The 288,358-nt window shown below is 46.5% G+C and overlaps 2 protein-coding genes across 2 annotated transcripts; both read left to right on the top strand.

Annotated features, from left to right (window-relative positions):
* Nucleotides 1–159,740: 159,740 nt before the first annotated feature.
* Nucleotides 159,741–211,741, top strand: LHX1 (LIM homeobox 1). Its single transcript, XM_081890574.1, has 6 exons — nt 159,741–161,373; nt 177,689–177,915; nt 185,100–185,377; nt 205,619–205,784; nt 209,706–210,114; nt 210,290–211,741. Exons 1-5 carry the CDS (start codon nt 161,204–161,206, stop codon nt 210,083–210,085), a joined length of 1,221 nt encoding a protein of 406 aa, XP_081746700.1. The 5' UTR covers nt 159,741–161,203; the 3' UTR covers nt 210,086–210,114; nt 210,290–211,741.
* Nucleotides 211,742–218,542: 6,801 nt separating this feature from the next.
* Nucleotides 218,543–287,676, top strand: AATF (apoptosis antagonizing transcription factor). The gene is made up of 12 exons (XM_081890433.1): nt 218,543–218,669; nt 221,153–221,332; nt 225,839–226,297; nt 227,332–227,469; nt 252,831–252,945; nt 254,232–254,439; nt 255,494–255,658; nt 256,426–256,509; nt 268,135–268,202; nt 269,854–269,934; nt 272,748–272,819; nt 285,876–287,676. The coding sequence occupies exons 1-12, from the start codon at nt 218,582–218,584 to the stop codon at nt 285,937–285,939; spliced, it is 1,722 nt and encodes a 573-aa protein (XP_081746559.1). The 5' UTR covers nt 218,543–218,581; the 3' UTR covers nt 285,940–287,676.
* The last annotated feature ends 682 nt before the right edge of the window (nt 287,677–288,358 follow it).

Below are 288,358 nucleotides of genomic sequence, written 5' to 3'. Positions count from 1 at the left end.
GATGCCATCATGCATCTGGCCATCTCGAGGACCTGATTGAAGACCGAGTTAAAGACCCCGACAACGTGAATCAGCTGATGTCAGCAATGTACTTGGAACTGCCTGATCCTTACAGAACCACTTAAAAGAGAGAGCGTGACAAACATCCCAGAATCCCATGGGGCTGTTTTGACACACAGGGTTGTATCTAATTCTCGCCCTACTCAACCTAGTGAAATTAATGGCCGCAACTAAGGTAAGTCAATGGGTCTACTCTAAGCAGAGCTTCACTGAATACAACCCACTATTTACTCCTACTGCAGCTAAGGGCATGCGTAGAATTATTATATATTGATTGATTTCTTACCTGACCTTCGCCCTAAGGTCCCAGGCTGGGCTACAACAATGCAACAATACAATATTAAAATTGGTCAAAAGAATTCACAACTGGAAGTATAGGATGAGTCCTAAAAAATAAGTCCCAGATGTCAGAAGCCAGGATGTAGGTGTGTGTCTTCAGCATACAGTGGCACTGATACAATGAAGACACAGCTTTGTGGGTAGGGACTTGCACACCCTAGGGGCCACCACAGAGAATGCCCTCTCCTCGTCTCCCATTCCCTGATCCTCCAAGGCTGGGGGAACTACCAAGGGGGCCCCCTCTGCCAATCTTAATGCCCAAGAGGGTATGTGGGGCAGGAAGTAGCCTTCCCGATATTTTGAGTGTAAGTCCTTTAATGCTTTTGACCCTACATCTGAGCAGCCTGAATTGGGCCCAGAAATGAATTGGCAATCAGTGCAGCTGGTTTAGAACGGGGATTATGGGAGCTTGAAATGGAAGCCTTTGGGACCTGTCCTCATTAGTTGGGGTCTCAAAAGCCCTCCATGAGACAAGATCACTAGACATCTGTCTTGTCTGAGCTGCTGTACTAGCATGTTATGGACTGGTTGGGTGCAGAGGAATGGTGGGAGGAAACTCTCAAGGAAAGAAGGCTGGGAAACTCTCATGGAAAGAAGGCTCAAGGCCTGGGGAATGGTGGTGGGACAATGATGAGTGGTCAGAGGGAGAAGATTGGGAGGTGTCGGAAGCTAAGGAGGTAACAGGGCTTTGTCAGCTAAGAGAGTCTGTGGCAGAAAGAAGTCCAGAAGGAGAAACTGAAGCAGGAGAGTGGGATGAGGCAGGCCAGGAGACAGAGATAGGCCAGGCTGGTGAAGAGTCATGGGTGTCTCCCCCTCCTGCTGTGAAAAGCTCCCCTCCCCTCGCCCTGTCTCCCAGAACCAGAAGAGGCATGAAAAGGGCAGAGAAGAGATTGGCTTTGCACAGGCACAGTCTCTGATTGCTTGGGGAAAACCCTGGAGAGGTGGGGACATTGAGTCTTGGCAACTGATCCATGAAGCAAGACCTACCAGGGATGAGCTGCTGTGCTCATTGGCCTGACACTCATTGGCCCAGTCTGTGCAGATCATGTTCTTGCTAATAAAGAGTTAACTCCAACTTAAACAGTCTGATTTACTGCTGGCTCACTCCTGACACAGCAGCAGTCTGGAGCAAGCCGGGAGCTGTCAACTGGGAGCTGTGAGACCAGTCAGTAGGACAAGAAGACAATCGCAAATGAAGGACAAGCCAAAACATAATATAGCCTGAATGGCAGGACATCTAGCCCAGTAATGTTGACACTGGCTGCCAGCGGCTCTCCAGGATTTCAGACAAAAGTCTTTCCCAGCCTTACCTAGAGATACCAGGGATTGAACCTGGGACCTTCTGCAGATGCTTTGCCCAGTGAGCTATGGCTCTTCCTTAACAGATGACCCAAGGATACAGAAACAAGTCAGAACTCAGCATTCTGAACTTTCCTGGCTGTAGAAAACCAGATAACCTGGGCATGTGATGGCCGGATTGTGTCGCCTGAGTGATGACCCTTTGCCTCCACATCCTCCACTACCTATTTTCAATTAAAAGTAGCAGAGCACCAGCAGAGGGCTTGCTTGTTCTGTTTAAGTTAAGGAGGAGCAGGGAGAAGATGGCAGAGAAATATAAAGTGGGTTAATTATTAAGGGCTGCCTGGGAATATTTGACCTAATGGAATTGTGGATGGTGAAGGGGGTGGAGAAGAAGAATCAGTGGTGGGGAAACTGTTTCGTGTTTCAGAAAAGTAGATATCCACACAGCATTGGGATTTCAGCCATGAAACTCGCTTGGAGACCTTGGGCCAGTCACCCACACTCATCCTCTCTCTGCCTGACCTACCTCGCAGGACTGTTGTTAGGATAAACTGGGGGCAATCTCCATCCTTTCATGTCAGTCTGAGCTCAGAACAATGAAAGTGGGATATCATAGAATCCTAGAGTTGGAAGAGACCACAAGGGCCATCGAGTCCAACCCCCTGCCAAGCAGGAAACACCATCAGAGCACTCCTGACATATGGTTGTCAAGCCTCTGCTTAAAAACCTCCAAAGAAGGAGACTCCACCACACTCCTTGGCAGCAAATTCCACTGTTGAACAGCTCTTACTGTCAGGAAGTTCTTCCTAATGTTTAGGTGGAATCTTCTTTCTTGTAGTTTGGATCCATTGCTCCGTGTCCGCTTCTCTGGAGCAGCAGAAAACAACCTTTCTCCCTCCTCTATGTGACATCCTTTTATGTATTTGAACATGGCTATCATATCACCCCTTAACCTAAGGGGTTATATATGCAAGTAACCTTCCATGACATGTGTGCTTTGCCCACCTTAGGTTAGATCACTTGCCTTGCCTGCAAAATGCCGCAGGTTCAATCCATGGCATTTTCAGGCATGACTGGGAAAGGCCCCCTATCCAAAATCCTGGAGAACTGTTTCCAGTCAGCATTGACAGGACTAAGCGAAATGGACCAATGGTCTGTAGGGCAGCTTCCTAACCTAAGAACCAAAGGACCCTTTTGGATTAGACCAAAGGACTATTTTTAGTCCAGCATGGTTGCCTCACCCAAAGCATGGCTGCTCTTGAAATCTCAAAATTCTGCACCAGCCTCGACAGAATTCTGCAGCTTGCATGAATTATGCAAATTTGAACTTCCTTGAGTCTGCTTCCACTGGTCCCAGAGAGGGTCATAGGAAGCCACCTTCTACCATTGGTCCCTCTAGCTCAGTACTGTTTACACTGACTGGCAGCAGCTCTCCAGGGTTTCCAGCAGGGCATATTCCCTGCCCTACCTGGAGGTGCTGTTGGGGAGTGAACCTGGGATCTTCTGCACGAAAAGCAGATGATGTACCCACTGAGTCACAGCTCTGACTCTGGACCAAATGGCAGTCCAGCTGAGAGAGCATTTGCTGAAGGAGAGTCTCCCCTCCATTCCCCCCCTCTTTGGAATACATATATATTTGTATATTGCACTGGGAGCCCATTTCATGACTCTGATGCACGACCCGCGAGCGCCATTTATCCCTGTCATGTACGATGATAAATTTTGCATGCACGGGTCTGATCGCAATCGCCTGCAATCACTCACACATGTTGTGTTTGTTGAATGAGTGCTGATATTGTAAATTTCCCCATGAATGGGAGGAGGAAGACACAGCAACAGGCGTTAATGCAGTGGTGGCTGCACTAATCAGCTTTACAGGTGAAGGAGAACAGCTTGGACTCTTCTCCACCTTCCCCAGTTGATAATTGAGTATCATTCATGACATGACATGAGTTCATGCATGCCCTGAGTCAGGTGCCCCTCCCCAGGCCCAGAATTCCACAATGTCACTTGAGTTCCTTCCCCCCAAATCCAATCCTGGGCACTTGCACTATAAATGGCCCTGAATGCCACTCTCCATCATGGGGAATTCTCATCAGCCCTCCTAAGATTCCTGAAGCTATTCCCATATGCTTCCATCCCCATCTCCACAGTCATGAGATCTAGAAACATTTCATGTTGAAAAAGGAGATTCCTGGGCCACCAATTTCATTTCCTGGATTTGGAAGGAGTCCTGGGAAGCTGCTGTCAGTCAGAGTGGGCAGACCTGAGCTAGATGGAGCAATTCAGTCTGCTTCAGTATAAGGCAGCTTGTTCCATGTTCTTCCATCTGTCTGTCCACCTCCTGCCCCATTGATTTGACCTGAAGAACCTGAGATCTAGTGACAGGACTGTGCCAACTTGATGACCAATTAAGCTGTACACAGCCAATCATGGCAGACCCTGAGCGGGACTTGATAGTCCTCTTGTTTCTTGCTAGGACTACAAAAAGGAGAGGATGGGTTCCTAAGCTGTGGGTCTCACTTCGGTTACTCTTCCCTTGTAAAAGCTCATGATTCACCCCTCGTTGGGTGACAACAAGGTTAGTTGTAGACTACATTCCTTCTAAACAAAAGGTCCCAGGTCCAATCCCCAGGATCCCTGGATCAGGTTAGGAAAAGACTTCCTACATCAGGGATAGCCAATGGGATGCCCCCCAGATGTTACAGGATTCCAACTCAAGTTGACCTCAGCCAACAACTACGGGTGCTGAGAGTTGCAGTCTGGCAATTTCTGGAGGGAACCCATTTTACTAGATATCTGCTGGTGGTCAGAGTCAAGAAGAAACTAGATGAACCAATAGTATGACTTGATAGAAGGAAGCTCCTGATGATGAGTCCAAGTAGTCAAATATGGCCCAATGCAGGGGTGGGGAAGCTGTAGCCCCCAGATGTTGCTGAGCTACAACTCCCATTAGCCCCAGCAAGCTATGGGTCAGGGTTGATGGGATCAGAGTTCAGGAACATCTGGAGGGCCAAAGGTTCCCCACACCTGGCCCAATGGGTTAGGGTTAATGAGAGCTGGAGTCCAGCAACATCTGGAGAGACCCCCACTCCTGCATTAGCTCAAACTGGCCTGGGGCCACTCTGAGTTCTGGTTCTTGCTGGATGCCCCCGTTGACATGACTTCTGACTCCAAAAGTCACCTTCAATGCTTGCTTCTTCCTTCAGGGCGTGCTCCCAAGCGGCACGCAAAACAGCCATGTGACTGAACCAATAAGACAGGGCTTAATTGCTTGGGAAGTCGGGGAGGGGGCAGAGAGAGAGAGAGAGAGAGAGAGAGAGAGAAGTCAACCAGCTCCCTTTGCAAGGGTCTCCAACAAACAAGTTTCCCTCAGCTAGTCCAGTTTGGCGATTCACCTTCTGCTATCTCCTGAAACATCTGCTGTCCTGCATATAGACATCTCCCTTGGCGTCATGTCTTCTGCTTGTAGAAATTAAAAAGTGTGTGTGTATGTGTATTATGGATAGCCTGTTCCTATCCTCAGGCATTTCACATTGGAATTCTGTTCATTGCAACTCTATTACACGTTTGCTAACTATAAACCATTTGATTTATATTCATTAACCAGTTCCAGACATCACCGGTGGCATAACTTTAGTGCCGGACACGCCACGGTCGACGGGAGAACCGAAATTCCAGTTAATTAAGGGGCTGTAATTGTTGTCCAGTACAAGTATCTTCAGGGCATTGAGTTTGGCAAACAATTTTTCATCGCGTTTCAGCCACCAACCCACTGCCTGCAACTTTATTCAAGTCATTTTTAAAAAAGAAAAAAACAGCAACCATCCTCCTATTCCGAAATGTTGCTCGCAGATAGAGCAAGTAAGGAGGTCTTGACTTGCAATATGAATGAACTTATTGACTAGCTGAGCGTGACCAAAGTCACAGGGATGGTGGGGGCAGACACAGCTCCAAAAATCCTATTCAAAAAAACAAACCCCAAACCCAACCCTATCAGCATTACAACAGCGAGGATTTGGGAATCGTTCGAACAACTGTGCTAGAAAATTGCTGCGTGTCAGACCCCTCAATCATCCCGTAGGAGCCGCTCGTCACAGAGGCTTGCAGAACGTTCATTTTGGGACTCACGGGACGTTGGGGTCCTGAGCATCCCATTGCTCTGTCGCCTTTGCAAACATCCATCAAATCCCAAGAGGTGGGCTTTCAGCTGCTCAACAAGAGGGCATGCCTCTCTATTTTGGAACCAAACATTAGAACTGGGTTAGGCAACCGGGTGCCCCCCAGATGTTGTTGGGCTGCAACTCCCGTCAGCTCCAGCCAGCATGGCCAAAGGTCAGAAACGATGGGAGTTGTAGTCCAACAACATCTGGAGGACTCCAGGTTGCCTACCCCTGCAAAGGAGGAAAGGTGCTGAAAGCCTAAATCTCAACAGGAAGTGATCTGACCTCAACAAGAGACTGGTGTCAGTTTCCCCCACTTCAGATCACCCTCTTCTCACACAGTTGAGAAAACAAGGTCCAGAGTGTAGCCTGTCACATGTGTTGGACCAGTGGCATGTTGGGACAGTCTGTCATGGACTGGCTGGGTGCAGTGGAGCTGTGGGAGGAGGTACCAGCTGAGGAACCCCCTAGGGAACCCCCAGAAGAAGGAGGCTCGGAGCCAGGGGATTGGTGGTGGGATGGTGGTGAGCAGTCAGTGGGAGAAAACAGGGTGGAGGGAGGTGTCGGAAGCTGGAGGGGCAACAGGATTTAGTGAGCAGGGAGAGTCTGTGGCAGAGAGCAGTCCAGATTCTGAGGCTGAAGCAGAGACTGGAAAGGAGAGGGGTCAAGAGACTGCTGATGAATCCAGGGAGTCTCTCCCTCCTGCCGTGACCAGCTGCCCTCCCCCCGGTCTCCAAGAACATGCAGGGAAATGAATAGAGCAGAACAGAGATTAGTTGTGCGGAGGTGCAGTATGAGACTGGGGGGGGAGGGAGTCGAGGAGCCTCAGAGAGGGGCGGGGAGGCAAGGACCTTCAGTCCTTGCAACTGTGTCATGGGGACAAGACCTCCTATTAATGATGGCGTTCCAAAAGTCCACAGGTTCAATCCCTGGGATCTCCCCTTAAAGCAGAGGAAAGAAATACTTTTTCAGTCTGAGGGTCAGATTGCCTACCAAGCAAGCTTCTGGAGGCCACATGCCCATAGTGGGCGGGGCCAGAGGCAAAAGTGGGTGGGGCAATGAATGCAAAATTTGCCTTTGTGCAGTAGGCTAGTTCCTACATACACTCACACACCCCTCTGTATCCTCAGGGCAAGCAAGAGTTCAGAAGCACATTCCTGGCAGACAAATACACTCAAGGAAGGTGTGAAGCGGGGCTAATAAGGGTGTGTGGACTAGGGGGTGTTCCGAGGGCCAGGGAGCAAGGCCTGCAGGGCCACATCCAGATCTGAGATTCACCAACCCTGATTTAAAAGAATGAAATTGCCAGTGATCATAGGCGCTGACTCCTGGGGCCTGAGGCAATTCCAGCACCCCAAATATATATTTTTGAGAGGGCCTGAATTTTCAGAGGATGTTCGGGCCCACCTCCTGGCTCCTTGGGATGTCCCGTGACATCATGTTGGGGCCCCAATTCTTATGGAGAACCTGCCAGTGATGGAGAAGACCTCAGCCTCAGAGTTTAGAGATTGGTTGCCTGGCAACAGAGAGAATACAGTGCATACTAGTGCAGATGTTGAACTAGATAGTCCTTTGGCCTGATCCTGCAAGGCTTATTTTTTGTGCTCTCATGCCTTCAAACAGAGGACTGTCCTCAGCAAAACGATGCACAGGCCGCCCTGAATAAATGTCCTTAGAATATGTCGACTTTTTTTGTTTTTGTCTCAGTTTGCAGTTATAAGAGCAGTCATTCGAGCCTCCTTCTGCCGAAAAATATTCCCCTGCCCCGTGCTGAGACTCCCCCTCCCCACCCAAAAAGTGCCCTAGATTCTCTATCTGCCCCACAGGCCGGCTCCTTCCTTCCTCCTCCTGCCATTGGATGTGCCGTATAAAATATGCAAATGCAAAAAAGAACCGCTGAGCCCCCCAGTCGGGAATTAAATGGGGCAGGCGGATCTACTCTTAACAGTATTTTGGAGCTACTCTTCTCCTTTACACGGCATGCTGGGAGCAAGGGGTGTGTATGTGTGTGTGTGTGCTGGAAAGGGGAGGGGGGAGCAAGTGGTTAATAAGCCCACAAGTGAATTGTTCGTAATGAGAAGAAAGAACAGGAACTCAGCTGGAGCCGAACACAGTACCCTTGCCGGTCGGGAGTCGGCACGCGCCGACGGTGGGATGGTAATGACGGGGGAGGCATGATATGGAATTGGAAGTGTAATTATGAAAAACCGTTAGATGTTGCAGAAATGTTGCCTTTAATGGTTTCGCTGCCTTCGCTCTCTCGCTCGCTCGCTCCCCCAACCCCACCCCACGCCGCTGTCACCTCTCCCCCCAAGCTTATTCTCCCTCCTCTCCTCTCCCCCTTAGATTAATAATCATCATTTTCCCCCCAGAGTTTACAGACAGAGAAGGTGTCGGGAATAACCAGCCGTAGCTCTGTTTCCATTTGGAAAGCAGGCGTAATGGTTGGTTATTCTGTGTTCCAGGAACGAGTGGCTGGCCAAGTACTGTGTTGTTTTAGGTGCATGTAACGGAGCCCTGTTATTTCTGCTGTGGCCGGCTCAGAATTTGAGTGGTCGGATGCAAAGGAGGGATGGGGGTGGGGAGTGGGCTCCTGTACCTTTCATGACTGAGAAAGAGGAGATGAGAACACACACACACATACACACACACACACACAATTTCTCTGCCCATCTAACCCAGAATCCAAGTTCTCCCAGTGGCAAAGTGTTAGGGTTGTGTGCAGGCAGATCCCAGATCCCAACTTGAATCGGGCCTGCTGGAGACAAGTCAGGATCCAGCCAGAGTGGGTTGAGCCAGCCCTAGGTCAGATCCAGAGTGGTCCAGGGTTGCCAAAAGGGGTGGTGGTCTGGGAGCGAGAGGAGAAGAGGGGAGAAGGAAACACACACAGGAGATGCTTGCATGCATCTCCTTCTGGGAGACCAGGGTTCAAATCCCCACTCAAGGAGTGACCTTGGGCAGCTCACTCATACTTGGCCTAACCTACCTCACAAGGTTGTTGTGAGGATAAAATGGGGAACAGAAGAGCTACATGTGCCCCCTTGAGCTCCTGGGAGGAAAGGCAAGATATATAAATGCATTATTATTAGTAGTAGTAGTAGTAGTAGTAGTAGTACCCTATATTCAATTTACAGGGACGCGGGTGGCGCTGTGGTCTAAACCACAGAACCTAGGGCTTGCCGATCAGAAGGTCGGCGGTTTGAATCCCCGCAGTGGGGTGAGCTCCCATTGCTTGGTCCCTGCTCCTGCCAACTTAGCAGTTCGAAAGCACGTCAAAGTGCAAGTAGATAAATAGGTACCGCTCCGGTGGGAAGGTAAACGGTGTTTCCGTGCGCTGCTCTGGTTCGCCAGAAGCAGCTTAGTCATGCTGGCCACATGACCCAGAAAAACTGTCTGCGGACAAACGCCGGCTCCCTCGGCCAGTAAAGTGAGATGAGCACCGCAACCCCAGAGTTGTTCGCAGCTGGACCTAATGCTCAGGGATCCCTTTACAGTGGTACCCTGGGTTAAGGTCTGTTCTTAACCTGGAGGTCTGTTCTTAACCTGAAACTGTTCTTAACCTGAAGCACTACTTTAGCTAATGGGGCCTCCCACTGCCGCCACGCAATTTCTGTTCTCATCCTGAAGCAAAGTTCTTAACCTGAGGTACTACTTCTGGGTTAGTGAAGTCTGTGACCAGAAGTGTCTGTAACCCGAAGCATCTGTAACCCAAGTTACCACTGGACCTTTATATTCAATTTGGGTTTTCAAGACTGTGGACGGCTTCTGAATTAGTTTGGTCCCAGATCCAGATCAGGTCAGGTCTGTTCCCAAGCACTGGACCAGGGAGGCCATGCACAATCCTGGCAAACAGATCCCTCCTTCCAAAGCCTTCTCATCAGCTTGCTGTCGTAGGCTTACCGCCTCTGACAATGGAGGGCAAAGGTGTTCTAAGCCCTGCAATGCCCTCTCATGACAAGCTACACCCATCAAAACTGTCTCTCTTCTGTGGAAGACCTGGGGTCTTGGCTGCGCCTGATCCCCTTCCTTACTCATTTCTCCTCCAAGGAGCTCAGCGTGGTATAGTGACTCTCTCTCTCTCTCTCTCTCTCTCTCTCTCACACACACACACACACACACACAAACTGAGACGAAGTCCAGCCTAGAATCAGATTATAACATGAAGCAGAGTCTGAGACAAGTACGCAGAGGACTGTCAACACCTTTGCGTTAAAAAGAAGAAGAAAGATGCAAGTTCTTCAAGTCTGAAGCTTTTGATCACCATTAACGCCTTGCCAGTGCCAAGGAAGAGGCTCTGACTCAAACCCTTAGGTCAACTTGGCGTAAGAGAGAGGATAAATCAACAGGTGATTGGCTGCAGAGAAGTCATAAAGATAATTGATTGGCTGGGTGGACTTGACTGCTTTTCTTAGCAGGGTAGCGGGTTCAGAGGTCAAGATCGTGACTCTACCAGGCTACTGTTCTACAGAAGCAGCAGTAAAAGCTCTCCTGGATCCTATTGTGGCTTCTTCTTCCTTTTTGCAAGAAGGGCTTGTTCCACCACGCTGGACCCTTATCACAGCACAATTCTGTAGGCATTTACTCAGATGTAAGTCCCACTGGCTTCAATGCACTTACTCCAAAACAAGCATCTATGAGACAGCAGCTGTCTATATTTGAGGCTCCTGTCCTGTCCGTCTTTAACCTGGGAGTAACTCCCATTGAACTCTGGGACACTTCTGAGTAGACATGGGATCACACTGGAGATACCCCCCAAAATCAGCACCCTGCAAGATAATATCTCCAAAGCGAAATATGAAAACATTGGGAAATATGAATTCTGAAAATGTATTGAAATTTTTATTGGGGTTAATGAAGTCCAGTTAGGGGAGGGGAGAAATTCAGCTCACAATTTAACGGCAAACTTCCTTAACTTTGCTCTTCCTAAAAAATATATGTGAACCAGCCATCAAAATTCGCACTCTCTGAATTTTGCAATGCAGCTCTCCGAGCAAATAACGTGTACTAAAATGTGTATATTGTTGGAAAGCGTGCATAGAAGTGCATATGTGAGTGAAAATAACAACCATAGGTATGTTGTACTACACTGCAAAGAACAAATTGTGAACCATAAGTGAAATTCGCGTTAAAAAGCTGGTGAGTTTTTGTAGAGACTCCAGTGATTGAAAGGGACTGCAGTTTTCCAGTACTGCCTTGCATCCATAGGGACCAGAAACCGTTTTTAAAAAAATAAATAAATATGAAACCTGAAACTCTCAGAAACCAGAGTTCTGTGCCCCAAATCCACATGTGGTGCATTTCTTGTGATAATAATAATAATAATAATAATAATAATAATAATAATAATAATAATAATTTATTATTTGTACCCCGCCCATCTGGCTGGGTCTCCCCAGCCACTCTGGGCAGCTTCCACAAAGACCAAAAGTAAACTAAGATGTCACACATTAAAAACTTCCCTGAACAGGGCTGCCTTAAGATGTCTTCTGAATGTCAGGTAGTTTATCTCTTTGACATCTGATGGGAGGGCGTTCCACAGGATGGGCGCCACTACCAAGAAGGCCCTCTGTCTGATTCCCTGTAGCTTTGCTTCTCACAATGAGGGAACCGCCAGAAGGCCCTCGGTGCTGGACCTCAGTGTCCAGGTAGAACGATGGGGGTGGAGACGCTCCTTCAGGTATGGCTTGTGTGGCATTGCAGAGTGAATACCAGCCCAACGGTTTTCTCGTGGATCTATCTTCCTCGTTGACTCGGTCAAGTTTCCCCCATCGATGGAGCAGTTGCAATGAGGCACAGGACCGCCTCTTGCTTCTGAGTTCAGCCGCACTTAACAGAAAGATTCCACACGGAGTAAACCATGCTTGGTGTCTGTGACAGTTTCGTTCAGGAGAAGGGCCGCATCTCACACAGGGATCTCAGCGCCACGGCTGGCCTTCTAGACTTTTCTAATTTTTCACTACACCAGTCATGAATAAATCACCAAAACATATCAGATCTCTGCAAATGGAAAGACCAGCGCTCGGTGCCAGTTCAGCAGTCAAGGAGCAGGCTTCTTCATAAAGCCGAGAGCGTCTCCACAAAGGCTTCTCCCCATCATCAGCATATTAGTTTGTAAACGGAAGGCCTCTGCTGCCTTGGCAAGTCAGGCATTCGGCTCGAAAAGCTCCGTGCTTTGATACGAGGAGGAAACCTCTCTGGACTACTGAGGAGGCTGCTTCTGAGGGAGTGGTGAACATTCAAGGCTCGGGTCAAAACCAGGGTTTTGATCAGGGAAGTAGGGGAGAATTTAGTTCAGTTTGCATTTCAAGGCCAACCAAATAAATCCATATATCCTGAAACAATACACGAGCCAAAGTGGAGCGATTCTTCGGAATTCACGCCTCTCCGAATTTTGCAGCCCGGTTCTCCAACCAAGTCACGTGTACAAGAAAGCCACTTCCACCCTAGGGAGGAGGTGGGGTTGTGGCCTTCACAGCCCCTCCACATGCCCAGGGGATGGGAGGCCCAGCCCCTGCATGATTGGGGGGATTCCCGGCTGCGTCATCCCCGGCTGGCCAATTGGGTTGCCCCGGGGTGTGGCCTGCCCCTTAAAGGCAGGACATAGCCAGGGATCTCCCTCTCTGTCCACCCGCCAGCTGCTCTGGTTTCCCCACCCTCCCACCCCATAGGTTTTCGTTCCTTGACCTTGCTATGGACCTTGGTTGGTCACCGTTGAGGGGCCTGGTAGGAATTTTTCCACTTGGCAAATTGGCACCAGCCACTTGGTTTTCACCTACCTCGTAGCAAAACATCACAACTTTCTGGGTATTGGAGGTTAGGCATTGGAATAGTTCTGAAGTTGGAAAAAGGGGAGGTAGCGCCATCACCTGCCCCACATTTTGAAGGGTAGTCCATTAAAGAATTCTGGGGGGTGTGGCCCTTTCCAAAGCCCAAGGAGGTTAGGGTGTAAGGCACACCCCCTATCGGGGGCTCTGGCGGGAGCTCCTAGTTGATGTGCATCAGCAGAACTCCCCCTACTGGTGGTTAACCCTTCCCGGACTCCATGCAGACGGGCTGGAGTCAGATATAGTCGGTTAGGTCAAATGCCTAAGCCAATACCACTCATCACCTGTAACCAATAAAGTTGTGGCCTTTTATAGCCCATTAACCTTAATAATTGTGTCATGTGTCATTATTTCTATTGGGGGGGGGGTCGGGAATGCAATGCATATACTACTATTGGTGTGTGTGTTTTATTAAAAGGTTAAGGGAAACAACATACAGAACTGCACTATATAAAGGGACATTGTTTTGCATGGCTGTGTATGTTAGGCAAAATGTGTATATTAGGATTAAATTTGGAAATGTCATAGAATAACAGAGTTGGAAGGGACCATGAGAGTCATCTATGCAGGGATTTTTTTGCTCAACATGGGGCTCAAACCCACGACCCCAAGATTACGTGTTTCATGCTGATGAATTTTCATGGGACTTTAAAACACACCCACACAGTGTCCAACTGCCTCGAAAATGTCGGGACTGTCACAAAAACCCTCATGCCATCATGGCTCCTCACCTTGCCATGCACAGCCCCAAATTCCCAAGGGGCCTTCTCAGTGTTTCAACATGTTACCGGAAGTTCAGATCTGTGTGTCCCTCTAAAACATTTCTTAGATTAATAACAATAATAATAAATTTTATTTATACCCCACCCTCCCCAGCCAGAGCCGGGCTCAGGGCGGCTAATACCAATAAAAGCACAGTAAAAACATAATGGAGGGGGACAATTTAAAATACAGGTTAAAATGCAATTTAAAATGCAGCCTCGTTTTAAAAGTAGCCGATATATCAAGACCATAAGGGGAGGGAAACATAAGGGTCAGACTGAGTCCAAACCAATGGCCAGGCAGAACAGCTCTGTCTTGCAGGCCCTGTGCAAAGATGTCAAGTCCCGCAGGGCCCTAGTCTCTTGTGACAGAGCGTTCCACCAAGTTGGGGCCAGTACTGAAAAGGCCCTGGCCCTAGTTGAGACCAATCTAACCACCTTGCGACCTGGGACCTCCAAAATGTTGTCATTTATGGACCTTAAGGTCCTCTGCGGGGCATACCAGGAGAGGCGGTCCCGTAGGTACGTGGGTCCCTTAGTACATGGGTACTATGCCTCCCGCTCCCTTCCCCCAGGTTTTTCCGGGCTTTGCACCTTAGCGCAAGAGCCTTGCCCTTGACTGGGTAGGTAGTTTCACATTAAAATCTGAACCAAACTGAATTGCTCAACAGTCGCTAGCACTGAGCTAAACGACAGAGCTATAGCTGCATAGAATCATAGAATCATAGCGTTGGAAGAGACCACAAGGGCCATCGAGTCCAAACCCCTGCCAAGCAGGAAACACCATCAGAGCACTCCTGACATATGGTTGTCAAGCCTCTGCTTAAAGACCTCCAAAGGAGGAGACTCCACCACACTCCTTGGCAGCAAATTCCACTGTCGAACAGCTCTTACTGTCAGGAAGTTCTTCCTAATGTTTAGGTGGAATCTTCTTTCTTGTAGTTTGGATCCATTGCTCCGTGTCCGCTTCTCTGGAGCAGCAGAAAACAACCTTTCTCCCTCCTCTATGTGACATCCTTTTATATATTTGAACATGGCTATCATATCACCCCTTAACCTCCTCTTCTCCAGGCTAAACATGCCCAGCTCCCTTAGCCGTTCCTCATAAGGCATTAAGCCTAGCCCTGAGACTGGATTTCTTGGAAGGGAAGCTGCTGAGGGGAAGGAATCCCAGAACTGAATCTCGGACACTCAAGGCCAGAATTTTCCAGAATCATGCCTGCACTCGTTTGCAGGGGGTTGGATAGATGACACTCAGTTTCCCTTCCACCTCTACGATTCTACGATTCTTGCTCTCAATCCAGCAAGCTTCTAATTTAAATCAAGCGAGACTTTGAGAGGATTGTGCCTTAAGTTGTGGGGGGGTTTCTTTTTAAATGCAAGCACCCACATGCCCAGGAGGGAGGAGGGGAACCTTCCATAAGAAATGTAGAATGTGCTTGTCGATAAGGTAATTCCCCAGCAATCAGGCAAAATTAATTGTGTGAACATCAACTGATCAAATCCACTTAATACGAGGGGGTATGAGAAAAGCCAGAATGTAATTTCATTAGCAATCTGTTCTGTCCTAATGAAATTTTCTAATAACACTCTAATTTTGATTTCTGTTGAGATGGTGGTAGTGGTGGAGATCCCCCCCACCGCTGCTGCCCACCTCCTAGCATTTCTTGTCTGAGATTTTAAAATTATTGTTGCAATGGTTTCCTGGGATATTCTGCTTCTCTCTCTCTGTCTGTCTCATTTTGGGCTTTGTGCTGCTAAAAGTAGCTTTCATACGATGACTCTGATAAAAGAAATGATTTAAAGTTGAAGCCCAAACCTAGGTTGGAAAACTAATTTATAAACACAAACTGTGCCTTTTGCATCGCAAAGTTTACATTATTGCTGGCTGGGCAGCTCAGTTCTCTGGTTATAAGATGCAGCCCTGATTCTAGGCTTGTTTCATAGCTTAGTACACTGACCAGGGTTGGGCAAAACATTAAGGCCCCATCACTCATTTGCTAAAGGGAGCTGAGAGCTTTGGGGAGTCTCCTCCTCAGAAAGCTACAGTTCCCAGAGTGGTTTAACAACCGACGCCTCTTGCCACTGAACTTTGGGAATTGTAGTTCTGCAGCTCCATGTTGTGGAACTTTCTCTCCACAGAGGTGAGCCTGGCTTGTGGGGGGGGGGATTAAAGAGGGTTGTGGAGAATCATGCATGCCGCCTTGAGCATCTTAGATAAGAAGTTGGTATACAAACATCATAAATAAAAATAAATAAAATACACATGCACTCCAACCATCCCAAGGACACTTTCTCCCCCCTTTTTAAATATATATTTTTATTAAATTTTCTGTTTTACAATTCAGAGTATTCATTTAAATAACCTTAAAATATCAGTGACTTCCCTTCTTCTCTTTCCATGGTTCATTTTGCATAACACAAATCCCTGCATATTTTACATAAACCAAAACCATTCAGTATTCCATTGTTGCATCCATCAAAACTTACACTGCTGAATTTATCTTAATGCTGCCAACGTTTTCAAGTGTACACAATCTCCACCCCCAATATATTCAATAACTATTTTCCAATCTTCTTTAAACGTATGCTCTTCTTGGGGTGGCAAGAAGACTATCCCAAGGAAACTTTCCTTCCAGGTAAAAAGGTAAAGGTAAAGGACCCCTGACAGTTAAGTCCAGTCGTGGACAACTCTGGGGTTGCAGCGCTCATCTTGCTTTACTGGCTGAGGGAGCCGATGTTTGTCCGCAGACAGTTTTTCTGGGTCATGTGGCCAGCACGACTAAGCTGCTTCTGGCAAAACCAGAGCAGTGCATGGAAACGCCATTTACCTTCCCGCCGGAGTGGTACTTATTTATCTACTTGCACTTTGGGCTTTCGAACTGCTAGGTTGGCAGGAGCAGGGACCAAGCAACGGGAGCTCACCCCATTGTGGGGATTTGAACCGCCAACCTTCTGATCAGCAAGTCCTAGGCTGAGTGGTTTAGACCACAGCGCCACCTGCGTCCCTTTCCTTCCTGGTGAAAGCACTCAAAGAGGATGCAGGAGGAGATGCCAGCAAGACACGTGGCCTATGGGAGACCCCTGAGGGCCAACAGGGAAGACTGGAGGGCCCACCTTTGTCCCATAAGCCAGAGGTTTCCCACCTGTGACCTAGAGAGAGAACATGATGCAAAGGCACCAGGAGGGAGGAATTGGAGATACTACATAATTGAGAGTCTTCTTCATGCAAGAGATTCCAGAGAGGCAGGGAGGCTAGAAGAAGAAGAAGAGTTTGGATTTGATATCCTGCCTTTCACTCCCTTTAAGGAGTCTCAAAGCGGCTAACATTCTCCTTTCCCTTCCTCCCCCACAACAAACACTCTGTGAGCTGAGTGGGGCTGAGAGACTTCAGAGAAGTGTGATTGGCCCAAGGTCACCCAGCAGCTGCATGTGGAGGAGCGGAGACGCGAACCCGGTTCCCCAGATTACGAGACTACCGCTCTTAACCACTACACTACGCTGGCTACAGGAGCTGTTGTCTCCCCCACAGGCTCTTCTCCATGACTTTGCCCATCCCAGGGTGCTGGTTTCCCTCCCTCCTCCCTCCTCCACTCTTCACCTCGCCTTATAGTGCTGACATGGACAGGTTTGGCTGCGAGCTGCCTGCACGGAGGGCACCTTTGCTTTCAAAGCAGATGTGCTGACGTGAACAAGAACCAATTCAGATGGGCATCCAAACACCCCACGTCCTCTGCCCGTTTCCATAAATTGATTGGCAGGCTGCCTACTTCCCTACCTTGAGCCGGTAGCTCTTTCTAATGAATGCCATAAAATATTACCTTTTTTATTCAGAAAAAAAAAATGCATTCTAGGCACAAAAAAGAGGGGGGGAGCAAAGAGAAAATGATAGCGGGTTCTTATTTTAGCAATCGGCTTGATTTCGTGAAAATGGTTGTAATCATGCGCAAGGCATGCACACTCAAGAAAGGGGCACAGTTCCCGTCTCTATTCTTCCACAAATAAGCATGTACAACCCCATATACATCACTGGGGACCATGTTACACTCTTCCCATCTGAAAGCCAGGGGGTGTAGTGGTTAGAGTGTTGGACTAAGACACTCCCCTCTTAACCATAAACCTCACTGGGTGACCTTGGGTCACTCACTGCCTCTTAGCCTAACCTACCTCACAAGGTTGTGGTGGGGATTAAATGAGGAAGAACGAACCATGGGTGTCACCTTGAGTTTTTTGGGGGTCGGGGAGGTGGGATATACAGTGGTACCTCGGGTTACATATGCTTTAGGTTACATACTCTTCAGGTTACAGACTCCGCTAACCCAGAAATAGTACCTCAGGTTAAGAACTTTGCTTCAGGATGAGAACAGAAATCGTGCTCCGGTGGCATGGCGGCAGCAGGAGGCCCCATTAGCTAAAGGTTAAGAACAGTTTCAGGTTAAGAACAGACCTCCGGAACGAATTAAGTACTTAACCCGAGGTACCACTGTAAACACAATCCATCCATCAATTAAAGAGCATCAAGGCACAGATGCTAACAGAGGCTCCTCAAGTGTATATCTCGACTAGCATCTTGTTCACACCGTGACCAACCCGATGCCCCAATGAGAAGTTTGCAAGGAGGACCAGCAACTCCCCTCACCTACAATTCCCATCAGCTGACATGCAGAGGCTCTTCTCTTTGGCAATCACTCGCAGCCGAGTAAGATTGTCTTCCATAAACACGGTTTTAACAATGAGTCCGTAAGTGACTGTGGAGGCCAATTCTGGATCCACACATCCTTCCACAGTGGGGACATTGGTTTCCGGGTAGGAGTTGATCACGGTGTGGATTTGCCAAGCGTGCCTTCCTGTTAGCACGTTTCTACCTTGCGTCCTGAGTTCGAGTGACTTCAACGCCCATGACAGCTTTGATAAAGGCTGTTCTCCAACTGGAGCGCTCACAGGCAAGTGTTTCCCAATTGTTGGTGCTTATACTACCTTTTTTTTTAGATTTGCCTTGAGACACTCTTTAAACCTCTTTACTCCCTCCAACAGAGGAGAGAGATCATAGCCACAGTGGCTAACCAACATTAATAACCTCATCCTCTACGAATTTCCCTAGGTAAAGGCAAAGGGACCCCTGACCATTAGGTCCAGTCGCGGACGACTCTGGGGTTGCGGCGCTCATCTCACTTTACTGGCTGAGGGAGCCGGTGTCCAGTTTCTGGGTCACGTGGCCAGCATGACTAAGCCGCTTCTGGCGAACCAGAGCAGTGCACGGAAACGCCGTTTACCTTCCTGCCGGAGCGGTACCTATTTATCTACTTGCACTTTGACGTGCTTTCAAACTGCTAGGTTGGCAGGAGCAGGGACCGAGCAACCGGAGCTCACCCCGTCACGGGGATTCGAACAGTCGACCTTCTGATCAGCAAGTCCTAGGCTCTGTGGTTTAACCCACAGCGTCACCCAAGTCCCATGAATTTGCCTAACCCCCTTTAAAAAAATGTTGGCCATCCATGCCTCTTGGACAGCCAAGGTGATCTCACATTGGAAAGTGTTTGAAATAGCTAACCCCAAGAGTGTATTTCATACCGGCCGGACACTTCAGAGAGGATTTGTGGTGTTGCTATATTTTGTTGACTTATTAAAGGCTCTCGCTGCACGTTTACGGACACGCTCAGCTCCATTCTGCAGAGCTGTGGATAAACTCCTTCAAAGGCAACGGCCCACATTCCCCCTGCCCCAGCCTACCATCACCACCACCGAGGAGTGCTGCGATGGTGCTAATCTGTCCTCCTTACTCAAATTGAGCTAATCCATAATGCCTCCAAACTGTCGAGACAGCAAATCAGGGGTATCATGTTAGCCCCCAAAGCAAACAGCCTTCCTGGGACCCTGGGACGATGATCTCCGCAGAGGCCAAAGTTCAACCCCTTTCAAGATCATCTGAAATGCCGAGGACTTTCCGGCAGGCTTGTGTTGTAGCTAGACAAAAGGGAAACGCAAGGGCATCAATCTTCTCAACTGTAGCCAACATGTTTCAGTTGAGTAGGCTTCCCTTGTGGGAGAGGTGTGAGGGAGGTCAGGTGTCTGTCGCTACACCAGCAGGGAATTTCCACTTTCTTCCCCGCCTGCGTTGTTTGTGTTAATGTGTGAATCCAGCTGGGCCTGGCCCAAAGGTCACCATCCTTCAAAGGTTTGGGTTTGCTCTGCCGTTAACTTTCGGATCTGAGGCCACGGTGCCAAAAGACGCTCGTGTCTACTCAGAAGCAACTCCAATGGAATTCAATGAGACTTAAGACAAGTCATGGCAAAGCAGGTCCATTAAGTACATACAGGCACAACCAGAACATTGCAGGATCAAGCCAGTGGCCTATCTAGCCCAGCTTTCTGCTCTCTCTATGGTAAAATAGCTTTCTATGGGAACCTGAGTGCAACAGCACTCTCCTTGCTTATTATTGTGTTTTTATTATTATTAAATTTGTATACCACCCTTCATCCATAGGTCTCAGGGCAGTTCACAACATAAAAATAGGAGCAAGAATGAGAGACCGAAAGGTAACATTTGTAAAAAAAAACACCATAATCTTTTCTCTTGGGTATTATAGGAGCACAAGTACCTAGACAGTATAGAAATTTATTTATGCATGCAACGACAGCTGCAAGAATGTTATTTGCCCAAAATTGGAAAGAAGAAGAAGTCCTGAAGAAAGAAGAATGGACACAGAAATTTATGGATTATGCAGAAATGGCGAAACGTACCAGAAGAATAAGAAATCAAGACAACAAACTTTTTATAAGGGAATGGAAATGGTTTATTGAAAACAAATTGAAAACAGATTAAGATATTGGCAGGATTATTGTAATAACTTGCAGTTTCAAAAACATATGAAAACAGTTGAATAAAAGAATGAGTGGAGATAATTTGGAATATGCAGGAAATGATGGAAATAAATTTAAGGAACCTAAGAAAGGAAGGAAGGAAGTCGAGATTTGAAATGACAGAATTATTGTTGAGCGTTTGTTGAAATGTATAAAAATGAAAATTATAAATGAATTTATTTTAAAAAGAATGAGAAACCAAAGTGACCTTTTTATTGTAGAATGGGAACCTTTTTTGGAATATTTGAAAAAGAACTATAAAATGAAATCGTGGGCAGTATTTGAATTGTGAGCAATGGATTGAAAATGACAATAAATGTAATAGAGGAAATACATATTAGATATAATTTGACACATAGTGTAGCAAAATATGGGTGGGAATAAAAAACACCATGGAGGTAAGGGTGAGAAGTCACCTTCTTTATTCTGTAAGAGAAACGTATACAGTGGTACCTCGGGTTAAGAACTCAATTCGTTCTGGAGGTCTGTTCTTAACCTGAAACTGTTCTTAACCTGAGGTACCACTTTAGCTAATGGGGCCTCCCGCTGCCGCCGCACAATTTCTGTTCTCATCCTGAAGCAAAGTTCTTAACCCAAGGTACTATTTCTGGGTTAGCGGAGTCTGTAACCTGAAGTGTCTATAACCTGAGGCGTTTGTAACCCGAGGTAGCACTGTATTGGATCTGAAGTTAATGTGTTTGAGATTTCAAAACATTGAATACAATTTTATTACAAAAAACAAGATAAAAACACAAAATACATAATAAAAACAAGAACAAAAAACACCCCACAAACCAATAACCCCCAAACCCTTCCACAAACACATTTATTCTTGCGAGTCCTAGCATCTGGTGATCAAAAAGAAGCTGCTTCCAGCAGTGGTGGTAGGACAAAGACACCATGACCAGTGATGTTCATGAAGTCCACCTAAGAAGAGCTCTGTTAGTCCAGCAACCTATTCTCACAGTGGCCAACCCAATGCTCCAATGGGAAGCCTGCAAGGAGGACCTGAGTGCAGCAGCCATTCCCCTCGCCTGCAATTCCCAGCAGACTCCAACAAAGAGCATAGCCACTGTGGCTAACCCACCTTAATAACTGTCGGAATGCAGAGGGTACAAGGCCAGCTGGCTAGCCCCAGCTGGGTCGTCTCCTTCCAGCCGTCCCACTGCGAAGACCCATCGGCCTCTGCTCCGACGTAAATCAGAGACCCAGGCTTCAAAGCCAGGGCACACTATATCAGCAGAACGAACTGCACACACAGAATAGGCGTGAGGCTTGCGGAAGCATACTACAACTACGGATTTATTAATCATAAATCAGGACAAAGAGACATGTCGTCTCTCTCTTTGTCTTCTCAGAGAGACAGAGAAAAGCAAAAGCTAAACACACAACGGAAGTTCCCAGCAAGCTGTGCTGGTATGTAAACACACATGTGACACGCAACAGTTTCATGTCGGCAGCTAAAGGTGGAATGGAATTTTCCAGCAACAACCTCATCATCTATGAATTTGTCCAACCCCCTTTTAAAAATTGGTGGAGCTCCATGCCTCTTGGACAAGCCAAGGTGATCCCACAAGGGAGAGAGTCTTTGAAACGGTTAACCCCCAAAATGTATTTTTTTTTCCTGACCCGCAAGACTCTTCTGTCTTCAGAGAGGGGGCTGGACTAGGGGATCTTTGGGTTCCCTTCTAGCCCTACAGTTCTATGATTCTATATAATGGCAACGTGTCTGGCCTCAAGGGACAGCAGTTGGCATTAGGAAGTGGTTACCACTGGTTTGACAAACTGAGAAAAATACCAATACAGTGGTACCTCAGGTTAAGTACTTAATTCGTTCCGGAGGTCCGTTCTTAACCTGAAACTGTTATTAACCTGAAGCACCGCTTTAGCTAATGGGGCCTCCTGCTGCTGCTGTGCCGCCGGAGCACAATTTCTGTTCTCATCCTGAAGCAAAGTTCTTAACCTGAGGTACTATATTTGGGTTAGTGGAGTCTGTAACCTGAAGTGTATGTAACCTGAAGCGTATGTAACCTGAGGTACCACTGTAATACTTCTAATCACTAGCTTTATCTGGTCTGTGTACACACCCAAAAGATCAAAATAACTGTTAATCAACTGCTCTTTTGTCTCCGACCTGAAACGCTGCAATATACTTGTAATGTACACCAATTGGGGTTAGCGGTCAGGGAGAGACTTCGTTTGCTTCTCCCCCACCCTGAAAGACAAACAAAATGAGCTTTTTGCCAGCCTGCAAAGTGTCATTTCTTCAGCTTCTAAGATACATTTTTCAACTGCTTTGTTTTAGCTCTCTGTGAGGGGTAGATTGGTTTCTGTGCTGTCTTTCGCCCACACACCCAATTAAAAAAAACAAAAAACCCTTGGTTCACACAAGTGGTGGAATTTGGAATGTTCTAGAATTGCTCCACGGTTTAACCCTGTTTCCAAATCCAGCAAGCGCTTCTTATGTTCTTAGCCGCATCTTTGTGCAAATTTCTCATAATGCACACCTTTGTATGCAATTTGGCCCAATACGCACACTTTTGCAAGGCAATCTCTCCTAAGACAATGCAATTTCTGTATTCTATTTTCCACACATTTTTTACATCGACTTCAACCCAGGATGTACATTTCTGTACGCAATTCTTGGCTGGAGAACTGCAATGGAAAAAATTCAGAGAAAAGAATGGCTGTGTTTCGGTTTGTGCATTTCCTCCCCGGAAAGTGAGGTTTAAGTTAGGTTTGCCTAAAATGCAAACTGAAACACATTTCTCCCTCATCGCTATGCCCAATCCATTCCAAAAACCTTTTATCAAAGAGCTGGCAATGTTTCCCCACCACCACCAAGGTACGCTTTGAGGGGACGCTTAAAGTTCCTTCAAAGGTTACCCCAGCTACATGGAGAGGGGCCTGCAATGTTCCCCCCCCTACACACCCTTGAGAGAGTCAACTCATTTATCCACTTCTCCTCTTCTCAAATACCAAACTCAGCCACTGAGTGATAGCAGGGAGGTTTATTAACACGTTCAGGGAAAGCCAAGCTCTTCAGAAGTTTAAAAAAGGGGTTTTAAAGACCTAAGGGGCAAAAAGAAACCGCACAAAACAACCCTTTGAGGACTGAACAGTGGCTTCCGGCAACCAAGGAATGTTGACTGTCAAAAGAGGAGAGGGAGAGGGAGAGGGAGAGGGAGAGGGAGAGGGAGAGGGAGAGGGAGAGGGAGAGGGAGAAGGAGAAGGAGAAGGAGAAGGAGAAGGAGAAGGAGAAGGAGAAGGAGAAGAAGAAGAAGAAGAAGAAGAAGAAGAAGAAGAAGAAGAAGAAGAAGAAAAAGAAGAAGAAGAAGAAGGCTTTATTTCTTGTACTCCGCCCATCTGACTGAGTTGCCCCAGCCACTCTGGGCCTCTTCCAACAAATATAAAAGCATAATAAAGCATCAAACATTAAAAACGTCCCTATACAGGGCTGTCTTCTAAAAGCTGTATAGTTATTTATCTCCTTGACATCTGATGGGAGGGTGTTCCACAGGGTGGGTACCAGAACCGAGAAGGCCCTCTGCCTGGTTCTCTGCAACCTCACTTCTCGTGGTGAGAGAAGGCCCTTGGACCTCAATGTCCGGGCTAAATGATGGGGGTGGAGACACTCCTTTTGGTATACAGTGGTACCTCGGGTTACAGACGCTTCAGGTTACAGACTCTTCTAACCCAGAAATAGTACCTCAGGTTAAGAACTTTGCTTCAGGATGAGAAGAGAAATCGTGCGGCGGCAGTGGAGGCCCCATTAGCTAAAGTGGTACCTCAGGTTAAGAACAGTTTCAGGTTAAGAACGGACCTCCAGAACGAATTTAGTTCTTAACCAGAGGTACCACTGTACAGGGCTGAAGCTGTTTAGGGCTTGAAAGGTCAGCACCAACACTTTGAATTGTGCTTGGAAACATACTGGGAAGAGAAGACAAGGCTGCAGAGGAGGCAATGCCCTCATTCAGCCATTTATGAGTGGTGGTTGGTGCCCAGTTGGACCAGCAGGGTGGAAAGCAGGGAGACCCACAGTAGGCGGAGCCACAGCTAATGCAAATCAGAGCCACCCACTGATTGGTTGTATGTAAGCAGAAAAGCAAGTAGGAGCTGGCTGAGGGCAGATTGAGATGGATGGGGTAGCGCCACTGCTAGTATATCAGCCTCCCCTGCTCCTGACTCCAACTCATGTCATGCCAAAGATAGAAGCTCTCTCTACCTAGGCAAGCAAGAGGCAAGATCTATACTGTTCAAGGATACAGTTCAGGCAGACAAAAGCGCTTGAGGAGGATGCCCAGGAGTGTGGTCTGGGGGGAAGGTGCATGGCCTGGGAGAGGGCACAGCCTGGGAAGAGTCTCAAGGGCCAAGTCGAGAGACCTGGAAGGCCACATTCAGCGGCTGGGCCTGAGGTTCCTGACTAGATGACCTACCAGCATCTCTCTAGCTCTTCTATAAATCTCTGGGCGCTCTCACACGCCCTCCTTCCTAGTCGCAACCTCCAGCCTGGCTTCGCTCCCCGATCCCTCCGAAGTGAGAGTGCTGAGAGCAGGATGGCGGGAGGAGCAGGAGGAAGAGACGGGAGGGGAGAGAGAGAAAAAAGATTTTCAAAATTTTCCATGACCAGCTGAGTGGAACCTATTTTCTCTCCCAGCGCAATTAACGGCACCAACATTTGCAAAAAAATATGATTACCAGCGCTTTCGGTTAAGTAGAGGCAAGTATATTAGATAGCAGCAAGGGGTTGATCTTAATGTGCTATTTTTTTCTCTCTCTCCGAGAGAAGAGTCTCTAGCATTTTCTTTGTGCAAATAGAGAGGCCCTAAATTCTCCGTAGGCAGTAAAATCAACGCCGCGGAACCACGATAACAAACACAAGACTCTGCTCTCGCTCTCTCGCTTGCTCTCACACGCTCTCACGCTCTCTCTCTCTTCCACTCTCCCTCTTCTTCTTTTTTGCTACATCCCCCCAATTAATTAAGCCTTTCACGGGCATGTAATTAGGAACATTAGCAAGTCATAAAATTGCCGCGAGTCTCTAAATTATGTGCTGGCCCAAAGCAATTTGTTTTTAATTCCTTTTGAAGACAATGGGACTGTAGGGCCCAATACATCTTCATAGCGGTCTACTGTTTACTTCTTTATGACTCTATGAAGATCTAACTGTTTCTACTGCTCCCTGATGTACCCAAACAGGTCCTCCACCCACCTTGCATGTTTTCAATACTGGGAGTTGATTTCAAGGGGAAATGGCGCTTTCTAAAACATTGACAACCACAACACATTCTCTGGGACAATTTTGATGTCGCACCGAAACGTGACTTTAGGAAGCTTGACAGTGGTTTGGTGTGGAATCAGTGTGGGCAAACCACTGGTTGCACCAATCTGGCAAGCCATGGTTCAGTGTGTCACAATGGTTTGTGCTAACCACGGTTGGGCATAAAGTCTGAATCCCACTCCTAGGTTGCTCTGCTGCAGAGACAGGGTTGAATTTATGAACTAGGATGCTGAGAGGATGGGAGGCAAAAGCAGACAAACCATGGGCTTACCTGTTGCATGTTTTGGAAGTGCAAAAACCGTGCTTTGGGTTCTAAACCATGGTTAGTGGAAAACCATGGTCTGGTGTGGTGTCTGTGAATGAAGCGTGTTCTTGACCTAGTGTTCTTTCAAAAAAGTGTTTGGCAAAGTGCCTCACCCAAAACTCATGAGTAAGCTTAGCAGTCAAGGAATAAGAAAGGAGGTCCTCTTGTGGATCAGGAATTGATGAAGTTGCCGGAAGCAAAGAGCAGAAATTAAATAGACAGTTCTCCAAATGGAGAGAAGCAGAAAGTAGAGGCCCTCTGAGGATCAGCATCAGGACCTTTGCTTTTTAATTTCTTCATAAATAATCTGGAATTAGGGGTGAGCAATGAGGTGGCCAAGTGTGCTGATGATACCAAGTTGTACAGGGTTATTAAAATAAAAGAGAGATGGCGAAGAGCTCAAAAATAACTTCTCCAAACAGAGTGAATAGGTAGTAAAATTGCAAATGCAATTCAATGTAAACAAGGGTAAATTTATGCATGTTGGGGCAAAAATATATATTAATTTCACATGTATGTTTCTGTGGTCTGAACTGGTGGTGACTGATCAGGAAGGAGACCTTGAGGTCTTAAGAGAAACTCAATGAAGACATTGGCCAGTATGAGGCAGCAGTGAAAATGGCAAATTCGAAGCTGTTATGCAATTCTGTGGCGTGATCACATTTGGAATACTTTGTGCTGTCCCAGTCGCTTCACCTCAAAAAGGACATTGTAGAGCTAGGAAAGGTTCAGAAAAGGGCAGCCAAAATGAGGAAGGGAATAGGGTGAGTCCCCTATGAAGAAAGGTTACATCATGTAGGACTTCCTAGTTCACACATAAGATAAAATGTACCTTCTCTCTCTTTACATTTCCAACGCATATTTGATTTAGTTTTATACATTTTTGCAATCTTACTTGGCGTTAGGTACCAGCGGTACATCATTTTCCTTGGTTCCACCATCTTCAATCCGGGCCCAAGACTGGCATATATTTCATGAATAAACACAGCACCAGAATTCTCCATGCCATTCTCTGTGAAACCACAGTAAGGCAGGAGAAAATCCTCTTGTTATATTCTTCTGTGTTGTTTTTTTAAAAAAAATAAATAAATCACAAAAGCTCAGTTCCCATTTATCTCCTGGACTATTTGCCTTGGCTGTTTCCACCAAATTAAGCAAACATTCTTTTGAGGGCAGCCTGAAATACAGCAAGACGGCCACCGTCGTTCAGGAAATCTAGCAAAGGGGTTGTCATCTGCAAAGCTTGGAGAGGCCTAAGCTTTGGGAGGTGGGGTGCATAATTTTATCCCCGTTCCTTTGTTTTCACAGGGGTTTGGGGAGGGACATGGGTCATAGCAGCAAGGGAATCAAACTGTCTCTGGAATAACTCTCCAAATTCAGAGCACGGGAAAGATCTAATCATTGCTTGGCGATACACGGCTGAATCAACACTGCAGATTTATCCTCTGGTTTGTTTGGGGAAAGGCACTTTAAGGCTTTCGTTCCTTCCCCGTGTTGTTGGGGAATGTGTTTGCCATACCCGCCACCCCTGCAAGAAGACATGGGCTTTCCCGCAAGGGTAATGTGGGCAACAACATTGGGGCACTTTGCCCTATGGGGGAGAGGTTGTGATAGGAATTTTGAGGCCTTAGATATATGGTAATGTTCATAAGCGTACCAACCAAGCACGTACATAGATCAGCACAGGAAGACTGACTTGGAACCATTTTGATTCCTAAACTGAGCAAATGTTTTCTCTGCAAGGTCAAAGTGGGAAACCTCCCCATTGTCTCTTTCGTCACAAATCCTGTCTTAAGGGCACATTTAAGATATGAATAGGGTGTGAGCCTGTGACCTGGCCCAGGAACTAAGTATTTATCATTACAAAAGACTGGCCAGGCTCCCCAGGAAATCCAATCAAGTAACCTGCCAGACAGGAGATAAACAATGATAGGAGAAAAACAACATTCAAATTTCTGTTTTAGACCGCCTTTTTGTGATGTAGGTATGATGTATCAGAGGGGTGGTCTTAGGTTACACCCCTTCTGTGATGTGTGTATGATGTTTCTGGGGGTGGTCTTGATCTACAGGGTGGCAATTTCAAAAGTCTTTATAAGGCCTTGCACACCATTTTTCTGGGTTCCTCCTCCTCTCCTGCGGGTGAGGGGAGCACCCTGTTGCAACAGATCAATAAAGATCAAGCTTACTAGCTGCTTTGCTTCTCAATATTCTCTGGTTGGCCTTGGTTATCTTCTCCTACCAATAGGGAACCTATGTAAGGACTCTATATGGGCTCTTGGATACCCCATAAGGGAAAAGGACAATTTTTGTTTACAACAAGGTGATCAGGCTTTTTAAACCTACTCTACCCTGCACTCTCTCCTCTTTTCATTAAGATATCCACCCTCCCACCCTTTTGCAATGTGGTCTCTGCTAGTTGCAGTATTTAAGGGAACTGAGTAGGAATTGGGCGTGTTGTTGACATTAACTGATCTGTGTCAGCTCTTTTAAACCTACTTCACACAGCTGGCTCAAACTGTCAACTTTTCCCTTTTCTTGCGAGGAATCCTATTCGGAAGAAGGAAACTTCCCTTAAAGAAAGGGAAACGTTGACAGCTATGAGCTGGGTGTTGTCTGTCTGACTGGTGTTTTGTTTGAATTTGGCATTTGGGCTGGGTGGGTGAGTAGATTTTGGAAAATGTCTGATTAAAATCTGAGCCAGAGTAGTGTTTGGGTCTCTCAGGCACATCAGGGTGAACGGGGGCCAATGGGGGCCACAGTGAGCATGTCAGGTTTATATATCTAAGGAGCATGCGGGGGGGGAGGCGGAACTCAGGAGATGGAAGAACTGAGATCCTCTCATTAATCCACCTCCTGTGGGACATTACTGCAGTCAAACCAACAATTCATGTTTTGCTAGAGAGGCACATGAAGGGGCTGAGGCTCACAGAGCTTTCCTGTAGAATTTGCTAGAGACAACTCCTTGAGATAGCTTCCTTTGTCTGCCTTGGCAGGAAGCTGCAACACTACACACTTCCTTCCTGCCTGAGCAGCCTCCTCTTTCTTCATCATGCTTCCAAGCTGACCACATGTGCATGTCTGCTCTTTGCAGTTTTGAACTTACATTTTGTATTTTTGTAACTTAGATAGTAGTTACAAACCCGTCTTCATTTTGCTGCTGCAACTGCTGCTTCAAGACTAGATTATGTAAGTAAATACTACTTTTATTTCTTCACAAAACAATGTTTGTGTGATTGTTATTTTTAAGGGGGAGAAAAGGGGCAATACCAGGAAAATCCAGTCTACCTTAAAGCATCCTGGATTATCGTTTCTAAAACAATCCTTGTCTTAGCTTCCAGGTTTAAGCTACAAAGGATGGTAGAAGAAGAAGAAGAAGAAGAAGAAGAAGAAGAGGAGGAAGAGGAGGAGGAGGAGGAGTTTGGATTTGATATCCCGCTTTATCACTACCCGAAGGAGTCTCAAAGCGGCTAACATTCTCCTTTCCCTTCCTCCCCCACAACAAACATTCTGTGAGGTGAATGGGGCTGAGACTTCAGAGAAGTGTGACTAGCCCAAGGTCACCCAGCAGCTGCATGTGGAGGAGCAGGGAAGCGAACCCGGTTCACCAGATTACGAGTCTACTGCTCTTAACCACTACACCACACTGGTACTCTGCTGATCTCACTAACATGAGCAAGGAAAGATAATAACTAAACAACATATCCTCTCCTAGTGTCTAAATCCATTCCTGCACCTCCAGCATTGGAGAAAGAACATAGATATTGTAGCTAGTTGCCATCGATAGCCATCTCCTCCATGAATTTGCCCAACCCTCTTTCAAAGCCCACAATCTGGAGCCACCACTGCCTCTTTCCAGCCCAGTACTCAAGGAGAGTGTGTTAGTTTTATAGCAGAACATTAGAACTCAGGCTTTACATAAGTGTGTTTATTGGGGGAGGGGAAGAAATCAATACTCCATATATATTTCAAACTGGAAAATTGGCCCTCAGATAAGAAGCCTCCATTCTGATGTTACACCACCCAGGCTGAGTGCTGAGGACAGCATGCGAGGAAACGGAAATTTATTTTTCCTATTTATTCCTCTCTCCCACTCCTGACCCCAAGCTAGTACTATGTTTCTCCACGAAAGAGACACTCTTATCAAGAGCAAATAATTCACACCAAGATGGAGATAAAACCTCCCACTAGAAATATTTCCACCCTTTCTTTTGCTTGCTTTCCCCCCAGATCCCTGCAACCTACCCCACTTCTGTAAAAGCCTACATTTTAAAAAAAAAGTTCATAAATTCCACTAGCTGCTAATTGCCCTGGAGATCAAAACCTCATTGCAAAAACAAGGCCGGATCCAGAACTGGGAGTTCAACCTAAGAATGTAAGAAGAGCATCATTGGAACCGTACAATGGCCCTTCTAGTCTAGCATCCTGTTCTCACAGTGGATCTGGGAGGAAAGCAGGACCTGAGCACTTGTGAATTGGGTGCCCCCTGCCAAAATCTAAGAGATTTCTTGTGCTGGTCCCGGGGGGTTACTGTGCGGTGAGGTCCGTGTCCAGTCCGGCTGTCCATCAAGGCAGAAGCGGGGTTCCAAGGCAAGAAGCCAGGCGAGGTCAGGAGTAGGACAGGGTGCTGGCAGGGTTAGGGACTGGGGCTGGCTGGCTTTTATCTGCCCCGAGGCATAGGGTGGCCCCGGTCCACAGGTGACTCGCCTCTCCTGGCCTGGAGGCGAGCACTCCTCCTGCAGGAACTTAGTTCCCTCCACCTCTCTGCCCTGAGCCTCTGCAGCTCAGGAGAGGCTGGAGGGTTTCCGGACCCAGAGGCAACCTCCACTTCTTCTGATGGGGCTGAGAGTGGAGCACCTGCAGGCAATGGGTCCTCCATCACCTCATGGGCAAGAGCAGACTCAGCTGGTGCCTGCACCTGAGGATCCAGCACAGGTGAGGACCCTTCAGGCTCAGGCCCCAGCCCCGGCTCAGCTGGTTCTGGAGGTGGGGACTCCTGTGCAGGCTGGGATTCCTCAGGTTCAGCCTCTGAGTCCGAATCCCAGGCCATCACATTTCTGCTGGGTCAAGCCAATGGCCCACTTAGTCTAGCATCTGGTCCTCTTGGTAGCCAGTCAGAAGCCTGTGGGGAACCTTCAAGCAGAACTTGAGCACAACAGCTCTCTATCCCCACTTGTGAATCCCCCAAAACTGGTATGCGGAGGCACAGTACTTCCGAAAGTAGAGGGATAATATAACCATCCGTTACCATTTTCAGTCCCAGGTAGCCATTAGAACACATTGTAACTCGGAACTTTGTGGGAATGTTGTGGATAGTAGGAGAGGATATATTGATTAAATATTATCCTTCATCACTCACGCCAGTGAGCTGGTAGCAGAGTACATCCCCCTTTATATTGCTGGAAGCTATTTGGTAGATTCATTTGAATCTCTTGAGTTAACCAATCCAGTCCAGATTGGATTGTTCCTGGCAAATTCACCTTTATTCCCTCTTAAAACAATTAAGGACACAACAGTCTTGATAAGAGTAATGATAAGAAGTTTACTTACGTTGGGTTCACAGTATGATCCTGAAGAGAGTGTGGGTTCCTCCCATATGGGGAGTGAGCCCATGTGCTGCTGGCTGAGAGCATCAAGAACATCAAGATGGAATAAAGGGAAGAAGGGAAGATGGCTGCGTGACCAGCCCTTTTATGGGGTCTCCCAGGGTCACGCCCATCTACCTGGTCACACGCAGAAGGAGGATGCTCCAGACAGGTGTGACAGGAAGTCCTCCTGGCTGGAGTAACACCCCCCTATGTGTCCACTCTGGGCAAACAGGAAGTGTTGTACTTGACTGCTGCAGTGATGTTACATCCCACAAACATGACACTTGGTTTCTTCATGTCCTCCTCCCTCTCAACCCCTTTTCCTTTTATGTTGTGGCCTTTTTAGGCACTTCGCCTCAGCGAGAGGACTGTTTCTCACCTTCTGCCACCCTAGTGATTTGTAAACAGCTCCAGCAGACTTTTTGGGTTGAGGAGCGAGATTTTTCATTTTATTTTTTAATAAATTAATTAATACAATGTTGGTGATGCAGAATACATCCCATGAATCTAGACACTTTGAAAAAATAACAATCTCCTGGTTAATCCGCAACTTAAAAGCCATATTGCTTTCTCCAAAAAAGCACAACAAAACCCACAAGTAATATTTTTTTTGAGAGAGAGAGAGAAGGGGGGAAAGGAAAAAAGAGAGAAACTCAGCCAGCTGAAGTGTCTTAGCTTGAGTAAGTATTTCTCTCTTGTCGTTCCCAGATCTTGAGCAAAGGTCTGGAGAGAATACATTGCAGAGACATACATTACATTCTCGGCTTTTTTATCTCGCCCACGTGACACTTTCCCTATCATGAACTGTACATTCTTATTCTCACTGGTGGGGATAAAACTATATCCCAGAGCAGCATATATCAAACAGAGGAACATCGGGTCTCCTTTGCATTAATATAAATAGCTGTTTAGGGCCGATTCCTCGGTCAGATACTCCCATCTCACCTGTCCTTCATCGACGCTTTTCGGCAGGCAACAACACAGTTTGGCTTACTTAGGAGCCAGGAGATTTTACATATTCAAGTTACAGCTGGGCTTTTTCCTTTTTCCTAAGAAAACCACCATTTTCATTTCTAATTCTGGGGAAGGAATGGACCTCTTTGGGGGGTGCAGAGATTGGAGTGGGGAATAATGACCCTCTAATCTACATTCCCTCGACTGCCAAATGGGTGTGCTCGGATATTTTGGGATGTAAATAACAGGAGATGGATAGCTATATCTTTAAAAGATCCATTCCTCTCGCCACCCCACCTCCCACTCACTTTTTTTGACAGAGTAGCCTGGGAAAGAGGGGGGGGCAGATTATAGATCATTTTTACAGCTGTAAAATCCATCTCTGAAGACAACGCCTCCGACATTTTCGGCCAAATAGCTTCCAACACGGAGACGCACTTCCGTAGACACTCTCTGGCTTCAACACGGACTAATAATCGGCAACTTTTAAAGGAAAGGGTCTGGATTAACTTCCAATTTTACTTTGACAGTTTTTGGGATGGGGGGGAGGAATCAAGTCTTCTGCCTAAATATTGCTGTCAGATCCAGCACCCCTGCAGCTAAAGAGCCACATTTATTTTATTTTCTGTCACACTGATATCCCACCTTTCCTCGAGGCAGCAGGTAAGCCTCTCTTCCTCCTCATTCTGTCCTCACAGCAACCCTGTGGTGTAGGCCAAAATGGAGCGACTGGCCAACGGTCAACCAGTGAGCTTCGTGGCCAAGTGAGGATTCAAACCCTGGCCTCCAAGCGCCTAGTCCAACACTCTTAACCAGTGTACCACACGGCACAGTCTAGCACTTAAACCCAGCCTGGAATCATTTATGAGAGGAATAACAGGTTAGCATGTGACCTGTTGTGGGCTCAGAGAGAGCAGGGATTGGTGGGGGGAAAGATCCTCGGCTAATGTGGCTTCTATCTCAACCCAACCTCAAGCCTTAGTAGGAGGTTCAAATCCTGACACTAGGCAGTAGGGATAGGAGAGAAATCTGATCCAATTTGTACTTAAAGCAGGGGTCAGCAAACTTTTTCAGCAGGGGACCGGTCCACTGTCCTTCAGACCTTGTGGGGGGCCGGACTATATTTTGAAAAAAATATATGAATGAATTTCTATGCCCCACAAATAACCCAGAGATGCATTTTAAATAAAAGGACACATTCTACTCATGTAAAAGCACACTGATTCCCGGACCGTCCGTGGGCCGGATTTAGAAGGCGATTGGGCCGGATCCAGCCCCCGGGCCTTAGTTTGCCTACCCATGACTTAAAGGCTACACCACTTAACTTGCACAACAGTTGAAGCAAGACGTAGACATCCTTCAGGATCTGAACTGCTTCAAAGTTTGCAATGCAACTTCTCCAGGCAATGAATCAGGGCCAGTCCACCCAGGAGGCAAGGTGAGGCAACTGCCTCAGGCAGCAGTCTCCACAGGGACAGCAAATTCTGATGTAGATCTTTATCCCCAACCCCCTTTGTTCCTAACATTCACCCCTTCTTCCCTGGTGGGGAAGGGGAGGCACCAGCCGTCACTGCTCTGCTGGGATGTTGCCTTCTAGCATGCCAGAGAAGTGGAGAACCTTTATCTGTCCAAGGGCCACATTCCTTTCTGGGCAATCTCCTGGGGGCCACAAGCCAAGAGTGGGCAGGACCAAAGGCAGAAGTGACCAGAGGAAGAAATGCACATTTCACCTTTGTACAACAGGCTAGTATTGTTGGGATTTGATTAGATGCTAGGGGAGAATCAGTTTATTAGACACTGTCCTTCCTTCCTCATGACAGAAGAGGGCCGTCCCTTTGCAGCTTAAACGAGAAGCTTAGATAGGCTAGTTTTTGCCTTTTGGTATTATGAATCCAGGATGCTTTAAGGCAGGCTGGGATTTTTTTTCTGGTATTGCTCCCTTTTCCTCCCCCTTAAAATAATAATCCCACACACCAGTCTTGTAAAAGGTAAAAAAATAACACTCACTCACTCACTCAGACTACATCTTGAAAAATAACTAGTACAGTAGCTTGAGGCAAGCAGGCTTAAACTGGTAAGAGACACTAAGTCTAGCTTAAAATGGAGTCTGAGCTCGAGCTCAGACTGGCAGATGTTCTCTCACTGCAGGCATGGTGGGGAAGAGGGTGTGGCTAGCCAGGGAGGAGCATTTATAGCTCCGCCCTCTCCTTGTCAGGGCACAAAGGGGAAGTGATCTCACAGAGCTCTCTCTAGGAAGTTGACAGGACCCAGAGTGGCTGGGGAAACTCAGCCAGATGGGTGGGGTATAAATAATAAATTATTATTATTGTTGTTGTTGTTGTTGTTGTTGTTGTTACTACTGCTACTATCTGGCAAAACATAGAATCATAGAGCTGGAAGGGACTTCAAGAGTCACCTAGTCCAAGCTTCTGAACAATGCAGGAATCTCCACTAAAGCATCCATGACAGATGGCCACCCAACCTCTGCTTAACACGATTTGTTGGTTTGACTGCATTAAATATCTCATTAAAGACACAATTCTGTGGAAGACACAATTCTGTCCTCCATCTGGGCAAGTGATAGGTATTATCAGAGGTCAAGGACATATCCTGGCAGAAACACTGAGGGGGCAAAGCAGAGCCAGTGAGAGGTGTGGTCAGTGGAGACAGGAGAGGAAGTGTGGTCCCAGGGGCCAGTCACAGAGCTCTGGAGGGCCACAGGGCCTGAAGTTCCCCAGTCCCTGCCTTAAAGCTTCTCAGTTTCTCATGTGCAAACATTCAAGGTGCAGCCCATCTACTGAAGACCGTTGGATGTTTCAGGACAGATAAATAAAGGACTTCTTCATCCAGCGCAGCGTTAAGCTACGGAACTCAATGGCGCAGGAAGCAGTGATAGTAGACCGCCCTTTCTGTGATGTAGGTATGATGTGTCTGGGGGTGGTCTTGAACTCCAGGGCGGGCAATTTAAAATGTCTATATAATGGCGGACACACCTGGGTTCTGGGTTCCTCCTCCTTTTCTGCATGTGAGGGGAGCACCCTGTTGCAACAGATCAATAAAGATCAGGCTTACTAGCTGCTTTGCTTCTCAATATTCTCTGGTTGGCCTCTGTTCTTTTCTCCTACCAATAGGGAACCTACGTATGGGCTCTTAGATACCCCATAAGGGAAAAGGGGCAGATTTTGATTGCAACAATAGCCACCAACCTAGATGACTTCTAAAGCAAATTAGAGAAATTCGTAGATTCATGACTACCAGACACAATGGCTCTGGTCTGCCTCCATGGTTGGAGCTCCTGCTTGATGGTTTCCTATTGGGGCATCTGGGTGGCCACTGTGGGACCAAGGATGCTGGACTTAGATGGGCCTTTGTCCTGGTCCAGGAGGCTCCTCTTACGTTCTTAAATCATGGCTAGGCAACAGAGGAGATGCAACGGCATCGCAGAGAATGTGCCAGGATTCGGAGCTTGGAGTTAGAATGCAAATGGAAAGTGTCCTGGCAGCTGCTGCAGCAGGAGACAAATGAAGGAAGAAAGCTGGGAGAGGGAGGGGTGGAGAGGGAGAGACAGACAGAAAGAGGAAAGAATACAGGCAGCCTCCTTCCTCACCCCCTCACCCCACCCCCCACATCTGCTGATAAGAAGCATGTTCCCAGTGATAAATTTGCCCAAACAAACAACATCACCGAAACTTTCATTCATTCACCCTATCTAAACGAGCCTCTCCCAAGCGTCACTTTCTCCTACTAGGGTTGTTTGTCCTTTCATGGCTGAGGAAGATTAAAGAGTCCGCCAGAGACCGGCTCCTTCAGACTCATTTGCAGGAGAGCCTGGTGCTCATTTTGTCCCTCAAAGCCCCTCCTCTCTTCCTCTCTCCCCCCCCCCCCCAAGTGTTGATTGCTTCATTTCCTGGTCCTTTGGAATAAAGCTAGTCACCTTTCTTTCCTTTTTTCCTTTTTAGCGAGATCGCCCATGTGCATCTCTTAATCGTCCTGCCCAACGGACCTCCCGACCTTCCCATCACCACGGCAGGAAGGTGTCCGCTCAGCGACTCCAGAAAGGGAACAATTTATGATGCTTGTAACTGGAGGCAACGAGGAGATGATTGCCCCAAATCCTAATTTCATCCCCCTGCCCTAAAAGATTAAAAGGTATCCCCATTTCCGGGCATCTGGGTTTTTCAGAAGGCTGTCACTCAAATGTTGGATGAAGGGCCCATCAGATACTTTGCATGGTGCACCCAAATGTTGGCACAGGGATGGTTTCTGTAGAGCAGGAATGGTGGTTTCCAGCAACTAGTATTGAGTATCCAGCACTGACTCCAACTAGGGAGAATGAGAATAGCCTTCATGGCTAGTAGCCTTCGATGGCCCTCTCCTCCATGAGTTTATCTAAGGTAATCCTCATTTAAAGTCATCAAGGTTGGTGGCCTTCACTGCCTCCTGCAGGAACAAGTTCTACAGTTTCATGCGCTGCATGAAGAAGTTAGGAATCAACCCAGAGGGTCTCTCAAGGGGATCCTCAGCATTGGATTCTAGGAGCCTTGTCTGCTCCTCAGGATCCTTGACCTGTGGCACACCTGGTTTGTCCTCTAAGGGTTTCATGCCCAGTACCAGGTCAGGACTAGGGATGCAACTCTCCAGCCACACCTTCTCTTCCCAAGACACATCCTTTACGGACCTTGCTCCATGCCCTTGAGTGAGGGAATGTGTCCTTGAACTCTGATCATGCCTCTTGCTTGCTTGGATGGAGAGGGCTTTGTGGGAGTGTGTGCAGAAGTTAGTCTACTATACAAAGGGGAAAGTTATATTAATTGCTCCACCCCCTTTTGCCTCTGCCCAGTGGTGTAGCGTGGGTTGCCAGTACCCAGGGCCACACAGAGGGAGGGAAACAGACAGAGTACACATGTGCATTCAACTTTCTAATGGTGTGTGCGGCACCCAGGAGATCACAGCTGCAGAGATAAGAAAAGAAGAGTTGTTCTGTTGTCTGGAAAGGTCACTTCCTAGTTCACATGAAGAAGCCGTTTTCAACAGAGACCAGCGACAGAAACATGCAGCTGTATTGAGGCAGCACCGGGTGTTGAAATTTTGCACCCGTAACAATTTTGCGCCCCGGGGCAACTGGCCCTGTGCCCCCTCCATGCTATGCCACTGCCTCTGGCCCCACCAGCCACTGCCATGCAGCTTCCAGAAGGCTGTCCAAAAATGAATGCACACACTTCAGGCTGAAAAAAGGTGCAATGGCAACTAGCCAGTTGGAAAATTCAGGGCAGACAAAAGGAAGTGCTTCTTGACTCAGTGCAGGGTTAAACTGTGGAACTCCCTCCCACAGGAGGCAGCAATGGCCACCAAGCTAGATGGCTTAAAACAGGACTAGACAAGTTCATGGAGGAGAGAGGGCTGTCAATGGCTACCAGCCAGGATGGCTATGTTCTGCCTCCATGGCCAGAGGCGGTGATGCTTCTGAATGCCAGTTGCTGGAAACCACAGGAGGGGAGCGTTCTCTTGCTCTCAGGTCCTGCTTGTGGGCTTCACAATGGTTGGCCACTGTGAGAACAGGAAGCCAGACTAGATGGGCCGTTGGCCGGATCCAGCAGGCTGTTCTGGTCTTATGATGAGCTAAAGCTCCACTTGATTTTTCATTGAATAATTGGGTGCACTCTTCCCACCTTGGATCAAATCTATGCTTCCAGGTTTCATAAGACAGCTGCAGAGATAGCGCAGGATAGTGTGCACCCCGGAAATGATTTCTTTCAGCTTCTGCCTTCTGGAAGAAGGTACAGGGTTATAAAGACTAGGACCAGCCGCCTGAGAAACAGTTTCTACCCAAATGCGATTTTGGTTTTAAACGCATTGTAAGGAGTCTCTATGGGAGTATATTGTATTTTAAAATGGGGTATCAGAGTTTTTAGGGGGCTAACCAGGTTGGGATAGCTGGGATAGCAGGCTTGCTGGGTTTTGAATGTCTTATGTAGATTTTTCAATATCATTGTTCTGTATGGGACAATGACAATAAAGATTATAGTATCATGTTGTTCCAGCTAGCCAGGTCCTCTTGGAAATTGAGGAGTCTTGGGAAATTTTTCAGCCCAGACAGGAGATACAATCAAAAGCAAAGGCTGAGATTTCTCATCAAGCACGGAAATGCATCTCTTTTTCCCTACCTCTACTTTAGGGTTTTCATTATTTAAAGCAAGGCCGGTATTTGTTTGCCTCCTCGTTACCGCGAGGGTGAATTTGTTATTTGGATTTTATATTTCCCTCCCACCCACCCTTCAGCTGGTTTTAAAGGTTTATCTTTACGGGGCCTGGCCTTCATAAGTCTATGCCGGGAAGGACAATTTCATTTACAAGGTTTGATGAGAACACAGAAATTTTAATCACTCCAGTTTTTTCTCGATATTGGATCATTTTTCCCTCTTAAAAAACATAAAAACGGGTCCCCACATTTAATGTGTCTCATCACCAGTGAGCCATCAAAGCAGTTCGCACACAGTTCAGTTAGAAATATATGTATTGCTTTTACACAGATGGAGTCAATACAGTGTTGCACATAGTTCAAGCATTGGAGGGACACTCAACAGCCAACTTCTTCTCCCATTTAACACGAAATGTTAGAGCGACCATTTCAGTCGCTTGGTAACAAATAGATTTGAGGCCAGAGGGAAGTTTCGGCATGAAAGGTCCATCTGTTTGCCCCAGAACGGAGCCACAATAGTGTGGTGTAGTGGTTGGAGCAGGGTGGGGCACCTCAGGTCTGGGAGCCAAATACTGCCTGTCCAGAGACTCCCCTCAAGGCCACACTCCCTCCCTGTCCACCTGGATGGAGCATAGACAGTGCACAGAACATAGGTAAAGGTAAATGGACCCCTGACCATTAGGTCCAGTCGTGGCCGACTCTGGGGTTGTGGCGCTCATCTCGCTTTAATTGGCTGAGGGAGCCAGCGTACAGCTTCCAGGTCATGTGGCCAGCATGACTAAGCCGCTTCTGGTGAACCAGAGCAGCACACAGAAATGCCGTTTACCTTCCCACTGAGCGGTTCCTATTTATCTACTTGCACTTTGACGTGCTAGGTTGGCAGGAGCTGGGACTGAGCAAAGGAAGCTCACCCCGTTGCGGGGATTTGAACCGCCGACCTTCTGATTGGCAAGCCCTAGGCTCTGTGGTTTAATCCACAGCGCCACCCACGTTCCTGCGCAGAACATAAGAACATATTATAAGAACATAAGGTGAGCCTGCTGGGTTCTACATCCACTTAGTCCTACATCCTTCTCCCGCAGTGGCCAGCCAGGTGTCAAGGCTGGAGTCAGGAACCAGTCAGCAACAACTCAAAAGGTGGCAGGGAAACTAACTCTTTCTTCAACAAAAGCACAGCAACTCTTCCCAGTAGGTCTTGCCCCAGTGGGGCAGTTGCGAGGACTGAAGGTTCCCCGCATTCCAACAGTTCCCTAAGTCTCCTCCTCCCCCAGGTCCTTCCCAAGCAACTGAGGCTCCTTTGCCTTGCCTGTCTTTGCTCCACCCTCTTCATACCTCTTCACGTTCTGGGACACCAGCAGGGAAGGCAGCTGGCTGCAACAGGAGAGGGAGACCCCCTGGCTTCTTCAGCCGCCTGCCTGATCTCTGTCTCTTGGCCCCCTTCTTCTCCAGCCTTCACTTCTGCGTCCAAGTCTGAACTGCTCTCTGCCACAGCCTCCTCTAGCTCACTAAACCCTGTTACCTTTTCAGCTTCCAACACCTCCTCCTCATCTGCTTGCTCTTCTCCCTCTGACCACTCATCGTTGTCCCACCACCAATCCCCAGGCTCTGAGCCTTCTTCCCTTGGGGGTTCCCCAGCTGGTGCCAGTCTGTGACACAAGGTACCTGTGGGATCGAGACCATGATCCTGGCTTGACCAGAGAATGTGCACATTAAGGAGCAGGGATGGGGAGCCTGTGGCTCTCAATATTTTCCCAGAATCTCTACCACCATCCCTGACCATTGGTTCTGCTGCAGAGGAGGCTGGTCCATGCAGGCAAATGGGGCACTGGCCCATCAACTTGAGTTTGCCTTCAGCCAACCCCCAGCCGCCTGCCTTCTTACTTTCAACCGGGCCAGAGGGTCGCACTGCCAATCTTCTTCCTGCTCCCTAGTGTTGTCCTTATAGAAGACCAGGAAAGAGGATGGGGACAAAACTAGGCTTTTGCTCTGCCCGTCATTGCTCTGGCTTCACCTACTGTTGGGCTCCCTGCCTTCCGCCCCACCAACCTCAATGAGCACCACCCACCATGAATGGCAGGGGCTGATAGTTTGAGTCCAATCACATTCAGAGGACTCTTCTTCTTCTTCTTCTTCTTCTTCTTCTTCTTCTTCTTCTTCTTCGATCACTCGTAGCCGAGTAAGATTGTATTCCAGGAACATGGTTTTAACAGAAGGGGACCGTGGAGCCAATTCTGGATCTACACACCCTTCCACAGTGGGGACATAGGTTTCCGGGTGGGAGTTGATCACGGTGAGGGTTTGCCAAGCGTGCCTTCCTCTTGGCATGTTTCTCAGGTGCCCTGCCCATTACAGAGCCTGTTCCTCACTTCTCTTTTTGTTTCTTCCTAAAAACCTTTTAGGCTCTATTTAGTAAATATTATCAAAAAAAGAAATATTAAATAACACGTTCAAATAATAGCCATATTACCCATCAGTTACTGATTCAAATTAATTACAGCCAGCCTTTTGGTTTTTGTATCAAAACAAGAGAGTTGTTAACTGAATTAATTGCAATAATTAGAACAGTATAGTGGTTATTATATTGACAAATGTAACGTAGAAATCTTTCAAACATACTAATCTCTTTATCATACTTTCCCAAGTTATTGTTGTCAAACGAGAAGACTAAAAGAGAGAGAGAGAAGCAATTATAATGTCTCTGATCCAAAAATGTGCTCATCAGCTTAAAGCATTTTTTTAAAATAAACAAACCAATACTGAACTTTTAGGAGACAATCATTCCTTTGACAATCTACTACTATCTGTTTTGGAGTCCTGTTCATTCAATATGCATTTCGACAATTCTTAAGATAGCATCACAGGTTTTCATCTATGTTTCGATACAGTTGGGCGTCATTTTGAATTAAGATGGGGGACTCAGCCTTTCAGAAGTGCACTGATTTTAACCACTGATTTCCAAAACATAGTGGAGTCTTGTTTTGTTTTTTGTTCCTTAGAATTCCAGAGCAACACCAGGGGTTGCTAGCTTGCTGTAAACAGGGACCAAATGTATTTCAACTTATTTTGTCCATATCCTGATTTTTTTTAGATAATATGTCGATGACATCAAAGCCAGATCATGTTCCTCATTTTCATTTCTGAAATGTTCGCTATGCAAACAGGGCCTGGAGAGAGAGAGCTCTGACTTGGAGCAAGGCCTAGCATGGATACGAAGCCAGGAAGAACCACAAGACTGGGGTAGGAGTAAAAGCTAAATTTGACAGGGGCAAAGTCCAACATTATAGCTTATGTGATTTATTATTATAGTGCCTGTGATTTATTACTAACACTTTCTTCAACAAAATAATAATAATAATAATAATAATAATAATAATAATAATAATAATAATAATAATAATAATTTATTTATACCCCGGCCATCTGGCTGGGTTTCCCCAGCCACTCTGTGCAGCTTCAAACAAAGTATTAAAATACAGTGGTCTGTTAAACATTAAAAGCTTCCCTAAACAGGGCTGCCTTCAGATGTCTTCTAAAAGTCTGGTAGTTCTCTTTGACGTCTGGTGGGAGGGCGTTCCACAGGGCGGGTGCCACTACCGAGAAGGCCCTCTGGTTGGTTCCCTGTAACTTGGCTTCTCGCAGTGAGGGAACCACCAGAAGGCCCTTGGCACAGCAACTCTTCCCAGTAGTTCTTGCCCCAATGGGGCAGTTGCAAGGACTGAAGGTTCCCCGCATTCCAGCAGTTCCCTAAGTCTCCTCCTCCCAAGGTACTTCCCAAGCAATCTGAGGCTCCTTTGCCTTGTCTGTATTTGCTCCACTCTCTTCATACCTCTTCATGTTCTGGACCCATCCCCTAAGTTCCCAGGATGGGTTGCAACATTAAAACACTATATTAACTTAAGAACAGTTTTAAACAAATGACAATCACGAAAGGCGGGTCTTAAAAATACACACCCCAACAGTCAAAAGCTAGGGTAAAGCGATCCCAGAAGCTGCACAGTGAAGGTGCCCGGTGCACCTCTGCATACCCTCCAACATTTCTCCGATGAAAATAGGGGCTTCACAATCCACAATTTTACTATTTATACCCCACACATCTTACTGGGTTGCCCCAGCTACTCTGGGCAGCTTCCAACATATATAAAAACATAATAAAACATGAAACATTAAAAAAAAAACTTCCCTATACAGGATTGCCTTCAGATGGCTCAGGAGTCGGATAACTCCATACCCTCCAACATTTCTCCGATGAAAATAGTGACATCCTAAGGAAAAGTGGGATATTCCAGAATCAAATCCGAAACCGGGACAGCGTCTCTAAATCAGGGACCTGGAAAATAGGGATACTTGGAGGGTCTGCCTTTGTGGGGAGGGAGTTCCACAGTGTAGGGGCTGCCACAGAGAAGGCCCTTTCCCAGGCTGCTACCAGCCCGAGGCTCTGAGGACAGTGGAACAACCACGAGGGGCCCATCTGCTGATCTCAGCATTTGAGAGGGTCTGTAGGGAAGGGAGAGGTCTTTCAGACATACAGCTTTGAAATGAATGAAAAGCTAAGGGAGATGAAAGGCTCACTCACTACTTTTCAGAAAGGAAGGAAGACCAAATGAGGCAACAGGAACTCACAGAAGGTGAATTAGCCTCAGGAGTATCTCATGGCCAGTCAATGACCTCTACTCTCCCTCAAGGATTGTGAACTAGCCCATTTTTTAAAAAATGGAGCTAACTCTAGCAATCTCTACTTACCGGTAGTTGGTCACTAAGGTGCTACTTAGGACACGGGTGGCGCTGTGAGTTCAACCACAGCGCCTAGGACTTGCCGATCAGAAGGTCGGCGGTTTGAATCCCCATGACGGGGTGAGCTCCCGTTGCTCAGTCCCTGCTCCTGCCAACCTAGCAGTTCAAAAGCACCTCAAAGTACAAGTAAATAAATAGGTACTGTTCCGGCGGGAAGGTAAATGGCGTTTCCGTGCACTGCTCTGGTTCACCAGAAGCGGCTTAGTCATGCTGGCCACATGACCCAGAAGCTGTATGCCGGCTCCCTCGGCCAATAAAGCGAGATGAGCGCTGCAACCCCAGAGTCGGTCACGACTGGACCTAATGGTCAGGGGTCCCTTTACCTTTTTAAGGTGCTACTGGACAATTTTTTTATCTCCGTGAAGAGTGGATAACCCATCCCAGTTTCCTGCAGGCTCCCTGCCATATCCTATAACTCTGCCCATGGCCCCATTTCTGACTCACCCTCTTCGCTCTGCCTCTTATCTACCCGATTTCCCCAGCCCCAGCCCCCAGATCCTCTGCCCCCATCTTGGGTGTGAAGTGGTGGCGGCGGCAAACAGAGGCCAGTCCTTTATGCAAACCCTAAACTCAGAGACCTTTTCTCCTTCGACAACGATGGGATCTCGGCCTCTTAATCCCCAAACTCTGAGAGAGACGTCTCTGCTTCGCTCCAGGAGAACACGAGGCCCCCGGCCTTCTTGCAAGGGGGGGTGAAGGCGCTGTGATGAAACCCGCGCCGGCTCCTTTTGACGGAACGAGGCCGAGAGACACTCTATTTTGGCGAGCTGTCGTGGTGCTGCGCTCGGTGCTCTGTGTGTGTGTGTGTGTGTGCATTAGAGAGGCCTCAATTTCACACGTGCTTACTCCTGCGTGCGTTTCAGCACAAAGGGATTAAGGGGAAAGGAAGCGCCGAGGAAATGGGATGTTGGACATCTTGTTAAACGGCTTGTCAGGGGCTCCGCGGAGCATTCGTTTAAACTCTATTTCACTCTACATAGAGGGCATTTCATTACGTGAAGGATCAGAGATAGACTTCTTGCGCTATGCCAAGAGCCAAGTATCAATTCTTTATATATATACCCGAGTGCAGTCTGGACTGATGGATAAGGACGCTTTATGACATCGCTGCCAGAGCCCAATCTGAAGAGGAAGGGCGATTATCTATGTGAGGAGCAGGTGTCAAGATTGGGGAGGGTGGTGGGGATGGCGAACAAAGAGATGCCCCTTGATAAGAAGGTCAAGGTGGTGGGTTCGATATTTCCTGCATCCGTATCCCAGTTTCTTCTCCAAAGAGCTCAAGGTGGCAGACATAGCTCTTCTCATTTAATCCCTACAACAGCCCTGTGAGGTGGGCTCGGCTGAGAGATCACGACTAGGCCAAGGGCACCCAGTAAGCTGTGTGGCCAAGTGTGGTTTTGGACCCAGGTCCAAGTCCACTGCGAAGCTCGGCTGATATTGCTAGGCTCCCACTGTCCTCCATCCCAAACTAAGGATGGTGGAGAGACTCTGTTAGGTGGATCTATGTAACTTGCCCTTTCCAAAATAATCTGCAGACCGGATCACAGCCTTCCTTTGAAATCCACACTTCTCTGAATTTTGCAATGTGTTTCTCCAGCCAAGTAACGTGCAGATCAATGCATATACTGGGGCACAGTGCATATAAATCACACTGATTACTTAAAATAACACCCAAAAATGCATTACATTCAGGGAAATTGCTTTCTGAAAAACATGTGCAATAGGCAAAAAATGCATCCAAAAAAAAATGCGTATATTGAGATAAATTCATACCAAAATGCGGGCGGATTTTCAGGTGGACTTTTTTTGTAATTGCAGACTGATGTGGAGAACTGATTTTAAGATTGGGAAACTGAGAACCTAAAATGGACAGATCTACCTTTTTCTTTTCCTGAGTATTGGCATGCGCGTGTGCACGCACACACACACACTGCAAGCCCATGAAACTGGCTGTGAAAGTGGTTTTTCTCAACTGGCAAAATGGGGAGGCTTTGATAAGCTCTGATGCATGTCAGGAAAATTGCACAAACATTCCAACTCTTCAGAGGTAAATGGTCGGCACAAGAGGCTTCCGGAAAGGTCTCCTTTTGAACCCTCCTGTGCAAACCTTCTGGAGAACTTACCTTGGCAGTGGAGATATAAATAAGGTGTGGCCGTGAAAGTATGGAGCACAAAGATTTGCTTAAAAATAGTGGGTATTTTTCTCCACTGGCAAAAAGGGGAGGGGCTTGGGCACTACAAACAGGAGGGAGGGAGGGAGGGAGGGAGAGAGACACCAAAACTTGAGGAAGAACCATGGACGGATGGCCACCTACCAGTTGGCGAATTTCTCCTTCCCATCGGTTGTGATAAAGCTGTGATGGAAGTCACGGAAGGTTAACAAACATTCTGACTGCTCAGAGGAAAACGGTATGTGTAAGAGGCTTGTGGGAAGAAAGCATGTGGGACTCCTTGTATTAGGCAGGCGAAGAGTAAAGCCATCTGAGGAACAAGGCAGGTAAAATTCCCCAGGCTTTGGCTTGCATCTTAATAAAAACATCACCACCCCCTGGCGTATTGTGAGGGTTGAATCTTGGTCCCCTTCTCAGGACTTCTCAGGGCTCAGAAGCCCACATCCCCCTTTCAAGACAACTTGGTTACCGAGTCACTGAGTTTGAAATTGCACTTTGCTTGGGCATGCAGGGAGATCGCTCGGTGATTGCGTTTAATAGCTCTGCGGTAGCAATTACCACCCCCTGGTCTGAGGGGAAAGAATTAAATTCCTAAGGAAGTGATTTAGGAGCGAGATCCAGTGGAGAGGGTTGGGAGACGGACCCCTCTTTAGGCTTGTTGGCATGCAACATAGAACACAGGCATAAGCCAGTGTGTTTGTGTGGAAGAACGCACACTTGTCGATCAGCACAGCCGAACCTTCCACGCACACAGATTTTACACACATCGAACATCATGAGTGAATGCCCCGAATTAAACAGGGGAACAGAGCAAACCTGCTTCTTGCTAGCACAGGGTGAGGATCCTCGGGCAGAGGGTGGCCTTCAGGACCCCTCTGCGTGGCCCTTGGGGCTTTGCAGAGGCCTCACAACTTGCTGGCCTTGCTCCACAACCTCGTCTCATGATTTGACCAGGCTGGGATATGCCTCGGAGGGTGACAGGGTGCCGTGGGTGTCTGGATGAGGTGTGGCGTGTGTGTGGCCACAGCCACTCCTTGTATGTGGACCTTGGAATGTTTCCTGAGGGAGAACGTGGCCCCCAGGATGGAAAAGGAAAGGTTCCCCCCTTCTGTGTTAGTGACATCTCTTTCTGCCCTGGTGACTCCTCCGCAGCATCTGGTTTCACCACAAGCACGTCCTTGTTTGCTCCAATCCCTTTTTTCAAGGTGGAAATGAAGGAGCTTCCCCCCCCCCCCCACTTAGGGCTGGCGAAAAGTGTTTCCCAGCCCTGGAATGCCTTGCCGAATCCTTCCAATGCATCTGCTTAAGGAGAAGAGATGGTATTCAAGTCAAGTTCATAAGTAATGCGGTTCCACATCAGGTCATTTCCTATCAGTCAGATCCATTTTAAATGCGCTGATGAAAGTGGGAAGGGTCTTGCAAACCCACTCTATGAACATCCAAATTAAAAGCTAAATAGGATGTAGCTTTCGGTTTGGCTGCATCTTCATACGCCAACACTCATTAGCTTCAGATGTCAGAGCTTCGGTTTCTCAGGCTTCCCTCCACTCCAGCAGCCTGGAAAGTCACTGCTGCTTTCTCCAAGAGCACAGGAAATGGCTCCAGCTAAAGATCCCTCCTCTCTTCCACTCTCTCCTCTTAAATTATTGGGGAAATTGCTGGGAAGATGTTTGCTGCACTTTCCCTGCTATTACGCCGCATCCACAAGACCAGGCTCCCTCATTCCTAAACACACTACACTATAGTCAACCTGCCAGGCCAGCCCCCAAACAGGAAGTTGCTCGTGAAAAAATGGCCGCCCTTTCTTGGAGAAGGACATGGAGCAACTTCCTGTCACATGCTAGCTCTGTGCCAATAATTTCATCCCATCAATTAACAAGGAAAGATAAATGTGTTCAAAAATTTTCAAAGGAGAGAGAACATTTCAGGTGAACTTTTATAGATATGGGGGGGGGGTTAAAACACTCATATAACACTATAAAAAAGAAATAATAATACAGTGGAACCTTCGGTTGCGAACGTGATCCTTGTGCGAGGCACGTTTGCAACCCGCACCGTTTGCACCGCGTCTGCACAAACGCATGTCATGATTTGGCGATTCTGCGCATGCGCAAAGCGCACTTTAGTGCTTCTGCACATGCACAAGTGCCGAAACCCAGAAGTAACCCGTTCCGGTACTCCCAGGTTTGGCACGGTGCGCAACCCGAAATCACGTAACCTGAAGCGTCTGTAACCCAAGGTACCACTGTACTTGAAAAGTCAAGACTTCTCTCAAACATTCGTGGGAGACGTGGTTTGTGGCGGGTGCTAGGAATTGTTGCTCTGTGAGGGAAGAACTCTCCTCACAACTCTCAGCATCCATGACCATCAGCAGTTCCCAGAATGTGGGGGTGGGGAGCCTGACTTTTAAGAGTACTTAAGATGGAGGGGGTTATTGCCAACTAGGTTTTTCACCCAGAGTAGACGAACTGAAATTAATGAAGCCGAATTAGTCACCTTGATTATTTTAATGGGTCTAGTCCGAATACGACTTGTGTTGGATACAAGGCACGATGTGGATGTGAATAAGACCCAACAGGGTTTTTTTTAAAAAAATGAAATCATAAAACATTATCTTCCTCATAAAATAAAATCCTGCCAGAATGAAAAGACCTTCAAGAAGCAGTGAAGGAATGGGTTGGTGAGGCCAGATGCTTTGTAATCTGCTAGCAGCCATTGATGACCCGTCCTGTCTTGTCAGGGCATGAACCTGGGACCTTCTGCATTCAAAGCAGGTGTCCCGCTACTGAGCTATTGCCCTTTCCATAGGAAGCTTCCTTATGGTTGTCCTTTGGTCGAGCTAGCTCAGTGCTGTCCCCTCAGATGGTCAGCAACTCTCCAGCATTTCAGACAGGGAGTCTCTCACAGACCTCCCTGGCATTGCCAGAGATTGCACACAGGACCTTCTGTCCATATGGTGCATGCTCTCTACCATTAAGCTAGGCTGCTCCCACTCACGGACATGCCAGTCCATACGGGCTCCAGATTGCCATCTAAAGTCAACATCAAGTTCCTAGTCCACATGATGAGCTGGAAAAAAATTCCTGCATCGGACCAGATGACCCTCATGGTTCCTCCCAACTCTACAATTCTTCAAATGCTCAGAGACACCACTTGGCCCAGTTCAGTAAATTCTGGATGCATTCGGAAGCTGCCTTCTCATAAGTCAGAGCTGCGGTCTATCTAGTTCAGTGCTGCCCACACTGACTGGAAGCAGCTCTCCAGGGTTTCAGACAGGGGGTCTGTTCCAGCCCTACCTTGAGGTGCTGGGGACCAGATCTGAAGATGCAGATCAGATGCTCTTGCATCTATAGCTCTTTTCCTGAAACCACAGCCACCCCTTTTGTTAGCTCAATTTAGATGTTCTTTTTTTAAGAGAGAGAGAGAGAGAGAGAGAGAGAGAGAGAGAGAGAGAGAGAGAGGTCTTTAAACTGCCTGTTCACCTCATCTTACTCATTCTACTAAGCCTCTATGTACCCACCCCTAAAAAAATAAAAATAAAAAGCAGCAGCAGCCCTGGCAGGATTTCTCTCGAGTCATCTCTCCTTGTGTGTAAACAGTGAGATGGAGCTTACAAAGCAAACGCTGCCTGGAAAGGCTTGGGGGTGATTAACATTTGTGTGGCTGCTCCATGATTTCCATAAGCTTACAGTCAATCCAGCCGGGACAAGGCAAGATAAATATTTTGAAAAGGCAGCCTCCCACCCTGGCTTTCGTAAATCGAGCCCAAGGAGCGGTGCTGCTCTGGCTTCCATCTTCCTTTCTTGTGCCTCGTTCTGCACATTTCACTCCGCAGTGATGGTAAGAGAGGGGGGAAGCTGTTTCTAGAGCAGATTCACCACTGGCACCTTGAGGATGAGGCTTGTCAATGGGTGCTAACTAGGTCCAGGGACAGTATACAACATGGGTAAGCAAATTAAGGCCCGGGGGCCAGATCTGGCCCAAGCGCCTTCTCAATCCGGCCCACGTACGGTCCAGGAATCAGCATGTTTTTACATGAGTAGAATGTGTGCTTTTATTTAAAATGCATCTCTGGGTTATTTGTGGGGCATAGGAATTCGTTCATTTCCCCCCCAAAAAATATAGCCCAGCCCCCCACAAGGTCTGAGGGACGGTGGACCGGCCTGGTCTGAAGGACAGTGGACCCTACTGAAAAAGTTTGCTGACCCCTGGTCTACAATGTCCAGCACTTTTTCCTGAAGGTGGCCTAGGTAGTTCTCCCCCTCGATTAATCCTCACAACAACCCTGTGAGGTAGGTTTGGCTGAGAGGCTGCAATTGGCCCAAGGTCACCCAATGAGCTTCACAGCCACAGAAGGATTTGAACCCTGGTCTCCCAGGTCCTTATCCGACACTCTTTCCCACGACACCACAGTGATGCGTTCCAGTTGTTGGGCATCCCAAGTGGGGATGCACAAATCTGTCCATTTTGGGTTCTCCTGGTTCCTCATTATTCCTGTCTTAAGTTCAGTTCCCCACATGTTCACACTGGTTTGCAATTTACTTATTTCAAAGATTTTTTTTATTACTTTCATTCAACAGCGGAAGCCTAACCATGCAAAGTTATTTCAGTTATGAGCTCGTGCAAAGCAGAGTATTATTATAATTATTATTTGTTGAGTTTATATCACCCTATATCCAGGGGTCTCAGGGCAATTCACAGAATAAAATCAAGATATAAAACCACAAAATACCTAATAAAAATAAAAAACAACAATTCAATAGCCCCCCTCCCCAAAAACACATTTTTAAAGGCCATAGGAGGTAAATCAGATCAACCAAAAGCCCTTGTTAAAAAGGAACGTTTTTGCCTGGTGTCTAAAAGTGTATAATAAAGGGGCCAGGCAAATTTCCCTGGGGAGAGCATTCCACAGATGGGGAGCCACTGCAGAGAAGGCCCCGTTCTCATGTTGCCACCCTCCGCACCTCTTGAGGAGGAGGCACAAGAAGAAGGGCCTCAGAAGATGATCTCAGGGTCTGGGTAGGTTCGTATGGAAAGAGGTGGTCCTGGAGGTATTGCGGTCCTGAGCAATAAAGCCTTATATAGGTCAAAACCAGCACTTTGAATCGGGCCCGGAAACCAATGCAGTTGGACCAGGATCGGTGTAATATGTTCAAACTGTCTTGTTCCGATGAGCAACCTGGCTGCTGAATTCTGCACCAGCTGAAGAGTACAAGTCTTGGCCTCTAACTTCCATCCAACAGCCATCTTTGGTGCACCCTGGACACCCGGCTAGAAGACAGAGAAGCATCCTAGCTCCTTCCAGACCTTGCTCTAGCCTCCCATCAGCTCTAGCCCACACGGTCAGGGCTTGTGGACGATGGGAATTGTAGTCCAACAAAATATCTGGAGCCTCCGCAGGATTGCTAGAGAAATGCCTGCAACTTGCAGAGCGAAAAGAGGTTGAGTATCCTTGCAACATATTTCCCTGGCCTTTTGAGGTTGATTCCCTCCTCCGCTTCAGAGTCTGGTTGCGGGGGGCAACGAAAGGAGGATCATTTTGATGGCTCGGGAGCAGAGGGATGGCCCTCAGGGGCAACCGTTTGTTTGCCAGATAAACAGGCTTGATGGCAACACTCTGGATATGTATAGGGTGGTGAATAATTTGCTTCACTCGGGCCAGACATCCTTCGAGGAATTGGCGAATTTTTCATTCCGGGGAAAAGTGTTCGGGTCATTAATTGCAGTTTGCCACAGGTCTGAGCCACGGTTTTTGTTTTTCTTTCTGCCCATCTTAAAAACAACAAGCAACTCTCTCTCCCTCTCTCTCTATCTCAACACAATATACCTTTTTGCCTTTTCAAAGCCAGGCTCCATCTGCATCACAAACTCTGAGGAAAAGACATCAGGTTGTTTCAAACAAATAAAACCTTTCGCAGAGCCTCTCCTCCCTCTTGTAGAGGTGAAGTGGCCTACGGTGTTGCTGATCAGGGGATGGGAAGCTTCTTTGTTTTTGTCCCAAGGGCCACATTCTCTTCTGAGCAACCTTTCAGGGGCCACATGCCCGTCATGGGCAGAGGCAAAACTGGATGTGCAATGGATGTGACCTAACAAGGAGAAAGAAAACAAAAGGGGCAGGGACATGCCTGTGGAGCTCAAGAGCTCAGTTACGTCACCCCTTGCCTGCAGAGCTGGCAGCCTCTCACCCCTTTTCGAACCCGTTGTGGAGTGTTCCCTCAGCCTCCTCTCTTTTTCTCTGGGCAGCCACAGCTGCCGCCCCTGGTCTCTGAGCTGCCCCCCCATGCCCCAAAGAGAGGTGCCTCCTCACACTGCCCCACAGGGACCTGGGAAGGAGCCCCTTGGCCAGCCCCAGAGGCACCATTCACCTGGGGATCTTGTAGCCAGGGCCACGGCAACAAACAGCTATGCAAGCCTTTGGGAGGCAGAGACGCAAGAGGGCATCAGAAGAGGGAGGGAAGGAAAGAGGGACAGAGGTCAGAGATGCCCATGGCACCCCTGACCATCCTTCAAGGCACCCCAGGGTGCCAGGGCACACTGGTTGAAAACCACTGACATAGAGCATCACAGCCTGGAATGATAACAGTACTAATATAGAGTGGTACCTTGGGTTACAGATGCTTCAGGTTACAGACGCTTCAGGTTACAGACTCCACTAACCCAGAAATAGTATCCCGGGTTAAGAACTTTGCTTCAGGATGAGAACAGAAAATGTGCAGCAACAGCAGGAGGCCCCATTAGCTAAAGTGGTACCTCAGGTTAAGAACGGACCTCCAGAACGAATTAAGTTCTTAACCAGAGGTACCACTGTACAGCACAATTCTATGATTCTGGGAAAGATTCCCTGTATGAATCATAAAGGTAAGTAGAAAGGTATTCCAGACCTGTGAGTTCCATAATTATTGAGAAGTGTTCTATAAAAAGATGAGCTGTACATTTGCTTACGCTGTTATCTTTTATATGTTTTTAACATTTGCTTTTTCAGTCCTCGGTTCTGTTAATTTTCGCAAGCCTCCTTGAATCCTGGTTTTGGGGGACATGGCAGGATGTAAATAAATAAGATGGTAATAGTCAGGAATTCTCCTAAACTACATGGAAAAGCAGCTCCCTTTTTTGCAAGTTATCCATGTTTGTGTTTGTCGGGGGGAAAGAGATGCAGCCATGCCACCTTCAGCTCCTCAGCAGAATGGCAGAATATAAACGTAATGCAGCAATAAAAACACACACCGAAATAAAACCAAGCGCCAGCGTATAAAACAAAGTACACGGGAAATAAAATTAACAGAGATCGGGGGGGGGGGGAGAAGCAAAGGAACAAAACGTCGACAAGAAGCCAGGGAAGCCAGAAAACTCAGGCCCAAGTGAAGGCCCCAGTTCAACAAAGGTTCTCAAAATGGTTCAGTGCATCTTTGCTGGGCACTGAGAGAGGATACAGGGCGTCTTTTTCCCACTCAGGGCTCACTTCTGCGAGAAGATTGACCTGAGCTCTGGTTTCTCTCACTTTTCCATTCTTGGCCATTGCTGACTCTAGTGGGAGTGAGTTCCATAGTCTAACTCTGCCCTGCATGAAGGAGGACTTTCTGAATCTCCCAACATTCAGCTTCATTGGACGTCCACGGGTTCCAGTGTTCATGAGAGAGGGAGAAAAACTTGTTTAGGTCCACTTTCTCCCTGCCAGGCGTGATTTTATCACCTTCCAACTTGTTGCCTCTCCCTCGCCTTTTCTCCAAACTTAAAAAGTCCCAGGTGCGGCAACCTTCCTTCAGAGAGGAAGGAAGGGCAGTGGGAAGAGTGCAAGACTCCCGATTCAATCTCCAGGTAGGCTTGGCTATGTCCCCTGCCTGAAACCCTGAAGAGCAGCTATCAGTCATTGTAGGCAATACTAAGCTAGATGAACACAGTTTAAGGCACCTTCCTGAGTTGCTATGATGCTCCTCAGTCCTGGCTATTGGGTTCTTCCCCAGCCCTGATTGCTCTTCCAGCTTTCCTCGTGACTTTGGAGTCCTGGCTCATCTTAGGCTGCCGCCCATAACCCAAGGACCACTGGAACTGGCCTGTTACCTCCTGCATTGCTATCATTTCTTATATAAAAGGTAAAGGTAAAGGACCTCTGACCGTTAAGTCCAGTCACGGACGACTCTGGCGTTGCGGCGCTCATCTCGCTCTATAGGCCGAGGGAGCCGGTGTTTGTCCGGGTCATGGGGCCAGCATGATTAAGCCACTTCTAGCGAACCAGAGCAGCACATGGAAATGCTATTTACCTTCCCACCAGAGTGGTACCTATTTATCTACTTGCACTTGACATGCTTTCGAACTGCTTCCTTATATAAGTAAGGCAAAATGTTTTCAGGGGGCGGGCAGGGACTGCAGAACTCAATTCCATGCAGCCCTGGGCCTTATAATACCAGTTCTGAAAGACCCACATTGGCTCCCAGTACGTTTCCGAGCACAATTCAAAGTGTTGGTGTTGACCTTTAAAGCCCTAAATGGTTTCGGCCAACTATACCTGAAGGAGCGTCTTCACCCCCATTGTTCATCCCAGACCCTGAGGTACAGCTCTGAGGGCCTTCTGGAGGTTGCAGGGAACCAGGCAGAAGGCCTTCTCAGTAGTGGCGCCTGCCCTATGGAACGCCCTCCCATCAAATGTCAAGGAAATAAACAACTATCTGACTTTTAGAAGACATATGAAGGCAGCCCTGTTTAGGGAAGTTTTTAATGTTTGATCGTGTTTTTAATATTCTGTTGGGAGCCGCCCAGAGTAGCTGGGGAAACCCAGCCAGATGGACAGGGTATAAATATAATAATAATAATAATAATAATAATAATAATAATAATAATAATAATAATAATAATAATAATAATAATTTCATGATGGTAGCAAGGAGGGTGAAAGAGGAGTAGGCGGGTAGGGGGAAGGGAGAACAGTGAGAGGAGAAGGGGCAGGGCAGCAGAAAGAGCAAATGGGAAATATGAGATGCGATAACAAGAGAAGGGGTGACAGAAGGAGAGAGGAGAGAGGTTAGTCTCACCCTGCTTTGGGCCCACACACCTTCACCTCCTTAGAATCATAGAATTGTAAAAAAGAAAAGAATTGTAGAATTAGACTTGGAAGGGACCTCTAAGGGTCATCTAGTCCAACCCCCAGGAACACACAAATCCTGCCCACAGCTGTCCCTGGGTAGGCTCGAACCATCAACCTTCTGGTTAACGGCAAGATGCGCTGACCCATTGCACGATTGGGGGCTCCCGACTACAGTCTCACCCACTGCCAGTATGCAACCCCCGTCAGATTAACCCCCCCCCAAAAAAAACCACCAATGCGGCCCTCGATGGCCAAACCAAAAGTTCCCAGCCCTTGCCCTACAGATTGTGAGCCAGTTTCTTCCAGGCATGGCACACAATTCCGAGAGTCAGGCAAAAGTGAAGACAGCGCCTGAGCTCTGTGCAGCTGGGGCTGTAATTCAGTTTAAATGAGTCTTATCGCTCCCACGCCTAAAATCTTTGAAATATGCTGCAAAGAGGAAACTTAATGAGCATCAAGGAAAATCCTCAGAGGGCCATAATATTCTCCATGTGTACAAATCACTGTTTAGGAGATCTTTGGGCGTGAAAAGTCCTACTTCACCTACATCATTCCTTGGTATTAGATGCTCAGGAAAAGAGCACCGAGTGTATACAGAGATATAGATATATATGTACTTGCCTCTATTTCATCATCTGCTAGGGATATGTTCCATCCAGGCCTATAAATATAAGGCGGGAGGAGAGGGCTTTACTGCCTCCCCAATCCCTTAAATAACTTCCTTAAATTTTGTTTTTATTAACAGAGACCATCCAAGAACACAGGAGGCCGTTGCTCCAGATGTCATGGGATGAAGGAGATGGCGAAGGGAACAGGCTCCTTCCTCCGGCCCTAAATCTCCACACCTGTCACGCCGACCTCTGAGAGATGCATCTCTCTGAATCCAGGAGCCAGCATCGCTCCCCAGTGAGGGGAAATACAGCACCTTTCAGGGATGGAGGCTCTGCTAGGAGCCCCCTGAATATATTTTTTTCCCTTCCCCACACGCGGAACGCAAGGAGCGGAGAAAAATCACACGAGTTGCAAATAAATCACGAGACCTCTCGGAATGAAGACGTTCAGCAGCCTGAGAGCAGCTCTACAGGCAGAGTTGCATTTGGCTCCCCAGGACCAAAATATGGGAGGCAGCAAATGTCAGTCAGCTTTGGGGTTTAATTGAGAATCAGTGGGGAAAGGGTAGTTGTAGAGAGTGCCTACTGGCCAGGACCTGTGACGTCGTTTTTTCTGTAAAATGTTGATGCCATTTTCGGGAAGGCCGTGAATGACTGTATAAACTTTAACATGTAAATTTTTATCATGTACATTTATTTCTTCATAAAAAATATTTTTCTTTTTGTTTTGCTACATACAGTGGTACCTCAGGTTAAGAACTTAATTCATTCTGGAGGTCCATTCTTAACCTGAAACTGTTCTTAACCTGAGGTACCACTTTAGCTAATGGGGCCTCCCGCTGCCGCCACGCAATTTCTGTTCTCATCCTGAAGCAATGTTCTTAACCCGAGGTACTATTTCTGGGTTAGCAGAGTCTGTAACCTGAAGCGTCTGTAACCTGAAGCATCTGTAACCCGAGGTACCACTGTATAACAATACAAATGTTTGAGAGATACAGAGACGAACAATGGCTTGCTTGCTTGACATCTGATGGTCCACAACTTAAGTATGCAGTAGAAAATGATGCAGAGTGGAGAAACGACTATTGCAGAGAGATAAAAACAGTGCTTCAAATAATAAGATCATGATTCCATGGAAGCACAATGGAGAGGTCAGTAATCAGTCCTGGAATGCAGTCAAATCCAGCTGCATAAAAAGATGGAAACCCCACCAGATATTCAAAGAGATGAGGAAGAATAAGATCTGAAATGGGGATTTGACTTGCTGAATGTCTGTTCCATGAATTGAGAGAGAAAGGCTTTCTTGACTGCTGAACAACTCACTGCAATTGTCTTTTTGTAAACGGCCTCAGCCCTGTATACCTGAAGCAGCCTCTCCACCCCCATCGTTCAGCCCAGACACTGAGGTCCAGCTCCAAGGGCCTTCTGGTGGGTCCCTCACTGTGAGAAGTGAAGCTACAGGGACCCAGGCAGAAGGCCTTCTCTATAGTGGCGCCCGCCCTGTGGAACGCCCTCCCATCAGATGTCAAGAAAATCACTACAACAATCTGACATTTAGAAATCACAACAACAATCTGACATTTAGAAGACATCTGAAGGCAGCTCTATTTAGGGAAGTTGTTAGTGTTTGGTGTTTTATCATGTTTTTAATATTCTGTTGGGAGCCGCCCAGAGGGGCTGGGGAAACCCAGCCAGATGGGCAGGGTATAAATTGTTGTTGTTTTCAGATTTTCAATAGCCTCGCTCTTTATAGCCAATGAGGTGCTCTCCAGAGAGCACCTCCCATCATCCCTGGCCATTGGCCATGCTGGCTAAGACTCATGGGAGTTGGAATCCAACAATGTCTGGCAGAGATCAGGACTTGTCACAGTGCCAGAACGTACTGATTGAAAGAGGACCCCACCACAGAAAGCAGCATGAAAGAGAAGCAGTGGGAGTCAGGGCAGTGAGGTGGGGGGACCCCTGAGATAAACACCTGTGACGCCACAAGAGAAACCCACGAAACCCAGGGGCCTAATGCTCCCCAGCCTGACTCATCTCTCTGGACTCTCCACAATTACCACAGGCATACCATGTTAGTGTTGTGATAGAGAGATGTGAGTGGAGGCTGTGCTATAAACCTCTGGCATTTGTGTGGCTGAAATATAGCCTACGAAAAATCCCGATATGGAATTACGAAAAACATTGGTGACGATGAGAGGCAGGATTATGATGTTCAAAGCGCTTCAGAATTCAGACCGTGGGAAGCCAAAACAAAAAAATTATTACAATTTGGAAGAAAAATGGACTTTTTTATTTTGGTTTTTTATTTTTATTGGATTTGATATGTTAATTGGGTGTTCTTATTGGAAAATTAATAAACACTTTAAAAAAAAAAAGAAATATAGCCTACGAGACAAAAGTAAAGGTTGAACCTGTTGCTCCCCCCCCCCCCATGTTTTGCCTCTGGCCCCACCCACCACTGGCACATGCTGGCATTGACAATGGAGGAATGTGCCTTTGGTCCAACCGTTGGACAGTTACAGTGCCTGCTGTGGCTGTAGAGACCAGTAGAGGAGAGACATGTTTCGTTGCAGTCAGGGAAGATGAAGGTGTCCAGTTCTGCCAATGCAGTAGGTCCCTGAAAGTTTAGCGTTCCACGCCCAACTTTTAAGTGAGGCAAAAGAGTTGTCCAGGAGTCGAGGATCCTAAGACAGGCAGGTGAGCTGTCCAGCACTCAGCGTGACTAATGCAGGCAAGGGGAACTGTCCAGCACTGAGGAAGCCTTGCACAGGCAAAGGAACTGTCCAGAAGAAGGTCACTTGCCCAGAGAAGGCGAAAAACATCACCTGTGTTGATTTTAAGTAGCTTCTGTGAGTCGCCTCTTTCTTCTGGGTGGAGATAGGGTGGTTGTCAGACACACATACCCCCGCACCACTTTTTACATCTATCTGTGTATATATCAAATCCCCGAAGCTGGCAGATTAAATGTGCATTAAATCAATCTGCCCGATCCGCTCCAGCGGGGGAGACTTAATCGCGATTGGCGGGGTGGGGGCCGCGTGTGAGTCTCTCCACTCTTTGCTTTGCACATAAACACCGAAGATGCGCTTCCCTGTCGCGAACATCTGCAGACAGGGCAGGATGCATCGAGGGCTCGGCGCTCGCACGGCGCTCAGCATCCCTTCTGTGGCCAATTAAACAAATTGCAACAAAACAGCACTTTATTAGAGTTTGCCCATAGCAGTCGCCCGCTGCCATAAATTTCCTTCCGACTCACTCAGGGAAACAGGAGTGGCGGGGAGAGGTTGGGGGGGAAATTGGCCGGTTAACTAGCGGAGGGCGGGAGGGGGTGCTCCGTGGCATCGCCTCTGGGGCTGCTGTCGAGCCGCGTGCCTGTCTCCAAAACAACTGCTGGGCTTCATCATAAAGGCAGTGAGTTATGAGACGCTGCCTGGCCGACTGTGTGGGTATCATAATAATGAGAGGGAAGCAAGGAGGAAGATATCGCCCTGAGCGAATGAGGAGCCTGGGCTTTTTGTCTGGTGGTGCAAGTTCGGGAACGTCTAGGCCCTGGACTTTGGGGTCTTGTTATTATGGGGCCTTCCCCTCTTCAGGCATTTCCTCCATCTGCTTCAAAATGGGCTGAACCAGCCCTGCTGCAGTTTGGGGGAGGGTCCTCCTGCTCTCTTTCCTGAGTGAGGCCCCAGATCCACCTGAGAGTCCTACCCTGATGGTGCCACCGTGTCACTTTCTAGACCCGAGAGATACCAGGTCTCTGTGGGGTGTGAAACACAGAGCAGTCAAATGCAACATTCCTAGAGTGGACATGTTTAGATGTTTGTCCAGCCAGTAGTTAAACTTCCTGTTTCCTCCTGTGCTGGGACAAACTTCCTCTACATGGACCAGAGGTGGGTGTGATTTTACCTGTGCAGGTAACAAAGGACTGGCCACCACATTTCTCTCTTCTCCATTTTGCTTTCGTCAAAGAAACATCAGCCTGAGATGCTCTCTTGGCTTTCAGGCAAGAGAGCACAAAGGAACTACAGTATCTCCTTATGGGATAGATTCCACATGTATTTACTTTGTAACTCAAGTCTGCCTTCAGGGATCCTTTTGTGAACTGAATGAAACTGTGACTAAACTATTTTATACTTTTATACAAGACTATGTCATGTCTATTCTTTTTAAGAGGGAATAAAGAGGAATTACCAAGAAACTTATTTTAGAGGCTTAAACAAGCCTGGCAAAAACGTTATCCGCTGTGTAAGTTTAAAAGGGGAATGTTACTCTGCTAAATTGTAGAACTTGTTAACACAAGTTGGGAAGGATATAATTAAACTATATCCTCTCCTGCCTCCCTGAACATTCCCACAGTCTCCAGCTCAGCAGGAACTGGGTTTCCCAGGCATCTAGTTTTCCAAGCGGAGATGTTCTGGTTTATGCTCAAGCCTTAGAAGTTGGTGCCTTTGGCCCGGCAGAGAACAACTTTCTGTTATCTCAGGTGTGCAGGGGAAAACACTGCTTCCTTTGACTTCTGGAGCTGCCTCTAAGGTTTATTCGGAGCAGACCCATTGAAATTGAGGGACTCCAGTTCATTGTGTTGGTTATTTTCTGCTCTGGGCAGGACTTCCATTGGATACAGTTCTCCAGGATTTCAGAAAAGGAGTCTCTCGCAACCCTACCTAGAGATGCCAGGGATTGAACCTGGGACCTTTTGCACACAAAGCAGCTGCTCTACCTCTGAGCTATGCCCACCCCAGGATTCCAGGATTTCCCCAATCCCAGATTTTGGAGAGGGGCGATTTCCACTGTGCATTTGGGGATAGGGTTTAATCCTCTCCCCCACATCACTGTACCCTGACCACAATGTTCTCTCTCCTCCCTTTGGTTGCAATTAAGAGGAGAAGGGAACCGGATGTAAAGGCAATGCTATTTGGGGTGGGGAGTGTTAAAATGATAGAACTTTGTTCCTAGAATGACAAGACAGACCATAGAGAAGACAATCTAGGAAATGGCAAGCTGGTTTCTGCCCAGATGTACTGGGACTATAACTCCCATCCGCCAGCACAGCTGTATCATTCTGGGGCTGGTTGGTGGGAAAGATACAGCCATGCTGGCTGGGAATTGAAGTCCAACGTCTAGTGGGCACCAGCTTAGGGACAATTGGGCTACAGCAACCAATTCAGGCCAGAGTATCAGTGCAATGGGCCACCTATACCTGGGGGAGGTATGCAGAATTACGCTGCAAAGTAGTGGTTTAAGTAATCTTTTCTGAGCTCAGAAAAGGAACAGCAGCTGAGAGTGGAAATTTGAGAGGATGCATATTTCGCTCAACGCGTTGTGCAATTTGAGTGACCCAAGAATGTCTGTCCGACAGTAAACACTCGGCCTTAAATAAGAGCAGGGATGCAGCGATCGCCAGCAATCTTGCTGCGTAATTCCGCCTTCCACATCCCAGGGGTTTCTGGATTTCATTTCTAAGAGCAACAAAGGCTTGCGTGTGGGTCTTCAGACGCTCAGTGATTAGCATTGTTATTATTATAATATTATTACTGCATTGTTGTTTTACCACTGGTAATTAATTATCTGAAGGCAACAAAAGCAGCTGACGGGATTGGCGCTTGATGGATGGCGCCTATGAAATCATATTACCGATGATACATAGAATATGTTTTAGATGGCATCAACCTTTTGACTTGAGCACCGCTTTGATTTATATCTCGTAAACACCATTCCCAACACGTTGCTGCTTTGGAGGAGGGGCAGCTGGAGATAGAGGTGGGGAGGTGAAGGCAAAAGAGCCTCTAACAAGAATCTAATAAGTTTAACAGCTCGCTCAAAGGGGGGGAGGGGCTCCCGGAGTTATTTGCTCCACCAAGGACAGGACATGGTGCACTTCCAATCAACATTTTAAAAATATTTATTTATTGCATTCATACCCCATCTTTTTATTCAAGGAGCTCCAGCAGTCGTGCATGGTTACTCTCCCCCTCCTCATTTAATCCTCACAACAACCCTATGAGGTAGGTTAGGCTGAGAGGGAAGAATGACTGTTCCAAGGTCACCCAGCGAGCTTCATGGCTGAGTGGGGATTCGAACCCTGGTCTCCTGGGCTCTAGACCGACACTTTAACCACTGCACTGCACCAGCTCTCATAATGTTCTGGCTTCCTGTGGATTCATCACTGGTACAAAGCCAGTATGACCACACACTGGAGGAAATTTGTTTCTTTTCTGTTATTAAGAACATAAGGAGAGCCCTAGTGATGTATGGAAGTGAAAGCTGTACCATAAAGAAGGCTGATCGCCGAAGAATTGAAGCTTTTGAATTCTGGTGCTGGAGGAGACTCTTGAGAGTCCCATGGACTGCAAGAAGATCAATCAGATCCATTCTTAAGGAAATCAGCCCCGAGTGCTCACTGGAAGGACAGATCCTGAAGCTGAGGCTCCAATACTTTGGGTACCTCATGAGAAGAGAAGACTCCCTGGAAAAGACCCTGATGTTGGGAAAGATGGAGGGCACAAGGAGAAGCGGACAACAGAGGACGAGATGGTTGGACAGTGTTCTCGAAGCTACCAGCATGAGTCTGACCAAACTGCGGGAGGCAGTGGAAGACAGGAGTGCCTGGCGTGCTCTGGTCCATGGGGTCATGAAGAGTCAGACACGACTAAATGACTAAACAACAACAAGGAGAGCCCTGCTGGATGTCAGGGGGCTGGTTGGATGCAGAGGAATGGCGGAAGGAACCAGCTGGGGAATCCCCAAGGGACAAAGGCTCAGAGCTCAGGGAGTGGTGGTGGGATGATGAGGGAGAAGACTGGGAGGAGGAGGTGTCAGAAGCTGAAGAGGTAACAGGGTTTAGTGAACAGGGTGAGTCTGTGGCAGAGGGAAGTTGAGAATCAGAATCAGAAGCCGAAGAGGAGAGGAAGGAGGCCAAGAAGCAGAGATGAGTCCAGCTGGTGAAGAAGCCAGGATGTCTCTCTCTCCTCTGCAACAAGCTCCCCTCCGCCCTGGTCTCCCAGAACCAGAAGAGGCATGAGGCGGGAGGAACAAAGGCAGGCACACCGGCATAGTCTCGGATTGCTTGGGAAAGCCCCAGGAGAGGAGGAGATTTAGGCAGCTGTGAGAAAGTGGGGACCTTCAGTCTCCACAACTGCCTCACAGGGGCAAAACCTACCAGAGAAGAGTTGCTTTGCTCACTAGGCCTGGCACTCCTGAGCAGATCTTTTTTTCTTCTAATAAAGAGTTCACTTCACTCTGTGTGATTTATCGCTGGTTCGCTCTGGCTCACTCCTGACACTGGGTCAGGCCAACAGCCCAGCTAGGCCATCATCCCAACCAGATGCTTGTGAGAAGCAGGCAAGTGGGACCTGAGCGCAACCATGCTTTCCCCACTTGTGACTCACAGCAATTGGTGTTCAGTGGCACATGGTCTCTGACAGTGGAGGTATTGCATAGCCAAAGTGGCTAGTAGCCATCAGTAGCCCTATTTTCCATGAATTTGTCGTGGAACACAACTCATAGCACTCAGGTTTTTGTTATCTCAACATCTTCAGGGCCTCGGGTTAGACAGCCCTGCCATCAGAGGCTGATTTAGGGCAGCGCACTGGGACACCACAGGGTGCTGCAACCATGGCGTAGAGCATTGAGCAGAACAGAAGGCAAGGGGGTGCCGAAATTTGGCCTCACACAGGGAGGCGCTGGAATTTGAAAGACTAAAGTCCGCTGCTGCCATACAGCAAGACTTCCTTCCTGGTCCCACTTCTCAAACTCTAAACACTGAGGATGTCAAAAATCCCCAAATGACTGACTATGCACTGCTCCCCAATCCACAGGTTCCCCACTTAGACAGAACCCCCGGAGCTCTGGAGCAAGATCATTAAATGACCAGGCGGATCTTTATGTGGTGAGCCAGCGTGGTGTAATGGTTAGAGTGTCAGACTAGGCCCTGGGAGACCAGGGTTCGAATCCCCACTCAGCCTTGAAGCTCACTGGGTGACCTTGAGCCAGTTGCTGCCTCTCAGCCTCTACCCTGCCTCACAGGGTTGTTGTGGGAATTAAATGAGGAAGGGGAGACCCATGTACACCACCTTGAGCTCCTTGGAGGAAAAGGTGGGATAGAAATGCAATCAGTGCATCTTTGAAGCTCAGGCCTTCCTTTCGAATCCTCGGACACTGAGCCTTCGGTCTCTTTTTTGGTTCTGCAGAGCAGGTTTCTAACTTCCTGTTCTAATGCCTGGAATTTCACACACACACACACACACACCTCCCCACTCCTGCTTGGCATTTTGACACTGAAGACTTTGATAAACGAGAAGCGGTCTCCAGCCCTCTATGAGTCCCCGGCTAGATTTGGTCCTTATTAATTACAACGAGCTCTATCAGCACATTTAAGATTGTGGGGAGAGGCTGTGAGAAAAGGGGGTTGGGGGAAGAGAGTCTATCTTTCCCTGCTTCCTTTCATTCTTTCCATTTTCCCATTTCTTCCCTCTCACCTCCCGTTTCCTAACCCGAGGCCCTGATAAATGAGGCTTCAGCCAACGCCAGGTGCCACCACGACCCATTCAGAAGTCAGCCCAGGCAACAAATGCAGGAAGAAAACAGCTGTTTGGCCATGTGGCTTCTTGCCTTGCTCTCCCCGCACCCTGGTCCACTTCTGCTTCTGAGCTTGATTTCCCAGAATTCCCTGCTGTTTTGTCACGTGGCTTACAGCTCTCAAGGACTTCGCCAAGGCCTCACTAAGGGAGTTCATGGTTCTGGCGGGATTAAAACTGTGGGCTCAACCATTATAAACCTTGTCTTAAAGAAGGACTGGGATAGAGCACCATACTTTTGGCAGCTGGCTGAAAAGCAGAAATGCAAGGAGAATGGGTAGCTATGCTCCACCCCCTTGATTCAATGATTGGCTGGGAGGGGAGTCACATGATAGCACCTCAGGCCTATGGGAGTACTCTCAGCCTTGTGGGAATCGGCCTGTGATTCCTGAGAGTCAGCAGGAAAGGAAACAGAGGAGGAGGAGGAGGGAGGAGGAAGAACTCTACTGTAGCATCTCAATATAGCAACAGCAACACTTTTTCTTTTTAAAAGAGAAAGTTCTATTTTGGGCATTCTCATTTTCTCAGGGCAATCAAACTATTGCCGAGCTCATCACAATCTGCATCCCGGGAGCCCCTCCGATTGGGGGCCGTGGGTGGATTTGGTGGGTGGGGAGGAGAGGGGGGGGCTTCTCTTTGGGGCTGAGCCGCTTAGGCAGCGCTTCTGAGACAACTGAATCAATTCCGGCTCCTTTCACAAATTTGTGTGGAAGCCTGCCAAAAAACGAGAAGGCAGAAAGGGGGATCGGAGGAAGCAGAGAAAGGGCCTTTCATCTTGGATTATGCAAAAACATAAGGGTTCGTTAAAGCGCTGGGTGCTCCCCTGCCTCTGGCAGAAAGCCTCTGGAAAATGGGGGACGCATTTCCTCCTGATTTCTGAATGCGGCCCCTTCAGCCTCTCTCTCTGGCCCTTGGAACTCTTTCCATGCCACACCCCATCTCCCTAGGCTACACCCCTCACGGACCCTGCTTCATACCCTCCTCAAGTAGTAATTATAATATTTTTTTAATTTATATGGCCGCCCATCTGACTGGGTTGCCCCAGAGTGATTTTGGCTGGCTGAGATGTCCTACCACGCAACCATCCCATGTTAAGTGGGGCATCCTGGATTTACAGAAGCCACCCCAGCTTCCGATTGCAATCCTGGATTTCCTGCTGCCAACCTACTTCCGGAAACCAGAGCTGCACTTCCTGGAAGTGGTGTTGGCTTCTGCAGGTTTGGCGGTGGCCGCGAAGGAGGCAGAGGTAGAGGATGTGGCAAGTGAGGCAACAGAGGCTGCGGCGTGGGGCAAAGGTACAAGAGATGGAGGGAGCCGAGAGGGAGGGGCAGGGGGCAAGTGAGGGGTGGGGCCAGAATGAGAGGGGTGGGGCCTCCATCAAGGTCGTGTCCCAATTTGCCTCCGTCTAATGTTGCAATGTATAGGAAGTGTCCTTGAGCTCTGATCATGCCTGTCAGGAATGCGTGCAGGAGCCAGACCCTGTGACCAGTAGGGCTTCGCAGGACTGGGGCCTTCCTAAGTTTGTTCTGGAGAAGCAAGGCGCGGCCGAACAGGTAAGGCCGCTTGGTAATTCACTGCACCTGATGGCAAGAGCCGGGAAGGGATATAAGGTCAGCATTCCCCTTCGGCTCTTTGCCACAGCAACACGTTTCCTGCCTTGGGCTTCCTGATCCTCGGACCCTTGACTTCATGACTCCCTGCTTCTTGATCCTCGGACCCTTGACTTCTGACTCCCTGCTTCTGGATCCTCAGACCCTTGACTTCGTGACTCCCTGCTTCTGGATCCTCGGACCCTTGACTTCGTGACTCCTTGCTTCCTGACCCTCAGACCCCTGACTTCTGGACTCTCATTCCTGCTCCCACCCCGCTATCTTGCCCCCAGTCCCGACGTCCTCAGCCAGGACTTCAATTGCCCGGACCGTGACAATGCCTCTTGCAAGCCTGGTTGGAGGGTAGCGAGGGGTGTGTGAATGTGGGCAAAAATAAGTCTACTGTACAAAGCAAAAAATTTGCATCTGTTGCTCCGCCCATTTCTGCCACTTGGCCCCACCCACTGCTGGCATGAGGCCCGTGGATGGTTACTCGGAAAGGCATGTGGTCCATAGGCTGGAAAAGTTTTCCCCTCCCCTGATATACTAAAAGAAATGCTATCTTCCTACTATCGGATGGGACAAGCCTGCCAATTTGGATTCCTCTCTTATTCTCATTTCTCCACGCTTCAGTTCAGTTTATGCATATATACATATTAAGTCCTCACCTTCCCATGTCCAGAGCAAGTGGCCTCTGGTGAGCTGGCCAAGACTGAATGCAGACTTTGGTCCAAAAACCATTGTTTTGTTTTGTTTTAGTTCTATCTATCATCTATCTATATCCATCTATTTATAAAAATATCATGTATTTTTAACTTGTGGCTGGGGAAACCCAGCCAGATGGACGGCGTATAAATATATCATCCTCATCCTCATGAACTGCCCTGAGATCTTCAGATGAACAGGGGTATAGAATTTTTTTTAATAATAATAATTAATAATAGCCACCCTGTGGTGTAAGGAATACTCTGGGTTGTGGGACACGGGTGGCACTGTGGTCTAAACCACTGAGCCTCTTGGGCTTGCTGATCAGGTCAGCAGTCTGAATCCCCACAATGGTTGCTCTGGTTGCTCTGTCCCAGCTTCTGTCAACCTAACAGTTCAAAAGCACACCAGGGCTAGATAAATAGGTACCGCTGTGGCGGGAAGGTAAACGGCAGGACCAGCTGTCTATGGACAAAAAGCTGTCTATGGACAAACGCTGGCTCCCTCGGCCTGAAAGCAAGATGAGTGCCGCAACCCCATAGTTGCCTGTGACTGGACTTAACCGTCCAGGGGTCCTTTACTCTGGGTTGCAGTGTACCATTCAAGAAAACTATCAACAATGTCTTGTTTCTGTTGATGACATCAGGTGATGGACAGGTGGACACCCACCCCTCAATCTGAGCCCGCGGAGGGTGGCAAAGTTATGGATCTGGGCCACCAGTGGGCAAAGCTGGGAGGGGCAGGAAAGAGCGGAAAATTCAGATTCAACTGGTCTACCAGAGACGACTTTTTCTTTTTTTAAGACGCCTCTCATCTTAGCTAAAGAGCTCTTCTAAATTTCCATGCATTTAAATGTCCATTTGCGGGTCTTAATTCAAGGGCTGTCACCCTTGCCTTGGGGAGAAGCCATCACCTTTGACCTCTTTTGCTCGGGAGCGAAAACAGTTACCGCCAAGCACCCAAAACAAGTAAATACACTGGAGTCTCCATATCCATGTGTCCCACCCCCCCACCCCACCCCCCCTCCATCAAGAGGCAGCAATGGCTGGCGACACAGTTTAATAGGCAGCCCACTGTGCTTTCAAAGGGCAATTAATTTTTCATCCTTAAACGCTCAGCTGTTTTCCTCTCCTGGCCCCACCGGGGGGAAAAACTCTTCTGTGGAGATGGATGGCCCACACAGAACATGGTTATCAAAAATATTAAGCCGGGACTTTGTCATTTCTTCATATATATATATATAAGTGTGTGTGTGTGTACACACACACACACATATATACACAGATTAGATAGATAGATGATAGATAGATAGATAGATAGATAGATAGATAGATAGATAGATAGATAGATATAGATAGATTCCCCACAGCTGTCAAGGTTGACAAGAGATGCCCGCTTAGGTCTTGAGATGCATCTGGCACCTTTAGAGCCCATAGTAAAAAAAAAAAAAAATCCTATAAAAAAATACCATCGAAGAAAGGGTAATGATGAAATTTAACTGCTCTGTATCACACACCTGGGGTCTGCTCTCTGGAAGCAGAGGAGGGGTGCAGGTGTTTCATCTCTTTATGGCCTTGTCCTTGTCGCGCGGTTAAGGTCCTTCCACTGAGCGGTAATCTATAGTGGTCACCGGGAAGAAGAGCTCAGCGGTCCTTGCTCCACCGGCCCCTCCTTGCGCTCCTTTTCCTCCAGGGGAAGAGGAGGAGATTTTCTTCCCGGGCCTGGAGAAAACCTGCCTGCAGCAGAAACGGAGAAACAGTGGGGGTCTTGCAGCGCTTTAACGGCCCACAATTACTCTGCGGCCTGAGCTTCTTCGAACTTCTCAGACCCGCTTTTAACCCAAACATTTATTTATTTATTTATTGAATTTATACTCCAACTTTTCCTCCAAGCAGCTAAAGGTGGCACCTATAGTTCCCCCTGCTCCCAAACAACCCTGCAAGGTAGGTGAGGCTGAGGGGGGGCATGATTGGCCCAAGGTAGGGTTGCCATGTGTCCTCTTTTTCCAGGACACGTCTTCTTTTTCAGGGGGAAAAGTTCTGTCCCAGTGGAATTTTTTTTAAATTGCCAAAATGTCTCTGGCTGAACTTTCTGGATGAGACGTAGACATAACTGGTGGTTGGAGACTTGCTTTCCTCTTCTCTTCTCCTGCCCCCCTCAGCCATATATCACAGCTTCTATAAGCTACATATAGTTGTTGTTGTTGTTTAGTCGTTTAGTCGTGTCCAACTCTTCGTGACCCCATGGACTAGAGCATGCCAGGCACTCCTGTCTTCCACTTCCTCCTGCAGTTTGGTCAATCTCATGCTGGTAGCTTCGAGAACACTGTCCAACCATCTTGTCCTCTGTCATCCCCTTCTCCTTGTGCCCTCCGTCTTTCCCAACATCAGGGTCTTTTCCAGGGAGTCTTCTCTTCTCATGAGGTGGCCAAACTATTGGAGCCTCAGTTTCAGGATCTGTACTTCCAGTGAGCACTCAGGGCTGATTTCCTTAGGAATGGAGAGGTTTGATCTTCTTGCAGTCCATGGGACTCTCAAGAGTCTCCTCCAACACCATAATTCAAAAGCATCAACTCTTTGGCGATCAGCCTTCTTTATGGTCCAGCTCTTACTTCCATACATCACTACTGGGAAAACCATAGCTTTAACTATACAGACCTTTGTCGGCAAGGTGATGTCTCTGCTTTTTAAGATGCTCTACATATAGTAGGGGTATTTAAAATGAGAGTCGGCATAGAGTCCTCCTTTCCGCTCTTCAAAATATGGCAAAAAACCCCTGCAAGGTCACCCAGTGAGCTTCTTGGCCCAGTGGAGATTTGAACCCTGGTCTCCCAGGTCCTAGTCTGACACTCAAACCACTTCACCACATTGGCTCTAAACTCTGCACTGACCACAATTTTAAAGAAATCCTCCAGAGCCCTGAGAATGAGGCATTATTGGTTTTTTTAAAAAAAAAATGAGAAGCCTCTTTTGTAGAGAGAAAACTTTTGAGAAACTTAGGGACAGATTTCAGCACAGCATGTGTGTACATGTGCATGCACACACTCACCCCTTTATTCTGTTCTTACAACAGCATAAGTCCTTATTGCCAACTAACACTAATGCTTTTATTATTTCCTTCCTTACAATTATCTCTCTGTGTGTGATTGCGGCAGGTAAAGTCTACTCTCTAACCAAGGTTCTCTAGCCAAATGGTGCTCACTTTGCCTACTAAAGGTTTCAGTAGCTAATTGACTGTGCTATTGCAATAGATAGTTTTAAAAAATTAACTCGCTGTAGGAACTGATGGGGGTCCTATTTGAGTACTGATACCAGAAGATCTCGGCTTTAGCTGGCTAATTCTGGGTGCTTGGAGCAGCAGCAACCAACCACAGATATGTCAGTGATCAGTTTCGCTTTTTTAGTTATACAATTTTAAACAAAAACAAATACCAACAGGCTCCACCACCCAAGTATGCAAGACTTGGCAATCTGCAAATCTTTCACTTTGTAATTCGTTCCTATCATGTACACACACCTTCTTGGGTATCCCTGAAATGATTATAAAGTGATTTTTAACACTCTCGGACCTGAGACACTCTTCTGATGAGTGTTCCCCCAGTGAAACGCCTATGTTTGACTCCTTGTTATTTGGTTCAGTGGCATTTCACTTTTATTTGGTAGTGGCCATCGGGACCCCATAATACAGGTCCTAAAAGATCCACATTGGCTTGCAATACATTTTCCAAGCACAATTCGAAGTGTTGGCGCTGACCTTTAAAGCCCTAAACAGCTTCAGCCCTGTATATACGAAGGAGTGTCTCCACTCAGCCCAGACACCAGGGTCTACCTTCGAGGGTCTTCTGAAAGCATCCCTGTTTAGGAAAGCTTTTCATGTTGGATGTTGTATCTGTGTTGGAAGCTGGCCATGGTGACTAAGGCAACTCAGATGGGATGGGTATAAGGAAGCTGTTGTTGTTGTTGTTGTTGTTGTTGTTGTTACAGAACACATTTTGTACATTTTGTACAAGGCTGAGAAGGCAGGGTGGAAGGCTAGCCTCTTCAGCATACCACACAAAGCCCATATATGCCTACATAAAAACCAATCCAAATTGGGAGTAGGGGGAATTGACTTGCAGGATGGAAAAACATGTCAATGTCATTCAGACGCCCTTTCTTGTCTGGTGCCAAAGATCTTAGGTGCTCCAGATCCTTATTTTTGAAGCAATGGCCGGTCCCTCCGAGGCTCTCCAAGGAAGTGTCTTGCTGACCCCAGAAAGACAAATGGACTGCCCCATCCCTGTCTTCTTCAGTCATGACCATCTTGAACGGCGCCTGGGGTCTTTGGCTGAGAGGTGTCATTGACATGCAAATTATTTTTATGACAATTAGCTCCACTCACGGATGGAGAGAGAGATTGGGAAGGAGTAAGGGGGGGAGAGAAATAATTCAAGAGTGGCACAATTCCATCCCCCTAAATTATTCCTCCCCTCCTCGCTCATGAAGACAAATGTCATCGCCGAAATTAGCCACCATGCCCCCTACGCAACTCATTCATTCCCAATGATGTGGCGGACGCTAATGGTATTTGGATTCAAATTAGCTTTTCTTGGGGGGCGGGAGGTGTTAAGTTCCTTCCCCGCTCTACCTCCTTGTTTTACCATGGCTACAGGGAATGGGTTTGACTTCTAAAAGGCAACGGAAGGGTCAGAGGAGACGTTTGGACCATCCCAACACTGTAGCAATTTGAGGTTGCAATAAGGACATCAGAAGACTCCTGCTGGGTCATCCATGGTGTCCAACTCTCTGGGTTGTAGCTGATGCTAGTCCTACTCAAAGTAGACACACGGAAGTTGTTATTATTCATGAAATTTGTATAGCATCCCTCTTCCAAAGATCACAGGGCAGTTCACAACAATAAAATACATTAATAAACATGGCTAACCTAGCTGTGCTTATCTCAATGAGTCTAGTATTGGATAGAGCCCTCTGCTTTCCACAGTGGCCCAGGTGTCTCTAGGAAGCTCCCAAGAAGGCCTTGAAGACCAAATCATTACTTCTCAGACAAATTTGCATTTCACTTCTGTACCTCTCTGAGCATCCTGATGAGTGTTTCTTGAGGTTTCAGAGTGGGCTAGCCTCTTCAGCATACAGCATGGCTCCATCCCAAGACAGCCCATGGACTCCCCCTGAGCCCCCTTGAGGTCCAATAGTGGAAGCCTAGCCTCTTCAGCATGCCATGTGGCTCTCCCTGAGCACACTGATGAGCCCCCCTTGAGGTTTCCAAATGGAGGGCTAGCTTCTTCAGCATTCAGCAGGTCAGGTGCCTGAGTTCAAGGACACATTCCAACCAGGCAAGAATACTTGAGGTGGGGGTACAAAGCAAGCCTGGATAGAGAGATCAGAAGGATGAACCCCTCCCCGGGGCTGGGGTTTGTCACCTCTGGCATAAGAAATCATGACACCCAAAGACAACCCATGGGCACTCCCTGAGCATACTGGTGATTTCCCCTTGAGATTTCAGAATGGAGAGCTAGCCTCTTCAGCATGCAAAATGACTTCACCTTTTTGGCTTTCTCTGAACATAATACTGAGCATCTCAAGGTTCTGGCAGCTAGATTCTCTAGCATGCAACTTGGCTCCAACATCCAGACACCCTGGTACTTCTCCATGATCTTACCTCACTATAAATGCTTCCAGGTCAGGGTTGGCTCTTCAGCTAAGACAGTGAGTCTTTAGAACTCATCTTCCCAACTCTCCACTCTCTTTTATTTGCTTCCAGCCTTTCAAGTATGGCTCTTTAGGAATCAGAAGGCTGCCTCTTACCCAACAGTATCATCCCACCATTTCCAATTTCTGCTCCATAAACATGGCCCTCTGGCTCTTTCTGTCTGGCCCTTGAGACACTCCCCAGGCAACACCCACTCCTCAGTCACACACCTCTCTTCACAGGCCATGCCTCTCACCAGCATTGCAAAATACCTTCCTTATCCTCAGTGAAGGACTGAAGAGGTGTGGGTGAGTCATTGTAGCAACTAGCTAGTGCAACATAATGGTTAGAGTGGTGGACTATGACTTCGGAGACCAGGGTTCAAATCCCACTCAGCCATGAAGATCACTGGGTGACTGTGGGTCAGTCACAACCTACCTCACAGGGTTGTTGTGGGGTTTTAATGAGGAGTGGGGAAACAATGTACACCGCCCTGTGTGGAATATGCATGCAAATAACAACAACTTGTTGGACAAATGTAAAATGCACACACATGTTGCTCTGCCCGTTTGTGGCTCCGCCCTCCTGCATTTGGCCCCCAGAAAGTTGTCATGGAGGAATGTGGCCCTCCATCCCTCCTCCTCAAATTTCCTACCTCCTCCTTTCCCCACCACCACCACCATGGGTGGCAACTGCCCAGGCACATTTGCCATCTATGCTACTTCTCCCCAAATTTAAGAACACAAAAAGAACCTGCTGGATCAGACCAATAGCCCACTTAGTCCAGTATCCTGTTCTTGCAGTGGCCGACCAGATGCCCTTTGGAAGACTGCAAGCGTGACCCAAGCTGAGAAGCACTCTCCCCTCCGGCAGTTTCCAGCATTCAGACGAGATGTTCAGGGTAGTATGGCCGTAGACTAGTTTCCAGCATTCAAAAACATTGCTCCCTCCAACTGTAGAAGCAGAGCAGAACCATCGTGGCTATTGACAACCTTCTCCTCGATGAGTTTATCCAATCCTCATTTAAAGCCATTTAGATTGGTGGTCACCACTGACCTGTGGTGGTGCATGAAGAAGTCCTTTCTTCTTAATCTCTCCTGAATCTTCCAGCAATTCCTGAAGCCAGGCACCCATTGCATGGGCCTCAGTTGGGTTTCCCGTGCTTCCTGTTCTGCTCGCCCAGCAACATCCCATGTTAGCGTTTCTCTCCACCGTTGCAGAAGTTGGGAAGGCCCAGAGTGCTTCTCTCCTCCCGTTAATCTCCCCTCCGGGGTGAGTGAGGGTGGGGAGGGGGGTGGAGAGGGAAGTGGTCCCTCTTTAGCAGCAACATGGTAACGAAGGCCGTCGCCTATTAATTGCGCTGACAGTGATAAAGGAAGACTCAGAAGCAGCTATTTGTCTTCCCGTTACCTCGTGCATCATCGCAAGATAAATGAAAACTCATTTTCTGCTTTGATTCGGTCTAATTTTTCAGCTCTCTCTCTCTCACACACACACATACACACACACACGCGCAGCCAGCACCCCAGGCATGTCTTGGGAGCCATCTTTACTTTGGCCCCATAAAATTGCCAAGCACAGGGTTCAGAGGTCACCCAGAGGTCAAGCCGTCCATAGAAATCTGTAACATCCCCGGGGGGAGAAGGATAAAAGCAGGAAAGACCCTGCACCCCATTTATCATCAAATTCCCTTTGAAAGGTATTGGCTGACGTCCTAAGAGGCAGCTTGTGGCTGGTCTCAGGTGCACATTACCTTTCTGCTGGGCCCTAAACCGCAGCAGCAAATGCAGGCACAGGTGTTGATAAAATCCTGAACGGTATGGAAAGAGTGATGGAAGAGAAACTTATGTGAAGGACATAAATCAAGTCCTGCGGCATCAGATCAAGGGCGAGTCTGGTCCAGCAGCCTGCTTTCTTGCAGGTGCCTCTGGGATTCCCTCAGCAAGGCTGGGGAAATGATATCAGCCCTGGGGGCTGCATTCCCTGCCAGGCAGGCTCCTGAGGGCCACACCCCAGTAGTGGGTGGGGCCAGCAGCAAAGTTGGTAGAGCAATGCATGTCATTTTTTACTTTTTGTGCAGAAGGGTGTAGCAGTTGTCGCAGTTCAAGGACAGGCAAAAGCACTCAAGGAGGGTGTGAAGCAGGGCCAGTGAGGGGTGTGCCCTGGGAAGAGTTCCAGGGGCCAGGGGGAGAGGCCTGGAGGGCCACATTTGGACTGCAGGCCTGAGGTTCCCCATCTCTGCAATAGCTCTTCTTTGCCGTTGCTCTCACCCTTCTGCAGGAAAAAAAGACTGTTTGTCATGAGCTGGCTGGAAGCAGAGGAGCAGTGGGAGGTAGCGGCTGGGGAACCCCAAAGGGCAGGAGGCTCAAAGCCACAGGAGCGGTGGTGAATGACGATGAGTGGAGAAGAGGGAGCAGACTGAGAGAAGGAGGCATCAGAACCTGTTTGGTAGTGACGAGAAGGAGGAAGACGAGGAAGGTGCCAGAGTCTGGGAAGAGCGGCTCAAGCAATATGCAGAGAAGAAGTCTAAGAAACCTGGCCTGATTGCCAAGTCTTCCATCCTCTTGGATGTCAAGCCATGGGACGATGAGACGGACACGGCCAAGATGGAGAAATGTGTCAGATCTGTTCAGATGGATGGTCTGGTTTGGGGAACCTCCAAATTGTTCCCAGTGGGTTATGGCATCAATAAACTCCAGATCCAGTGTGTGGTGGAAGATGACAAAGTTGGGACAGATATACTGGAAGAAGAGATCACCAAGTTTGAAGATTACGTCCAGAGTGTTGACATGGCTGCTTTCAACAAGATCTAACTGCAAGCCTTTACACTTTCTAAAGCTAATAAAAGGTCAAGAGTTGGAGAGGAGGAGGAGGAGTTTGGATTTGATATCCCGCTTTTATCACTACCCGAAGGAGTCTCAAAGCAGCTAACAATCTCCTTTCCCTTCCTTCCCCAGAACAAACACTCTGTGAGGTGAGTGGGGCTGAGAGACTTCAGAGAAGTGTGACTAGCCCAAGGTCACCCAGCAGCTGCATGTGGAGGAGCGGGGAAGCGAACCCGGTTCCCCAGATTACGAGACTACCGCTCTTAACCACTACACCACAGAGCAGGAAGAGGCTGGGTAGAGAGCAGTCCAGAGCAAGAGGCAGAAGCAGAGGCTGGAGAGGAGTGGGGCTAAGAGGCTGAGATGAGTCAGACTGGTAAGGAAGCCAGGCAGTCTCCCCGTCCTGCACCACCCAGCTCCCCTCCCCACTGGTTTCCCATAGCTCAAAAAGGTATGAAGAGGGAGGAGCAGAGACAGACAACATACCCTCCAACCTTTCTCCGTTGAAAATAGGGACATCTCATTCCATAATGATAATTTTGCCGTTTATACCCACACATTTGACTGACCCAGCTACTCTGGGCGGCTTCCAACATATATGAAAACATAATAAAACACTAAACATTTTTTTAAAAAAACTTCCCTATACAGGATTGCCTTCTGATGGCTTGGGGTCGGATAACTCCATACCCTCCAACATTTCTCCACTGAAAATCAAGACATCCTACCAGATTATCCTCCGAGATTTCTCTAATGAAAATAGGGACATCCTAAAGAAAAGAGGGACATTCTGGGATCAAATCAGAAACTGGGATGGCTTCTCTAAATCAGGGATGTCCCTGGAAAATAGGGACACTTGGAGGGCCTGAGAGAAGCTGACATAATTTCAGGTTGCTTGGGAAGGACTTAACATAGGACACCGGCCCAGACACTGCTCAAGAGCAACCTATCTTAGGAGAGGTTCTCCCTCTCATAATCTTAGGAGCATTGCTCAATATCACTTCCCCATGTGATGATCCACTGGCCAAAGGAAAGTATTGGCCAAAATGAAAAGCGCCATCTTCGTTAAGAATACAAGAGCATAGGATAAGCCTGCCATCATCTTCTTCTTTGGCGATCACTCGTAGCTGAGTAAGATTGTCTTCCATGAACACAAACTTAACAGTGAGTCTGTAAGTGGCTGTGGAGGCCAATTCTGGATCCACACATCCTTCCACAGTGGGGATACAGGTTTCTGGGTGGGAGTTGATCACAAACGTGCCTTCCTCTTAGCTCGTTTGTCCTTTTCGTCCTGAGTCTGAGCATCTTCAAAGTCCACAACACCTTTGGTAAAGGTTGTTCTCCAACGGGAGTGTTCGCAGACCAATGTTTCCCAGTTGTTGGTGTTTATACTACATTTTTTTAAAAAAGTTGCCTTGAGAAAGTCTTTAAACCTCTTTTGTTGACCACCAGCATTACGCTTTCCATTTTTAAGTTTGGAATAGAGTAGTTGCTTTGGAAGGCGATAATCAGGCATCTCACAACAGTCCAACGAAGTTGATGTTGAAGAATCATTGCTTTGAACTTTGCTTCTTCCAGTACACTGGCATTAGTTCTCCTGTCTCCCCAAGTGATGTGTAAAAAAATGTTGGAGACACCATTGACAGAATCTTTCAAGGAGTTGGAGATGGCGTTTATAAGTGATCCATGTTTCACAAGCATACAGAAAGGTTAGTAGTAAGATAGCTTTGTAAACAAGCCTGCCATATCAGGCCAGTGGCCTTTGCAGTCCAAAATCTTGTTTCTCTCAGTGGCTGACCAGATGCCTCTGCAAACTGGACATGACTGGAACAGACCTCTGCCCACCTGCAATTGCCAGCAGCTGGTATTCAGAGGCGTAATGCCTCTAGCCATGAAGGTAGCCACTGATAGCCCTCTCCTCCTCTACAAATTTGTTCAATCCTCTTTTAAAGCCATCTAGACTGGTGACAAAGGGACGTAGGTGGCACTGTGGGTTAAACCACAGAGCCTAGGGCTTGCCGATCAGAAGGTCGGTGGTTCGAATCCCTGCAACGGGGTGAGCTCCCCTTGCTCAGTCCAGCTCCTGCCAACCTAGCAGTTCGAAAGCACGTCAAGTGCAAGTAGAGAAATTCGTACCGCTCCAGCGGGAAGGTAAATGGCATTTCCATGTGCTTCTCTGGTTCGCCAGAAGCGGCTTAGTCATGCTGGCCACATGAGCCAGAAAAACTATCTGCAGACAAACATCAGCTCCCTCGGCCAATAAAGCGAGATGAGCGCAGCAACCCCAGAGTTGGCCATGACTGGACCTAATGGTCAGGGGTCCCTTTACCTTTAGACTAGTGACAATCACTGCCTCTTGTGGGAGGGAGTTTCACAGATCAACTCCCACCTATGCAAAGAAGGGCTTTCTTTTCTCTGTCCTGAATCTCCCAACATTCAGTTTTGTTTGGAGTTCTAACATTATGAGAGAGGGAGAACAACTTCTTTCTATCTACCTTCTCCCTGCCGTGCTATATCACCCAGGGTCCTGCCTTTGGGCTTCCCATTGGGGACCTCTGGCTGGCCACTGTGCGATCAGGACATTGGACTAGACCAGGCATGGCCAAACTTGACCCTCCAGTTGTTTTGGGGACTACAATTCCCATCATCCCTGACCACTGGTCCTGTTAGCTAGGGATAATGGGAGTTGTAGTCCCAAAGCAACTGCAGTGCCAAGTTTGGCCATGCCTGGACTAGACAAACCTTTGGCCTGATCCTGCAGCCAGGTACTTCTTGCCGTTAGATGAATAGAAGAAACATCCCTTTTCACGCCATCCTTCCTCTTGCAAATTCTCTCTTTCCCCCGCCTTGCCATCCCCGTCTCCCATTCCCCCATTCGAGAGCTCAGAGCCTTTGTGTTTGTTTAGCAAGACTCGCTCCCCATACTAAAGAAGGCGAGAGCTGGAGATTTAAATATGTTAAGTACATATCTCCAGCTAGCAGGACTGATGCCTCCTTGCAATGATTAGCAGATCCCTATCAGGTCGGGACAGGCTCATCCGCTCCTTGACGGCAGGGCGATGGAGCTCAGGCAGCCCCCCCCCAGATTAGTGAGAGTTGGGGGGCAAGAGAGGCAGCACCCAGATGCAGGGGAAGGCTAGGGCTCCTTTACCTTCCCGTAGTTTATTAATATTCATTAATGGCATTTGTAAGCGGCCTCTCGACACATGTTCACAAGGCACAGTGCAAGATAATGCAGGAATGTACAATAGACCTAATTAAAAGAATGTCAAACTATAACATTAATAAAAATTAGTAAGAAGGGGGCAGTGGAAACCTAGGGGGGAGAATCTCGGCTGGTTTCCAAAATGCCTGGAAACACAAATGGGGCCGGCCCTACCGTTAAACAGAGTGAAGCAGCTGCCCTAAGAGGCTAATATTGCGTGGGATACAGGACCACAGGAAGCTTCCTCAGGCTGAGTCAGTGTTTGGTCCATCTACTGCAGCATTGTCTACACTGATTGGCAGCAGCTCTCTGTCATTTCCGACAGGGAGACATTCCCAGCCCTATATGAAAACACTGGGAATTGAGCTTGTGTGCTTCTGCAAGCAAATCTATGATAGGATGTGAACAGTAGCTAGGAGATTATTTAATATCCTTCCTCAGCTTGGGGGGTTCAGCAGAGTGCATCCCTTTGCAGCTCAGAAGCAAGCTTAGATAGGCTAGTTTTAGCCTTTTAGTTTAAGTAATCCAGGATTTTTTTAAGGCAAACTAGATTCCCCCCTTTTCCTCTCCCTTAAAAGAATAACCGCACAAAGTTTTGTAAAAGGCAAAAACAACATTTACTCGCTCAGAATACTTGTTGAACAGTGATAGATACAGCAGCTTTGTTCAGGCAGGCTTAAAATGGCAATTCAGCTGCTAAGACGGGCTTAAGTCTAGCTTAAAATGGTGGCTGAGCTTGGAGCCATTGTGCTTGGAGTCACTTGGTTGGCCACTGTGAGAACAGGATGCCCGACTGCATGGGCTCGTCGTGTGTTCCTGTTAGACCAATTCGTGGAGGAGAAGGCTATCAGCGATTGCTAGGCACAAAGGCTTGGTCTTAACTCCACTGCCAGAGGCTGTGTGCTTCTCATAGAAGTTTTCTCTCATAGAATCCTAGAGTTGGGAGGGATCCTGAGGGATCGACTAGCCCAAACCCCAAAACCCTACAATATGCAGCTGTCCCATATGGGGATCAAACCTGCAACCTTGACATGATCAGCACCACGCTCTAGCCCGCTGGATACCAATTGCTGAGAATCACAAGTTGGAGAGAGTGTTGTTGCACCCATGTTCTGCTTTGCGGTTGTGCTTGACCACTGTAAGAACAGGGGATTAAGGACATCATCATCATTTATTATTTATACCCCACCCATCTGACTGTTTCCCCATCACATAAGATATGCCCTGGTGCGTCTATCTAGTCCCTTTGGCCTGATTCAGAAGGATTCTTCTTCAAGCAAACACCCCGAAGGTCAAATCCTGAGAGCTTGCAACCCTAATTCCTTGCCGTTATCGTTGTGCGAGTGCAAGGAGATCTTCATTTGCCATTTGGGGTTGTTGGGTGTTGGTGTTTTGTTTTTTGTTTTTAAAAAAAGGAAAATGCAGAAAACCTTTGTCTTAAAAATCACTTAGCTGGTAAAGCGCACAGCATCCCTCCAGGGAGGGAAGGAATTAGAACTATCTCAAATCCACATCTGCCTACCTCAGCCTCTGCTTCCTTGTGAAGAACTGAGATACAGGTTTCATTTAAAAGGGGAGCTTCTTTGCAAATGCTTTGTTAACGGGGAGGAACCATTCCTCTCTGTGTTAATTCTAAGCCTTCGCTGCATCTGTTTTCTTTGAGCTCACCACCCCTGAACCCCAACGGGGGGGGCTGTAGGAGCGTAACTCAGGAGCAGAGCATCTGCTTTGCATGTAGAAGGTCCCAGGTTCGAGTCCCCGCCTGAAACTCTGGAGAGAAGGCACAGACATTACTTAGGTAGATGGAGCAAAGGGCTGACTCAGTCTAGGGTCAGTCTAGTCAGCTTCTTAGAATCTTGATTTAGTGATCAGGGCAGCTTCCTCACTCTGCTTAATGGCTGTGTAGGCCCTGGCTTGAGCCAGACAGATGCCAAAAACATTAATGGTTCTCAAATGGCCTTCTCGATTCTGCTTTTCAAGAGGAGGCAGTAAAATGGGCATAATATGGGGGGGGGGGATAATGCCACCAGTGAAAATGCAGCAAGGCTGCATTGTTGTCTTTGATTTTCACACACACAAAATAGTTGAAGGATTACACCAGGTAGAAAAGAGGCTGACTAGGATTGTTGTTGTTTAGTCGTTTAGTCGTGTCCGACTCTTCGTGGCCCCATGGACCAGAGCACGCCAGGCACTCCTGTCTTCCACTGCCTCCCGCAGTTTGGTCAAACTCATCCTGGTAGCTTCGAGAACACTGTCCAACCATCTCCTCCTCTGTCGTCCCCTTCTCCTTCTGCCCTCCATCTTTCCCAACATCAGGGTCCTTCCCAGGGAGTCTTCTCTTCTCATGAGGTGGCCAAAGTATTGGAGCCTCAGCTTCAGGATCTGTCCTTCCAGTGAGCACTCAGGGCTGATTTCCTTCAGAATGGAGAGGTTTGATCTTCTTGCAGTCCATGGGACTCTCAAGAGTCTCCTCCTCTGACTAGGATAGCCGGTGCTAAATCACTGCGGGTCACAGAATGACTTCCGCAAACTTCCCTCTCCTCTCCTCACTTCTTCATCTCTTGTTAGGTGCCCAGGATGCGTCCTTCAATCCAGTTAGATCATCTAGCTCAGTATCAAAAGTAGTCCTCCAGCTGCCCTCCAGATGTTGCTGAACTACAACTCCCATCATCCCTGAATGTTGAATTTGCTGGCTGGGGGCTGATGGGAGTCAGAGTCCAGTGACATCTGGAGAGATACAGATGCTTCCCATATTTGACATCAGCTTCTGAGATCCTGCCTATGAAAACCCTACAGACTTTTTCTTTTTCAAGGGATTACACTAGTCAGCAGCAAACAGAAGAACACAGAATACAAAGCATGGCCAGTCCAGAGTCTAAAACAAGGGTTGCCAAAGAGGTGCCCTCCACATATCAGGGACTACAAGTCCCATCATTCCTGACCAACGGTCATGTTGACTTGGACTGATGGGTGTTGTAGTCCCCAAGATCATAAATCACGCTGGCTTCCCCATTTCAAATTGCCTGGTATCCTGCGCAGGCTGCTTGGGGATGTAAACATGCAGTAAAATCCCAGGGTCTGTTGTATTAGGGAAACTTTTCAAATGTCTGCATTAGTCAGAAGCGCATGTGAAAATTTATATAATGGGAGAAAACTGCACTTGAAAGGCAGAAAGATTTTCATGAGGATTTTTTTTAAATTGGTGTAGAACTGAACTTAAGATGGTGGGTGAGGAAATGAGAAATTGAGGAGAACCAGAATGGACACACCTAACGCTTACCTAGGAGCAAGCCGCCTGAACACAATGGGACTTACTTACTAGGTAAATCTACACAAAATCCCACTGCTAAAAGTGTACGATGGATCAGGGCAGGCAACATCGTGGCAAAAGTAGCCACAGAAGCTGTTTCTCTTGTGATTTCCTCCACCTTCTCTCGCTCTCGCTCTCTACTCCTTGGGGTGCGGTGGGAGAGCTTTGGCTAACATATTCAAATGAATTTGATATTCAATCAATGAAGATTAACTGGCCCAAGGTAAGATGGTTTTTACATTCATAAGGAAGTCAAATACGATTATGCAGATGAGGAAATTATACAGAGTTGAGCAGAGTATAATGTATGATAATTATCTGAAAGGATATACTTACACACTGATTAGCATATCTGGGAGGCCAGACAGAGATAGGAGAATAGAAGGAGATAAAAGAAGGAGAGACAGAGAGAGATTCCTTAAGATGAACAGACTGGATTCGGAAAAACTTCCCACTTGCCAGCTGACCAGGAGTAGAAGCAACCTGGTTTGCTTCTGTGCCTTTAAGAGACCACTGAGTTGATAGAATCAGCTGAGGAACTTTCTGTAGCATAGAGATAAGTATGTGTACCTGTTATTCAGTTGTTTGTAAGGGGGGACATCTGTGGCCCTCCAGATGTTGGACGCCAAATCCCAGCAGTCTCAGCAGCCAGCATGGGGAAGGGTCAAGATGATCTCATAACCCAGCCCCTTTCCTTTAACCATGCCCAGTTTTTGCTCAAATGCTGGGGCGGTGGTGGTTTTTACACTAGGGCAAATGGGAATTGTAGCTGTCTGCCAGAGGTAAAGCACAGATCCCAGATTCTTGGAGAGTGTGCGCTTATGTTGTCCATGTGCTTTAAGTGCATGGTGTTTATGCAGCCAAAGTCCATGAGAAGCATTTGATCCTCAACACAGTGGTTGTTTTGCTGGTTGACAGTCGTTTTGTTGTTGTTTAGTCGTTTAGTCGTGTCCGACTCTTCGTGACCCCATGGACCAGAGCATGCCAGGCACTCCTGTCTTCCACTGGCTCCCGCAGTTTGTGGTCAGACTCATGCTGGTAGCTTCAAGAACACTGTCCAACCATCTCGTCCTCTGTTGTCCCCTTCTCCTTCTGCCCTCCATCTTTCCCAACATCAGGGTCTTTTCCAGGGAGTCTTCTCTTCTCATGAGGTGGCCAAAGTATTGGAGCCTCAGCTTCACGATCTGTCCTTCTAGTGAGCACTCAGGGCTAATTTCCTTAAGAATGGAGGGGTCTGATCTTCTTGCAGTCCATGGGACTCTCAAGAGTCTCCTCCAGCACCATAATTAGTTTAGGCCACATGAATTGACAGTGCCTGATACAGAGTCTTCGAAAGAGAGGTGGGGTTTGCGCCAAGTCGTCTGGCTTCCATTCCCAGCTGGACTCCTGAGTTAGGCATTTTGAAAGGAAGAGAAAGATTCACAGAGCAAGAGAGAGAAGAAAGAAAAGAGGTGAGTTTTAGAGGTACAGAATACAATTCACCTGACAGGATTTATTTTTTATTTATCCCCCCCCCCTCCGGATCCAGCTTCCGTCCTCTTGGAAAGCCAGGCTACAAATTCATCAACTCTGCGTGATTTCTTCCATTCTGACAGCCAACTTCAACGTGACGACAAATCTGGCCCCAGAGGATATTAAGCTAAGACACATGAGCCTGTAATTCTCTGCTTCCACGTGCGCAATGCTATAATGATCAAAAGAAAATGACTTTCTAACTACCCCCGTCTCCTTTGTGCTGCTTGCTTCATGCTTGCTGCACTAATTGAATCGCCCCCAGTTCCACTGTATCAATTCTAACTTCTGTATTAGGGTTTAATCAGGCATGGGGAAGGACCAGCTTGGAGAGGCTGAGGGTCCTTTTGTGAAGGGGCCCATCTGCCTCCCACATTAGGAAGGGTCCGGGGTGCTCGGTGTGGACGGATGAGCAACTGAATTGGGGGAGGGAGGGAGGGAGGGAGGGAGGGAGGGAGGGAGGGAGGGAGGGAACAGGCGGGAGGAAGGTGTCCAAGGAGGATTAAGTTTGACTAGTTGGAAAGAGAAGCGGCAGCTCCCAAATTTTATTCATGGTTGGACGCCAGGCTTGGATGGGTAAGATGGAGCGCAGAGGGAAAGAAAAGTTGGAAGATAGGAGATTGAGTCTGTGCACGCAGTTTTGAGAAAAGGTGCTGCTAACGGGGCCTTTTTGCCCTGGGCCCCAGATTTCATGCCCCTTCCTCCCATTTGTAATTATTTTTCAGAATTCTTGCTTACAGCAAGGGTGTCTTGGACCTCTAGGCTACTGCATTGGGCCCCTGGTGCTCTCCCATTTACACCCCCTCTCTCTAGGCCACCCCCAGGAGTCCTAAATTGTATACTCCGCTTTGTTTTGTTTTGTTTTGTTTTGTTTTCCTGGAGGGCTACAGGTTTCCCATTCCTGGGCTAGGAGGCAGGCATTGCATTCAGTTTGCATCACAGCTTTCTTTTCAGACAACAGCGATGAAAGTCGGGAAATATCAGGGGTGAAAAGCAAATGTCAGTTTTTAACGAAGTTTTTAAGCAGAGGAAAGAACAGAATAACAAAAAGAATAACAAAAAGAATTTTATTATTTGTACCCCAGCCACTCTGGGCAGCTTCCAACATACCGTATATGAAAACATAATAAAACATTACACATTTTTTTAAAAAAAACTTCCCTATTCAGGGCTGCCTTCAGATGTTTTCTAAAAACCCAGCCAGAAGGGCAGGGTATAAACAATAAATTATTATTATTATTATTATTATTAGGTTGTATAGTTACTTACCTCCTTGACATCGGATGGTAGGGTGTTCCACAGGGCGAGTGCCACTACCGAGAAGGCCCTCTGCCTGCTTCCCTGTAACTTTACTTCTCACAGTGAAGGAACCATCAGAAGGCCCTCGGAGCTGGACAATGGGGGTAGAGATGCTTCTTCAGATATGCAGGGCTGAAGCTGTTTAGGGCTTTAAAGGTCAACCCCAACACATTGAATTGTGCTTGGAACATTCATTTAATGCTGTAATTGTGTCTTGCTTCTCGGCCTAAGGCCAAAATTTGATGCAGCAGTACAGATCTTCAGGCCTCTTGATCTGATGCTCAGAATTCTCCCCAAACCTCCCTTGCCCACACCCCAATACAAGGGCTCTCTAAATTGCAGCCCAAGACCACCAGCAATCTGCGAGCTTCATTCATGCGCCTGTAAAAATGCAACTAAGAAGTATGCCACTCTGACCACCGCACATGACAATTGCTGCGAGAAATCGTTCAAGCCAAGACCCTCAGAAATTCTCAAGTGCTCCAGCATGGGGAGGAAAAAAGGGATTAAGGACCTCTGCCCTGGTACATGCATTTTCATGCACATAAATTGGTTGGGAGTCTGCATTGCAAAATTCAGGGGAATGCAATTTTCGGAAAAACAGTTAGGTAAGTCAGCTCATCTTTAAATGTGAGCCGATTCAAATCTCACCCTGGTCCCTGGGGGTGACTGAGGTTGGTGGGGAAGTTTCCCCACCATTTGCTCTAATGGGACAGCATCCTTTGGCAGGAGACGGAGGAGGGGGAGGAGAAAGAAGGAAAGATGAAGCGAAGGATGAAGATGTCTCCATGGTGAACACACTTGCAAACTGGGCTGCATCCCAGCCAAATCCTGCCAGCCAACAGACACCGAAACGCGGGCCGCTGTTGTTACTTGACTTCTGCGCTCCTCCCAATTAATTCTGCACGCAAGGGGAGGGGGAGCGGGGCTTTCTCTATGGCCTGCGTGAGAGGGATAAGAATAGGAGGCCTGCTGCAGAAGCTCCGAGGAGGTGGGACTTGCGATGGTCTCCAAAAAAAACCAATATCGACAGCCAGCCTTGACAGACGGCATCCCAGAAGGATTGCCGAGGCTCCAACTGCCACCCAACAGCTGCAGCGGATGTCGTAAAAGTAGCAGCCCAGCCCCAAAATGCAACGTCCAACTTTCTCTGTGCCACCCCCCACACAACACACACACACATACCTTGCTTTCTAGTGAATGTGTTGCCTTAATATTTACAAGATCCTTCCATGCAGCAAAGGGGGTTTTGGTCCCTCTCTGGTCCTATTAGAATTCAGGGCCCATCAGCAAAGTAGAATGTTGCAAGGTGCGAGTTGTTTTGGAGCATTCGTTTGGAGGAAATCTCAGCAGAAAAGAAAAAGGGATTAAGGACCCCTCCAAGTGTCTTGCACCAGGCCACCTGAAAGATGGGGTCTCCCTATACAAACCTTCCCAGGTGCTTAGATCCTCAGGTGAGCACCTCCTCTAAGTCCCATCCACGCCTGAAGTATCGTTGGTGGTAACACAAAGCAGGGCCTTTTCCATGGCTGCTCCCATATTGTGGCATTCCCTCCCAGGAGGGGTTAGATTGGTTCCCTCTTTGTTACCCTTCCGCCAGCAGGCTATGACCTTTCTGTTCAGAAACTGTTGGTTTTGGTCCTCTCATTTTCTCGGTTTTCCACCTTACCTGCGGGAAATTTGCAATTGAAAACAAAAACACCCTCGTGAAAATTCACCAGTGTTTCAGTGTGGATTTCTCCTAATAAACACATCTATTTTGTACACAGCCTTGACTAATCTTCACACACTGGCAAGCAATTCCCCCTGATACAATGCAGTTCTGCATTCTTTTTTGAAATAAATATATTCGTCATTACACCCACTTTCCCCAATATACGCATGTTCCAGGGGATGCCCTTGGGGCCTAGATCAGTGGGTTAGATCACCTGCCTTGCATGTAGAAGGTATTCTCTTCAGTCTTTGGCCTCTCCAAGCAGGTCTGGGGAGAACCCCCATCTGAAACTCTGGAGAGCAACTTCCTGTGCTTCTGTTTAAATCAGGTCTTAATACAAAACCATGCTTTGGTTTTTTGGGGAAGGGCTGTGGCTCAGCAGATCACCTGCCTTGCATGTGGAAGGTCCCGTGTTTGATCCCTGACATCTCCAGGTAGGGCCGAGGGAGAGCCCTGCCTGAAACTCTGGAGAGCCACTGATTCAGATGGACTCAATGATCTTCCTCAGCATGTCAACATCTTAGGAAAGAAATCCTTCCCGATCCACCAGGAATCACCCTGGGACCTTCCCAAAGATTCAGATCTACCTCTTGGTGTGAAGAAATGACCTTTCTCATCCATCTCCCATCCCTAGAAAAGTCGGAAGCCCATCAAGATGGTTGAGTTGGCTGTGGAGGTTCAGCCTGGAGAAGAGGAGGAGGCTGAAAGGTGATATGAGAGCATCTTCAAATATCTCAAGGGAAGGACCAAATGATGGAGTCAAATGACCACAAGGGAGATTCCAACTAAACATTAGGAATAACTTTCTGGTGGTAAGAGCTGTTTGGCAGTGGAACAAGCTCCCTCGGAAGGTGGTGGTCTCTCCTTCCTTGGCGGTTTTGAAGCAGAGTTTGGGTGACCATCCATCACAGAGTCTTTGGCTGAGATTCCTGCATTGCAGGGGGTTGGACTAGATGACTTTGGGGGTCCCTTCCAACTCCACCATCCTATGATTCTATTATTCTAAGGCACAGGCTGTCTAGAGCAGAGGGGAAAGTCTCCTTGCTGGTGCCACAGATGTGTTCCAGGAAGCAATCGGCATGAAATCGATCACAAAACCAGACACAGGCCCACCACCACCATCCCTAGACTGCACAAAACACATTTTCTGTGAAATTTGAAATAGGAGGGTTGGTGGAAGGCAGAGGAGGGGAGGTCTCCATGCTCCGTTTGGTTTCGGTGCAGATGGATTCAGGGAAGTAAAGGGGTGCATCATGCCGCCCCCCGCACACCCCCTTTATTTGCCCTCCAAAATGGCCCACAGGAATTCCTTCTCCTTTTTTTCAGCAGGCACAACCCACAAACAGAGAGACAAGCTGGTGTGGAAAAGGACATAAAGAGTTATGACTCTCCCTCACAGGCTCTCTCAATGGGAATTCTCTAGAGTAAGGGCCATATGCCATTTCGGGACTTTCCGTCCCGGGTGGGGGAGCCTCTCCCTCCCCCCACCTACTCCGTTCCCGATTGTGGCTGAAATTTGTGCTCTGAGCTTCTCAGCTGGTTCACGCACACACCCTCCTTGACACCAGAAGTGACCCCTTCTTTGTGGGGCCTGCACGGATGGGTGGGGCAGAGCGGCTGGGTGGGAGGGCCGGGCACCCCAGTGCAGGCAGCGGGTCCACACGTCTGCCTGCCCCACCGCAGCACAATGTGGGGAGAAGGGAAGAAAGAAAAGAGTGAAAGGTCCATTAAAGCCACATTTATCTCTGGGGGGGAAAAGAGATTTAAACAGCTCCACACCACCAAGGGGCCTGAAGAGCCCACACTTGTAGCTGTTGACATGTGCATTTGTCCTGGGCTCACTTCAGCAAGATGTCTCTTTTCCAGCCAGCTCTTGGGGGAGGGGTCTGGTTTCCCGACATGCAAACAGACGGAACACGCGCATTTCATTTTTTATTTTTGTTGTCCTGCAAAGCAACATAGCAAAGAGCCCGGCGTGTGTTTCCCTCGCCAGAGTTTGGTCCTACGACAAATGGTTGTTGGTTTCCTTCTGTCTTGGGAGACAATGGAGAAGTGCATCTTTGGGAAGAAGTCAAACCGTTGGAGAGTCGCGGCGCCTGCTGTGGCCACAGAGACTGATGTGGGAGGCGCATGTTCCGTTGCCGCTGGGGCAGTTAAAAGCTTCTTGGTTGTGCTGCTGCAAATGCACAACTGTGTTCCTTCTCTCTGTGCTCCTACCAGCAGCACCCACAAAGGCAATCTGTTTTTTTTTTTTAATAAATATTTATTGGAGTTTTTAGGAAAAGGGATACAATAATAAAAAACAGTATTGCTTTGTTTTAACAAAATTTCATAACATCCTTGAACTTCCTCACGTCTCCCGCTCCCACTTACATCATTAATAAGTTTTTGTCAAGCAAATTATCATCTTATTTCCAATTTTGTAACCACTTATTTAAATACAATAAAATAATTCTCCTGCAAATTTGTTTCTCTTAATCTCTCTTATCATCAAATCCTAATCTATTTTAGTGGTGGCCAATTATTTATAACCAAGCATCTTTCTTAACATTCCACTAAATCACAATATTTCTGTAAATAAGTCTTGAATTTCTTCCAATCTTCTTCAATCCTTTCTTCTCCCAGGTCACGGATTCTGCCCGTCATCTCCGCCAGTTGCATATAGTCCATCAGTTGCATCTGCCATTCTTCCAGTGTGGGTAGATCTTGGGTTTTCCAGTTCTTAGCGAGTAGTATCCTTGCTGCTGTTGTTGCATACATGAAAAATGTTCTATCTTTCTTTAACACCTTCTGGTCGACAATGCCCAGAAGAAAGGCCTCTGGTTTCTTGGTGAAGGTATACTTAAATACCTTTTTCAACTCATTATATATCATTTCCCAGAAGGCCTTCACTCTGGGGCAAGTCCACCAGAGGTGGAAGAATGTTCCTTCATTTTCCTTACATTTCCAACATTTGTTATCAGACGAATGGTATATTTTGGCAAGTCATGTACCATCTGTATATCATTTCCATTACATTTTCTTTCAAAGCATTACATGCAGTAAAGTTCAACCCAGTGGTCCACAACCTTTCCCAGTCCTCAAACATAATGTTATGCCCAATATCCTGTGCCCATTTTATCATAGCCGACTTAACCATTTCGTCTTGTGTATTCCATTTCAACAGCAAGTTATACATTCTTGAAAGTACCTTAGTCTTAGGTTCTAACAGTTCTGTTTCCAACTTCGATTTCTCCACCTGGAATCCTAACTTTTTGTCACTTTTAAAAATTTCCTTAATCTGAGCGTAGTGTAACCAGTCTCGCACTTTATCCTTCATTTTCTCCATACTCTGCAATTTCCAATTATCTCCATCTTTTTCTAGCAGTTTCCAATATTTTGGCCAGTAGGCTTCCATATTGGGTCTTTTCCAGGCCTTAGCTTCCAAAGGTGTGTCTCTCCCACAAAGGCAATCTGATTGGTGGAGGCCAGTCTGCTGGGGTCATTAAGCCTCGCCCCACCAGCCCCTGCCTGCCTAAGCAGTCCATCATCCTTGACAACTGACCGTGCCAGCTGGGGCTGATGGGAGCCCAACAAGTTCCTGAGGGGTCTACAGGTCCCCCACAATCCCTGCTCTTGGTCAAACCATAGCCTATGGCCAGTAGCTCAGTGGATAGTGTGCGTGGATGTCTGCCAGGATCAGTCCCCAGCACCTCCAGATAGGCTGGGAAAGACTTCCCTCTCTAGTGAGCCGCTGCCAGCCCGTGTAGACAGTACTGAGCTGCATGGACCAAATGGTCTGACTTGGCTCCCAAGGGAAGGACCAGAACTGAGTGTTGGAGCAGGTGTTTGGCATGCAGAAGGTTCAAATTTCAATCCTTGGTGGCTCCAGATAGGGCTGAGATCCTGGAAAACTGCTGCCAGACAGTGTCAATAATACTAAGTCAGATGGACCAATTGGTATAAGGCGGCTTGCTATCCTATGTTCCTATCTAATACTGTGTTTCCTAATCCCTGGCCATCTTTTCCAGCCTCTGCCAAGATGGCACCAATCTCTGGTCTCTCTGATGGCAACCCCATGACTTCTATGTGCCAGAGGAGGTCAGAATGTACTGTATTGGCCCAGATATAAGCCGCACCTGAATATAAACCTCACCTTTAAAATTCAAAGGGGGGGAGAGAGAGAAAAAGACAATACCTGAATATAAGCCACTCCCTTAAAATTCCGCAGGCACTCACATCCGTTCCGTTTTAACGTATGTCTGTTTCGGCAATTTTTGTAAGGTCGCAAATTTAAGCCGCACTTTAACTTTTCATGGTCGGAATTTTGAAAAAAAGGGAGGCTTATATTCAGACCAATGCAGTATTTGCCTAGGGAGGGGTGGGGAAGCGGGGGAGGGGAATGGGCAGCATCTCTTTTCCGTGTGTGTCTGATCCGGTTTGCAAAGGGTGACAGCCTCTGCCCGCTCTCTCCTCTGCCAGCTTCCCAAAAAGGAAGCTGGCAGAGGGGTTTGCGAGGACGGGGTGGGGGAGCGGAGAAGCCTTGCTAAATGTTTGGCATCTGTGGGCAGCTTGCAGCTGACAGATCAGGCAAGCAGGCATCTGCTCCTGCAAACTGAACACAGAACAGATGCCAGTTTAGCGAGTGAGGCGGGATGGTGGAGGGGGGGCACAGAAACCCCAAATTTCACTTTTACAGTTGAGCGGGCAAGAGATAAATTGGGGGAGAGGAGGGCAGGGATCAAACCTTCAAACCTGTGCGGACTGCCTTCAGCCCGAGCGCATTCCTCTCTTGTTTATTTGCTAACGTTTAATGGGACCCATCACATCTGAGGTGTGAGAGTTTCTCTTCCTTTATTTTGCTCCTAGGTCTTTGGCTGCGCAAGACAGATCATTTGGGGACGGCCTTCTTCAGCCAAGCCTGCTGCCCATCCCACCCCTGAGGCGAAAGGGGCATGTGGTACTCAGCGGTGGAAGTTGGAGCTGCCAAAATGTCAGATAACCAGCCAAAGAGTGGCAGGATTTGCCGGGGGGGGGCGGGAGGCATTGTGCAGCAAAGGTTTCTGGAAGGAATTGCTTTCTACAAATGCAATTGAAAAATGGAAAGCAGAGAGAGAGAAAGAGGGACTGGCAAAGTTGTCGACTGCGGTGCCCCTTCGTTTCCCTTTTTTTTTTTTTTGCAATCTTAAACCAGTGCTCACCACTTTTCCACTTCAGTTTGTGAATTTATTGTATTTTATTTTTTTTAATCCTCACGGAAATTCATCAGCATTTCTCGTAAGGCGGAAATTGTCCCTGCGGTTTTGCCCAAAGGCTGTGATAGGAATGGGATAAAATAAGTAGCTTCCGATCTACTCTTACATTTGAAGAAATGGCTCGGCCGTTTGTCCGTTTGTTCTCTAAGCGTTCGGCCGCCTCTCAAGACATCATCTTCAGACTCAAGGCTTCCCAAGATGGGGGTGGGGGGGTCTTCATTGCCTTTTGGACACCAGGCGCCATTTTGAATCGAGACAATGGGACAAAACATGACTTTGGCATCGGTCTGGCTGCCTCTTGAGAGACCATCGCCCAACTCAGCATGAAGGTTGCCAGGTGTGCGTGGCAGTCTTAGTCACTGGGCACCGGGCACCATTTTGATTCCAGCTGGCGCACCAAAATGTGACTTTGCCATGACTTCACCCAAACTTTGGCATGATAGGTCCAAGCTCAACAATTACACTGTCCATTTAAAAACCACAATATTACTGGGTTTCTCAAACTTCCCCACTTTGTTGTTTAGTTGTTTAGCCGTGTCCGGCTCTTTGTGACTCCATGGACCAGAGCACACCGGCACTCCTGTCTTCCACAGCCTCCCGCAGTTTGCTCAGTTTGCCGTGGCGAAGGGGCTTGAATAACTCAGAGAAGCTAGGAGCTAAGCCATGCAGGGCCACCCAAGATGGACAGGTCATAGTGGAGAGTTTTGACCAAACGTGATCCACCTGGAGCAGGAACCAGCAAGCCACTCCAGTATCCCTGCCAAGAAAATTCCATGGACAAAGACAATAGGTATATAAAAGTTCCCCACTAGTAAGTAATAAATAAGCAGCCTGCCCTCTGTGGGCTGGGCCTCGGAGGCCACACGCCCTTTCCTCAGACCAAAACTCCTCACTAGATTTGCTTCACATCCTCCTTTGGTATTTTTGCCTTGATGGAAATGTGTCCTTGAGCTCTAACACAGCCATTTGCTTACCCGGAGGAAGGATGGAGATATGAGAGAGAGAGAGAGAGAGAGAGAGAGAGAGAGAGAGAGAGAGAGAGAGAAAGAAGGAGAAAAGAGTCTACTGTACTAAGGTAAAATTAGCATGTGATGCTCCACCCACTTTTGCCTCTAGCCCCACCCACTACTGTCATGTGGCCCCCAGAAAGTTACCCAGAAGGAACTGTGGCCCTCAGGCTGAGAAAACTTCCCCACAGCTGGTCTAAACCAATTTAAAACCAAACAAACCTTCTGCATTAATAGGGAACGTTGAAGCAAAGTGGAGAGCACTTAGACTGACTGCAACATGCATGTATTTCTTGGAGGTGGACGATTTGTTGTTCAAGAGGGAGGAAGAGGAGGAGGAGGAGGAAGAAGAGCCCAGGCTGATTGATAAGGGGGAGGTTTCCAGGCGGCGCATTGTTAGCAGAGCACCAAATAGGCTTTTAATTTTCTGGGGAGAGGTGTGGGGCGTCCCCAACGGGCATCCATCATCATCATGAGGATCTCGGGTCCCAGCTCCCAAGGGGACTCTCATTGTAAAGGGCTCTCTCCCCCCCCACCCCGCTCCACACACACCACCCCAACTTGGGGGCTGTTTCCCCGCTCCGGCACTGCCCCCTCGGGCAGACGAATTATCCGCTCGCGTCTCCTGCGGTGAATTAAAAAAGAAAAGAAAAAACTCATGTCATCAGCAAAAAGGCCTTTAAATGTGGCGAAGTCATTGAGCGTTCCCTTCTGGGGATGCAAGCCTGATAACTGGGGGTGGGAGGACAAATGCAGCTGGCTGTGGAATGGAAAACGGGAGGGTGGCCAACATTTCACAATTTTGTGTGTTTCTCAGTGGATTTTGGCACTATCGGGAGGGGGGTAGGTCCAGCTTAGTATAAGGCAACTTCCTTCTTTCTTGTTTGATTCAGCACTGGCATGAGGACTAGAAACTTAATTTATTTTTAAGTGAAGGACCAGAGCTCTGCTTGTGCGTGCAGAAGGCATCTGCTTCCATCCCTGGGATCTGTGGGTCAGGTTGGAAGAGACCTCCATTCGCCCACTTGAAACCCTGGTGAGCTGCTGCCAGTCAGTGTCGGCAGCACTGTGCTAGATGGGACAACTGCCTAACTCAGTGTCAGATAGCTTCCTATGTTCCTATATGAAGCACCCTTCATTCAAAACCATGAGGACTGGGACGCTGCATCTCTCACAAACACACTGGGCTCAGAGGGGTTCCCGAGGGTGATATTCAGCTATGGGGAAGGGCTGTGTGGCTCAGGACCAGAGCACCTGCTTTGCATGCAGAAGGTCCCACGTTCTATCCCCAGCATCTCCAGCTAGAGCTGGGAATGCCTGGGCAGCCGCTGCCTGCCAGTCTAAACAACCCCAAGCCAAATGGCCCCATGGCCCGACTCTGCGAGAGGCAGCTCCTCCATGTCCCGGCGTCCCAGAAGCTGGCAGCATTGGACTGTGTAAGCCAAAGAGGCCGTTTTCACTTCTCCTTTCCTCCGTCAAAACCGCAAACTTCTGCAAAAGTGAGGGGGAGAAATCTTGCTTCTCGGAAAGGCTATTTGGCCGAGAGTTGAAAAGAGGCATGAGGGTGGCGGGGAGGAGAGGCAATTCGTGCATTCGTCCCCCTCCTTAGCTTCTCTCCCCCGCCACCTTCCTCCAACAGATGCAATCCCCAGTGCTGTAATTTCTGGGCGAATTGGTTCATCTGAGGTGCAGATATATTTGTGTCAAGGTGCAGCTGTACAGATAGCTCTCCTCTATGAATAGTAAGAGGCTTTCTGAGAGAGAGGTTAGGCCCCAGAGCAGGGCCTTATCAATGCAACCTGACTGCCATTTATCTAGTCCTCCATCAAATATGAAAACAGGCCTCAATCTACTGCTTCTATTTTCCTTGGGAAGGCTACGGCCGGAATAGTAATGCCGCTCCAGGGCTGGGATGCAGCGGGATTTCACAGAGAGTTACGAGATTCGGGGGGGGGGCAAGGGAAGTGGGTGTCTCATCTCCGATGGTCAACCTTTGGCAAGAGTCAGCTCTCTCACTCTAACTTCCCCGGGTCCTTTTCGACAGCTGCCCAAAGTACATATATTCCCCTACATACACACACACACACACACACACACACACTTCCTTTTTTATTTAGGTGACTTCTAGCCTGGTTGGGGTGGATATTTGATTTGGTTTGCATTTGGAGGCGAAACTACCTAATTCCACACTTTCCAGGGAAATGGATGGACCAAAATGCAGGCCTGTCTCAAAAAATTAGGCAAATATGTTGGGACTGGGAGAAATCTGCACTAAAACACTGGTGGGTTTTCATGAGGACCAGCCTCTTTCTTTCATTTGTGGTGGCTATACCCTTGAGCGCAACTTTTTTCGGAAACAACTTTCATGAAACAAGGGCGACCACAAAGCCCTCTGCCAGGAATTCTTTAGCTTTGATTACTGCATAGCAGGGGGCTTGCACTAGATGACCCTCAGCATCCCAGTGCTGGGTTTATTATTACTGTGGTGGTAGTTATTAATTGAATTTATATACTGCCCTATACTCGGCGGTCTCAGGGCGGTTCACAGAATAAAATAAAGATACAAAACCACAAAATACATAATGCAGTCATACCTCGGGTTGCGAACGCTGTGGGTTGCGTGTTTGGGGGTTATGGACATGCCGGAAGTACCGGAACGGGTTACTTCCGGGTTATGGCGTTCGCGCATGCACATAAGCACTAAATCACGTTTTGCACATGCGCAGAAGTGCCAAATCGCATCACACCCAATAACACCCCCCCGCCCCAAAAATACACATTTTAAAAGGGCATGGGGTGTGAATTTAGGGATTTAGGGTGGTGCGGGCAGTTCCCCTGCACAAGGTGTTGAGGCATCCTCACTGTTTGGTGTTTGGGGGGGAAGGGGTTATTATTTGGGGGGGGGTTGTGTGTTAACTATTTATTTGTGCTTTTGCCTTGTTTTTATCTTGTGAACCGCCTTGAGATCTGGTGATGAAGGGTGGTATAGAAATCTAAAAAAACAAAGTAATAAAATAACAGTCAGAGCTGGTACAGCTCCAGTTGCTGCTTCCTCCTCCTCCTCCCAATCCTGGGAACGCTTCCAGTGGTGAGAGGGCAGCTGGTGTGTATGCACAGCCCCCCTCCCCACTGAAGATAAGCATGAGGGCTGGATGAGGCAGGCAGTTCTCCTCCTCCCTGCTGTCCACTGCCAACCTCCAAGTAGACCACTGGATTCGCTGCGGGGGGGGGGGCGCCAAATTTTGTCTTCGCTCAGGGCACCATATTACCAAAGTCTGCCACTGCAAGGTCTCTTCCAACTCTGCATTCTATGAGCATGTGATTCTACACTGCACCCCCAACAGATCTTTGCCAAAAAAATAGATTTGGGGGGGGGTCTCTAGGGGTTTCATAGTCAGGATCCTAGAAACTGATGTCGCTCCTTTAAAAGCAAAGGTGGGGAGCATCTGTGACCCTCCAATTGTCCCTGGACTCCAACTCCCATCAGCCCCCAGCTAGCATAGGCAGCAGTTGGGGATGATGGGAGTTGTAGTAGGCCGTAGATAACTGCTTCTGGTTAGAGCTGAGATATGGCCTGTCTGGACTGAAGGAAGGATTCTGTGGGCACTTAAACTGGGCATGTAACAGGTGGTGAAGAAGCGGCCATAGCTCAGTACGTGGAGCATCTGCCTTGCATGCAGAAGATTCCCGGTTCAATCCCCGGTATCTCCCGGTAGAGAGGCTCCCTGCCTAAATTCCTGGAGAGTCACTGCCAGTCAGGGTAGACAATATTAAGCAAGATGGATCAATGGTCTGCTTCAGTAGAAGGAAGCTTGCTATGTTTCCTTAGCAGGGTGTTTTGCCTCTGCTGTCTAAAACCATGTGCAAAGGTTAGTCTGCCAGCTTTTGAAAATGCAGCTGTTCTATAGGATCTGCATTGATCATACGGAATATTATATTCCAGCTTATCCAACCCCAGATATATTTCTTGTCCTTAATACCTCCTGTACACACTCCAACCTTCCACGGGCAGCTTACAATCCTTTAATGCAAATACATCTTTAGGAATTGAAGAAAGCAGAGTGGAGAAATCTCACAGGCTTTTAGGCTGAAAAGGACCAGACCGCTGGCGATTATTCTCCATTTAGTTTTATTTATATTTTTGAATCCCTTCGTTAAATCGCTTCCCGTAAAATGCCCTGAAGCGGTTTCCCAATAAAAACATCAGCAATAAAGACAATTGCCCCATTTCTAATATATAAAAGCAATTATAACAATTTAAAACGAAGCAATTAAAAGCACTTCCTTACGTAAAAACAATTAAAAACACTTCCATGTGTAAAAACAACTCCAAATCCAATACAGATGCAGACTTGGGGCTGTGTACACACCGCACATTTAAAGCACATGACTTCCCCCACTGAAGCCTCAAGGAATCCTGGGAACTGTAGTTTGTTAGGCGTACTGGGGATTGTAGGCTTAAACTAGTTCCCAGGATTCCTTGGGGGAAGTTGTGCCCTTGAAAAGTGTGGCATGTACAGCAGCCCGGAATAAAGATCCCCACTTCAAAGATGAGAGTCTCTGAGATATGCTTGGCAGAATCAGCATATGAAGTCAAGTCCGTTCCGAGTGTCAGGCAAACAGCAATCCACGTAGTCAGACAATCAAGGGTCCAGACAGAGAGCAGGAAAGAGGAAGGTGGGACCAGGAACCACAGGCGTTGTTTCCAGCATCTGACTGCTGCTGAGAGCTCTGGTTAAGAAGGCTGAAGCCAGGTGGGTCTCCAGTGCCTTCCCCTCTGTGTCCTTGAAGGCTGATCAGCTGCAGGTGGAGTCACTCTGCCTTCTCCCCCTTCAGCAGACATAGGCAAACTTGGCCCTCCAGATGTTTTGGGACTACAACTCCCATCATCCCTAGCTAACAGGACCAGTGGTCAGGGATGATGGGAGTTGTAGTCCCAAAACATCTGGAGGACCAAGTTTGCCTATGCCTGCCCTTCAGCTTCAGCAGTCAAAGCTGACACCTGGCTCACAAGAGGGAGATCAAACAAGGGAGAAGCTTCCTGGTGTAGAATAGGCTGTCACTATTTTCATCTGAGAAATGCAGGAGAGAGCTCCAAAGCACGGGTGCCACCACAGCAAAGGCCCCATTCTTCCACCATAAAGAGCAGACTTCGTGATAAGATGGGATCTGCCTCTCCTGGCCGTAGCCAGCCAGGTTTGCAAGGGGTGAGACATCCCCCCAGGAATCCTGGCCCCAAGCTGTATAGGGCTCTGCACCCCAGTGCCAGCACCTTGAACTTAACCCAGGAACTAATTGGCAGCCATTGCAATCCTTTTAGCTGAATTTAGCCTGTGTAATACCAATATGAGAGCTACCGTAATATTGCAGAGCACAGCCCATCCCTCTCCTCCTCCCCCTTTCCTCATCATATCCCTTTTAAAGACACCTTTCTCTGTGAAATAATGCACGCTGAAAAGCTGCCACGCTTACAGTCTTTTAAAAAAATATTTTTATAAAAAAAAATCCGTATCTGTGTCTAAACTGCTGATGCCAAACTCCGATTCAAGCCCCAAGCTTCCAAGGGCAACGCAATCCAAATGTTAATATTTTAAGCCCAAGCGCTAATATTTTTATGTGGGAAATTGAGATTTTCTACGGTTGGCGGATGAACAGGCCTGTTCTCTATGCCGAGGGATGAAGAACGCAGCTAAAAGATGGGTGGCCGGGTGCGGGGGGGGTGATGATGGAGGGGGGGCTCATCATTTAGCATATTTGTGTGAGAGAGATTTCTTATTTTCCACCTGCTTGCTGCTCAGGCTGGTACCCATTCCACGGACCAGGGCTAGCTACTCGCAAAGGGCTTCCTGTGGGCCTGATCCTGTACTGTATTGATGATCCCCATGTACAAGGAGTCTCAGGCTTACCAGCAGTGGTGGCCTGCAAGTGTCATGGTCAGAGAGCTGGACTGGAACCTACAGCCACCAGAGTTCAAATCTCTGCTCAGCCACAAAGCTCCCCTAGGACAGCCACTGTCTCTCAGCCCAGCCTCCTTCTCAGGGTTGTGTTTGAGGGTGACAAGTGGGGGAAAGAGGGAAAACATTGAGCTCTTAGGAGGAAAAGTGGGATATCATACTCTCCAACATTTCTGCAATAAAAATAGGAACGTCTGCTGCTGCTATTCAGTGGTACCTCGGGTTAAGTACTTAATTCGTTCTGGAGGTCCGTTGTTAACCTGAAACTGTTCTTAACCTGAAGCACAACTTTAGCTAATGGGGCCTCCTGCTGCCGCCGGGCCGCCGGAGCACGATTTCTGTTCTCATCCTGAAGCAAAGTTCTTAACCCGAGGTACTATTTCTGGGTTAGTGGAGTCTGTAACCTGAAGCGTATGTAACCCGAGGTACCACTGTATTATACCCCATCCATCTGACTGGGATGCCCCAACCACAACAAAACTTTTTTTTAAAATGCATCTTCTACAGTTCACATGCATTAACAGCAAGCACAGCCAGGTCCAATCCTCCGGGAAGTGTGATCAAAACAAATAAGCGATGGGGATCCCGTGGCCCGCAAGATCTTGTTGGATTCCATCAGCTCCAGTCCGTCTGGCCAATGGGATTCCTGTTCAGTCCTTCCCTGGCTTTGGAGACTTCACCAGTCATTGGCCTTTCAAGCTTCTCTCGCAGTTTTAAGGACTGAGAACTTCTTTTTCAGTCAAAGCTGAAATTCTCAGGATGCCAGCAAACTCCAAAGAGCTGCCGAATGCCAAATTCTGTGCTCGTCTTTTATCTGGGGGATTGGGGAAAACTTTTTTAGCCTGAGAGCCCTCTTACTTTCTGTGTGTAACCTTCAGGGGAGGGGCAGGGCAGGGCAATGGTGGGCGGGGCCAGAGGCAAGAGTGGGAGGAGCAAGTAATGTGAACTTTACCTTTGCCTTTTACTCTGTCTTCCATCAAGATAGAAGAATGATCAGAGGGCAAGGGCATGTTCCAGCCAAGGAAAAAACACATGAGGAGGGTGCAGAGCAGGGCAGGGCAGGGGTGTGGCCCAGGGAGAGTTTTGAGGGCCAGCCAGGAATACCTGGAGGGCCACATTTGGCCCCCTGGATCCGAGGTTCCACCCCCCTGTGTTAAAATACACAAATCTCACCAATTAAAAAACATCAAACCTGCGTGTATCGGTCCTTTTTGCATGTAGCAAGCTGTGTCTGACCAGCTTGCACGAACGCACCCAGAGGAGCACGGGAGGGAAGGAATCGGGGCCAGGGGAGAGAGAGAGATACGAGGCAGCTTTTTGTGATCAGCTAAGTCACTGTCCAGGCTTATCGCTGGCGTAACAGACAGTCCATCTGGTAAAATAACTTGATGCCGAGAGAGGTAGTGTCTCTCCCTAAAGGCCTGCGATAAATCATGTTTATGGGCAGCAGTCACGGTCCAAGCCGTGTGGTCCCTCTCTTGCCGGCTTTTTGGAAGCAGAAGGGGAGCCGGGGTCAGGTGCAGCTGTAAATTACCACCTAAACTCAGGCCATCCAGAGCTAATCAGAAATTGGTGACAGAATGCAACGCAGGCACAAGACTCAGGCCTCGCACGAGCCTTTAGCCAAGCAATGGGGTTTTTTGGGGGGGGGTGGAATCTTTTAAAGCTTGTCCTTGCAACCATGAGATCTAGAAACTTGCAATTAAAACATGTATATTTAATATACACACACACATACACAAACCCTAGGTGGCTTTATAAGGGTGTTAGGCAGATCCATAGGGGATAAGGCTGTAGGCGGCTATGTTCTGTCAGGGGGTATTTATGGGGTGAAGTGGTTAGAACTGGGATTTTCCCTACAACCTACGCCATTGCTCAGCATAACCTTGGCAACTTCTGTTGGGAAAGAGCCAGGGATTTCTCTGTGAAGGGCCATCAACACCTTTTGTCATGTTAACAGCCTCTATTCCAGGTGAGGCCCTGGGTTGGAAGCTTAGCCTGTATTTGTCCACTGGCCTGGAATCTTCCATTCCATACACCAAATATTACCTATTAAATTCTAGCACTTTACCAATTTCTAACATTCGCTAACTCTAAATCTGTAGCGCTGTTATCTTCCTTGCTGGCCCCATCTCCTTTTTCATCCTTTTCGACACCTCTTTTGGGAACGGAACCAAGTTTTTCCAGATGCACAATTCCATCCATCGCCCCCCAAAAACCAAAAATGGACAAACTCCACCCATGAGAACAGTTCTGATCCATTCAACTGGGCTCCTAAAACTCAAACGATCCATAACTTGGGAACGGGCTTCCACAGACTCCTTGGCAAAGAGGCATTTGGAGAGACTAAACAGATTGGAGATGAAAGTGGATAAATATTAAGACAGACGCATCCCAGCACCTCTCTGGTAGATCAGTGTGTTTTTCATCAGAATGGACGTTAACAAGAAAGCCAGGAGGAGAGGGGGGGATTCCCCCACCCTCTGATTATAGATTCCTGTGAGAGAATGGGACAGGCTTGCATCATTGCTTAAGATAAGACCCTGATGCAAATTGGCAGACGTAGAAATGAGCGGTCAATATAGATTAGGATTAAGCCTCTACTCCTGTCCACAACCAGAGGGCCCAGCATTGATTGGATCACGGCTGCCAGAACACTCCAGAAAGGCCCCGTGAGAGAAGTCAACGGGCCGAGGAACCGCCAGTCATTCTGGGCTTCAGTGCTGAAGCAGAAGTCCTGCATGGGTTTCTCATATTATTATAGTTCCAGGGTTGGGAAACTCAGATCCAGGGAATGCGGCCCTCCAAGCCTCTCCAAGCCTGGCCCTTGGATGCCTCTCCCCAGGCCCTGACCCTCACTGGCCCTGCCTCACACCCTCCTTGGGTGTTTTTGCTGGCTGGAATGTGTCCTTGAACTCTGGTCATGCCTCTTTCTTCCCTGGATGGAGGAAAAGAAAGGCAAACCAGTACTGGGATGTCTGTTCTAGGGCACCCCACTCCATCTGCACTATCTATTTCATAAAATCATAGAGTTGTAGAGTTGGAAGGGACCACAAGGTTCATCTAGTCTACCCCCCCCCCAGCAATGCAGGAATCTCTTTGCCCAACGTGGGGTTCAAACCCACGACTCTATGATTAAGAGGCTCATGTTCATACCGCTTTTAGAAGCCATGGCTTCTTCCCCCAAAGAATCCTGGGAACTCTCATTTGTTAAGGGTGCTGAGAATTGTTAGGAGATTCCCCCATCCCCTCGCAGATCTACAATTCACAGAATTCACTGGGGAGAGGGGTTGACTGATATACTATTCTGTGAAGGGAACAGGGGGTCTCCTAACGACTCTCAGCACCCTTAACAAACTACACTTCCCAGGATTCTTTGCGGGGGAAGCCATGCCTGTATAAAGTGGTCCAATAGTGCTTTAAATGAATAGTGCAGATGCAGACCTAAATTGTAGTCAAAAGTAGACCTGTTAAAATTAATTGGACCTACATTTAGTCATGTTCACTGATTTCAGTCAGTTGACTCTAGGAGTGACGTAACACTGGTTATCGCCCTCAGTAAACAAGTGTGTGACCAAACAGAGATCAGTTTAATTAAACACTGTGTTAATCAGGAGACCAGAAACCAGCTAACTAAACAAGTCTGAAGCCTATCTCCCTAGATCCACTCACTGGCAGTATGATCCTCTGCAGAGCCTTGGACCAATCTTTCCATTTGGGTTTTCTCTCAGTTTCTCACTTTTCCGTCTCCACATTTCCACATCAGTTTGACTCTTTTGTATATGAAACAGTGATGAAAATTCATCAGCATTTCAGTGCTCATTTCCTCTAATGTGCACATTTGTGAATGCAGTTTTCCCTCAATAAATATATTTTTGCAATTTTCCCTATTGCCTTTATTATGTTATTTCCATCAACGTATAAATGCTTAGGCACCCGTCCGTCAAATATGTGCAGTGTTTGTTACCGATTGGGTTGCATCAAACTAAATTCTACTCAGAAAGACACGCTGAAATTAATGGACCCAAGTCAGTCATATCCTTTCAACAGTTCTACTCTGAGTAGGATGAGCGCTGGCTACAAACCATTATTATTTATTTAGAGGACTGTTTTGCAACATTTGGAGAAGTGTGGATTTCCTAGGACAACAGTCTTTCAATTTGCTTGTTCTGATTCACTTATTTTTCCAGTCTTGAATTCAATTCTTCACCTTCCCAAATAAATTTGAGGTTGCTGTTTTTAAGTCCTCGTGAAATCCATCAGCATTTCAGCAAATCTCTCCTACAATATACATTTTCCCCTAACGCACCCTCTCTTTTTTGCATTTACCCTAAAAGAATGCATTTTTATACGTTATTTCCGCTAATATCTGCATTTTCTATCCATACTTTACCCTCACTGGAAGGACAGGTCGTGAAGCTGAGGCTCCAATACTATGGCCACCTCATGAGAAGAGAAGACTCCCTGGAAAAGACCCTGATGTTGGGAAAGATGGAGGGCACAAGGAGAAGGGGACGACAGAGGACGAGATGGTGGGACAGTGTTCTCGAAGCTACCAGCATGAGTTTGACCAAACTGTGGGAGGCAGTGGAAGACAGGAGTGCCTGGCATGCTCTGGTCCATGGGGTCACGAAGAGTCAGACACGACTAAATGACTAAACAACAACAACTTTACCCTAATGTGTGCATTTTGTATGCATTTCTTTGCCGGATAATTGCATCTTAAAATTTGGAGACATGCGGATTTTGAAGGACAGTTGCTTTGGGGTTCGCATACTATTTGCAATGCTGCAAATTAGGTAGGTTCTCCTTTCGATGAAAACTGAATCAAAATCCTCCTCCATCCCTGGAAAGAAGCCCCACGGTTTTCACTCTGGCTCTCTCCTCAGGAATCATGCAAAGGACGGAGGCCTTCTTTTGCATGCCGGCGTGTTCGGTTTTTCTTTCCACCCCAGCACTGTTACGACTGGGGTCGGAGGCCTGTCTCGAACCAAGATCCTGCCTAGCTTAGCACAGGCAAAAACGGAAAGTGTGTGTGTGTGTTTGTCAGGTGGGGGGTTGTCGTCGGTGGAGAGGAAGAATAGCTGGCGTATAATAATATGGATTTGTACCAGACGAGGATTTGCATTCAGATGTTTTCCTCCCCCCTCAGACTCTGAGCTTTATCATGTCAGTACAGGCAACAGCTTGTTTATGAATAAAAAATGTGGCAGGCAACCAAAGGAGTGAGTTGTCTTTGTTTTGTCGAGAGCGCCAAAGACAAAACGAGCGCCCCCTCGCAAGTCTTCACTTTGTACAGGCCGCCTGGGACCTCTCGGGGCAGCTGGCCTCAAAGCCGCTACCTGCAGGCCCGTTGCCATGGCGAGCCGCCTTCACCCTCCTTGACAGGCCCCGATGCATATTCATGAGCTCCGGGCCCTGTCTGCCTCTGGAGGGACCAGGGAGATCTTTCTATGCAAAGCAGCGGGGCTTTGACAGACAGCCACTTTATTAACTCATTAAGCTCATCTTGTTCCCTTTAAATGCAGTATAATTACAAATAAAGCTGTCACACTTTGTTTGCAGTTATATAATTTAGCTAAGTACCGCTATGACCCAGGTTTCAAGGAGGAAATAGAGGTTATGAGCTCAGGATACGATGACTCTCTCTCTCTCTCTCTGATACGAGACGCAGGCCAGAGACGATACAGGCCCATTCACCAAACCTGGGTTTTCCCCCTCAATTTGTGATTTGGCAAGAATGTGCTGAGAAATAAAGTCCGGGCGCTTTTGAAAAGATCCAGGCTAACCCGTATGCCACGATTTATCTCTACTCACAGGTGCCAACTTTAATAAAATATGGGAGTGGCCAGGTAAGCCCCACCCCACAGTACTGATCGCAAGATTAAGTGTGGCGGTACATGCACACCATTTGAATGACAATGCCCATCAACTTTTTAGGGGGTCCAGACCCCTCAAATATTTTATTGGGTGGGCCGAAGGCACCTCAGCCCCTAGGAGTTGGCTCCTATATGTGTCTACTTATCATGATGCTGTTACACAAATCTGTGGTGAAATCTGCACTTAGAATACAGTGTACATTTCTTTTCACCTCACCTCACCTGGTCGCCATCGTCAAACGTCTGAAAGGCTGCCACATGGACAACAGAGCAAGCTTGTTTTCTGCTTCTCCAGAAGGTGGATTCAGTAGATCCAGTGGATTCAAACAGCAGGAAAGGAAATTCTGACTCAACCTTAGGAAAAACTTTCTGACGGTAAGGGCTGTTCTCCAGTGATTCCCTCAAAAGTGGTGGTCTCTCCTTCCTTGGAGGTTTTTAAGCAGAGTTTGGGCGGCCATCTGTCAGGGAGTCTTCCTGTCAGCTGAGATTCCTCCATTGTAGGGGGTTGGATTAGATGACGCTTCCAATTCTACAATCCTTTGAAAAGGGATGTTGTGGCTCCGGAAAAAGTTGGGCAACCAAAATGATCGAGGGGACACAGCGACTTCCTTATGAGGAAAGCTTACAGCAGTTGGGACTTCTTAGTCTGGAGAGAATGTGAGCAAGAGTCAACACGATAGGAGCGTCTAAAATTATGAAAAAGTTTTTTCACATAATGTTGAAACTTGGAGTCCTCCAAAGAAGCTGAAGATTCGGGACAGACCAAAGGAAGTTCTGCACACAGTTCTTAATTAAACCATGGCTTCAGTAGTGATCCCACCCACCCCTCCAATCTTGCCTCCCCACCCACCATCCCATACACTCACTCACCTAGAACTTCTGCTTCCCCCAAGAGGTATTGGTGGCAGAGCCATCTTTCCCATAGGGCTTAGTGGTGCGTCGCGCCAGGGTGCCGGCCTTTCAGGGGCGCCCCAGCAAGTGGGGGAGCTGCACAGCTTTGCTGGTGGCCTCCCCTCATGCCCGCCAGCTGTGCCCCTTCAGCCATAAGGCTGGTGGGTGTGCAGCCTCCCTCCCAACCCTCCTCGGGAGGAGACCGATCCCCGCAGAGGCTTAGGATGGAAGCTGTGCCCTGCCAACCATAAGCCTCTGTGGGGATCGCTCTCCTGCAGCGCCATGGGGGAGAGTTGCGCCCCCCCCTCCCCAGATGGCTGGCAGTGCACAGCTACAACCACCCCAACACTATCCGTGGTAATTAGGGGGTGCTGGGCAGATATTTGCACCCCAGCACCACATCTGCTAAAGATGACCCTGATTGGTGGCCAACATTCTACAAGTCCAGGTTTTAAAAAATGTTTTTAGCAGGTGCCCAAAAGTACAGTGAAGACACCTTGCCTGATGTCAACAGGCAGAGAGTCTCGGAATGTGGGTGTTGTCACACTAAGAAATTGTTTTCTTACCAATGATGGCTCAGTCGGTAGAGCATGGGGCTCTTAATCTCAGGGTTGTGGGCTTGAGCCCCACATAGGGGCTCAAAGATTTCTGCATTGCAGGGGGCTGGACTAGAGGACCTTCATTGTCCCTTCCAAGTCTTGTGGTTCTGTGAAATGAGTAGTATGTGGTACCTCTAGCAGTGCCGGTTCCACAGGTCAAAGTGGTTGAGTGGGTATAAACGGAAGGAGATGATTTGAACCGGGATCTCTCACAGAGCTCACATGAAAATCTAGATCCAACTCTCACTTTGGCTTCAGCCATTCAGGGAGAGACAGACTGTCGTTTGTCAGGAGAAAAGGATGCTGGCCTGATCCAGTAGGACTTGCTCTCGTGTTGTCAGGCACCCTTCATCAGACACGGCATGCCCAAGCAGAAATGCTCAGGGTGCCCTTTAAAACTGCTGTTGCAATTTTAAACAAAAATAGAATTTAGCATGCATTTAATTCTGCCGTTTCCAAGGTCTTCCTTTAAAAAAACCCACCGCCACGCTCAGCCTTAGATTTCACAGCAGCTCTTGTAAGGCTGGGAAGAGATAAATCCCCAATTGTGCTGATGGGCCCTGCAGAGTGGTTACATCGTCCTCAATGACACTTCAGTCCCTGTTGTCATGACCCCACATAATCCAGCATCCCGGTCCATCTGACACAGACTTGCTCTTAACATTTTCTTAGAGACTCTATAAATGAGATCTCTTTGACCTTCAATCCTTGGCTAATTTGCTGGCTTCATGTACAAGACTGGCTTAATTTTACACAATAATTACCTGAAAGAGACACTACTGCACGAGGCTGGGGGCAAGCTAGAAATGTCAGAACTACGGGGGGGGGGGATAATATCAAACGGTGGTCAATTTCCTTTAGGAATAGAGACAGAGACTCTGGGGCTTTGGGGAGGGGTGTAAATCTGTCTGTTTAGGAGCTGCACGGAATCTGGTTGCAGTTTTTTTAGGTCGGAAGCACCGACTTGTAGAATTGTTTCCTGAAAAACAAGGCCGAAACATCGTTTTTAAAGAAATGTATATATCAGTCCTCCCTCGCACCATTATTTTCCCATGCTTGCGCTTCCTTCTTCTTCCTGCAATTGTGGCGAGGGTGAGCCCAGCACATCAGGGAACACAGAACACAAAGGGCATGCACATCAAGGGCCCACGTTGCCCAGCACCCTGTTCTCACGATGGCCTCCCAGGTGCCTGTGGGAAGACAACAAGCAGGACCTGAACTCGGCACTCCCTACTTGCGATCCCCAGCCACTGGTATTCAGAGGCATACAGCCTCTGACAGTGGAGTGAGATCAGGGATTTGGGGAAGGGCCATAGCTCCGTGGTAGAACATGTGCTGGTCCCGAGGGTTAACCGTGAGGCGAGGTCCGAGTCCAGTCCAAGGTCGAGGGTGCGGTATGGAAGCAGTCCATCAAAGCTGAAGCGGGGTCCAAGGCAGGGAGCTCCAGCAGAAGAGCAGGACAGGGTGCAGGCAGGAACAGGCTACCAACAATGTTGCTCCCGCAACCTCGGACTGGGGCTGGCTGGCTTTTATCTGCCCCGAGGCATAGGGCGGCCCCGGTCCACAGGTGACTCGCCTCTCCTGGCCTGGAGGCGAGCACTCCTCCTGTGGGAACTCAGTTCCCTCCGCCTCTCTGCCCTGAGCCTCTGCAGCTCAGGATAGGCTGGAGGGTTACTGGACCCAGAGGCCACCTCACCTTCCCCTGACGGGGTTGAGAGTGGAGCACCTGCAGGCAATGGGTCCTCCATCACCTCAGGAGCCAGAGCAGACTCAGCTGCTGCCTGCACCTGAGGATCCAGCACAGGTGAGGACCCTTCAGGCTCAGGCCCCAGTCCTGGCTCAGCTGGTCCTAGAGGCGGGGACTCCTGTGCAGGCTGGGATTCCTCAGGTTCAGCCTCCAAGTCCAAATCCCAGGCCATCACAGAACATCTGCCTTGCATGCAAAAGGTCCCAGGTTCAATCCCTGGCCTCTCCAGGTAGGACTGAAACAGACTCCTGCCTGAATCTCTGGTGAGCCACTGTAGACAATACTAAGTGTAGACAATACCAAACAAGGCGATTCTGCATAAGGCAGCTTTCTATGTTGCTGGGGATCATAGAATTGTAGAATTGAGACCCTGACGATCATCTGGTCCAACTCCCTGCAATGGTGTCCTCTAACAGGGATGGAACCTGCAACCTTCGCATTCTCAGCACCACACTCTGACCGACGGAGCTATCCAGGCATGTAGAACATGGACATCCTAGCTCATAGCCACGGATCGCCTCATCTTCTCTGACTCCGCCTGATCCTCTTTTAAAACCATCCAAGTTGGGAGTCATCCATCACTACACCTTGCAATGGCCACTTCTACAGGGTACAGTGGAACCTCGGGTTACAAACGCTTCGGGTTACATACGCTTCAGGTTACAGACTCCGCTAGCCTGGAAGTAGTACCTCAGGTTAAGAACTTTACCTCAGGATGAGAACAGAAATCGCGCAGCGGCAACAGGAGGCCCCATTAGCTAAAGTGGTACCTCAGGTTAAGAACAGTTTCGGGTTAAGAATGGACCTCCGGAACAAATTAAGTTCTTAACCTGAGGTACCACTGTATAATGATGCGCTGCAGGAAAATGTACTTCCTTTTGGCATGTCCTGAATCTTCAACCATTTGGCTTCATTGGATCACCCCTGGTTCTGGTAAATTGCGAGAGAGATCAAAATACTTCCCTGCTCACTTTTCTCCATGCTATGTATAATTTTATACAGTGGTACCTCAGGTTACATACGCTTCAGGTTACATACGATTCAGGTTACATATGCTTCAGGTTACAGACTCCGCTAACCCAGAAATATTACCTCGGGTTAAGTACTTTACTTCAGGATGAGAACAGAAATTGTGCTCCGGTGGCGCGGCAGCAGTGGGAGGCCCCATTAGCTAAAGTGGTGCTTCAGGTTAAGAACAGTTTCAGGTTAAGTACAGACCTCCGGAACGAATTAAATACTTAACCTGAGGTACCACTGTACACCTCTAGCATATCCCTGCTGTGCTCACCTTTCTTCTGAAAGAAAAAAGCCCCAAATATTGTAAGCTTTCCTCATAGGAAATTTGTTTTCCTAACCGTTTCCTGAACCTTTTTCCAGATCAAGCAAATCCTTTCTGAGGTGTGGCGACCAGACGAGCTCCTGATTGTCCGCATGTCTGTCTGCATCCTGCCCCTCTCCCAAAAAAAAAACCCATTCAGAGTTTACCTTCCAGCCTGCCTCTAGAATTTCTTCTGTTGATTAGCACTCCTGGCCACGTTGAAACCTCCCAAGTGAACAAAAGTCTTTTGGGGAACTGACAAAATCTCCAGGGCAGGAAGAAAGTGAAGGCTTACTGGGAAATGATATATAATGAGCTTTAAAAAATGTTGAAATATTCCTCTGTAAGGAAACCAGAAGCCTTTCTATTGGGTATTGTAGATAGGGAAATACAGTACAGAAGCAAGATAAAACATTGTTTTTATATGCAGCAGCTGCAGCAAGAATTTTACTGGCCCAAAAATGGAAACAGGAAGAGATCCCCACAAAAGGAGAGTGGCAGATGAAGTTAATGAATTATGCCGAGTTGGTGAAACTAACTGGGAAAATTCGGAACCAGCAGGACCAGACCTTTCTGAAAGACTGGAATAAATTTATGTTGTATTTGAAAGTCAGTTGTAAACAATTGACATCGTTAGTAGGGTTACAATAAGTTTATTTTCAGTTATTATCAGTATGATATCTAAATGGTGTGTTTAAGACTTGGATTAAAGGTTAAAGGTAATAATAATAATAATAATAATAATAATAATAATAATAATAATAATAATAGCAAAATGCAATATTAGAGTACAATTAGGAAAACCATTAGTTGAGGAGGAGGGAAGTCTCAGGTCAAGATGGCCAAGCGGTTTGTATATATTATATGTAAGATTGTCATTTTTCCAAATTTTTTTTGTAAAATTCAATAAAAATTATAAAATAAAATAAAATAAATCTCAAGGGCAGGAGTGCCAGCTTGGCCGGGGGGCCGGGGGTAGCCGGTGCCATGCAGCATGCATAACACTAGCACTGAAATTTGTAGGTGCCCGGCCCCTTCATGGGGAAGTTTGTGGGTGCTCAGGCACGCAGGGCCCCATGGACTGGGCACCTATGCCCCAGAGTCAAGTGGCACAACCCTTACAAGCAATTTATAGGGATTCCCAAGAGTTGAAACCTGACAGAAATCTTAGGATGTGCTGTGCCCACCCAGGAATGCACTGGCAAGGGTAGGAATGTCCCCAATCTCAATGCTTTTGCTCCACTGGCACCATCACTTGCCATGACTGCTGCGTCCTCAAAGGCACTGGCGATTATGCAGTTACCGTGGGGACACCGTGCACAGGGGCTCAAATGCTCTGTGAATGTTCACCTCACTACCAGCACACCCCAGTCCCGTTCTGCAATATTGTTTCCCCTGTAAACATCTTATTTTGAAGTCACCTCACCAGAAAAGCAATGTTGGAAAGGGTTCAGAAAAGGGTGGCTGAAATGGATGGAGGGACTCCCCTACGAGGAACGATTACAGTATTCGGGACTGACTTTTCAAGTATGGGGTGACATGATAGAAGTTTATAAAATTCTGCACTGTTAAACTGAGTTGAATAGGATCCAAAAGGCAGCAGTCTGATTGGTCCTAGAACAATAGGATTCAGAATGCAGCAGTCTGATTGGTCCTAGAACAGTAGGGTCCAGAATGCAGCAGTCTGATTGGTCCACAGGAGCCACCCAATCCAGCTCCAGGTGGAATTGAATCCGCAACCTGATTGGCCTACATGAGAATCCCAGAATTAGCCAATCACATGGGGCCCATTGTGTAATTAATGTATATAAAGCAGACATTCTGGGGGAACTTCCATTCCTCCTCACCACTATGAGCTGAATAAACAGCATGAAATCCACTCTCGACTCCGAGTATATTTCATGCACGCTGTGGAGGAAGCGGATACCAAAAAGCTTCTCTCCTTCTCTCATAACACTAGAAATTGTCGAGGATTCAGGGCAGACAAAAGGAAGCACATAGTTGAACTATGGAACTCTCTCCCACATGAAACGATGAAGGCCATCATCTTGTATGGCTTTAAAAGTGGATTGGGCAAATTCCTGGAGGATAAGGCTTCCAATGGCTACTAAGCATTGCTCTGGTCAGAGACAGAAATCTGTCTGGATACCAGCGGCTGGGAACCTCAGGAGGAGAGAGCTCTCTTGTGCTCGGGTCCTACTTACCAGTTTCCTACAGGCGTCTGATTGGTCCCTGTGAGAATGGGATGCTGGACTAGAGGGACCAATGGCTTGTTCCAATAGGCTCTTCTTTGACCATTGCATAAATGGATGGAGAGTGGACGTCTTTGGGACGGGGCCTCCCACAGAAAGATCAGGAGTCACATCTGTTGCTCTGTTCCTTTTTCCATTGGACCCCATCCACCAATGGCATGTGGCCCTTGGAGGGTTGTCCAGATTGGAATGTGGCCCTCGGTCTGGAAAAGGGTTGCCTGCCCTGGTCTGCATGGACTGACAGCCGCAGTCTAGAACTTCAGGCAGGGTTTTCCCCCAGCTCCACCAGGAGATTGTTCTGCAATCGTTCTGCATGCAAAACAGATGCTCAGCCCTTCTTTTAGAGAATGTGGGAACACAAACATACACCCAGCATATTTTCCAAAGTGTGGATGAATGAATGAATGGATTGATTGATTGATTGATTGATTGATTACAGTCACAGGCCAGAGATATGGACGTATGCAGCAATAGAGAACATGTAAATATAAATAGGTTAAAATTAAACTCTATAAACTAGAACGCAGTAAATAATACAGATGCAAAAACCATTGAAATGTGTAGATTAAAACCTTAACCACAAATTTAAAATGTGTGTGTTGAGACATTGGCCATCAGATTCATTCAGAGCTTGTCTCCTAAATTTCATAGCAGCAGCACAAAATCCAGCCACTTTTAAGGTAATCTCTGGTTCCCTGTCCTGTGTTAGATATTTTAGATGGTGTGAATGTTATTTCCAGTTGCTTTTAAGTCCTTGCTGTTGAAAAAGTGGTAAGGAACACAGGAAGCTTCCTTATACTGATTTAGGCCATTTGGTCCAGTGTTGTCTACACTGACTGGCAGCAGCTCTCCAGAGAAGGGATATTCTCAGCCCTACCTGGATATGCCGGGGATTGAATCAGGGACTTTCTGAATGCAAAGCAGATGATCCGCCCCTGAGCTTTGGCTCTTCCCCTTAAACATAATGTGTTCCATGTTGGGCAACCTCTGAAAAGTGCTCCAGAACTTCAGATGGTCCACAATACGTTGCTTGATAAGTTGTCCAACCAGGTCCAAAACAACAAAAATGCCTCATTTCCTCAAAACAAACAGTGGGAGCCCATCGGCATCTTACTACTGCAATGCCTCTTGCATTGGATTCAATTAATTGGTGGGTGAGATTTGGACTAATGAAAATAAATTAAAATCATTCCAGCAATTAAGTCACTGTAAACATTATTGACAATGCTTCCTGCATATAGTAAACTCCAGATTTAGAGCCATATGGAGCAATATTGGATCGCGGGTTGGTTGCTAAATTGTGTGTTGCATGGACTGGCAAGCACAGATTTTGGCCCTTTCTGCACTAAATGCCATCATATCCTTTTAAACAGTTATGGCTTCCCCCAAAGAATCTTGGGAGTTGTAGTTTATGAAGGGTGCTAGGAGACCCCCTATTTCCCTCACAGTTCCCTGGGTTGCTTAACGATCCCTCTTTCTAGGGAACTTCCCAAAGAACCGTCACCAGTCGCTGAGGGAACCAGCAGGTCTTCCTCAAGCATTTGGAGAGCTAACTTGGATACGAGAGGTTGCGTTGTCCAAATATTGTTGGCAAACCCTGAGCTAAGGGATGGGGCTTCTAGCTCTGTAAAGGTAAAGGGACCCCTGACCATTAGGTCCAGTCGTGGCCGACTCTGGGGTTGCGGCGCTCATCTTGCTTTATTGGCCGAGGGAGCCGGCGTACAGCTTCCGGGTCATGTGGCCAGCATGACTAAGCCGCTTCTGGCGAACCAGAGCAGCGCACGGAAACGCCGTTTACCTTCCCACCAGAGCAGTACCTATTTATCTACTTGCACTTTGATGTGCTTTCGAACTGCTAGGTTGGCAGGAGCAGGGACCTTCTAATCGGCAAGACCTAGGCTCTGTGGTTTAACCCACAGCACCCCTAGCTCTGTACCCTGCTGCAAATGGTTGTTGTTGTTTCTTAATAGCTCTTCACCAAGAGTTTCCAAGGTGGGTGACAACATTTTAATGACGCCATTTAGAATCACTTAAAACAAATTCGTTAATCATCAATTTGGTCCGGAGATTCTGTCTTTTGCTAGCAAAGATCATGAACACTTTTAGTACACGGTTAGTATGCAAAAACGAGCCACCTATAAACCTGTGTTGCACCAACGGCTTTCTGTTTTTTAACTGTATTTCTTCTCCACATCCAACCATTCGAGGACCAGGTGCTGTGATGTGGATGTGTTGATGATCTGCGAATGGAGAACTGCAGAGGGCCAATTTAAGAGGGAGCTGCTAGCGAGAGATCATTATCGGTTCTGCTTTGGGTGCAAGGGTTAATGTACGCCGCAAAACAGGGTGCTTCTTGCCAAAGGGAGAAACTTCGCATATAAAAATATTTACCGGGCCACAATTTGCTCAGGGCCTCATTGCCCCTTTCGCAAGTCAGTAGCGAATAAAATGGGAATGCGTCTTACCTCAGCATGTCAGTTTGCCAAGAGAAGATGGAGGTCTGGGGTGAGGAGAAGGGGACACACTCGTGGGAAGGAATTATACAGGGAAAACACTGGAAGTGAGTTACCTCTTCAGTTTCCAACACCTTCTCCTCCCAGTCTGCTCCCTCGTCTCCCTCTGACCTCTCAGCATTGTCCCACCACCAATCCACGGGCTCTGAGCCTTCTTGCCATGGGAGTTCCCTAACTGGTGCCTTCCATCATTCCTCTGTGTCCAGCCAGTCCATGACACTGGGTGACCTCAAGCCAGTCACCGCCTCTCACCCTCACAGATTTGTTGTGGGGATTCATTGTGGGGCGGGGGAGAAGCAAGTGCCCCGCCTTGAACCCCTTGGGGGGAAAGAAGAGGAGGAGGAGGAGGAGGAGGAGGAGTTTGGATTTGATATCCCGCTTTATCACTACACTAAGGAGTCTCAACCTAGCAGTTCGAAAGCAAGTCAAAGTGGAAGTAGATAAATAGGTACCACTCTGGCGGGAAGGTAAATGGTGTTTCCGTGCGCTGCTCTGGTTCGCCAGAAGCAGCTTAGTCATGCTGGCCACATAACCCGGAAGCTGTATGCCAGCTCCCTTGGCCAGTAAAGTGAGATGAGCGCCGCAACCCCAGAGTCGGCCACGACTGGACCTAAGGGTCAGGGGTCCCTTTACCTTTACCTTTAAGGAGTCTCAAAACGGCTAACAATCTCCTTTCCCTTCCTCCCCCAAAACAAACACTCTGTGAGGTGAGTGAGGCTGAGAGACTTCAGAGAAGTGTGACTAGCCCAAGGTCACCCAGCAGCTGCATGTGGAGGAGCGGAGACGCGAACCCAGTTCACCAGATTACGAGTCCACCGCTCTGAACCACTACACCACACTGGCTCACTGGAACACAATCAAGGAGAATAAGTTGGAGGTTTCTCTGCACCCCTCTCCATTCAGGAAAGCAAAAAGGACACATTCCAGCGAAGCTAAAGCTCTGGAGGAGAATGCAGAACAGGGCAGGAGAGGAGGCATGGCCTGGGGAGAGAGGGGGGTGTCGAGGGAAAGAAGGGGTGTGGCCTGGGGGAGAGAGGGCGTGGCTACAACCTTGCAACATCTGAAGGTCCACAGCTTCCTCATCCCTGCCCTACCCACTGATGCTGGACACGTCCCACCCCATAATCATCGCAGGGAAGTGCCAGCCTTAAGCCTCTTCATCTCCCTCTCATCCTCAAAGCAGGCTCGATGGGGTTTTTTGTTGGCCTTGTCTTGCTGCCTTAAAACGGCGCCACGGAGATAGTTGTACTTTCCAAGGAGCTGGCAACCCTTAATCAATGTTAATTGGCTCTAATTAGCATATGTTAATTAATGATATTTACTACAAATTAAAGGTATGAGTGCTCCCAGAGGGTTTCCTGTTCATCCAATTAGTGCCAATTAGTGGCAATTAACACGTGTAAATGAGATGCCATTGAACCCAAAAAAAAACCACCAAACAAACAGCACATTGCTAGGCTTGGGGTTTTTTGTGTTTGTCTGTTTTGTTTTGTTTTCCTTGAACAATCCGGGAATGTGCCAAGCTAGGGAAAAGGAAGGGAGGAGAGATAAAAAGGGTGTTTGAGGAGACTTGGAATAGCTTAACATTCCCCCTCCATAGAATTATAGTTAGCGGCATCATCTGACAAGACTTTGGGGTCCCTCACTGGGTGCCCACCCTGCCCAATGAGCACAGGAGGACCCACAGACACAGCAGATCAGCCTTGTCCCAATTAGAGATTGATCTAAAGAGGCCCCCAGCACCATGACCCGTACATCCAGAGCCTAAAAAATAGGTGGGGAATCTTTTTTCCCACCCCAAGGGCCACATTCCCTTTTGGGGAGGCTCTTGGGGGCCACATGCCAGGTGTCGATGGGTGGCACCAGAGGGGGACCCATGAGCAGAGCAGGGCAGGTGTGATGGCCTGTGAATCCGATTCAGAGGCTGAACCGGAGGAACCCCAGCCTGCACAGGAGTCCCCGCCTCCAGGGCCAGCTGAGCTGGGGCAGGGCCTTGATTCTGAAGCGCCTACACCTGTGCTGGATCCTCAGGAGCAGGCACCAGGTGAATCCACTCTGGCTCCAGAGGTGGTTGAGGACACGGTGCCTACAGGTGAGTCTCCCCCTGGGCCCAGTAACCCTTCAGCCTCTCCTGAACTCAGAGGCTTAGGGCAGAGAGGCGAAGGGAACTGGTTTCTCCCAGGAGGAGTGCTCGCCTTAAGGCCAGGAGAGGCGGGGCTCCTGGGGGCCGGGACCGCCCCTGGTCTCAGAGAAGATAAAGGCCAGTCAGCCCGGTCCCAGGTTGCGGGAGCAATGTCGTCGAAGAGCTGTTTTGGCCAGCATCCAGTCCTGTTCCCCCAGAGTTCCTGTCCTTGCCCGGCTTCTCGCTGTGGACCCCGCTTCGCCCGTGGAGGACTGTCTGCTGACCCTCAACTCAGGTCCTGGACCTCGCCCTGGTAACCTGCCCCTTGGACCAGCACAGCAGGCAAATGTTACCTTTGTGTAGTAGGCGAGATTCTAGCAAGAGGCATGATTGGAGTTCAAGGACATATTCTAGCTAGGCAAGAACATTCAAGGGGGGTGCAAAGCAGCCTGGAGGAAATGGGGAGGAAGGGGTGCAGCCCAGACAGTATCCTGAGGGATATTTCTCCCCCAGGGTGCTTGGTTCCCCCCCTTTCCCATGTCATGGACTGGCTGGACACAGAAGAATGGCAGGAGGTACCATATGGGGAACTCCTCAATGGAAGATGACTCAGAGCCAGGGGATTGGTGGTGGGACAATGATGAGTGGTCAGAGAAGAGGGAGCAGACTGGGAGGAGGAGGGGCCAGAAGCTGAAGAGGCAACAGAGCTTAGTGAGAGGGGGGAGTCTGTGGCAGAGAGAAGCCCAGAAACAGAAGCTGAAGCAGGAGAGGAGGGAGGCCAAGAGGCAGAGATGAGTCAGACTGGTGAAGAAGCACAGGGGTCTTTCCCTTCTGCTGCAACAAGGTCCCCTCCCGCCTGGTCTCCCAGGACCATGAGAGGCATGGAAAGGGAGCAGCAGAGACAGACAAGCCTGCGTGGTCTCAGAGTGCTTGGGAAAGATTCAGGAGAGGAGGGGGCTTAGGGCAGCTGTGGGGAGGTGGGGACCTTTCATCCCTACAACTGCCTTATAGGGTCAAGACCTACTGAAGAAGAGTTGCTGTACTCATTAGGCTTGGCACCCTTGTTTCGTCTGATAAAGAGTTAACATCGCTTGCTCAGTGTGATTTATTGCTGGCTTGCTTCTGACAGCCTCCAAAGAGTTGGTGTTCACCAGCACTGGAGGGAGCCAGGATGGGGAAAGGCTGATCAATAGAGGCAGAGGTTTTCCACCTCCATTGCTGCATCTCAGGAATGGTGACTCAGATGGTGCTTCCTACTAAGGCCATGTGTGGGGGGGGGGCTGTAAGAAGAGCTCTGCAGGATCAGGCCCACCATTTAGTACTGAGTATCCCAAACTTCCCCTTCATGGATCACTGCCTTTCCGTGGCGAAGGGGCTTGGATAACTCAGAGAAGCTATGAACTATGCCAAGCAGGGCACCCAAGATGGACAGGTCATAGTGGAGAGTTTTGACCAAACGTGATCCACCTGGAGCAGGAACTGGCAAGACTCTCCAGTATCCCTGCCAAGAAAACTCCATGGACAAAGACAACAGGCATATAAAAGCTATGACGCTGGAAGATGAGCCCCTCAGGTCGGAAGCTGTCCAACATGCTACTGAGGAAGAGCAGAGGACAAGTACAAGTAGATTCACTATACGGACCTTTGTTGGCAAGGTGATGTCTTAAAAAGCAGAGAAATCACCTTGCCAACAAAGGTCCGTATAGTTAAAGCTATGGTTTTCCCAGTAGTGATGTATGGAAGTGAGAGCTGGACCATAAAGAAGGCTGATCGCCGAAGAAATGATGCTTTTGAATTATGGTGCTGGAGGAGACTCTTGAGAGTCCCATGGACTGCAAAAAGATCAAACCTCTCCATTCTCAAGGAAATGGAGCCCTGAGTGCTCACTGGAAGGACAGATCCTGAAGCTGAGGCTCCAATACTTTGGCCATCTCATGAGAAGAGAAGACTCCCTGGAAAAGACCCTGATGTTGGGAAAGATGGAGGGCACAAGAAGAAGGGGACGACAGAGGACGAGATGGTTGGACAGTGTTTTCGAGGTTACCAGCATGAGTTTGACCAAACTGTGGGAGGCAGTGGAAGACAGGAGTGCATGGTGTGCTCCGGTCCATGGGGTCACAAAGAGTCGGACACAACTAAATGACTAAACAACAACATCCCAAACTTGGGTCTCCAGCTGTTTTTGGACTACAACTCCCATCATCCCTAGCTAGCAGAACCAGTGGTCACGGGTGATGGGAACTGTAGTCCAAAAACAGCTGGAGACCCAAGTTTGGGAAACCCTGATCTAGTCCAGCCTCCTGTTCTCAAACTCTCCCCTCCTGTGGTTTCCAGACGGTGGCATTCAGCGGCATTACTGCCTCCGGCCATGGATGCAAAATTTCTTCCTGAAACCCTGGAGAGCCGCTGCCGGTCAGTGTAGACAATACTGAGTTAGATGGGCAAACGTTCTGGCTTGTTACAAGGCAGATTCCTGTGTCCCTCCTTCCTGGCATATCTAAACAATGGTCATTGCCTTGCAGACTTAACCGTGAAACGCAACTGAATAGATAACTCTTTGACCGAGAAATCATTACGAAACAGTTTTCTTATTGTGCTTACAGACCCGGCTATCTTATGATTTCCCCGCTTGAACCCCCTACCCCGGGCAAATCCAGCACCAGGGGTGTGCTCTTGTTGTTCTCTAAGAAAGCTGTTTTTGTGTTTAATGTGGGAAGGAAGGAGAAAGTTTAATAAAAATTAAAATTAGCTTATCCTGAGTGAACACATGAGCATACACACACCCGCACGCACACACACAGAGCTGGCATTTAAATGAGAAATTATGATTTAATAACTTGTCAAGGAATGCACACATGCAGCCGCCTGAGAATTACAGCAGAGGATATTTGTCATCTCTTTTCTGCCCTACGCTCGGCCGTGGGAAAGTCAGGTAATCGCATCGCGCCAGATTGCAAAACGTTTGCTCCTGGTTGCGAGGAGTTCTTTCTGAAAGGCCCCTCCGGTGGAATTTGTTAGCGCGATTCTTTATAATATTCTATCCGTGGCAGCCTGGGAGGGCTTTAGTCGTGAAATCGGGTTTAGCCCCCGGAATTTATACTGTAGAAAATGGGAAACCGCAGCAAAATGTTGCAGCGCAGAGCGCTCCTATTTGCGGTTCCCATCAGACTGTCACACCCTTCTCCAGAATACTCAATTCCATTCCACCACCCAATCAGTTTTCTGCCCCCTCCCACCAACAATAGGTCTACTGAGCATGCTCAGTCCTCTGCTGAGGTGTTTTTATGCTCTCCCCAAATTTACAGTGTCTTTTCACAGTTTTGCACTTCTACAAAGGGTTAGGATTTGGATGCCGTGTGTAGAAACTGGCCTACTAGCCAGAGGTGAACTTTTGCCCCACCCAGGAGAGAAGAATGCAGAACCCAGGCTGAATAAAGGTCTCTCCCCGGTGTATTTTGCTATATGCATGTGTTTTATCATGATGTGCACATTTCCAAATATATTTTCCTCTAAAACACACAGTTTTTAAAGGTGGCTTTTGTACATCTGTTGTGCGGAGAACTGAAACCCCAGAATTCAGAGAAGTCACATAATCACAGATTCAGACTTGTTGGAAGGGACTTCCAGAGTCATCTAGTCCAACCCATTGCAATGCAGGAATCTTTTGCCCAATATGGGGCTTGAACCCACGGCCCTGAGGTTAGGAGTCCCATGCTCTGCCAACTGAGCTATTCCCCAGGGTGGCATCCGAAGCATAGCCACGTTTTGTACCAACCTTGCCTAGCATCAAAAAATACAAGCAAAGATCATTATATTCTCCCAGATTTTTAAAGTTTTCTTTTATTTTTGGATCTAGCAAAAATTCCATTTGTATTAGAGGCACTGGGCAGCATATAAATAATAAACTTACTATTTTTGAATATTATTATTATTATTATTGGATCTAGGTATAATAATAATACCCTATCCATTTAAAAATCACAATGTGGTTTCTACATATTCCTGGGCAGCACCAGGTACTAGTTTTACTGTAAAATTTATATATCTATATATAAAAGCTTGAGCCCCAACAACATGAGTTTTTCTTTCAGAAATTAAAGAGTGGAAGGGTAGGAGAGAGGCTATGTATTTAAATTGAGGGGTGGCTTTCATTTATTTGCTCTTTTTAATGAGCTTGTGGCTCTCCAGCACAGCCCTGAACAAATAAATAAGATCTAACACAATCAAGGTTCCACCTTAACACCTTCTCAGCTCCATTTGGGAGCCCGGCAAATTTGCTTCTCTTTAAAAGCAGGAAGCCAGATAAAGCTCTTCCTATTTCCATCACATGCTTTCCCTTAATTTAAATTAGAGTTTCATATATATATATATATATATATATATATATATATATATATATATATATATGCTTTCGTAGATTTTCACGGGTACAGGAATGCAGGTTTTGGTGTCCTCGGGTGTCTTCCCGTGTAAAAGTTGGGGTGTCTAGGCGACGTTTCGACGAGGTCTCACTCGTCATCTTCAGGCTGGTGTTTTCGGCTTCTTGTTACTGGAACAGAGCAGGATCTCAGTGTTTGAGTTCCTATAAATACTGTTGAGGGGGTGTGGTGTATAGCCTCCAGTGTTCTGGGCAGAGAGGAAGTTCCCAGGCTAGTGTGCCTTTTCTTCTTTTGTTCCTTAATTACTTGAGGGATATCTTGAGTGATTTCTTGAGTGATATCCTGAGTACCACTTAGGTGGGTCATTAGGTGTGGATTAGTTGCTAAAGTCTTTGTGTCTTGACCTCTTGAACTTTGTGAAGAGTTTTTCTGAGAAGATGGCTGTACTGCACTTAGTTGTGCTCTGGCTTGGCTTCGTGTATAGGGGCGAGCTGTGGTTTTGTGGCCTGTGTCAGCCAGATCTGTGTAGGGATTGCAGGGGGGTGCAGCATCCGGAGGTGTCACCATGGTTTGGCTACTGGATGGTGTCTGTAATTTATCTGTGGAGAGGGTCTGGGTTTGGGTCTGGTGTGGTTGATTGGTGATGGCGTTCTGTGTGCCTCTGGATCTGGTGTCAGTTTTTGTGGGGAGGGCTAATTTCCAGATGTCTGGCAAGCGGGATGTGTCGTCACGCTTGTTCATGTTGTGAGGGTGTTTCTCTATCTCGATGGCTTCCATGATTATTCTCTTGTGGTGATGTTCCATGTTAAAGAGCAATTTGGAATCTGCAAAATTAATTTCGTGTCCTGTTTCTTTCATGTGTTGGAAAAGAGAGGAAGTTTTTTCTTCTTTTTTGACGGCATTCTTGTGTTCTGCGATACGTGCATTTATTCGTCTGTTTGTTTGTCCAATGTACGTGGCTGGGCAGACTTTGCAGGGTATTTCATAGACCCCTTGGTTTTCCAACTGGATTTTATCCTTGGGGTTTCTGAGGATATTGGCTATTTTTTGGTTGGTGCAAAAGGCTGTTTTGATATTGTGTTTATGGAGGATTTTGCTAATTTTATCTGTAGTGCCCTTGATATAAGGAAGGAGGGCCATGCCATTGTTTTCTTCTGTGTCTTGGTTTTTGGGGGGTGTTTCTTTTTGGATTAGCTTCGTAACCCTGTTTTGCTGGTATCCATTGGCAATTAACACATTTGAGAGATTCTGTAACTCAGTTGTCAAGTGGTCTTTGTCAGCCAGGCGTTTGGTTCTGGAGATGAGAGTCTTGGCTACGGAGTTTATATGTGCAGGGTGGTGGTGTGATTGTGCATGTAAGTAGCGGTTGGTGTGTGTTTTTTTCCGGTAGATAGTGTGTCCTAGGGAGCCATCAGGTTTTTTGTAGATTAGGACGTCAAGGAAGGGAAGTTGGTTGTTGGCTTCTATTTCCATAGTGAATTGTATTTTGGGGTGTAGGCTGTTGAGATGTGTGAGGAAGCTATCCAGTTTTTCCTTCCCGTGTGGCCAAATTACAAAGGTGTCGTCAACATATCTGAGCCAAAGTTTGGGTTTGTGTTCTGACTTGTCTAAAGCATTGGTTTCAAAGTGTTCCATGTACAGGTTTGCGATGACCGGTGAGAGGGGTGATCCCATAGGTGCTCCTTCTATCTGTTTGTATCTTTGTCCATTGTGGATGAAGTACGTGTTGGTTAGGCAGTGGTTGGTCAGGTCCAAGATGTATTCGGGGGGATTGTATTTGTTTTGAATGGCTGTCAAGGCTTCATTAATGGGCACTTGTGTGAAGAGAGATACAACATCGAAGCTCACAAGTAGGTCATTAGGATGTAGGTTTTGCTTCTTTATTGTTTCTATGAACTGGAAGGAGTTTGGAACGTGTGAAGAGATGGATTCTGCATAGGGCTGAAGTTGCTTGGCGAGAAATTTAGCGAGATTTTGTAGAGGTGAGCCTATGGAGCTGACTATTGGTCTGAGTGGTGTTCCTTCTTTGTGTATCTTGGGGAGGCCGTAGAGTTTGGGGCATCTGGATGATTTTTCTCTGGGGATGATTCTTAGCTGGATTTCTTCACTGATAGGAGAGGCTTTTATTTTGGATTTGGTGGTTTTTTCCAGATAGGTGGTGGGATCTGTTTTTATAGGTTGGTAGGTAGGATCTTGGAGTAGATTTGATAGTTTTGCTTGGTAGTCCGATGTGTTCATCACAACAGTGGCATTACCTTTGTCTGCTGGGAGAATGATTATGTTGTTGTCTTTCCTCAGGTTGGTGAGTGCTTTCTGTTCTTCTTTGTGTAAATTGCTTCTGGGTGGTTTGCTGGAGCAGAGGATGTTGGTGACTTCAAGTCTGATTTTATTGGCTTCATCTGGGTTGATTTTGGTTAGGCTAGCTTCGACTCCGCATATGATGTTTTCCGTGGGGATGCGTCTCGGGGCGACTGCAAAGTTGAAAACTTTGGAGAGTACTTTGGTTTCAGTTGTGGTGAGGATCCTGTCTGATATGTTATGTACTGTTTGTTTCATGGGTTGTTGTGGAGGGTGGCTGGGCTTCTGGCGTTTCTCTAGTTTGTGGAGTTTGTTGGTGTGTGTGTCTGTCTTATGTGAGGTCTCCGTTTCAGCTCTCCAGACGGCTAGTTGTTTGCATTTGTCCCAGAGTGCAGGGTGGATTTTGTTACAGAGTTTGAGGTGAAGAGTGAGCAGATCTTTGTTGGTTTGGTTTAGTAGGTATCTTTTCTTGTGTAGTTCGTTTCTGATTAGGGATAGTTCAGTTCGTTTCAGGATCCTTTCGGTAGCTGGGGTTTTAGAATGGAATTTAAGTTGGAAGCATGTGGGAATTAAGTTGTTGTCTCGGCAGTTGCGTAGGAACAAGAGATCACATAAGATGGTGGCTCTTCGGACTTCTAGTTTCTCGTAGGTTCTTGTCAGCTGGAAGGTTTCCTCCCCGTAGAGGTGAGATATTTGCTTTCGTATATATATATATATATATATGCAGGTTTTGGTGTCCTCGGGTGTCTTCCCGTGTAAAAGTTGGGGTGTCTAGGCGACGGTGTTCTTTAAATTACAGTCTCATATTCTTCAACTAGTTGATTGTGGTATATGACTCTCCGCTGGAACTTTAAAAAAACAAAACAAAACAATGATTTACAAAGCATTTAAAGTGAAATCAATGTCATAAATATTGAAACACCGCAATAGATAATTCTAAGAAAATTTAAGCAAAAATGGAGCCCGCAATACAATGGTTAGTTAGGAGGAGGATGGTGAAAACTTGAAATAGGAGTGTGGCAGCAGAGGGAGTATCTCTCTCTCTCTCGCTCTCTCTCTCTCAGTCTTTCTGACTTAATCTACTCATAGCTGTCAAGTGTCCCTTATTTGAAGGGACAGTCACTTATTCCAGTGCCATGTCCCGCTGCTGTCCCTTATTGAAGGATGTCCCTTAAATGATGTCCCTTAAATTTCAAAGGAAGCAGCTCCTCTCCCTCCCTCCCTGCCGGCCAGGGAGGAGGGAGGCTCCAACTGTGTTGCTTGGCTGTGTTGCTCACCCAATAAGAAGTCTAAGAACGACTGGGGGGTGGAGCTTGCATGCCTTGTGTGTGGTTAGTTAATGCAAGCTGAGGAGGTTTTTGAATGCTGGATGCCATTTTGTTGCACGTGCTGCTGCAAACTTTGCAGTGCAAAGCCAGGCCAGGGAGCCATCTTAAGTTGAGGCTGCATAGGCCTTGTGGTGCATGTGATTCAGATTCTATTCAGTTGAACGTCTGGTTACAAAGTTGGTTAGACAGTGTTCTCGAAGCTACCAGCATGAGTTTGACCAGACTGCAGGAGGACAGGAAGACTGGAGTGCCTGGGACAGGTGAGGCTACAGGTCCCTTATTTTGGCTGCTGGTCCCTTATTTTCAAGGCTGCTGGTCCCTTATTTTCAAGGCTGCTGGTCCCTTATTTTCAAATCTGTAAATTGACAGCTATGAATCTACTTTCCTGGATTCTGAATTTATGAAACTCAAGATCTCAGATCAATCAAAACATGACAAATCTCAGGTAACCTGAGTCCTGAATATACCATCATGTGGGGGGGTCCACTCTTTGGCATCTGCAAGTAGGGATGGGAAAAAGACCTGTTTCCGGTGCCGAGGACAGCAGCTGCCTGCCAGTGTGCAGGCCAGGCCTGGGCAACCTGTGTCCCTCCTGACACTGTTAGAATTCAACTCCCACCAGCCTTATCCAGGAGGGAACTTACTTGTGTAGAACTCTGGCGGGGCCCAACCTCTTCATTGAAAAGTTCCAGTTACAGATAGGTAGCCGTTGGCATTTGATGGCATACATCAAATGTGTTAACACCATTACTGGCCCCAACAACATCACACATACCATCTCAGGACTATTTAATTGCTCATCGTCTAACATTGTGTATGCCATCAAATGCCAACAGTGTCCCTCAGCTCTCTATATTGGACAAACAGGCCAGACCTTACGCCAAAGAATAAACGGACATAAATCGGACATCAGGAATCACAAAACAGAGAAACCAGTAGGAGAACACTTCAATCTCCCAGGACATTCTATACAAGATCTCAAAGTAGCTGTTTTAGTACAAAGGAATTTCAGAAATAGACTGGAAAGAGAAGCTGCTGAATTGCAACTTATCACCAAACTTAAAACCATGGAGAAACCTGGCCTGAACAAAGACATTGGATTCTTATCTCATTATACATGACAAAGCCACTTTTCACCTTCTCACCCCTTGCTTCTTCCTGTAATACCTATTGCAGTTGTTAAGAGTCGTCAACAGGCTCATCACAGCTATCTGCCAATCACCCATTCCCACCACCCTTCTGAGTAATACCCCTCCCCACCTTCTCACTATATAGAAGGGTCTGGAAACTTCTGTTTCAGTGTATCTGAAGAAGTGTGCATGCACACGAAAGCTCATACATTGAAAAGTTGTCAGTGCCTGGGGCCCACACAGATGACGTCTATGCCCTTGAGTATTTTTGCCTGTCTCTAAATTGTCTTCAAATTTTGAGAATGCCTTTTTTGCTATCTAGGTGGAGGATTGTTGGCGGCGGACAAAGGTAATATTAATAGACTTTTCTGTACCCTCTCTTGCCTCTGACCCCATCCACCACTGGCTTGTGGTCTGCAGAAAGTTGCCCAGGACACAATGTGGCCCGCTGGATTAAAATTTTTAAAAAAGAAGCTTTCCTGCCCTGGTCTAAGCTATGTCAGATAACAGCCATAAATCCAGAGGTTTTGGACACCCAATCCAAATTAACTGCAAAAAGCAAAGCTAAGGGGAAATTATATGAGGGCAACAAAAGATTTACTGCAGATCCTGGCAACACCACCGGGGGCTTTGCTGTTGTTGGGGGCAGGAGGGGTCCTGCTCAGTAAAAACCAGTGTTATCACACCGTAAATCAAAAGCAACCCAAGGTAGTCTAGCAGGCAGCTATTTTCCTGACCATCAAACCATCTTCTTTTCATTCCTGGTTATGAATTTGTAGGCGGTTGGAGAATTCTTGCTGCGTCACATTTGTTTTTTTTTTTGTTTTTTTATAAATATTTATTAAGATTTTTACAGAAAAGAAAAAAACATCCAATAACAATAAACAGTATTACTTTGTTTAACAAAATTTCATATCCTCTTTGAACTTCCTCACGCCTCCCGCTCCCATTTGCATCATTAATAAATTTTGTCCAGCAAATTATCATCTTATTTCCAAATTTTAAAACCGCTTATTTAATTACAATAAAATTGTTCTCCTGCAAATTTGTTTTTCTTAATCTCTCTTGTCATCAGTTCCTGATCTATTTTAGTGATGGCTAATTATTTATAACTAAGCATCTTTCTTAACATTCCAATAATTCATAATATTTTTGTAAATAAATATTAAATTTCTTCCAATCTTCTTCCATCCTTTCTTCTCCCAGGTCTCGGATTCTGCCAGTCATCTCCGCCAGTTGCATATAGTCCATCAGTTGCATCTGCCATTCTTCCAGTGTGGGTAGATCTTGAGTTTTCCAATTCTTAGCGAGTAGTATCCTTGCTGCTGTTGTCGCATACATGAAGAATGTTCTATCTTTCTTTAACACCTTCTGGTCGACAATGCCCAGAAGAAAGGCCTCTGGTTTCTTGGTGAAGGTATACTTAAATACCTTTTTCAACTCATTATATATCATTTCCCAGAAGGCCTTCACCTTAGGGCAAGTCCACCAGAGGTGGTAGAATGTTCCTTCATTTTCCTTACATTTCCAGCATTTGTTATCTGACGAATGGTATATTTTAGCAAGTTTAACTGGGGTCATGTACCATCTGTATATCATTTTCATTACATTTTCTTTCAAAGCATTACATGCAGTAAAGTTCAGCCCAGTGGTCCACAACCTTTCCCAATCCTCAAACATAATATTATGCCCAATATCCTGTGCCCATTTTATCATAGCCGACTTAACCATTTCGTCTTGTGTATTCCATTTCAACAGCAAGTTATACATTCTTGAAAGTACCTTGGTCTTAGGTTCTAACAGTTCTGTTTCCAACTTCGATTTCTCCACCTGGAATCCTAACTTTTTGTCACTTTTAAAAGTTTCCTTAATCTGAGCGTAGTGTAACCAGTCTCGCACTTTGTCCTTCATTTTCTCCATACTCTGCAATTTCCAATTATCTCCGTCTTTTTCTAACAGTTCCCAATATTTTGGCCAGTAGGCTTCCATATTGGTTCCTTTTCGGGCCTTAGCTTCCAAAGGTGAAAGCCACCTTGGTGTTTTATTTTCCAGTAAGTCTTTATATTTAGTCCAGACATTAAACACTGCTTTTCTGACAATATGGTTCTTAAAGGCCTTATTGATCTTAACTTTATCATACCACAAATATGCATGCCAACCAAAAGCATTGTTGTAACCTTCAAGATCTAGCACATCAGTGTCCTCAAGAAGTAGCCAATCCTTTAGCCAGCAGAAAGCTGCGGCTTCATAATACAACCTTAAGTCTGGCAGGGCAAAGCCCCCTCTTTCCTTTGCATCTGTTAATATCTTAAACTTGATTCTGGGCTTTTTGCCCTGCCAGACAAATTTGGAAATATCTCTCTGCCACCTCCGGAAACACTCTGTTTTGTCCACAATTTGCAATGTTTGAAACAAAAACAACATCTTTGGCAGCACATTCATCTTAATTGCAGCAATTCGGCCTAACAAAGAAAGCTTCAGCTTTGCCCAACTTTCCAAGTCTCTCTTAATTTCCGACCAACATTTTTCATAATTATCTTTAAATAGACTCAGATTTTTGGCTGTTATGTTAACCCCTAGGTATTTTACCCTTTTCACTAGCGATAATTCTGTTTCTCTCTGAAACCGTTCTGACTCTGTATCTGTCATGTTTTTCCCTAGCACCTTCGTTTTTTGTTTATTTAACTTAAATCCTGCCACCTGACCAAAATCATGTATCAGTTGTAATACTCTTTTCGTACTAGATTCTGGCTCCTGCAATGTCAATACTAGGTCATCTGCAAAAGCTTTTAGTTTATATTGTTTCGCTCCGACCTGGATCCCCTGCACCAGCCGGTCCCCTCTAATCAAATTCAAGAGCACCTCCAGAACTGAGATAAATAACAGAGGGGAAATCGGGCAGCCTTGTCGTGTTCCTTTTTCAATTTTAAATTCTTCTGTTACCACATTGTTAACTATCAATTTAGCTTTTTGTTCTGAATATATTGCATCAATCCCATTTTCAAAACCCCGCCCCACTCCCATTTCTTTTAGATTTCCCTTCATAAATTTCCAAGAGATGTTGTCAAATGCCTTCTCCGCGTCTATAAATATCAGTACTGCTTTAGTGTTTATATCTGTTTGCAAAAGTTCCAAAATGTCAATAATGTTCCTTGTGTTTGCAAACATGTGTCTACCTGGGAGAAAGCCGGCCTGGTCTTTATGGATTACTTCATTTAAAACTCTTTTACTTGCTGCGTCACATTTGAATTGGGACCTCGGCACATGAACAAAAAGTCAGAAGAATGTTGGATTATATAGGGCTGGAAAAGTTAAAGGTCACCCGGTCCAACACCCTGCACAATGCCAGGATCAACGGTGCAGGAAGCAACGGTAGCACCCATGAAAGATGACTGCAGCCTAAAATCACATGTGCCTTTTTTGCTGCCACATCACAATGCTGGCTCAAGCTCAGTTTGCATTCTGCCATCTCTTCCCACATCCCGAGAGCAGCCAGCCAAACATGTCAGAGGAGGTCACAAGCCGAGTGTCAAGGCAAGAACTTTCCCTGTGTTCTGGCACCTGGTGCTTTCAGGTAGACTGAGCCTCAGCCTGGAGGTTCCATTCCTGAGTATCAAGGCTGTGACCAAAGAACTGCCCTGCCAGATCAGCGCAAAGGGCCCATCTAGTCCAGCATTCCAGTTCCCAACAGCAGCTAAACCAGGTAGCGCTGTGGGTTAAACTACAGAGCCTAGGACTTGCCGATCAGAAGGTCGGCGGTTCAAATCCCCGCGACGGGGTGAGCTCACATTCTTCAGTCCCTGCTCCTGCGAACCTAGCAGTTCGAAATCACGTCAAAGTGCAAGTAGATAAATAGGTACCACTCCGGCAGAAAGGTGAACGGTGTTTCCGTGCGCTGCTCTGATTTGCCAGAAGCAGCTTAGTCATGCTGGCCACATGACCCAGAAGCTCTACGCTATCTCCCTCGGCCAGAAAAGCGAGATGAGCGCCACAACCCCAGAGTCGGTCACGACTGGACCTAATGGTCAGGGGTCCCTTTAACTGCAGTTCAGAAGGCTGTGCCTCCTTTTCATTCAGAAGGTGCCATGTTCAGTCCCTGGCACCTCCAGCAGCGGAAGCTGGTTCATTGGGGCAAATGGGGCACTGCCCAACCAACCTCAGTTTGCTGTCCACCAGCCCCTCACCTGCCCGCTGTCCTACATGTAGCCAATCATAGTGTAGTTCTGCCTGTCATTGGCTCTGGAACTATCAACTTCTGGTCTTCCTCTCACGCACACCCCCACCAGTTCCTACTGGTTTCCAGTTAAAAGTCCCAGGTGATGGGGATAACCCTTGTTTACCCAAGACCTGTAGCGCTGCTGCCATTCAGAGTGTGAACTGGGAAGCTTTGATATTATTGTTTTTTTAAAAAATCATTTTAAGCATCCTGATCATGGGAAACTGGATTTGTTCTGCTTGTTTCCTCTGACGTGCTTTTTTTAAAAATAAAATTATGCCAGGGGCTTCGCTACCTCCTCAACGTGACACCTAAGCTCCCATCTGTCCAGACCACCCCAGGTGAAAGCATGGCTTTTGTCAAGGGGTCTCCGTTGTCGCTGTTGTCAGGGGAGTCGTATTGATTAAGCATCACTCTGGAGGACTTAAGCACAGGACAGTGAAAGCAGCTCTAATGTCACTGTTAAAAGATGTGAGCGAGAATGAGCTGTGGAGAGGAGATTGGGAGAGGTGGGGGAGGGAGGAGAAGGCTTCGCCACCCAGGTGAAAACAGAAGACCCCTCCTGCTCTACCCACCCAGCAACCTTCAGTGTGGCATGCTTCTTCTGAATTTATCCGGCCAATTCAAGTTTAGGGTTCTCGTGCCATTTTTGATGGTCTGAACTTCCATAAGGACATAAGCAGCCACATCACACACACACATCAGAGAAAATTTCATGCCCTCCAACATTTCTCCAATGAAAATAGGTACATCTTCCTATTCCATACTAATGATGATAATTTTACTATTTACAGTATACCTCTGATTGGGTTGTCCCAGCCATTCTGGGCAGCTTCCAACGAATACATAATAAAACATTAAACATTAAAAAAAATCCATTTCCCTATACAGGGCTGCCTTCAAATGGCTTGGGGGGGGTCAGATAACTCTATACCCTCCAACATTTCTCTGAAGAAAATAGGGACATCCTAAGGAAAAGCAGGACATTCAGGAATCAATTATTATTATTATTATTATTATTATTATTATGCTGTATTGTTTTTAACACTCAATTGGGAGCTGCCCAGAGTGGCTGGGGAAACTCAGCCAGATGGGCGGGGTATAAATAAATAAATAAATATTATTATTATTATTATTATCAAATCAGAAACTGGGATGGCTTCTGTAAATCCAGGGCTGTCCCTGGAAAAGAGGGACACTTGGAGGGTCTGAAATTTTCCTACGACGGCCCACCAATAGAACTCCACATGCAGACCTTAAGAACATAAGAAGAACACTACCTAGTCCAGCATCCTGTTCTGACAGTGGCCAACAAGATGCCCCAATGTGAAGCCTGCGAGCAGGATCTGAGCACAAGAGGACTTTCCTATGGTTTCCAGCAGCCGGTATTCAGAAGCATTGCTGCCTCCAACTCTGAAGACAGAGCAAAGGAATCATGGTTTGTAGCCACAGATAGCCTTCTCCTCTGTGAATGTGTCTAATCCTCTTTTAAAGGCATCCAAGTTGGTGACCATCACGGCTTCCTGTGGGAGTGAGTTCCATAGGTTAACTAGGACTGGGCGAATAAGTACGTGCGGTCTCTCTCTCTCTCTCTCTCTCTCTCTCTCTCTCTCTCTCTCTCTCTCTCTCTCTCTCTCTCTCTCCTAAACTCAGGACCAGACATCCCAAGCCTAAGGAGAAGACACACTGTTAGGTGATTCTGCTGCGACTTCCTGGCCATATACCTTCCCTGTAGATGGCAGTGAGCGTAGGGACACTGAGTACCACGAGGACGGGTGTGCTGCAGCTGTAGGGGAGGGGGGTGTAATTGAGAACTGATAAGCAGCAGGCACCCCCTTTGCCTAGAAACGAGTGCCTCCGTGTGCCAGGTGGATGGCAAGCCCAGATGGAGCAATCTTTAATTGTGCATGTGCTTTAGATAGCTGTAATCGCCTCTAATCTAAAAAAAGGATGGCGGTGCAGAGGGGGAAATAAACAGACTAGTTGAAATGGATAGTTAGAACACATCTGAACAATTTTAACTATGTGTTTATATATATAGATTCTCCCCATCCCCCACCTTCACCCGTTTCATCCTCACAACAATAACACTGTGAGGTAGGTTAGGCTGAGAGATGGCGACTGGCCCAGGGTCACCCAGTGAGCTTCATGGCTGAGTGGGGATTCGAACCCTGCTCTCCCAAGTCCTAGTCCAACACTCTAACCCAGGGTCAGCAACCTTTTTCAGCCATGGGCCGGTCCACCGTCCCTCAGACCATGTGTTGGGCCAGACTATATTTTTGTTGGAGGGAGGAAATGAACGAATTCCTATGCCCCACAAATAACCCAGAGAGGCATTTTAAATAAAAGCACACATTCTACTTATGTAAAAACAAGCTGATTCCTGGACCGTCCGCGGGCTGGATTGTGAAGGTGATTGGGCCGCATCTGGCCCATGGGCCTTAGGTTGCCTACCCCTGCTCTAACCCTTACACCACACTGCTCTCATCTGCTGTGGAAGAGAGCACCAGCATCTTCTAGCATGGAAGATGTGGTATTCTCCCCACTTGTGATTCCCGGCAGCTGGTACAGTGGTACCTCGGGTTACATACGCGTCAGGTTACATACGCTTCAGGTTACACACTCTGCTAATAAAAAAATAGTGCTTCAGGGTAAGAACAGAAATCGGGCTCCAGCGGCGCGGCAGCAGCAGGAGGCCCCATTAGCTAAAGTGGTGCTTCAGGTTAAGAACAGTTTCAGGTTAAGAACAGACCTCAGGAAAGAATTAAGTACTTAACCCAAGGTACCACTGTACCCAGAAGCAAACTGCCTCCAACAGTGGATGTAGAGACCGGCCACCACGACTAGTAGCCGTCAACCATCTTCTTTTCCGTGAACTCCATGAACTTCTGAACCCCTTTAAAGCCCTCCAGATGGGCGGCCATCACTGCTGTCGCCATCCCTGGTGTGTCAACGTAGGGGTGCGGCAAGCGTGTCACACTTCTCCATCCGTGAAATGGCCGAGGGCGTGATGTAAAGGCCTCTGCTTGAAGTTACTGCGCTCCTTAATGATTTTATAGCCCTTGCCTAGGGTTTCAGAGCGGTCTCCTGAAAACAAACAATGTTTGTGACAAAGATAAGAGGCGTTGGCAATGGTTGGGGTGGAGGGAGCAGGAATGGTGTGGGGAGGAAGTGGCAGTAAATCTCATCATTGATTCCCAGGGAGCGTTGTCACCAAGGGAACGCCAGGAAGGCTCCTCCTGGGCCTGCAAAGGCCTGCTTTAGTCACTGGGAATCATAGAGTTGGAGAGGACCATGTAGACCAGGAATGGGGAGCCACAGGCTGAGGGACAACTGTGGACCTCCAAACCTCTCCATCTGGCCCTCAGGACTCTCCCTAAGCCACACACCATCATGAGCTACACCCCCTTACGGGCCTTGTTTGCACCCTTTTTGAGGGGGGGTGAGAGACAGAGGATAGAGAGAAGGGCGTTTAAGTGTTCGAAGAAGCCAGCCTACTATATCAAGGTAAAAACATACATTTGGAAGCAGTATGGTGTAGTGGTTAGAGTGTTGGAATAAGACCCAGGAGATCGGGGTTCAGCTTCATGAACCTCACTGGGTGACCTTGGGCCAGTCACTGACTTCCAGCCTAGCCTACCTCACAGGGTTGTTGTGAGGATAAAATGGGGAGAGGGGGAGCCACCTTGAGCTCCTTGTAGGCCAACAACATGTAGAAGGCTAGGGGCTCCCCACCGATAGCTGTCAACTTTTCCCTTTTCTTGCAAGAAATCCTATTCGGAATAAGGGAATTTCCCTTTTAAAAAAGGAAAACGTTGACAGCTATGTCCCCACCCCAAGACTAGACAGTGCCCTGAAGATGGTGGAGTTGATTCTGGCATTGTAGCTTTCATTCCCGAGGTCCGTTCTTAACCCGAAACTGTTCTTAACCTGAGGCACGCTTTCGCTAATGGGGCCTCCCACTGCTGTCACACCGCCATCGCGCAATTTCCATTCTCATCCTGGGGCAAAGTTTGTAACCCAAGGTACTACTTCAGAGTTAGGGGAGTTTGTAACCTGAAGCGTTTGTAACCCGAGGTGTTTCTAACCCGAGGTACCATTGTATTAGGTTGTTATGCAAAAGTCCACTTAAATCCCCCCAATAAATTGCTTTAAGCAATAGAGGGCAGAGTTGGGGAGCCTGTGGCCCTCTGGGTATTGTTGGACTCCATCAGCCCCAGCCAGCATGGCCAGTGGTCAGGGATGATGGGCAGCGTAGTCCAACAGCATCTGGAGGACCCCAGGTTCACTGCCCATGATACAAGCGGAGCAGAAACACAACCCCACTTTTCCTTTGCAAATGGTACACTGCTCACACAGCCTTTTATGCATGCAGACATAAGTGTGAGTGTGTGGTGCAGTGATTCGTGTGTTGGACTAGCACCTGGGAGGCCCGGGTTCAAATCCCTACTCAGATATAAAGCACACTGGGTGATTGTGGGCCTTTCACTGTTGCTTTGCCTAAATGAAGGAGGGGAGGAGAACCATGTACCCCACCTTGAGTTCCGCAGAGATATAGCGTAAATGAAACAAATGTGTAGTCGGAATCTCCTTTCTTGAAACTTCTATTCTTATCAGGAAGAACTTTCTGACACTGCTAAGGCAGTGGAACGGACTCCTTCGAGAGATGGTGGGCTCTCCATGCTTGGAGGTTGGGTGGCCTTCAGTCATGGATGCTTTAGTTGAGATTCCTGCATAGCAGGGGGTTGGACTAGATGACCCCTGGGTCCCTTCCAACATTATGATTCTATAGAAATGGAGTACCCACAAATTGCAGAGAACTGAGGCCCAGGTGTCCCTCCTTATGTAGCTGTGATCAAATGGACCTATAGCCCTCAAAGGGAGAGGAAAATGTACAAAGTTGACCTTTTGATTGTAAGCGAATGGGGTACGGCAAACATTTCATCCTTCTGGAGGGATGTGTCGGTGGGGGAACACCCCACTAGCTCCTTAAACCTGCCTGGAGCAAGAAAACCTCATTGATATGCAGTTGTTCACATGTGCAGTAAATTCCAATTAGTTTTACGGAGGTCTGCTTAACATTTATGGGAAAGAGAGCCTCGGCATTGCTGCAATATTATCAGCGAAGGAGGTTTGGGCTAAGTGAGGATTCTTTTCCCTCTTTTTAAAGCTCTCAATGGGTTAATTATATTTTGCAGATTTGGGGAAGGGGTGCTGGGGGGGGTGCAGAGAAGAGAGGACTTCAAATAACTCCTTGAGAGAAGGCTAACAATCCCATGTGTTCTTTTGTGTTCGAGTGACATTATATATATTTGCAAAGGCAAGGGGTCATTTTTCTGACCGAAGGCAGCATTCCCTCCTGGGCAACCTCCGAGGGGGAGGGCACATGTCAGTTGTGGGCGGGACCAGGGACAAAGTAGGCGGGGCAACCATTGTAAAATTTTGCCTTTGTACAGTAGGTTGGTTTCTACATGAGCCCTCCTCTCCATCCTTCAGCCAGGAAAGGGAGAGACATTATCAGAGTTCAAGGACACACAAAAGCCATACCTCCACATGTGGTGGGAGTGTCCCAAAATTCAACTATTCTGGACAACAGCCATACAAGAAATATGTAAAATAACTAAGCAAGTAATAGACATCACCCCAGAATTGGCCCTACTAAACATCTTCCAAGACAACAATGCCCATTTACACCACAAAGAACTCATAACCCACCTGCTCTCAGCAGCCAGAAACATCATAGCCAGACACTGGAGAGACCTGTCAGGAGTAAGCATGGACCAATGGTTCCAAATAGTATGGGAAACAGCCCTACTAGAAAAATTAACTAATAAACTGAAACTGACACGGGGACAAACAGAAGAAGACGCCTTCACCCCGGTATGGCTCCCCTTTATCACATACACAGCCCAACAGGACAATGACAATAATCCACCAACAGCATACAACTCAATATGGCTAACCTGATCCAAAACACCCACCCACCTCACTCACACACGAAAACAAAGATCACCACAGCCAACCACAAGCAAACAATCACACCCTAGGCCAACCCCAACCTCTCTCACCACCAAAGGAACACAAGTAAACAACACAAGCAACGCTGACACCAAACTCTACATACGTTAAACATAATAGAAACACCGCCACCCGACCCCACCCCCATCCATCTTCCCTCTCTCCACCCCCTTTCTTTTTTCTTTCTTTTTTCTTCTCCCCCTAATGCCTCAACAAATGAAACAGATTTGTAAAAACGCTACGTGGAAGAAGAAGAAAACAAAAAAAATACGAGGCACTACACTCCTGTAAAACAAGAAAATCCTTAATAAAAAATATTTAAAAAAAAAAAAAAGCCAGCCAAAGACATTCCAGGAGGGTGTGGATAAGGAGAATCCTGACAGAGAGGCTTGCCCTGATTTATTACATCGATTCCACCCCTATTCAGCAACTATGTTGTGAACCGCCCTGAGATTGATGGGTGAAGGGTGGTAAACTACCGTAGTAGTAATAATAATAATAATAATAATAATAATAATTTGATAGCCTCAAGGCAGCCTCCTATCCCTTTGCCACTTTCCCCAGAGGAGAACAATGCAGAAATGGTGGGATCTAGTTGGTTAAAGTCTCTAAGCTGTTTGAAATTCCGTGTGCTGCCAGGTCACTGTTAGGGGCAGAGACTGCCTGAGTGGTGCAGTTTGCTGTTTTTAGACCCTGGCTTTCGGAATGTAACAGATTGGCTGGACACAAGGGGATGTTGGGAGGAACCAGCTGGGGGACCCCCAAGGAAAGAAGGCTCAGAGCCCAGGAAGTAGTGGTGGGATTACAATGAGTGGCCAGAGGGAGAAGACTGGGAGGAGGAGGGGTCAACAGCTGAGGAGGTGACAGGGCTTAGTGAGCAGGGAGAGTCTGTGGCAGAGAGAAGTCCAAAATCGGGGGCAGAAGCTGAAGCAGGAGAGGACGGAGGCCAAGAAGAGATAAGTCAGGCAGGTGTTCCCCACTCCTGTTGCAGCAAGCTCCCCTCCTCCCTGGTCTCCCAGAACCAGAAGAGGCATGAAGAGGGTGGAGAACTTAGCTTCATGGGGGCGCAGTCTCCGATTGCTTGGGGGAAACCCTGGTGAGGAGGGGACTTAGGCAGCTGTGGGGAGGTGTGCACCTTCAGTCTCAGCAACTGCTTCATGGAGGCAAGACCTGCCGGATATGAGTTGCTCTGCTCATTAGGCCTGGAAAACTCACCCGAGTGCAACAGCAACTCTTGTGACTCCCAACACAAGAGGTAGCATTGCTGCCTCCAACAGTGAAGGAAGAACACAGCCATTGTGGCTACTAGCCATTGCTTGCCTTCTCCATGAATTGCTCTGATTTTCTTTGATAAGCCCTCCATATTGGTAGCCATTACACCATCCTGCAGACACAAGTTTCCTAGGTTAGCTATGGGCTGTGTGAACAAGTCCTTTCTTTTGGTCTGTCCTGAACCTTCCAGCCTCCAGTTTCGTTGGATCCACTCACCCCCAGAGTTTTAGCATTATGATGGAGAGAGGGAGGGAGAAAAACCTTCCCCCTAATCCACTTTCTCTACATACATTTATAATTTCAAGTACCTCTACACACACACACACACACACACACACACACACAATCTTCCCATAACACACACCTATAGCAGACCTTCCAAGTGTCCCTATTTTCCAGGAACAGTCCCAGATTTACAGAAGCCATCCCGGTTTCTGATTTGATCCTTGACTGTCCCACTTTTCCTTAGTACATCCCTATTTTCATCAGAGAAGTGTTGGCGGGTATTGAGTTATGTGACCGCCCCCCCCCCCGAGCCAAGGAGATAAGTACAGTGGACGCTCGGGTTGCAAACGTGATCCGTGCGGGATGCTCGTTCGCAACCCGCAGCGTTCGCAACCTGCAGCAGCGCATCTGTGCATGCGCTGCTTGCAATTCGGTGCTTCTGCGCATGTGCAACCGCCGAAACCTAGAAGTAACCCATTCTGGTACTTCCGGGTTTCGGCGGTCTGTAACCTGAAAAAACGCAACCTGAAGCATCTGTAACCCAAGGTATGACTGTAACTATACAACCTTTAGAAGACAATGTTTTTTTACATTTTTATGTTTTTAGATATGTTGGAAACTGCCCAGAGCAGCTGGGGCAACCCAGTCAGATGGGTGTGGTATAAATAATAAAATTATTATTATTATTATTATTATTATTATTATTATTATTATTATTATCATTATTATTGAATACGACATCCCTATTTCCATCAGAGAAACATTGGAGGGTATGACACAGTGCCCTTAACCATCCTTCAAGTACCAGGTCCCTCTTCCCAGGGACAGGCCTTGCTCTGTTTACTTGGACGCGGCTACTTGGTGTGGGGGAAAGCGGTGGCAGCGAGGAAGCAAAACCGACACGAACCATGTGCTCCCCCATCTGCAGACACAGGCGTAATCTTTCCGGCAGGTGTACATAAAAGATTTATTTTTGAATTAGCATGCTATTGATTTGTATTATGTAAAGCCCCGTGCCGGGGGCCTGGAGCAGCCAGCCGGCATTATGTTCCCATAGTGCGTACGGGGCCAGATCTATCGGAATGCCGCAACAGTGTCAGCGATGCTGCAGGTGCTTCGTTGTCACGAGGATGAATGGGATTAGCGTCGGTGATGGTAAAGTCGATGGAGCAGCGGGTGGGCCCCGGCATTTAACTTCTGCTAAGAGATGATCTGGAGGCTTCCATTCCCCTTGGAGTCTGTGCTCCTCTGACCCGGAAGCCATGGTCCCCGAGGCCTGGCGAGAAGGGGATGGAAGCAGCTCTGGCAAAGGAGCTTTCACAGAAACACAGAATCGCAGAGTCAAGGAGGGGACTCCAGGGGTCATTTAGTCCAACCCTCTGCAATGCAGAAATGACAGCTAAGGAATTCCTGGCACATGGCCATCCACACTCAGAGAAGTCTACTTGTCAATTCCCTCCCCAAACTGTGGTGCCCAGAACTGGCCACAGGTCCTCAGAAATGCGCTCTTCTTGCCATTTTTGCACACTCACAAGGGCTGAGTCGGGGCCACCTAGAATCATAGAGGTGGGGGAGACTCCAGAGGACATCTGGTCCAACCCTCTGCTCAGGGCAGGATTGGCAGGGCAGGATGCAACTGCCTCATCCCTCACAAGTTGGCCGGTCGGCCTCCTACTTAAGCACCTCCAGGGGAAGGAGAGTCTACCACTTCCCAAGGCACATGCCATACAAGCCTTCTCCCAAGGAATCCTGGGAAGGGTAGTTCACATATTGCAGAACTACAGTCGCCAGCACCCTTGACAAATTATACAGATCCCATGATTTTTCGAGGGGGGTTGCTTTAAATGTGTGGTATATACACACCCCTAGTTCCACACTGTAAGTCTCACTGTTAAGAATCTCTGAATAGGAAACCCTCAAATGTGGCCCCCTCAAGGCCTCTCCATCAGGCCCTTGGCACTCCCCCCCAGGCAGAAGTGCCAGCTTGGTCCCGCGACCGTGGGTGCATGGAGCTGTGGGTGCCATGCAGCGGGCACAGCCATGGCACTGAAATTTGGGGGTGTCCAGCACCTTCATGTGGAATTTTGTGGGTGCTTGGGCACTCAGGGCCCCAGGGAGTTGGCACCTATGCCACCAGGCCACATGCACCTTCTTTTTTCCCCCAGGACACACCCCTTCACACCCTTTGTTGTTTCCAAGTTGCAAAGTGTCGTTGGGCAATGGTCACACTTCTTGCTAGTCCGTACGGAAGATGGAGGGGCAGTGGTTGTGTGCAGAAGCAAGCCTATTGCACAAAGTTAAAATTAATATTTGTTGCTCCTCCAGCCAAAATAGGGACGAGGGTGGAATAGGGACGCAGGTGATGCTGTGGGTTAAACCACAGAGCCTAGGACTTGCCGATCAGAAGGTCGGCGGTTCGAATCCCCATGACGGGGTGAGCTTCCGTTGCTCGGTCCCTGCTCCTGCCAACCTAGCAGTTCGAAAGCACATCCAAGTGCAAGTAGATAAATAGGTACCACTCCAGAGGGAAGGTAAACGGTGTTTCCGTGCGCTGCTCTGGTTCGCCAGAAGCGGCTTAGTCATGCTGGCCACAGGACCTGGAAGCGGTATGCCGGCTCCCTCGGCCAATAAAGCGAGATGAGTGCCACAACCCCAGAGTCGGCCACAACTGGACCTAATGGTCAGGGGTCCCTTTACCTTTACCTTTTACCAGCCAAAAACTGCTTCCTTGAAATCTTTGGTTCTAATCTAATCCAACAACCACCATAATGTCTTGGAGCAGCCCACAGAGAATCCCTTTCATATCTCCACATCACTGTTTTACTTCAGGAAATTCACTGTTGTCTCAGTCTAACCTACTTTGCAGGCTCATTGTGCAGGCATGAATCTTAAAAAGATTGTGACATCTGATGATACTTGACTTTAGTACTTGGCCACAGTGTTTTATTTCCATCAGTTGTTGTTTTTTAACTTGATGGTTTGATTGCTGACATGCAATAGTATTTCATATCTGACAGTGTTTGGTAGATTGAGAAAAACAAAAATTGTCCACTTCCTAATGGAGTTGAATTTCTTATTGTGAGCAGTGAAAAGCTATGACTTCTGAGCTTCAGAAAGTCTGGAATGCCTTTACATAGAAAAGCATATGGTGGAGTCATTTTTAATTTTTTTTTAATTTTTATTTGAGTCATTTGAATGATTTATATGAGCCATGCAATAATCACTTACGATCTTGGTGACTTGTGTTTTGTTTTAGACGCTCATGCAGTTTGGTTACATCCTGTGGTCATATTTGGCATGAGACAGTGTTTACTCTTTGAGCATTTTTTAATAAATGACACGCGGTGTAACATTTTTTTCCCAAAATTGACATGCAATGTTATTAGTAATTGATAGCTGATAAGCAGTGGTATTGGCTGGCAGCAGGCATGTGATGGTATTTCATGTTTCGCAGCTTACATACAATGTCTCTTAGGATGTTTGGAAGGCATGCGATAGCATGAGTGCCATTTCCCCCCACTCTAGTCTTTTCTAGTGATCCATGATCTTTCTTCCTCCGCCCCTATAATTCCCATTATTCCCACCCAAAAACAGTAAAGTCTGTCTTTGAAGGAGAAGCACTGCAACTGTCATTCTGAAATTTAGCATGTTTCATCCCCTCAGAAGGGTGAGCATGCCTGCAGATTACATCCAAGTCTGGAAGAAAACAAGACTTGTTTCTTTAATAATAATAATAATAATAATAATAATAATAATAATAATAATAAACACCCAAACTTTAGAGGTGCTCTGCCCAAGCCCCCCCAGATATATCATCTGCTTACAATTTGGCAAGCTTGCTCCAATCTGGAGGACCTTCTGCGCCTGAAAATGTCACCTACTTTTCCAAAAAGGGGATATATATCTCCATTTTTTTTATTCCCCACTATAGTGAATGGGGAGAAAATAGGGCTTTGTTTCTCATAAGATCTAATTTGAGTCGAAGTGGACGGAGCAACTTTAGAACAGATTGGGCTGCTTCCCAAAGCTACAGATGCGAGTCAAATATTGTAACCACCTAGCGGATGAAACTAGTTGCTTGGTGCTCTCAGTATGGGGTGTCACTGAGGACTAGTAACCCAAATGCTAAATTTGTCAATGACCGGTGCATTCACCCTGTATCCTCTGCCTCTCCCGCCACTGCTGTGCACTGTGTATTGTTGAGTGACTTTGGCAGCTGCCAAACCAATCCCATAGTTGCTTCTTCTCTCTGCGTGTTTTCATGCTGGGACTCTGCGGGGCGCCTGGATCCCATGGGAGGGTCTAAAAGAGAGACAAGACTGCAGTTGTTATAAGTCCTCAGCGAGGCAACTAAGAAGAAACATTTTATCGCTGCCATGTAGCATGCAAATTGCTGGTCAAACATTATGAAACGTCATTAGCCCCGGAGCAAAGTTGAGTCCCGTTAAGTGAAATAATACATGCTTCTGAATAGATCTGCATGGACGCTGCTCTTTTTCAGGAGCATTGAAAGTCGCCCTCACAACAATCTTGCAAGGTAGGCCATGTTATTTTCCCCACATTGCATATGAACATGTGGTGTAGTGTGGTAGACAGCATGCTGCCTTGAGCCAGGATGAAAATGCAATGAAATGGTGTTTTAAAAGTTCCTGAGGGGCCAGAAGAATTTGGCCGGTGAGAATTTACTTCTTTCACAGCTAGTTGGATTCCAAGCCAATCTTAATCTGCCTTGGCCAATTGTACAGCAAAAGGATAAGCAGGATTCATAGCAGGCAATCCCTCTGCGGGTTTATGAAAGTGGACAATTCTTAACAATAAACCACCTCAAATCTTGTGTTTCAAAAACATCTGGGGTGGCAGGGGGTCAAGCAAGGAAGGGAATATGGGTCTGTGAAATATCTACACATTTGCATTTTTCAGTCTTCGGATATCGCTTCCTTGCCGACTGCCAGGGAGAAGGAAGCTCAGAGGCTGTCTTTTAAATCATTCTCACTTGCAGAAGTTCTATCAGGGAAAAAAGCCATTAATAAGAGGGTGGGGTGGGGGGGAGAAAGCATTACCATCTATTATTTGCCATAACATGAGTTTAAAACCAGGAAGTCGAATGATAAAATATGTGGTTGGTAAGTCTGGGGAGGGACAAGTGGAATAAGTGATAGCGCTGGGCCTCCGAGCCTTCAACTTAATGTGCTAAGTAAATCCCCGAGGTTAAAAATGTATGGAAATTGTTGCAGCTCGGGGAGACATATTTTTAACTCTCCAAAAGGTTCCTGCAAATCTACTGCCAGGGTTCCCCTCCCCTTTCTTCTCTCTCGTCCGAGAGTTGCACCAGACGAACAACTCTTTAGCATTTCTTTGTGTGAGATGACACACTCATTGCGCTGCTGTGCTGTACTTGGGACTGGTTCAAGGTCCTAATCTACAAGGCACCTCGGTGACTTGGGTTCTAGGATACCTTGAGGACCGCCGGCCAACCTTATCCCTGCCTGCACTTTGCAACCTCCTAGCCCTTTAAAAACTGACCCTGCTCTTGATAATACCCCAGATCTCTCACACACATGGTCAGCCTATGAATGGACTTGTGAAATTGTTTCTCAGGCAGATTTGAACACGGCAGTAAGTGTGCAAATGTACTTGGGGACAGTGGGAGGCTAAATTATTGCCAAGGTTCACAGACCCTGACCCTGAGGACACAGAAGATGGGGAAGACATGGGGTATTAACCACATTTGGAGAGAACATGCCTCGCAGGGGTGTCTAGTGGGAGAAGACCCACCCTTGCAGGGCGTTGGACTAGATTACCGTTTGGGCCCCATCCAACCCTACAGTTCTATGATTGTATGTATACCAACCGTTGCTTTGCCTGGGGAAGTAGGTCTGTCCCCCTCTGACTCAGAGGATGACAGCTCCGCAAAGCCCTCTGCAAGACAAGTGGGGAATCCATCGCCACCCTATAACTGGGATAGACATACATCTCTCAGTCTTTCCAGAGCCTATACCAGAGGGACAGGACATAGTCCCTTTATGTCACAGCAGGTTCCCACAGAGAGGTTGTGGCTAGAGGCAACCCCTTGGCTGCAGGACAATGTAAGCAGCTAGCTGCCCCCCACCCCCACCTCGACTATTGCTGCAGCAACATCTTGGACTTGCTCTCCTGAATTTGCCCTGCATCGAGCCTCTGGTACTTCCTCCTCCCTAGGGAGCTCTCCAGGGTCCTGATCTCCTGCACTAAGCCTGCCAAACCTTACCAGAAATATTGTTGTCGTTTAGTCGTGTCCGACTCTTCGTGACCCCCTGGACCAGAGCACCCCAGGCCCTCCTGTCTTCCACTGCCTCCCGCAGTTTGGTCAGACTCATCCTGGTAGCTTTGAGAACACTGTCCAACCATCTCGTCCTCTGTCATCCCCTTCTCCTTGTGCCCTCAATCTTTCCCAACATCAGGGTTTTTTTCCAGGGAGTCTTCTCTTCTCATGAGGTGGCCAAAGTATTGGAGCTTCAGCTTCACAATCTGTCCTTCCAGTGAGCATAGGCCCAACTCTAACACTGGTCTTTGATTCGGGAATGAAGATTACGGGGTTAATCCAGAAGGTGCTTTAAAAAACAAACTGGGATCTGAAGGAAAAGGAGGGCATAGCACCCAACAAGCAGAAAAGAGTCCAGGATCTTAGAGTCAATGCTGTTTTGCTTTCAGTACAGCCACCCTTTTCAGCCTCTGGTCCTTGTTGGACGTTAAGGCTGAGCCACTGGAGAGAGCCAGGACCCAGGGGCAACCAAGAGTCAAGGCAGCAGGGCAATCAGAATATCAGGCTCAGAAGGCAGGACCAAAAAGTCAGGCCAGAAACACAAGGCAAGGTATAGCTCAGGTTGGCCATGTTGCTCAAGCAACCACTAGCAGGAAGAGGTGTGCCTTCCAGCCCAGGAGCAGCCAATGGCCATACTCGGTGGGTGGAGCTTGGCCAGATCCGGAAGGTTCTTCCTTGAGAGGACGCAGTGATGCAGCTCGCCACATGGGGCAGTGGTCAGCCGCTCCTGACCATGGATCTTGCAGCGACCGGTTTCAGTGACCACTTCCAAATCCAGTCCTCTTTTAATTGGCTAAGCAAAGGTGATCTACCTATAGGTAACTAATATCGCTCTTCTTTTGTGGTTCGCGTACCTAGTTTATTTCACAATATATACGAGGACAAGGGTTTGCCGCTGGGGCTTCCAGATACAAATGGAGTGGTCATCGTGAGCCCAGAAAATTGATGCTACGCTTGTCCAAGTATGAAGGGACGAGGGTGGGGGGGGGAGGTCTTTTTTGGCATGTTTGTGTCGGCTATGCAATCCATATTTAAACAGGCCCTAAGCTTGTCATCCAACGCTCATGCACACCACTCAGCCATCCTTTAACCTCTGAGTGAAATGTCACAAATGCGGTATGTAGATTGAAAGGCGAGTAATTGATCCCTTTGTGCGATGGCGGCAGCGCAGTGTTTAGACTTTGCTTGCCAGCCCCTTCCCCCACCCCCAGCCCGCCTCGCAAGCTCCCCGTCTCCCTATTGAGCCGGCCATGCTGTTGAATTTATGAAGAGAGATGTTTTAGCAGAAAATCCCCCAGAGTCTCCCTTCAAGCCTTAAATCCCCAACCTGTTCTCCCCGGGAGACCTCATGACACGGAGCATGGCAAGCCAGCTTCCTCTTGCTTATGCATTAGCCATCTATTTCAGCTTTCTGACATCTCTCACACATAAAACGGTAAGAGAGAAATAAAATATCAGTCTCTGGGCGAAAATAAAGCTTTGCCTCCCTCCTGATCTATAGGATATAAAATAAAGCCGAGACTTTGATAGTGGCTTTTCCTTATGCTGGAGTTGTTCTTCCACACAGGAAGACAATGAAGATGGATGGCGCAGATTCTCCAGGTTTTACTTCACCCTTTCTTTCCTTTTATTCTTCTTTCGTCTTTGTCAGTTCCCCCCCTCTTTCTCTTCTTGTTTTTAAATCCCCTCTTCAAATCCTCTGTTCCCGGCTGCACTGCTTGGTCACGTAATAAGACTTTGCCAACATTTGTATAGCGCTTTCAGTCGTTCAAATCGTTTCCCATAGAATCGTGGAATTGTTGGAAGGGACCCCAAGGCAGTGGCATAGCATGGGGTTCTAGTGCCCGGGACCACATGGAGGAGGATTGGTGGGAGGGAAGCGGATAGAGTACGCATGCGCAGTCAGCTGCATAATGTTATCTGCATCACCCAGGAGATCACATCCACAGAGATAAGAAAATAAGAGTTGTTGCGTTGTCTGGAGAGGTCACATCCTGGTTCTCATGGAGAAGCAGTTTTCAATGCAGCCCAGTGACTGCACAGCTGTATTGAGGCAGCACCGGGTGCTGAAACTTTATGCCGCTAAGAATTTTGTACCCAGGGCAACCACCCCTGTGCCCCCCCCCACTACACCACTGCCCCAAGGATCATCTAGTCCAACCCCTTGCAATGCAGGAATCCCTACTTTGTACCTCATCCAGATCAGGGGTAGGGAGTCTTAGGCCCTGGGCAGTCAAATGTAGCCCTCAAGTCTTCTCCATCAAGGAGGCTCTCTAAGCTACAGTTCCTGTCCAGAAGACAAATGAGGAGAAAAGTTCCTGATATGATGCTAGTGATATCACTTGTTCTACAAATTTCACTCTTTCTGGGAATGGGAATCTGGGGGTCATGGTTCGTCTTACTCACCTACCCTTAGATGCCTACGAGACCCACAGACCAGACTCCCCATCTCCCTTCTCTGGAACTTGACCACCACCAGCCTGACATCTTCATCCACATTGTCTGCCTCTGGCCCTCTGAATCTTCATTTGCTTGTTCCAGAACCAAACCCTTCCCCTCCAGCCCTGGGCCGCCTTGGAACTCAGCCAAGACCTGACAAGCCCAAGCTACACATCTGCACACAGGACTTTGTACTGCAACCCCAATGGCAGCTTTTGAGAAAAAAGCAGCTTCAGGCAGAACCGATTTTTCAGTCTAGCAATGATGCAGGCTGCTTCACCCTTCTGCCACCACCGCACCTTCCCTCTCCTAAACTGCTTTTCCACCATCATTGCAGAGAAACGTTTTTCAGGGCAAAAAAAGCACCTGGAAGCCTGCAAGGGGGAGTGTTGGCGGGGACAATAGTTGCAGCATAAAAACAGGAGGAGGGTAGGGGTCAGGTGCCTCTCTTCTGCATTTCTCTGCTGAAAATGAAGGCTACTTTTCCCTTTTGGAAAAAAAAGCGCATAGGTACCTTTTGCATTTATTTATTTATTTTTAAATGCATGTTCGCATGCAATGGATTTAGTTTGGCTTCAGGTCAGCTTCCACACTAGCAAAAAATTAAAGTCTCAAAGAGCTTCCATCTTTTCTACTTTAACCCACTTTTGTCATTTTACTTGCCTTTTCTAATTGTGGCTTTCTTTCCCCCAGCTCTGTCCAAGCTAGATTCATGCTATCCAATGCCTTGAGTGCACAAGAGAAGGCTGCTCCCTTATTCATTCCATATGAATTCACCATTTGGGGGGGAGGGGGTGTCAGAAAACCACTCGTCTTCCACCCCCCACTCAAAGAGTACAAGAGAGAAAATGGAGTTTGAGAAGAGGGAGAAACTTAAAGTAAACATATATGTATATAACCCTATTAATTTTGAATCTGCTGTTCAGATTACAAGATGGTGGGCAAATAATATGAATAATTGAGGGCTATGGAGTTCTCTCCCTAACATCCTAAATGTGTTTGCCTGCGGTGTTTGCCATATGGAAATATTAAAAGTATTTGTGAATATTTTAAAAAGGAAAGCAGAGGGAACTTCGAAGCATTGTCTTCTGCTCAGGCTTGGAGAAAAGGGAGCTGCTGGGAGTTTGTCAACCTAGGGATCATGGCTGTAAGGGCCGCAGCTCAGTTGGCAGGACACGTGCCCTGCATGCAGAAGGTCCCAGGTTCAATCCCCGGCATTGCCAGGTAGGGCTGGGTGAGGCCCCCTGCTTGAAACCTTGGAGAGTCAGTATAGACAGTACTGATCCAGAAAGACCAGCTGTATTCTTTTGTTGAAATTCCTGCATTGCAGGGGGTTGGACTAGATGACCCCAGGGGTCCCTTCCATTCATAGCTGTCAACATTTCCCTTTTTTTAAGGGAAATTCCCTTATTCCGAATAGGATTCCTTACAAGAAAAGGGAAAGGTTGACAGCTATGTTTCCAACTCTACAGTTTTGTGACTCAGTATAAGGCGACTTTCTGTATTCCTATTTAAACTATTTATCAGGGAATCAAGCAGACCAGAATCTTTTTCTAAAAATTAGAAGCTAAAATCCAAAAGAAAAAGGGAATACCGGTAAATGAAGAGGGAAGGCACAGAAAGTCACTGAGCTACATGGCCCACTTCATAAAAGAAATAGACATTCCTTTGCAAATATTCAAGCTATCAAGAGGAAGGAGAAGAGACTCAGAGATTTAATGTGCATCTGATTCTGCCCACCGGCTGGCAGGCAGGATGGTGATTCTTCCTCCAAAGACAGGGTGTTTCATCTTTAGCGATGAAGGCCTGAAAACGAAAACCTTGGGATTTAAATGGGGGAAAGGAGTGACGCTCAAGTCATTTTGCCTGGCTGCCTGTTTTAGTAGAAGCCATTGGGCTTGAGGGTTGGGGAAATTAAGACCCAAAAAGGAAGATGTCAAGGCATACAGGTACAGAGAACGAGAAGACGGGAGGTGCTGGGGAACACCTTTTGAATAATGACAGAGAGAGAGAGAGAGAGAGAGAGATGGTCTCTCAAGCAGCCATTAAAAACACTGGGGTTTTATCCATGAAATACAAGGTGTTCATATGCCCAATTTACAGGATTGGAGGGCTGAGGCAAGGAACATTTGTCCACAAAACACATTAATATCCCCATTTTACAGAACTGGAAGATGGAGGCAAAGACCACTGGAGCCATGGCAGAACCACAGAGGAATACAGCTTCTGTTATCTAAATGCCAATCTTAGCTGTCGTTTTCTTGTTCAGTTGGTCCTGAGATGCCACTGTAGGTTTTAAGCTCTTTTTTTAATAATAAAAAAGTCTCAGTCAGCTGATCAAAAGCTTTTAGGGGCCTGGCTAATATTTCCCAATTTATTAGGAAATGTAACTGTAGTGATGGTTTCTGTGTGTTTGTCCTAAGCAGAGAAGGATGGAAGAGTCAGACAAAGGTGAATTAATTCTTTGCATCCCATAATGAAATTGGAGGATGGTGGGCTTGCACACTGCCTCACTCCTTGCAGCCTCTGCTGCAACTGAGGCTTCCCAACCCAAGCATTCAGCCTTTCGAGTCCCACTCAAGCAGCCTTATGTGTTGTGTGATCCATTCATAATTGCCGCACAGCGCATGGGAAATTGCAACCAGGGCTGGCTGTGACATTGGCCCAGAAACTAGCCAGAGAACCCAGACACAGGGATAAGGAAGTAATTCAGTTCAGTTCACATTTAAAGGCCAGCCTACCCAATCTGCACTTTCTGGAAGAATGCAGTAACCAAAACATTGCCATCCTGAGAAATTCGCACTTCTCCAAATTTTGCAATGCAGTTCTCCAGCCAAGCAACACGTACAAAAATGCATATACTGGGGCATAAAAATTAATACACTGGTGAAAACAACACACAAAAATGGTTCATACTGGAGAAGATCAATTTGCAATAATATCTACAGTGGTACCTCAGGTTACATACGCTTCAGGTTACAGACTCTGCTAACCCAGAAATATTACCTCGGGTTAAGAACTTTGCTTCAAGATGAGAACAGAAAATTGTGCAGCTGCAGCAGGAGGCCCCATTAGCTAAAGTGGTGCTTCAGGTTAAGAACAGTTTCAGGTTAAGAACAGACCTCCAGAACGAATTAAGTTCTTAACCCGAGATACCACTGTATATTGGAGGTAATGGCAAACAAAAAAATGTGGATATTAGGACAAATTCACACTAGGATGCTGATGGATTTTCAAGAGGATTTTCAAGAGTTTTTCTTTTAATTGGAAACTGATGTGGAAATGAGGAAAACCAGTTTTAAGACTGGAAAATGGAGGCACTTACCAGACTTATGCAATAGTTGGGGGTTATAGTGGGTAACGTCCAAATTACAGAGCCCCCACTCCAACGCCAAACCCCATAATCAGAGTTCTGGCATTAACTAAGACAAGCCAGAGGTCCATCTAGTAAAACAATCTCTTCTCACAGTGGCCAACCAGCTGCAGAATTCGAACGCAAGTGCACTCTCCTGTGGTTTACAGAATCTGGCATTCAGAAGCATTACTGCCTCCCACAGTGGAGGTGGCAGGTCTCCGTCAGTAGCCATTGGTAGCCTTGCCATCCATCAATTTGTCCCGTCATCTTCTAAAGCCACCTGAGATGATGGCCATCAAGCAACCCCACAAGCCTTTGCAAGTGCAATCCCAGGAGTGCTGATGGTTTTTTCCCCCAAGGGTTTCCAGAGGTTTAGAGGGTGTTTGCAGGCTTTTACACTGCTGCTCCCAATAGTCACAATTTCACTTAAACGTGTGGTGCCTTGGAACGTAAGCCCCACATAAAAGGGGAGTTGCCTGGTGCCTAAAGATATATAATGAAGGCTCCAGGTGAGTCTCCCTGGGAAGAGCATTCCACAAACGCAGAGCCACCACACAAAAGGCCCTGTTCTCGTGTTGCCACCTTGTGTACCGCAACATACAGATTGTCCAGAAGTGACCTACGCTCTTTTCTATTTCTTAATCTCTTTATTAGATTTCATTTTTTGAAAATACAGATTTAAACTAAACTAGCCTACTCTAAAAAAAAAAGTCAGTTTCTACATTGTTCCAACCACTTTTGCCTCTGGGCCAACCCTTCACAGGCATGTGTTCACTGGAATATTGTCCAAAACGTTGCTGGGAGAGGGCTGGGAAGTCTTCAGCCAACACACATTGCCTGAATTGTTTGCCAAACTCCTGTTTGAATTCAATGAAGCTGTCGTCTGCACATGTGCAAGAATTGTCTCAAGTGTACACACCTCTGCTTAAAATTCCCCATTGGGATAGATGCTGACTTGCGGGGAAACACAACAAACTGCAGCATTTCTCAGGAAACAACAGGATCTGCATGGATCGGGGCCTGCTCCCCTGTGTGCTCTGCTTCAAACGCCAGCAGGTGGGAGCTAGCTGGAGTCAGACTGTACCCACCTTAAATCTCACACATATTCAAATTTAGCTCAGTTGGCTGGGGCCGACTGCCATTGACATCCTCCCAAACTGAACCCCCCACAGCGGCTATTCCACCTGGTCATTATGTAACTATTATGTAAGAGCTGGCACCCAAATTAGCTTCCTCCCTCTCTGCCCACCCCTTTCTTTCTCCCATTTGTCACTAAGCCAAAGAGGACACTCTCTGTTCTTATACAGTACTTAGGAGAAATGTTGAGGTCTTAGCAGTGATACCCAACGAAACCATACTCAGAGTAGACCAAATGAAATCAATGAACCTTGCATTGATTGCATAGGTCTACAGCATGAGTAACATTGGCTTTCACCCTATATTACAACAACGACTCATTTCAGCACACACACCGATTTCAATCAATCTGCTCTGAGCATGATTAACATTGGCTATCGCCTTATATCGGCATTTGCCAGCCAGGTGCCTGCCAGATGTTTTGAACTGGGACTGATGGGAATTGTGATCCAAGATATCCAGAGGGCAGCTGGTTGGCAAAAGCTGCCTTATATTATTTATAATACTTTCGGTGCACACAAATACTTTTCTTCAAAGGTGAACAACACAGGTTTCCTCCTACACTCGCACACCCCATAGTTCCCATGATGGAACTCATGTCACATTAATGACCCACTGCAGGAACCAGCCTGGATAAACCCAGGAAACAACATTCTCCAACTCCCTGGGCTTCCTTCTCTCCCCTCCCCCTTGCGCCTTTACCTCCTTCCCAAATGATTTGCCCAAAAACCAAAGGAGGCTTTGCCAGGAAGCTCTGACAATAAATCAATGTAACCTTTCAAAACCCATCTGATCAAAAGGCAGGTTTGCTTTAGTGGTTTTGTGAGGGAAGTCTGACGCTTTCCAGATCAGTGCTCTTACAGGTTCCTAAAATCATTAAGGGGAGGGGTGGGGATGCTTGAAAGCAGGGGGAGAAACAGGTTTGTATAATAATCTCCTTTTGTGGGACCTTGGAAGCAATTACAGCCCTGACCTCCTCCCTTATTTCCCCCACACACACCTTCCTGCTTGCCTTTTCATATCCTATAGCCCAGATATAGCCCACTGCACAGAGGAAACATCCCCACCAACATACTGGGGGGAAAGGAGGGTGAGTGGCTGCCTGGTCCTTTTGGGGAGGAAATGGCAAAAGTTGTCTTTCACCCTCCCCACTTCTCTCTGTCTCTCTCCCATCAATTTAGATTGGAAGCTCCTCAAGGCAAGCGCCTGTCCTCTTGCTCTTCAACAAGCACAATGAATGCAGATGACACTACAGTGGTACCTCGGATTAAGAACTTAATTTGTTCTGGAGGTCTGTTCTTAAGCTGAAACTGCTCTTAACCTGAGGTACCACTTTAGCTAATGGGGCCTCCCACTACTGCCGGAGCACGATTTCTGTTCTCATCTCTTCTTAACCCGAGGTACTATTTCTGGGTTAGCGGAGTCTATAACCTGAAGTGTCTGTAACCTGAAGCATCTGTAACCCGAGGTACCACTGTATATAAAAACGCACCACCCTCATCCTTGCCACCAGGATTGGTAGATCTAGGGTTGTACCCCATGCTAAAGCTGCACAAGGTAGGCTAGTTTAAAATAAGGGGCTCGTGACTTAACTTGGCTCCATTAATTTCAGTCAGGCCAATGGTCCATCTAATTCAGCAGCATCCTGTTCTCACAGTGGCCAACCAGATGCCCCAATGGGAAAAGCCTGCAGGATTTGAGCATATGAGCATCCTCCCTCTCCCTTGTTCTCCAGCAGCTGGCATTCAGAAGCATTGTTGCCTCTTAACTATTGGCTACAACCTTTATTTGTTTGTTTCACTTCCATGTGAAATGTTATGATGATGTCTCTTTTCCTCTCTGTTGAAGTATCTCCTTCAAAACAACCCACTTTAAAACAAAAACAAAACCCTTTGCCTTCATGTCTTTAATCTTCATCTTCCCCCATCCCAAAGCAAAGTCTGTGTTCACTAGTGCATGTGAACACATTTAATCACTTCCTAACCTTTTGCACGTCCCTGTTTTCAGTCTTGTTGCCACATGACTGCCACAGTCTTGTTTGTTTGTTTGTTTGTTTGTTTGTTTGTTTGTCTTGCAAAGCCCAGCAGGGTCTTATTGTCAATGTCATATTGTATTCCTCTTGAGAGCAGAGGCCCATGATAATTGTCTTTATTTTGGCTCACAAGACTGTAAAAAAAAAAAAGCAATGTAGAATGATGCAACTATATTGGTGATGCTCTCAGGCTCTCCTTCGCTCTTTGCTTGTAGAAGACCCATTCCAGACTGAGCTGGCAAGAAAACACCTTATTACCTGCCAACAGGAAGAAATGCATTGTTGGGTACCACCCCAGTCTCTCAGTGGTGAAAGACTCCAGGGGTCGCAGTGATTAGTTTCCTGGAAACAGTGGTGACTCAGTTTCCTGGAAACAGTGGTGACTGTGCTGTCTTTAGTATATACGGTTTTATATCCTATGGTCAGAGGCAGTATGCTTCTGGACGCCCGTTGCTGAAAACCACAGGAAGGGAGAGTGCTCTCGCACTCAGGGCCCTGCTGGCAGGCTTTCCATTGGGGGCATCCGGCTGGTCACTGTGAGAACAGGGTGCTGGACCAGGAGGTCCATTAGCATGATCCAGCAGGGCTGGGTTATGTTCTTAATACGCAGCCTCTCCCCCCCCCCCCAGATTTCGCCAAACTGCATCAATTCCAGCCAGCACAGCTAAAGGTCAGGGATGCAGAGAGCTGGAAGTTGTGGGACTCTGATTTAGGATCTAGTTTGGAAGATCAGCCAAGTTCATTCATCCCATACTTTTACGACACACTATATCAGGGTTTCCCAAAATTGCTACTGGAAGGATTTTTTTGTTTGTTTTTCCCCAAAAATTGGGTTCTCCAGCTGAACCCGAGTCCAGCTGGACCATCGCTGAAGTTGGCCTGGGGGTTCCTAAGGTGGGGACGGCGGTGGTCTTTGCAACTGCTGAGATGCTAGGCACCAAATCGAAACAAGATGGTCGACCACACCATCACTCTGGCATGACTTCACCGGGGTTTGGCACCTCTCAAGATACTATCACCAAACTTGGCAGAAGGGTTTGCAAGTCTTTACCAAGTTTGGATGCCAAGTGCCATGTTTGAATCAAGAAGGTGGGGCCAAATTACACCGCCACCCACTTTTTAAGCATAGGTTTGGCCACTTCTTAAGATACCATTTCCAAACTCAGCACGAGAATTCATGAGATGGGACAGCGGTCTCCATTGTCTTTGGATGCTGGGCACCATTTTGAATCGAGATGCTGGACCAAAGATGGTGACTTCGCCAGATTTAGTGCTGCAGAAAAGGGTAATATTATCATAGGGTCCGGGACAAGGAAGAAACAAGCCCCCTCTTTGGTAACAAGTTTCCAATGGCCGGCCCTATTGATAAACCAACAGTCAGTATCTGTTTTGGATCCGAATTGATCTTAAATACATGCTGTTGTCATTTTCTTTAACTGCTTTTATATTTATGATTTCTAAATGGTTTTTATATACGCAATCACTTTAATTGTTTCTTATATGTGTAACTGTTTTATATATGGTACTATATTGCTTATTGCTTTGGGATGTCTCGGGGAAGCAATTGTTATTGAAACAAACAAGAACAATATTTTACTTTGTTTACAGGGCAGCGTTTCCCCTAGAAGTCAGCCAAAATTTGCATTCAGCCACATAAATTAGCATTTGCGGATTTTATGCAGTTTTTAGCCATGTGTGCCTTGAGTCTTTTAAAGATCTCACAATGCCCTTCAGCCTACCAATAATCTTAAACAAAACATCCCTACGCCAATTAAATTAGGCCTGTGCAATTAATTGATGGGGGTTATGTTGTTGTTGTTGTTTGGGGTATAGTTTTTGTTTGTTATTATGCTATGTATTTTTGTGTTTTTCTATTGCATACTGCCCTCTGATTTTTGGATGATGGATGGTACAGAAATAGTAGCAATAGTTATAGTGGACTATAGGCTGCAATCTGAACCTAGCTTATTTGGGAATGAGCCCCTTTAAATTCTGCTTCTGGGTCAAAATGGTTAGGATTGTACTATAGGGCTGCAGCCTCAAGCACAGTTATTGGGGAGGAAGGCCTATTGAGCAGAGCAGAGTTTCAGAGGAACTGGGCACTGTTCATACTTTTGTTGACTGGATGCATGGGAGAAGGGAGGAAAGCATGGAGCCTTTATCCAGTCTGTCTGTAACTGTTTGGGAAAGTGAAAAAGGGGAGGGAGGGAGGGAGGGAGGGAGGGAGGGAGGGAGGGAGGGAGGGAGGGAGAATAAAAAGCGAGGGGGGGGGAATAAATTGAAGAGAGAATAAATGAAAGAAAGAAAGTGAACTACATAGACAGATATAGATAGAGGGGAAGGAAGGAAATATATATAGTCAGAGAATAAATTAAAGATAGTAAATAAATGAAAGAAAGAATGAAATAATGAACAAGATAGATGAAGAAAGAAAGAATAAACTAGAGAGATAAATAGAGAGATGAAAGGAAGGAAGGAAGGAAGGAAGGAAGAAGGAAGGAAGGAAGGAAGGAAGGAAGGAAGGAAGGAAGGAAGGAAGGAAGGAAGGAAGGAAGGAAGGAAGGAAGGAAGGAAGGAAGGAAAGATATATGATAGATAGATAGATAGATAGATAGATAGATAGATAGATAGATAGATAGATAGATATAGATAGATATAGATAGATAGATATCTGGTATTCTCCTCCTAGCTTGCTGCTTCCTGGCAGTCCTGGCAGGCTGATAACAAAGTCTCTTCTTGCTCAGCATCCGCAGCCCAATTCACACACACAAACCCCTCATCTCCGCAAACCGTTGAGGGGCCTGCGATGCTCATCTCCTGCGCCTTATTCATCCCGCATCAGCGCTTTTCACTTGGGGGGCTGGAGTCAAAGGCGAATGGGTCCCTTGGCACCGCTGGTGCATCTGTCGCCTGGGAGGGGATGGAGGGAGCCGGCGGGCCGTGCAGCTTGGCAGGAGGACGGAGGATGGAGGAGGGGGAGGAGCCCAGCGCTGGCCGCCAAGTGGACCCTCTGGAGATATGGGGCCAGGGACTCTGGGCTCTCGCCTTTCCCTCTTCTCCTTTGTACTATCTCTCATTCATTCTCTCTCTCTCTCTCTCTCTCTCTCTCTCTCTCTCTCTCTCTCTCTCTCTCTCTCTCTCTCTCTTTCTCCCTTCCTCTCTCCCATTCAGGGCTCTCCCAGTCAACCAGTTCACGGAGCATCCTTCCTTGTTTCTGTGCAGGGAGATTAGACGATGTCGGCTCTTTCACGCGCCTTGTGGGTATGACGACAGTTGTCTCAAAACAAGTGACTCCGCGCGCTCCCCCCGTGCATTTTCACCCCCCTTATCTCAAAGGGGGCTTCCACACTGTCACTTTTTTTTCAAAAGAAGGAGGCTTGATCCCCTCCCACAAAAAAAATCAGGTTGCGTAATTATAGCTGCTGGGGAGCAGAGACTCTTGCACAACAAACCGGCTTGCGCCCAAAACTTAAGACTTTCTCCTCTCTCTTTTTTGCGAAAAGGAAAGTGACGGAAAGAGGCACTGGGAAGTAACGCTGGAGGTAACCTCCCACAAACAAATTCGAATTATCGCTCAATAATTCGGTATTTTGAAGCGCTCAAAGAGTCCGATTTGGAGCGGTGAAAGAGACGTGTCTTCCCCTTCATTTCTCCCGTTCCTCTATCTTTTCCCCTTCTCCCCGTGTTTTCCCTCTCCCTCCTTCCCTGCCCCTCTCACTTTCTCTTCTTTCTCTACATGGGGAGGAGGGGAATCAGTGAGAATCATTATGAACCCCCATACCTTTCCCCCCCCCCCGGAAGGCAAAAAGTCACGAAGCAGACAAGCAATGGCAAAACCCAGAGACACCTTAGACACGGAATCCGTAAAGTGAGATCTGTCTTTAGATACGAAATCTGCACAGTTACGTCGGAATGCGTCCCAGAGACGATTTAGACACAGAATCTGCACAGTGACGTCGGAATCCGTTCCAGGCACGTCTTCGACGAGGAATCTGTCCATGCAAAGCTTTTTTTCTTTTTCCAGCGTTTGTTTGAACCCCTCTTGCTCATAAATGCAAACTGTCTTGGCTTCAGTAAAAGGGGAGCGCCCTCGGAGAGGGTAAATTCGCGAGACTACTCTCCTAGGAAACCTCCGACGCGACCAGCGAAGCCTAGGCACGCCTCTGGAGCAAAGCTCAAGGGCGACTTGCTTCTGAATAAACATGCATAGGATCGGGCTGTTGGGGCGCTCAGGATCGCGGTCTGAGCAGCTCGATGATCCGACCCACTGCGCGCCTTGGCTGCAAGGCTAAATCCTTGGACAGTCTAAGCAGGTCCCTATCGGGGTGCGCGGAGTTTCTTCCTAAACCACGCTAGCTGAGGATCGCAGCTATCTCATTCTCTTAAACTAATGGTAAACGCATCTCACTAGTTTGCTGGTGGTCGGACTGCAGTATTCCGTATTAATCGTTTCTGCAGAATTGACCCGCAGGTCCAGATCTGGAAACGGATTTCATGGGGAAAACATGGGCTGGGTCTGCTCCCCTAAGCAACGTGTTTCGAACAGGGGAGCGCAAAGAGGCTTCACTCTGGATACACTAGGTTGTAAATCGGATTGAGAGGGATGATTGGGGGAAGAATAGGGGTGTTGCTGACCTCACACTCCGCCCTATGTTATTGTGGGGGGGAGGGCAGGATGTATCATTTTATGGCAAACTTGCAAGATAGTAGAAATACTTCAGGGGTGGAGAATCAAGAGATTAGCTGAGGTGGGGAGGAAGGTTATCTCTTGAATTGATTTGAGCTTGCAAAAGCAGCCCATTTGCGATTGGGATGCTTTCCGGAGCGACTACGTTTAAAGAAACAGCAGCAGCGCAATCCTATGAGCCTCTCATCAGAAGTTAAGTCCGACTGCGTTCAATAAATCTTATTTCCAAAAACAGGAGTTTTTAAAAGACCATAGTTTCGCCTTCACCCCGTTGTTTTAACACCACATGTTTGGTCTCCAAGGAAATAATTCATTTTAAAAGAACTGGCATCGGGATCCTAAGCAAATTTTAGACGGGAAATAAACTCTCTTCGTTTCACATCCCTTCCAACTAAGGGGAGAAACTTTAGGGAACAAACCGATTTCACTTTTTGAAAAAAGGAAACTTGCTTTTGTGTGGCAGTTTTGGAGAACCTTGGTTTGTAAGAATATTGTTCCGTTAGAAAAACTAAATAATAAGAAAGAAGAAAATGTAGGAGTTCGATTTTATTCAGGATAAATAAACAAACCTAAAATAAGTAGAAATGAGACCGTTAAAGGTAGCATAAATAATTACTGTATATTATTATTATTAGCAGAATTAATAGCAACAGCAATCTTTTTGTTTCCATTATTATTTTGTCCCTTTTTCTAGTCATTCGATATGAAAAACAATTACAACTAAATTCATTATTTTTTATTTTTATGGTTTTTCTTGTTTGTTTGTTTTAGCACTCGGAGAGCCAAACCGAACCGGGGAAGTGTCGGAATACCGTCTGCCTGCGAAATTCTTCGGCTCCACTCATCTTGCTAGTCATGTTGTGTAAACCCGAAGGCGAGAACTTGTTAGCCTTCTATTTGAGAAGGGATTTGACTGGGAGGGGGGTTTAAAGGTAGCTCTCTCCTGTTAAAAAACAAACAAACACGGCTGTTTCCTCAGAGGTTTGAGCCTCTTGACCGAAAGCGGCAAGATTTTAGGTGGGGAATTTGTCAGAAGGGGAGATTTTTAAGCGATTCGCGTTTCTGCAATGAATGGAAATCGACTTTTAAAACTTCTATTTTCGGGGAGGGGGCAGGTGAGGGCTGAAAGAGGGGGTGTCTCCGGCCCCCTTCCCCCAGATCAACAAGTGCTACCTGGATTAAGCCATTAGTACGACACACAGACATCTTTTTGTCTTCTCCTCCAGTCATCCATTTCCAAAGGCTGGCCAGCCCCCGTGTGTGTGTGTGTGTGTGTGTGTGTGTATGAGTAAAAGTACAGAAGACAAACGGGGAGGGAAAAGGGGGAGATACATATATGGATGAATATATTCCCCCCACTTCAGCCTCGAGGCCTAACCCAGAGCTCAAGGGTTCATCTTTCACGGAAATCCCTTCCCCCCCTCCCAAAAATGGTCACATGAAACAGCATCCTTCACAAAGCATGGGGAGTTTGTGTACTGTATGTTTTATATATATATATGTACACAGAGAGAGAGGGAGACTAGAGCCATTGAAAATAACGAGCCTGACTTGTATCGATAAATTTCAGTGAGTAAAAATTAGTTGAACGCAACCCATGCACACACACTTGACACGCGTATATACGCAGTATGCATACATACACATTGTACACCCTTATTTAAGAAGGTACTAAAAGTACTGCAGATCTAGGGAACGTGAGGACGATCTTATCAGGACGTGTCCTCCCGGACTAAGTTCTTCCTTCCAAAATACCTTTTTTTTTCTCCTCGCGGATGGCGAGGTCTTTCTCCCTCGGTCCGCTGCGAGGCTGCCCCTTCGATCTGCGAGCACATTGGCCTTTGAAGGAGCTGCCTGCATCCTGTGTGATCTCCTTCCCAGTACGCCCTCCCCCCGCAACGCCCAGGATCTCCTCCTTGGGGATCGAGTGCTATTTGTGAAGTCCAGGCAGAATGCAGTCAGCAATCGAGCAGGAGTCTTTTCGCCCTGACATCTCGCAAAACACACAGAGACTTTATCTTCGTCTCGCCTCCTACCCGCAACGTAATGAGGCCCCATTTCCATTTCAGACTAGGAGGAGAGTCTTGCCCCGACCCTCAGCAAAACCAAAAGCAAAACACCCACACGCACCTCTTTTGCCGATGCTAAACTTTTTATAAAACACACAGAGAGAGAGATAAATCGTATACAATGAACTTGAGTTTCCTCCCTTTCAAGTCGGACAGCGATTACAATAAACTGCCCCCTTCCCTTTCTGCTAAGAGAAACCTTACTTCATTTATTAACTACTCAAAGTAGAGCCATTCGAAGCAATGGCCCTCAATCCGCAGGTCCCCCGTCTTCTTCAGTGGGTCTGTTCCGAGCAGGTCGAGAAGTTGCGCCCCAACCTTAGCCGCGCTCAGAGCAGACCCCTCGAAACCCACGCGAGCGCTTCCAACGCGTCCACTAGACAGCACAGCCCCCGAGCTGGTCCCAAAATCGATCCCAGGCGTCTCCAGGGAGAGATCCCCCGCCTGAAACCCTGGGGAGGGCGGCTGCCAGTCCGTGTGGACAATATTGACCTCAAGTTGACCAAATGGGTCTGGCTCTGTATAAGGCATGACTCTCTACGTTCCTAGTTCGATGCAACCCCTTTTAAAAAGGAAAAATAAAGATACACACACATACACACACACATATATGTCACACGCATACATACACATGCCTATCTTTAAAGCTATGGTTTTCCCAGTAGTGATGTATGGAAGTGAGAGTTGGACCATAAAGAAGGCTGATCACCGAAGAATGGATGCTTTTGAATTCTGGTGCTGGAGGAGACTCTTGAGAGTCCCATGGACTGCAAGATGATCAAACCTCTCCATTCTGAAGGAAATCAGCCATGAGTGCTCACTGGAAGGACAGATTGTGAAGCTGAGGCTCCAATACTTTGGCCACCTCATGAGAAGAGAAGACCCCTGGAAAAGACCCTGATGTTGGGAAAGATGCGAGGGCACAAGGAGAAGGCGACAACAGAGGACGAGATGGTTGGACAGTGTTCTCGAAGCTACCAGCATGAGTTTGACCAAACTGCGGGAGGCAGTGGAACACAGGAGTGCCTGGCGTGCTCTGGTCCAGGGGGTCACGAAGAGTCGGACACGACTAAACAACAACAACAACATGAATACAACAACACGACTCGCCTGCAGCTCTTTTCCGAAAGGACCTACCCGTTGGGGCGGCGGGTGCAGAGCGGGACCTCTCCCGATCCTCGGGCTCAAACTCTCCCGAAAGTTCCCGCCTCTCCATCTCCATCAACTTCGGCGAAGAAGAGCGCGAGGAGAGAGGAGGACGCAGGCAGCCCCTTCTCTCCTCCTCCTCCTCCCGGTCCTCTCTCTTCCAGGATCCTCCTCCTTCTCCCCATCCCAAACAGCCCCCAACCCTGCTCTGTCCACCCCCCCCCCCGCTCCGCAGCAGCAGCAGCGCACCTGGTGGGAGCGGCGTCCGCGCCGTCGGGCTCCGGGCCGGGCTCCCCGGCTGGCCTCCTCCTCCGCCTGCCGCGCGCGGGGTCTCGCCGAGGAGCCTCTGATGATGGGCGAGGGGAGGGCGGGGCGAGAGGGGCGCCCTCGGATTGGGCGCCGGCGGCGGTGACGTGGCGGGTCCCTGCATAAGGCTCCGGCGTGGAGGCGGCGGCCAACATGCAGACTATAGCGAGGCTGGAAGGAGCAGCGGCGGCGACGGCAGCAGCCCAGGAAAGGAGGCAGAGCGAGGCGCGCGCGGGACTGGAGAGCCCGGAGCAGCAGCAGCAGCAGCAAAAGCACAGGCAGCTCCGCCTGCCAGAGGCCTCGTCCCCTCGCCTCCAGCATCGGCCAGGAAGAGACTCAGGGGAAGAGCTCCTTTAATTCGATTTTTATTCTTCTTCTTTTTTAAGAGGTTGGGGGACCTGCTAGATGTCCTCAGCAGCCCGGGAACGTCCTCGCCAAGCCAGCCCCGCATCTAGCGCGTCCCCATGGACCGGGCCAAAGAGTTTTTGACTCCTGGACTCACTCCGAGCCAATAGGGGTAAGGGAACTGCTGCTGGTCGCTGTTGATTGCTTACCTTACCCCCATCCCACCCCCAAAGGATTTTATATTATAGAAAAGGGAGGAGGGCGATTATCAGCACCGATCTGGGGGTGTTCTTAAAATAAAACTAGGAAAAATTTGTTTTTGTTTTGATTTTGCACGAGAGAGGGGGGAGAGCTTCCCCCTCCCGCTCGATTTCCTAATATGAGCATCGTTCTATTTATATAGCAGACATCATATTTCTCTCCCCTCCACGCCATCCCTTCCTCTCTGACTCCTCAAAATATCTCCTCTCTCCCTTTTCTTGAGACCCCCCCAAGGCTCCTCGTTTTGAGATGCCCCAAGCATTGCAGCCTATGATTTCGGACGATTCTTTTTTTTAATGTTGGGGAGGGGGCTCTGATGTGACTTGCACTTTGACCTCTGACTGCTCTACCTCAAACCTGCGAGGACTCCTTTGTTTCCACCTCCACCTCCACCCCACCCCCATGCTCCTTTACCTTCCAGCATACTGACAGCACCTGATTTGGCCTCCTCGATTGCTCTCATTCGTTATTATTAATAATAATTCAGGTTCTTGAAGAAGGCTTTTTTATCTGGCAACAACCTCAGCCACCAGAAAAAGGCCACGAAGAAGATTAGCTTCAGTCTCTGGTTCTTGAGCCGCCAGCCTGGCCTCCTCCGGACGCTGGAGTTTTTAATTTTTAGAAGATTTTTTTCAAAGAGAAGATTTATTGATGTTGTTGATGATGGTGATGATCGTTGGCTTTTGAGTTTGATGTTCCCGCCGGGACTTCGTTGAGAAGATCAACTTCTGCAGACAGCTTGCTCCAACGTGAAGGTTTTTCAAAAGCGCCGAGCCTGGGGAGGGTTTTCCCTACACCCACCCACACACCAGGGTGTGTGTCTTGGGGTGCTTGTTTGGGGCGTTGATTTCTGCCTCTGCTGTGGACATCTGCGAAGGAAAAGCGTCTCCTGCCTGCCTGCCTCCTCCAGCCTTGCTTGCAAACTTTTGATCCTACTCCGCCTCCAAAAAACACACGCACACACAAAACCAACTCACGACGACATACCCAGCGCCACAGCCCCCAACCACCCGCCCGCCCCCCTAACCAAAGACAATGGTTCACTGTGCCGGTTGCAAAAGACCCATCCTAGACCGCTTCCTCTTGAACGTTTTGGACCGCGCTTGGCACGTCAAATGCGTTCAGTGCTGTGAATGTAAATGCAACCTGACCGAGAAGTGTTTCTCCAGGGAAGGGAAGCTTTACTGTAAAAACGACTTTTTTAGGTGAGTCCAAAACTTTTTGTGTTTGTTTTTTTTGGGGGGGGAGAAGGGGTGTTCTCTTTTGTCTCACTTTCTGTGTTTACTAAGTGTTTACTAACTGTGTTCCGTGAGGTTTGCTCGCGGGGGAATCTGCCCTTGCGCGCTTGGCCCTAGGGAAGCGCGTTTTAGGACTGCGCAAGGGTGTCTGGGGGTCGCAGCTCGCATGCTTACTTCTAAGGAAGCGTGCATAGGATCGCGGCTTGCATGCTTATTCCTGGGTGGGTGCATCTAGGATCGCAGCTTGCACGCCTACTCCGGCGTGAGTAGGGTCGCAGCTCGTGTGCGTCCTCCTAGGGTTGAGCCCTGTTAAACACAGTGGGACAACGTCCCCCTAAACACGCCGGAGATTGCCCTGTTCATCAACTTTGGGTAGCAGGGAGGGGTTATTCCACTAACCCACCTCCGCAGCATCGCGTCCAAGTTAAGGTACCATGCCTGAAACTTTTCTCCTGCTTCCCGCCCGCCCCCAACATTACAAACCCCTTTATATGCGTAAAGGAGAGAAGCAGTCAGTACCAGGTTTCGCTTGCGCCCCCCCCCCAAAAAAAATAAAACGATACCTTCCGGGCTTTCCTATCTGCCCCGGGCCCTCTTTGAATTGCCAGGGTTTCTGGCCCCAGGATACCTGACGGAACTACCCGGCCTCTGAACATGTACAGTACAAAAGTGCTTTTTCCACCACCACAACCAGACGCAAACGGACTTAGACTTTCTAAGACCACTTTTAAAAAAATATATTGCCTGGATAAAATATTTGGGGGAGGGCAGGCTGATCAGTCCTCAGGGCAAGGGTATTTGTGTTTCGCGCGTGCACATTATTATTATTATTATTATTATTATTATTATTATTATTATTATTATTATTATTAACTGCAACTATAAGAAAATGCGGGATCCGTTATGATGCGTAGAGAGGCTCGTCTGTTTTTCTCCAGCGGGCCTTTGTTCTAGAGTAGCAAGCGAGGACTGATGGCTGTGTCAGCTGTCAATCAGTGCCTGGGAAAAGGGAGGGTGACCTTAAAAAAGAAAATGATTTTCTCTCTCTCTTCTCCCTCCCGCCTCCCAGGACAAGGGGGGGGGTTGGACTTTCTGCAAAGTTCAATTCGGGAAATCTCTCTCTGCGGGCGTTTCTAATATGACCCACTTTAACAAGTCACACTTCCCTTCTCCCCCCCCCTCCGCCCCCAATCGCCAAATCTCATCACCGTATATGGCCATTTTCCTAAATCAAACAAAGGACAGAAGGGAGAAAGCGGAATCACTGGAATTTTAAAAAAAGTTTTTTTAAAAAAGGAAACTCCTGTATCCCCCCCCCCAAAAAAATGTTCATAACCCAGTTCTTCAAATCTGGCTGGTTTTCAAACCGGAGAGATAAAATAACTCAGTCGACGTTATCACGATAAGTGAGCGGAAGCCTTACTCTGAGGAGACCCACTGAATTTAACGAGCATGACAAACTTCGTTCGTTTCAGTAGGTCTTGGCTGAATACAACCCATGATGTGCTTATATACGTGTGTTTGTGTGTGTGGTCAGATACAGGTAAATCTAACAGGATGAATGGATAGATAGATAGATAGATTAGATTAGATTAAACCCCCTAGCAGCACCTTCCTCAAAGGCGGGGAAAGGACTTTTGCATATCATTTTCTGTTTTCCTTTCCAATTTCGTAACAACGTGCAAGAGGCGGGGTTGGCATCGGTTTCCTTTCGGCGCCCATCGATTCAATCGCGAGGGGAAGATCACTGCTAAAGCCACCCTTTCTATGATCAAAGAAAAAGGTCCGAGAGTAAATATATAAACAAAAGGTTTGTGCGAGAGGGGAAGGAGGGATTGACCTTGAATTGCTCAGGTTTCTCTCTCAGTGGAAAAATACGCCACGATCACTGCCCACCCTGATACCATAAAGCGCTTCTTTTGAAAACTGGGCTTCTTTTAGGTGTTTAAAAAGAGCCCAAAAAACAAACAAACCCGATCAAACCCGCCCTTCTCCTCCCCTCGCCCTGCGAAATTGAATGATGCTCCCCGTCTGGCCAATATTTCGTCTTGCTATCCTTCCAAGGAGGCTTCCTTTCGGCGACATTCTTTGTTTCTTAATAATCGTAATTAAAATGATAGTAAACAGCATTTTGGGCAATTTAAAGAAGGTGGGAGGGAGGCCAACTTTAAAAAACCAGAGGAAAATATGTCTCCTCCTTTTTATTTTTGCTTTATAAGAATTCCGTTGAGGTTCCGAAGGTTATTAAAAAACGATGCACGCGAAAGGAGAATTTTTAAATGTGCTTTTATGCAATAAAATGATAATCGTGATAATATGCTATTCTGGCGCATGGAAGCGATATATAAACTAACATAAGATTTTTTTTAAAAGCGCGTTAAGTGAAGCGAGCTTCGTTCTCCTCTGTAGGCAAACGATCGAGTAAATAATACCTTTTTACGCGTTAAGCTTTTGGGGAGCATTTTATCCAAAGGAAGGACTTTGACCCGACAGGCAACAGAAACAGGATTATCTGAAGGGCTGAGGCAAGGGAGAAAATCTAAACACATGTCCCAAAAAGCTAGGGACTTCTAAATGCTGCGATCCTAATTTCACCGACTGGAGAGTAAACGCCATTGAACTCAGTCAGGCTTTTGAGTAAACACGTTTGTGGTTGCAAACTTAGTAAAAATCCGGGAGGTGAACAGCGGAGTCTTTCCTTCTACTCAGAAGTAAGTGCCGTTGAGTTCAAATCGACTTATTCCCAGGCAAGTGGAGCAAGGCCTTGTGCAATGGCACTTACTCCTGAGTAAACGTACGTGGGGGTTTCCCTCCTTCAAATGGTGAATTTAGGTTGGCTCGCGCCTTTACGCGACCTCCCCCCACTTAATGCATTCTAGCAAGATGTTCTCCTCTTAATTCCCAATTTATTTTATTTGCCAGCTACTTTCGGAGGTTAGCAAAAATTAAACCGGCAATGGACTGGGGCGCGCGCGGAAGAAACCGACTTTTGCATACGTAGCGTTCTCTTAGGCGTGGGGTCGATTTACAAAAACACACCTACACACAATAATAATTGATAATAATTTTATTGTTTATACCGCACCAACCTGGCTGGGTTTCCCCAGCCACTCTGTAGAAGTTATTTTCTCCTGCCGACTTAGAGCACACACGGGGGCTGTGTGTATTGGGAGAGGTGTTAGAATTCACCTAGGAAATCTCCCTCCTTGTCTTTGCAAATTCCAAACTCCAGACGAGCGAAGGAAGCGGGTTCCTAATGCGAGGATTTGCGCCTTGTGCACAATCTCTCTGCTTGTTTGCTGTGAATAAGCCGGGTGATAACTAGATCTGAATAAGGAAATGCGTTTCCGGCTGACGAAGCGATTGGTGCCTGCGTGTCCACACGGACAGGCACGCACTAGGGCCCCGTCCTCTCTCCGCCACCCGCAGCTGATCTAAGAATTCACTTTGCACCCGCGCGGGCGACTTGGAATCCTTGTTTTCACACGTCTAGATCCCAGGAACCCCTTGATCTGTGTTGATCCCTCCCGCAGGGGACCCGCTGAAATGAATGGACGCTGAGGTCCATTAAGTCCAATGGGTCTACTCTGAGTAAAGTCACTTGGACGGACACACATTCCTTACCCATCTACCCGCAAGAGTTAGGGTGGAGATGGCAAACCTGAGTTTCCAAGACTGGGAAGAGTATTTGAGGGGAAAGAAGTCGGGTTGTTGTTTTTTTAACTTCCCAGGGCAGGAGGAAAGGAAAAGTCCAGTCCATCGGCTGAGAACTTCCTAAGACGGAGGCCCCGTCCATCGGCCGCCTTCCTGTGGTTTGAAATGGGCCGACGCCTCGATTCTGCCGAAGCGGCTCTCCAAAAGGCTGCGAGGAAGTCAGCGCAGTCTAGAGAAAGGGGAATCCAGAGCACAGGGGTGGGGGGTAGAAATAAAAGAATTGTGGGGGCTGACTGAGAAAAAAAAGATTGATTTTAAATAGTTAGCTGGCGCTCTGAAAACCCTTTCGGGTCTGGAGAGCGGAGCGCGTAAAAGAGATGCGCATAAGTGAGAGGATGGATGGATCAGAGCGCGGTCCGAGGCATGTTTACTCGGGAGTAAGCTCCTCTGGTTCCTACCGGCCTTGTAAAAATATTTAAAAAGGAAATGTTTAAGAGAAGGGAGGGGAAATATGGCTGGCCAAAAAGAACGTGGCACCCAGAATGGAAAGCGCGGTGGAGACAAAAGAGCTGCGGGAGGAAGCGAGGCGAGGGAGGAAAGGAAAGATCTCAGCGCGGAAAGGGAATAAAAGCAGCGAATGGGAAGGTGGTGTCCGGAGGGCCAGGGAAGGGCCGTGGCTCCGTGCAGGCGAAAGGTCCCCCGGCTGAAACCCGCGGAGAGAAGCTGCCAGCCCGTGTCGGCAATACGGAGCGCCAGATCGGGACCCGGCGCCTGATTCAGTCGGCGGCGCTTGCTGTTCTTTGAGCTTGGCAGAGGGGAAATAGGCTGCGGGGGGGGGGACTAATGTTAGGAGCCAGGAAGGACAGTTCCTCGTTAAAAGCATGACCTGTACCCATTGTTTAAATCCACCTGCTCTCTGTGTTGTCCCCTCTCATCTCGGTTCTTTCACTGCGAGCGAGCGCGCACCCTCCTCACAAAATAAAACAACCACAAACAAACTAGTTTGTTTTCCCCCCTCCTCAATACACCACCCCCACCGGTCCCGAGAGGCAATTTCCTCCCTTCCCCATGGAAAGACGCCATCCTGTGCAGGTCTACTCGCAAGTCAGCCTCGAGAGGAGAAAGAGATTGTTCCTGGATCAGTGGGTGCCTAAGGCCCGCTTAGGCTTCGGAGTTTTAAGTTTCTTGGGACTTACTTCCGAGTAGGCACGGGTAGGCTCGTTGGTGTCAAAAGACACGAGGGCTCTTGCCTAAGAGAGCCTGTCTTCTTTCTGCTATTGGGGCCTCCTTCCTTTTCCATCAAGTTTCTAGTCCCTCTTGTCCCGCGTAGGGACAATCGTCTGCCAGCGGCCTCTGCTAGCGGGACGAAAGGGCTTCCTGTATGCAATCATTCCCAGCTTCACCAACCCCGTCGCTTTTTCCTTAATTATTTTATGTTATTTTGTTTTGCACCAGCAGCCCTCTCCCGTGGAAGAAAAATTAAGAAATCTGATTTTTAAATAATAATAATACAAAAGCCAACAACACTCAAACGCTTGTTAAGATGCTATGAGCCAAACCAGTAGGTAAAACGGGCCCCCTTCCAATTTTATGCCCACCATGTGTGTCCACGGCTCGAAGCACGTGGGAAACATTAAACCCGCTAACCCATTCGACGCCTTGATTTCCAGGCGGCTTTACTCCCAGGTAAACCAGGTCGCTAAATAGGCATTCCTGTATCTGTCTCTGTCATTCCTTCGTCCCTTTAACGAAACAATTCGCATTTGATTCCTACTTCCCTCCGCAAGAAGAAGCAGCCTTCGGCAAACGCCGACACGTATCTGAAACGGTCGTGTGCACGCGCGGTGCTCGCACAAGGGAAGCGCATGTTGGTTGTGGTTGTTTTAAGGACCCGCTGATTTCAATGGGTGGCGGTGAAGCGCGCCTCGCCTGTGCGGTTCAGAGCAATGGGGCGGGAGAAAGGTTTCGACTTTGGCTGAATCGCGATGCCTGCCTGCGCACTTGGGGACAAGATGGGGAATGGAGGGGCGACGTTACGGACCTCTCCTAGCTGAACTTCAGGCTTGTGGCTAAGACTATCTCGGTCCAGCGGACCTTGTATAGCCCCGTGGGTTTCTCCATGGGTTGTTTTTAACCACACGGCTCCGAGACGCGAATATTTAAGCCGTGTAGAAGAAAACTCTTAGATGAATAAATGCAATAAATAAATGAAATATTCCCCCCCCCCAATTTTCTTTCTCTCTCTGAGATGCGTTGGGTTGCCTCTAGCGTTTGGCCATTCTGAGAGCAAACCCCTCGCAGTTGATGGAGCTAAGTCAGCCGCGTTGCAATGGGTCTACTTTGAGTAGGACTAAGCTTGGATACAATCCATATGTTTACAAGTGACTGGACTGGCATTGTATATAGGACAGTGCCTAAAAATGTATTTTCGTGATGTGATTTGCCACCAGCAACTTATAGGCACACGCATATCCGCATGCAGACGTATTCGTGGATGTTTAGGATTAACTGCATACTTCCAGGTTCAGGGAAAACTTGTCTGGAGTGTCGTTTGGCGCTTTAAAAAATCGGGCAGATTTGTAGACAGAAACAGATACGTAGCACACCAAATATATACTGCATCTATAGATTAGGTACCTTATATGTCACTGCGTAGGATGTATAGAAACTCTCTAGTGGAGAATTGAAGTGTGTGGGGGGGTGATCTTCGTGTCTCCTCGAAAGTAAGCCCCATGGCATTGCATGGCAATTGTTCCAGCGTAAAGCTGCATTCCTGGCGCGCCGGCAGCACGGAAGGTAATGACATCGGGGTGTCGTATCCCTACTCAAGAGTAGACCCATTGAAATTAACGGACTCGCGATAGCCATTTCCAATAATTTCAGTATGTAGGTCTACTCTGAGTAGGACTAGCGCTGCCGACAACCCGTACAGTTTGTCCCCCCCCCAAAAAAAATCCACGTAGAAGTAGATGCTTCTGTCCCGGGGTGTTTTAAACTGATGGAGGCGATGCAGCCACCCAGAAGCATTTTTCAGGTGGCAGTCCTAGGCGCACTTATCTGACAGCTGACAACTTGGGAAGGGGCGGAGGGGAACAACCTTACTTCCGAGTAAACGAGTAGATGAGATCGGGGTTTCCGTGTGGGGAGCTGGAAAGCAAGGGAAAGGAATCTTTCATTGGGTCGAACCTGTTAGGTGTGGATCGAGAATAAAGGAATCTTTAACTGAGAGAGAAATTATTTAAGTGTTTTGGGGAGGTAGTTAAAAATCCAGGTGAAAATTGTGTGTGCAAATCAAAATACAAAATAATAACATTTTAAAATTAGTAGTAGACATTATTATTAATAATGGTAATTTGCCCCCTGCAAAACATGTGAAGAAATGACCACAATTGTGGTTTCTCTCACACTTCTATTTGCATTTTCCCCAAAGGAGCCTATTTGCAGTCTGGACCTGCCAGGGTTTTTATTCAGGAATAAAGCCCTTCTTCATCTTAGCTATCCTTCAGGGTAGAGACATGAATCAAAACAAAGACTCATTAAGCCTGCACAAACTTATCTGGGAGTATTCAGTGGGGGGTTACTTTTGAGTAGGACGCAAGTTGACCATCCAGTCAACAAAAGTCCCCTGGGTTGGTCCCCATTGGTAGAAGATTGCACTGCACCTGAGCAAGCAGTGCATGGAGAGATCCAGCGATGGATCCCTTGGGACCATTGATACCTGAGATCGATGCTTTCAGGAACAACGAGCGCGCCCCCTCACCACAGTTGTTGTGATTGTAATTTTTAATACTGAATTTTAAATTGTTGCAACCGATACCTGGGACCTGGTGGCGAAGGACAAGTAATAAATTGAGATAATATCAATTAATTCATTAATACAGGGTGACCAGATCAAGAAGAGCAGTCAGATCTGGGCAGGCCTTTTGGAGGACAGATTCAATATTGAGGCGAATAAGCTTGCCTTGCTTCTGAGTGCAAAACACACACACACACACATACCTCCTGGGAGCTTACTTGTCCGTACACCTGCACGGATCAAGCCGTTCAAGGCTGTGTTTTCCATAGGACCACCCCCAACCCATAATAGTTGCACCAGAACAAAATAGTGTGGGGAGCATAATAGGGTCAACTATATTTCTAGACGGGTGAATTGCGTTTCTCCCATCTCTGGGTGTGGGGAAAATATATGTTAATGACAGCGGACAGAGCCCAGCAATGGGAGGGGCATATGGGGACGAGCTCATTGGGGGGGGGCTTGTCCCCCTTGTACTTCTCTAGCCCCACTCAGGGCAAGCGAAGAACTGGGGGTTCAAACAACCTTACAGTAATACCGGTAGATGAAGCCGCCTTGTATTAAATGCATCTAGCTCAGAACAATGCACCAGGCTTCCCTATGGATGTCTCTGGCAGAGAGAGAATCTTACCCATCACCTGTTTCCTGACCCTTTGAAGCAGGAGATGCTGAACTGTGGGACATTTCTGCGTGCAAAGACCTAGGCCACCCTTTGGGTTAATCCCAAGCAAGGTTTGGTTTTGGATAGGTTATTTTCCACCCATGCCATCCCACTTGGCCAAGGAGATCTACTGCTTCTTTTTTGGCACGGAGGGAGCCATGTCGAAAGGCATCGCACATCTCCCAAATTCAGCTTTAATGCTTATTAGGGCGTCGTTAATCAAAAGTGTCAGCCCTCTGGAGAGGCAACTCCGTGGCATGCCTCTCTCCCATCTCCCTGTACAAACTCCCTTGTCCTCTTTCCAGGTCAATTACAGCTGCAGCAAACCTTTTATTTATATTCATGCTAATACATTGTGGCCTACAAAGTCTGGCCGACCTAGCCATTGGTGTACCTGGGAGCAAGCCGCCCCCTCCGTTGAATTGAGTAAGACAGGGCAGTTAGGGCGGCAGCCTTGCTACCTTTAACCCTACCCAGGAGAAGGAGCCGATGTCATGAAAACTGGAAGAGAACATGCAGTCAATTCTCTTATTCTTGGCGTAGAAGGAGCCACAAGGCCAGAGATGGCAAGCGGACAATTGGAGAAAGCTTATAAGAAGGTCCTCTGCCTGTTTCCTCTCCTTCTCCCCTCTCTGTGGAAGGCAAGGCTATCCGTGGTTAGTAGCCATGATGGCTGTGTTCTGCCTTCCTTTTAGAGGCAGGAATGCTTCTGAATATCAGTTGCTGAGAATCGCAGGATGAGAGTGTGCTGTTGCGCTCAGAAGCCCTGGTTAAGCCACTAGGAGAACAGGACCCTCGACTAGATGTGTCCTTGGCCGGACTCTTGTTTACGTTCTCCAGTTCCCTTCTCTTGCAGCTTAGAGAGATGGGTTGGAAGAGTGGCAGGGAAGGTTGGAATGCAGAGCACAAGAGCGTCTGAAAGATCCCAGAAGCCGAGAATATTAGTCTTGCGGCTTTGCTTGGGGAAGGGCTGTGGGTCATGGGAAGAGAACCTGCTTCTCATGCAGGAGGTCCAAGATTCAGTCTACGACATCTCCCAAGTAAGGCCAGGAGAGACCTCTCGTCTGAAACCCTGGAGAGCCACTGCCACTTGGGGTAAATAATACTGAGCTAGAGGGAGTAATGGCCTGACTTGATGGGTACAAGGCAGCTTTTTGTGTTCCCATGTTTAGTTCATTAATTTGTAGTTCCTATGTTTCTTTCAGTGCTCTTCTTTGTAATCCTGTATATGCGGCCATTTATTAATATTTCTGTAGCTTAGTCTGGTACGTCAGCATTATTAGGCCCTAGATGTATGACTGTTAAAAACAACATCTTCATATTTCTAATAATTTCTACCTGAGTTTGCTTTTTTCCTCCTCCCTCCCCAATCAATTTTCCTTTTATGTTGTGACTTTATAGAATATAGATTGTAAACCTCAGGATGCAGAGATTGCCCCCTCCCCTCCTTTTCCCCCCTTTTTGCTCATCTAGGAGCTCCTCTGGGAGCCTCTAGGACTCTCCAAATTCAAAAAGGCTTGGGATTCCAGACCCTTGTCCAAGGGACCACTGGAACCACATAGAAAACGATCCAAATAATAAATAAGAGAAGCAATGTAGAACTTTACAATCTTCTTGCTTCCGCCCCTCTTCCTTTTGCGATGTCCACCCAGCAACCCTGTGAGGTAGGCAGTGCTTAAACTTTGAGAATAAAGTACTGGGGTTGTAGCCTTTCCTGGAAGCCACACTCTGGACCCCAAATCATATTAACCCAAATTCAGATTTGCCAGGTATGCAGGCTCCTTGCTGCTTGAACCTGACTTCCTCCCTCCAGGCTCCTCCTATTATCCTTATGAGCAGCTGCTTCTAGCCAGAAAGAGATGCACAGCCTCTGAAGATTATTTCCATTGCTTCTACAGCCAAGTCATACTGCAGAAAACAGGTTCCAGGGCAACATGTCCCCAGCTGTTGATCACTCTTACTTCCATAGAAATACTTTTAGAACAGTGGCTGAAATATGCCTCAAACCAGCTAGAGAATCCCTTGGGTGGGAGGTGAAGGTAAACAGGATCGTATTGGTACTTTTGTTTTCCCAAGAAGGGCAAGTTTATGCTGGTTGGCCAATGCAGGAAGGAGATGATGGAGGAGCCTGTTCCACACCATACATTCAAAATGCACATGACTTCCCTTGAAGCAGGCTTCCTCAACATCGGCCCTCCAGATGTTTTTGGCCTACAACTCCCATGATCCCTAGCTAGCAGGACCAGTGGTCAGGGATGATGGGTATTGTAGTCTTAAAACATCTGGAGGGCTGAGGTTGAGGAAGCCTGCCTTAAAGGATCCTGGGAGCTGTACAGTGGTACCTCAGGTTACATACGCTTCAGGTTACATACACTTCAGGTTACAGACTCCGCTAACCCAGAAATAGTGCTTCAGGTTAAGAGCTTTGCTTCAGGATGAGAACAGAAATCGTGCTCCGGCGGCGTGGCGGCAGCTGGAGGCCCCATTAGCTAAAGTGGTGCTTCAGGTTAAGAACAGTTTCAGGTTAAGAACAGACCTCCGGAACAAATTAAGTACTTAACCTGAGGTACCACTGTAGCTTGTTAAGGGGTGCTGGAAATTGCATCTCCTTGAGGGGAAACTACAGATTACATTATTCTTTTCTGGGCGGTACACTACATGCTTTAAATATGTGTTGGGTGTGCTTTAAGTATATGGCGTAGATCTGTATTGCAGTGTATATTATTATTATTATTATTATTATTATTATTATTATTATCACTATGTCTTACCTGCCCTTCTCCCAAAGCTCCCAGGGGCAGTTTAAAGCAATTAAAACACAGAAATAATATTTAAATGCAATACTATGCAATATTTAAAGACAACTTAGAATCACAAAAAATAAGATGGGTCCTTAAAACATACATCTCGGGGGCCCAAAGGCAAGGTAAATCTCTCCTTGCGCCTCGGTGGGGAGTTCCACAACTTAGGTGCTGGGCTGCCACTGCCACCCCAAGTTTCTGAGGGCAATGGAACAAGCAACAGGGTATCCTCCACCGATCTCAGCGCTTGAGAGGGAAATGTTCCACTTCAGCATACTTCATTCCACACTACCCAAAATAAATAAAGCGAATAGAAACAAAATGTTAGAGTAGAATACAGTGGTACCTCGGGTTAAGAACTGAATTCGTTCTGGAGGTCCGTTCTTAACCTGAAACTGTTCTTAACCTGAGGTATCACTTTAGCTAATGGTGCCTCCCGCTGACGCCACAATTTCTGTTTTCATTCTGAAGCAAAGTTCTTCACCCTAGGTACTATTTCTGGGTCAGCGGAGTCTTTAACCTGAAGCATCTGTAACCTGAAGCGTGTGTAACCCGAGGTTCTACTGTACCCAGCTTCAGAATCCTCCATTCCATTCCACCTCCTGCCCAGTTTTCCAATCCCACCCACCCCAAAAAACCACACCACAAAACCCATAGTCTCTTGGCTGGATTTTTAAAAAGAGTTCCTTTCATGGGTTTTTGTTTTTAACGCAAACCTCAGGGTTGCACTTCAAGGTTGCTGATGCCTCCCATTCTCATGCATGGATGGCGCCCTTTTGGCAACATAAAGGAATGCTCTGCGCTGGCTGCGCATCAGGAACAGAGGGAATGTTTCTTATTAAATATGTCTGTCCATGTCACACTTTGGGGTGGGACGTAAAACAAAAAAGGACCAGGCTTCAGCCCGTAGGAACCTGCAGTGCAGAGTTCAACCTTGCAGGGAAATGAGAAAGAAGGGAAAGGCTAGAGGAAGAAATCTGGGTTTGCCAGATTTTTAAAATATTTTTTTGAAATCTGCCTTTGCTCTTGTGTTTTCCAGAAGCAACCTGCCCAGCAGATATTAACAGGTGTTGCTCGTTATCTTTAGGCCAGGAACAAAATTCATCAGCTGGTTTTCCTGCAGATCATGTTGTGCTGCTTGGCACAGGAGCAAAGCAGGCGAGGGTTTTCTGTTTTTGTTTCCCTCCTGGTTCGCCTAATAACAAGGGATGGTGGTGTTTGGGCTCTGAGCCAGGGACACTTTGCTACGGGGCTGAATGGGAAGCTTTTCAGCACTTCTGAGCGGAGATGCAAATAAGAGGACAGGCACACAGGCTCCGCCTAGGCCCCCTCTGTAAAATATCTGTGCTTTTTCAAAATTTGGGAAGCACAAAGTGTCCTTATTTTAACCTAGGATGACAAGGTGCAAAATGGGATGAGGAATTTTCAGTAAAAGCTCAGCAGCCTATTTTGGCATCAATAGATAAGCATCCCCCTAAACTGAGCTTTATCGCTTTTAATTGCTTTTAATTGCTATGCTTTCGAATGGTTTGTCTTACTGCAGTATTTTAACTGAGGGTGCTTAAATGCCCCATTTGAACTGCCATTGCATATTTTAATGGTGTGTTGATTTTACAGTTGTAAAGTGCTTGGAAGCCCTGTTGTCCTATAAGCGGTATATACATTAATTATATACAAATTAATTGTTATTAGTGGTAGAAGTATTTGCAGCTTACCTCCCTCGATACATGCTTTGTGCACAACATGGGTCTGTTTCTTTCAAACGTTTATTTCAAAAATTTACATCGAAACCCTAAAGCACTTGATCGAAACAGAACCACACTGAAAGAGTTACAACATTCTAGCATGAGAACAGCAGCAGTTAAATCAAAGATATTTGGAACCTCAGGTTAAAAAGCATTTTTTAAAATAATAATAATAATAATAATAATAATAATAATAATAATAATAATAATAATAATACTTTTTAAAAAATGTGCCCAGGGTCTGTTGAAAAGCCAATAAAGCAGGAACCTTAAAAACAGCCTTCTACTAAGTCAAACCATTGGGCCATTTAACTCAGTGTTGTCAACACTGGCTGGCAGCAGCTTTCCATGGTTTCAGGCAGGGTCTCTCTCCTACCCTGATCTGGAGATGCCAGAGATTGAACTTGGGACCTTTCTACATGCTAATAATAATAATAATAATAATAATAATTTATTATTTGTACCCCGCCCATCTGGCTGGGTTTCCCCAGCCATTCTGGGCAGCTTCCAACAAAGATTAAAAATACATTAAAATGTCACACATTAAAAACTTCCCTGAACAGGGCTACCTTCAGATGTCTTCTAAATGTTAGATAGTTGTTCTTCTCTTTGACATCTGGTGGGAGGGTGTTCCACAGGGCGGGCGCCACTACCGAGAAGGCCCTCTGCCTGGTTCCCTGTAACTTGGCTTCTCGCATTGAGGGAACCGCCAGAAGGCCGTCGGTGCTGGACCTCAGTGTCCGGGCAGAACGATGAGGATGGAGACACTCCTTCAGATATACTGGGCCAAGGCCATTTAGGGCTTTAAAAGTCAGCACCAACACTTTGAATTGTGCTCGGAAACGTACTTGGAGCCAATGTAGGTCTTTCAAGACCCGTGTTATGTAGTCTTGGTGGCCACTCCCAGTCATAGCTGTCAACGTTTCCCTTTTTTAAAGGGAAATTCCCTTATTCCGAATAGGATTCCTCGCAAGAAAAGGGGAAAGTTGACAGCTATGCTCCCAGTCACCAGTCTAGCTGCCGCAAAGCCTTGATAAACTAGGATTGGAGCCTAGGCCACACCAGTCCTGGACCCTTAGGAGCAATTTGCTTTGTCATTCATCTTGTTATTCATCCAGGTTACCAAAAACCCTTAGAAGGCGGCCTGTCCTATTTCACCACAAGCCAGCCTATCTGAACATCTTTTCTTCAGTTACTTTTCATAATTTCAGTTGCCTTTTCTTTCTAATGCAGTGCTTCAGGACGGACAGCAGCTTAGCTGGGAAAACATATCCCTGCAGGGAGAGGCAATGATGGTGTCAGAAAAAAGCATCTCCTGTTGAAATTCTGTCTGTTGAGTAGCTATTAAGTACATAGGAGTTGGGGAGCGGGAAAAGCTGACTATATTAGCCACCACAATGTCCTCTTTCTCCATCGGAGACCCTTGTTCCATTCTCACCAAAACAGTCTTGAAATAACTCTCAAAAAAACTCTAAAATACCCCCATCCTTTTAAAGGAGTGTGCAGTTGTTTGGAAACATAGCTTAGATGTGGGTCCTGCAACAAAGTGCTGCAGTATAGCGTATTCCTGTTCAGGGTTCTAGCCAGCTATAAGATCATAAGGATTTGGCCAATGGCCCATTTGGTCCAGCATCCTATTCCCTCAGTGGCCGACCAAATGCAGGACCTAAGTTCAACAACAGCTCTCCCCACTTGAAGCCCCCAGGAACTGGCATTCAGAGGCATTTCCTGACTTCGAAAGGGGTGGGGTGGGAATGCCGGCATTGTGGCTAGTCCCCACTGCAGACCCTCCAAGTGTCCCTATTTTCCAGGAACGTCCCTGATTTAGAAAAGCCATCCCATTCAGCCCGGACACTGAGGTCCAGCGCTGAGGGCCTTCTGGCGGTTCCCTCACTTCGAGAAGCAAAGTTACAGGGAACCAGGCAGAGGGCCTTCTCGGTAGTGGCGCCCGCCCTCTGGAACGCCCTCCCATCAGACGTCAAAGAAATAAACAACTATATGACATTTAGAAGACATCTGAAGGCAGCCCTGTTCAGGGATGTTTTTAATGTTTGATGTTTCAGTGTATTTTTAATCTTTTGTTGGAAGCCACCCAGAGTGGGCAGGGCATATAATAATAATAATAATAATAATAATAATAATAATAATAATAATAATAATAATAATTACTATATCCCATGATGTCCCCCTTTTCCATAGGATAGGGTTGCCATATTTCAAAAAGTAAAAACGAGGACACCCTGAAAGTTGTTGAGCCAAAAAAAAAGTGATTTTTTGATTGACTTGCCTAAGATTCAGGACAAAACACTGCCTTTCAGAAATTCCCCCGGGACATCAATTGAAATCCCGGTAATTTCTGGGAAAATCCAGATGTATGGCAGCCCAACCTTAAGATGTTTCTATTTTCATTGGAGAAATGTTGGAGTTATCTGACCCATGAGCCATCTGAAGGCAACCCTGTACAATATAGGGAAGTTTTTAAAACCTTGAATGTTTTATTATGTTTTTATATATGTTGGAAGCTGCCCAGAGTGGTTGGGGCAACCAAGTAAGATGTATGGGGTATAAATTGTAAAATCCTCATTGTGGAATGGGACGTCCCCATTTTGATCAGAGAAATGTTGGAGGGTGTGCCATTGATTAATTTCCCCTGTCCTCTTTTGAAACCATCCAAGATGGCGGCTATCGCTATCTCTTGTGGGAACAAATTATTTCATTTTTACTTTTTGCTCTGTTGCTATTCTGTTTTTTTAAAAAAGCAAAACCAAGCTGACTCGGGAAATGCCCTGAGTTTGAGTGAGGAGAGGATGGAACTGGGAGTGGGAGTCTTTCATTTTGATGGACAGGGGTGGGTTTTCATCACAGTGGGTTTTCTTCCCTGGGCATTCCAGTCCCCATGATTTAGAGAGAGCGGGTAAAAGCTGTGCTTGTTTTTCCTGTGAATTTATGCTCCTTTACCCAATGCAAGTCAATGAAAAGGAATCTTTCTTTTGCAAAGAGAGGGTGCTTTGTCTCCATAAGTCTGCAGTGGAGGCACAAGGCAGTGGGCATAACCAGGCGAGCAAATAAATGAAAATACTTAACTAAAAGTAGAAATTGTGGGACATATTTTTCTGAGCACTTGGGTTCAAAAGAAAGTAATTTTAAACAAATGTTGTTGAGGCATTTCATTCCGAATCTGCTAGACAGAGACACAGGATGAGGACAGGTGAGTGTCCTGCCCCAAACTAAATCCTGGCTTTGCCTATCCAGAGGTACCCCCTCTACCAATGGTCCTTGCACTAGAACAGTGGTGGCCAAACTTGCCCTCCAGCTGGTTTTGGACTACAACTCCCATCATCCCTAGCTAACAGGACCAGTGGTCAGGGATGATGGGAATTGTAGTCCCAAAACAGCAGGTGGGCCAAATTTGGCCACCACTGCACCAGAAGGTCCTTTCTGGGAGGACGGCATGGTCAGCCCTCAATATCTGTTTTCTGCTGCCTGCCATTCTGCCTCTTGGTAGAGCCGTCCCCAATTATTCCCCTCTTCCAGCTTCCCTATTCTGGTTTCAGCCTTGTTCTGGTTTCGTTTCTGATCCATTTCAATACCTCTGGCCTGTTTCCTCCACCCCTCTCTCTCCCTCCAGGTGTTTTGGGACCAAGTGTGCTGGCTGCTCCCAGGGCATCTCTCCCAGCGACCTGGTCAGGAGGGCCAGGAGCAAAGTCTTTCACCTGAGCTGTTTCACCTGCATGATGTGTAACAAACAGCTCTCCACCGGCGAGGAGCTTTATATCATCGACGAGAACAAGTTTGTCTGCAAAGAAGATTACCTGAGTAACAGCAGCACTGCCAAAGAGAACAGCTTGCACTCAGGTGAGGAGCAGCGCTGAACTTCGGCTGGGGTGGGGCAGTCCGAATGCAACTGTTTGGACCACTGAAATGCCTGGTTGTCAGAGCTGTATACAACCAGTTACATCACGTGACTTCCCCCAAAGAATCCTGGGAATTGGGGTTTGCTAAGGATGCTCGGAATTGCAGCTCTGCAGAGGGTTAAACTAGTTCCTAGGATTTGCAGGGGTGGGGAGCACCATGTGATGTCTGTAAATCTCACAGGAAGACCTTAGGCTACATACCTAGCCATGAAAGGTAAAGGTAAAGGGACCCCGGACCGTTAGGTCCACTTGTGACCGACTCTGGGGTTGCGGTGCTCATCTCGCTTTATTGGCCGAGGGAGCCGGCGTACAGCTTCCGGGTCATGTGGCCAGCATGACTAAGCCGCTTCTGGCGAGCCAGAGCCGTTTACCTTCCCGCTGGAGCGGTACCTCTTTATCTACTTGCACTTTGACGTGCTTTTGAGCTGCTAGGTTGGCAGGAGCAGGGACTGAGCAACGGGAGCTCACCCCGTACCGGGGATTCGAACCGCCGACCTTCTGATCGGCAAGTCCTAGGCTCTGTGGTTTAACCCACAGCGCCACCCACGTCCTAGCCATTACTGAGGAGCTATTCTGCTGGAACCACTCAGTCTGTAGAGCAGGAGACTCTTAATCTCAGGGTTGTGGGTTCGAGTCCCACGTTGGATCCCTGCATTGCCGGGGGCTGGATTAAATAACTCTCATGGTTAGGCTTACCATATGTCTGGAATTTCCCTGATATAGCTGGCATTCAGCCTTCATAAACAGCGTCTGGATGGAATGTCTGGGGAAATCCCGGGCGTATGATAGCCCATGTCAGTAGTGTAGATTTTGACAAATTTCATTTAAAATAGCTTAGAACATGGGTAGGCAAACTAAGGCCCGGGGGGCAGATCCAGCCCAATTGCCTTCTTAATCCAGCCTGTGGATGGTCCAGGAATTAGGGTGTACCGGTATTTACATGAGTAGAATGTGTCCTTTTATTTAAAATGCATCTCTGGGTTATTTGTGGGGCATAGGAATTCGCTCATTACCCCCCAAAAAATATATATAGTCCAGTCCCCCACAAGGTCTGAGGGACAGTGGACCGGCCCCCTGCTGAAAAAGTTTGCTGACCCCTGGCTTAGAAACTCCGTGTTGGCTTTTTAAAAAAGATTTCGCAAAGAAAGCTCAGCAACTTTGGTCAAAACAACTCTTTTGTGTTCGGATTTTGACTTTTTGAAATACGGCAAACTTCCTCATGGCCCCTTCCATGATTCTATGAGGAAGGCCCATTAAATTCAATGGGATATACTCTCAGGCAGGGGTGCCAATTTAATAAAATATGGGAGGTGGGGAGAGAGAGCAGGCAAGCCCTGACACATATTCACCATTTGAATAGTAATGCTCATCAACTTTGGCAGGCTCCTCAAATATTTTATTGGGGGGGCCGAATGGACCTCAGCCCCTAGGCATAGGAGATGGGATACCTATGCACCCAGGAAAATGGGATTAAGCTTGCAACATTAGAATCTGTACCTTAGCTTTTGTGAACTCTAGAATACTTTAAAACAGAATTGGATCACTCCACCAAGGGGGAGAGGTCTATCAACACCTATCAGCCATGATAACTGGGGAAGGGATTTAGCTCTGTGTCTAGAGCATCTGCTTTGCATGCAGAAGGTACTGGGTTCAATTCCTGGCATCTCCAGAACTGGGAGTGTCTCCCGGATGAAAGTCTGGAGAGCCACTGCTGGTCCTCAGCAAGATGGACCAGTGGTCTGACTCTGCATCAGGAAAACAGAGCTTCTGGATTCGGAGATAGTGTAACTCAGGGTTGCCCCGGTCAGCATGCCTAATGGGCAAGGATAATGGGAGCTGGCGTCCAGCAACATCTGGAGATCACCACATTGACCACCTCCTCCTCAGAATATCTGCCACTGATATTCATAATGGGGGGCTGTTGGCCTTCAAGCCAGGCTATGGGGTTTTTTTTATGGAGGCATGGGTTTGGAAGAAGGGTGTTGGCTTACAACCAGCAGGGCTCATTTGATGTCTTTTAATTAATTGATAGGAGCAATTAATTTGCTCCCCCCTTTTTTTTCCCTTTCTGATGTATTCAGAGTTTTCACAGCTATGGAAAATCAGAATGTGACTGTTCTGTCATTTGGGGAGGGAGCTGAGAGTAGATTATAAACTTGATTGGAGATGGAAATCAAAATATCCACCACCAGGGGAATCACAGGTCAATATTTGGAGTATTATTAAAATAGCATTGGATTGTACCCAACCCAAGTCTTACTCAGAGAAGACACATTTCAGATATTTTAGAATCACTATGAGTTTGCATTGAATGGTATGGATGGTTTGATGAATTGGTTTCATTCTCTCTCTCTTTGCCTTGTTATACTATTTTGGTTTTGATGTGCTTAGAGTCATTGCAATGTTTTGCTAATGGTTAATGCTATTGATACTACCATGAGCTGTTTTGAGCTCAGCTCTGTCGCTGGAAAAGCGGAATGCAAATCTGAAATCAAATTTAAGTCAACGCCCCAAGTTAGCCATGTTTTTTTTTCTTTTTTTTAACGGGTCTTCTCTGAGCAGGACTAGGAAGGGAGACAACCAATGATTTTATTTTTATGGTATATTATAATCACATTATTGATTGCCTGCCCATCACACACACACCCAAGGTCCCAGGGCAGGTTATAGCAATGTTATAAACAATTTAAAATAACTTGCAGACAGAAAAAAAAAATAAGGCTTCTAAGTGGTGTACAAAATATAAAAACCAATTGCACAATGTTATTCAAATACTGGTGAAATGGACCCAATTCCTTTTCAGTCTCTGTGTTTGTCCGCTGCAGAAACTGGAGGGTCTGAGAAGATCAGATCAGAACAGGGTCTGCTCAGCACATTTTGCAATCCACACTTAGCTGCAAACCGCTGGGAGGAGCATCCCTAGGTGTCTATGGGTCTTTTCCTTTCTTACATCCCTTTTGGGAAGAGGACCAGTGAATTGGAACTACTGGAGATCCATTTTAAGAGCCCAGAAAGATCAGAGAGAAAAACATCTTCAGAGAGAGTGAGTGATAGACAGGCACATACTTTGTAGGAAACAGCTTCTTTTTTGAGGCGGTGGGTGAAGAAATTCACAGTCCCAAGGAAATGTTTGGCCTAGCAGACTTGTTGGGGAGGTGTGTGTGTGTGTCGGCTTCACACCCGTGTGTTACTGGCACACATGTGTAAAGTGTGGAGGTTTGTTGAAAGGAGAGGAAGAAGGAGAAAGTGACAACACCGGTTGCAATTTTCGCTCCACCACAAGGAATAGTTAACACAATGCTCCCCCTCCGCAAAACACACACACACACTTAAGGACAAAATATGGGGAGGGGGGAAGTGTTTTCTCTGTCTGAAACCTGGGGCTCAGTCCAGCTCACAAGTAGCTCACCACGAGGTCCCATTGATTCATTGCAAACAAATACTTAATGGTGCCACCTTTTGTGGGTCTACCTAGAAGTATCTAAGTCCCACTGAGTTCTATGGGGCTTTTGTTACTTTCAGGTAAAATCATTAGGCAGCCATCCTAGGCATGGACACTCAGAAATAAATCCTAGTGAATTCAGTGGGGCTTTCCCCCCCCATGTACTATTTTCCTTTTGATTGATTTTGATTTGTTTAACAGTGGGCTTAGGAATGCAGCCTTTATTTATTTTGTAAAATTTATACACAACATGATTGCAAAAAGACTCTGAAATCCTCAAAGCAGTTTGTAAAAAAAAAAAGTTAAAACAATAGGGAAAAAGGTAAAACAATAAGAAAAATTAACAACAATGCTATAAGACAAAGTTAAAATAACAATAGACAAAAAAACCCAGATTAAAACTCACATCAACATTAATTGCATTAATCTCTTCCACTGAAGTAAACATAATTTTACTTCAGCTTTCTACATATTAATACATATTTATTTGGAAGAGACCTCCCCCACCCCATGTGTGTTTCAATGGGATTTACTCCCAAATAATTGGGGGTTAGGCTGCTGCCTTAAAAGTGCTTTACGCTGGAACAAGCTTCCCTTACTTCAGTGGGGGGTTGGGGGACTGAAGGGCATCCATGCAGGGTCAGGCCAAAGGACTATCTAGCCCATGGGTTGGCAAACTAAGGCCCGGGGGCCAGATCCGGCCCAATCACCTTCTCAATCCGGCCCATGGACGGTCCGGGAATCAGCGTGTTTTGACATGAGTAGAATGTGTCCTTTTATTTAAAATGCATCTCTGGGTTATTTGTGGGGCAAAGGAATTGGTTCATTCCCCCCCCCCAAAAAAAAATATAGTCTGGCCCCACACAAGGTCTGAGGGACAGTGAACTGCCCCCCTGCTGAAAAAGTTCCCTGAATCCTGGTTTAGCCAAAGGACTATCTATCCCAGCATCCTGTTCTCACAGCAGCCAACCAGCTTCCCCTATGGAAAGCCTGCAAGCAGAATATGAGCACAATAGCTCCTCTCTGGCTCATAGTGATTCCCAGCAACCAGAATTCAGAGGCATATTGCTTCCCACATTGGAGGGAGAATGCATCCATCATGGCCAATAGTTACTGATAGTCTCGTCCTCCATCAATTTGGCTAATCTGTGATCATCCGGATGTTTTTGATCTGTTTTTAAAAAATCTGTTTTCACCCCGTTAAGTCTCAAAGCGTCTTATAACAGTGTAAAATACACAAAATTTAAAATTAAGCCTCCAAGATTCAAAACCTCAAGAATTTAAAATATCTATTGACGGATATAGCTATCTATAATCATTAATACATAACGCAGCTCGGTCGATTAGGGCGTGGTGTCGATAATGCCAAAGTCACAGGTTTGATTCTTGTGGGAGGGAGTTCCACAGGGCAGGACCCGCAACACAGTTCCCCATCATTCCCTGACCATTGGCCATGCTGGCTGGGGCTGGTGAAAGCTGAAGCTCCATGGCATCTGAGGAGAGCGGCTTCCCCACCTGTGCTTTCCCTTCCTTTAAACCCAAACCATACTTTCTTGTCATGTGTTCGCACACACATCTCACTCCAAAAATCTACTCAGTACTTATTTTGTTGCTATTAAATAAGTTTGTGGGTTGTTGTTTTTTAAGTGACTTTTTAATACAGGTTTGGGGGGAGTCTGTTGGGGCTCATTGCCCCAAATTCTAATATTTTGGAACATTTTTCCTCAGTAACAATGTTTAGGATTGCAGCCCAAGTCAATGTGCTTAGATGCAAATTGCTTCAGGTCTCACTTCTAAACTCTTAAGTTCCAGGGATGTACAACTAGGAATATGTATTTTGGACAGATAATGCTGTTTCTCTCAAATCCTGTTTGGGGGGTTTCCTTCAGGCATTTGAGGAGGATAAGGTTATCTAGCCGAAATGGCTATATTCTGTCTTCACTGTCAATTGCTAGGAATCACAAGGCCCTGTTCAACCAACCTTTTCCTCTCTAGGGTAATCCAATAAGTGTATGGGATGCCAAAATGTCTGGAAATCAAGGAGACTGACTTGACAAATAAATGTCCCTTTGATGAGGAAATAAGCTGTAGAACCAATTCGCACATGCATGGTTTTCACTTTGCAATCTGCATGTGCGAATGAGCCAACCTGGGTCAAGTGTCAGATTTTTCTTTTTTGGCATTCCACATGGTCTGTGGACACATCCAGCTACTGAAATGCGGAGGAGGAAATGGCTTTGACTTACTTCCCTCCAGGATGATGGCACCAACCAGGATATGGGGCTGGATTTTCCTTAGGACCAGGGCAGCTCAACCTCCTCTCCCTGATCAGTACAATTACTATTTAATTTTTAAAAATAAAATAAAAACAATAGCATTGTTTAAAGAGGCATTTGTTTAATCTCATGTCCAGCTTGGCCCTCAGAAAGTCAGTGGAAAGTACATTAAGTGTATATACAACTGATGTTTTCTATAGTCGGCCAGCTGCAATGGACTGTCATTCAAGTTTCCAGTGGGCTGTGAATTGTTTTTTCCTCCTCCCTCCTTGTTCCTTTTTCCTCATATGCCATCTTTTTAGATTGTGAGCCCATCTTAGTGCTGGTATTCGTAAGCTGCTCTGAGGGCCTTCATGGCTGAAGAGTGGCTATAAATGCAACATTATTTATTTGTTTGTTTGTTCTGTTGCCTCCCACCTCTGCGTCTCAAGGCAATGCACGCAATGTAATAAAAACTGCTAAAAAGCCTTTGGAAACAGCACAGAAAGTATCTGGCAAATGAATGGGAAAATAATAAAATATGGCATAAAGCAATTCATCCTGCTGGGGGAGCTTGTCATAATTTGTATCACTATGCATACATCTAAAGAAACAAACAATTGGGACATTTTTTCATTTTCTCCCACATTATTAGAACCTGGGGTCCTGCAATTAATCTGCTTAGCCAGAGACTCAGGACGAGCAAAAGGAAGGCTTCCTTTGTGCAGTGCATCATTTGACTGTGGAACTCACTGACACAAGATGCACTGGTGACTGCCTCTGCCTTAAATAGCTTTAAAGGGGGGAGCCAAATTCACAGTGTGGGGAAGTGTTTTAAGGTGTGGAGATGGGGAGGTCATGGCATCCAGGACATATTGAGCAACACCTGCATTTATGGTGCTTTCTTAAAGGTAAAGATACCCCTGACTGTTAGGTCCAGTCGCAGACAACTCTGGGGTTGCGCAGCTCATCTCGCTTTATTGGCCGAGAGAGCCGACATACAGCTTCCAGGTCATGTGGCCAGCATGACTAAGCCGCTTCTGGCGAACCAGAGCAGCGCACAGAAATGCCGTTTACCTTCCCGCCAGAGCGGTACCTATTTATCTACTTGCACTTTGACGTGCTTTCAAACTGCTAGGTTGGCAGGAGCAGTGACCAAGTAACGGGAGCTCACCCCGTTGCGGGGATTTGAACCGCTGACCTTCTGATCGGCAAGCCCTAGCCTTTGTGGTTTAGACCACAGCGCCACCCGCACCCCTTGGTGCCTTCTTTCACGTTGCTTATTTAGCAAGCAAACCATCCTATATGATCAGCTCCCCTATTCAGTCATGATTGAGATGAGATGGTTGCAGTTGGATGCGCATCTGAGAAAAGGCGGACATCTAAGGACGTGTGTCTTTGTGCGTGTGCTTCTCCCTACCACTGCAGCCACCACCGGCAGCGACCCCAGCCTCTCCCCGGACTCCCAAGACCCCTGCCAAGACGATGCCAAGGACTCAGAGAGCGCCAACGTGTCGGACAAGGAGGTGGGCAGCAACGAGAACGACGACCAAAACCTGGGGGCCAAGCGGAGAGGGCCCCGCACCACCATCAAGGCCAAGCAACTGGAGACCCTCAAAGCGGCTTTTGCTGCCACCCCTAAGCCCACCCGGCATATCCGTGAACAGCTGGCGCAGGAGACCGGCCTCAACATGAGAGTCATCCAGGTACAGGTGTTTGGTGGGTGGGACAAGGCACGATGGAGGAAAATCCTAGCATGGGGCAGTGGGAAGGGGATGAGTGTCCCGGGATGGTGGAGGCCAGGGATGCAGAATTAGGCCTTCAAGGCCTCCCCAACTGGCCCTCAGGACTCCATCTTCTCCTGAGCCATAATAGGTGAGATGTGAACTGTGATAACCTTCATTGCCTCAGAGGTTTGTGTGTCTGTGTGTGTGTAAAAACTTTTGACACTGGCAGAATATTGCTTGGTTTTGCTCCACCTGCCTTTGGCCTCACCCATCATGGGCTTTTGGCTCCCAGGAGGCTGGGAACCAGGAAATGTGTCTCACATGGTCACAGAAACAAAGAACTGTAGAGTCGGAAGGGACCTCAAGAGTCATGGAATCCCTCACAATGCAGGAATCCTTTGTGCAAACACACCTTATTCTTATTCTTCTTTGCTGATCACTCGTATCCAAGTAAGATTGTCTTCCATGAACATTTAACAGTGAGTCTGTAGGTGACTGTGGAGGCCAGTTCTGGATCCACACGTCCTTCCACAGTGGGGACATTAGTTTCCAGGCGGGAGTTGATCACGGTGAGGGTTTGCCAAGCCTGCCTTCCTCTTAGCTTGTTTCTTCTTTTCGTGCTTCTTCAAAGCCCATGACACCATTCTCCAACTGGAGCGCTCACAGGCCAGTGTTTCCCAATTGTCAATGTTTATACTATATTTTTTTAGATTTGCCTTGAGAGAATCGTTAAACCTCCTTTGTTGACCACCAGCCTTCCGCTTTCCATTTTTAAGTCTGGAAGAGAGTAGTTGCTTTGGAAGACTATAATCAGGCATCCGAACAACATGAACAGGACCAGTGGTCAGGGATGGTGGGAATTGTAGTCCCAAAACAGCTGGAGGGCCAAGTTTGGCCATGCCTGGTTTAGGGCTTTAAAGGTCTTTATTATCACTCCAGTTCTGTTTTCTGGAGCAAAAGATGAGCACCAGTGCCATTGTGGTGTGAAATAATTGGGTTCATTTCACTCTCTGGATGGGATTCATGTAGTAGACAATACTGAGCTGAGTGGATCCACTGCCTTACCAGGTATCAGGTGGGAATGAATAATCACTCATGGGAGCACCGACCTGTATTGGGTCCCAACTGAGAGTCAGGAAGCGGTAGAGCCTCTGGCTCTCATATCTTTAACTGTGAATGCCTGATAAGTCCCTGCTTGCTATAGTATAGAGTTAAGGAGTTGTCCACCCCTCAGTCACCTCATGTAATTGTAAATTCAGCTGATGACTTCAGAGGCTTCCTCTCAGCACCTGTCAACTGATTGATGCTGAGAGGAGCTCCTTTGCGCACTCTCAGTGCTAAGCAGCTGATTGATACCCATAGCACACCAGCCCCATTAGCAGCACTGTGCAGCCAAGCCCAGTCATGTCTTTTCAGCCTTGCAGATGATGTCACATCCGAAATCTGGTGTGGGGCAGGTGGGTATGGCTGGTGGTGGTGGGAAACAACCTTGAGGTTGCTGTAGTAACTAGGGGAGAGGGTGGGTAGAAGGACCAGGGAGGTGTCAGAAGAATGAGAGACACACAGAAGCTTTCGCTACTATCTCACCTTTGGAAACTTCCAAGAATATAAGGCGGTGAAGTGAAGTAGATATGGAGCTGATCAGCCCCTTGGGCAAGGCTTCTGAGCTTACTCTAGAGGACAAGCAAAATTGAGGGGAGCTAAATAGATAACGTGTCTACCTTGCAGCAGGTAAGGCAATAATGCATAAGCTAGTTTCACAGGTGTCATTCCCCATGCCCTTTCCTCAAAGGCCAAGCCGGACAAGATCAGGCTTCCTCAACCTTGGCCCTCCAGATGTTTTTGGCCTACAACTCCCATGATCCCTAGCTAGCAGGAACAGTGGTCAGGGATGATGATGATTTTTTTATTTATATCCCGCCCTCCCCGGCCAAAGCCAGGCTCAGAGCGGTTAACAAGAAGTAAAAATGGGAATTGTAGTCTCAAAACATCTGGAGGGCCAAGGTTGAGGAAGCCTGGACAAGATGATGTCCTCCTGCTGGAATTAATAAATTGATTCAGTCTCAGAACAACTGCACTCCTTTCTAGTGAAGAGATGCCTATACAGTGGTACCTCTGGTTGTGAACGGGAGCCGTTCCGGAGCCCCATTTGCAGCATGAGCAGAACGTAAACCATGTCTGTGCGTGCGCGGGTCGCGATTCGCCACTTCTGCGCATGCGCGCGACGTCATTTTGTGCATCTGCACAAGCGCGAGTGGCGAAACCTGGAAGTAATCCTTTCCGGTACTTCTGGGTCCCCACGGGACGCAACTTGAAAATGCACAACCTGAAGCAAACATAACAAGAGGCATGACTGTAATGTCTCTTCTGAAAACACAGCTATGCTATTAACATCAGCTTGGCCAGCGTCCACAGGGAGATCTGGTTTGGGGAAGGGTGACGACGCAGTGCTCTCTTGGGTATCCTAGGCCTCTTGTTATCCCTGGAGGCAGTGCTGCTTTTAATTTGTTTCTTTGTTTGCTGCATTTATTGCATTTATATCCCACCATTTTCTCCAAGGAGCTCAAGGTGGTCTATATAGTTCTCCCCCTCATTTAATCCCCACAACAACTGGCCCAAAGTCACCCAGTGAGCTTCATGGCTGAGTGGGGATTTGAATCCTGGTTTCCCAAGTCTGGTGCACTAACCACTACACCACACTTCCGCTCACATTAAATGGAAGGCTGCACCTATTGAATTCATACCTCTGTGTGTGTGTGTATATTATTGTTACTTATTTTACACAGGAGCCCTGCCTGAAATGAAAAATTGACAATCTTGGATGTGATTGAACATGAAAGAATGCAAGTTAATAATAATAATAATTTTTTATTTATATCCCACCCTCCCCAGCCAAAGCCGGGCTCAGGGCGGCTAACAACAATAAAATAATACAATATTAATAGTAATAATAATAATAATAATAATATAATATTTAGATTTCTTATCTATCATTTACTGTAAGATCCCAGGGCAGGTTACAACAATATAAACATGTGATAGTAAAATCAGTTAAAATATAAACTCTCTTGGTGCATGTGAGAGTGCTGTGGTGTGTGTGTGTGTGTGTGTGTGTGTGTGTGTGTGTGTAAAACACAACATAATGTGTGCATGTGTTTTTTATGAAAACAATGTGGGCACAATCTGATTGCTTGTGCTTTGACCCCTGCTGAAATAAATAGGGTTAGAATGTATTTGGCTGAATTCCCTGGATACATTTATTTTTTAAGAAATGCATGCCAGTAAAATGAACGGGGGGGGGGGGGCTGCAACAAAATGTTGCATCCTGGAGTGCTCCTGCTCACTATCCCAGTCACTGCCATTCCGTTCCCCTCCACAAGCATTTCCCAATCTCCCAACAACTGTCAATCAGCACTCCGCAGCCACTGAGCATGCTCAGTCTTCACTGGGGCTGTCTTGGCGTGTCCCCTAATTTTAAACAAATCCTGAAGACTTTTGGTCCTCCTGAAAACCTCCTATTCCACAAGCCAGTTGACTGCACCTCCACTCCGACTGGGGCAGGACAGGAGCATGGGCAAAGCCGTTAGGTGAGTGCTGACAACTGTATTTCAGTGGCACAGGACACAGGTCCCCAGTTAATTCTTTGGCATCTACATGCAGAACAGGGAGAGACCTCCTTCTGGAACTTTGGAGAGCTGCTGCCAGCCAGAGCAGGCAGTACTAAGCTTGCGAGGAATCCTATTCGGAATAAGGGAATTTACCTTTAAAAAGGGGAAACGTTGACAGCTATGACTGGGAGTGGCCGCCGAGACCACATAACACATTGGCTCCCAGTGTGTTTCCGAGCACAATTCAAAGTGTTGGTGCTGACCTTTAAAGCCCTAAACGGCCTTGGCCCAGTATACCTGAAGGAGTGTCTCCATCCTCATCGTTCTGCCCGGACACTGAGGTCCAGCGCCGGTGGCCTTCTGGCGGTTCCCTCATTGCGAGAAGTGAAGCTAGAGGGAACCAGGCAGAGGGCCTTTTCAGTAGTGGCACCTGCCCTGTGGAACACCCTCCCATCAGATGTCAAGGAAATAAACAACTACCTGACATTTAGAAGACATCTGAAGGCAGCCCTGTTTAGGGAAGTTTTTAACGATTGATGTTTTAATGTTTTTTTAGTCCTTTACTGGAAGCCACCCAGAGTGGCTGGGGAAACCCAGCCAGATGGGCGGGGTAAAAATATATTACCACTACTACTACTACTACTATCATCATCATCATCATCATCATCATCATCTGCCTGAGTCAGTATACGGCAGCTTTCTCTGTTTTCACATAAGCAATGCCTGAAGACTGGAATGTGTATATATACTAGGATAAAATGGTGATGGAGCTCAGAGCTTGGGCTACACCTGGGTGGGGAACCTCAGGCTCAGGGACTGAATGTGGCCCCACAGGCCTCTCTATCAGGCCCTCAGGAACCTCCCCACACCCTCCCTAGCCACACCCTTCACTGGCTCTGCTTTGCACCCTCCTTCTGGGGTGGAACGCTCCCTTGAACCCGGACCCTGCCTCTTCTTTGCTTGGATGAGGGGTAGAGAGCAGGACATGGAGGTGTGAACCCCTCTGACTTTTGAATGCATGGGCATAGCAGGGGGGAGCTGCCTCCCCCCCCAACAATCCAGTAAATGTATAAAAATACTGAACTAAAAGTAGAAAGATTTTGACCAATTTGTCTGAATACTTGGAAGTCAAAAGGAAGTAATTTAAAACGACTGTTTTGCTGAGACATTGCATTCCGATTCTGCTACCAGCCTTTCTCAACCTGTGGGTCCCCAGATGTTGTTGAACTACAACTCCCATCACCCCTAGCTAGCCAGAGCTCAGGGATGATGGGAGTTGTAGTCCAACAACATCTGTGGACCCACAGGTTGAGAACCAGAGGATGATGACAGGTGGGTGCCTTGCGTCTCTGCCCCCCAAAAAACATCCTGGCTATGCCCATGTTTGCACCACGTTATGCCAAGTCTGTTGCTCCACTCATTTTCACCTCTGGCCCCACCCAGTGGACTGTTCTACTTGAAGACTGCAGGGTCATATTTTCAAAATTCTCGCACATGAATCTCCCTGCTTGAAGAAGGCTAGCACAGCACAGCTATGCCATAACTTTTGCCTTTTGCTTTGCTACTTACCCCTCCACCCAGGCAATTTGGTTTGGCTGTGATTGGGGGCAGGGAAGCACGATGCTTCTCTGTGCAGATGGAGAGGGAGAAAGAGGGAGGGGTGCAAAGTGATGCAGGCAAAGGGAGAAAAACAAAACTTTTGGCATTGTAATATCATTATACAACTCTATGGTGCGGCCAGGTTTGGAATACTGTGTACGGTTCTGGTTGTGGCTCTCCTCAAAAAGGGTATTGTAGAGTTGGGGAAAGTTCAGGAAAAGGGCAACCAAAATTATCAAGGAGATGGAGTAACACCCCCCCCCCCCGAAGAAAGGTTGCAGCATTCAGGAAGTTTTAGTTTTGAGAGAAAAGGCGTTATAGAAGTTTACAAAAATGATGCATGGTTTGGAGAAAGTGGATAGAGGAAAGTTTTCTCCCTCTCGCCCCACACTAGAACTTGGGACGTCCACAGAAGTGGAATGTTGGAAGGGTCAGGGAAGATAAAATAAACGCAGCAGGCAGTTAACTGTGGAACTCCTTCCTGCAGGAAGCAGCGATGACCACCAGCTTGGATTACTTTAAAGAGGATTGGACAAATTCATGGAGGAGAGGGCTACCAATGGCTACTTGATGCCTCCCTAGCTGAAGGCAGTAATCATAGAATCATAGAATCATAGAGTTGGAAGAGACCACAAGGGCCATTGAGTCCAACCCCCTGCCAAGCAGGAAACACCATCAGAGCACTCCTGACATATGGTTGTCAAGCCTCTGCTTAAAGACCTCCAAAGAAGGAGACTCCACCACACTCCTTGGCAGCAAATTCCACTGTCAAACAGCTCTTACTGTCAGGAAGTTCTTCCTAATGTTTAGGTGGAATCTTCTTTCTTGTAGTTTGGATCCATTGCTCCGTGTCCGCTTCTCTGGCGCAGCAGAAAACAACCTTTCTCCCTCCTCTATGTGACATCCTTTTATATATTTGAACATGGCTATCATATCACCCCTTAACCTAATGCTTCTGTATACTAGTTGCTGGAGGCCTTAGCAAGGGCAAGGGCTGCAGTGCTCAGATCCTGCTTATATGTGAGGGCAGAACGCTGGACTAGATGGGCCACTGGCCTGATTCAGCAAACGCTTCTTATATTTCTTTTCCTCACATTCACCGCCACCCATAGATACCCTGTAGTTTCTTGAGAAGTACTGTCATTTGGTCATGTGTTTCCCCTCAAACCCCTTTCCATCGGCTTTGGAAATGAAAGCTGCCGTTAAGCTGAGGTGCATACATTTCAGACAGCCATTGCACATGCTCAGAAGGCAGGTTCATTGAATAGGAATTGGGGGAAGGGGGGGTTGAAAGTGTGGGGAAACACCACAGGTAATGCGCATTGGATCTCTGTCCTACTCTGAGGTGTGCAGCAAGCTTAAATTGTGACTTGACATGCACCGAGAGAACCGTCCTCGCTGCAATTTGAGCTGCTCATGTGTACCTTAGTCAAATCCCTGCGTCTAATTTTGTAATAATTTTGTAATAGAGCATTTATTTGGGGGTGGGGGGATGAGGAACCTGTTGCGATTATATACGCTTTGTGTCACATGTAAGGAAGCTGCCCTGTCCAGAGCCAGACCGTTATGTCCCTCTTCCTCAGTATGCATGTGCGCACTGCCGTCACAATTAGCTATGTACTCCACTGGAGTATCATAGAATCATAGAATTGTTGTGAGGGAACCCAGTGATCATCCAGCCCTAACCCCAGGTGCATGGTTGTTGTTGTTGTCTAGTCGTTTAGTCGTGTCCGACTCTTCATGACCTCCTGGACCAGAGCACGCCAGGCACTCCTGTCTTCCACTGCCTCCCGCAGCTTGGTCAATCTCATGCTGGTATCTTCGAGAACACTGTCCAACCATCTCGTCCTCTGTCCTCCCCTTCTTCTTGTGCCCTCCATCTTTCCCAACATTAGGGTCTTTTCCAGGGAGTCTTCTCTTCTCATGAGGTGGCCAAAGTACTGGAGCCTCAGCTTCACGATCTGTCCTTCCAGTGAACACTCAGGGCTGATTTCCTTAAGAATGGATAGGTTGGATCTTCTTGCAGTCCATGGGACTCTCAAGAGTCTCCTCCAGCACCATAATTCAAAAAGATGCATGGTAGATGCATGGAAAAGATTCATAAGACAGGTAAAATGCTGTTTTTTGTTTTGTTTTGTTAAAAAAAAGGTCTCATCCACACAATACATTTAAAGCATATTCAACATACCGGTACATTTGTAGCACATAGCTCCCCCAAGGGATCCTGGGAACTGTAGTTTGTTAAGAATTCTCTGTACCACTCCCAGGATTTTAAGTCGGGAGGGGGAACCATGTTATTTAAATGTATTGTGTGAGTTACATAATATATTTTGCGACCTTTTAAAAGAGCTCCTGAGCTGCTTATTTTTATTTTGGCTAAAAATTTCTTAGTTTCTTCACCTTCCTACCCTGAATTTATATATTTTTCTTCTACTGCTGGGCTATCCTTGTCCCTTTGGGTCAATACCTCCCTGCCTTGTTTACACCTCTCTCTCTTTTATATGAACTTCAGATTACTAGACACCCCTCAGCCAATCAGCGTCCTTGGAAGGTTCCAATTGGAGTGGGGGGGGGAGAGAAGGTGGGGAGAAATTGTGAATTCAAATCATTGGTGGGGGGGAACTGAGTTTTTTAGATTGGATATGACCCACTATCTCCAAACACACACACATACCCTTGTTAATAATAGAGTAACTATTTGAAATTAATGGACAGAACTCCTTTAGGTCCATTAATTTCAATAGGTCTACTCTTGAGTAGAATACAGCCATAGAAGAAATAGCCACATCAAGGCTTCTTCCTTGAACTTGTAGATTGGAAAGCAGAGGGATAAATGAAATAGACACAATCAGTGTTTTCGTCATTAAAAGAGGGGAACATTTGAGGAGCATTATGAAAAGACATGGTACACCCCCTACCTAGTTTTCTTAATTGCTTTTCTTAAGCAGGATACTTTTTTTTAAAGAAAAAAGCAAATACATTTTTAAACAAATGTAAAATTTCAATTCTATTCTTTAAAAGCACAATTTTCAAATTTATTTTTTAAAATTATTTTGATCTCTGTCCAACCTTTTTCTTCTTCTTTTTCCCCAAATGTCTGGTGCGCAGGAGTTGTTAGAAGGTTTGTAAATCCGGAGTTGGGAGATGAGGCTAAATTGCTTGCGTGGACGGAGGTTTTAAGGCAAAGCTGAGCACCGAATAGGTTCGGGGGCTCTCTGAATTAGTTCCCTCATTCTCTTCACCCGCCGCATTCAATATCAGGTCCCTGATATTTTAAAAGGAGCGCGCTTTTAAAAACACTTTGAAATGGATAAATGCCTCGTTACGCATTCTGAAAGACCCAAGCCCACCGGTTAGACCTTTGAAAAATCGTCCCAGGTCTCAATGCCCCCCCGTGCCAATCCTACGGCTTTCCTGCTGTGCGACTTTGTGAGCCGTGATTTCAGCCCACTGAAGCGGTTTACTCCCTAGTAAAACAGGCGGAGGCTCGGATGGTAAAGCTGCAATCCAAGCTCCATCAGAGGTTGGGAGGGATTTGCTTACTTCCAAGTAGGATACGGCTTGCAAAGCTGAGCTTGGCTGGGCGCTGCAAGGGCGCTCTGTCTACGCTCAGAGGCTCTATTTGCTTACTGAAAACAGACCCTGATTAAGCTCAGAATTCTTGTTTGTTTATCGAAAGACATATTTATCCGGGGCGCACACAGAGAGCTTTTCCTCTTAGGTTGAACGGATCTGTTGAGACAATTGAGAATATTTCTGTCTTTGGATTTAGGATATGAGACCCAGAGGCTTCTGTTTGGGGGGTGTGGAGTAGAGATTTGGTTGGAAAATTTATTACATATTTATTTATTTCGAAAGTGTATATACCGATTAATGGTGATCTTCTCTATAGATTTCTGTCTGGGAATGGGAAACACGAGGTGATCGCCTACTTTAGCCCTATTCAGAGTAGACCCATTGACTCCCACGAAATTCAATATTAGAAGCAGCTCTTACTGCTTACAATATTGTTCTTAAGGGATTCTGTGACAACATTGCAGTGCTTAGATGTACTGCTACAATATATAAACAGATGATGGGCCCCGATCCAGCCAGAGTTAAGTCAATTTAATCCTTGCAGAGTTGTTGTCAGGATAGAAAGGGGCAGCATACGTTTTACCTTGCGCGCCTTGGAGGAAAAGAAGGATACAGTTTTATTTTGTTTATTATTGATTAAAATTTATATGCCGCCCTTCATCCAAGGATCACAGGGCGGTTGGCAGTGTAAATTAATTAATTGATGAGGCGGAAATATTTTTAGTCTTAATTAGATTTTCCTTTAATTGACCTAAATTGTGTGTGTGTGTGTGTGTGTGTGAACAAACTATACAGCCCAATTAAGGTTCCAGTGGGAGTCAGTCTTACGAAGGTCAATGGGAGTTCCTTCTGAGCAGACGTGCATAGGATCGCGCTATGTTAAACGAGCTATACAGATCTTCAAAGCAAATTGCGTCGCTGGGATCGTGACCATTAGCTCGCTGCTGACTACCTCCACATTTTTAAGAGGTGTGTGCCTTTGGATGAAAATCTAGAGGTCCGCTTACTTCTGAATTCAAGGAGTCCGGGAATAAAATCATTGAACTGAGACTGACTTTTGAAGCGAAGAAAAATATGTGTTTTAAGATCGAGTAGTTTGGCGTGTGAGAGAGAAAATCCAAAAAATTCACACCCGGGCTGGCAGAGCAATAATTATATTTAGGTTGCATATCCCTTGCTTGCCTAAGAAGTTGTTCCATTGAGCTCAGAGGAGCTTACTCTTGAGTAGACATGCAAAGTTGTTGTTTTCTTCCTCAAAATCAGCCGTGGAAAGTTTACGGATGATTCAAAGAATAAAACACCAGCCTTCGTGCGTTTCTGAAAAATGTGGATTTTGCAAGCCCTTAAGTTCTCCAGAGTGCTTCGTCAGGGTGGCGCTTAGAAAGTTTAGGAAGCAGCAAAAGCTGGCTTGATATTGTGGTCGCTAGTTTAATTTGTTTCTCCCGTCACCAAGAATCCTGGGAACTGTAGCTCACAGTGCTACAATTCCCAGCACCCTTAACAAACGACAGTTCCCAGGATTCTTGGGGAGAGAGAGGGGTGATGTACTTTAAATGGATAGAGCTCACAGTCTTAAACTGGGCTGCAACTCGGAACACGTTCTTGTTTTATTTACCATTATTCCTCACCTATTAACCTAGTTCTCCGGGAGACTGAGAGGTAAATCCCAGGGAACACATCCGGACTTGCTTCTGAGTAAACATGTCTAGGTTTGCACTGCTAATTGGATTATTACGCTCTGTGGAACTTTCACAGTAAGCAAAAAAAACCGAGAGAGACAGTTCTCTGCCCCGAGAGGATCCCATTTCCGCTGCTGTCCCAGCTCCGCATTGGTTTGAGGGCATTTCCGGCTTAACTCGGCTGCAGATCCAGATGTGGATTGGGCGGCTCCTTCGTTATGTGAATCATTCGGGCCTGTAGTCCCTTAATCCAGTCACGACCTGGAGGGATAAGGGGGAGGCTGCAGCCGAGGGACCGATGGTCTGCTATGCGTGCAGAAAGCCACAAGTTCAATCAAACGCTTCTCCAGCTAGAGCTGGGAAAAGTCTGAAATCATGCCGAGCCGCTGCCAGTCAGTGTAGACAGCCCTGACCTAGATGAGCAGCTTTGTATGCAGCCCGTAGTTCAAAACACTGAGGACTTGAACCTTGCTTTCTTTTTAGAGGAAGGGAGCTCAGCGTCTGCTTTGCGCGCAAAAGGTCCCATGTCCAATGCCTCTCTAGGGAGGACTACGATTCTGGAAGGCTGCTGCCAGTCAGTGCAGGCAGTATTGAGCTACATGAGCCAGTGGCCTGACTTGTACTGAAGGCAGCTTGCTATTTGACCTGGTGCCTGAGTACCAACTGATCCGGAATGGGATCGCGTTCAAACCGAATCAAGGAGAATAAAATTATCCTGCCTTGAGAATCATTGGAGTGTGTGTGTGTGTGTGTGAGAGAGAGAGAGAGAGAGAGAGATCATCTATAATTTTATTGTAGCTTATTTTATTTGCTCCTGCTAATAAGGCATCTTGCGAAGTCTGGCTTGATCTCTGTACAATTAAAAAAAAAATCTACCTGTTTCAATCGTTTGAGGTGCGATGGCTGCAAGTGATAGATTCCATGTTGTTCGTGTGTGCAAGGTTGCTACACAAGTTGCTGGTTTAGTAAAGGGAGTGGGTGGAGAATGGATGATAACGTGCAATAATTCGGAAGGAGATGTTTTACACAATCTCCCAGCGCTGCCAAAAACACCGGGCGGAATCGTGTGTGGTTCATGCAAGACGCAGAAAATCCAAATACATTTAAAAAAAAAAAGAGGAGGAGGAGGATGGTTATCTGTTCTGTTTTATTTATTTATTTTTGTGGGGAGTTTTTTTTCCTAATTGGGGGGTGTAGCATTTGAAAAGCAGGTATATATGAAATATAATTTAAAATGCAAGAAAACCCTCCTACTTTGAGCAACAGTTCCTGAAAGGCATTGAATGGAATCCAGCTAGGTTTTAAAGTCAATATTGAAATTAAGGGAGCTGTAAGAGTCGTGTCTATGGAGTTCAGTGGGTTAACCCTGAGCCAGGATTAACTTTGGATACATTGACCATGTGACGTTATGAGAAATCCTTCACGGGACGCTGGCCAAATGCAAAATGGGTGGGCCGGCTCCGGGCTCCTGCACCTTTAATAGGAACATAGAAGGGCGACTATCTCCCGAAATCTTCTACACAGCAATTAAAGGTACAGGAGCTCCCGCTGCCGCTTTGTAAGCGACGCCTGCTGAAAAGCCCTCTTCTGTCCGATGATTAAAGGTGCGGGAGCCGGGCCACCTCCGCTCTTTGATCCGTCTGCCCTGTTTCGTACAAGATGTGTGTTGTTGTGTACATTGCACGCAGGTACCGCCTTCCTAAAGCTGACTCTGTATCTAAAAACAGTTCGGTTGGGTCCGGCTGATAGAGGCTGCAATTCCTTCTTCGTTCTCCCAGTCTTGGCGCAGATAAGATCGGTCTGCGTCTTTACCCACTGGGGAGGAAATGCGCAGGGCGATCCTGGGCATGGGATTGGGCTTCCTCCTCAACCGAAGCAGCGCTAGCTTTCAAAGCTGCCTTCACCTGAACCAAGCGGGGCTTCTTTAAAGTCTTGCGCTTTGTTCGTTGCGCCACTGGCCTGCAAACCCCCGTTTAATTCGCGAGGGGGCTGCCTTGATCTAAGGACCCCGCTGATTTCAAGGGAACCTACTTCCCCGGAAGAAGATCCCACCTCCAAATGTGTTTTTAGGAATCGAGATAGATTTATTTGGAATTAACTCCTCCATACCATAATTTGTGGGCTCTTTCCCTCCTTGCTCTCTAGTGTGGTTCTAAATCTCTTAACGACCGAGGCTTGGAAGGTAGTTCGGGTTAAACCCTGCTGAATCCGAAGTACCGGTACCGTATTGGAGATAATATTTCAGGGATTTCCAGTTCTTGTGTACGTTTGGTAGGGGGGTGTTGTTGTATTTTTCTGGTGGGAGGGGACTGCGCTCAACTCCTTGGAGGATCCCGGTTTAAATCCGCAAAAGATTGCGCTCTCTCCCTACTCCATCAGTTTCCCACATACGTCGCTCTTCTTAATACACTGCAGCCCCTAACCCCACTCGCCTCGGAGTAAACCCACTGGATTATAAAAGGTTTACTTCTGAGAAGACGCAGTCAGGGTTGCGTTGTTCCAAGGATCGCCTTGCGCCTCTTTTGCGCCGTAGCGTGCTGAATAAGAGAAAACTGTGAGCCGCCCTGAGACCTACGGATGAAGGGCGGTATACAAATTTTAATAATAACAACAATAATAGGCAGGGAGGCGTTTTGCATTGCAGGACCCGCGTTTAGTCCAACTGCCTGTTTTTAAGCGTAATAAAAGCGTAGCTTTGATTTGGATATTTGAAAGCTGATAGGCCCTGCAGTCATCTCTCTCTCTCTCTCTCTCTCTCTCTCTCTCTCTCTCTCTCTCTCTCTCTCTCTCTCTCTCTCTCTCTCTTCCCCCCCCCCTCTCGAATCCAGAAATTGTAATTAACCTGCTCTGGGGATTATAGCAAAAAAAGCGAGCGAGCGAGAGCAGTATATATTCTGGAGGTGTCAAATCTGATTATGGCTCTCGGCCAAGGCGGGCGGGCGCGCCGCTCTGTACATACCGATTTCGGAGAAAGTCTCGCTGGGTTTTACGTCCGAATGAACATGCATGAACTCGGACTGCTCGGAGAGCAAAACGTGGCCTTCAAGACCTGGCGGGTCTCGGCTATTTCGAGATGGATTTTCTGCTTAGGACGGTCAACCTCAGAAAGGAAGGTGGTTTCTTTCTGAATAAGGTCCCGAGTCCACGCGCGTTGAAATAAAGAGGTCCCCTTTCCTCCCCAACACACACACACACGTTAAAAATACGTCGAAATCGGTTTCAGGCTTCGCATTTCATGTGGACCGGATTGCAGATGTAAGCGCGTCCGTTACTCCGGAGAGAGAGTCACTGAAAATCCGGACTCAGGTTCCTTTTGCAACCCCCGAACCAAAGCGCGCGCTTCACATGGAAACACTTCGCGTTGGGGTTGGGGTTTGGGGGGGGTGCGCGCGTGCTTTCTCTTCTCTTCCCCTCTCTTCTCTTCTCTTCTTTTTTCTTTTCTTTTCCCTTGAAAGGCTGCCACGGGTCTCCGTCTCGGCTGGGCGCGCGGAGGACAGTCCGACGGCGCGCGGGTTAGTGGAGGATTTTGGTCAACGAAAAGAAGCGCGGTTTTTGTTTTGTTTTTACGAGGGAGTGGCAGGGGAATAATTCAGAGAAAGATCATGATTAGACCAAAGCTAGAGGTGGCTGTTCGAGGGAGAGAAGGAGGGAAGGAGGACGAGCTTGGTCACTTTCGTCTCTGGGATAAAGACTCTGCGCTCTCCTCCTCCTCCTCGGCCTCTCGCGCTCTCGCCTTCGGGGCTCCGCTGCGCTCCTTTCCCGGTTTGCGAAAAGAAAAGCGGGGCGCTAAGGAGAAGGCTGAGGTCGGAAGGCTGCAGCCACACGCCAAAAGAAAAAGAAAAACCCGAAAGCATAGAGAGCATAGAGATATAATAAACTCGGTTTAAAATGCAATACTAATAGATGAGGATATTAGATATTCAGCAAGATCCGGTGGAGAATAGCCACCGCTAAGACTAATTAACTTCTTTCTCTCTCCCTCTGTATAATCCATACACCTCTCTATATGATATCATACATTTATACCTCTCATTATATATTCTATATATTTAGGTATGTGCGTATTGTATATAATCATAATGTGTTTTGACTGTTTTTAGTACCCGGTTTTTAAATTGTAAGCCGCCCTGAGACCTCATGGTGAAAGACGAATAAGAAATTTATCACAGCAACAAGAACAACAACAACGCCACACGAGGGTGTTCCTTGTAAAATGGAGCCAAAGAAAAAAAGATTATTCGCAGTTTATTGCTTGCAGATTGCATTAGACTAAATACATCTATACTTTGAATACCGAATAGCCTGTTGTTCTTGTTGTTCTTGTTGTTGTTTGGATTTCTTACTCGCCCTTCACCACAAGGGCCCAAGGCAGGTGACAGCACTCTAAAGAGGCAAGATTAAAGTAAATTTAAACTATTTGCTTACACACACACAAATATCTCTCATATACTTCTTCGGGAGTGTATCCCATTAAGCTAAGGGCCCATCCTTAATATTTACGGGCTCAGAGCCCATATACACGTTTACTCGGGTGTAAGGCCTCCGGTGTTCCATGAGGCCGGGGCCCGAGCGTGCGGTGGAAATTCAGCCCCGCGGACCTGAGCTGGAGAGCTTCTCCACGAGACTCGCAAGCCCTCAACCTGCCTCCTTGGAGTAAACAGCCTCTCTTTCTTGAGTAAACAGAAGCGCTCTTTCTGGAGATTTAGGAAGGGGTGGCGGTGGACCGGGGTTGTCTTGCTGGTGAGCAAGGGCGTGCAGTATGCAGAGTGGGCTCACGGGCGGGGAGTGTGTGTGTGTGTGTGTGTGTGTGTGTGAGAGAGAGAGAGAGAGAGAGAGAGAGAGAGAGAGAGAGAGAGAGAGAGAGAGAGAGAGAGAGAGAGAGAGAGTGTGTCTAGCTTTATTAAGGATTCCGCTCCAAAACGCCTTTTGTTAATTCTTGAGCTTATCGGATCAGCGTTCAAGGCTGGCAAATAAGAGCTATGGGGTTGCTGAATGTTGGGCTGTGTCTTATGCAAGAATGGATTGGAGGGAGGGAGAGAGAGAGAGAAGCGCACCTCTGGTTGATAGAGGGGGGGGGACGGGGTTAAAGGTGGGGAGGGGGACGCTGCCTTGACTTTCCTGCTTGCTAGGATGTGTATATCCGAGAGGGAGTCCCGGGGAGCGCGTCTTTGTAGCAGAAGTGCGGTTGCGAGAGGGCGCTCAAGTGAGCGGAAAGCCTATCAATAAATAGAAATAGCGATAGCCTTTTCTCCTCCTGCCTTTGCCCCTGCAGTTCTGGGGTGAGCTTTAGAGGAAAGACCCTTAGCTCAGTTGTTAGACCATCCATCTACTTTGCGCGCAGAAGTTCCTGATTTCAATCCCCGCCATCTCCAGGAGGGGCCTGGAAAGACTTGGAACCCCGAGGAGCTGCTGCCAGCCAGTGTAGACAGTACTGAGCAAGGTGGGAGTATTGCTCTGGCTCAGTAGGAGGCAGCCGCTTTGCGTCCCAGGTTAAATTCGCGGCATCTCCACCTCCGGCTTATATAGAAGAGCAAGTTTCTCGGATAGAAGTGCTCCAACCAGCACAGATAAGGTCAAAGGATCCCTTAAGACAGCCTTTCTCAACCTGTGGGTCCCCAGATGTTGTTGAACTACAACTCCCATCATCTCTAGCTAGCAAGGCCAGAGCTCAGGGATGATGGGAGTTGTAGTCCAACACAATCAGTGAGCATGGCAGTGGCTTCCTCTGGTCTACACATGCATACTTAGATGTGCACATGCCCATTTTCTCTGCATGGACAATCCTCTGGGGCTGTACTGCAATGTTTGCAAGTAAGTCTGTATGTATTTGCATGGCTTATCCATGTCTTGGTTAGGCCCAGGATCAACTCCCCTTTCAGCATGGGTGACCTTAGATCAGTCCACATCTCACTGCCTAACCTACCTCACAGGGTTGTTGTAGGAATAAAATGGAGGGGGGGGGGAGAAGAGAGACATACCCCCCCCCCGCAGAGCTGCCTGGAGAACAGACTCTTATTATTAGTGTTGTTGTTAATTCATTTTATTAGTCCCTTGACTCAGAAGGACTCACAAAATTTAAAAGCGTAAAAGGATGGCATAAAATCAGGGGGGAGAGGGAGAAGAAGAATGCATTGCAATAAAAGCCATACAGTAATCTATAAAATAAACCCAATAAAACAGCAGGGAAAACACATCACCAATAGACAGCAAAATCTAAACGGATGGTGGGATGGGACTGTAAGGTAGTTATTATCCCTCCTCCTTAATGCTGTTTCCCAAATCTCTGCCCACCCAAAACACTGTTTGCCTAGTTTCCCCCACTCAGATTATAAACGTATCTAGATACAGACAATGTGTTTGTACAGCTCCTGACACTAATATATAGATTGCAATTTAATGGCCATCAGTTTATACATTTTGCAATTTACACCAGGTGTGGGGCGCTATTGGCCCTCCAGATGTTGCTATACTACAACTTCCAGCAATGGCCAGTGTAGATTGCACTACTTCAAGCTGTAGATTGGGGGGGGGACACATATTTTTAATGCTTTGTCCAATATTGAACATAACCTGCAAGTAGAAAACTAGCCCAGCAGGGAATGATCTAGGCTACCACAACCTCTCTGGCCAGTGTGAAACTATTAGTCGTAGGGAATTCATTTCTGAATGAATTCAAAACTGGAGCCTCTTCCTGCAGCCTGAAATGGTACTGTCCGCTTTGGCTCGTGTAGGCCACCCCACAAATATGCTGGCTGGTGGCTGATGGGAGTTGGAGTCCAACAGGACTCCATGTTGGCTACTCCAGATGTATGCTCAAGGGGAGGCGAGGCGGAAAGGAGATATTCACACAGGGGGTACTGATTCTTTTCTGCTAGGACCTGCCTCTGAAATGTGAAACAAACGTGCAAATTAGATCTTTCCTTGTGCAATCTGGAATCAAATAAAGTCAAGGCTGAAAGCACATGCAGTCAGCACTCTGCTGGAGCCAAACAAGTCCCAAATGTAAGAATGGCCTGCTGGATCAGGCCAATGGCCCACCTAGTCTAACATCCTGTTCCCACAGTGGCCAACCAGATAGATGCCCGTGGTCAGCAAGCAAGCAGGATTCAAGCACAACAGCACTGTCCTCTCCTGTGGCTTCCAGCAAGTGATGTTCAGAAACATTACTGCCTCTAAATGTGGGTGAGCTGCAGTGCAGGCTAGTCCATTAATGGGCGAATGGGGCCATGCCCACTAAGCTCAGCTTGCCTTCAGCCAGCCCTGCCACCTGCTTGCTTTCTTTCCTGCAACCAGCCCAGGATTTGGCATTGGTGGTGAGATTCCTCCTCCTTCATCCCAGCGTTGCCCTTGTAGAACTCAACAGGGAGGTGAAAAGAGTGAAGCTACACTCAGTTGGCTCCGCCTTTCAGTGACTCTGACTCCACCCACTGTTTGAGCTCCTTGCATTCCACCACAGCAGTTTCGGTGGACCGCAGTCACCAATGGGTCCTGGTCAGTGCCGGATTTACATATAAGCTAAACAAGCTGTATAGCTTAGGGCAGGGGTCAGCAAACTTACATGGGGTCAGCAAACTTTTTCAGCAGGGGGCCGGTCCACTGTCCCTCAGACCTTTTGGGGGGGCCGGACTATATTTTGGAGGGGGGGGAGAACGAATTCCTATGCCCCACAAATAACCCCAAGATGCATTTTAAATAAAAGCGCACATTCTACTCATGTAAAAACACCAGGCAGGACCCACAAATAACTCAGAGATGCATTTTAATTAAAAGGACACATTCCACTCATGTAAAAACATGCTGATTCCCAGACTGTCCGCAGGCCGGATTTAGGAGGTGATTGGGCTGGATCCGGCCCCCGGGCCTTAGTTTGCCTACCCATGGCTTAGGGCCCCACTCTTTTGGGGGCCCCAAAAAAAATTTAAAGGGAAAAAACCTGGATGTACATTTCCAAAATATAAGATAAAAAACAAATAAAATAAAACCTACTGTACATACAGCAACAGTGTTTTGTGTTGTGTAGGCTCCTATTTGTTATGTGCAAATGACTCTAGATACCTATTAGGTCCATAAATGACCGTATAGCATATATTCAACACAAAAACACAGCAACAATTTGTTGTTGGCAAAGGACAGCTGGACATATAAAGGGCCCATTACCTTCAGTAGCTTAGAGCCTCATCAAACCGAAATCCAGCCCTTGTCCTGGTACTCTCAGAGCCCCCCACCTCCTCCTCCTTTTAACTTCGGGTACTGCTGGACAAAGATCTATCACTTGCTTCAGACCTCTTGTAAAGACACACCAGGCTTTTACTGACCCATAATACCAGACCCTGCTTTTTTCTGTATTAATTCCCTTTATTGTTTTTTTTAATGTGCTTTTATACCACTGTTTTACATGTTTTCTATTGTATTTTTGTTCCAATGATCTCATTTACTGCTTTAATCGTGTACACCACTTAAGGTATTTTAATTTTTTAAGTGCTTTATCAATGTTTTAATTGCCTGATTGATCGATGAATCAATGAATACTGGGGTTGTGTCTTGCACTGGTGTACGGTACATTTCAAGCGCACACATGAATCTTGGGAACTGTCGTTTGTTAAGGGTGCTGGGAAGTGTAGCTCTGGGAGGGGTAAAACGACACTGTGCTGGGGTTCTTTAAATGGATAGTGCGTGCACAGCTGTGCGCGTACACGAGTTCTGTCCCTATATGCAAGACTTGCCACCCTTCTGTGAACGTGGGGACCTGGTGTGTGTGTTTATCTGCAAAATGCGTGCAAGCAGGGAGGCTGGTATCTGGACTATGTCCCCGTGAGTGTGTGCTTGTCAGCGAAAGGGAGCATCTGTATTTGCGTATGCTGAGCCAGTCAAGGGGTGGAGAGCGGATTCTTTCCGGTGGTGTGTAAACCGCGGCGCTCCCCGAATCCGGATTTGCGCTGTTCTTTCTTCTGAGCCAGAGGATATCTTGAAGCCCGATAATTTTCCCTCCAGTAAAATTCTCTCTCTCTCTCTCTCTCTCTCTCGCTCTCGCTCTCTCTCGTGTGTGTGTGTGTTCGTGTGTGCGAGAGAGAGAGAGAGATTTACCTTCAGTGAAATTATAATTAGATACATGTATGAGCGAATAAGAATCGAGCAGTTTCAACTCCAGATCTCTGCACACCATTTCACTTTAACAAATTGCGGATTGGGTGAATGACGTGTGGTTGTCTCCAGCTAAATTGTACTCCGAGGAGACCCACTGAAATTAACGAGCCTAAGTTAGTCGTACCAATTAAATTCAATGGGTTTGCTCTGAATGAAACTGACGTTGGATACAACCGAAAGAGGCATTGCTTTAACAATCCTGGCGTCTAATCCGGTTCCCTTCCCGGCCCGCTTGTCAACCCTGGTATATGTGTTAATCCAGCACTGCTCCCTCCGTTTAGCTGCTTTGAGAATCCGGTTTCCCTGGTTTGATATACCTTCGTGGGTGTTCTTAGGTTGTATTTTGGCGTCTCTGAACTGTCAGCCTAGCGTCCTCCATCCGCACCCCCTGCTGGCCTGCCTGCCTGCCTGACCCTTCGGCGAATGCCCTGGGCGAGTGTTCCAAAAGCTCTCCAAACGGCGTCTCTCCGTGCGCCCTAGGCGCACCACGGGAGCGACCCTGCTTGGCTTCTCTTTCCCCGTGGCTCTAGCGTTGATCCCCGGGCCCTTGTCCTCGCCTCGGTATCCCAGGCAGCCTCTCAACTCCGGCTTCTCTTCCTCCTTCTCCCTGGCAGGTTTGGTTCCAGAATCGGCGTTCCAAAGAAAGGCGCATGAAGCAACTGAGCGCGCTGGGGGCCCGACGGCACGCGTTTTTCCGCAGCCCCCGCCGCATGAGGCCGCTGGTAGATCGTCTGGAGCCGGGAGAGCTCATCCCCAACGGGCCCTTCTCCTTTTACGGAGGTGGGTAAGCGCGGGGGGTGGTTCCTGGGCGTGTTCACACGTCTCCATAGCTGCATCTACACACACAAGCCAGTTCTAGAATTTTGATTTTACACCTCTTGACAGGCCTGGAACCAGCCAGTTTTCAGGGAGGGTGCACTGCAAAACCGTCAGGAAATAAACTTGTTATTAGGCTGTTTAATTTTAGATAATATTTATAATATTTACATTTTTATAAAATTTTTGGTGGGAACCTAATCCCAGCCCATTAGCCAGAAAACTTACTTCTTAGTGACTAATTTGGCACTGCATCCTTTCCCTTTATTTCCAACTAAAAGGTGCACCTTTTAGTTTTAGGGTTTGCTTTTAGGGTAACTGAAAATTAAGCAGGTGCCTGTAATCTCCCTTGAGTGTACCAGAACCAGTGCTCAAGTCATGGGGAGGGGGGTATAAAGGCTTTATGAAATCCTTAGCCCCCCACGTTTTAGCCAAATCATGCTTCCTGGCCTCCTATAAGCAGTAGCTTAAGAGGATCATCCTAAATGGTAAAGAGGCTGAACTGCCTCCCTCACAAGAGAAGAAGCTGCTTCACACTGAGTCAGACCATTGATCCACCAAGCTCAGTGTTATCTACATTGACTTGTTAGCGATTCCCCCAGGTTTCAGGCAGGATCCTTTCCTAGCTCTACCTGGAGATGAGCCTGGGATTTCCTTTATGCAAAGCAGATCCTCTGTCACTGAGCTACAGCTCTTTCTGCAAAGGTCCTCTGTGAAGCTGAATCCACAAAGAGCCTTGCTTTTAGAATCTGGAATGAATCTCTCCATGCAGCTCCATAGGGTCTAGCCTAATGCAACAACAACAACAACAACAAAGTGTTTTTATACCCTACCCATCTGACCCCAGACACTCTGGGCAGCTTCCAACAAAATACAGTGGTACTTCAGGTTACATATGCTTCAGGTTACATACGCTTCAGGTTACAGACTCCGCTAACCCAGAAATTGTGCTTCAGGTTAAGAACTTTGCTTCAGGATAAGAACAGAAATCGTGCTCTGGCAGCGTGGCGGCAGCAGGAGGCCCCATTAGCTAAAGTGGTGCTTCAGGTTAAGAACAGTTTCAGGTTAAGAACGGACCTCTGGAACGAATTAAGTACTTAACCCGAGGTACCACTGTATAAAGGAACAAAACAAAACATCAAACATTAAAAGCACCTCAAAACTCAGAACCAAACTAAGCATGAAATTAACTGCATAGTTCTGTCCTGAAATGCAAGGGGTGAGTGGGAGTCCCCTCCAATTGCCAATTTGGGGTGGGGGCTGGTGCAGATTGGAACCCTAGCATAGGGGGGGGGGCACTCACAGAGATAAACAATATGTGTTGGTGCTGTTCTTCCCAATCAGTCAGAAAGAAGCAAACCTGATCCTGCCTTCTTTGTGTTCTGGGCCAATTAGATCAAAGGCACTGGGATGACTGGCAAGCCCTAACCCATTTTTAAGGTGAGAGGAGGGTGTCATGTTGGCTAGCCCCGGTGTAAGGGATATAATGATCTTGCAGTGGGGCCTGAGGCTGATTCCACACAGCTGCTATTTTCAGGAAGGATTCAGGTTCATTCATTTATAGAATTTGTAGACCACTCTTCAGCCAAGAAGGCTCCCAGAGTGGCTTAAATGCAATCAGTTAAAACAGGACAGTCCATGCCTGCAGGCTTAAAATTGGGGGAGGTGGGAAATGACCCACCAGGGAAGGGGGAGAAGGAGGGGAAAAAATAAATCTCAGACACCAATTATTAAATAGTTATTCTTATAATGACTAGCTGACACAGTTCAGGGGTACGAGGTGCGTGCCAGAGCTGGTCTTTCAGCTAAGCTGATGGAATGAGCACCGCTTTCTATATCTCCCACTGAGGCAGTCTATGGAATGACTGCCCCAAAGTGACTGTCTGATGGAGTTATCATGTTTTTTTGGGGGACGACTACAACGACACTGTTGTTCAGTGGTAGGTTGCACAATTATAGCTGATGGGAAATATTGTCTCTCCTAAAATATCAGGCCTTTTTGCAGTAAGGAAAGTGACAGGGAGGGTGTAGGATGACACTGGCTTTGACACAGTGCCATCTAGCCTACCCACAGACAAGCCAGAATGAATGCTCCTTAAATAGTCAATGTAGTCTAACCTCCCTGCAAACAAAGACTGTAATCCTAAAAATCCGCTTTCCTGGGAGTAAGCGCCACTGAATCCAATAAGAAGTACTTTTGAGGAGATAATATGTTTGCACACCACCATATTAATACCGGTTCCACGGAAATACAGGGAATGTTCCCCAGAGTGATCTTGGCTGCAGAGTTCATCTTCATCTTTATAAGAATTTTGGCGTTCTCTCATTCTTAAAAACAAAATCAAGCTTCTCTTATTGTTGAAATTTTTTTTATTTCAAGTTACTGGGTGAAATCAGAAACCACAGAATTTTCTGTGCCCCCCTCTTCCCCTTATCAGCATAATCAGATCAAAGTGTGAAAATAATAACAATTTAGCAAAATTGATTCAACTTGGCATCTTATAGCAGAGTGTGGTTTTAATTTATTGTGGAATTTGCATTCAATACATTTTAATCTAAAGTTGAGGACGTGCAAACAGGTTTTAAGATGCAACTAGGGGGAAAGGTGGGGTTGTTTATGAAAAGCATTTGCAACTGTGTAGGTGCCTGGTCCTTGCCCCTCCCCCAACATAATGAGGTTTTTTTAAGTAAGGAGAAACAAAATTTGCAATCATCAGCATCAGGCCCAGAGCTGTCACTGGTGGCACAGATGCTGATGCAGACCACGTTTGTCACTGTAATTTGCCACTTTCGGGGGGGGTACTGGGGGGGTCAGAGCCTGGGCTGTGGTGGTTCAGACTTCAGCTCTGAGGTCAACCCAAGTTGCACCACTGTGGAGGTGGTGGCTGGGGGCCTCATCAGGGCCTCCCCAAATCATTTTGCTGACTGTGGCAAAGCAGAAAATGGTACCAGGTCAAGGTGCAAAAGACGGCTAGGCTAGGCTATATGCTTCTGAATACCAATTACTGGAAACTACAGGAGGGGAGCACAGGGTGCCATATTACCACATTCTGCTCCTGCTTGCAGGCTTTCTATTGGAACACCTGGCTGTCCCCTGTGAGAACAGGATGCTAGACTAGATGGGCCATTGGCCTGATCCGGCTGGCTTTTCCTATGTTTCTCCTTCTCTAATCGAGACATGGGGAAGCTCAGCCCACCACAAACCACATAGTGAAAAGGGCAACATACCCCTACGGAACTAATCAAATTTGGTTATGCAGTATTGACAGCTGATCAGGCTATCCTCTGCTGTTCTTATGGTCTAAAATAACAATAATTTTATTGTTTATATCCCGCCCACCTGGCTGGGTTTCCCCAGCCACTCTGGGCAGCTTCCAGCAAAAGATAAAATAACAACAACAACAATTTATTTATACCCCGGCTAAGTTTCCCCAGCCACTCTGGGCAGCTCCCAATCAAGTGTTAAAACCAATACAGCATTAAATACAGTATTAAAAGCTTCCCTAAACAGGGCTGCCTTCAGATGTCTTTTAAAGATAAGAGCTGCTTATTTCCTTCGCATCTGAAGGGAGGGCGTTCCACAGGGCGGGTGCCACTACCGAGAAGGCCCTCTGTCTGGTTCCCTGTAACCTCACTTCTCGCAATGAGGGAACCGCCAGAAGGCCCTCAGAGCTGTATCTCAGCGTCTGGGCTGAACGATGGTGGTGGAGACGCTCCTTCAGGTATACAGGACCAAGGCTGTTTAGGGCTTTAAAGGTCAGCACCAACACTTTGAATTGTGCTCAGAAACACAACAAAACATTAAAAAACCTCCTGATGCAGCAAAGAAAGAAAGCAATATCCGTGGCATGTACGTCAACCTTTTATCTTTTCTTCGCCTGCCAGATTACCAGAGCGAGTACTACGGACCTGGGAGCAACTACGATTTCTTCCCGCAAGGACCGCCTTCCTCTCAAGCCCAGACACCGGTGGATCTCCCTTTCGTGCCATCGTCCGGATCATCAGGAACGCCTCTGGGGGGGATGGACCACCCCTTACCTGGACACCACCCTTCCAGCGAAGCTCAGCGTTTCACAGATATCATGTCACACCCACCTGGGGACTCTCCGAGCCCTGAACCCAACCTACCTGGCTCCTTGCACTCCATGTCGGCCGAAGTTTTTGGGCCGAGTCCTCCGTTTTCCTCGATATCTGTCAACGGCGGTGCTAACTATGGCAGCCACTTATCACATCCGCCCGAAATGAACGAGGCTGCTGTATGGTAGCTTTAAATACCAAGACTGGGGGCTGAGAAGTAAGTGGCCAGTCGACACCCACCTTTGCTTACATCCAGGTGTATAGAAATGAGTTCGAGCAAATAGTTTCTTTTTTTTTCTTGCCCTAAGACATATAGATATATAGATATATATGTTGGGGGTTTTGCTTTTTTTTTGGTGAACTTTGGGGATTAACTGAATTATTCATTTCAGATCAAAGCCCAGGGAGATTTTGGTATAAACCGGAGGACAATCTTCATGATACAGAATGAACAGGAGAAAAGAAAAGACAAGGGGGGGGAATATGAAGAAAGTAATCTCTTTTTGTACCAAGTGAAGAAGGAAAAAAGACACTGGCGAAGTGGATTTGTTTCGATACTGCCATATACTATGGGATGGTGAATAGTGAGTGTCCGCATTCACTAGACTATAACTCTAGGGGGGGAAAAAACAAGATTCTCAGAGACTTTTCTTATAGGAAAAGAAACCAATATTGAATAAAGGCAAGGTCAACAAGAACAAGAAAAAAAAAGCTTCAAGGAATTCTAGCATTTTTTAAAATGATGATTCTTTTGGTATTATTGATTTGTTTAATTTTGCCTCCGAACATTCAACATGAGCCACAACAATAGACTTTTAAAGCTTCAGAAATGTCAGGTGGGGCAAATGAAATGTAGTTAATTTTGTTGTTATTTTTGGGAGGGTGGTGCTTTTATGTTTATTTTATTTTCATTGGCCAAAATAGCAAATATTTAAATATAAGCCCTCCGAATCAACTCTTCTACCTTCTCTGAGCGACACACACCAATAATCCTCAAAACCCAGAAGTCTTCTGCTAGACTTCTAAGTAAAAAAAAAAACTGACTTGAAAAGAAACGAACGACAAAGTATTCTACCTTCAGAAAAATAAAAGCTAAACAAACAAAAATAAAAAATAAAAAGACTCTATGAAACTAGAAAAAAAAGCAGTCAACTGTTTACGTCGAATGTTAAATTCAGGAGCGCAATGTTTTACTTAAAAAAAAATTCCTGTTTTAGAACCTCTTGTTCAAAAGCAAAGTATTTTGAGCAATCAACCAAAATAGTTCATTTTTCCTTCTTTTTCCTTTTTTTTCTGTAGTTGTTATAAGACATTACAGGGCTTGTGTTTCACTGTGCTAGTTTGTAAAGGTGGCGTTTACAGCAGGCAAAGAATAAAAACTTATAAAATCAAACAGTTGCCAAATAAAACAATTCTATAGCACAAAATACTCTTTGGGGGTGCTGTACCCACAGCCCGGGGGAAAAACGCAAAACATTTTAAACAAAGTGTTACAAGGTTAAGAGGGGGGGAAATTTAACATCTTTGCTAATGTTTAGTCCTGTTCAACATTAATGGAATTGTTAATATGACTTATATAGACCCACACAGGTTTTATTTTTGTGTCTTTAAAAGAAAAAAAAAGTCCAAAATATTTAAATTTTATGGTCAAATATGCAGTCAGCAGCTGCTACTTTTTTTCCTTTATATATTAAATTTCTCATATGTCTTTTATTGTTCAAATAAACCTAAGCTTGTGTGACCTCCAGTGCATATTAGACCATTCACTGTATGAAAGGGGGGGAAAGTTGGATTAAAAAATTTGTGAATTTTTAATAAAATTAGAAAATCTGATGTTTAGATAACCTGTGTTTCATTCAATGCTTTGAAAGATTTATGACATTGGGAGAGAAAGGTGGTCAAGAAGGAGCATTCTGATCTCTTTTAAATATTGCCAAAAGAAAATTTTAATTATGTGGGTTCTTCCTCAGGCAATTATTTCCTCAGAATTTTTTTCTTTGGGATTCTGAGGAATAGCAGAACAGCTTTTTATAAGAATATCGAAATCTGAGGATGTTTTCACTCATCCATAACTTGTCGTTGGATTCTGCATTAATTCAATGAGAATCTGGTGGTTTCTCCTCAGATTACGTTTTTGAGTCATTTTGAGGAAAGCGCTACGAGTTTTGATAATGCTGGCAACATTGCTCAAGTTGGGTTGTCATTGGATTTCATGTTAAAATTAAGTTTGAAGTGCTTTAGGAGCTTTTTCCTCAGTGATTTGAAGAAGCATCGTGAGGAATCCTGAGAGAAACTCCCAAGGTTTTCCCGCCATGTCTGATAAAGTGGTTACAGCAGGGTGTTCACCGCTCTCTTGGATATATCTGGTACCATGGGACCTTCTTACAGCAGATAGTTACTGAGTGTGGATTTGAAGAACATACACACACATTTGAATGAAGCTCACTCTGCCCCAAGTACTTGTAGGATTGAAGTACAGTGGTACCTCGGGTTACATACGCTTCAGGTTACATACGCTTCAGGTTACATACGCTTCAGGTTACATATGCTTCAGGTTACATACGCTTCAGGTTACATACGCTTCAGGTTACATACGCTTCAGGTTACAGACTCTGCTAACCCAGAAATAGTGCTTCAGGTTAATAAATTTGCTTCAGGAAGAGAACAGAAATTGTGCTCCGGCAGCGCGGCAGCAGCAGGAGGCCCCATTAGCTAAAGTGGTGCTTCAGATTAAGAACAGTTTCAGGTTAAGTACGGACCTCCGGAACGAATTAAGTACTTAACCTGAGGTACCACTGTACGGCTCTACCATTAGGCTGAGTCAACCGCTTCAGGTGGCAGTGCCCCCTGTTCCAGCCACTCCTCCAATTCCCCTCCATTGGACACAACTGCGTGCGCAACACAACTAAGCTAACCTTGAAAGAAGATGAATTTTTATTGTCATGGTTTAACCACAAGACCGAGCCTCTATTATATTCCCTGTAGCTTGGCCTACTCTTGAGGATTGCAGTGGATTCTCACCACTTTAAGCAGTAACGGCTTCCCCCCAAAGGATTATGGGAGCTGTCATTTGTTAAGGTTTCTGAGAGTTGTTAGGCCTGTATTCCCCTCTCAGAGATACAATTTCCAGACTTCCTGAGCAGTGGCGTAGCGTGGGGGGTGCAGGGCGGGCCGGCCGCACCGGGCGCAACATCTGGGGGGGGGGGTGCGCTCGCACTCGCAGCTCTCTGCCCCTACCTGGCTCACTCGGGTTAGGGGGCGCAAATTACTTGCCTTGCCCCGGGTGCTGACAACCCACGCTACGCCACTGTTCCTGAGGAAGAGAGATTGACGAACCGCTCTGTGAATTATAGGACTGTGAGGGGAACGGGGGCCTTCTAACAACTCTCAGCACCCCTAACAAAATACAGCTCCCATAATTATTTAGGGGAAGTAGTCTCCTCAGGCAGAAGTGACAGGCACCCTCCATTCCTCTTGAACCCAGGGCCATTCCCCTGTGTTGGGGATCAGACCTATATAAACCACAGGCTGGAGGAGGTCATCCTGTTGCCAGGTTGAAGTTAAGATTCAACAATAGCTCTAGTCAGCTGCTGTGCATGGAACAGGGAGGGCATGGAACAGGGAGGGCGCCATCTTGTCCTCTGCTCCGGGCAGCGCAGTGTCTGAGACGAGCCCTGCCTATTCATGCAGTATCTTCACTCAACCTTTATTTTCAGGCTGGTAGGGATGCCATGTTCTGGTTCGCCTCAGGTGCGAAAATGTCTTGGGCTGGCCCTGGGTAGCAGGGGTGAGGAACCTTTGCAAGCCTGAGGGCTGCCGCCTCTCACAGGCAAACATTTGAGGGACTCACGCCATGTCAGTGCTGGATGGGGCCAGAGGAGAGTGAGTGGGACAGAAGAGGCCACACTTGCCTTTGTACATTCCAGCCACGTGAAAGTCGTACACTTTAACACACTATCTCTCCATCCCTCATTCAGGGGAGCAAGAGGCACAGTCAAAGTTTAATGAAACATTTCATTCAGGTGAAAGGATTTGAGGAGGAATGGCTAGAGGCATGGCCTGGGGTTGTAGCACCTGCCCTGAGGGGAATCCTGAGGCCTACCTGGACCTGAGGTCAGTGGCATAGCGTGGGGGGTGCAGGGGGGCCGGCTGCACCGGGCGCAACATCTGGGGGTTAGGGGGCACAAATCCACGGGTTAGGGGGCGCAAATTACTTGCCTTGCCCCGGGTGCTGACAACCCACGCTACGCTACTGCCTGAGGTTCCCCACAACTCTTAAATGTCCTTTATCTACTCTCTTTTTCTCCCTGGACATAATTTGGCAACTCAGCATCTTTTACCAGTTTCACTTTCCCTTCCATGTTTGCCCTGTCACTTCAAAGGCTATTATCCGAAGCAGATTGATCTGGAACTGATCAGTCCTCCTGCCCAACTTGGTGGGGCTTATTTCTGAATAAATGTCTATAAAACACAGTGGAGGAAGAAGAGGGCAGCCCCAGGCAATGATTCCTATTTCTTGCCCTTTAAAGTACTGTATCGTGAAAATATTAATTTATGAAGGGGGAACCCACCAAAGTACGTTTTCCTATTGTAATGGCCATTTCCCAATATTGGGAAGAAAAGCGTTAATTTTGTGTTGTGCCTCAGATATTCTGAAGCTTATGACCTTCTACCCTGAATTTGAGCACAATCCTATGTGTGTTTACTCCAGAAGTAAGCCTCTCTTCATTCAGCAGGGCTTACTCCTGTGCAAGTGAGCACAGAATAGCAACCTTAACAGCGCAATCGTATGCAAGTCTACTCAGAAGTAAGGAGGCAGTGGGGCTTCCTCCCAGGTTAAATGCAGCCTTAGTCTTTCAGGAGACACAGAATTATCAATTTTGAAAGTGAGGTAGCTGGAACAAGCCAACACAATTATTTTTTCAAAATATGCACACACCCATGCAGGCTTTCCATTATATATTTAGTGCTTTTTTATATTGGGAAGAAAAGCATTAATCGGGCACTCTGGGGGGTTAGAAATGCAGTTTTTACATGGGTCGATATATTGGGATGTTTTCTGGTATGGCTGAATGCTTCCATAAGTACTCATATCTGCTATTGAATTCCCAGTACATTCTGCGTATGTTTGTTGTTTGATTATATGGCGTGGGTGGGCTGCAGTTCTAACTACACTTACCAGGGAGTAAGCCACATTGAGCTCTTGGCATGCACAGGATTTTGCTTTTGAACACCTCTTCTCTTTTTACTAAAATTAATCATATAGTATGGTCTTTTGAAACCTAGGTGCCAGTCAAATATGCAAATGGAGAATCACAAGCTGGGGGACAAATTAGGCTCAGTACTTGTGGGTGCTTATGATTGGTTTCAAAAAGGAATAATCAAACATTTTATGGGTGGAATAAAAACCTTTCCAGTTGATGGCCTGGCCAGTGAGTGTGATGAAGTGTAAATGGCACTATAAGCACTCATTGAGGGAACCAAATCTTTCTAATTCCATCCATGATCTGTATGGGGAAAGGAATGAAAATCAATAAATCATATTGATTCATGAAGGAATGCTTTGTCCCCTAATTTGTGAAATATTTAATGTGGTGGTGATGGGGGACTGGATCCTGAACGTTAGTTGGATCCTTAACTGCCCCATTTCTTAACAGGACAACTTTTACAGATAGGCAGGGCTATCCACGTGTCACTCACCTGACATCACAATGACATCAGGTGACCCATCTTCCTTTGCCTGCATGGCTTGAAATCAAACCACACAGGCAAAAGCACAGCACTTTGAAAGTGCTGATGATCAGTTGATGATCAGAGCTTGCAAAGCCTGGTGCCTTTTGACCTGTCCTGCACCTGACATCAGGTGTAGCACAGGTGTGCATGGCTTGGTTGAACAGCCTTGCACATCAAAGGGGGAGGCCTGGGAGGGCTAATTAGACCAGGGGGCAGTGGTTCACCGCTGCTGATTTAACATGTGGCAAATTTCACTTAGCCACAGCTTAAAAGTAGTTTACAATATTAGATCCTACTTTTTTAGGATTTTTACAATAAAGCAGTGTATAAATTTTGTGAAATAAAACACAAGCATATCTTTTCCACGCCTAGTGCCACTTTCTGAACCTGCAAAATACATACACACTCAATATTACCTTTCTGTTTGTCTTTTAATCACCTAATAATTCAATGTGAGACATGCCTACCCAGACATTAATCCCACTTAATTCAAATAAATTTACTCTCAAGTCAGTAGATCAGGACTACAGTCACCCTAAAATATACTGCCACAGATGACTTCTGCAGAGGGGTATTAGTGTTAGCAAAGACAACAGAGCCTTTTGTAACCTTAAGAACCAACAAACTTATGATGGCATAAGCTTTCACAGACTACAGTCCCATTCATCAGATAAAACTGTTTAAGTGGATTGCAAATTATATAAACACATTATACATCATTTTATTTGTATGCTGCCTTTCCATAATTGGGACCATGCTCAAGGAGGCTTACAACATGTAAAATAATAAGAATGCATAATTATATACATAACAAAAATAGTCAAGCAATGAATAAAACATCAAAAAGTACACAACCTGATGGAACAATGTCCATATAAATATTAATAGGATCCAAAATAAAAACACATTTTTTTAAAAAATGTAAGTAACAGCAGCAGCCCCTCCCTAACAAAAACCCAGCCCAATTAAATTGCATTTTCTTGTGGTCATGGAGACTGGAGAAACTTCAGGAATTTGCATGCTGGGAATGTTGCCAACTGTGCATAGGTATCACTTCCATTGCCTGACCCACATTCCCTCTCAACCCACCCACCATTGGGCAGGGAATGTCAGACTGACAGTGGCTCTCCAGGCCAAGAAGGTTTTCCCTCCCCAAGCCCCTCCTATTCAATCATTTAAAAGGCAAAACAGCTTCAGTTGGAAGCTCTCTTATCAGCAGACCTGCATGGGATTTGGGGCTACCTATTTGTTAACTCTTTTAAGGCTGCCAACAGGGAAGTCTTGATAGTCCCCCCCCCCCAATAATATGTTGAGATACCCAGGAAACCAGTGTGTTTGTTGTAGGGCTTTTGCACTACTGGTGTGAGGCAGCTGCTAAGAGACCAAGCTATGAATCAAGAACTCAGTAGCTGGGCTCAGGCCATACACTCTTTTATTTGGCCTCTGTTTCCCCTTCTGTGAAATGTACGCAAATGACACTCGCTTATCGTCATAAGGATTTCAGTTACACGAAGTGTTTTGGGCATTTGAAACGTAACACATTATTAGAGCGCAGCATGAAGATCAAGGCAGCTTAGACTGAAATCCATCCTCTCAGCTGTAAAAGTTAACACACACATGGTAGACATGTTGGCCTGCGTTCTCACAAAAGCAAGGAGGAGTTGTAATAAATGTGTTAAGCCTTCAAGGTGCCACAAGTGTCACCATGTTGCCCTCCCAAAACTGCAAGACCCAGAGTGGTTTAACAATCCATTGCTCTTCCCAAGGACCTTGGAGAACTGTAGCTCTGATAGAGGAAATGGAGGGGGGTGTCTCCTAACATCTCTCATAACCCAGAACTATGGCTCCCAGATTTCTTTGGGGGAAGCCATGCCTGTCTCAAAGTAGTGCCCTAATGCTAGTGCTGCTGTACGTCTAGATTTTCCTGGATATTACCAGGATTTCAAAGGCGGAAGTGATGTCTGGAGGGAATTTTGAGAAGGCCACGGTTTGTCCTGGATCTTTGGCAAGTAAACAAACAAACAAAAAAAAGGCAGGTTTTTGGGGGGGTTTTCTGTGTTTTCCTATAATAATAATATTAATAATAATAATAAGCTAAACAACTTTCAGTGTTTTTACTTTTTGAAATATGGCAACCCGACATAGTGCTTTAAATATATTTGTTGTGAATGTGGCCACTGCCATTATCATCACCCTCACTTTTAATGTGCATGCTCCCTTGGCGCAGGGAAATCATGCTGAAGGCAACCCAGAACATGAAAAGAAAATTACACAATTAACTAAAAACATACCAACATAATAATAATATAATATAATATAATATAATATAATATAATAATATAATATAATAATGTAATATAATATAATATAATATAATATAATATAATATAATATAATATAATATAATATAATATAATATAATATATAAATTTATTATTTATAGCCCGCCCATCTGCCTGGGTTTCCCCAGCCACTCTGGGCGGCTTCCAACAAAATATTAAAATACTATCAAATATTAAAAGCTTCCCTAAACAGGGCTGCCTTCGGATGTCTTCTAAAAGTCAGATAGTTGTTTATTTCTTTGACATCTGATCAATAAGTTGATAAAAGCGTCTCGTTAAGAAACATTCACCGAAATTAAGCAACAAAATTTATACACTGATTGTAAAACAAAACAGCAATCCTCGAACCCCCTTAAAGATTCATCGCAAGGTCTGGTAGCAAAAAAAATGGAATAAAAATAGGGTTGGCCGCTGCAGTGGTGCTCCAGCCATAATGAAAACCGCCCTGGGAACTTGAGCGGAGGGTGCACGTGCATTTAATGTATATGCATGGCTGTGTCCGCGCGTACCAAAATGTGCAAAGCGAGAGGCCCTCCCCTTCCCCGGGCCTTTGGGCGGCCCTTTGCTGCCTCCGCCTCCTTTTTCCGAGCGGGCCAGGAGAGGCTCAAGATGGCGGCGCCCTTAGCGGAGGAGCTGGAGCGGCTGCTCAACCCGCTGCCCCGCGCCTTGCACGACCCCGAGGACGACCCCGAGGACGGTGAGCGGGTGGGTGGGGGGAAGCAACCGCAATGCCGGGGCGGCTTCGGGCTCCGTCTCTCTCCGAGAAGCAGGGGCCGGTGCTTGTGTGTGGACGCGTGGGTTGGAAACGGGGATGGGAGAACCTCTCGACACGTGTGTGTTTGTGTGCGCGCGCGTCGCTGGGTGGGCTTCACCAAGCGGGTGGAAAGGCCCCCTGGACACGTGTGTGTGCGTGTCGCTGAGTGGGTTTCACCAAGCGAGTGGAAAGGCCCCTAGACACGTGTGTGCAAGTATCTCTGAACACGCGTACGTGTGCGTGCGTGCATGCGTGTACTTGGATTTCAGAGAGCTAGTAAAAGTTTCCTTGGCCACGTGTGCACGTTATGTAGTGGTTGTGTGTGTTTTTTTTAAGCAGACTAGGGGAATTGTCCTGTGTGTGTATGTGAGAAATGTTGTTTGGAGAGTTGTTAGGTGAGACCCCTCTTCCCCTCCCAGAACTACAGTTCCCATAGCTTTGAGAAAAGAGATGGATTGTTTAAGCCGCTCTGTGAATTGTAGATATTGGAGGGGAGCAGGTGGTCTCTCTTAACAACTCTCTTAACAAACTACAGCTCCCAGAACTCCTTGCAAGAAGTTTAAGGTAGCCTCCTGTACTAGGGCGTATCGATTTAGAGGGTGAAAGTTTTTGCCCGTGTCTTTTATGAGGCATCTTGAAAACGTGTTTCCAGGTGTGAGGAATTCAAATCTATTACTTTTGTTATTGGACAACATTTAGCTTGGTAAGTCTGTTTGATGAAGAAGCACATAAACTGCTTTCAGAAAACCACAGAATTTCATTTTACATTCTGAAAATGTCAGGTAATGCTAAATAATACTAATACTGCTAATAGTATATGATATAACTGCAGGTACAACCATTAAAAATTTACACGCATTTTACTTACCAAGGAAAACTACATTATATTAATTTAACCAAAATAACATTAACTGCTTTCAGTTTTAACTTGAGGATGGCCATTTGTCCAGTCTAATTTTAATTTATTTGAAATAATTTTGGGATGCATTTTAATCAATTGTTTGTTTATTTTTATGTATATTGTGTTTTTATATGATGTTAGCTGCTCTGAGCCCAGCTCTGGCAGGGAAGGGCGGAATACAAATAAAGTTTATTATTATTCTCAAATCATGTTACAACTTTTTAGCACCCCTCATTTTTGGAATTTGAAAGTTGAAAAACTCAACACACCCTACTTCTATATACTATTCACCTGGGATCTTTAATGTTGTGTTTTCATATTGTAAACTGCCCTGTGATCCTTGGATGAAGGACAGTGTAGAAATTTAATAAAATAAAAACAAAAAATTAAAAAATGTTGCCATATAGAACCAAGAGGTTTGCAGCTGGTTCATTCAATACCACTGGCTGGTGCATAATGTAAAGGTGTTTATTGCAGAGATGGTATCTCAGTTAACATCATGGACCTGCTGTGATAATTGGCAAAGAAATTCAGAACTTGATCTCAAGAAGATCTCTCCTTAGGACTGCTTTGTTGTAGTTGGTTGAGTCATTACACTACACTGCCAGGCTTGAAAGGTTTTGATTGACTAAAATAGTTGATAAGGACCCATGCAATTAATTGAGTAACATTTCTTTAATGGGGTGACAGCCCTACTTCGTAAAACGTGTGTTTGCATCAGCCGCCAAAAGTGTAATGATGATGCTTTTAGTAAAATAAGAGAATAGGAATGTGCCTTCCCTCCACTCCTGGGGGCAAATTTATTTGAATATTTGTAATCCATGCTTTCATAAACCATTATCAAGGTTTTTGTATACAAAAATAATACAATCAATCCCTAAATATAACTGGTTGGTTAAAAAGAAAAATTCATATTGTGAAGGCCTGCCTAAACAGTATGGTTTTCAGAAGATGTATGGAGAAAAGGCAAGGATGGTTTCTGCTGTGCCTCTAGTGGCAGGGAGTTCCACAGGGCAGGGTCTGCAATGCTGTTGCCTTTCCTATCTTAACCATGCTTTAGGGATGTGCTGGTAGCTGATGGTGAAAGCTAACCAGAGTTTCTGCTGCTACACATGGCAGGAATCATCTTGGCTGCATCTGAGAGAGGTCTTATTAGTCCAGCATTGTGGTTTAAACAGTGGAACTCCCAGACATGGTGCAGTGAGCTCTCTTTGTTGCTTGTTCCTGGTATTTAGAGTTCTATCTATCACTGTGAATATTTGGTGGTGTATCTTTCTGCGCAGAAGCCATCTCTGACTCTCTAGATGTTGTTGAGCTGCAACTCCCATCATCCCTGATCGTTGGGTCGCGTTGGCTGAGGAGCTATTGCAAGTAGTGTTCTGTCCACATCTGAAAAGGCTGTGTGTTCCCCATTCAGCCAGTGATTTCGGCAAACTTCTTGGACCACTGGAGGGGTGGGTGGAATTTCCCCCCCTTCTAACCCCCCCCCCATTAATGCCTTTCACCTTCTCTCCCCCTTTTGCAGCCACCGCAGCCAGGGTGGTTGACAAGTTTGACGAAGGAGATGAAGACGATGTCCTTGCGCTTGGGCACATACGAAAGGGGGTCTCCTCCCACCTTTTGGATGCTGATAAGAGATACCGTGGGAAGGCCATATCCCGCAAAGCTTTGGAGGAAGAAATGTGGGGAGATGATCAACTGTCAGGTGAGATCCTACACCATTCCCTTTTTTTGTGGGGGGGGGGTTCCCCATTTCTTGTCAAGCTCTCTTAATGTTTAGGACAGCTTTTTCCAACGCTGTGTCTTCTAGACATTTTGGACCACAACTCCCAGCCACCTACCCCAGACCCTGAAATCATCATCTGAGGCCCTTCTTCGTGGGCTCTGCTGCGAGAGTTTCAGAGGGTTGCAAGATGAGTGGGCCTTTTCTTCAGTGACACCCTGTTTGTGGAATGCTCTCCCCAGGGTGGTTTGGCTGGCGACTCCATTCTACATCTTTAGACTCCAGTAACCCTTTTATTTTATTTTTTTTATAAATTTTTATTAAGATTTTCACAAATTTTTAGAATAATACACAAAACATAAAACATAGAAAAAACATACAACACGTATAATTTCAGATCTTAATTTCTTATAACTTACTTTCCCGACTTCCTCATGCCTCCCCTTTCTGTATTCTCATGTCTAATTAATTGGTCAGCAAATCCTTCCCTTATTTTCAATTTAGTTTTGTTAACCCTCATTTTCTTTAATCATAACCATTGTTGCTATTTAACCCCTAACTTTCTCATCCAGCATCAATCTAACATTCGCTAATTTTTGAATATTTCTTTAGATAGTCTTTAAATTTTTTCCAATCCTCTTCCGCCGTTTCTCTTCCCTGGTCTCGGATTCTGCTTGTCATCTCCGCCAAAGTCATATAGTCCATCACCTTCATCTGCCATTCTTCCACGGTGGGTAGATCTTGTGTCTTCCAGTACTTTGCAATAAGTATTCTTGCTGCTGTTGTAGCATACATAAAAAATGTTCTATCCTTCTTTAACACCAATTGGCCGACTATGCCCAGGAGAAAGGCCTCTGGCTTCTTATGGAAAGTATACTTAAGTACCTTTTTTAGTTCATTATAAATCATTTCCCAAAAAGCCTTAATCCTTGGGCACGTCCACCAAAGATGAAAGAATGTTCCTTCAATTTCTTTACATTTCCAACATTTATTATCGGGCAAGTGATAAATTTTTGCAAGTTTGACTGGGGTCATGTACCACCTGTAAATCATTTTCATTATATTTTCTCTTAAAGCATTACATGCTGTAAATTTCATCCCGGTGGTCCATAACTTTTCCCAGTCAACAAACATAATGTCATGACCAATATCTTGTGCCCACTTAATCATTGCCGACTTGACCGTTTCATCTTGTGTATTCCATTTCAACAGCAAATTATACATTCTTGACAAATTCTTAGTACTGGGCTCTAACAATTCAGTCTCTAGTTTTGATTTTTCCACCTGGAAGCCTATTTTCCTGTCCATTTTAAAGACTTCCATTATCTGGCAGTAGTGAAGCCAGTCCCTCACCTTCCCTTTTAACTTCTCAAAACTTTGCAGTTTCAATCTGTCTCCCTCTTGTTCCAAAATTTCCCAATATCTCGGCCAATTAACTTCCATATTCAGTTTTTTAATAGCTTTTGCTTCCATTGACGACAACCACCTTGGAGTTTTACTTTCCAACAAGTCTTTATATCTAGTCCAGACATTAAATAATGCTTTCCTGACAATATGGTTTTTGAAACCCTTATGAGCTTTAACCTTGTCATACCACAAATAAGCATGCCATCCAAAAAAATTATTAAAACCTTCTAAGTCCAAAATGTCTGTGTTCTCAAGAAGTAGCCAGTCTTTCAACCAGCAGAAGGCTGCTGATTCATAATAAAGTTTAAGGTCTGGCAGGGCAAATCCACCCCTTTCTTTAGCATCAGTTAAAATCTTGAATTTAATTCTAGGCTTCTTGCCCTGCCAGACAAATTTAGAAATATCTTTCTGCCACTTCTTGAAACAGTCCATCTTGTCCAATATTTGTAATGTTTGAAACAAAAACAACATTCTAGGCAATACATTCATTTTTATAACTGCAATTCGACCCAACAAGGAAAGCTTCATATTTGACCAGATTTCTAGGTCTTTTTTAACTTCCGTCCAAGTTTTCTCATAATTATCTTTAAATAAGTTCAAGTTTTTAGATGTCATATTTATCCCCAAATATTTTACTTTCTTAACCACATTTAACCCTGTCTCATTCTGTAGCCTTTCTACTTCCACTGTTGTTAAATTTTTCTCCAAAACCTTCGTTTTAAGCTTATTCAATTTAAATCCTGCTACAGTAACCCTTTTAAATGCTTTTTGGGGAAGGTTTTATTTTTTAAAATGTTTATTTGCATTTCTGATATAATTCTGTACCAACAGAATATGAAGAAAAGCAATGCAAAAAGATTTTCTTATTCTAGTGGTCATCCCTGTTAGCTCCGCATATTCTAACAGTTTGATAAACCATTCTTGTTTTCTTGGTACCTTAACTGTTTTCCCATTTTTGCTCTAGTAGCACACTGGCGGCTGTTGTCGCATATAGGCACAAATTTCGCTCTCTTTTTTTTGGTGATTTCTGTTGTTGTTATCCCCAACAACAATGCTTCTGGGCTTTTGAAAAAAGGATTTCTTAAACATTTTTTAAAGTTCATTATCAATCATGGGGGAAAGGGGGTTATTTTGTGGGTCCGTCCCCTCATTTCTATTATGCACTTTGTGGTTTTATTTTGTATTTTTGTTCTGTGAACAGCCCTAAGATTTTTCAGATACAAATATACAAATATAATAGATTATTATTATTAGAAGTAGTAGTAGTAATACCTTTGGATGCTAAGTATTGTGGGGTGTCTTGGTTCTGAGCATCCTGAACCAGACAGTTCACCTGCATTGGAAAAAGCATGCAGAATTAGAATGGTGGCGTTCTAGCATGCTTAAGCAGTCTTGGAGGCTGCTCTTTCTGTCCTGAGACGTCCCTGTAATATATTCATGTTGCATGGAGGTTCCAGGTTGTCAGGTTGGTGCTGGATCAGTGAGAGGGAAATTGGCAACTCTTTTTTAAAAACAAAAGCAAAAACATTGATAGATTTCTCGGAGACTGTATCCCTGTATACGATGCCTCACTCCGCCCCCCCCCCTTAATAAAGATGTACGTAAGGGTGCTTGATCACCTTGTAATGCTCACCCATTATCTCATTATTTAATGAGAAAGGCTGTCAGCTAATCAATGGGTCTGATAATCGGTTCAGCTGCTGCAGGAAAGTGCAAGTTTGAGGCGTCAATCTGCCAAGGTGGGGGGAGGGGCAGGGGGAAAGCTCCATGAACTTGTCATCCCCCCACCACACCCCCATGCCTGAGCCAAAATCTTGAAAATGCACATATTGTAAAATGGGAGTTGATCTTTAAACAGGGGCCGCTAGCCTTTTTTTTTTTTTTTTGCAGGGGTCTGTGGGTGCATTTGCAAACGGGAGAAACTGTTGGGGGTGACAGGCACGCATCCTGCAACAGATTCCATTAGCTATAACAGAACGCTTCTTTCAAGCTTAATTTCAGCGGTGGGAGGGGGCCCTGTGGGCACCAGTAAAGGTCTCTACCAGCATATGTGCACCACGTTGGTGACCTCTGCCTTTAAGGAAGCTATGGGATTGCTATAACTATTTTAATGTTACCCTTATAGCCAAGGAATACCAGATAAACTTAGGTTGGGTACACACTTTTTATTTTTAAAGAACATGACTTATTCCCTCAAAAGAATCCTGCAAATCGTGGTTTAAGGGTCTTGGGAATTGTAGCTGTGGGAGGGGGTCAAACTGCAGTTCCCAGGAGTATTTTGGGGGAAGTAATGAGCTTCAATTGTTTGGTGTGTTTGTGAAGGGTGCTGGGAATTGTAGCTCTGAGGGTGGTAAACTACAGTTCCCAGGATTCTTGGGGGGGGGGATTTGTGCAGGATTCCATTCACAAAACAAATACAATACATTATTACGCAGATGCAATAATTACAACATATAGAGCGCAACAAGCTGAATGGTAATGTTTGTAACAAATTTCTTTACTGGTTACTTCCTAACATCAAGTCCAGGATGTACACCATATACAATCCTTAAGCAAGGATGTACGTTACATTCCAGGGCCCTTTCCTTAATCACATTTGAGGACTGTGTAATATATGAACTCAAACAAGAATGTATTAAGGATGGAAGAAATATATCTGCATCGGATTTAATTAAATAGGTTATATACCTTGCTTAAGGATTGCACATGGTGTACATCCTGGACTTGATTCGTATGTTAGGAAGTAACCAGTAAATAAATTCGTTACAAACATTACCATTCAGCCTGTTGCGCTCTATATATGTTGTAAGGATTCCATGCACACCGTCCCCGCTAAAACAAATGTAAATAAACCCTTCATTTTAGTAGCACCTTGCACCTGACACCAGGTGATTGACAGGTGCATGGCCCTGTCGGACTTGCCCCACAAGACTGATCTTGATCGAGATCTGGCCCCTGGAGCTGAAATCTTTCCCAGCCCCTGGTGTACACAGTTAAGCACCAGCTTTGACCTTAATGGATTGGGTGCAGTTTGTGACGGATAAGTGTTAACAATTGTCTTTTTGTCTTCGTAATGGATAGATGAGCAGACTTCAAACGAGGAAGAGGAAACGGATGAGGAGGAGGAGGACCAGGATGAGGAGGATGCTACCTGCAGCGTTGCCAGCAGCCGGGAGGAGGAAGAAGAAAGGAAACAGCTGGGGAAACTGAAGGAAGAAGCTTTCGTTTTCCAGGCTGTGGACGGCTTTGCGAAATTTGCAGAGGGGATGGACGAAATGGGCAGTGCAGTGGAAATGTTGGAGGAAGATGAGGAAGAAGACGGTGTCGAAGAAGGCAGCGGAGATGAGGAAGAAGACAGCATGGAAGAAGGCAGCGAAGGTGGAGCGACGTCGGAGGAAAGCGCCGCGGGGAGCGAGGAGAAGGAGGAGATGGTGGCAGCGGATGCGAGGGAGAGCAAACATCTCGGGGGGCTGTTGCCGTTCTCGAAAGACCGAGTGGCCGAAGAAGTTGCTAAAGGAAAAGCCGTGAAGAATCAAATAGGTCAGTGGGCAGCCTCTTCTCCCATGTGGCCCCCGATGAACGTGGGAAATGTTAGCAGATAGAGTTTACGTATACGCAGCAGAAAAAGTCAGATCTTAGTTCAATGAATCCTTGCCTGGAGCTGAGAGGTATTCAGGCTGAGACTTGGTATAAAATAAGAACTCTTTTGTTTGTTAAAGGAAGTGTATTATTATCTGCTTCTCCTCTTCTGTGACACTGTTGTCTGGGCCAAAGTAAGAGGGGGGTGAACAAGCGATCGGCTTGTCATGGCGAAGAGGAGGGGCAGATCCTGGGTGCTCTTGCCCAGCGTATTGCTTTCAATGTTTAGGAAGCTAATAAGGTACTGTTTGCCATCCCTCTGGCAGGCAGTTGTGGGGGAGGCGAGGGAATACTTGGGGCTTTGATACGTCAGCCATGAACGGCCATAGCTGCAAAAACAAAACGCCCCTGAATGGCTGCATCTGCTTTGCATGCAGAAGGGCCTTGGTTCAATCCCAGGCATCTCTGTGTATGGATGGGAGAAAGCCTTGTCTGAAACTTTGGAGAGCAGCTGTGTTCGTATTTGTTTTATATAGCGCTTCATTGTTTAAAAAAACACAAACCCACCCAAACAAAACTCAAGCCAGTTTTTGAAATAACAAAATAAGATTATCAGTACTAACAGTTCAGAACAATACTGAGCTACATTTAATTTAATAATACAGTGGTACCTCGGGTTACAGATGCTTCAGGTTACAGACTCCGCTAACCCAGAAATAGTACCTCGGGTTAAGAACTTTGCTTCAGGATGAGAACAGCGGCGCAACGGCAGCAGGAGGCCCCATTAGCTAAAGTGGTGCTTCAGTTTAAGAACAGTTTCAGGTTAAGAACGGACCTCTGGAACGAATTAAGTACTTAACCTGAGGTACCACTGTAATAATAATAATAATAGGTGGACCAGTCGTTTGATTCAGTATAAGGCAGCGTCCTATCTTCCTATTTAATTACAGTGTTTTGTCTTTCTCTTCTCTACCCTGCTCCCCGCTTTACTAAAGCTCTGTGGGATCAGCTCTTGGAAGGGCGAATTAAACTGCAGAAGGTTCTCCTGACAGCCAACCAGCTTCCCCAGCCAGACACTTTCCTGGAGTTCAAGAAAAGAGGAGGACAGGAGTTTGCTGCTGCACTCAAGAACAGTAAGAATCTCTCTCCTTTCCCCAGACAAGACTGGTTTTGTGCTTGTATTTTCTGTACTGGGGCAGGAATCAAAATGTATGTTTGGAAGCTCAAGGTGCGGTTTGGATTCTCAGCTGTGTTTGGTGCAGAGTACCATATTGGCCTGAATATAAGCCTCACTTTTTTTCCAAATTCCGACCATGAAAAGTTAAAAGTGCGGCTTAAATTCCCGAACTTACAAAAATGTGCTTTTACGATATTGCTGCTGAAACAGACATGCGGTAAAATGGAATGGGTGTGAGTGCCTGCGGAATTTTAAGGAAGCGGCTTATATTCAGGTATTGTCTTTTTTTTCTTTTCCCTCCTTGAATTTTAAAGGTGTGGGTTATATTTGGGTGTGGCATATATTCAGGCTAATACGGTATGTGGTTTCTTTTCTGAACCTAGCCAGGAATTGCTGCAGTCCCCACACCTTAGTGTAAAACTAATCCCCTTTTTCCTGGTGAACACTGGCAATTGCAGCTCTGCCTGGGAATTGGGGTTCTCCTAGCAAATCCCAGCACCTTTGGCAAACTACAGTTCCCATGGCAGAAGCCAAGACTGTTAAAGTGGTATCAGAGTGTAGGGTGCAAATGTGGTTTTAAGTGACAGCTCACGTGATGCTAATTCATCAGCGATGAACTTTTAAGTGGTTCCTTGGTGTTTTCCCAGATCCACATCAAGTGAAGTGCTATAGCTTTAAACCAAGTTCCTGCTTTCCCCCTTTTTTGCCTTAAAAGGCAAACTCCCACCAATATTAAACCTGACCTTTTAGTAAAACGTGTGCCATTAACGTATTTAATGAGATGCATTACAAACTGCAGCCAGCGTCGTGTTTTCATTACAAGTCCAGAAACCACGATATCATTAAAGACCTTTAACAGAAACAATGGTTGACATTTTGATATTTCCCATAAGCAAAACACTGCAATGAACATGGAGTTTAATATATAAATTCTGTAAAGAGGTGGGATTTTATATATATTAAAAACCCTTAAAAAGAAAGAAAGAAAGAAAAAAGCTCCCCAGGCGAGTTAAAAGAAAACCATACATTTTATTTTGCACGGCTCCTGTTATTTGCATCTTGAGCTAGACAAGTGTCAAATATCTAGAACTAAAACAGTTTTTTTTAAAAAAAAAAAATTGTTATTGGCTTCTGCATGATATTCCGAAGCTTTTGACATGCAAGATTGTTCTAGTCCTGCAAATTAGGTCATACAGTACAACCCTAGTTTAATCAAAAGTAACTTCCATTTTGTTCAATAGCGCATGCTTCCAAGTTAGTGTGGATGGCATTCTGTCCTTAGATCATTTGTCTTCTAATCAGTTGAACTGATTTTTTTAACACCTAATTTTTAGCTGCCTTGAGGTGTCTTGTCTTCGCTGAGACAGCAGGATAATGTTTTCTTTCTATGAAAGAGATATATTTTAAAGTAAATAATGCATATCATGAAAAATCTCAGCACTGGGGCATTTTCAAGATACTTAAGGAAATGTGGGCACTTGCTCCCAGGTTTCATTGAGTTCAACAGTGCCTCAAAATTTGATGAAGACTTCTGGGTAACAGAGGCTCCTGTTTATGAATACTTTGGAGGAGGAGGAGGGGCACTGTTTCGTCACCAGTTCTGCGCACACACAAGACTTGCAAGATATACGAGTTCTGTCTGGGTCATTTTACCTGTCGGTGGTCCGTTAGCACTTAAAAGTTGTCACTAGTGAATGAGGTTCTTGGGGAAGGCCGTAGCTCAGTGGTAGAGCATCTGCTTTGCGTGCAGAAGGTCACAGGTTCAGTTCCCCACACCACCAGGTAGGGCTGGAGATACTCCTTCCTTAAGCCCTGGAGAGTTGCCTGCAAGTCAATGTAGACAGTACAGTATAAGGCAGCTTCCTAGGTTTGCTATATACCGTGTTTTTCCGTGTATAAGACTAAGTTTTTTTACCAAAATATTAGGTTTAAAATTGGGGCTCGTCTTATACACGGGTAGCGCTGAGGGGTGTTTTTTTTTAATTTGGAGTCTCCCAAAATAGGGGTCGTCTTATACACCGGGTCGTCTTATACACGAAAAAATACGGTATATTTTTCTTGGGGTACCCCTTTTGACTCTTAAGAATATAGACTTCTTCCTTAAGTCAGACCATTGTTCCATCTAGCTCAGGATTGTCTGCACTGTCGGGCAGCAGCTCTCCAGGGGAGTCTTTCCCAGTCCTACCTGGAGGTGCCGGGAATTTTACCTGGGACCATTTGCATGCAAGGCAGATGCTCTTCGTCCTCAGCTATGGCCTTTCCCTCTTGAGCAGCGGATTGCGGGCACGACAAGTCCCATGCAAGTTGCATCATGGGAGGCTATTGCTTTGTGGAGTTTTAAATGGAGATAAAAAAAATATTTCTGAGAACTGTGGCACGAGGGCACCTGTTTTCCTACACACACAAACACCGTTTGTGTTACATCTTTTGTATCTTGGCTAAGCCACCCCAGCATGGACTGGCTCTTCCTTGCTGCCTGTGGATCTTGGATTCTGGCGGATGATTTACTGCAAAATTGCTTATAAATTGAAGTAGAAAATGTTTTGCCGACGTGGCAGCTTTCAAGCTCTGCACCCATTTGTCACCCAGCATTTTCCCTTTGTGTATAGAGCAGGAATTAATTAGGCTGCACTGCAGGGGGAAAAAAGTTTATGGCCATAATTTATATGGGGTGGTTCTTTTTGTTGTTTTCTTTTAAAGGGGCAGTGTTTGTTTGTTTTTCTTTTTTAAAGACCTTTGGGAGCGGGGAGGGGATACCCACATAACGCACATCCCTGCTTTTAAAAAAAATTGAATATGCAATATGCATTAGAACACGGATAGAATATATATATAGACCCATTGAAAAGAATGGACCTCTGCTAGTCAAGTCAAGTTATTTCAATGGGTCTACACTTCCAGACGAACCTGTTTACCATGCCTTCATTCTGATTTGTTTGCTAGAAGATTAAAGGACACTGGCTAAGTAACGAGCGTTCATTCTGATTTGTTTGTGGGAAGGTTAGATGATGTTGCTCCAAAGCAAGTGTCATCATCCTGCACTTTCCAAGGCATATTCTCCCCGCATGACTTCCCTTATCGCAAAAATGCCCATCTTTAAAATAAACTTTAAATTGTGTGGCCTGACTTTGCCTTTATGTGACTGTTTCCCAGCTGAAAATAGCAACAGTGTGGAAAGCCCCAGCATAAAGAGAGAGCACAATATATATTTTGGAAAGAGGTTTGGGCACCTCTTAAGACAGGAACACCAAATTTTGTGTGATGGATTCTGAGCTCAAGGAGCCTGTTTTCATCTATTTTGGGATGTAAGTGGATACCATTTTTGAATCAAGATGGGTGAACTGGACCTTTCAGAATTGTGCTGATTTTTATTTTTATTTCTTAGAATTCCTGAGCAATGCTGGGTGTGAGGCTGCTGTTGTAATGTAATATTCAGTACATAATATTATTTGCTAGACCACTTGACCACCTCCTAAACTGCTGCCGCTTTCCTTTATATCAGCAGTGAAAAGGTGTCGGTTGTTTCAGTTTTACACTTTTGTTTGTGAAGACTGTTTTCTTCTGGCAGGCCTTTTGGGAACAGACTGCTTTTAAGGAAAGAGCTTTTAATAGCACTGTCCTGTTTTTACTATCTGTGTTTTTCTCTCTGTAATTTTAATAGATTTGGTTTTCACATCCTTTTAATTCCATTATAATTTAATTAGTTTTTAAAAACTATTGTCTTTTATACGTTTTTTCGCTTTCTGTGCTTTATCGGTGTGTATTTTTGTGTGTGTGGTTTTTTTGTAAGTAGCCTTGAGTCCCAATTCTGGGAAAGCGTGGTTTGGTTGGCTGGAGGGTTTTTAAAAATAATAAATAAATGTTTGTTTAGTTATTAAAATATTTACATACCACCATGTCATTAAAAAATTATCAAAGTGGCTTACCCCACAGTAAGATATAAAACTCTACAATAAAAGCCATACAGAAAGTTAAAAACATACATCAACTTACCATTGTGGAGGGTTGTATTCTTAGTTGCCTGTCTAGGCCTGGCGGAAAGGAAAGGTTCTCAGAAGGCATTTAAAGGTTGTTGTTAAAAGATTTTCAGCAGGCATTTAAATGTATGTATTTATGTATTTTCCGAAGATACAGGGTGGTTCACAACATAAAAATACAATACAGTGCCTGCTGTCTATTTATTACATTTACAGTGGTGCCTCGCAAGACGAAATTAATCCGTTCCACGAGTCTCTTCGTCTTGCGGTTTTTTCGTCTTGCGAAGCACGGCTATTAGCGGCTATTAACGGCTTAGCGGCTTTAAGAAAAAGGAAAAGAACTCGCAAGACGTTTCGTCTTGCGAAGCAAGCTCATAGGGAAATTCGTCTAGCGAAGCGACGCAAAAACCGAAAAACCCTTTCGTCTTGCACGTTTTTCGTTTTGCGAGGCATTCGTCTTGCGGGGCACCACTGTATATAAGACCGTTTCCTCAAATTAGCTCAAGGTGGTGTAGATGGTTCTTCCCTTAACATTTTATCCCCACAACACAGCCAGATGAGTGGGGTATAAGTAATAAAATCATCACCATCACCAGTAAGTTCAGATCTTACTCAGCTCTGAAATTTGCTGGATTGACTTCATGTCAGATGTACTCTCTCAGCGTCTCACCTTCTCTGCAGGGTTGTTGTGAGGAGAAAATGAACGGGGAGGTGGGGGAAGGGTCTAAGAACCACGTATATTATTATGTATTACATTTTCTATCCCGCCTTTCCTCAAAAGACGCACATTCTGTGATGCAATGGGTCGGTGCGTCCAGCTGATAACCAGAAGATTGGTGGTTCAAGCCCACCAAGGGATGACTGTGGGCCGGATTCCTGCATTGCTGGGGGTTGGACTAGATCAGAGGTCAGCAAACTTTTTCAGCAGGGGGCCAGTCCACTGTCCTTCCGACCTTGTGGAGGGCCGGACTATATTTTGAGGGGAGAAATGGAACAAATTCCTATGCCCCACAAATAACCCAGAGATGCATTTTAAATAAAAGGACACATTCTACTCATGTAAAAACGCGCTGATTCCCGGACCGCTGCCGGGCAGATTTAGAAGGCGATTGGGCCGGATCCAGCCCCTGGGCCTTAGTTTGCCTACCCATGTAGCAAGGCCAGAGCTCAGGGATGATGGGAGTTGTAGTCCAACAACATCTGGGGACCCACGGCTTGAGAACCGCTGTTCTAGATGATCCTCGGGAGTCTCTTCTCACAATTCCTGACAGAGTGAGAATTTGAACCCTGGTCTCCCAGGTTTTGTTGGGACACGGGTGGTGCTGCGGGTTACACCACAGAGCCTAGGACTTGCTGATCAGAAGGTCAGCGGTTCGAATCCCCATGACGGGGTGAGCTCCCGTTGCTCGGTCCCTGCTCCTGCCAACCTAGCAATTTGAAAGCATGTCAAAGTGCAAGTAGATAAATAGGTACCACTCCTGCGGAAAGGTAAACGGCGTTTCCGTGTGCTGCTCTGGTTTGCCAAAGCGGCTTAGTCATGCTGGCCACATGACCCGGAAGTTGTATGCTGGGTCCCTCGGCAAGATGAGCGCCGCAACCCCAGAGTCGGCCACGACTGGACCTAACGGTCAGGGGTCCCTTTACCTTTTACCTCCCAGGTTCTAGGCCAATGCTCTAACCACTATGCCACACTGACTGCCTTTGTAGCTGCCTTGAAAATATTGCCAATTCATGACCAAGTTTACAGCTTGCTTTTAGTCACCTACTGTGAGTTAACCATATCTCCAGTGACCCCCCTCTCTCTCTTCTCCCCCCACTCCCATAAATTTGTTTTCTCTTGCCACTGCTCTTTCAGCTCCTCTCGGGATGCTTGTGTTTAGGGGTTTTGCATGTTCAATTAATGTTAGGGAGTTTTTTTTTCCCTCCCCGCCCCCCCCAACTTTCCATAACAATTGCAAGACAGAACTAGCAATCTGAGCTTGATTTGCACATTAAAGAGACGCATTAATTAAAAATTCTACTCCCTGGTACGTTTCCCCGGGACCCTTCTATTCTTTATACAGAAAAAGGTCCGTGGTTCTCTGTTGGGTCTCCCACATCAATTCCATGTGGCGCATTGATCTTTTCTGTGTTCATTTTTTTTTTAAAAAAAGAAAGATCTTGCTGAATTTCCAGAGGACTGTGTTGTTGATTTTCTCTTATCCACTCACCCCTAGCCCCCTTTCTCTCAAGTCAGGAACACCGCACGTTTTTAAAGCTGAGTGAAATAGGAGTGACAGTCAGTGGTGGGCTGAGAAGTGTTAGCTATAGAAATTCAGCAATCAGGGAAACTGTTCTTCCTCATTGCTAGGCGTTTTTTAAGGCCCTGTTAGACTGGGAGCGATGGTGGTGAATGCTTCATGTATCCAAGACAAGGGTAGGGAAACTTCCTCAGCCCAAGGCAACCTCCTGGGGGCCGCATGCCGGTGGTGTCCTGGCCAGAGGCAGAAGTAGTGGAAGCAGCAAATGTAAATAGCACCTTTTGTAGAATAGGCCAGTTTTTACACACACCCACACACCCATCCCAGCATGCGAGAGGCATTATTGGAGTTCAAGGATACGTTCTAGGGAGGCAAAAGCCCTCAGGGTGGAGCAGGGCCAGTGAAAGGCAGCGTTCCCTGTGCGTAAAAATAACAAAACGAGGAACAGTACAATGAGAATAATCAGAAGTTTATTTTATTTATTCTACTCTTTTATCTTTCTCTCTAATTTTCTTTTTCTCTTCTTTTCTGTAAAGTAGGCGTATGTAGTAAAATTTGTGATGTGCGACATATATATTGTATTGTTGTGTAAGTTAATGTTCACTGTTTAATAAAGATTTTTTAAATGTTAAGAAAACAAAAGAAAGGCAGCATTCCAAGGGCCAGATAGCAAAGCCTGGAGGGCTTGAGATCTCCTACCTCTGATCCAGGGTAAGGACTTGCCTTGGGCACTGTTGGCTAGGGAAGGAGTAACAGGGTGAGGTGTGTGTGCTTAAGGATTTGATGGGACACAACGTTTCACTTACCTGGAGCTTTCATAAAGCCGGCCCTACCATTGTGCAGAATGGGGCAGGTGCCTTGGGCAGCAGTTTTGTGGGGGGTGGCAGCAAGGAGATGAAGGGCAGAGCTCTGTGTGTGTGTGCCAGGTGACCTGCCCACTACATTCTTTAAGCTAGCCCACTGCTCTTGGGACACCACCCCATTGCCACTATTGAATTGAGATTCAGCTGCCAATCTGATTGTCTCTTCTTATACGAATTGGGGCTAGTGGTGGTGGTAGGAGGCATCTTTATCCTTCGTTCCAGCTCTCTCCATCTCACCTTGGCCAAAGACCAGATCAGAGCAACATCAATGGCTTGTGGCAACCGTTGCTTTGAAATTTCCGTCCACATTTCCTGCAGCCTTTAGCCCAAGGAGGGTGTACAGTGGTACCTCGAGTTAAATATGCTTCAGGTTACATATGCTTCAGGTTACAGACTCCACTAACCCAGAAATATTACCTCAGGTTAAGAACTTTGCTTCAGGGTGAGAACAGAAACTGTGCTCTGGCGGCATGGCAGCAGCAGGAGGCCCCATTAGCTAAAGTGGTGCTTCAGGTTAAGAACAGTTTCAGGTTAAGAACAGACCTCCAGAACGCATTAAGTACTTAACCCGAGGTATCACTGTACTTCTAAAAATGGAGGGGCTTCAGCTCATCCTGAATGGTCTCCTTTTGGGGGGGGGAGTTTGGGCGCAACTCAGCTTGAAGGAAAGGGTTTACATGCGGTTAAAACAGATACGGAGCGAGGGACCACCAGCTTCCCAGGTTGTCCCTGTGCCTTTGACCTCTTTGCTGACAACTCCCTTGCTTTTGGACACCTGGCACCATTTTGAATCAAGATGGCAGACTCTGGCATGACTTTGCTGAGGTTTTGGTGTGACAGGCCTAAATTACGCTATCCATTTAAAAATCACTTTTTTTTTGTTTCTACAAATTCCCAGGCAGTACTGGGCAAGTCCCGCTAGTTAGATATAATCTGCTATTTTGGAGAATTATTCGCCTGTTCCTTATGCATTTGGACAACTCTTAAGATATCACAACCAAATTTTGCATGATGGTTCCTGAGGTCAAGGAGCAGGTTTTCCTCTATGTTTGGGTACAGTCAGATGCCATTTTTAAAAAATCAAGATGGCGAACTGAACCTTTTGAAAACTGCACCAATTTTAACCCCTGGTTTCAAAACGGCACAGATTATTCTTTGGTTTATTAGAATTCTCAAGTAATGTCATGTTCGAGGCTGTAGTGCTAAAGGAATATCATATACAGTGGTGCCTCGCTAGACGAAAAGAATTCGTTCCGCGATTCTCTTCGTCTAGCGGTTTTTCCGTCTTGCGAAGCAAGCCCATTGACAGCTTAGCGGATTAGCGCTACAGCTGTCAAGCGGCTTCCAGCGATCAGCTGTTAAGCGGCTTATCAGCGGAACAGCTGATAAGCGGCTTAGCGGCTGAAGAAAAGGGCGGAAAAAGCGGAAAAAACCCGCGGGGGGGATGCAAGATTTTTTTCGTCTTGCGAAGCAACCCCATAGGGAAATTCGTTTTGCGAAGCGCCTCCAAAACGGAAAACCCTTTCGTCTAGCGGGTTTTTCGTCTTGCGAGGCATTCGTCTTGCGGGGCACCACTGTATAGATATATATAAATAGCAAATATAATTTTATACAAACCTATCTAATCAGTTGGAGCTAGAAAAGATGAAGCCTGCCATTATTGGGGTGCAAAGGAATTTAAACAGCCGGGACTGGTGGCAAAAAACACCCAACTGTCCTAACCTTTCCAGCAATTAGTAATGGTATTAATCCAATAAATAAAAAAATATTCCTGCCAGTGTTAGAATTCTCCAGTGCATTTTGTGACTGTCACAGGTTAAACTGACCATATGGAGATCTCGGGATACCAGATTGGCGACCCGACATCTCCATCTGGTTGGCCCCTCCAGCTTTCTTAAGCAAGTAAGCTTATTGATTGCATTTATATCTCACCTTTTTCTCCAAGGTTTACATGGTTCACCCCCCTCCTCAGTTAATCCCTACAATGACCCTGTGAGGTAGGCTAAGAGAAGGTGACTGGCTCAAGGTCACCCACTGAGCTTCATGACTGAGTGGGGATGTGAACTCTGATCTCCTAGGTCCTAGTCCAGGCACAGGCAAACTCTGCCCTCCAGATGATTTGGGGCTACAACACCCATCACCCCTAGCTAACAGGACCAGGTGTCAGGGATGATGGGAATTGTAGTCCCAAAACATCTGGAGGGCCGAGTTTGGGGATGCCTGTCCTAGTCCCAATGCTCTAGCCAACTACATCACACAAAGGCTTCCTAGAGTACTTCTGCTATGGGGCAGCTGTATAAATTAAATAGGTAAATACGGGGAAAGCCAAATGTCACTTAGAGAAGGATCTGAAATATTTCTCTTGAAGCTTGAATTTATTTTATTTTATTTTAATGTGTTTTAATGTGTTGTAAACCACTTTGAGATATATATATAGAGAGAGAGAGAGAGAGAGAAGAGTATAGAAACGAAAAGAAAAATAGTGGCAATTTTAATAAGGAATGGGGGAAAATATAACTTATCTAAAATACCATTGTAAACAGTTAAAATCATTAGTAGGATTGGAATATCACTTGTAGATTAATGGTGAATTTTGGATACAATGGAGAGGTAAAATATTTGGATTATTATAAAAGATGCAGGAGGAAATGATTAATAGGACCCACAAAGTGGAGGAGGAAGTCCAAGAGATTCCTTGGGATCTTGTTTTTATGTTGGATGTTGGACGTGTGACTGTGAAATTTTAATCTGAAAAACCAAACAAATAAATTTATTATGAAAAAGTATTTTTTATAATATAATGAGGTATAGAAATGAAAAAGAATAGGGGGAAAATTAATTTCACTGCCAAACAAATATGCTGCTTAGACATTCCGTTGCTGCAACCCTAACCTATGTTTAAGGTGGCATTTAGTAATTAGCTCGTATCACCAGAGTTTCTAACACAGGTTTCTGCTACCAGACGTCAATACGACTTTTACTGTGGGGAATTGGTTGTAAGCTATTTTTGAGAGCTGCTTGGAGCAATAAAGTGAGATCTAAAAACAAAACAAATGGATGGGTGGTTGAGCACGCAGTGTTGTTGGCCGATAGATAGCCTTTGTCGCTGGTAGGCAGGGGGCAGATCCTATGATGGGACCTGATTGGTTTTAATTAAAGCTAGTGAGGATGGGGGCTTGTGGAGGGCGGCAGACTGAGCTTAGTGCCCATTCGCCCTAGTCTCCAATCTCCACCGAGAGTATGTGATCTGCATGTAGAGAAATGGGAACTGCAACTCCCATTAGCGCCAGCAGACATGGTCCTTGTCCGGGAATGGTGGGAGTTATAGTTCATCGACATCTGGGCGAGGATGTAGAAGGACCTGGGCTCAATCCCTGACCTGTCCAGTTGCAGGGATTTCTAGTTTCTGGGAAAGACCTTTCTCTGCTTGAAAGCCTGAAAGAGCCGACGCTGCCGCTGCCAGTCTGAGTAGACTCTACTGTACTTGATGGTCAAATAATCTGGCATGGTATAAAGCAGCTTCCTGTGGTCCTGCTGCTTTCAAGCCATAATTTTGCACTTTTTCTTTTTTTAATTAACCCTGGCACCTTGCAGGATCTGACTGCTAATTACCAACTCCCTCCCTCCCTCCCTCCCTCCCCTCTGTTTACAGTTCAAGCTATTTTATTTATAGCTAATCTTCAGCAGGCACTGTTTCAATCACTACTAGAGCTGGAAGCCTGTACTTCATGCTGTTGGGGAAACAGCTGGGAATCCTAGTTATTTAAACAATATATAAATCATTTAATCTTGTAACAAGTAGGGTTTGTTTTTTTCTGGGGGAGGGGGAGAGAAATCTGGCACTCTGCAGCAACACTACTTTTGTGGGATGGGAGCAGGAGCATGTCGGGAATTGGAACAGCAAGACATTGGAGGGTGGGGCCTCCTTTTTAATAAACATAAAATGGACTTCTTGAGGAATCTGTCAATTTTTTTAATAGGCACTTGCAGAAAATTGGCAATTGGGAATAGCCTCTTAGCTTTCATTTTAAAAAGTTTTGTTTATTATTATTTACAGTGGCACCTCGGTTCTCGTAACATAATATCTTATGGAAGACCGTCCGAGTTCTGAAACGTTTGAAAACCGAGGCACAAAGGGCTGGCTGCAAATGCAGTTGAGAAAATTGAAAAAACACGCAGCGGAAGCCGTTCGACTTCCAAGGCGCGTTCAAAAACGGAAGCATTTACCTCAGGTTTTTGGCGTTCGGGTTCTGAAACATTTGTCAACGGAGACATTTTGAGAACCGAGGTACCACTGTATTACCCACCCTTCACCCTAAGGTTGCAGGGCGAGTTGCAACATTAAAACACAGTATTAATAACAGCTTAAAATCACCAAAATAAAATGGGTCTTATAATAATAATATAATACTAATAATTTATTATTTATACCCTGCCCATCTGGCTGGGCTTCCCAGCACCTCGAGTGTCGGAAGCCAGGGGTAAAGAGATGCGTCTTCAGCATTCAAAAAAGCTATACTATGAAGCTACCAGATGCATCTCTGTGGGGAGGGAGATTAGGGGTGCCACAGCAATGCCTTCTCCTGCCCTCCCCAAGCATCTGAGGGTGGAGGAACCACCAAGAGGTTACCTTCTGCTCCTCTCACACCTGAGAAGGTCTGTAGCGAAGGAAGCCGTCTTTCAGATATTATGCATGCCCTGGGAGGGTTTTTGCTCTGAAGAAATATTTTTAATGAAATCTCAGGACTAGATTACTGCAGTGCGCTGTGTGTGGGGCTGCCCTTGGGCCCGGTTCACAAGCGAGAGCTAGCTTAGCGCTTGAGCACTGAGGGGCAGGTGACGCCTCTACTGAAACATCTGCTAAGCTACCTGCCCTTGTACAAGTACTTATATTGATATACAAAGCCCTGAAGGACTCAGGCCTTAAGGACTGCCCGACCGCTTCTGTCCCATGAGATCATTCACAGCAACAATGGCTGAATTAACTGATGGCAGCAGCCGCTAATATTTCTCTAAATCAGGCCTCTCTTCCTTCAAACAGCTGCTGAAAAAGGTTGCGTCTTAGCTGCCTACCTCAAACTATATAAAGAGATGGAGCCAGGTGCAACTTAGTAGGGAGGGAGTTCCACGTGCGAGAGCAGCTGCTGTTGAAAAGACCCTTCCCCAAGCCATGTGCTTCATCCCACATACGAACCACAACAAGGGTCTTACCTGATGACCTTAAAACACAGGAAGGTTGATAGGAAAGAAGGCATTCCTGCAAATATTTAGGCCCCTTGCCTTTCAAAACTTTAAAGCAGGCACCCCCAAACTCGGCCCTCCATCTGTTTTGGGACTACAATTCCCACCATCCCTGACCACTGGTCCTGTTAGCTAGGGATGATGGGAGTTGTAGTCCCAAAACATGTGGAGGGCTGAGTTTGGGGGTGCCTGCTTTAAAACATGAACGCAAGGGACTTCCGGAGGCGGCGCAAAACGGCAATGGCGGTCCTCTTTACTCAGTGAAGAGGGGCTCCGCGAAAAAGGGTCCTCCGCTACGGCGAAGCGGAGACCCATTCAGATAAACCGCAGGCAGAGCGAGCCTGTGGCCGTGGGACTCGGCGGGTGCCAGAAGCCCCCCCAGAAGCGAGGAAGGGACCTCGTAAGAGGCTCCGGATCGTGAACGGGGGAGCGGCGCTGTGAGTTCATCGCTCTTTTCGCGGAAGTGAAGCCGCGCTGCTGTTGCTGATGAGCGCCGACCTTTCTTCTTGAAAAACATCGAGATTGGCTGCAATCTACCCGTGAGTAAGGGGTACCAAAGAACTGATTAAGGATTAACTTAAATTTGTCTATTTCGGCTGAAAACGGGAGGCGAGTAACAGGAAGTCCGCCTTCCGGTCCTGCTAATCGGAGCAAAGCAAAGAACCCGATGCGGGCTGAAGCGTCAAAAAGAGATTTTGAAAGAAGTAAGAAGGGGCATTAATAGACTGTGTTTCTAGAAATCGAAAAAGAGTGAAGAAATAAATGTTTTGGTTCAGTGTGCTAGAGAATCTTCCTCCTATTGTGAAGAGATGTGGAATTGAAGGGGATAACCGAGTTATTGGACTGCCAGTGTTGCAAATGAGTACTGTCAGGCTGCTGAAACTTTTCTCTTAACATAAACTGTTGCATTGATGGATACACTATCGCTTTAATACTGTCATCGAAACCTCTCCGTTACCTTGTGGCACTAATTTGAAACAGAACTTTCTGAAATCCTCCTTTCTGAACTTGGGGATTTCAGTTGAAATAGGAGCTTTGATGGTGGAAAAGAAACTTTCTTTCCTTTGAAAACCCCCCCTAGTGGATTTGCGGAGGCATAGTGGTCTGGGAACTGTATCTTATTGGGATTTTTTGTGGTTTAATTGTTTATACTCTGGACTTGCCTTTCTCATGGATTGAAAGACTATTTGACCTTGAACAGCAGCTGGGGAATGAGTGGCCCAGCGAAAACAAGAGCAGCTAAAGCTAAGGAAGCTTTAGCTGAGGAAGCTAAAGAAAAGAAAAAAGATAAGAGAGCTGGGCAGCTTGTCCAAACAACTTTGATCCATCATCGTAGATCCTCGGTGCCAACTGTATTGACGGCGCAGGAGGAGGAAGTTGAAACGCCTGCTACAGAAGAAATGGCAGCTGGAGGAACTGATCCAGTCTTGAAACAAATTTTGGAACAATTGGCACTTTTGAATAAGAAGGTGGACGATCAGTCATCTAAAATTGATAGAGCTACATCTACTATCAGCAAGTTAACAGATCAGGTTTCGCAGCACACTCAGGCTATTGAGAAACTGCAAGGAGCTACGGCGGAGAACTACAAATTAGCTGCGGAAGCCAATCAAAAAGCTGAGCAAGCGTGCAAGAAGGTGGAAGAGATCAAAGGGGAAGTAAGACCTCTGAAAAGACAGGTAGGGGAACAGCAAGCCTACCTGTCAATGGTGGAACTGAAAAGTAAGGAATGTAATCTTAGGCTGAGGGCTGTCCCAGAGTTGGAACAGGGTAACCTAGAGAAATTCTTGACGGAGCTGTTTTCTAAATTTTGGGGGGTTGAAGAAGATAAAGATTTCAAGATTGTGACGGCCTTCAGACTGGGAAGATCGGTTAAGAAAGATAAGTCCAGAGACTGTTTGGTTTGTTTGAGAACAAGAGAGGAAAGAGACAAGATATTAGGCCAACACTTTAAAAAATCCCTGGAAGTCGAAGGCAAAAGGGCAGAAATTTATAGAGACATTCCTAAATATTTGCTGGATCTTAGAGCCACATACACAGACTTGGCCAAATTGTTAAGATACAACGCAATCCCTTATAGGTGGGAATTTCCTCAAGGTCTGTCATTCACCTATAAAGGAAAGAAGGTAAGAATTAAAACACCAGAAGACCACCAGAAGTTCCTACACGACAACGAGGAGGACCTCCAAAAGAGAGCCGTAGATTCTTGGCCTCCACCACCGGGATTACCACCAGGATTCATACCATCTGGAGGCGGCCCGGCACCACAGCTTCCGGAAAAGGACGACAAATTAGATACCCAACTGTGATACCCAAGAAGTAGACCGGGATGTCTCTACAGCTTCTTAGTTGGAATATAAATGGCGGGAATTCTCCAGAAAAACGCAGAAAAGTATTTCATATTTTGAAAAAAGAACAATTGGACATTATTTGCCTGCAAGAAACACATGTGACAAGACTCCATAGAAAAGTGCTAATCAATAAAAGGTTAGGCCAAGAATTTATTTCATCGGATAAAGTTAAGAAAAGAGGAGTGGTGATTTATGCAAAGGAGAACTTGTCCCCAAAATTTGTATTTAAAGACGAACAGGGCAGAATTTTGGCAATTGAAATCCAGACACAAGGAGAAAAGTTTTTAATTCTAGGAATCTACGCCCCAAATGATGGAAAATCGGAATTTTTTAAGAAGCTGCACGAGATTATGCTGGACTATTTGGACTATAACAACATTATCATGTTGGGAGATATGAACGGTGTCGCCTCAGTGAATATGGATAAGTCACAAAGTGCTAATATAACGAAAGATGGCAGACTTCCAAAAACCTTTTTTGAAATGACTGACAATTTGGATTTGATCGACATATGGAGGATCAAGAACCCTCTAGGGAAAGAAGGAACTTTCTTTTCTGAGGCCCATATGACATGGACGCGAATCGACCAAATATGGATAACTAGAGGGCTGGCACCTAAGACCAGAAAAGTGGAAATCTGCCCAAAAACCTGCTCCGACCACAACGCCTTGAGAATGGAATTGAGACTAAATACAACCGGATCGTTCAGATGGAGAATGAATGACGCCTTGTTAAGAGATCAGGAGATTGTTAAGAAGGCCCAAAAAGTTTTAAAGGACTATTTCGAAATAAACTTAAAGACAAATGTGGAAAAAAGAATAATCTGGGACGCAAGCAAAGCAGTGATAAGAGGGTTTCTAATACAACAGAATACGATTAAAAAAAGACTCTGGAATGAAAAGAAGGAGAAGATCTTGGAGAAAATAAGAGAAGGAGAGAGAAAACTGAGATCCAGGCCTAAATCAAAGGAAGTATTGAGAGAAGTGAAGTTTTTCCAGGCACAATATTCGAAACTGATAAATCAAGAGGTGGAATGGAAAATCAAACAAATGAAACAAAGATCCTTTGAATTTGCAAACAAATGTGGAAAATTGTTAGCCTGGCAGCTGAAAAAGAGACAAAAACTTAACACAGTTACAAATCTAGAGATTGAAGGGAGAATGGTTCAGAAACCCGATGAAATTAGAAGGTCCTTTCAGAGATATTTCAAAGAACTCTATTCTCAAAGGCCACAAAAAAGCTCAGAGGTGGACCAATTTGTTATAACTAATGGATTACAAAAAATACCCCAGGAAATGAGAGCAACCCTGAACTGTAATATTACAACCCAAGAAATTGAATGCGCCATTCAGAACCTCCAACTGGGCAAATCTCCGGGACCTGATGGGCTTACTTCCAAATATTATAAGGTACTGAAGGACTCATTGACACAACCATTGCTGGAAGTTTGCAACCAGATTATGGAGGGGAGGAAGGCACCGGAAACGTGGAAAGAAGCCTTCATCACGTTGATCCCAAAACTAGAATCTGAAAAAACTCAACTTAAAAACTACCGTCCTATCTCACTCCTAAATGTGGATTACAAAATTTTTGCAGACATTTTGGCAAGTAGGTTTAAGAAAGTCTTAAATGAAGTGATTCATAAGGACCAAGCAGGCTTTCTCCCTGGTAGGCACTTATTTGACAACACAAGAAACATCATTGACATTTTGGAGTTTTTACAGATTAATTCAAACACAAGAGCGGTGTTGATTTTTATTGATGCGGAGAAGGCCTTTGACAACATTTCTTGGCTGTTTATGAAGAAAAATTTGGAAAGGATGGGAGTAGGGCGGGGGTTTGAAAATGGAATAGAAGCAATTTATTCAGAACAAAAAGCTAAATTGATAGTAAACAACGTGGTGACAGAGGAGTTCAAAATTGAAAAAGGGACACGACAGGGGTGCCCTCTATCTCCTCTGTTGTTTATTTCAGTCCTGGAGGTGCTATTGAACATGATTAGAAATGACCGGTTGACACAGGGAATTGTGGTCGGAGAGAAACAATATAAACTGAAAGCTTTCGCAGACGACTTGGTATTAACATTACAGGAGCCAGCCTCTAGTACTAAAAGAGCGTTAGAATTAATTTCTGATTTTGGTCGGGTGGCGGGATTCAAGCTGAATAAACAAAAAACTAAAGTTTTAGCAAAAAACTTGACAATTACTGAAATAGAGGAGTTCAGAAAAGAAACAGAACTAAATGTGGTTAAAAAAGTAAAGTACCTAGGGGTGCACTTGACCTCCAAAAATTTGAATTTATTTAAGGACAACTATGAGAAATGTTGGTCAGAGATAAAAAGAGATCTGGAAACATGGTCAAGATTAAAACTTTCCTTGCTGGGCAGAATAGCTGCTATAAAGATGAATGTATTGCCGAAAATGCTATTTTTGTTTCAGTCCCTCCAGATCGTGGACAAGGTGGAATGTTTTGGAAAATGGCAGAGGGATTTATCTAAATTTGTCTGGCAGGGCAAAAAGCCCCGAATAAAGTTTAAAATACTAACAGATGCGAAAGAAAGAGGGGGGTTTGCCCTGCCGGACTTGAGGTTATATTACGAAGCTGCAGCCCTCTGCTGGTTGAAGGATTGGATCCTATTGGAGAACACCGATGTCCTTGACCTGGAGGGATTTGATAATGCTTTTGGGTGGCATGCATATTTGTGGTATGACAAGGTTAAAGTTCATAAATTGTTCAAAAACCATATTGTCAGAAGGGCAATTTTCATGGTCTGGTCAAAATATAAAGACTTATTGGAGAGTAAAACTCCGAGGTGGCTCTCACCGATGGAGGCCAAAGCACGTAAAAGACTCAATATGGAGGCCCATTGGCCTAAATATTGGGAAATAATTGAAAAAATTGGAGATAAATGGAGGTTACAGAGTATGGAAAAGTTAAAAAACAAGGTGCGAGATTGGTTGCATTATGCTCAAATCCAGGAAGTTTTTAAAGCAGACAAAAAAGTGGGTTTTCAGGAGGAAAAATCGAAACTAGAAACAGAGTTGCTTGAGCCAAAATCTAAGCTAATTTCGAGAATGTATAACTTGCTGCTTAAATGGAACACACAGGATGAGATTGTCAAATCCTCTATGATAAAGTGGGCACAGGACTTGGGGCATAACATTATGTTTGAAGACTGGGAAAGGTTATGGAACACCGGAATGAAATTCACGGCATGTACTGCCTTGAAGGAAAACATTATGAAAATGATATACCGGTGGTACATGACCCCAGTCAAGCTTGTAAAGATATATCACCTGTCCGATAATAAATGTTGGAAATGTAAGGAAGAGGAAGGGACATTTTTACACCTCTGGTGGACCTGCCCGAAAGTGAAGGCCTTCTGGGAAATGATACATAATGAACTAAAAAAGGTGCTGAGATTCACCTTACCTAAGAAACCGGAGGCCTTCCTTCTGGGCATGGTAGACCAGAGGATGGTCAAGAAAGATAGAACTTTCTTTATGTACGCTACTACAGCAGCGAGGATTCTGTTGGCAAAGCACTGGAAGACACAAAATCTACCCACATTGGAAGAATGGCAGACGCAGCTGATGGACTATATGGAGTTGGCTGAAATGACTGGCAGAATTCGAGACTCGGGAGAAGAAGAAACGGAGGAAGTTTGGAAAAATTTTAAGGACTATTTGAAAAAGCATTATAAGTTGTATGAATGTTAAAAAATGCTCCTTTCTAGGAAGGTATAGCTTCAGTATCGGCAAATTTCTGAATTGATAAATAAGACACTATAAGACAGAAGTGAGGTAACGAAATATTTTTATTGTGTGGAAATTAAAAACTAATGCAATTGTATTGAAATGTTTATATCAGATAACACGATAAAATGGAAGATATATTGTTATGTATAAAACAAGTTAACAAATTGCTGAGGTTTTGGTTACACAGGGAATGCAGTGCTCGGGAGATGGGGGGAGTCCATTGGATTCATGGAAGTATGTATTTGAAAGTGGAAATTTGTTTATTAAAAACCTAATAAAATATTTTAAAAAAAAATAAAACATGAACGCAAGCACCTTGAATCCAACCTGGAAAACACAGGAAGTTGTCTTACAATGAGTCAGACCAATGGCCCATCTAACTTAGCATTGCCTACACTGACTGGCAGCAGCTCTCCGGTGTTTTGGGCAGGAGTCTCCCTGCCAGCCCTGCCTGGAGATTGAAGCTGGGACCTGCATGCAGAGCAGGTGCTTCAGCCACAGCCTTAGCCTGATAACCCGCACCCCAAAAAATGTTTGCAGGAATTTTCCTGGGTCGTCAGGGAGTGGGGGCAAAGGTTGAGAGCACGCTAATTTCTCACAAAAAGTTAGAATAATCATGCCTGCTACACTTTGCCTCTTTAATCGCTATAGGTTCTATAAATATACTAGAAACTTAAATCTTGTTTTTAAATGGAATATGGGGATTATGGTTCATCCAGAGGGGGAGGGAAGGAGGAACACCACACACACATGTCCGTCTCCGTCCCCCCCGCTTCCTCTGTGAACAGCCATGCTTCAAATGCCAACCTTTCTGCGCTAAATCTGGCGGATAATGGCGGCTGGGAGGACAGCGCTGACTCTCCTACAGGCCACTGCCCAACTTTAGGGTATGGTGACGCAACGGAGCGGTGGCGTAACTTCTTTGTTGCCAAAGTTAGAGGCCTTAAAATGTTAAAGCTTATTGTTATTCTGAGTTGATAATCTCTCCCTTGCTTTAATAATTTTTCCTCATGCCTGGATAGCCCGCGAGTTGCACGATAATCACTCACACAGCTTTGTAATCAATGCCCAAAGTAATAGGATTCCGCTGGCCAACGGCAATTAATAAATTTGTGTCTCTCTCTTCCCCCCCCCTTTTTTTAAAACACTAGCAAGTCGGGCCTGAAATACGACTGACTGGCTTTTGCTCATTTGCATATTTATTGCAGTGGAAAAATTCTTGCGGAATGATTGATGTTGAGCCTGCCTCTTGAATTCCAACCAGTGCATTATTATGAAATGAAAAATGCCAGCCATACAGTTGATTAAAGTTGAAGACAGTGGAATCAGTGTTTTTTAAGATTGTGGGAGAATTAAAGGCATATTTTAATAGATGTTGACAAGAAGTGAACTAACAAAAGCAAAGCAAAGGATTTGCTTGAAAAGATTTAATCAAACGTGTTTCTTGGGGGATTAATTGCTGGGGATGACTAGCCTAGCGCCTGGGGTAGGCTGGGGAGGGGGGGGCAGGCGGGGAGACGGTGCGGGAACCAGGGGGGGGGCGGTCCTAGCTTATGGGTTTGAATGAGAAGTATTGTTCTTGGGCCAACGTATCGAGCGTTGCGTTTGACCTACGGTTTAACTCCGGTCTCAGAGCTGTCTGTGAAAAGGAACGAGAGCAGTCCCTCTTAATCCTAAATGTCCAAACTGGACAGGGAAAAGTGACGTACACCCTTGGTTTCGCCGTAATAACTTGTCTTGAGTTGGGGCGGGGGGTTTCAGGAGTAGAGAATATATATATTCATGTTGGTCTGTATATTTGTAATAATTCTGTGCCTGCAATATTTTGCAGCTGTGTGCGTGTACACCGAGCAGCTGAGCACATAAGCGTGGATGGGGGAAGGCGTTGGTGCCCTCTAGACTACAACTCCCATCATCCCCGGCCATGCTGGCTGGGGCTGATGGGAGCCTGGAGTCGAACGACATCCAGGCCCTTCCCTTTGCTAAGGTGTTGAATTATCACCAACCCAGCAGCGGCTGAAGGAAACTTCTGGCCATTGGTCCATCTAGCTTTGTGTTGTCTGCACTGACTGGCAGCAGCTCTGCAGGGTTTCAGACACACTCAGCCCCACCTGGAGATGGCAGGGATTGAACCTGGGACCTTTTGAGTGCAAAACAGGTTGTGCTCTGCCATCTTCGCCAAAAAATAGATTCAAGTCCTCATGGCTCTGAATGAAGAAGGGTTGAATTAAATAGGCACGTAGGAAGCTGCCTTATATTGAGTTAGGCCATTGGTCCATCCAGGCCAGCATTCCGATTGGCTGTGGCTCTCGAGGATTTCAAACCATTGACATACCCAGCCCTGCTTGGAGATGCCAGGGGTTAAGAACATAAGAGCCTGCTTTGTCAGGCTAAAGGCCCATCTTGTCTAGCATTTAACTTTAGCAAAATCCCTGTTGACAGGGTGGGTTAGGGTTGCATTCGGAGGGTTGCATCTTGAGGGCTGCCGTGTGTGTGAATGCGTGCAGTATATTTTGTATATCAGGCATAGGCAAACACTGGCCCTCCAGATGTTTTGGGACTACAATTCCCATCATCTCTGTCCACTGGTTCTGATAGTTATGGATGCATTGCTTAGGAATTAAGGGAAGCAAAAAGTCAGTGAAGTTTTGAGATCTGTGGTTCAAATCATCACTGTTTGGAATGCTTGCGTCAGCTGTCTTCTTGCTGTATCTAAACATAGGTGAAAGCCTGCTATTTGATCTCAGGACCCATCATGCGCAATCTGGTTATAATGTTTTAAGAGGTGTCCAAATTCATAGCACACAAACAACTTTCCAAAATATATAGCAGTTAACAGTAAAATTGTTGATTGTAGGTCAGAAAGTTAAAAACAAGTTGGCCTCACCCTCTTTGAAATATAATCAGCAGTTAATATGTGTTATAAAATAAAACTACAGATTAAAAATTATAGTTATATTCAGCTATGTCTTTCTCAGGGTTGACCCGCTGAAATGAACCAAGGTAAGTCATGTCGATTTAACTTCATTGGGTCTACTCTGAGTAGGACTCTTTTTGACCACTACCCATAGATTCTATCCAATCTTAGTCAAGCTCAGAGTAGACTCACTGAAATTAATGCACATGTCTATCATAGGTCCATTAATTCCAATGGGTCAGCATTGAGTAGAATTTAGTTTAATACATCCCTGTGCATCTAGGTATAGTCATGTCCATACATTTCAATGGGTCTCTTCTGAGTTGTACAAACATTGGACACAACCCCACAGCAAGTAAGTGACCAAATAGAGACTTCAAAGCTATTTAAATGTGTTATTGTTATTATTCTTAGTAACCTAAACTGGGGCTAAATGATTTGACCCCCCCCCCTTTTGTCAGTTGCTTATAGCACGGTCTTGTGCTTGCTTACTCAAGAGTTAAGTCAGAAAGTTTTACATGGGAGCATTTTCCCATTCACAACGCAAACCTCACCAGGGACAGATCCACTCATTGAAAGCACACCCAACACACATTTAAAACTCACAATTCCTCTTCAAAGAATCATGGGAGCCATGGATACAATTCCCATCACCCTTAATGAACCACAATTGCCAGGATTCTGGGTGAGTTGGTGGGTGGGGGTGGTAAATGTGCTTTAAATGTAGGATACCTGCTCCAGAGGTAAGCCCTCTTCAACAGAACTTATTCTCAGGTAAGCAGAATTAAAGTTATGGCCTCGTTTACTTCTTTTTTGGGGTGTGTGAAGGGATGCTTGTTGTATTCATTTTCTTACAGGGAAACCCCACCTTGCAGGGTGCACGGGACACACACAGTTATTTATAACAAAAAAAATTCCTTCCAGTAGCACCTTAAAGACCAACTAAGTCAGTTCTTGGTATGAGCTTTCGTGTGCATGCACACTTCTTCAGGTACACACAAGTGTGCATGCACACGAAAGCTCATACCAAGAACTGACTTAGTTGGTCTTTAAGGTGCTACTGGAAGGAATTTTTTTTGTTTTGACTATGGCAGACCAACACGGCTACCTATCTGTAACAGTTATTTATTTCAGTTTTGCTTTAAAAAAATTAATTTATCCAAGCAAACAGTTTGTATGGGATGGCGGATTTCTCCCCAACCTGTATTTCTTTTGCACCTCTGTTCCCTCTCTCTCTTTCTCTCTGAGCCTTTTCAGGCAGTGTCTCTCAGACCCAAATATAATAACCTCTGTTGCCGTCTCTTTTGCATATGTTGACTGTCAGCTGCAGCGGATGTGACCCCCTTTCCACCCCCCCTCCCCGGGCGGCCGCCGCTCCTCTCCTCTCTCCCCGCCGTCATATATCTTGCGGCGCTCCTCGCCATTCAGGAATAAACATGTGTAATGTGCTTGATGGTGAAAATAATTCCCCACCTTATCTTCGCTTTGTTCTCTTGCCTGCCTGCCACTTGTCACACTGGGTGATACGATGGCTCCTTTTGTGCTTCCTCCCTCGCCGCCGCGTAAGCCCCCATTTGCTGTAAATGGGTTTGGGGGCCCACCCCCATTTTTTAACAAGATGGCAAGCTGAAGGTAGGGGTTGGCTGGGTGGCTGAGCAAAGAGGCGCTTTCCTCCCTCTCCCCAGTCCAAAAATACGGGCTTACAAGCAGCCTTGTAGATTTTAAGCAGGGGTCAGCGGACTTTTTCAGCAGGGGGCCGGTCCACTGTCCCTCAGACCTCTTGGGGGGCCGGACTAAATTTTGAAAAAATAATAATGAACGAATTCCTATGCTGCACAAATAATCCAGAGATGCATTTTAAATAAAAGCACACATTCTGCTCATGTAAAAACACCAGGCAGGCCCCACAAATAACCCAGAGATTAAAATAATCCTACTCATGTAAAAACAGGCTGATTCCTGGACCGTCCATGGGCCGGATTGAGCAGGCGATTGGGTCTGATCCGGCCCCCGGGCCTTAGTTTGCCTACCCATGATTTTAAGCATTAAGAAAAACCAAACAGCCAGTCTATTTCCACCCCTGCACACAAATATTTATGTAATGTTAGGGGATATGTGTCCCTACTTGACCCTTAAGGCAGGCACGGGGTGCCCTTTTTACCCCAAGATGTGCATTCCGTCATGGGATCATCAAGATTGTGATTGGCAGGTGTGGCCTTGTTGGTGTCCACCACCACTGTGTTGGCGCTGACCCACAGCAGAGCCTTCTTGGTGGTGGTTCCACCTGCTTGTAGAATGCCCTCCCCTGCGACACGCATCTCTCTCTCTCTCATTATTGACTTTTCAGTGGAACTCAAAAGGCATTCTGGTTCACCCAGCCTTAGGATGGCTGAGAGATCCATGTTTCTGGCAACCCTGAAATCATCGGTTACGAGACTTCGTTCATCCATTTAAACAGCTTTTACAGGGTTTCTCGTGATCTAGTTTTAGTTATGCTTTTGCCACCCTGGGCTCCTTTGGAAAGAAGAACAGTGGGATATAAAATAATGATAATGGCCAGACATGCAACAATCTCCATCTAGCCAAGCAAGAGGTAGTCTATCTCAGTTCAAGGGTGCTTTTCCCAGCCAGGTAAAATCACCAGAGGAGGGTTTGAAGCCAGGACAGTGAGGGATGCGACCTTAGCAGGATCCCCAGGGCCGAATCGAGGAGACTTCAGGGCCAGGTTGGTTCCACCCTCCAAAGTCTGAAGTTCCTCAACCCTGCATTAAAGTAAGTTGAGAGAAGCTGTACCTTAGTGGCCGATTGCCCCCTTTGCATGCAGAGGGCTCCAAGCTAAGCCCCCGGCACCTCAGGCTTAAAAGGCTCCTGCAGGAGGTGATAGGATACACCTGCCTTTCCCTGAAGCCCTGGAGAGCTGCTGCTGGTCAGAGTAGGCAGTATTGGACTAGATCAGTGTTTCCCAAGGTTGAGTCTCCAGCTGTTGTTGGACTACAATTCCCATAATCTCTGACCACTGGTCCTGCTAGCTAGGCATGATGGGAGTTGTAGTCCAAAAAAACCACTGGAGACCCAAGTTTGGGAAACCCTGGACTAGATGGGCAGGTAGTCTGAGCTGGTTTAAGGGATCTTCCTACATTCCCGCTTCCTCCCCCTAAGAGCAGTGGTGGGGAACCGGTGGCCCTCGCAGGTGTAGTCGAACTCCAGTTCCCATCATCCTCCAGTGGCCAGGAATGATGGGAGTTGTAGTTCAGCAGAAGGTGAAGGCCCTTCAGTTCCGCACCCCTTTCCTAGGACTCTTTCTCACCTTCCCTTTGTTGGGAGTTCAACAGAAGGGATCATTTCGTTTGCAACTTAAGAGTTAATTCTGTTCTCCCAAGACGGATGGGAGGGGCAGAGGTGTTGCTTAGCAACTACCCAGAGTGGCATGATCTTTGTGGAGGTAACACATGCTCTGCTTGGGTGTCTAGTTGAGGCAGGTTTAGTTGCACCTAACTCTTCTCTCAAAAAGGCAGGCCCCTGAAAGGCAAAATCTCTCTGTTTATTTCTCCTTGAACAGTGCACTGTTCTTGTTTGGTTTTGCTCCGTGAAGCATTAACCAGGATTTCTTTCCTCTCTGGGGCACCCAGTCTTAATTCTTCACCACTTTCACTGTTCTGGATTCTGCAGAAAACTCTTTGCGGCCAGAGTGCAAAGATGTGCAAATTTATTCCCATTGTTTGTTTGTTCGTTTTCTTCCCGGACGACGAACTTAAAAGTGCAATGGCAAATAGCGTGGTCTTCCTGCTGCCACTGGAGAAGTCACATGGGGGGGTGGACGTGTCAAAACTGCTGCCCCACCTGCTGCCTGCAAGGTCCTCGATTATTCTCTCTCTCCACCCCCACCCCCTAAAAAATCCCCTGTCTTTGAAGCTTTTCTGGTAGTGACTCTTTGGGAAACATTAAATGCCATTTCCATTTTGTTCCACAGATCACAAAGCCCTCAAGGCTTTGCTGAGGACCCTGGTGGATCTCCAGGACGAGCTTTTGCACCAGTACTCGGGCACGAGACATCTGGTAGATGGAGAGCAAGGGAAAGAGGAAAGGTAAATGCAAAAAGAATGGCAGTTCTGTCGACCTCAGGGATGAGGCTGGGGAAGCTTTTCCCTCTGGCTGGAAAGGGAAAAGGCCCATAGCTTAGTGGGTAGAGAATCTACTGGTCTCAGGTTCAATCCCCGGCCTCTCCAGTTAGGGCTGGGAAAGACCCCTGTCTTAAACCTTGGGAGTTGCTGCCGGCCAGTGTAGACAGTACTGAGGTAGATGGACCCTGCCTTGTTATAGACCAGCTTCCTTTGTTCCCAAGTTCCATGTCAGTCGGAGGGCAAAAAGTGGGTGAAGCGATTGGTTCTGGAACTGAGAGCTGTACAACAAGCTACGCTCCACCCCTGGAAAAGTTAAGAGGTTTTTATTATGTGTTTTGTGCTCTCATTTTGTATGTTTATGTTGTGAACGGCCTTGTGATCTTCAGATGACCCCGACTGCATGCAAATTTAATAAATAAAATGATAATTAGTTTTTTTGCATTCTGCCCCACCCTGCCCCTATGCGTCTCTGCACCCAGGCATGCAAGAGGCATGATGATCTCAGTTCAAGAGCACATTCCAAATGCTGTAACTTTTCCTCCTTTATGGGAGTAGGTGTTGAAGGAGGGGGGAAAGCAGATTTTCCAAGTAAGCCCCAGGGGGAGAACCCAGCAGTTAGGGACTCATCCAGAACTGTCATAAGGGAAGATGACGTTTGGGGGGAGGGAGCTCTGAGAGCACTTGTGAGTTGGCTGCTCTCATCTGGGGAAGATTTCAGAACAAGGGTGCTGCGTTACTACCGGACCAAGTTCAAAGTGCTAATATAGGTATATTTGGAGCCCTTAACAGGTTGGCACCAGTTTCCTTGCAGGATTGCTTTACCCCATATGTGCCGGTTTAGCTCCTTGGGTCTGCAGAACTGGCACAGCTATGGGTCCCACATAGTAATCGTTCTACACTGATGATAATTCAACTTTTTGCTGTGGCAGCACGAACACTCCTTGCCTGTTGACATTAGGCAAGCGTCTTTGCTGTTTCTGGCGCATGCTTAGAACATTTCTGTTTAGATGTGTAGATGTCATATGTGTTTTATCCCTCTTAAGCCAACGTTGCTTTTCATCACCTTCTGGATATGCTTAAATACTTGTTTTTTAACCCGTTTCTAAACCGATAATTTCAATGTTTTATATTTGTTGTAAGCCACTTAGAGGTCACCCCCCAAAAAATCATATAGTGGTATATTGCTAAATAAATAAATGCTTTGAGTTAGGAGTTGCACGTTCTTGATCTTGCTTTATTTATTTTTTTAGCAACGAGGAGATCCCAAGCGACGATGACGACGATGACCAAGCTGAGAGGGAAGACAAGGAGAGGAAGAGGCCACTCAAGCGGAAGCTGGGAACGGACGATTACCCAGAGTTCGCGGCCAAGCGGTTTGCCGACTTCCGGTCCTATCGGAACAGCACGCTGCAGAAGTGGCATGATAGGACCAAGCTGGCTTCTGGGAAGCTGGGGAAGGCAAGAGCCGCTCCTCTCTTTTGGGGGGTGGGCGCAGGTCATCGGTCACGTGCGGCTTATGGCTTCCTTGCAGTGCTAAGATCCCGTTATCAGGGAATGCTGCACCTTGTGCAGATCCTCAATTTGAAAACCTAAAAGGGAAAGAAAAAGCTACATAAACAGGTGCGTGCGTGTAAAAATGCATTGTGAACTGCCCTGGGTGCTATAGGTGAAAGGCGGTATACAAATTCAAAGCATACTTACATACATACATAATAGCACCTGCATCAAGAAATTGAAAATAGTAATAGTAAGAAGAAGAGTTTGGATTTGATATCCTGCTTTATCACTACCCTAAGGAGTCTCAAAGCGGCTAACAATCTCCTTTCCTTTCCTCCCCCACAACAAACACTCTGTGAGGTGAGTGGGGCTGAGAGACTTCAGAGAAGTGTTACTAGCCCAAGGTCACCCAGCAGCTGCATGTGGAGGAGCAGGGAATTGAACCCGGTTCACCAGATTACGAGTCCACTGCTCTTACCCTGCCCATCTGGCCGGGCCTCCCCAACCACTCTGGGCGACTCCCAACAGAATATAAAAAAGCACGATAAAACGTCAAACATTAAAAACTTCCCTAAACAGGGCTGCCTTCAGATGTCTTCTAAAAGTCAGATAGTTGCTTATTTCCTTGACATCTGATGGGAGGGCGTTCCACAGGGTGGGCCCTCTGCCTGGTTCCCTGTAACCTCACTTCTTGCAGGGAGGGAACCACCAGAAGACCCTCCTGGAGCTGGACCTCAGTGTCTGGGCTGAACGATGGGGGTGGAGATGCTCCTTCAAATGCCGCTGGGAAAATCCTTGGCTGACAATTTAGGAAGGAGGGTTAACTAATTGGAGGGAACTGAAAATGCTCTCTGGTCCAGCCATCTATTGGAGACGGATAACTGAAATCGTGAGTTAAAGCCTTACTCACATAGGAAATACTTTCCAGCTTATCCACTGGCACAGAAAGATTGGGGCAGGGGAATGGAAGATGGCTTTCCCTGCAATTGACTGACCTTGGTTAATATCCCTCCAGGGTTTTGGTGCCTTTGAGTGTTCCATCTTGACCCAGATCGATCACATCTTGATGGACCGAGAGAGGTTGCTCCGGCGGACGAGGACCAAGCGGTCAGCCTACAGAGTGCTGGGGAAGCTGCAGCCAGCCCCTGAGCCGTTGCCAGCGACTTTGCCAGGACAGGCGGTAAGCTGGAGACTTGGGCGGGTGGGCTGGTGGGGGGGGGGAGTGAGGAAGGAAACAGATTGGCTGCTGCGGTTTGAGAGCAAGGCACCTTTCTTGTTTTGAGAAGATTGCTGGAAGAAGGCAGGCCGAGAAGGAATTTTGTAACACAGTGGAGTGAAAAGATTGTAAGGTTTGCAAGCGAAGCTAGCAAAAGGTCTTTGACTTGCCATAGGCTATATTCCCTGAGCTCCTTTGGGTTCCTCTTTTGGATGTGGAATAAATTTAATAAATAAGTAAGCTGCGGTTCGGGGATTTTAAGCACCAAAGTGACGATGGGTATTTTCACAGTTTCTTAGATTTCGGTTGGGGACCCTGTCATAGCCTGCTACTGGGGAACCCCCACTGGGAAATTGGTGAGGCAATGGCTCCAAGGAGTAGGGGAGAGAGAACAGGCTTGGGGGCAGCTACGTCCTGGTCCCCTGAACCAGAGATGGGGATCCTGTGACCCTCCAGATTTTGTTGAGAAGACTCCCAACTCCCATCAGCCCCAGCCAGTGTGGCCAGTGGTTGGTGATGATGGGAGCTGGAGTCCAGCAACACCTGGAGGGACTGCAGGTTCCTAAACCCACATCACTAAGCCTCTTTGAGTTTATTTTGTAAAGCCAAGTTGGGGTATGTCGTTGTGGCTTCTCAGCAGCTCTGTGGTCACAGGGCCCACTGAGAAAGCCGCCTCTTGAGCCCAGATTCAAGCCCAGAGAGTCTTCTTGATTTTTCTCTTGCCTTACTAGGAGGCCCTTCCGCCAACAACATCCAACGCACACCTCAAAGACCTGGACGAGGAGATCTTTGACGACGACGACTTCTACCATCAGGTGGGGGCCTTGTGGCAGTGGACGGAAACTTTTAAGCTGAGCAGAAAAAGTTGCAAGCTCCTGCCCTTGTGTGTCTTTGCCCAGATGTGCTCTGCTTTTCATGCACGTAAATGAACAGCTATCTCGTGAGAGATAGTGCCATTCCTTTTTCCACGGGGATCTCCTTTGTAAAAGGAATTGGGGGGGGGGGACTTTTGTAGCTGTGTTCCATCATGCTCAACCTTTGGCGGAGCACATACTCGTGGTGGCAAAAGTGGGTGTGCCCAGACACACTGCTCTCCCTTGAGGCAAGCAAGTGGTGTTATCGCTAGAGTAGGGCGGAAAAAGGGACGCGGGTGGCGCTGTGGGTTAAACCACAGAGCCTAGGACTTGCCGATCAGAAGGGCAGCGGTTTGAATCCCTGCGACGGGGTGAGCTCCCATTGTTCGGTCCCTGCTCCTACCCACCTAGCAGTTCGAAAGCACGTCAAAGTAAACGGTGTTTCCGTGCACTGCTCTGGTTTGCCAGAAGCGGCTGAGTCATGCTGGCCACATGACCCGGAAGCTGTACGCCGGCTCCCTTGGCCAATAAAGTGAGATGAGCGCCGCCACCCCAGAGTCATCTGCGACTGGACCTAATGGTCAGGGGTCCCTTTACCTTTAGGGCAAAGAAAGTGGGGCCAGCGAGCAGCGTGGCCTGGGCAAAGTTTCTGTGCTTGAGTGTCCCCACCCCTGCTTTACATGCTATAAATGACACACACACACTGCAGCCCCAGCAACGAAGTTCTCCATTTCACAGCTTGTAGCCATATAGGATAATACCAAGTCCTTTTTTTCTTTTTTTTTTGAAAGGCATCTCCTTAAGGCCTAATAATAATAATAATAATAATAATAATAATAATAATAGGATGATGATGATAATGAACCAGGCTTTTTCAGGGGTAGCTTTGTTGGATATTGTTCCCGTTGGCTTTACAGATGGACTTAATCTGTTCTTACTCTTGCAAAAATTTTGTGTCTTTTTTTTTTTTGGTACACTGCCAGGATGGTTTTCAAATGGTGGGTGGTTTATAAATCCTTTAAATAAATCATGTAGCCTATGTGCACGCAGAGAGAGGAAGGAGGACAAGAAAGAGAGAGATGAACATAGTAGGATGGAGACAGAGAAGGGCAGGCAGAATTCTCTTTCCGCAATAGGGCTTTTGTGCTATGCAAGTACAACGGGGGATTTAGGGGCCCTCTGGAACAGCGCTGGGGTGGGACAAGAAATTGGGAGTATTTGGCAGGGGTGCTTTGCCCCCTCCTCAGTTAATCGGGGTTAATTTAAATTAAAACAAGTAGAGGTCTTGGGAGGGAATGGGAGCACCTGACTTTCAGGCAAATGGAGCTGCCAGGCTCTGCTTTGTGTGTGGTTGGCCATTTCCTGAAGTGCGAAGGGAGGGCAGTGGGTGCGGAGAAAGGAGCCATGAATGGTGGGTGTGCAAATGATAAGTGTGCAAATGGTGGGTGACTCTATACAGAAGGAGGGATGAACTGCCTTTGGGGATGACTTACATATCACACACTCGTCGCTTAGACTTGCTGCTGCTAGGCTGCACCTGCTTGAGCAGAGAGCAAGAGGGAGAGGCGGGGGGGGAGAGGAGGACGTTTTCCAGGTGCTGCCAACATCTGGCAGCTCAGCAGGGGCTGGTCCTGACTCCTGGCTACCCTACTGTCTCTAAATACGGTCCTTGGGATGCGTGGGGGCTTCAATCACTTCCCTGGATTTGGCAGCGGGCTGCGACAGCTTATCCGTGCCTCGTACATCACGCTCAAGACATCTGCTCAGCTGAGAAATACACCTTCGTTTTTCTCCTCCTCCTCCTCTTCTTCTTCTTCTTCTTCTTCTTCTTCTTCTTCTTCTTCTTCTTCTTCTTCTTCTTTTTGCTACACACACACACACACACACGCCAGCTTCTCTCCCTCCCTTCCAATCCCCGATATGCTTCTGTTAAAAGATCACCACTTCATTGTGTCCCAAGTAATTGTGGGAATGTTAGGCCACCTTGACAGGCTCTGTGTAGCCGTACCTGTTCCACTGACCTGGCTCATTTCCCTCCTGTTCAGTAGTATTTGGCAAAGAAATTGGACCTGGAGCCTTTTTCGACGACAAGCCTGAGAGGCGAGTCGGGGAGCGGATGCGTCTGTTTTCTGCCAGCCTCCCACTAATAGTGGCTTCATAAAGGACCTTCCTTTTTTATTTGTTAGGGGTGTGAGCCAGAGCTGGGAAGCTGTTTCTGGGGAGCGAGGGGTTGGAGGGGAAGAGAATAATAATAATAATAATAATAATAATTATTATTATTATTATTATTATTTATTTATTTATACCCTGCCCTCCCCAGCCAAGACCAGGCTCAGGGCGGCTAACAGCAAATATAAAAACAATTGATTGAAATACAACTTAAGAAACAAGATTAAAACACAACATTAAAACATTAAAATGCATTCAAATGTAGCCTCATTTCAGTGGAAACTCAAATCAAAAACTTCTTTGGAGATGAAAACGTCAAGTCTTCACCAAGGCTAACTGTCCAGACTGGTCCTACATGGGCCAGGAAAAAGCCAGGGAAGTTGCATCATAGAAGGAGAAAGGAAAAAAGAAAGAGGGGGAGGGAATCAAGTTGATTCGAAGCTAAAGGCCAGGTGGAACAACTCTGTCTTAAAGGCCCTGCAGAAAGAAATCAGATCCCGCAGGGCCCTGGTCTCATGAGACAGAGCGTTCCACCAGGCCAGAGCCAGTGTTGAAAAGGCCCTGGCTCTGATTGAGGCTAATCTAACTTCCTTAGGGCCCGGGACCTCTAGGATGTTGCTATTTATGGACCTTAAGGTCCTCCGTGGGGCATACTGGGAGAAGCGTTCCCCTAGGTACGAGGTCCTAGGTCGATCAAAGTCGACTAGGTGCTGAATGCCTGGGCCTGCTACTCCCCACACGATCCTATATGGACTAGATGAGCATCATCAGAGCCCCTTCTCTGCATACTTGCTCCTCTGAAGGGAGGGGTGGAGAGACAATTTTTTCAGTTGTGGCTCTCTGATTGCAGATTGCTCTCATCAGGAAAGCACCCCTGGCGCCATCAGGGTCAGATTTTAGGCTCACAAGGAAATGAAGAGAGCCCATTTGGATCAGGCCAGTGGCCCATCTAAGTCCAGCATCCTCTTCTCACAGTAGCCAACTAGATGTCCAAATGAGAAGTTCCAAAGCAGAACCTAAGTGAAACAAGAGTACTCTCCCCGCTTGTGATTCCCATCAATTGGTACCTACAAGTATCCTGCCTCCAGCTGCGAAGGAAGAGCACAGCTGTCGTGGCTGGTAGCCATTGATAGTCCTCTCCTCCACGAATTTGTCTATAATCGTATTTTAAAGCCATTCAACTTGCTGGTAGTCGCTGCCTCTTGTGGCAGCGAGTTCCATAGTTTAACTATGCGCTTTGTGTGATGAAGGGAATTTCTCCTTTCTGTCCTGAATCTTCCAGCATTCAGCTTCATTGGATGTTCACGAGATCTAATGTTAGGAGAGAGGGTGAACATTATTTTATTTCTCCACTTTCCTTCATGGCAGTGTGCTCCTGAATCCCAGACATCGCAAGCAGGGAGAATGCTCTTGTTCTTGTGCTCACCTGGGGCGTCTGGTTGGCCGCTGTGAGAACAGGATTGCAGAACTGGACGGCCTCTTCTTAGGTCCTTAATTTCTGCATCTTTTAACTACTTAAGCACTTCCAGCTGTGATTTTGCAGGCACGTGTCATGTACAAAACCGGCCTTAAACAAAGCAACTTCAGTGTTTTTGTGGTGTGTGTGTGTGTGCGCGCGCACACACACACACACGAGATTTCTGATAATGCCATGCAGACAAGTAATTACAAAATCTGGCAAACTATTACAAGTCAATAATGGTGAAAAATGGAGAGAGGAAGTGGGCTTTTTTCCTCCTCCTTCCATCCTGACAAGTTGGTTTACCTTAATTAAACTGGTGAGCGATTAATATGGACAGTTGATCTTGTGGCTCTCATTAGATGCATTTAGAGGGTGCCCCCCCCCCCCGGAAATAGGAGCTGCCTGCAACCATTCCATAGGTTAATGGCAATACAATAATCTTATCATAGGCATGTGTCTCTGGAATGGCTGAGTAGGTGGTTAATAGCACGTTTTTAAAGCTTGGTTTGGGGGCTCCTCTTAATGGGTTACTAAGAAGAGGACACGTCTTCTTTTCTGTTGCTTTTCACAGTTACACAGTTTTCCACAGCGGCATTCTTTATATTTAATTTTTTTGCGGGTCCTCGCTGAGCTAGTGATAGATGTAATTAATGCCTAACCTTCAGCAGCTGTGGATCGGTGTTGGTATATTCATGGTGAAGCTGTCATTTAGAAGCTAAGAAGAGCCGTGCTGGATCAGGCCAATGGATCCTGTTCTCACAGTGGCCAGTGCGATTCCTGTGGGAAACTCAAATGCTGGGCTTGAGCACAGCAGCCCTCTTCCCTCCTGCCATTTCCAGCAACTGGTATTCAGAAGCCCATTGCCTCTGGCAGGAACGTAGCCATCGTGGATAGTAATGGAAAGCACAAAAGCAAAACCTGAGCCCAGCAGCACCCTGTCCACCTGCAGTTCTCAGCTCCCAGTCAGCTGCTGTTGGAGGTAGAACACAGGCGTGCTGTCAAGTAATGGTTAGTAACACTAATTTGCAACCTAAAGCATCCTTTCGCAGAACTGATAGCTTTCTGTGACTCTCCACAGCGGAGGCAGAACAAAACTATCTTGGCTAGTATCCCTGAGCCTTGATCCTCCCTGAATTTGCCTAACCAACCGTGTTGGTGGCGGCTGCCATTGCATCTTGTAAATGGACGAAGAGAAAGAGGGAGGTGGAGGATGAATGAGAACATTAGAAAAGGCATTCCTGTATCAAACCAAGGGCCTATCTAATCAGCCCAAATTGACAAACGAAGTGCCTATGGAAAGCTCCCCCCCCCCAAGTTCCCCCAGCTACTCTGTACTCAGAGACATGCCTTCTCTGAACTTGGAGGTTATGCACCACCTGTTTCAGTTCTGTGCCATTTCATATATGCTCAATCATTGGTCCCTCCCCCTTTTTTATCTTAAAAAACAAAATGAAAAATTGCACCCAAATTGCGCCCATTTGACTTGCCGCTAAAATAGGCATTTTTGTGCACCGTCTGCCCTTGACTGTGCATGCTTCCCAGTGCATATTAGACACCTTTTTGTGTACGTTTTTAAAAACAACATCACAGACATAAACATATTGGCATGCTTTCCGGGGCATTTGCCCCCTGCGAGCATTTCTCTACATCGCAAAAGTGTGAGACGTGCGTAGTAACTCCCCTGTGGTGCAAAGGGAACTGTGGCATCGCTTGAACTCTGTTTTCTTTAGGCCCCTGGCTCTGCCTGCCACTGGGACCGTGGCCCTTGGAAGCTTGCCCAGAAGGGAATGTGGTCCCTGGGCTGAGAAAGACTTCCTGCCGCTGACCTTGGCAAGTTTCAGCCTTCTGAGGCAGGCTATAAGGGGGCAACACTAGGAGATTTTGCATCAGTGGAAGTCGTTTGGTGCCAGTTTGATTGAGAGAACTTGCCAGCCACAGTTTTATCCCAGTTCCTCAACCACCACCATTTCCTTTCCCTCTGCCTCAATCTTCACACATCGGGGGCTTAGTGCTGATAGTGTGATTTACTTGCGTTTCCTACTTAATAATTAGACACTGGGAGACTCCATCTGTCACTCCTAATGGAATACGTGGGGGTCTGACTAGAGTTTTTCTGTTTTGACTAATAAATTCTAACTGGGATTGCTGAGCCTAATGAAATATTACAACTTCAGGAGCGGAGAGTGGTGTTCTTTTTCTTTCTCATTCCTCCCCCCACCTTCCCTTCTTCTTCTTCTTTATTAAAGGCCCTGTGCTGGAATTAAAAAAAAAGAGAGAGATTTTGCTGTTTCCTCCAGTAAATTGGTTTATCATTTATCCTCTTACTCTGAACCCTTGGCTCTGCTCTGGAACCTGGTGCAGTCTCTGTGTGTGTTTGTGTTGGCTTCAAGGCCATAGGACAAAATAGCAGAAAAACTAATCAAATCTTTTTTTTAAATAAACCAATAATAGTAGTAGAGGCACCCATGCAGAGCCAACCAGACTTTTTCCATTGGGTAGTGTCCCTCCCTTAAGTTTCCTTAAAACATAAATAAATCCATTGTTAACATGACTTCAGTGGGTTGGAGAAGGGATAGCTCAGTCGGTAGAGCATGAGACTCTTAAATCATGGGTCATGGGTTCGAATCCCATGTTGGGCAAAAAGATTCCTGCATTGCAGAGGGGTTGAACTAGATGACCCTTGTGGTCCCTTCCAGCTCTACAGCTCTTCGGGTTGCTTTTTAACTCTCTCTCTCTCTCTCTCTCTCTCTCTCTCACACACACACACACACACACACACACTCTTATTTATTTCAGTTACAGATAGGTAGCCGTGTTGGTCTGCCATAGTCAAAACAAAAAAATTCCTTCCAGTAGCACCTTAAAGACCAACTAAGTTAGTTCTTGGTATGAGCTTTCGTGTGCATGCACTATCTGAAGAAGTGTGCATGCACACGAAAGCTCATACCAAGAACTAACTTAGTTGGTCTTTAAGGTGCTACTGGAAGGAATTTTTTTTGTTTTATTTATTGCAGTTATATCCCACCTTTTTCTGTCCCAAGTTGCTCAAGGTGGCATCTGTGGTTCCCCCTGCCATCTCATTTAATCTCCACAGCAACCCAGTGAGGTAGATTATACTGAGAGGGAGAGTGACATTGACTGCCCCAAGGTCACCCAGTGAACTTCATGGCCGAGTGGGGATTTGAACCCTGAATTCCCAGGTCCTACTCCAACACTAAGCCCTACAGCACACTGTACACACACACACACACAGAGAGAGAGAGAGAGAGAGAGAGAGAGAGAGAGAGAGAGAGAGAAACTAGCTAGGTCAGAGATGGGGGACCCCTCTCCTGATTGCTCTGCAATATGGATGGGGAACCTCAGGCACTGGCCTCGGGGCCTCTTTCTCCAAAGTGTGCTAGGAGCACCTGATACAAAGAGTGCGGTGGATGCCCAGGGCATGAGTGTTTGTGCCAGCTCTGGAAAAGAGACCTATTGATTTAGCCGGTGGAAGTGTGGTGTCTGTGTAGGACTGCAGACTCAAGTTTATCTAACTTGGGCGGCTTTCTAACCCCAACCCCCATGCAGAATTTGCCCCTTTTCTTCCCCTAAAGGTAAAGGGACCCCTGACCATTAGGTCCAGTCTTGGCCGACTCTGGGGTTGCGGCGTTCATCTCACTTTATTGGCCAGGGGAGCCGGCGTACAGCTTCCGGGTCATGTGGCCAGCATGACTATAAGACGCTTTTGGTGCACCAGAGCAGGGCACGGAAACGCCGTTTACCTTCCCGCCGGAGCGGTACCTATTTATCTACTTGCACTTTGTGCTTTCGAACTGCTAGGTTGGCAGGAGCAGGGACCGAGCAACGGGAGCTCACTCCGTCGCGGGGATTCGAACCGCCGACCTTCTGATTGGCAAGACCTAGGCTCTGTGGTTTAACCCACCCTACCCTACCCACAGCGCCCACCCGTTTCTTCCCCTACCTGGCCCCCAAAGCAGTTGTCTGCACAGCCCCCAGTGCTCACGTGACAGATCCACCAAGCGAACTTGTCTGGAAGGAACAATTTGCCGCGAACGCAAATACGTTTTGCTGCAGAGTATTCAAGCTTTCTGTTTCCCCTTTCCCTTTCCAAAAATAAGATCAGCCATACCAGCCGGCGCTGTAGGAGAGGAAGCGAGGCATCTAATAAGTATTGCCTTCGTTTTGCTCCTCCCCAGACTCTTTGCTCCCGTGATATTGACTGGGCAAAGGGAGCAGCCCATTTTCTCCCCGAGCCCCAGAGGGCAACTGTTTACAGAGCGGTGCCGCCGTTAACACTGGTTTTAACGTGTCGCCCGTCTGCGTAAGGCTGGATTTGGATCTTGTACTTAGCTGCCAGGAGTGACTGTGATGAAGTGGGAGAGATAAACTGATAGATTGTGTGCCAGGAAGATGTTGGGGAATCAATCAGATAAACAGGGCAAAGAGAGAGAGAAAGAGAGAGGGAGCTTGCTGGGTTTATTCTCTCTGCTCCCTCCCCTGCGGGAACAAAGCGGCGGCCTCTCTGCCCCTTAACGGCTCCGAATGTAATTGCTGCAGTAATAAGAATTTAAAGGGTGTGTGTGTAAGCAAATGGAAAAAGCATCGCAGGGGGCTTTTTAATTGCCTTTATGTTTTTTAATAGAAGAGTTGTTGAGGAGGGAAGGAGAGATACACGGTTTTAAATAAATATATATACACGCATCTTTTAGGTGTCTGTCTGTTAAGGGCAGCAGGCTAGGTTGGGTGAAACCTTTCGGGCTTCCATGTGTATTTGTGCATATGTGTGTGTTTGTAAGCCACCTGGGGGGTTGCACCCGGGACCTTCTGCATGCAAAACCGCAAGCGTGTTGCATTATCAAGGGAGGATTTGAACCCTCCTTAAAATATGTGGGTCATAGCTCAGTGAGAAGAGCATCTGCTTTGCATGAAGGAGGTCTCAGGTTCAACTCTCATCGTTCCCAGGTGGGGCTGGGAATGTCTCATGGCAGCAGGCCCTGGAGAACTGCTGCCAGTCTTTGTAGATCAGGGGTCAGCAAACTTTTTCAGCCGTGGGCTGGTCCACTGTCCCTAAGACCTTGTGGGACGCTGGACTATATTTTGAAAAAAATAAATAAAAAATGAACAAATTCCTATGCCCCACAAATAACCCAGAGATGCATTTTAAGTAAAAGGACACCTTCTACTCATGTAAAAAACACGTGGGCCGGATTTAGAAGGCGATTGGGCCAGATCCGGCCCTCGGGCCTTAGTCTGCCTACCAATGCTATATGGGCTCTTGGATACCCCATAAGAGAAAAGGGAGCAGTTTTTTCTTATAGCACCCCTTTTTTAAAAAAGTAAGTTTCCAGTCCTTGTGGTTCTGAATAAAAAAAGCTGATTTGCATAGAAAGCTGCCTTAGACGGAGTCAGACTGGAGGACTGCTGCTGTTCAAAACTGTTCCCTTACCCTGCTGACATCTATAGAACCAGCCTTTGCATTCTGGCCATCACTGCATGAGATAGGTTGGTTGGGGTCTTGGGATTTTTGTGTCGTTCTCCATCCTCCTCTCTTTATTCTCAACAGGTTAAACAATGCAAAAGAAGCAAGTCTCTATAAGAAATGAGCCTGATGCAGTTAGCTGGCAGGAAGGCAATCAGTCCAATAATTCTGCTTAAGAAGAGCCTGCTGGATCAGGCCAGTGCCACATCTGGTCCAGCATTCGGTTCTCACCATGGCCAAGCAGAGGTGCATGGGAAGCCCACAAACTGGACCTGAGCACAAAGCACTCCCTGCCACTTGTGGTTCCCAGGAACTGGCATTCAGAAGCATTTCTGCCTCTGACGGCAGAGAGATTCTTGTTGGAAGCCATTGATAGTCTTCATCTAATCCTCTTTTAAAGCCATCACTGCTTCTTGGGAGGAGCATATTCCACAGTGCAACTGTGTCGTATAACTTGTGGAGGACTAGAACCTTGTGGTGCCCATTTTAAAGTGAATTCTGGGGTTCCCAGGAATCTCACAAAACGTGTTACTGTGTTGCTGCCTTTTGTTACTGAGCCAGAAGTGGAACATAGCCATGCATCAAATATCATCTTGAGCATTAACATATCCCACTTCTGGTTTGCATTGAAATCTGAAATGGCCAAAAACCCACTTGTTTGGGCTTAAAAGATCGTTAGCTCGCCTGTCCGTCCCCCCCCCCCCCCCGGTGTAGAGATGGATGCCTTTATCCACCTTTTCTTTCCCTGTGTTTTCTGCCTGACCTTTTAAAGATTCTCTGCTGATATAGATGGGGTGGATTAAACTAATCATAAAATGATGAAGGGAAGCCTGCAACGCTCATTGATTTCGTCTGAAATTAACTGTAGTACAATAAGTCTTCCTAATGGCATTCTGTGTTGCGCTCCAAAGCGAGTTCCAGCTTCCTCCTATTCTAACCCCCCCTCCGTAATTTATCTTGCCCCAAAGGGACCCCTCCCCTGGCATTCTTGATGAAGAAACTATTGCAACACCATCTACCCCCTTTCCAAAACAGAAGGCGGCTTACAATAATATGTCAGAGCCAGTCTAAAGGCTTCTCTCCCGCCCCCCTCACCCGGATTATCAGGATTTAAGACAGGCCTGGGGGTGGGGCAAGTGTGGCCCTCTGGGCTTCTCTGTCTAGCCCTCTGAACTTCTTGAAACACAACCCAATGACCCGGCTTCGCAACCTCCTTGAGTGTTTTTGCCTGGCTGGAAAGTGTCTGTTCATTCTGATAGTGCCTCTTGCTCTTGCCTAAATGGAGGACACAGCGCAATGCGTGAATGAATGTCTGCAGCCTTTGCTGTGCAAAGGTAAAAATTACATTTGTTGCCCCACCCACGTTCACCTCTGGTCCCACCCAACACCTTGCATGTGGCCCTCGAAAGGTTGCCCAGAAGGGAATGTGGCCCTTACTGCTGAAAAAATATATATATACAGTGGTACCTCGGGTTAAGTACTTAATTTGTTCCGGAGGTCCGTACTTAACCTGAAACTGTTCTTAACCTGAAGCACCACTTTAGCTAATGGGGCCTCCTGCTGCTGCCGCGCCGCCGGAGGACGATTTCTGTTCTCATCCTGAGGTAAAGTTCTTAACCCAAGGTACTATTTCTGGGTTAGCGGAGTCTGTAACCTGAAGCGTATGTAACCCGAGGTACCACTGTACTTCCCATTGCGTGTTTTTAGTAGTCTCAAAGCTTTTGCTGAGTAAGGGAGCTTTTCAAAGAAGGAGATACAAATAGCAGTTCTTGAGCTTGAGGAAGAGCCAGGGATGGAGCGCCTGCTTTGAATGCAGAAGGTCCCTGCTTCAATCCCCAACATCTCTTGGAAGGGCTGTGACTGTAGTCTTTGTCTGAAACCCTGGAAAAATCCTGCCAGCCAGGGTTGGTGATATACTGAGCCATTGGTAACCTGACACTGCAGTATTCTGGTTTAAAAACCGCTTTGAGGTTTCATTCAAAGCTACTTTATGCTATATAGATTCGAGGAAATAAATAAAGAAGCCGAGCCAGGAATGGCGTGCTACTGCTGGTGTGGAAGGGGAGGGTGAATTTCATGGTTCTGATTCTCATTCCTGAGTTCAGAAGCTGAGTAAGATCCGTTGGGAGTTTTGGCGAATTCATTCCAGTGGTGTGCAGAAAGAAATGATCTGGCAAGACTGCTGGTTGAAGGGACGAGGGATGCTTGATATTTATTGTTCGTGGCCAGCAAAGCCATTCTAAGTATAGGAGCCAAGATGTTAACACTTGAGCCTGCTAACTCATGCGGACTGAGCCTGGGGAAGAAGCAGGGAGGAAGTAAAGGCTAGGCAAGAAGGAACAGCAGGTTGGCTTTCTTTTCTGTCTCTCCCGCCCTACAAGATGGTTGTTCAAACCCAGTCTGAGAATTCCACAATCTCGTATTGCTCTTTTCAAAACACAGAAACAAACATGGCTTCCTCTCTCTTCATTTGCAGCTCCTCAGGGAACTTATTGAACGTAAAACCAGCTCCTTGGACCCCAACGACCAGGTGGCAATGGGCAGGTAAGCGGCCTGTTTTTGTCTGGCTTGAAACATTGCACATAGGGCAACACACTGCTGGCTTGCGCAGGGTAGTGCAATGAATACTCAAGTTTTGAGTTTGAATTGTAATGTTTGCAAAAGGGCAAGGGGATAGGTGGGAAGTGATTTGTGTTTATTACACCACATATGTGTGTGCTGAAGATATTTGGAGGAGACTGAATTGGAGGGAAGGGGGTGGACAGGAGGCAGGGAATGAAAATTCTTCCTGCTAGTTACACACATTTTTATTTTTAAGCTGGAAGCTGGCATTGCCTTCACCTGATTTACTTGTCGGGGAGCCCGGCATCGCAGGGTGGGGTGGGGTGGAATCTCAAAATCCAATTACCACAATCTTAATATAATCTTAATTACCGCAATCTATTTTATTGTAAAGTCAGATAAATGTACAATGTAATCACCACTTAAGTGCAGGAGTTTTTTGGGCTGCCTCCTGTTTAAATGATAGCAGAGCCTTGTTTCCATAATATTCCAGACAAACCACCAAATAAACAAAAACAAAACACCACCAGGCAATATTTTAACAAGGATGAAAACCGTTTCACCGAGCTTTTTCTTTTTAACGCATCAAACAGCTTATGGGCAGTGATTTGTATGCAACCAACTCCAGCTCAGTTTTTATTTAGTTTTTTGGGTGGGTGTGTGTGTGTGCGCGCGCGCGCGCATCCATCCTGTATGTATGTGGCTGCATGCACATAACTTTTAAAGCGCTTTCAGAGCACACACACTGCCCCCCAAATCCTGGGAACTGTAGTCCCCCCATAGCTATAATTCCCAGCACCCTTAAACTACAGTTCCCAGGATTCTTTGAGAGAGGAAATGTACTTCGAATGTGCTTTAAGGGTATGGTGTGTTCGCAGCCAGAGGTTCTTTCCTAACTCTCATTATTGTGTCAACCCCCCCCCTTTAATGTTCTTCCAAATTTTAGCTGGCGGCTGTTTTCCAAATGTGTAACATTCATCAACCAGATTTAGAAATGTTGCTGTGTGTGGTGATGGGGTGTGTGTGTGTATGTGTGTGTTTCACTTTTTAAGAAAGCCTTTTTCTAAGCACCGAACTGGAGACAGAAACAAGTTCCTTCCTGCAAGTTCCTTCCTGGTCCCTCAGCTTGTTCAGGGGCTGCCAGTACCTTTGGGTACCTCCTATGATGGTCTCTGAAAATATCCCCTCAAAACTCCTCCTTTCATGAGCGGTGGTTTGCTCTTCCCCCTCGGTTTCTGTTTGCACTGGCTCAGCATCTCTGGCAATGATCCCCCCCTTACACATGCCCAAATTTGATTGGGTGCCAGGGTTTGAATAAGCCTAGTGGCAGCTGATATGGGTGCCTTTCTCCCATTGCTGGGGGCCCTGGGGGCCCTGGGGGCTGATTGTTTAAATTATTATTTCAATTTATCACTTGCCCTACGACCTAAGGTCCCAGGGCGGTTCGCAGCACTAATACACAATATGGAGGACAGATTAAAGCAATTTACAATCAGAAAACTTAAGTGGGTCCTAGAAATATACACCAGCCCAAGGTGAAGGAGTGCATATTCAGCATTCACCCAAAAGCTGATGTCCCCACATTCTTTCAAGGAACCTTAACAAGTATTGCAATTTCCCCCCGCTTCCTTAGGCAGTGGCTGGCTATCCAGAAACTGCGGAGCAAAATCCGGAAGAAAGTGGACAAAAAGGCCAGCAAAGGAAGGAAAATTCGGTGAGTACATTAGGCTGCCTTGTCTTTACTGGCCGGATCGCTTTGTACCATACATGCCCATTTGACTCTTTCGGTCAGCCAAACTGGCACTGGTGCGTAATGCTTGTTCCACACTTATAAGAAATCAGTCTTTTAGAGTTTGGAACTCCTTGCTTGTTGACATAAGGAAGGTGCCATCTCTGTATTTATTTTTGGTGTCTGCCAAAAAAAGCATTTTTGTTTAGGTAAGCCTGCCCAGGCATGTAGAAGTCGTTCTGTGCTTTAATCTGCTTTTAGCTTATTGTTGATTTCAGTTTTTTTTGTATGTTTTAAATACTTGTTTTTAACTGGTTTCTTAAAAAATATAAATGCTGATAACTTTATTCTTTTGTAAACCGCTTTGAGATTTTATTGCAATCAACCGGTATATACCGTATTTTTCCATCTATAAGACACCCCCTGTTTTGGGGGACTCCAAATTAAGAAAACACCCCTCAGCACTACCCATGTATAAGACGAGCCCCAATTTTAAACCTAATTTTTTGGTTTAAAAACCCCCTAGTCTTATACATGGAAAAATACGCTAAATATTGTGAAATAAATAAAAACAAACAAACAAACCTCGGTCTATGGTGCTGGGCCAGTTGTAGCTCACCCTCCCACCCCACTCTGTGGGACGAGACTGCCTTCTTAGCTTATTATTATTAGCTTCGAGTTTTATTTATTTGTTTCTTACACAGCCTTACTTCTTCTTATATTGATAGGCAGAGGCTATCAAAGCAGTATACAGTAAAAAAAAGAAAAGGGATAAAATTGTGTTCACCATCAGAGGTGATTCGGAGAATGGGGCCTTCTCTGTGGTGGTTCCCCATTTGGGGAATGCTCTGCCAAGGGAAGTTCGCCATCATTGTTTGATCTGTCGCTGCTAGACTAAAATTCACGCACCTGAGACTCAGAGCAGGAAGATGAGTGTGCGTGTTTAGGGAAGCTTTTAATGTTTGATGGATTACTGTATTTTAATATTTTGTTGGAAGCTGCCCAGAGTGGCTGGGGAAGCCCTGCCAGATGGGCGGGGTATGAATAATAAATGATAATGATGATGTGTTCATGGCTGCAAGGCAAGTGTGCATGGTTGCATTGCATGTATGTGCTCAGGTGGCCCACAATAGTTTCTCATGTTCCTAAATGTTTAAGCCATGACCCCAAGCATTACAGGCTAATAATACCAACATTTTTTTTTTAATCGAGCTTGGAAATGAATACCTAGCCAGTCCAACTATTGGAGCAATGCATCCAGATCAGTTGTGGTTGGACTCGAACTCCTTGTATCCCTGACCATTGGCCATGCTGGGGGGCTGATGGGACCTGGAGTCCAGCAACACCTAGGGGGCTTCTTGGGTCAGCTACCACCGATTCCTGAGTTGTGCGTCAGAATAAATTTGAAGTACAAGATGTTTCTCTTTCGATGCATTGAAGCCAGAAAATCCACTGTACTGCCTTCCCTGCTGGTGTGGTTTGGTTTTGGGGGCTGAAGGTAGGGAGAGATGCATAACGTCAAGCACCCCTTTCGTGTGTGTGTGTGTGTGTGTGTGTGTGTGTGACCAAAACAATAAATCCCGTGCTCAGATGGGCACTTGATAGAAGTCAGCCGAGTGGGGCTGGGTCAGGCCTGGCATAGCAATTTTTAAGATAGATGTCATGAGATAATTTATGAAAAGAGGGTTGAGCTGCTTTGTTGGGCCTAAAAGCCTGTAATTATTGACTATCAATATTCCTTCCTGTCAGCGTCGTACGCAACTGGGATATATTCATGACTCCGCCAGAGCCCCATGACAGGAATCGCACCACCCTGAGCTGGGCTCATAGAACCTTTCTATTATTATTATTATTATTTCTTCTTCTTCTTCCTTTTAGCCAAAGGGATTTAGAACAGTTTTTGTCGGTGGGATTATGTCTCTCTTCCCCCCTCCCCCACCCCCGAGTTATCAGAAACCTCAGGGGGGGGGAGGGGAATGACCAGGGCTGGATTTAGGTTTGATGAGGCCCTAAGCTACTGAAAGTAATGGGGCCCTTTATATGTCCAGCTGTCCTTTGTCAACAACAAATTGCCGCTGGTTTTTTTGTGTTGAATATATGCTATATGGTAATTTATGGACCTAATAGGTATCCAAAGCCATTGGCACATGTTGCCATGAAACCAGTCCATGCAGAATATAGGCACCCTATATATAGAAATGAGCAAACCGGTGGTATTTTAGGGAGCAGGCTAGCAGCCGGCACCCATTACTTACATCCTAGGAATCTGTTCTTAGACGCAGGTAAAGTTCTCAAACGAAGACACCATTTCCAGTTTTGCAGAGTTTGTAAGCCAAATTGTTCTTAAACCAGACTGTTCTTAAACCGAGGTACCACTGGAAAGGATCGAAGGGAAAGAGAGGTGGGAGGAGAAACTGCTGAGGAGAGAAGGGGCCCTCTGACCTCCCCACCACTGCCTTTGTATGGCTGGGATCTGATGCTCCGAATCGAAACCTCACGCGAGCGCAGAGTGTGCTCCATCGCTTAGCTGCAGCGATTTCCGTGAAGGCGCAACAGCTTTGTGGGAGGACAGCAGCTCAGTAGCAGAACATCTGCTCTGCATGCAGAAGGCCCCATGTTCAGCTTCCAGTACAGATGGGAATTGTTCCTCGCCTAAAACGCCTGCTGCCAGCCAGTGCAGGAAGTTCTGAGCTAGGCAGACCAGTGGTCTCGACTTGAGAATAAGGCTGCTTTCTGTTTTCATTTCCTCTATCTGAATAGTTACAACACATCCTCCCTGTGTGTGTTTCTCTTCCCAGGTATCACGTCCACAGCAAGCTGGTCAGCTTTATGGCCCCAATTGACCATTCCACGATGACTGATGATGCCAGGTTAGTAAGCGGTTAATTACGCTTCTCGGAGGGCTTTGTGACAGCTTGATATTGACCTGTTCTTCAGGCTGTCACTGTCCCTGGTTCTTTGTATCAGTTAGCCATTTGTCACCGGCACAATGTGGGCCTTCTGTCCTGGCCGAGCCAGATGGGTGCGTTTCGCAGCTAGAATTGCACGCTGCGTTTCTCTGCGGTTCAGGCCGGTCTCTGCCCTTGCCATTTGCTGCTCAGACACTTCAGCTATATCTTGCTTTGTGTGTGCTTTTTTTAAAAAAAGAAAAAGAAAATTTCCATGCAGTCAGATTGCACTATTTTCAATGTCACCAAGAGTCTTTCGTGAAAGGAGAACACATTTACGGCCCCATCTGCAGTATAAATTTAAAGCCGTACCACTTTAGACAGTCTTGGCTTCACCTGGAGAATTCTGGGAGCTGCAGTATGTTAAGGGTGGTTGGGGAGACCCCTGCTCCCATCACAGGACTACAGTTCCCAGAGTTCCCTGGTCTGGTTGTTAATCTAAGGTTACCAGATTTTTTTCAATGAATCTGGGGACACTTCATTGAAATGAATTGGAATGATAGGATTTTGTCAGGGGACTGATTTGTAAATCCGGGGACTGTCTCTGGGAAACGGGGATGTCTGGTAACCTTATGTTAAACTACTCGGAGAAGCCAGAACTCAACCTACCATGTGTGAACCAGTGTGGTGTAGTGGTTAACAGCGGTAGACTCGTAATCTGGTGAACCGGGTTCGCTTCCCTGCTCCTCCACATGCAGCCGCTGGGTGACCTTGGGCCAGTCACACTTCTCTGAAGTCTCTCAGCCCCACTCACCTCACAGAGTGTTTGTTGTGGGTGAGGAAGGGAAAGGAGATTGTTAGCTGCTTTGAGATTCCTTAGGGTAGTGATAAAGCGGAATATCAAATCCAAACTCCTCTTCTACCATAGCATAGTAAGATGAGCATTCTCTGCCCTGCCCACCACTGGCATGCGGCCCCCAGAAGGTTGCCCGTAAGGCGTTGTGGCCCTCGGGTTGCAAAAAAAAAGTTCCACCGCAATTTTTAGCTTAGCACAGACTTTGGTTTTACACAGACCACCCATGGTTTTTCCCAGACATCCCCAACCTGGTGCCCTCCAGATGTTTTGGTCTGTGCTCATGCTTGTTTAATGTGTCATGGCATGGGAATGTGGCCTTTATTGCGGTTGCAAGAGGCAAACATGGCTACTGTTGGGAAGCTTCTTTAAAAAAAAAAAAGGATGTTTCTAAGTTTCACAGGAGGCCAAACTGTGTGCACCAGTTTCTACTTGTAAATGATGCACAGGTGGACTGCATAGAGCCTGTTGTCGTCGGCTGTATTTCTGGGGGCCACATTTTCTATGAGGCCAAGTTAATTTCGCAGCGTCCAATTCAGAACGGCTCCTGGAATTGCCCCCCTCCCCTTCCTTCCATATTTTTTTTTTAATTTTTTTTCCCCTTTTGCAATGCAAAACCTATATAAGCATGAAAGAGGGAAGGTAATGATAACGGTGCTTTCTTTAGTGCCAGTCGAAGGTAATTTCATTGTTTGCAAGTGTGAATTACGAGATTGAAAATGCAAATAATGCATTTCACAGCGGTGTGATCACGCACTGGGCTTCTCCCCCCCCCGTCATTTTGGAGGCTTGACCCCAAAATAAATAAAAACACCGCATGTTTATAGTGTGAAAAATCAGGCGCTGGGGGGGATAGTGGGGGAAACAGCAGCATGCTTACAGCCTATAAAATAGATTAATTGCCTGGTGGTGGGACTTTTGGAGGTGGGGAAGAGAAGATGCATTAAGGATTAAGGATGCAAAAGGAGTTGGGATGCTCACAGTTTTCTCCAACTCAGCAGACAATGGCTTGCTGGGTGAGCTATGAAAGCGCCTTTCTAGATTTGAATGCTGAGCTGGGACTTTGTGAAAAAGCAATTTGGGGTGCAGATGATGGCACAAGGGCTCTGGGTAGCCAAGGCAAGAGTCAGATATGCACTTGGAGGAGAGGGGGTCTGGCATTTCAAGGTCGCTATTGGTCTGGGATTGAAGGCATTGCGCAGAAAGCAGCTCTTTAAGGAAAACCTTGTTCGTCCACCTGCCTTATCCTTTTGAGACTTTGGTAGCCCTGCATAACACCTCTTGAGAACTAGAAACTTGCTCTTAAATAAACAGGTTGTTTTAGTTCCTGCACCTAGCACCACATTCTGGGCTGCTTTGGGAGGAAAGGCAGGATATAAACTTAATGTTTAAAAGGATCGATTCTGCACTTCTGTGGAATTGTGACATACGGACACCCCGGTAATTAAATCAACCCTGTGCTTTTTTTTTTAGGATGCCAGATTCTGTACTAGGTATCCACTCTCCATGTAGAATAACCCTTTGCAATGGACCTTCTCTCATAAGTTCAAAGTTGTTGCAACATCAGTGGCTACCAGTCACAGTGGCTATCCATGCTTCTGGGTACCAGTTGCTGGAAAACGCAGGAGCTGAGAGTAGCCTTGCACTGAGCTCCTTCTTCCCATAGGCATCCAGTTGTCCTCCGTGAGAACACAGGGCTCAGGGCATTGGGTAAAGGTGGGTGGGATGCTCCTGGCACATGAAAAAGGACCGGGGCAAAGATTGTGCAGCCCCCCCCTCTAATTGGTCCGGAACTAGAGCAATGTTTCTAAACTTGGCAGCGCCTTTTAATGGCATCGTTAAAAGGGTTTCTCGTCGCTCCTTTCTTTATTAGCGTCTCCCTCTGTTCCTTATCAGACAGCGGGACAAACATAACTCATGGAGCTGATTTTGATCTCTAGTTAAAGAGGATTACAGCTTTGCATTAACTTGGATTGACATGGTTTATAATTTGCCCGCTGATACAGATGCTGCCAGGGACACCCACACCATGTGTGCGCGAACACGCTCAGGCACACCTGGCGCATTGCTGTCGGGAAAAGAACACTTGAACGCAGCACTTTCTTTAAAAAAACAACTGTTATTTTATCACACTTTTCCTCCAAGCAGCTCAAGGTGGTGTACGTGGTTCTCTGTTGTTGTTATCCTCACAACAACCATGTGAGGTAGGTTTACTGTAGGTGAGAGGCAAAATCTAATTTATTAAAAGCAGCTTTGCCTGTTTAACAGCCACTTTCACTCCCACTTTGATATTTGACGTCCCTCCTCTTGTTGGCCACCAAAAGTGGGCAGGCTCTATGTGTTTTAGTCAGGGGTGGCGCATTTTCCCAGACTAGGTTCCCGGGTTCTAAAAAGCGGGCTCTTCCTCTGTGTCAGTCACTGCCCATCTTGCTGCGAGCTGTAGGAGGTTCCTCTAGGAAATCCGGGCATTAAAGGATTAATAGGTTTCTGTGACATAAGAGTTAGCAGGGGGGAAATCTTCACAAGTTCCTAGTCTTTTACTCTGTGTACTTTGTACGTCTGGTATTAAAAACACTGAGTGGTTGGATTAGTGGGGGAATTTGGGTCTGGAGCTGTCAATCCCGCTATCTCTGCAAATACAAGAAGTTATCTTTTTGAAAGTTTACTTGGAGGGTCATTTTAACCCCCATGTGTGTCCGCATGACCACTTCCTTCTGCGGTTCCTGGCATTTTCACGAGCTCCACGTAAAGTTTGTTCTGCATTGGTGAGAAATTGGTATTATTAGTGTGGCAGCACCTGTTATTATATTATACAATGGTACCTTGGTTCTCAGACTTAATCCATTCCGGAAGTCCGTTCCAAAACCAAAGCGTTCCAAAACTAAGGCGCGTTTTCCCATAGAAAGTAATGCAAAATGGATTAATCTGTTCCAGACTTTTAAAAACAACCCCTAAAACAGCAATTTAGTATGAACTTTACTATCTAACGAGACCATTGATCCATAAGATGAAAGCAATAAACAATGTACTGCAGTCACACAATCAATCAACCAATCAGTAGCTGAACTGGGTTCCACACAGTCACAAAAACAAAACAAAAAAGCCTCAAAAATAAAAACGAAAAATAAATAGCAAAAACAGACAGACCTCAGCGTAACACTCAAAACGGAGCACGTTTGGCTTCTGAAAAAGGTTCGCAAACAGGAACACTTACTTCCGGGTTTGCAGGGTTTGGGTTCCAAGTTGTTTGAGTACCAAGGTGTTTGAGAGCCAAGGTACCACTGTTATATTATTATTATATTATATTATATTATATTATATTATATTATATTATATTATATTATATTATATTATATTATTATAAATTGTATTTTTCTTTGAAACTCCCTGCATATTGATATTAAGCAGATGCCTTCACTGTACTGTTATCGCCACCTGCTTCAAAAATTTTAAGTTTAGGTAAGCCTACCTGGGCAATAAAGGGACGCGGGTGGCGCTGTGGGTTAAACCACAGAGCCTAGGACTTGCTGATCAGAAGGTTGTCGGTTCAAATCCCCGCGACAGGGTGAGCTCCCATTGCTTGGTCCCTGCTCCTGCCAACCTAGCAGTTCGAAAGCACGTCAAAGTGCAAATAGATAAATAGGTACCACTCCGGCGGGAAGGGAAACAGTGTTTCCGTGCGCTGCTCTGGTTCACCAGAAGCGGCTTAGTCATGCTGGCCACATGACCTGGAAGCTGTACGCCGGCTCCCTCGGCCATTAAAGCGAGATGAGCGCTGCAACCCCAGAGTCGGCCACGACTGGACCTCATGGTCAGGGGTCCCTTTACCAGGGCAATGTAATTTTACATGTACGTTAGTTATTAAAATCTGCAGATTTTATCTATATATTGATAATTCCAATAGATTTGGAAGTCTTCTTATTGCTTCTTATTACGTATATATTGGAGGGGGGGGTAGGCTTGGAATGTACAGTTTTCTAAGCCCAGACCTTGCCCCCCGCAATAGCTCCATTCATAGCCAGGCCTCCCCAAAAGTCAGCTCCCCTCAAGCCTTTGCAGTTGGACGGGCTGTAAACATAGGCAATGCCCTGCAAAGCAAAATTTCCTGGACCTCTTTGCTTATGGAAATGTCCTTTTAAAAAACAACGGCGAAGAAGTAAAATAAATAAAGCTAACCTGTTAAGAGCGGCAGGATGATTTGTTGCTTTCCCCCAGCGAGACCATTTGTCATCTCTTGCGTAGAATCTGTTACGAAACAGCCAAGCTGTGGAAGGGAGGAAACCATTCTAGGGCTGCGGGATATTAAAGTACGCAAAAAAGGACCTACTCCTTGGCCAAAACACTATTAAAAAAACAACAACTTTTTGTTTGTGTATGTGCTCTTTTTTGTGATTTATGTGTCCGAATTTGAGTTTGTTCTCTCTTTATTCACCCGTCGGGGAAGCCGTAACTTCCTCAGCTCTGCATAGTTGACTCTGTGCTGCTTGTGGGGCTGAATGTGCTTCTTTTGCACGGTCCGTTCTTGATTTCTGGGTCACAGGGGAGACTATGCAGCAGCCGGGCACCATAGCCATGCCCTGTCAGCAAGGAGGATTCCTTGACCTACCCCTCCAGATTCTAAGGGCACCATTGTTCAAGGGAGATTCAGCACCCACCGCCAAATTCAGGTCGAGCAATTCCAGTTGATGGCGCAACCGGCCACTTCCCCAAAATATGGGGCTTCTTGGGATGAGGAAGGTGACAGGAAAATGAAGCTGGAAAGCATAGGAAAGAACACACTTGTCATCTAACCTTCCTGCAAACCGAATGTGGTGAATGCTCAGTGGAACTCCCTGCCTGTTGATATCAGGCAGACGCCTTCGCTGTACTCTTTTCGGCACCTGCTAAAAACTTTTTTGTTTTTAGGCAAGCCTACCTAGAAACTTAGAATGCTGATGCGTGTTTTAATCAGTTTTTAGTTTTTTGTAAGCTATTATACAATATATACAATATTATATATTGTAAACTATTATAAAATATTATTATTTTATTTTTTTGAGTGTTTTAAATTGTTAATTCTTTTATCAATATAGTTTTACCTTCTTTGAAAACTGCTTTGAGGTTTTGTTTTTTGTTGTTTTTTAACAATTCAGCAGTTTATGGATTTTATGAAAACTAAATAACAGGAAGGGCCTTAAGATTCAGTTGCCACATCCTTATGGGTGTATCTTCACAGCAATATTTTTTTTATATTATAATAATCATTGTCATTATTATAGTAATCTCCATTATTATACAATAATAATTATGATTATATTAACTGAGGTGTCTCCTTTCACTTAAACCTCAAGGCAAGGTTTAAACCTTAAATCTCCTAAAACAGGTTTAAAAACAATTTTAGAAATGTATAAAGTGAGGTCTCAAAGCAAAAGGATTAAGCACTTAAAGCAGATTCCCCCACCCCATCCCATTGGAATTGCTTGTCAAAACAAAAATTTCTTCAGTTGTTTCGAGAAAAACAATCTGTGGACGGACACCTGTCGCATCTCAGTGAGGGTGCTTGTTCCACAGACCAGAGGTGTAGCTGCACAGTGGGCCAAAGCTTTGCTTAAAAAAAGAAGAGAGACAGCTGATTTCTGCACTCACTACTCAGCGCAGAATTGTGGAATCTTCTCTCAGAATCTTGTTGACCATTGCTGCTGCTGCTGCTGCGCTTCCTAGGTTTCTGCAGAAATGGAGTCACAAAGGAATCTGGTGTGTTACAAGTCTGGTTGCCTTATGCCCTTATGTAACTGAGTCTGCCCTCTTTTGACCATGTTTCGGGGGAAGCCAATAAGCCTCACCCTCTGGAGAAGTTACAGATAGGTAGCCGTGTTGGTCTGCCATAGTAAAAACAAAAAAAATTCCTTCCAGTAGCACCTTAAAGACCAACTAAGTTAGTTCTTGGTATGAGCTTTTGTGTGCATGCACACTTCTTCAGATACACAGATAAACCTCTGGAGAAGGACGAAGTATATACAGCCCGCAGAAGGAGAGACGGTAGATCAGTGATAGTTTCTGACTCTCAATTATTATTTTAACAATGACAACAACGAAAAGACTTCCCCTCCCGCCACCGCCCACAACCAGCCTTCGCAGGGTATTACAGCTCAGTGAGGGGAATAGAATAGGGGGTCTCTTAACAACTCTCAACACCCTTAACAAACTACAGTTCCCAGGATTCTTCACGGGGAGCCATGACTGTTTAAAGTGCTATAACGCTGCTTTAAATGTATAGGGTAGTTGTAGCCACAGTGAACCCACCCAAAAGGGACGCTGGGGGCCAGATTAAGAACATTCCACCCACCCCCACAATGCAGGGGAGTGGGGTGAAAGAGAAGCCATTGCTGTCCATGGCTGTCATTTGCACAGCCGGGTATGAAGAATCCCTTTTCCTCCCCCTACATTTCCCACCATTGCTGCCTGTCTGAAATCCTTGTAGATCTCTATCTTATCTCGGGAGGAGACGTGTTGGAGGTCACCCTTCGGGATTCCATGGCATTTATTCCATTTTAACGTCTTTCCCCCGTTCAGTTCCGCATAGAAGCCACTTCCTGGAACTGTAGCAGAATATCGTGCAAGTTTTGTGCTCTGTTCCGTGTTACTTTCCTTCCAGGAAAAATCCCGTTTGCAAACAATATGGAAACAATAAGCTTGCACTCGCTGTGTGAAAGATAGTGTGGAAATTAAATAGAATAAACCACGATGACGTTAAACAGAACAAGCCACCATGTAAATGCAGCCTAAGAGCAGGGTGGGTTGGGGGTCTAAAAAGTGGGTGTTGTTGGAGAGCCCCCTATCCTGACCTGGGGGGAAAGAGAAACTGCTGCAGGCTAGCTACTGGTTAATTTATGGCCTGGTATAATTGTTATTGCCCACATTCTCTGGTGTGGTTTCAATATTGTGTGTGTGTGCCCTTTTCCTGAAGTTTTGGCGGTTAAACGAGGGTGAGATTGCCCCCTAGTGCTCGCTCTCTCCTTTTTTTATAATGCCATCACAGATACTGAGAATGTGGGCGGCTTAAAATAAATGCAGCTGCATTTGGCCTTGTTTGGATAGTTATTTTTAAAACCACAGAATGGTTCACTTCTGCAACACTTTGCCCTGTTCCCTTTGGGGTTCAAACCATCGCCGGCCCTTGCTTTTGCTCTCATTTTGCATGTGGGCACACAAAAAGCTCCAAGCTCACCCTGCGTTTGGAGTTGCATGACCTCAAAATCCCATATCAGGAGCAGGGAGGAGAGTGCCCTGAATTCTGTGACCTGCATAAGTCATGCAGATTTAGCAGAGTTGCTTTGCGCCAGCTGCTGGGAATCGCAAGTGGGGAGAATTGTTGCTGTTTGCGCTTTGCATGCAGAAGGTCCCAGGTTCAGTCCTCAGCATCTCCAGGTAGGACAGGGAATATCCCCTTGTCTGAAAATCCCAGAGAGCCACTGCCACTCTCTGTGTACAATAGCAAGCGAGATGCACCAACAGTCTGACTCCATATAAAGCTAACTCCTGTGTATCTTTGCTGCAGACTAACCATTCATTTGGGTAGGGCCGTCACTTATTAGAACAATGCCCTTGCATTCAGAAGGACTCTGGTGGCGCTGTGGTCTAAATGAGTCCACCGGACGGTCGGTGGTTCGAATCTGCACAACGCAGTGAGCTCCTGTTGCTCTGTCCCAGCTCCTGCCAACCTAGCATTTCGAAAGCACACCAGTGCAAAGTAGATAAATAGGTACTGCTGCAGCGGGAAGGGAAACAGTGTTTCCATGCGCTCTGGTTTCCATCACAGTGTCCCATTGCACCAGAAGCGGTTTAGTCCTGCTGGCCACATGACCCAGAAAGCTTTCTGTGGACAAATGCCGGCTCTCTCAGCCTGAAAGCAAGATGTGGGCCGCAACCCCATAGTCACCTTTGACTGGACTTAACCATCCGGGGTCCTTTACCTTTACGCAGAAGGCCCCAGGATCAAACCTTGGCACATCCTAGTTGGGCTGCAAAAGTCCCCCAGTCTGAAATCTTGGAGGGCTGCTGCTGGTCAGTGTTGATAGTGCTGTGCTGACTGTATGAGGCAACTTCCTGTGCTCTTACGACTGGGGGGGGGGGCTTGTTTCCCTTCTACACCAAGAAAATCCCCCCCCCCCGCACCGATTCATTTTCCTAAATCAGGGTGGTGTTTCTTATGCAAATATCTTAATTACAGTGCATAATATTTACAGTCTCCCTGACCTCACTCTCAGATTTGATCTCGTTCTACCTCCTATCAGTTTCCCTTTGACTTTTTTAGGGGACAGGTTTCTGTCTGTGGGAGAGGTGCAGAATTCCAGCTGCACCCAAACTGCATCTAGCTGGCACCCTGCATTCCCCCCCCCCAAAAAACCCAGCTCCCTTTCTAACGAAATACACAAATAATAAAGCTAAGGTACTCGCGTGTTTTATGGCAAACGGCCCATGATCACTCCCCCCTCCACACTCCATCCCTGCTCCAAAGCAAGGTTTTATGATAATATAGTAAAAATATTAAATTAGAAAATGCCTCACTAAGGGTGATAAAACCTTACTGCGGTAGAAATAGGTAATTATCCCCAGCTCAGCCTAAAATGACAGTTTAACAGAAATAAAAATGTTACTGCTCATTACTTGATTTTTGTAGGTTGCAATAAAGGGTAAGTTAAACTTTAATTCAGGGGAGACCCCTGTTTCGACCCCACACCCTCCTGCACGCTCTTACCTTGGGAGCGAGCGCTATTAATTACTCGCTAGATGGGCCACTCCTCGGCGCTCGGCTAATTTGAACGCCCTCTGTGTTTTCCGCAGAGCCTTTCGGGCAAACTGTCCAGCCAGCCCAGATTGATGCTCTTCCTCTCTCTGGCTTCTGGTCTGACTATTAATAGAAATGGCCTCTCGAGTCGTACGGAGACAAGGAACGTTAGAGAGGCAGCGTTTCGCCATGTGCTTGACCTTAAGGAGTCGGGGCTGTGCGGAAAGCTGCTCTCCTATGGTTAAATCGAAAGCTAGTGGAGCAGGAAGATGCCATCTAGCTCAGGAGTGCCAGCACTGACCGGCAGTGGCCGTCCAATTCCCAGCCCTACCTGGAGACGCCGGAAGTTGAGCATGGCGTCTTCTAAACACAAAGCAGGTGCTCTACCCCTGAGCTTCAGCTCTTCTGCTAAAAATAAAACGATAAATAAAAATTCCAGTCCTCATCGTCTGAGCTATAGGAACATAGGAAACTGGCTTAGACCGATGGAGACCATTGATCTGTCCAGCTTAGTATTGATAGCCCATGCAGTAGCCCAGGCTTCCTCAACCTCAGCCCTCCAGATGTTTTCGGCCTACAACTCCCATGATCCCTAGCTAGCAGGACCAGTTGTCAGGGATGATGGGAATTGTAGTCTCAAAACATCTGGAGGGCCGAGGTTGAGGACTCTAGATCAGTGCTTCCCAAACGTGGGTCTCCAGCTGTTTTTGGACCACAACTCCCACCATACCTAACTAGCAGGACCAGTGGTCAGGGATGATGGGAATTGAAGTCCCAAAATATCTGGAGAGACTCAAGTTTGGGAAGCACTGATCTAGATACACAACTCCATAAGCATTTTAGGTACACAGCGTTTGAGATTTGGTGTCTTGTCCCTGTGGCTGCGACTCTTCAGGAATCCCAGAATCTCTTTTGGTTGTCTCACTTGCTGAGCAGCAGAGATTTCAAAACTTCTCAGTCAAGTGTGTTTGGGAAGTGTTATTTACTTCATCGCATCTGATCGTGATGTTTGTTGACATCAAGTTTTCTCACCCTTGTCTAACCAGCCATGAGGATTAGCAACTTGACCGTGTGTAAAAATACAGGATTTCCGAGCTTGATGGTGGTCATGTTAATATACACAAATTCTGAATATACATATATATACCCCCCCCACACACACTATACTAATATAGATACTTTTGGCTGTTCCTTAGCCAAACCTTTCTGTCGTTGCAGGTTTCAAATATATGAACTTATATTTATATTTATAAGTATATTTATATACTTATAAGTATATTTATTTATGAATCATAAAAATGAATCATAGACTAATTTTGTCTGTGTGTGTCTTTGACAAAAGCCGTCCTGTTCCCGTTATCAACACCACTGTTGATAGTGGGCCCTATTAATTTGAGTCTTTTGTTGCTGGGCTGTTTTCATTCCCCCTTCCTTCCCCCTCCGGTTCTGTGTCAACCTCAAGGAAAAAAGAACAACATATATGAAAACTAAATTATAGTCCCACGCAGCCTGCCTGATTGAATCCTCCTTACACCACCGCGGTCTCATACATCCTATTAAAATATTCAATCTTGTTCTCTTCCTTGAAAAGCCTTGTATGGAAAGGGCAAACTTATAGGGGGAAGAAAAACCTCATTCCCCAGAGAGATGGAATCTAGCCCTGGCGCAGTATTTACATATTTCTGTGCCGCGTGAGAGTGGCACTACACAAGGTCTCCCCAGCCCTCGTGTTTATTAATAAAGATTGCCGAATGCATTTTTAATTATCTCGCAGCCTTTTCATTTGAAGCCGTGGATGATGGTCGCCGCTTGCTTCTTCTAAATTGACCTTGAAAAGTTGCTTTCTCCCCCTCTTTCTTGCCCCTCCTTTCCCTTAACCCTTGTGTCACCTCAGAACTAGACCGCTGCAGCACTCTCCTCCTGGGGCGGCCCTTGAAAGCTGTTCAGCTGGTGCAGAATGTGGAGACCCTCCTACAAACAGGGGTGGCTTTGCATTGGTGGCTCAGCATCTGCGCATGCTCTGTGTCCTTCCCCAGGAACAGACTCATTCCCTTCCTGTGTCCCTCTTGCCTGCAGGCTCAGGTCATCTTCAGAAGACCTGCTTGGTGTTTGATCTTCATGTTCCCGCCAGTGTTGCCTTCCCAGCAGTGTCACCAAAGTTACAGAACTTGGTTTCCTGGGAGGCTAATATTGCGACTTGCTAGTTTTTAGAGAATGGGTCTGGCCCATTAGGGTGAATGGGGCTCTGACCCCATCCTTGAGTGTGGCTTCTCATCTCCATGTCTCCTTACTTGCCGTGAGTCTAGGGGGTGGCCCTGGCTTCCAGCTTCCTCCTCCTCCTCCTTAGCCCCAGAGCTCAACATGGTGGAGGAGGAGGATGGAGACAAAACGAGAATTCTTTGCCTCCAGCTCTGCTTGTCATTGACTCTGCAGGTCCAGCGACGGTTGGGCTCCCAGCCCCACTGAGCACCAGCCACTATTGTGTAGGTCAGTGGTTCTTAGACTTTTCCTCCCGGGGCCACCATTTCAGAATAAAAATTTGCTCACGCCACACTGAATGTTTAATTGATAAGAAATAACATTGGAAAGCGGAGAGAAACATGGCCACCTCTCATGGATGCTTTAGCTGAGATTCCTGCATTGCGGGGTGTGTGTGTGTCCTGGAGCAGATGACCCTCTGGATCCCTTCCAAATTTACAGTTCCTTGATTTATAACATAGTAAACAACTACAGTCGTACCTTGGATCCCAAATGCCTTGGCTTCTGAACAAATTGGCTCCCGAACGATTGAAACCCGAAAGTGACTGTTCCGGGTTTTTGAACAATTTTTGGAAGTCGGATGTCCGACAGGGCTTCTGTGGCTTCCGATTGGCTGCAGGAGCTTCCTGCAGCCAATCATAAGCCACACTCTGGTTTCTGAAAGTTTTTGACTTCCAAGGTACCACTATACTTTATAATATGACCAAGGGACACCCAAGAAGGATAAAAGAATTCAGCTTCACGCTACACTACACTACACTACACGGAAATGTTCAAATGTTTCTTTGTCCTTGGATCTTCCTGCCACGCTTGCCATCCTCTCCTCCCGCAACAGTGTGGCACACCCCATCCTTTGAGAACCACTGGTGTAGGCGGGTGGAGCCATGTTTCAGAGAGTGCCTGGGGTCCATTGAGTTGTATGTTTGTGCTTATAACTGCTGGCTGCTTCCAGCAGTCAATTTTGGATTTTCCATTAGCCTATTTTGTTGCTTGGTGGGGCTGACATAAGCGAAAGTGTTGTTGCTTGAAAAGTAGGGTTTTCTTGGTTGCTTGCTCCGAAAGGCTGTGGGACTCGTGTTCAAAGCTGACAAATGAAATCGAATAAAACGGCTGCGTTTTTCTGTTCTCTTTCTTTCTCTCCCCCTCCTCTCCCACCCAGAACGGAACTTTATCGGTCCCTCTTTGGCAAACGGCCACATCTCGAAGGAGGCGGCCACGCTTAGTGGTGGGCGTTGTGCTGCCACAAGCTCTGAACCTTGGAGAGGGGAACGTCCACCACATTCGGACACTATCCATCGCTCTGCGACTTCTCCTGCTCCCTTCCCTTCCTCCCCAGTCGATGGAGACGTCTTTTCTTGAGCATAACCAGGAGCTCCCACCGTATTTGATGAAGTTGAGAAGCCCCCGGAGGTATCTCCACTTCCTTGGAGTCGGAGTGCTCCTGGAAGCTAAACTCAAGGCTCACCCAACACATGACGACCTCAGCAAAGGTGGGCTCACACGTTGAAGTGTGCCTTGGAAGAGTTGGGCAACTTCTACCAACCTGTGCTTTCCCCCCCAAGTACGTCGAGGGCATGAAACCAGACACTTTAAGGGCCGATGAGCAATCTGGAAGAGTGAGAAGAACTTCAAAGTTTCACGGTAACCATCTCTGGTCAAATCCGGATGAAAGCAAACCATCGCAAGGACACTTCATAGGGGACCTTTGTAGCATCTTGTGTCCTTGAACTCCTTGACGGTGGTCAGAGACCCTGTGGAATGAAATCAGAATTAAAGAACAGTGTGTGTGTGTGTGTGTGTCTGTGTGTCACAACTGTGTTTGTGTTCCTGGGGAAAAGATGAACAGAGGGTACAGCACAACTGTTTTTGTTAGTGACACACCCTTGAGCGAAACTTGATGGCTGTAAACTATCCAATCATCTCCGTTCTAAAGAGACATGATTTTAAAGTGGGAATGAAGGAAATAGAACACCAGAATAGTTGCTTTTGGTCATGGCCTAAACTACCCTCTCTCGCTTCCCACAACTACCTTGCTGCCTTGCCTTGCCTTGCCAGAGCAGCTGGGGCTGATGGGAATCGTAGTCCAAAACTTCCGGAGGGCAACCAGGTTGGGAATTAGGTTGGGAGGTCTGTTCTTAAATATGTGTAGCTCATCATCTGAGTGGTGGCTTCCAAGGAGACCAAAAGTGGAAAGCAGCTAATAGAATGCGATGGGTGATTTGTTCTTCCCTAAAGTAAAGGATGCGGGTGGCACTGTGGGTTAAACCACAGAGCCTAGGGCTTGCCAATCAGAAGGTCGGCGGTTCGAATCCCCGTGACGGGGTGAGCTCCCGTTGCTCGGTCCCTGCTCCTGCCAACCTAGCCATTCGAAAGCACGTCAAAAGTGCAAGTAGATAAATAGGTACCACTCTGGCGGGAAGGTAAATGGCGTTTCCGTGCGCTGCTCTGGTTTGCCAGAAGCGGCTTAGTCATGCTGGCCACATGACCCAGAAGCTGTACGCCGGCTCCCTTGGCCAATAAAGTGAGATGAGCGCCGCAACCCCAGAGTCGTCCGCGACTGGACCTAATGGTCAGGGGTCCCTTTACCTTTAGAGTACTCCCCTAAAGTATTTTTGCTGATGGGGGATTTGTGGATTGCCTCTTCTGCCCCTCCCCCAGTTGAGAGATGCTCTTTGTTAGATTTACACCAGGACTAACCTCTACAGAGAGAAGATGATTCACTTGTTTTTATTCAGAAGGTCAAAAAAGCTGGAAATTAAATCCCTATAAAGTGGATTTATTAGCCTGCTGTGATCAATCTCCAATGGAGATTATCTTGCATAAGTATCATGTGCATATGTATGTTACCTGTATTGATTGCCTGAGGTCTCTCCTCTGCAACCGCCCCCGCCCCCCCCCCCATCCTTAAAACTGAATAAAACAGCTTTACAGAGCTGGCCAACTCATTTATTTATTCAAAATGTTTCTAGGCTGCCTTTTTTTTTCTTTTAAAGGGTGAAACCGCCCCCCCCATACAAAAGACAAAGCAGCTATTTGTTTATTTTGTTTAACGAAAGGTATATATATGCCGCTTGATTGCAAGGAAACCTCTAAGCGCATACAATAAATATTAAAACTTTATCCATAAAGTCAGTAAAAAATAAAGAATAGCACTATGTTGTCCCGTTCTAATGTAATGTAGTCATTTTAGCACAAGCCGTTTAAAGCCTTTCGCAGTCCGTCAGCAACACTCAACATTTATTTGAACAATTTAAGAGGGGGGGGGGACAAAACAGTTTAAGAGAAGACGAAATAAATGGGGATTTGGTTGGATTTTTCTCCCTCTCGTAGAATATTAGCACTCGGGGGCATCCAGTGGAGCGGAGTGTTGGAAGAGTCAGTGCAGACCGAAGGAAGTCCTTAAAGCAGCACATAGGCACACCTGTGGAACTCCCTCCCACAAGAAGTTGTCATGGCTATGAGCTTAGAGGTCTTGGACAATTTCATGAAGGATAAAGGCTATCCATTTCTCCCCACGATGCCTATGTTCTGCCTCCAAATGCCAGTTCATGTCCTGCTTCCAAGCTCCTTGTTTGACTGCTGAGAAGAGGATGTCAGAGTAGATGGGCCTTTGATCCAGCAGAGCTGCTCTGGCCCTCTTAA

This window comes from Podarcis melisellensis, assembly GCF_964234715.1.
Source record: "Podarcis melisellensis genome assembly, chromosome: 15".
Taxonomy (NCBI): domain Eukaryota; kingdom Metazoa; phylum Chordata; class Lepidosauria; order Squamata; family Lacertidae; genus Podarcis; species Podarcis melisellensis.
This window is presented reverse-complemented; position numbering and strand designations above follow the sequence as displayed.

Excerpts from the sequence above, each read along its gene's own strand:
- LHX1 (XM_081890574.1), top strand. The coding sequence starts at position 161,204 with ATGGTTCACTGTGCCGGTTGCAAAAGACCCATCCTAGACCGCTTCCTC. Across the intron at positions 161,374-177,688 it reads TGTAAAAACGACTTTTTTAG|GTGTTTTGGGACCAAGTGTG; the intron begins GTGAGTCCAAAA and ends CTCTCCCTCCAG. Across the intron at positions 177,916-185,099 it reads AGAGAACAGCTTGCACTCAG|CCACCACCGGCAGCGACCCC; the intron begins GTGAGGAGCAGC and ends CTACCACTGCAG.
- AATF (XM_081890433.1), top strand. The coding sequence starts at position 218,582 with ATGGCGGCGCCCTTAGCGGAGGAGCTGGAGCGGCTGCTCAACCCGCTG. Across the intron at positions 226,298-227,331 it reads AGCCGTGAAGAATCAAATAG|CTCTGTGGGATCAGCTCTTG; the intron begins GTCAGTGGGCAG and ends GCTTTACTAAAG. Across the intron at positions 268,203-269,853 it reads GACCAGGTGGCAATGGGCAG|GCAGTGGCTGGCTATCCAGA; the intron begins GTAAGCGGCCTG and ends CCGCTTCCTTAG.